This window comes from Cervus elaphus, chromosome 25, assembly GCF_910594005.1.
Source record: "Cervus elaphus chromosome 25, mCerEla1.1, whole genome shotgun sequence".
In the NCBI taxonomy this organism is placed as follows: domain Eukaryota; kingdom Metazoa; phylum Chordata; class Mammalia; order Artiodactyla; family Cervidae; genus Cervus; species Cervus elaphus.
Window position 1 is genome coordinate 25735179 of NC_057839.1, and position 288358 is coordinate 26023536.

The window sequence follows — 288358 nt, forward strand, 5'->3', positions numbered from 1 at the left end:
TCTAGAGATAACTGTAATCCACAGGGGGGATAAAAATGAATGAATCATGAATGAATTTCTGAAATACATGGGCCCCAGGGTAAAAATCAGTCCAGACTAACCCACTGCTAAAATTCATATGTTGAAGCTCTAACCCCCAATGTGATTGTAGTTGGAGGCTGGGCTTTTAGGAGGTGATTAGGTTAAGTGAGGAGAAGGCAATGGCACCCCACTCCAGTACTCTTGCCTGGAAAATCCCATGGACGGAGGAGCCTGGTAGGTTGCAGTCCATGGGTTCGCGAAGAGTCAGACATGACTGAGCGACTTCACTTTCACTTTTCACTTTTATGCATTAGAGAAGGAAATGGCAACCCACTCCAGTGTTCTTGCCTGGAGAATCCCAGGGATGGGGTCACACAGAGTCAGACATGACTGAAGTGACTTAGCAGCAGCAGCAGGTTAAGTGAGGTCATAATTACAGGGTCCTAATCGAGTATAAGTCTTCCCTGGTGGCTCAGATGGTAAAGCATCTGTCTACAATGCAGGAGACCTGGGTTCGATCCCTGGGTTGGGAAGATTCCCTGGAGAAGGAAATGGCAACCCACTCCAGTACTCTTGCCTAGAAAATCCCATAGACGGAGTAGCCTGCATCAGGCTACTCCGTCCATGGGGTCGCAAAGAGTCGGACACGACTGAGCGACTTCACTTTCACTTCATCGAGTATAAGAGGAGGAAAAGACAGAGAGCTCTCTTTCTCAACTTCACTAGCACCAAGGAAAGGCTGTGTGTGGACTTTATGAGAAGACAGCCATCTGAAAGCTATGAGAAGAGTCCTCACCAGAAACCAGACCCTGTTGGAAACTTGATCTTAGACTTTCCAGCCTTCAGAACTGTGGGAAAGTAAATTTCTGTTGTTACCAGTCTGTGCTATTTTATGGCAGCCAGACAGATTAATACACCAACCAAGATGCTGAATAAGAAAACTCCTGTCAGTATCATCTTCAAGGATAACCCTAAACATCTAATTAGAGGGGTGTGTGTGTGTGTGTGTGTGGAGAGAGAGAGACAGAAGACATTTTGCACTGAAGTATGCTCCTGGATTTGTAAACATGTTTACTGAAAGTAAAGTTTCCATGGTTTCTGCTGCATCTTTATTTTGGTTGATTAGAGAACAGAACTGTATTCTTGAATACAGTTGGAGAATATGTCTTAGCCTAGGATCAAGTGTTGTTCACAACTCTTTTGCAAATAATCGCTATGAAATTTAGATAATTTAGTTTAAAAATAAGAAATACAGGGAACTACTCTTACAAAGGATGCTGATAGTAGGGAAACTCATTCATTTATTTAAAAAAGAAAGATAAAAATTGGAAAATCTTCCATGCCTTTAGTTTAAAAAAGTCAGTGTGTACATTGTTGTACATTTAGTGGAAACTGGTACTTTAAGCTCCTTTACCTTTAGTGAGCCTCACACAACCTGAGGATGAAGCTGTCATATTGCCTCTGCCATGACCTAATCACTTGACCTTGGACAAGTTCCTCAAACTTTCTGTGACTCAGGTTCCACACCTGTAAAATGATGACAATATTAGTAACTATATCTGCAGTTGTTGTGAAGATGACATGAGATAATACATGTAAAGTCTGTAGAAAAATATCTGGTACAGAGTAGAAGCTCAGTCCATAGTAGACATGTTCACGTTATCATTACAATTATTTTTTAGTATAATTGTTATTTTATAGCTCTGACAGTTAAGTCTCAGAGCAATCAAGGATTTTGTCTAATAAGTGCCAGATTCAGAATTCAAATCCAAAACCACCTAATGTCAAAATCCATACTCTTAAATCACCTACCACCTTATCCTTATCCTGTCTGCAGCCATCTAGACTCAAGCAAGAATCCCAAAGCTGAAGAATACTCAGTTGACCATAACTCCTAGCTTATTCAAGGGATGAGTCCTTGCTTATTAGAAAAGAGCTGGACCATCTCCCCTTCCTTTCAAGGGTGAGCAGCTTGGATCACTGCCTCGGAGCAGCAGCGCCAGTCACCTTAATCTTTCTGTCTTACTTACAGTCTCCAGTCTCCTCACCCCACCTCCTAGATGTTGATAAATCAAAGAAATGGCAGCAAAATGAAAAGACTAAATAAACATTTTTGTAAGGATCATATGAAAAGGGATTTTTCTTTTCATTAAATATTTGATAACAATATCTTAGGCTTTTTGATATTACTTTCCTTATTTTGCACTGCATGAAAGTGTATGACTCATAGAAATAACCAAGAGAGGAAAAGAAAATGAGTCACCTTGTCCAGCCCATTTGGGTCTTCCTGCCGCTATGCTCCTGGGCACAGCATCCCTGAGGGCCAGATCAGACAGTCCCGCCTGCTGCAGATGGGGATGCATAGGCGAGGAAGGGGGTTTCTTCTGGAGACATTTGGATTCCCAGAAAAGGAGTTAGTCCAGGAAAGTGGAAATTATCAGGGCCTCAAGGAGTTACCCTGTACGTTTTCCAAAAAGCATTTTCTGCTATCAGTTTACAGGTTTCTTGTCCACATTTCATCACTTTCAACTCCCAGTTATACCCCCACTGCTGGCTAATCACTCCTGGAGTACTCTGCATACTTCAAAGAGTTGCCAGCCATGGAACTCTCCCCCCCATTCAAGTAAGCTGAGGTACTGAGATTTGTGTATCTTTCCAACAGATAAATCTCTGTTCCCTTGATTGTTTTTATTGCTCTATTGGAACCTGTCCAACAAGTATCCTTCTGTTACCAAAGTGCCAGTTAAGCCCATACTTCTGGATTCAGTCTGGGGAGCTGGAGGGAGAATTATTTCATCCGTCAGCACACTTTGCCTCAGGTCTTTTCAAACTTCCTCCTTTGAGTCATCTAGTCAGTGAACCACATTTCAAACTTAAGTGCCGCATCCATTGTCTTTCTACCTGAGTCTCTCTCATTGTGCTACTTCTCTGCATTCACTGCTTGGTCTTCTCCACTCAGACTTTGGTGCCTTGGGGCCTTTAACTTGAATTCTTGCAGCCCTGACCATTTCTCATATGGACTTTGAGCAGGTTGATCAATCTGAGCTTCAGTTTCCTCATCAGGGACAAAGGGACAACAATGCCCATGTCCTTGTACACACTGCTATGTTTAAAATGGATAACCAACAAGGACCTACTGTATAGTAGAGGAGACTCTGCTCAATGTTATCTGTCAGCCTGGATGAGAGGGGAGTTTGGGGTAGAATGGATACATGTGTGTGTGTGACTGAGTCCCTTCATGGTTCATCTGAAACTATCACAACATTGTTAAAAGGCTATATACTCCAATACAAAATAAAATTTATATATATATATAAAAGAAAAAGCAAAAACAACAACAACAAAAAATAATTCCCATGTCCTAATGTTGGGTGAGGATTTAGAGCTTGGTAACTAAGTCAGGGTTATGGAGTTTCTTCAGTCTGACTCTCTCACCTTCATCATCCAAAGGTCTCTTTTTCTCCAGGTATAGCTCCCCCTATCCCACACTACACCCTCTCAAGGTAACTTTTTAAAAATTTTCCACTCATATATTCTCTCACAAGGGCTTATTTTTCTTTGTCTTCACCAAGACTTACAATTCTATCTTTATTACCTGGTACCTAGGGCTGACTCATCTGCAGTATTGCACTAGCAGTTTATTACTCTCAGCCAAATCAATAATAAAAATTAAAAACAAAGTCATTTCTTCCATTGGTCTTTTTTTTTTTTAAATCCACTGAAAACTTCTCTCCATGGAACTTATGTAACCAAATTCATGTGAACTCTAAAAGCATAGAAAGACGGCCATTGTGTGCTTAAGTAATTTTACCAGAAACACTAAAACACCCTCCAGGTGGTTTTTAAAAATAATACTTTAATCTCTGCTCAGTTAAGAAAAAAGCAAACAAGATAACACTCTCCATATAATATTGTACATTCATCCTGTGTTAATTGGACTAAAGTATGTTTATTTTTTTTCCAGCTGTCTAGGGTGTTAAGAGGTATTTTCTCTGCAAACAATTTGTTCAGTTTTACTTTTGATAATCTAGTTCCTTCTTTTTAAAATGGTGTACAAACTTCTAACATTCAACTCTGAGATATTTATAGGCAGAGTTCTCCAAAGAAGCAAAGCAGTTATATCAGTCATTTAAAATTCACCATCACCAAAACCCCTCAATATAACGATTTCCCAAATTTTGATTATGGGACTAGTTCAAGTTCAGCTAAAAGACCACAGGGTAGCCATATTGGAATCTACTTTTTATTTAAGTTTTTTTTTAATAGCTATATCAAATCTATCCCCCCTCACCCCCTCTCCCAAATGGCCAATATTCAACAACCTTGAAGTAGATGATATTCTTGTAAACTGTTCTACTGTCAACCTAAGGACCATTTTGTTGCTTGAGACCTGCTTTTCTGTGGAGGGCTTTTAGTCCATAAAAAGAATCTTAAAATTACAAGCCCCCAAAGCATTAATCCTGGGAAGAAATGAAAACAAAATTTTCACATTCAACAGTGTTTCTGATAGACTACTATTCCTATTCAGAATATGAATTATAACTAAACAAATGACTAGACTAAAAAAATAAATCTCCATTTATTCATAATTGGACACTAGACATTACTTCTGAGGAGAAGGGGAGTTTTAGGTTGAGTTGGTTACTAGCTGTCACCCCCATCTAAAGCATAATTAATAACTACAGGCCCAAATCAATCCACTGCAGTCAATTATTGTTATTAACATATTAATGACAAGATATAAAACATAGAAAAGGTAAAATCATCATGCAGACCAGAGAATTCAAGAATAAGCCTGTTATGGGGCCGGACAGATCAGTGAGTGAAACAGACTGGAAAGTGAACTGGAGAGCTGGCCCCTGGATAAGGGAGAAGCTGCTGCTTTGTTCTGACCATTTAATGTCAAGGAGAAATGCAGGCCAGAAGATCTGTTAGATTTCTGATATTTTTGAGAGAACCCCAAAATAGTAGATTTTTTTTTTAGTGTGAACTCTTTCCATATTCAAAATTTTAAACTAACTTGAACTTTTAAAGGATTTGCTGCAGCCAAAAGGAATTACAATCAGGGGCAACCTTCAGCTTTCCTGCCACGAATATATGTGAACAGACACTGTCTAGATGCTCACCAAACCTGTTTCCTCTTCTTTCTGAGGATGCAGCTAAATTATATTTCCCAGTCTCCCTTGAAGTTAGCCCCAAAGAATGTGGGTGAAGGCAGTGGCCAGCACTGCCAGGCTCGGTCCTCCACTGTCTCCTCTTCTCTGCTAGCCAGATGCAGGGGAGCCAGGAGTACCCCCAGGGTCATGGAAGATGGCAGAACCTCCATGTCAGGAGCCCAAAGGACTACATGGAGGAGGGTCTCCCTCCTCATGCCTTCCCTCAAAGGGACGTGCACTGGACTGTGATGAGAGCAAGAAATAAACCTTTTCACAAGCCCTTTAGGGAATTCCTCAGTGGTCCAGTGGTAAAGAATCCACCTTCTCATGCAGGGAACTTGGGTTCAATCCCTGGTTGGTGAACTAAGATCCCACCTGCTGCAGGTACCTAAGCCTGTTCATGAACCTGCTCCTGGCAGCTAGAGAAGCCTATGTGCCATGATGAAGACCCAGCACAGCCAAAAAAAAAAAGCTCTTGAGATAGTGAGGCTTAGCTGATCTTGATGGTCGATAGAGTTTCTCCTTTTTATGTGTCAATAGTGATAATTGTTAGCCCAATTTGATCTTTAGCAGTGAAACCTCAAAAATAACAAAATTATTTTTCACATCATGCTGAAGTGGTAGAAAAAGAAATAATACTAAGATTTTCATGCCTACTTTGTTTTCTGAGATTGCAAATGGGCATACATTTTGTGTCCAAACTCTTTATTAAAAAACTCTACTGCTAGAGAAAATAAGTCTTTCCTCTACAAAAAGTACTCTAATTGCAAAGATAGGAGGAGTTACAGATGGCTGCATTCCACAATCATAGCCTCAGGCCCTTTCTTCCATCAGGTTATCTGTCATATTTATGGTTGACCTAAAATCCCATCTCTTTTTGAATAGCCAGAATGGCCTTGTGTTGAGTAGAAATTTTAGTGCTTCTTCCCTGTCCTTCCTATATTTTAGTTTTTCTGTCTTCACTTTCTTAACTTTTAGATGATTGAAGCTCCTGTTTTTCACATTCACCCTAGCTAGAAACACTAATGCTTTAGAAAAATTTTAACTATTCCTATTTAAAAATCACTTCCTCTTTTGGAAGCTTGAATAATTTCTAAATCAGCAAGGCATGCATAACAAATAGGGGAAATACTGCAGAATGCAGTTTTATGACCCCTCTGGTTCATTCTCACCATGGAGAATTCCATTCTCAACAGTGGATACGTCCGCTGGAACATAGTAAGATAAAAGAACATAAGAAAGCAGCCTTTGTAATAATGACATAGTTCAAATAACTTAACATACAGGCCATATACATATATGTATCTGAACAAAATACTTGTAGAATTAGAAATAAAGTTTGAAACTCAGTAGTGCTGTATTCGTGTGACTAAATTTGGCACCAGAGGGCCAATTATTAAGAGAGTAGCATAAAGCAGTAATAGTCTACTAATCATAATCACCCTAAGTCGACCCTTGGTATTGATAGAATGTCACATCTAGCTGTGTCCATAGTGCCAAAGAAAATGCAGTACTTGGAAAGAGTTTAGAGGAGAATTACAAATTTGATTGAAGGGAATGATAACAAGACCTACTTGTAGAAAGAAAATCTGTAAAGTAGCTAAACCACAGTTTCCAAGTATCTAAAGATCTTTGCTTCTTTTCTTTGTGGGGGGGCAAGGGGGAAGAACAAAAGATGGATTCAATTTTCACTCTTGAAACTTGAGTTAGACAGTGGGCTAGGAAGTGCTGCGAGGGAGGGTGGGGGGCATCCCTGTAGCATATCTACCCTGTAGTTCTAAAGAGTGTATCTCCAGGAATACTGCCCTTTGCTCATCATGCTACCTACCTCTTAATTCAAATTACTCTCTACTTCTAAGCATAAGCCCCTTCTCCCTAAATAGTTGAGTATTATTAAAAGGGAGTTGCCCCTCCTTGCCTTTTCATTGTTAAGTCAAAGGTGGGCAGAACTGATAACCTAGAGCTAGGAAGAATTAATGATAATCAAAATAGTGGCATGATTCTTGACTAGATTTTGTTTATCATCCCAGTGGGTACTCAGCATGACCTTACAAGGTAGGGCTTCAAGGCAAGCACCATTATTCTCATTTTACTGATGCAGAAACTGAGGCATGAAGAGGTTAAGTAATTTGTTTAAAGTTGTGGAGCTAAGAGCTAAAACCAGGCAGTGTGATTTTAAAATCACTTAATCTTACTACTATACCATATTGGCAATGCTACATAATCTCTGGGAATGGGAAGTGTCAACCAACTCTGCACTTTAGGTCATTTGTGAACTAGGTTTGTCTCTCCAAAGAGACCTTAAATGGGAGACCCTTATAAGATACAGGAGGCTGAATCATGAAAAGGTTTAGTGTTTAAGGCACTGGTCTTGAAAACTGGGCAAAATATCAAGCAATTGTCCAGGAATTTAGATTAGTGGTTAAGTACTGGGAAATTGCCTGGGGATAACATAGATCAGAGACAAAGCATGGATCAAATAAAAACTGTGTGTCTTATAATTTTGTTACCATCAGATCAAAAAGCCACATTTTATAAGTCAGACAATTGTGGGTTTTATATTTCCCTTGATTATTCTGTTTTTTGGCTTTTCATAACTTTTCATAGAGGCCTTTTATCAGTAGACAATAAGAAAGTTCATCAATTAATTGGTTGGTTTTTTTTGTTGTTTTTTTTTTGAGACCAGAGGACCAAACTGAGTAGAGAATCCTGGATGATGTAAGAATAAAAGGAACAAAGCAAAGATGGGGATATTGGTGACAAAACAAAGGAAAAGCAGTTTAGACTTTTAGGGTTGGCCAACTGTGAGAAGGTAAATATATGGGGAAAATAATGGACAATAAGGGCTAGTTTATACGGTTTGTTTGTGTAGACTCGCTGTGCCATCTTCTCTCACAGGATGAAGTTGTTATCAACTTCCTGGTTTGGAAAAGTAGGAGGAACACTTTCACAAGGGGAATTTATGTTCTGCTTTCAGGCAGATCGGGGAGGACAGTGAGCTATTCCTGTATCTGCTTTTTCTTGACTGCCTTCAGCTCAAAATAATCTTACGCCAGAGAGGCAGGTTTTGGGGTGATATACTCTGAACCCCTTGAACCTCTGTTATAGATCTTTTAGAACTGAACAATGTCGAACTTGCCAATCAATAAAAATAGTACACGTCTCCTATTCAATTAGGTCTTCTTTATTTTAACTCAGTGATGTTTTGCTGTTTTCAAAACACAGTATTGTACATTGTTATTAAATATATGCATAATTCAGGGATTTTTCTTTTTTATTGTAAATGGGTTCAAACTGACTTTGACAGGCTTATCTGGTGGCTCAGTGGTAAAGAATCTGCCTGTCAATGCAGGGCGCACAAGTTTGATCCCTGATCCAGGAAGATCCCAGATGCCTTGGAGCAACTAATCCTGTGTACCCCTACTATTGAACCTGTGCTTTAGAGCCTGTGAGTCACAATTTCTGAAGTCCACACTCCCTAGAGCCCATGCTCCTCAGGAAGAGAAGCCACCACAATGAAAAACCCGCACACCCCGACTAGAGAGTAGCCCCGGCTCGCCAGAACTAGAGAAAAATCCACATAGCAGCAAAGACCCAGCATAGCCAAAAGTAAATACATAAAATTATTTTTTTAAAAAAGAAAACAAACTGATTTTGTATTGGTGGAGTCTCTTTCTGTAAAATCTGTTTCAAGGAGTATGGGAATTCATAATTCATTCCTTACTGTCAAGAAGAATATTACTAAAAATTCAGTTACCACATTATATTCAAATATAAAATTAGAATAAAATTAAAAATCAATCTAAGCCAATCTGCCCTTAAAATTACAGAGATTTTCCCCCCTCTTTGATTCTTGCTGCCAAATAAAGACTTTCAAAAAGCAACTGAAGAGAAAATATAGAATTAAAATTATAGAGACTCAGCTCTCCACAAGTCACACTTAGGGAAAGCAAGAACTACTCCATATTTTACTTGAAATGGCTTACTCGGGGTGAGGGGCCAGGGAGCAGATTACCTTCATAATTATATTTCGCTTAGAATGAACTTAAGATGAGTTTGGAGGATATGTTTTCAATATCCTTCTGAGCAGCCATGAACTTAGGTCTGGGATTAAGAAATTGCCACAAAAAGTTCCCCCAAATTAAAAGCCACAAACAGTGAAGAGTATTTTGTGCTGTGTCCATACATGTGATACAGTGGTAAAGAACATGAATTTGGAGTCAGAGAGCAGTATTATTACCTTCTCCATAAAGTTCTGGTGAGTGTTAAATGAGAAAATGTGTGAAAAAGTCTTCAGACAAGGCTAGGAACATACTAAATGACTAGTAAGAGATTGAGACTATGATAATGTTCTCATTTATGAAGATAATGAATTTTGTGATGATGATTGTAATCAGTTCAGTTGCTCACTCATGTCCGACTCTTTGTGACCCTATGGACTGCAGCAAGCCAGGCTTCCCTGTCTATCACCAATTCCCAGAGCTTACTCAAACTCATGTCCATTGAGTCAGTGATGCCATCCAACGATCTCATCGTCTGTAGTCCCCTTCTCCTCCTGCCTTCAATCTTTCCCAGCATCAGGGTCTTTTCCAGCGAGAAACTTCTTCGCTTTAGGTGGCCCAAGTATTGGAGTTTCAGCTTCAGCATCAGTCTCTCCAGTGAATATTCAGGACTGATTTCCTTTAGGATGGAATAGTTGGATCTCCTTGCAGTCCAAGGGACTCTCAAGGGTCTTCTCCAACACCACAGTTCAAAAGCATCAATTCTTCAGCACTTGGCTTTCTTTATACTCCAACTCTTACATCCATACATGACTACTGGAAAAACCATAGCTTTGACTAGACGGACCTTTGTCAGCAATGTCTCTGCTTTTCAATTTGCTGTCTAGGTTGGTCATAACTGTTCTTCCAAGGGGCAAGTGTATTTTAATTGCATGGCAGCAGTCACCATCAGCAGTGATTTTGGAGCCCAAGAAAATAAAGTCTCTCACTGTTTCCATTGTTTCCCCATCTATTTGCACCATGAAATAATGGGACCAGATGCCATGATCTTAATTTTCTGAATGTTGAGCTTGAAGCCAACTTTTTCACTCTCCTCTCTCACTTTCATCAAGAGGCTCTTTAGTTCTACTTCGTTTTCTGCCATAAGGGTGGTGTCATCTGTATATCTGGGATTATTGATATTTCTCCTGGCAATCTTGATTCCAGCTTGTGCTTCATCCAGCCTGGCATTTCACATGATATATATAAATATAAATAAGCAGGGTGACAATATACAGCCTTGTCTTAACTCCTTTCCCAATTTTGAACAAGTCTGTTGTTCCATGTCCAGTTCTAACTGTTGCTTCTTGACCTGCATACAGATTTCTTTGGAGGCAGGTCAGATGGTCTGGTATTCCCATCTCTTTAAAAATTTTCCACAGTTTGTTGTGATCCACACAGTCAAAGGCTTTGGTGTAGCTAATAAAGCAGAAATAGATGTTATTTTTGGAACTCTCTTGGTTTTTCGATGATCCAACGGATGTTGGCAATTTTTCTCTGGTTCCTCTCCCTTTTCTAAATCCAGCTTGACATCTGGAAGTTCATGGTTCACGTGCTGTTGAAGCCTGGCTTGGAGAATTTTGAGCATTACTTTGCTAGGGTGTGAGATGAGTGCAATTGTGTGGTAGTTTGAGCATTCTTTGGCATTGCCTTTCTTTGGGATTGGAATGAAAACAGACTTTTTCCAGTCCTGTGGCCACTGCTGAGTTTTCCAAATTTGCTGGCATATTGAGTGCAGCACTTTCACAGCATCATCTTTTAGGATTTGAATTAGCTCAACTGGAATTCCATCACCTCCACTAGCTTTGTTCATAGTGATGCTTCCTAAGGCCCACTTGACTTTGCATTCTAGGATGTCTGGCTCTAGGTGAGTGATCACACCATTGTTTTTATCTGGGTCGTGAAGATCTTTTTTGTACAGTTCTTCTGTGTATTCTTGCTACCTCTTCTTAATATCTTCTGCTTCTGTTAGGTCCATACCATTTCTTTCCTTTGTTGTGCCCATCTTTGCATGAAATGTTCCCTTGGTATCTCTAATTTTCTTGAAGAGATCTCTAGTCTTCCCCATTCTATTGTTTCCTCTATTTCTTTGCATTGATCACTGAGGAAGGCTTTCTTATCTCTCCTTGCTATTCTTTGGAACTCTGCATTCTAATGGGAATATCTTTCCTTTTCTCCTTTGCCTTTCTCTTCTCTTCTTTTCTCAGCTATTTGAAGGCCTCGTCAGACAACCATTTTGCCTTTTTGCATTTCTTTTTCTTGGGGATGGTCTTGGTCATGGCCTCTTGTACAATGTCACAAACCTCCATCCACAGTTCTTCAGGCACTCTGTCTATTAGATCTAATCCCTTGAATCTATTTGTCACTTCCACTATATGATGGTAAGGGATTTGTTTTAAGTCATACCTGAATGGTCTAGTGTTTTTCACTGCTTTCTTCAATTTAAGTCTGAATTTGTCAATAAGGAGTTCATGATCTGAGCCACAGTCAGCTCCCTTTCTTGTTTTTGCTGACTGTATAGAGCTGCTCCATACATGTATAGGGCAAGTCTGTTCTGATTTCTCCCACCAAAGACCTTAATTGAGGCAAGAAAAATAACCCACAAACACCTTTAGATTTCAGTAGTCAGCTGGAGAGGGATGGGGTGTAGAGAGATGGGAGAGATTGATGATGTGGAAGCAAACAAACAATAATTCTTCCTCCTTGGACTACAACTTGAGAAAGAAAAGCCCAGAAAAGAGCAAATAAAGGCCAGAACTGAGACTCTTTCTAATCCATAACAATAGTAAGAAGCAGAATCTTTCTTAAGAGTCTTCATTTCTGGTGTGTTGGATCTCTAAGTCACTAGCCTGCTTCATGTAAACACCCAAAATGAAGACTAAGAGTTTTTCTTAAAAATATAGCTCATCAGGCTTCCCAGGAATTAGGAATCCCCCAGGAGAAATGGTTCACCTTCACTTAAGGCTAACAATAAGCCAGTTGTTTATATCCAGTGTCCAACATACAAAGACTAGAGGATGAATCGAAAGAGTTTAGGGAATGCAATGCATTTGCAGTAGTCTTTACAGGAAAAGCAGTGAACAAGATCATGTTTTATGTAGGCAAATTTAGCCCCTTTTAGTATGAAAAATGGTCTGCCATGCAACATAAACAATCTTCCATACAGCTACTTTAAAAAATACCTTCATTTATCTTTCATCATATTTTATTACTGCTGCATTTTGTTATAAACATTATGAGCAAAATCATTTACAAGGAAGAGAATAAGGAAAATAGCACTCACTCATGAGAGGCAATGATGAAATGCTGATACAAACTTTGTGTGTGAGTGCAAATATTCACATCTTTCATTATCTGTCTTTGCATGTTCTAGGTTAATGAATTTCCTTGTGTAGACATTCTATCAGAGATGCTTGTCACTTCTTTACAATTCTCAGAGTTCTTTCCTGAGTCAAGCAGTGTGCCAAGTACAGGTCCTGACACATCCTACTGTTTTATTTGAATTTTCTTTCATTTAATTACACTGACTTGAGCATCTCTTTGGAACCTAAGGAAGACATGCTTTTGGCATCTAAACCATTTCTTATCACACACACTTAGGTTCAAGTCAATAAAAATCTTAACAACGACTATAAAATGCTAGCCTTTCCCATACAGTTCAGTCAGTTCAGTCGCTCAGTAGTGTATGACTCTTTGCGACCCCATAAATCACAGCACACCAGGCCACGCTGTCCATCACCAACTCCCGGACTCACCCAAACTCATGTCCATCGAGTCGGTGATGCCATCCAGCCATCTCATCCTCTGTCGTCCCCTTCTCCTCCTGCCCCCAATCCCTCCCAGCATCAGGGTCTTTTCCAATGAGTCAACTCTTCACATCAGGTGGCCAAAGTATTGGAGTTTCAGCCTCAGCATCAGTCCTTCCAATGAACACCCAGGACTGGTCTCCTTTAGGATGGACTGGTTGGATCTCCTTGCAGTCCAAGGGACTCTCAAGAGTCTTCTCCAACACCACAGTTCAAAAGCATCAATTCTTCTCTGCTCAGCTTTCTTCACAATCCAACTCTGACATCCATACATGACCACTGGAAAAACCATAGCCTTGACTAGATGGACATTTGTGGGCAAAATAATATCTCTGCTTTTTAATATGCTATCTAGGTTGGTCATAACTTTCCTTCCAAGGAGTAAGCATCTTTTAATTTCATGGCTGCAGTCACCATCTGCAGTGATTTTGGAGCCCCCCAAAATAAAGTCTGACACTGGTTCCACTGTTTCCCCATCTATTTGCCATGAAGTGATGGGACCAGATGCCATGATCTTAGTTTTTTGAATGTTGAGCTTTAAGCCAACTTTTTCACACTCCTCTTTCACTTTCTTTTTTTTTTTCCTCTTTCACTTTCATCAAGAGGCTTTTTAGTTCCTCTTCACTTTCTGCCATAAGGGTGGTGTCATCTGCATATCTGAGGTTATTGATATTTCTCCCGGCAATCTTGATTCCAGCTTGTGCTTCTTCCAGCCCAGCGTTTCTCATGATGTACTCTGCATGTAAGTTAAATAAGCAGGGTGACAATATACAGCCTTGATGTACTGCTTTTCCTATTTGGAACCAATCTGTTGTTCCGTGTCCAGTTCTAACTGTTGCTGCCTGACCTGCATATAGGTTTCCTCAAGAGGCAGGTCAGGTGGTCTGGTATTCCCATCTCTTTCAGAATTTTCCACAGTTTATTGTGATCCACACAGTCAAAGGCTTTGGCATAGTCAATAAAGCAGAAATAAATGTTTTTCTGGAACTCTCTTGCTTTTTCGATGATCCAGCAGATGTTGGCAATTTGATTTCTGATTCCTCTGCCTTTTCTAAAACCAGCTTGAACATCTGGAAGTTCACGGTTCACGTATTGCTGAAGCCTGGCTTGGAGAATTTTGAGCATTACTTTGCTAGGGTGTGAGATGAGTGCAATTGTGTGGTAGTTTGAGCATTCTTTGGCATTGCCTTTCTTTGGGATTGGAATGAAAACAGACTTTTTCCAGTCCTGTGGCCACTGCTGAGTTTTCCAAATTTGCTGGCTTATTGAGTGCAGCACTTTCACAGCATCATCTTTTAGGATTTGAAATAGCTCAACTGGAATTCCATCACATCCACTAGCTTTGTTCATAGTGATGCTTCCTAAGGCCCACTTGACTTTGCATTCTAGGATGTCTGGCTCTAGGTGAGTGATCATACCGTTGTGATTATCTGGGTCATGAAGATCTTTTTTGTACAGTTCTTCTGTGTATTCTTGCCACCTCTTCTTAATATCTTCTGCTTCTGTTAGGTCCATACCATCTGTCCTTTATTGAGCCCATCTTTGCATGAAATGTTCCCTTGGTATCTCTAATTTTCTTGAAGAGATCTCTAGTCTTTCCCATTCTGTTGTTTTCCTCTATTTCTTTGCATCGATTGCTGAGGAAGGCTTTCTTATCTCTCCTTGGCTATTCTTTGGAACTCTGCATTCTAATGGGAATATCTTTCCTTTTCTCCTTTGCTTTTCGCTTCTCTTCTTTTCACAGCTATTTGTAAGTCCTCCTCAGACAGCCATTTTGCTTTTTTGCATTTTTTTCCATGGGGATGGTCTTGATCTCTGTCTCCTGTACAGTGTCACAGACCTCCATCCATAGTTCATCAGGCTCTCTGTCTATCAGATCTAGTCCCTTAAATCTATTTCTCCTTCTACTGTTTAATCATAAGGCATTTGATTTAGGTTATACCTGAATGGTCTAGTGGTTTTCCCTACTTTCTTCAATTTAAGTCTGAATTTGGCAATAAGGAGTTCACAATCTGGGCCACAGTCAGCTCCTGGTCTTCTTTTTGCTGACTGTATAGAGCTCCATCTTTGGCTATAAAGAATATGATCAATCTGATTTTGGTGTTGACCATCTGGTGATATCCATGTGTAGAGTGTTCTCTTGTGTTGTTGGAAGAGGGTGTTTGCTATGACCAGTGCGTTCTCTTGGCAAAACTCTGTTAGCCTTTGCCCTGCTTCATTCCATACTCCAAGGCCAAATTTGCCTGTTATTCCAGGTGTTTCTTGACTTTCTACTTTTGCATTCTAACACCCTGACCTAAATTTTCAGAAAACCTAGGGGGAAAAAAAAACAAAACTGAGTGTAGTCTCTGAGCCCATCATAGCAGAAAAATCCTTCAGGATTGAAAACTCGCACTTCTGAGCATGTCATGCCCATGTGGTCTGGGAGTAGCTCCACCTCCCATGTTCTCTGCTACCTAGCGCTATTTCTCCTGACTCATGACCACTCTAACCTTGCAGAGGTCTTATACTCCCCTCCAGAAACCTGGGGCTTTCCCAGAAGAATCCTGCAAATTGACTCCAAATTTATTTTCATAGCCATCACCCAGCATAGTCAGCTATTTACTGAATGCCTACTATGTTGGAGGCATTATGCTAAGTACCAAGGATACAGTAAGACATAGTCACAGGTGGGAGAGACACAAATGACACCAGAATTATAATAATGTGATGAAGTTTCTTATGTAGGTGTGTGTGTGCGCTCAGTTACTCGATTGTGTCTGACTCTTTGACACCCATGGACTATGGCCCTCCAGGTTCTTTTGTCCATGGAATTTTCCAGGCAAGAATGTTGGAGTGGGTTGCCATTTCCTACTTTCATAGACTAGGAGGTCAGCATGTGCTGGAGGTGTCAGCCAGTGGTGCTGGTTTGACAAACTATAAGTGACTGTATGATTGAATGAAGAGAGATTTAAGAGTGGAGGCAGATGAGATAGGGTAACAGGTAATTGGTATGGGGACTACATAAGTTACGGGAGGTGATCAGATGTAACTTTGTTTTTCCTACCAATGACCCTTTAAAATCTATTTAGTGGAAATAGCATAAATGCCCCACTCATAAGATAATGAGTAAAGTGTGATTTGCTCATATGATATAATACAGCAATATAGAGTCAATTTCATCTTTGTATCTATCAAAATGCATAAATCTTAAACATGTGCAACAAAGAAAGTTTCAGGTACCACTTTATTTAACTTTTAACACAGGATTACATATTTTAATAAAAGCATAAAAACATGACCTAAATAAGTACATACCTATATATCGGATCAATGACAGTGTTATAAACTGTGAAACATCGATAGGGTAGATGGAATAAAAAACAAAGATGATGTCATTTTAAGTTTTCTTTTTAAAAAATATGCCAAATAGAAATTCCAAAATGTGAACAGTTCTTAATTCTGGGTTATAGACACATGAAGTGAAGTGAAGTGAAGTGAAGTCACTCAGTTGTGTCCGATTCTTTGCAACCCCTTGGACTGTAGCCCACCAGGCTCCTCCATCCATGGGATTCTCCAGGCAAGAATACTGGAGTGGGTTGCCATTTCCTTCTCCAATAGAAAGGTATTTATAATTATATGTATAGTTCTTTATTTTGAATAATTTTAAAATGTTTTATATTGGGGGAGTTTAATGTTTAAAAAACAAAAAATACTTAATAGTTACTCTGACAACAGTACAGAGGATAAATTAGAACAGGTAGAAAATATAGATAAGGAGATTGATTGGAGGCTACTCAAGATAATGTATGATGTTTGAAGCTCTGACCTGAGGGTGACTATGATAATAGAGAGAAAAAGATGATTGTGAACAGTACTAAAAAGGTAGAGTCTGGGGACTTCCCCGGCAATCCAGTGCTTAAGACTTTGCCTTCCAGTGCAGGGGTGCGCGTTCCATCTCTCATTGGAGAGCTAAGATCCCACATGCCTCCCAGCCAAAAACCCTAACCATAAAACAGAACAATATTGTAGCAAGTTCAATAAAGACTTAGAAAAATGGTCCCCATCAGAAAAGTTATTAAAATTATTAATAAAAGTTTTATTATTTATTAACTTTTATTATTATAAAAGTTATTAAAATTAAAAAGGTAGATTCTAGTGGGCCTGCCAACTGAGTCATGGGACAGGGAGTGGGAGGGAGACACAGGGTTCAAGAGGGGAGCCAAGTTTTCTACTCCAGGAGCCTACTGAATAATGGCTGTATAGTCACAGGCAACTACTGAGCTCTTTTGTCACTACAGGTCAGTTTCTATTTTCTAGAACCGTTTATAAATGGCATGCAGTGTGTACTCTTTTCGTCTAGCTGCTTCTTCTCAACATAATTATTTTGATATCTATCCCTGTTATACAAAATCACTGTTTAAACATGAAAGTGTTAGTCACTCAGTCACGTCTGACTCTTTGCAACCCCATGGACTGTAGCCTCTGTTCATGGGATTTCCCAGGCAAGAATACTGGAGTGAGCAGCCATTCTCTTCTCCAGGGGATCTCCCCAACCCAGGGATCGAACCCAGGTCTTCTGCATTATAGGTGGATTCTTTACCATCTGAGCCATCAGATAAGTCTATATAAATAGTTCATTCTTTTTTATGGCTTTGTAGAATGTTAGATTTTATTGATTGCTAGTCTCCCTAGACTCTTCCTTCCATGCCGAGCTTTCTCACTGGCGTATCAAACAAGGTGTGTTCCCCCTCACCTGCCCACTGCCCTCCCACATCAAAATCTGCAGCTGCTTTCCTTCCCCATGTCCTCTTCTCACTAACTGATGGGCAATGATAAGATTAGAGGAATTTCCTGGTGGATTGTACAATGCTACATAAACAAAATATTAAATGCACTCTACTCTCAAGGGGCTTGGATGAGCTAATCTTCAAAGCCCCATCCTCAAAAATTCTCTGATTTTCTGCATTTCTGTTGAGTTCACAGTTTCACAAATGAACTGTCTCATCTAATATGGATTTGCTAAAGAAACAAAGATCACCAGAACAAGTGAGGTAAGACTAACTAAATGAACACCCCAGTTACCATGCTGGAGTTGCCTCCAAGTTCATCTTTCAGTTGGCCTGTGCAGATAATAAACAAACAAATCAATATCGATGGCCTACGTTCTACATAATTGGCATCTTGCCATTCCTAGAGCTACCATATGGATCAAATTCAGCTGGTAGCCCGAGGACTCCAGGGCTGCCTTAGAAAAATAACTAGTCTGGCATACCAACATCTGGGAAGTCTGCAGAAGCCAGATTCCAGGAAATAGGCACTGTGACAGGGTTACAGCATGGATGCCCAAGGGACTGAGAAGCCCTGAGAGAGCTGTTTTAAGTAGCTGCTTAATGATTGAGTACCATGAATGCTTTCACTTGGCAGGGAGAAATTACACGACCTAAAGATGTCTGGGTGGCATTCAGAGTTGATAGACAGTAATGAGGGCTGGTTAAAAAAAAGTATTTTAGTGTGCTCACAACTGCTAGACTTCCTGAGAGACATCTCCTTTCTGTGTTTATAAGTTTAACACCTGTATTAAGAAAAGAAAAAGAAGAGGGATGGGATGGAGAGGGAGGCGGGAGGGGGGATCGGGATGGGGAACACATGTAAATCCATGGCTAATTCATGTCAATGTATGGAAAAAACCACTACAATACTGTAAAGTAATTAGCCTCCAACTAATAAAAATAAATGGAAAAGAAAGGAAAAAGAGAACAAAGCAAAGAGGGAGGGAGGGTGGGAGGAAGAGAGAGTTTCTACCTTGGTTGCCTGTTCCCAAAGATTTCCGTATCATTCAAAAACTAACAGTAGCTGATCTTCTACTACATACACACCAGGCTTTTTGTCATGGGCTTTATAAATATGAGCTCATTTAAGCTTCACAACAACTACCTGAGGTAGATAGTATTTCCTCAACTCTTAACATGCTAAAACCAGGGAAGTTCCAAGTAAACAGGTACAAGTTAGTTCTCCTAACAAAAAAACAAAAATTGAAAGAAACCTTTCTCTATGTGGGCTTCCCTGGTGGCTCAGATGATAAAGAATCTGCTTGCAATTCAGGAGACCTGGGTTCAGTCCCTGGATTGGGAGGATCTCCTGGGGAAGGGAGTTGCTACCCACTCAAGTATTCTTCCCTAGAGAATCCCATTAACAGAGGAGCCTGGTAGGCTACAGCCTATGGGGTCACAAAGAGCTGGACATGACTGAGTGACTAAGCACAAACGTTTTCTCTATGCTCTTAGAAAGCTTCTCCATGTCAGGTGAAAGGACATCATAGTATGCAGAGACCAGGCTCTGAAAAAACTGTGTCCCTGTTTATACCACTAATAGCAGCTAGAAGACTTTGAGCAAGTCATATGACCTCTCTGGGCCTCATTTGTTTCTTCCTGAAATGATGACTGTAGATTGAATAAACAGTCCTCTACCCTCACTGCACACTCGAATCACCCAAGAAACTATGAAAAAATATTGATGTCCAAACCCCACCCCTGACCAATGGAGTCTCAGAATATATAGGGTTGGGATAAACTATCTGGCTTGACTGCAGGGAATAAGGTATATATGTCCCTACATCCTAGAGCTAACAATTTAGTGGGAGAAACAAAAGGCAAAGAAATATATACAGCAGGATGGTAAGTGTTAAGTAAGGGAAAGAACAGCATTATAATAAAGAATATTAAGGAAAACATGACTTTAAATGGGCAGAGGGGATCTGACACGACCATTCCACATGTTGGAAGAATAAAAATGGGAGGTGGCCAGGCAAAGTGCAGAGAAAAGAGCTTTCTAGTCACAGGGGACATATCTTACTTGATTAGATATATATCAAACTTGGTCATTTCCATATATGTCAGTATACATGTTTATATTTATATATATGAATATTTTGTTTCAAGATCCAGATCCAGACCACAGAGGTGCAAAGGAGAGTACAGAGTGATGGGAGAGAGGCACTGGGTTGGCCCAGTGGGGGCTCCAGAGCCAGGACATGTTGAGTCTATTAGATGTTTACCTTCAGTCCAACAGCAATAGCAAACCAGGGATTGGTTTAGACAGGGGAGTGACACATTCATATTTGTCTTTTAAAGATCATTTGTGTTTACATGTAGAAAAAGGCTTGGTTGGGGCTAAAGGAAAAAGAAGAAAACAGTTAACATGTTTTTATAATAAGTGAGTGAAGCTTTTGTTCTTCGATGATGCCAAGTTTTAGCAGAATTCTGGGTACCTGTGGAGATTAAATAAAGAACAGAAGAACAGGAGACAAGAAATTTGACAGAATGCAAGTGACAGAACTCATTAAAAATCAGGAAATTAATTTATACTGAATTAAGATGAGTGCCTTTGGCTGAATCTACGCTATTCTCTTCTAACTGGATTTATTTTGCCCCACAAAAGCACACTGAAGTGCCCTGCCCCCATTCCTAATCTCTCTTCCATTGTGTCTCTTTTTCCTTGTCATTGTTTATGTCTCTATGCCAAGGCTTAGGGTGGCATTCAACCTTGGAGTTCCCATTTTCATCCTTGCACAGGTTCCCATTGTGCACCAGAGCATGGTTGGAGGAAAACTCTAATTGTGTAGAGCTTGGCCAGGCACTGATTTTTTAGCTTTCTGTCCCCGCCTTGAGTGGCTGGTCCATTGGCTTCAGCCCATTCCCTAATGGAGAGGTGTCAGCTTCACAAAGGCATCACCTCAATTGGCACTAATTACTACCTTTCAGAGCCATCATCACTCAAAGACTCAAGACAGAAAGGTCAGAAGGAAAATGAACTTCCACTCACACCTTCTGGGGTGGTCTCTGGCTTCTGACCATGCAGAGAACAAGGGCTAATGGGGAACAGACCTTTCCGCCTTTCTGCTCTTAGGCTCCATGTTTCTTGAGAAATCTACCTTTGGTTCCCCAGTCCCCAGCTCATGAGATGACTGAACTCGCGGCAGAGCTCAGTCTTGTCAGGATTCCGTCCCTGTCCCAGTTTCCCAGTGATCCCTGGTCTCTCCACCCCAACCTTCACTGCCAACCTCCAGAGGCTTCTAACTGCATATGGTCCTGGGGAAGGAGGTGACGGTGGGACTTCCCTGATGGTCCAGTGGCCCAGACTCCATGCTCCCAGTGAAGGAGGGCCCAGGTTCCATCCCTAGTGGGGGAACTAGATCCCACATACCACAACTAAAAGCCCCCACATGCCACAATGAAGATCAAAGATCTCATGTGCCTCAACAAAGACCTGGTGCAACCAAATAAGGATAAATATTTTTTTAAAGAAAGGAGGTGTCAAGGCCCCTCCTGGTGTGCAGCGACAGCAGCAGTCTCAGCCAGAGGCACAATGACAGAAGAGAAGTAAGTGGTGATGATTTTGCTCCTGAAATTAAGTTCATTAAGACAGGCATTTGGCAATGTTCATTAGTGTATCAAATAAAATAATGGAAAAACATCAGAACTGTTATCAAAATATTAATAAATGTTTACAGAGAACAGACAAGCTGGAAAGTACCTTAGGTATCAATTTATGTAATTCCTGAAACTTTCTTTTTTTTTTACAAGTTTTATACAGTAAAAGTAAAATAGATCCATCAAATATTTGGGAAATGATGGAAAAGTGCTCCCAAAACTAAATTAAATGATTTATATAATAGTAGTCTTACTATTCAGAGATAACTACTCTTAACATTTTATTTTCTTCTAATAATAAATGCAGTTTTCTTTCTATGACTGGATTCATGACTCTGAAATTAGAAATGCCTCCTCTCTCTACAAAAAGAGTACTTTTTTTTATAATGACCAGATGATGACTTTTATTATAAAATACTGAGATGAATCCAAAGGGTCTCCCTTTCCTTTGAGTCCTATCTCATTGCAATGCTAAGCTATTGCAATAACCCAGCTATTATTCACACCAATTCCTTCCTCTGCCCAAAGATGGGCCTATTCAACTGCCCCCCCCACCTCCGCCAACATCTGTGGATGACACATGGGTCCTTCTACTGGCAGCTGAGCAAAAATACTAGAAAGCAGCCGTGCTCCGAGGCATGTGGGATCCTCTTGAATCAGGACTGGGACTGGTGACTTCTGCATTGCTAGGTGGACTCTCCAGTACAGAGCCACCAGAGAAGGCCATGTAGTCTATGCCTATAACCATCACAGAAGAACTGCTATATGATGACACAGAAGAACTCCTATATGCTCACAGCATCATGGTGATACCGAAGCTGCAGAACATTCTAGCATTATAGACAAAGAGGAGGAAGTTCCAAATCAAAAACTGTGAATGACTTAGAAATTCAGGTTTTACTCACCTGTGAGATTAAAAACCGTACTTAGAAAAAATGAGTGAGATAATTACTTCAAGTCATGCTTAATTCCATTTTAAAATTAGTATCATCCATTGCAATGGCAAATTATAATGTTATATAATACTTAGGCATATCTTTTTTCATGTTTTTTGACTGAAAAAAGAATCAATTGATTAGAAAAGCATGCTGCGTTTGTCTGGGCTAATTCCCCAAGGGAAGGCCATAACCCAGGCCTCAGACCACAATATTAGAGTCACACGACTGAAGCGACTCAGCAGCAGCAGCAGAGGAAACACCATGGACTTGGGATTTGAAGTCCTGCTCCAACATTTGCTAGGTGAGTTATTTACTAGGTGAAACTTGTTCATCTTGAATTCTTTACATAGGGAAATGGAATAAAATCTCCTTTGCAGAGTTTTCCTGAGGATTAAAAAAGACAGTGTTGGTAAAGTGCCTGGCAACAGAAGTTGGTTAAGAATTGGTAACTTTTATTGTCTGTTCCTCTTCATGACAGTTTCTTGAGTTTGAAACATAGTACCCAAAGGGGAAAGAGCATCCTCACAGCTTATAGCCTGGCAGTGCAAACCCTGTCATGGTGGGTATGGTAAGAGGAGGATGACTACAAAGGGTAGCAAGAAGTAGTTCATCTCTCCCTCAATACAACAGCCCTACCCGCCCAGGCAGGGAGCAGCAGCTCAGCCAGCAGGCTGGGAGCTGGCTGGCCTTCTCAGGCCAATTGGGATCAGATAAAAGCAGAGCAAAGAAGGGAAGAGAATCTCTCCCAAATACTATGCTAATCAGCTTCTTTTAAAATCTCTGAATCTTCCCAGGCTCACCCTGAGTCTCCAGTCTACCCCCCGGTGTCCTGTGGGGATGCAGATGAAGATAGATAATTGGAAATATGATTCAGCTACGTTATAATATTACAGATTAGAGGTTTGATACAGAAAGGCTGCAGGGTGGTTGAGAATAAAATAATTACAGCCCCCCAGGATCCTGCCTCTGACATCTCCCCTTTGAAGAGCCCAAACAGCCTTGCCAATATTAATGGGCTGCTCATCCTTGATCCTAACATTGCTAAGAAATGGGAAAGGGACAAAAGGAACAGAGAGGCTCTTCCAGGGCCCTAGTTGGTGAACACCAGTTATTGGGCTCCGAGGAGCACTAACAGCCATGGAAAGGCTCACAAAGTTCATACCTCCAAATTTCTTGTGGAGACAAAATTCATCTAAGAGCTAAATGGCAGACGCCAAGTTATCGAGAAGTAGTTAGGCTTCTCCTGAGAGTTGAATTATGATTGTAGCAGAGTGAGTGCAGCTTGATTTTTTTCTTTTTGTGAGACTATTAAGAAGTGCTGCTTGAACTTTTCTGAGAGGCGAGGGCGCAAACTTGCCTGAGAAACCCAGGGACCTGTGAAGGAAGGCACTAAAGCTCCAATACCTCCTCTCTGAAATTCAAAGTTATTGAAATCTGAGGTGAACTAAGGGTCAGTGGGTGACCACGGCTGCGATCCGGGGACAAGGAAGCCTCTGAAACAGAACTAATACTTTGAGAGAAAAATGAGAAAGAGAGAGCCGCCTGACCCCAACTCCACCCTCCCTTCCCCCCCCCACTCCACCCTCCCTCCCCCCCCACTCCACCCTCCCTCCCCCCCCACTCCACCCTCCCTTCCCCCCCACAACCTCCACCCTCCCTCCCCCCCCCACTCCACCCTCCCTTCCCCCCCCCACTCCACCCTCCCTCCCCCCCCCCCACTCCACCCTCCCTTCCCCCCCACAACCTCCACCCTCCCTCCCCCCCCCACTCCACCCTCCCTTCCCCCCCCACTCCACCCTCCCTTCCCCCCCACAACCTCGACCCTCCCTTCCCCCCCACAACCTCCACCCTCCCTCCCCCCCCACAACCTCCACCCTCCGTTCCCCCCCCAAACTCCACCCTCCCTTCCCCCCCTACTCCACCCTCCCTTCCCCCCCACAACCTCGACCCTCCCTTCCCCCCCACAACCTCCACCCTCCGTTCCCCCCCCCAAACTCCACCCTCCCTTCCCCCCCACAACCTCGACCCTCCCTTCCCCCCCACAACCTCCACCCTCCGTTCCCCCCCCAAACTCCACCCTCCCTTCCCCCGAAGCGGCACGGCCCCTCCCACTCCACCACCCTTCCGGCTCTTGCTTCCTGAGCCAACTGGTTGAAGGAAGTAAAGAGAATCTTGCCTACTCTAGGGGGCAGTCTGGAGCCTTTGGCTGCGGCTGCGAGGGCGTCTAAAATGGTGCCGCTGCGAATTAGCCCCAGGTTGGTGTGTTACCCTCCGGACTCAGAGTAGCACCAAAGGGTGAGAAGTGAGTGATCTTCCTTTTTGCCTCCTCAAGAACTGCCACAACCTGAGGGATCTTCATTGAATCTTGGTGGATAGGAAGCAGAGCCCAGCCACACCACCTTGCAGGACGTGAGGCTGACGGGTCTGCAGACCCTGTTGGATGAAGCTGCGTTCAGTTTGCGTAGAAGCTTAATAGCTGAGGGAGTGTTCGTCTCTGCCTGGATCTGTTAAGAAAGATTGGTTTTCCTGTAGAGATTGGAAGAGCAATGGGCTTGAGAGTTGTATTTTCTGAGGCCAGCTGGGGAGCGGGCATTTCTATTCCCAAACTGCAAATAGTTTAAACGTTAAACTCAATACACATTAAACCACTTCAACAAAGGAGGAGACGATGAGCGTTCGTGTGGTTCAGAGCTTCGGCTCTGTGGTTAGACACACCTGATTTGGAAGTCTGTTTCCATCACTGAGTAATAGCTCTGTCCTTGACCAAAGGCTCAGACTCTCTCAGCTTTTTTTCCCCATCTGTTATTATCCTCAAATGGGGACAGTAATGATACCTATCTCATAGAGTTGTTATGAGAATGAAATAAGGTAAGTCATGCAAGGTGTGTGGCACTTAGTAAGCCTCAGTAAGTGTTAGATTTAACAAACCCATCTAGGCACCAAGGTCATTCCATGGGAAGAAAACTGAATTTGAAAAGTCCCTCCAGTGGACCCAGCAATTTGTGTCTGAGTAATAGTAAGTATACTTCACCAACACTGAGAGAATCATGCTGAGAAATAATGAGCAGTTTGGTGAGAAAAAAAGCAAGTGAGTTTGGGACAGGCCCAGAACATTCTGAAGGACTTGGATGGTGAGTGGATTTAGACAGAACTCAAGGCGTCCTGTTTCCAAAACAGGACTGTGCCATTTGGGGAATAATTTTTGACTCTCCCTAAAGATTTTCAGTTTTGTTCAAGGACATTCTCTGTTTCAGTTTTTCCTCCATTTGTTTCTCCCTTCCCCCCAAACTCCCCAGTGGATTGCTCCGTCACATCTTTCCATTTAAATCCTCATTTGAAAATAACAATGTGTGCGACTGTTCACTTGGTGTTTTGGTCCAATATGCTCCACTTCAGGCATGGGAATGCCTTCCTGTGAAACGTGTTACAGGAGGACAGGCAACGCCTCTCAGGATGGTGGTGGAAGAGATAAAACTTCCTACATTAGGAATCTTCTTGACAGGCCTTACTAGGCCTGAGTCCAAGATGAAGCTGAGAAAAAATGAAAAGGGATTTGGCTGACAAAGCAGATGACAGGCAGGGAGAGCCAGTGAAAGGGAATTGGCCAATGGCAAAAGGGGAATTGGCAGGGCTTTGTGAACCCCTTGCTGAAAAACCATAAACCTCAGATTGTCCGTCTGGCGCATCGGTCCTCCGAGCCACATCGTTGTTGCCTGTGGAAGGTGCCTGCCAGGAAGCTGCACCTCAGGGGGCGCCTTTGGAAGAGTGGGTCGGGTCTGGATTGGTGCCCAACACCAAGTGGACGGGGATGAGAAGAAACCGCTTACAATGAGATCTCCGAGGGGCCGGGAGATGGGGAGCCACTCCTGTGGCTGACACTTGTGAGTCAGAGTGATGGGAAAAGAAGTTGAGAAACAGAGGAAGAGGACGGGATGCTGAGGAGGGAGGAGGTGGGACGTGGCACTGTTTATTCAGTCAGAGGCTGTCAGGGCCTGCCTCCTTCTGTGACGGGTCCCCCACTTGCAGTTACTCATCGGCTCTTTCGAAACTCAAGTCCACCCTCTTCCAGGTGAATAATCCACTCCTCTGGGTGTCTCAAATGAGCACTTACCCTCAGGAGTAAACTCCCTCCAGAGGAAAGTCTGTGTTTGCATGTGGGATCGCCATGGGCTAAGCCGATGCCTGAGAGCAGGACTGATCCTCCTGTGGTGGGAGAGCTGGACCTTCTCTTAGAGCCCTTCAGGGCTTTCTGAGTTGCCTTTTCCTCTTGTCTTAGCGTCGTACCTTTTGGTGCCAGGCATCCAGAACTCCACTTCCAGCCTTCTCGTGTGGCCTCTCACTCAATCATTTCTTTCCTGAGAGCTTCCTGGCTTATGACCCATATATCCAGCTTCTCCCCTACCCAGATTTGCTTGACGGATGTTTCCTTTCCATGGAGACTTGGCAGGGAAAAGTGCGTGCTAAGGTGTTAACAACCAGCAATAATTTGGTGGGATAAACTCAGTCAGAACATAATGCCCTAACCTAGTGCTCCCTAACATTTTCTCATGTCTGGCACACAACAGAAAATGATAATAACATTCCTATTGTTATTGTTTAGTACCTCAGTTGTGTCCAACTCTTTGGCCAGGCTCCTCTCTCCATGGGATTTCCCAGGCAAGAATACTGGACTGGGTTGCCACTTCCTTCTCCAGTGGAACTTCATGACCCAAGGACTGAACCCACGATTGGCAGGGGGTTTCTTTATCACTGAGCCGCCAGTGAAGCCCATCACTGAGGTAAATAAAAGTGAGAGACAATGGGTCACAGAGGGCTTGGCCACAGTTCCACCCACACCTCCCCATCAGCCCCACCTATGAGGACTGAAGGACTTGGTATCTCCCAACTTGTGTAATCCTTTTGTGTATACCAATTGGGAAGCTCTGGTTTAACCCGGTGGTTTTTCAGTGTCCTTCAGTGAGCCTTAACAGTTTGCGGATGTGTCTCAGAGGGAGTAAGGGGCTGCCCAGATGGGTCATCTACTTCAGTTACAGCATCTCGGCTTTTATCTGCGTTATTAGGCCTCTGAATAAAATTTGCTAAAGATTTTTTCTTTTTTAACTTTTCATTTATTTTTTTTTATATTTGGCTGCATTCAGTCTTCATGGCTGTGTGTGGGCTTTCTTATGCTGTTTGGGCTTCTCATTGCAGTGGCTTCTCTTGTTGAGGAGCACAGCCTCTAGGCACCCAGGTTTCAGTAGTTGCACATCACAGGCTCTAGAGCACTGCCTCAACAGTTGTAGCACATGGGCTTGGTTGCCCCACAGCATGTGAGATCTTCCCGGACCAGGGATGGAAACTGTGTCCCCTGTATTGGCAGGCATACTCTTAACCACTAGACCACTAGGGAAGCCCCTAAATTTTTATTAAATGGGGGAATGTTGGCAGCTTAAAGGAGTTAGAAAATCACAGTCTTAAAACCAACAAATAAAGTCTTTAGCGGTTGAAGCTTGGGCAACCATGCCAGAGTAGTGAGGGACGTAGTCTGAGGACAGAGAGATTTTCTGGGGCCCTTCCTCCATATCATTCAGGCAATATAGTTTATTCCATACTCACCACCACACAAGTCTGCATATCTGTGCAGATCTTGCCCTCTGGCTTTAGGGGGTTTGTCTCTTTCAAAAAGCCTGATGCTTGAAAAAAAAATCATCCTAACACCAACTTGATGAATGCCAGAGACTGCCAATGTCTCAGCTTGGTGAAACCAAAGGTACATTTACTGTTCTTGCCTTTGCTACCTTTTTCACTGCACTTTGATTTATTTCTGCCATTTTTTCAGAAGCCATGCAACATCTAGGAGATCAAAGCTGCTGAAAGAAAGCCTAGCAAAATGAAATGCATGTTGGTCTGCTGAGCTACTTCATAAGATTTAGGCATTGGTTCATTTACTATTTTATTGTATTATTTTGTTGTTATTACTTTACATATTTCCACACCTGCCTTATTCCAAAAAAGACTCAAAATGGGAAAGATTCTTTGAATTGTGTTCTACGGAGGAAATTTAATCTCAAAGTTTAGGTTACTTGGTGTTTGATGAATGACAATTTCAAAACTACCAAGGTTTATGGTGAAATTATTTTAAGATTTCAGTTGCCTGATTTTAATTTCAAACCTTGTGTTAAAGTATCAATGAGAGTTACAGTTGTGTGTGTGTGCATGCATGCACCTGCGTGTGTGTTTGGGTTTTTTTTTTGTATTCCATATTGTTCTTGAAAGGGCTTGACATACTTTACAAAGAATTTGAGTCAACAAAAACAATAGTTTTACACTTTAGGGAGAATGTCTTTTAAAAACAAATAGACTTTTACCTTTCAGCCAGGATTCACCAGTAACATTTTTTCTGTTAATCAGTGGAATTTTGATAACACACTTGAAATTTATGCTTCTTCACTTTTATATGCTTCTCTACTAGAGTTTTTCAGCAGCAGCAGAGGAAAGTGGAGGAGGAGAACTGAATCAAAGAACAGACTCATTTCTGTGACGCTTGACTCAAATATTCTTTCTAAGGTTCTAAAATCTCTAAGTACAGGTGTACTATTTATTCTAGATACTTCTGGGTCAGTGGAATTCTAATCCTCCAAATGAAAAGTTTTAGAAACAGCCCAATCAAAATTTATTTCTTGTAAAACAAGTCAGTCTCCAGCAAAGAGAGCCTGTCCTTCCATGGGACTCAGCACCTACTGAGGTAGGATTCACAAAGCAGAAAGTCAGCCTTTTTCTCTTGCTTCCAACTCTGTCTATACCTCAGTATAAGCGTTGTGATATAGTTGTATACACAAGTTACTCTATCGTCTAACAGCAGTTAGCTAGCATTTATGTATTTATTTTAATTGGAGGCTAATTACTTTACAATATTGTAGTGATTTTGCCATACATTGACATGACTCAGCCATGTGTGTACATGTGTTCCCCATCCTGAACCCCCCTCCCATCTCCCTCCCCATCCCATCCCTCAGGGTCATCCTAGTGCACCAGCCCTGAGCACCCTGTCTCATGCATTGAACCTGGACTGGCGATCTATTTCACATATGATAATATACCTATCAATACCATGTTTCGGAGATCTACCCTCCAAAGGTGGTTAACCAATGGATGAAGAACCCTTGCCAGAATCAAGATCTTTAAGATGGTAACTTATTTATTTCATCGAAGTATAATTAATTTACAATATTGTGTTGATTTCTGCTGTCCAGCAAAGTGATTCACTTATACATAAATACATATTCTCTTTTTATATTCTTTTCCATTATGGTTTATCACAAGATATTGAATATAATTCCCTACACTATACCATAGGACCTTGATGTTTATGCATTCTGTATATACTAGTTTGCATCTGCTAACCCCAAACTCCCAATCTATCCCTCCCTCATGTCCCACCTCTTGGCAATCACAAGTCTGTTCTCTCTGTCTTTGAGTCTATTTCTGCTTTGTAAATAAGTCATTTGTGTCATATTTTAGATTCCACATGTAAGTAATTTCATATGGCATCTTTCTTCTCTTTCTGACTTACTTCACTTAGTATGATAATCTCTGGGTCCATTCATATTGCTGAAAATGGCATTATTCCATTCCTTTTTATGGCTAAATAATATTCCATTGTGTGTATATATATAGATATATAGATAGATATCTCATATATATCTACATATATATCTATATCTATATTTATATAATCATATCTTCTTTATCCATTCATCTGTCAGTGAACATTTAGGTTGTTTCTATGCCTTGGCAATTGTGAATAGTGCTATTGTGAACGTAGGGGTGCAAATATCTTTCTGAATTAGAGTTTTGTCTGGATATATATGCCCAGGATTGGGATTGCTGGATCATACAGCAATGTTATTTTTAGTTTTTGAGGAATTTCCACACTGTTTTCCACAGTGGCTGCACCAATTTACATTCCCATCAATGGTGTAGGAGGATTCCCTTCTCACCACACCCTCTATAGCATTATTTGTAAACATTTCAGTGATGGCCATTCTGACTGGTGTGAGGTGGTACATTATTGAGTTTTAATTTGCATTTCTCTAATAATTGGAGATGCTGATCATCTTTCATATGTCTTTGGACATCTGTATGTCTTCTTTGGAGAAATGTCTATTTAGATCTTCTGCTTGTTTTTTGAATGGTTTGTTTGTTCTTCTGTTGTTGAGTTTTTGTGGTATTTGTATGTTTTGAATGTTAATCCCTTGGTGGTCACATCATTTGCAGATATTTTCTTCCATTCCATAGGTTGTGTTTTGTTTATGGTTTCCTTTGCTAGGTCACTTAGTATCATAAATAAAATTAACTATATGTACACCAGGAGGCCAATTGATTAGCATAGGAAATGCTTGAAATAGTTTTTAATTAGTGAAATTAGTAGTGTTCAAAAATGTGGCTGGTTAGTAGTTTCATGCAAGAATGACGGCCATGTCCTGAATGAAGTATTAACACCTGGCAAGTTGACAAATGTCTGTATAGCCAAAGCTATGGTTTTTCCAGTAGTTATGTATGGATGTAAGAGTTGGACCATAAAGTGGCTGAGTGCCAAAGAACTCATGCTTTTGAGTTGTGTTGGAGAAAACTCTTGAGAGTCCTTTGAACAGCAAGATCAAATCAGTCAATCCTAGAGGAAATCAACCCTGAATATTCATTGGAATGACTGATACTGAAGCTGAAACTCCAATACTCTGGCCACTTGATGCAAAGACCAGATTCATTGGAAAGACCCTGATGCTGGGAAAGCTTGAGGGCAGGAGGAGAAGGGGGCGATAGAGGATGAGATGATTGGATGCCATCATCTACTCAATGGACATGAATTTGAGCAAACTCTGGGAGGTAGTGAAGGACAGGGAAGCCTGGCGTGCTGCAATCCACGGGGTCACAAAGATTCAGACACGACTAAGAGACTGAACAACAACAAATTGGCTTGGATGGATTCCCATTCCATGCAAATTTCAAATTCATGCTTCAAAGTAAAGGACTCGATTGCAAACATACAGAGTTTATTTAGATAAAGATGGTAAGCTTATGGTTGTATTTTTCTTCCCTTAAAATTAAGGGTCTCTGACTGCCTTACTTGTCCCTGAAGACCCTGCTACTGTGGTTTCTAGGATATTTTCTAAATCCTTATATATAAATTCTGGGACCCTGAGAGTTGCCTGCTTGAGCAGTAGCTGTGCTCCTTTTCTGTGCCATTTCCTTATAAAACATTGGGTTCTAAACAGGCGGCAGTAGAAATCTAGAGCCACTGAGGAAAGAGTGGAAACTGTGTAGAATGTTCCTCCACTATGCTGGCTGTGATGGGAAGCACTGCCCAAGTTTTGAGGAGAGGTCCACTGCAGGATTTCTTTTGAGATATCAGGCCTATCAAGTTTATTTTCAAAGAACACAATGCCATTCTGATTTTTATTAGTATTTAAATGAGGGTCAACCACTGATAATTGTGTCGGGGACAGGTCAGGCCTGAGCCTGGCTTGGGCAAGAGGTTAGAAAGATGACTAGAACAATGAGGGGGAATTGAAAGGCCTGTTGAGAAGCATCAGCATAGAAACATCAGCATTACAAACCATTACAACAGTAATGGTTTTTCTTTTATTCTCCTCTCTGAACTATGCGGAGAACTGAGGACCTTGAACAGGAAGGTTGGCCTAGAGTGGGTGAGCATCCTCCCCAGGGCTGCAGGGCACTGCATCAGAGAACCCCTAGGGGGCAGCACTCAGATTCAGATCTCAGACTCAGCTGCAGGGTCGTGCAGGCATCCAGGGACACCATCTCCTGCTTCTGACGTAAAGATTAGTGCACATGCAAAGGTAAGGAACATTTCTCACGCAGTAATAAGGTCTTGAATATAAAAAAGCAGCAAACCAGAACATTCCAACAAGAAAACAAGAACAGACTAGTGTGTCCAAAAGAATACAAGTCAGGTTTCACCAAGTTTTTATTGAGAACAAACTGGATGATTTTATGAGAATCCTAATGTATAATAATCATAATTGGATTATAATTATATTTAACATTTGGTCTGTTTCATATGTGATTCAGTCATTCTCTGTCATTTTGTCATTTTTATGAGATCTGGTCATGAAAGTTACATAAGCATCCTGGGTTTACTTACAGAGAATGACCTGGAATGGTTGTCTCTTCCCTGCTTATGGAAGTGAACATTCTGGGGACACTAGCTGAAGAGACCTCAGGGCATTTATTTCTGGATCTTCATCACATCTCACATTCACCAATTTTAACTCTATTCAGAGAATTCCTCTTGTGGTCCTGAACAGTCTGAAAAGTAAATGACCAGTCATTTCAAGTAGTGTGTGAATTTTATGAAAAGAGGAGATGAATCTTTAGATTGCCTTTGGGAAAGTTTCAAGCTGGGTGATTTCTGACACAGGTTGGTTCTCCTCCCTGTAACACCTGAAAGTATCCGATAGCCCAGCAATGTTGGAGCCTCACATTAATTGCCGATGATTCAGATGTGAACTGGTGCACCCAGTCTGAGACATCTGGGTGAATTCACACATCTGTGAAAACCCCAGGCCTTGTCTGATTTCTGCTGATTCTCAGAGTGACTGACACCCTCCTGGTTCCTCCTCCTGCCTCTGGCTTCTGGGTCCACTTGTGCTGTCTCTGCATCAGCCTCTCCCGACACAGCAGTAACTCTCAGCCCTTTGCCATTTTATCCCAAAAACTCACTCTAAGCATTTCATGAGTAATACATTGTACTGAAGGTTTGAGACTCGTGGGTGAAGAGGGCATGGGTAGGTCATGTTGCATTATTCAAGGTGTGACTAGGTCCCAGTGTTTTCTTTCCTATTCCCCTCCCCACCCCATTGTCCCTGGAAGCTCCATGATCTGCTCCCTCCATTAGCCAAACTAACCCAGGTCCTCTTAGTTCATAGCTCTACCCTGCCACCAAGGACCCGCAGAACAAAGTGTCATCTGTGTAAAAAGACCCGGGCTCCTTAGAAGATAGCTAGAAATATAATAACAGCAACAATTCATTTGCATGTATTTACTAATGGATTGAGATCCGGTCTGAGTCTCTGCCTGCATTGAAAGGCAGCACAATATTTTAGGAAAGGAGCTGAATTTAGAGTCAGTTTCTTGGGGTTAGAGCCAGCAGCACCCCTCAGTAGCCATGTGGAAAAGTCAGCAATCCATTTCAAAACTCAGTTCATCATCTAAAGAGTGAAGATGTTACTAATATCTTGAATTGTTATGCTGATCTGAGGAAATAGTTTATGCAGTGTACTCTGAAACACAAGAGCAGCAGTGCCCATGACATTCAGCTTTTCAAGACTGAGGAGGCTGCTGGCATTTTTGGGTACTGCATGTCCTACATTGTGCAGAGATTCTAGGTAACACAGAATGACTTCATTACGTTCTAAATAACATGCCTGTGGAGAAACACTGTCTGAGTACAATGTGAGGATAAAATATGTGACCTCTGACCTTTCACCTTTCACACAAAATGGAGGTGGGTTAATATATAGTGCAGATGATTCTTCTAAAAGAGTTTCCTCATTCTGGGTTATTTTAGCCTAATCTTTGTTCGAAGGTGATAGTTTCTGTGGCATCCAATGCCATCATCAAAATTTTAATTACAATCTTGAGCTTTCTTCTATAAGGAGTGCTTCCACTTAAGATGTTTTTGTTTAATCTTTCAGTTGAAACTATATTATACCCTCCAGAAGACAGAAAGAAGGAGAAAAGTTATGGAATAGGGGCCACAGGAATTTTCCACATGGTGAAGATACAAGGAAGCAGGTGATTTGTGCATTGATCAGCTATTGATGTCAAGTATTAATAGTTGCCTTTTTTTAAAAATCCATGTTATTTTAATAGCTACTTCAGGATAGTCCATGATATTACACAAAAAGGAAGATTTGAACATTAAAGCTGATGGCAGAATTGTATGCATGATGTCCACAAAACAAAAAGCAATTTAAGTCATCTATTCTCAATGATTGCTGATTATGCTACAGAGAAAATTACAATATTAAAATATGTCATAATCAATGAATTAAGCTTCCTTAGAAAATCTGATTATTACAGGTAAAATATAGCATTTAGAACTTTCATTTTAAATACAAATTTTATTTTAAAATTTTAGAATTTTTTCAATGATAATTACAAAGGTCAATGATAAACAAAATTTTACATTCAGGTAATATGTCTTAAAACATTATGAAAAATAGTTTTTATTTTGAAAATGATGTCAGAAAGAGTAGCTGAATTCCCATAAAACTACAAGTTCTAGTTATGCAGTTATCATTTTGGTAGCATTAATAAGCAAACACATTTACAGTTTAACACTGCAGCTATCTGTCAAGTAATTAGGAAGAATAAATGTTGCATGTGCATTAGGTTGAACATTAACTTACATATACTTTTAAATATGGAGTTCTTTCACTTAATCTTTTGATAATTTGGACTACACACTTAAGTCTTATTGTAATACTTTAAAACCATTTGGAAACATTTTCCTTAACATCTAGTCTTGAAAACCCATTCTACTGCCTTTATCAATAGTCACTGTAACCAAATGAAATTGGTATTTTTTTACCTTAATGTGAAGTTTAAAACTTCACATATTCAAAGCTGTGATGAAGTGACTTCATGTTTCCATTTGTTTATATGGTCTGAAATCACAGTTCTGTACAGTGATCATGCTTTTTCTCTCCACAAAATATATGTTGACAGATGAGAAGAACTGGCTTTTGAAATTCATCTTGACATATTGAACAAATATCATCTGCATCTGAACACTGTCTCTTGCTGGCAGCCACTCCATAACTTGGTCATGTAAAAAATATTGGCAAAACCTGTCTGAAAATTCTTAATGTCAAAAAAAGTCCAAAAGGTTTAGTATGAGGTAGAATAAAACCAGCAATATTCCAAGAATCTATCTAATTATGTTACTAAACTCCGCATAGCTTATAACGTAATGAAACCAAACTAGTATGGGAACAAAAGTTTGCTAATACTGACAAAATTCTTCTAAAAGCATATACCAGTAATTCTAGGATTTAAAAGGCATGATGAAAGAAAGCATTTTAAGTAAATAGGCATTTTAAGCCCATGAAGAGGAATGTCAGAATGAAGCCTGTAATTCCAACGAACCAAAGTCCTTCCCAGAAACTCTAATGGACTACGGTAGGAATCTTTAAAATTAAGCTGTAAGGAAGTGACTGAGAGTAAAACGTGTAATATGAAAGAATGGAAAATCCTGCTAAGACTACCAGTAACCAAACGCACTGAATCTCTGAGCACCCTTCTCTTAGAAAAACCTGGTTTACAATGCTTTCATTTGCATATATTAAAGTTGTGAGCAGTCCAATTCCAAGAGCAATTCTTGTTACATGCTTCATGACAAGTTTTACACCCAGAATCAAAATATATGAAAGACTTTTTTGCAATCCCTTGAAGAGGTATTTGAATTCTGAGAAGGAGCTACGATGATCTCCAGGCTCTATGTTGGTTACGTCAGGCTGCCTTGCTTCATTGTGGGAGTGACTCCATAACTGGCTATGTACACATCCGTGGGAACAGCTATGGACTCCCGACCTTATAGTAATGTCTCTGGAGCTTAGATTTTCAGCACACTCTTTAGGTATGGAGTTTATCTGGATATGAACATCTCCAGAATAAAAACAGGAAGCTTCTCCTGTCAATCTTGTTTGGACACATTGAGAGGCTAAGGCAGCCTCACTGACTGCAGTTCCAGAATGGCTGAGCAATTAGCTAAAGTTGGCTTGCATGAGTCTTGAGATCCAGATTTCTTTATTTCTGGCTTCTGCCTCCCCTTGTGACATTGAGTGGACTGAGGCCTGGGCATCGACAGCAGGAAAAGTGGGAGACACCCTGAGGCCTTCAGACAGGGCCATCACCATCAAACCCCATCACCAGCATCTCAGCCCTGCTTGGCAGCCCAAGTAGCTATCTTTCCAATGCCAGTAATACCCAGTTTGGGCTTCCCATGTGGCGCTAGTGCTAAAGAGCCTGCCTGCCAATGCAGGAGGTGTAAAAGATGCAAGTTCGATCCCTGAGTCAGGAAGATCCCCTGCAGGAGGGCATGGCAACCCACTCTCTCCTGGAGAATCCCTTGGAGAGAGCAGCCTGGGCAGGCTACAGTCCATAGGGTCGCAGAGAGTCGGACACGGCTGAAGGGACTTAGCATGCACATACACATGTTACCCAGTATAAATAACTGTTGAGCTAAAGGAAGTACAAATTTCACTACCTTTCCCATCCTTCTCCCTCAGTTCTTGATAAGCCAGGTAGACATAAATAGGGCCCAGATCCTCAGCCCCCAGACCTCCAGGAGCAACACAGTTGTGATCCTCTAGCTCTTCATCTGCCCATCATGTTGTGGAGAGGCCTACCATCTGTAGACCCAACTCCTGGTTTACTGTTACTGGTTTACTGTTGGTCGCCCACCTCCACTCTGCCTTTATTCTCAGGCATAGACTCGTGGCTACTCTTCCTACCATGGAGGCAGTCCAGGTGAGTTAGGGCCGGAGACTGGGTACATATTGCCCTTGGGCCAGAAACTAGATGAAAATGTGCATTCCTCCCACTGACTGCATTCCGGGGACTTAATGAGCTGTTTTGAAAGATGCTTGATGAAGTGATATTTTCTCACAGATATTTCATGATTTATATAAGGAGGAAAAAAGCTGGCCTCTGTGGACTTCCAGAGGAACCTACTTCAGATGAGGGTGGGGGCACTGTGCTGACAGAAAGATACGAGATTTGTAAGCCAGTGTGATTCTGTCTCCAGTCAACAGGGCAAACCCTAAGTTTTGTTCTTAGATCACTTTTCTGATGACTTTGACAATATCACTTCTCCCTCTGAAATCTTCAGTAACCCTGTGTGCTGATAGAAATATTCCGATTTCCTTTCCCTTTAGTCCAATTTTTCCATAATTTGAGTCCAACCTGCTTCTTTGGTCTTCTCTCTTATAACTCACTTCATAAATCTTACACCTCAGGTCCTTTCAAAAACAAAAAATAAGCAAACGAAAGAACTTGTCCTTCCCTGAAAACAGGTTCTCCAGCTAGTTCAGCTGCTAATTAATGAGCAATGGGACCCTGGTTAATCATTAACATCCTCAAGTCCCAGCAGCATAGCTTGTAAGACCCAAGGGCAAGGCTTGGGCTAGTGAATGTGTCACATGTTGCCTGGGTGGATCTAACACACATCAAAGTTTGTGAATCTCTGGACCAAAAGCCTCCTCCAACTCTGATTTTCCCACACCTTACCCATGCACTGCAATTCTCTGCCTACATGTGTTTGTTTAATAAAGTACCTTCTCCTGGAATGTTTTGCTTTCCCTCTGATTAACCCCAGTGCATTTGTGTGTACATGTGCATGCATGCACACACACACACACACACACACACACACACACACACACAATCAGTGTCCCTTAAGATGAACTTCAATGCCACCTCCTCTGGAAAGTCTTGCCTGAGGGCTGAGCTTGCCTTCTTCAGCTCTTTGCTCAACACCTCGACCACCATCAGTCCTAGTTCTTAAGTGAGTTTTGTTTATGGTATTATTGGTAGATTATAAACTTTCTGAGCATAAATGTCCCTTCCTGTTCATCCTTCATTTTCCACCTTATTCATGGGAGTAGCTCTTGAGAGTAGGTTGAATAGAGTTAAAGTGTCCTAGAGGGACTTCTTAGCGAAGGTGACTTGTTGGAGGGCCTTGGGAAGATTGCTGATGAAGGTGAAGGTCATGTGTCTCTCTATCACATGACCTGACCAGTCACATTCTCTGCCTCTCCTTGCATGTGATGGTGGGCTCAAGAGAATACGAAAAGCTGCAGCTGGTTTTTGTCAAAATCAGATGATTTTTATATCTGTAATCTTGCAACCAGAGCAGTTGAGCTGATATACTTAATGACTCACTCTATACAGACGAAAGTTTGTCCTTGAGAAATGAAGAGGGGGGACCATTAATCTTTTATAAAATAAACAGAGTGGTAATTACCCTTGAATCTGAAGAGTAGAGATCCTGAGCTGGAACGCGGCATATAGGGACCCGCCAAATTCCATGACCAGTGAGGAGCACCCGGATGATAATTGATTGTGGGATCCTTTTCCCTGTGGTCTCTGAGGGACTGTCAGAGTATCACCAGTTTTGAGAGGGGCCTTATCAAAGGAGCTGCTTCAGCTTCGTGAGAAAGAAAAGCTTGTCATCATCTAAGGCCTTTGGGGAACTTGCTTTTCTAAGCTTGCTTTGAAGCTGTGGGGTGCCCACTGGGTCAGCATTTTGCTTTGGGTTGCCTACCCCTGTGTCACATCCATGCCTTTCCCACCCGCCCACCCCCATCCACAAGTTCCTGCTTCTCCCCGAGGCGTGAGGGAGAGAGGCTCTGTCCTTGGCTTTTCCAGTACTCACTTATTCCCTAATCCCTGAAGATTGGCCAACATACCCCTCAAGGTCATGAAACATCGGCTTTCTTTGCTGCCGACCAGGCTCAGCAGTCTCTCCGACATCCTGCTTGACTTCTCAAGGGAGTTGGACTCCCTTTGTTGCCTTGGCTTCCAACCCAATTCACTTCTGCTTCTCTCCTCTAAATTCCTCTGATGCCTCTTCCTTGCCGGTCACTTAAATACTAGCATCTCCACACTTCTTTCTTAGGTCAGCCTCCTTTCTCCCACCACGTTCTCTTTTTTAAAAATTGAAGTATAATTGATTTACAATATTGTGTTAGTTTCACATCTATAGCATAGTTAGTCATTATTTTTGCAGATTGTATTCCATTACGATTATTACAAGACAGTGCATGCATGCTCAATCACGTCCAACTCTTTGCGACCCCTTGAACTGTAGCCCACCAGGCTCCCCTGTCCATGGAATTTTCCAGGCAAGAATACTGGAGTGGATTGCCATTTCCTCCTCCAGGGGATCTTCCCGACCCAGGGATTGAACCCAAGTCTCCTGTGTCTCCTGCATTGGCAGGCAGATTCTTTAACACAGGGCTAATAGAAGATAATGAGTATAATTCCCTGTGCTTATCTACTCCTTGTTGCTTATCTATTTGATATATAGTAGTTTGTTTCTTTTAATCCCACACCCCTGATTTGTCCCTCCACACTTCTATCTTCCCTGTGGTAACCACAAGTTTGTTTTATCTGTGAGTCTGTTTCTATTTTATATATACATTGATTTGTATTATTTTTTAGGTTCCACATATAAGTAATATATACAGTATTTCTATTCACATTGCTGCAAATGACAGTATTTCATTCTCTTTTATGGCTAACTAATAGTCCATTGTGTGTGTGTGTGTGTGTGTGTGTGTGTGTGCATGCATGCGTGTGGATCACATATTCTTTTTTTTCAAACTTTATAATTTTTTTAATTGAAAAATAATTGCTTTACAGAATTTTGTTGTTTTCTGTCAAACCTCAACATAGGTATACATATATCCCCCCCTTTTGAACCTCCCTCCCATATTCCTCCCCATCCCACCCCTCTAGGTTGATACAGAGCCCCTGTTTGAGTTTCCTGAGACATACAGCAAATTCCCATTGGCTATCTATTTTACATATGGTAATGTAAGTTTCCGTGTTACTCTTTCCATACATCTCACCCTCTCCTCCCCTCTCCCCATGTCCATAAGTCTATTCTTTATGTCTGTTTCTCCATTGCTGCCCTATAAGTAAATGGTTCAGCATCATTTTTTCAGATTCCATATATTTGCGTTAGAATATGGTATTTATCTTTCTCTTTCTGACTTTACTTTGTGTAATAATTTCTAGGTTCATCTAACTCATTAGAACTGACTCAAAGGTGTTCCTTTTTATGGCTGAGTAATATTCAATTGTGTATTTGTACCACAACTTCTTTACCCATTCATTCATCTGTCGATGGACTTCTAGGTTGCTTACACATTCTAGCTACTGTAAATAGTGCTGCAATGAACAATGAGATATATGTGTCTTTTTCAATTTTGGTTTCCTCAGGGTATATGCCTAGGAGTGGGATTGCTGGGTCATATGGTGGTTTTATTCCTAGTTTTTAAAGGAATCTCCATAGTGGCTGTATCAGTTTACATTCCCAACAACAGTGCGAGAGCATTCCCTTTTCTCCATACCCTCTCCAGCATTTATTGTTTGTAGACTTTTTGATGATAGCCATTCTGACTGGTGTGAGGTGGTATCTCATTGTGGTTTTAATTTGCATTTCTCTAATAATGAGCAATATTGAGCATCTTTTCATGTGTTTGTTAGCCATCTGTATGTCTTCTTTGGAGAAATGTCTGTTTAGGTCTTTTCCCCACTTTTTGATTGGGTTGTTTGTTTTTCTGGTATTAAGTTATATGAGCTGCTTGTATATTTTGGAAATTAATCCTTTGTCAGTTGTTTCATTTGGTATTATTTGCTCCCATTCTAAAGGTTTTCTTTTCACCTTGATTATAGTTTCCTTTGCTGTGCAAAAGCTTTTAAGTTTAATCAGGTCCCGCTTGTTTACTTTTGTTTTTATTTCCATTACTCTAGGAGGTGGGTCATAGAGGATCTTGCTTTGATTTATGTCATGAGTGTTCTGCCTATGTTTTCCTCTAAGATTTTGATAGTTTCTGGTCTTATATTTAGGTCTTTAATCCATTTTGAGTTTATCTTTGTTTATGGTGTTAGGAAGTGGTCAATTTCATTCTTTTACATGTAGCTGTCCAGTTTTACCAGCACCATTTATTGAAGATGCTGTCTTTGCCCCCATTGTATATTCTTGCCTCCTTTGTCAAAAATAAAGTACCCATCAGGATGGGGAACACATGTAAATCCATGGCTGATTCATGTCACTGTATGGCAAAAACCACTACAATATTGTAAAGTAATTAGCCTCCAACTAATAAAAATAAATGGGAAAATTAAATAAATAAATAAAGTACCCATAAGTGCATGGGTTTATTTCTGGGCTTTCTATCTTGTTCCATTGGCCTACATTTCTGTTTTTGTGCCAGTATCATACTGTCTTGATGACTGTAGCTTTGTAGTGTAATCTGAAGTCAGGAAGGTTAATTCCTCCAGCTCCATTCTTCTTTCTCAAGACTCCTTTGGTTATTCAGGGTCTTTTGTGTTTCCATACAAATTGTGAAATTTTTTGTTCTAGTTCTGTGAAAAATGCCATTGGTAATTTGATAGGGATCACATTGAATCTGTAGATTGCATTTGGTAATATAATCATTTTCACAATATTGATTCTTCCCGCCCAGGAACATGTAATATCTCTCCATCTGTTTATGTCATCTTTGATTTCTTTCATTAACATCTTATAATTTTCTGTGTACAGTTCTTTTGACTCCTTAGGTAAGTTTATTCCTAGATATTTAATTCTTTTTGTTGCAATGGTGAATGGGATTGCTTCCTTAATTTCTCTTTCTGATTTTTCATTGCTAGTATATAGAAATGCAAGTGATTTCTGTCCATTGATTTTGTATCCTGCAACTTTGCTAAATTCACTGATTAGCTCTAGTAATTTTTTGATACCAACTGTAGGGTTTTCTATAAACAGTATCATGTCATCTGCAAACAGTGAGAGCTTTACTTCTTTTCCAATCTGGACTCCTTTTATTTCTTTTTCTTCTCTGCTTTAGCTAGGACTTCAGAACTATTTTGAATAATAGTGGTGAAAGTGGACACCCTTGTCTTTTTCCTGATCTTAGGGGGAATGCTTTCAGGTTTTTACCACTGAGAATAATGTTTGCTGTAGACTTATCATATATGGCCTTTACTATGTTGAGGTAGGTTCCTTCTATGCCCATTTTTTGAAGAGTTTTCATCATAAATGGGTGCTGAATTTTGTCAAAGGTTTTTTCTGCATCTATTGAGATTATCATATGATTTTTATCTTTTAATTTGTTAATATGGTGTTATCACATTGATTGATTTGTGTATACTGAAGAATTCTTACATCCCTGGAATAAGCCCAACTTGATTATGGTGCATGATCTTTTTGATGTGTTGCTGAATTCTGTTTGCTAAAATTTTGTTGAGGATTTTTGCATCTATGTTCATCAGTGATATTGGCCTGTAGTTTTCTTTTTTTATGTGTTGCCTTTGTCTGGTTTTGGTATCAGGGTGATGGTGGCCTCATAGAATGAGTTTGGAAGTGTTCCTTCCTCTTCAGTTTTTTTAAAGAGTTTTAGAAAGATAGGCATTAGCTCTTCTCTAAATGTTTGATAGAATTCTCCTGTGAAGCCATCTGGTCCTGGGCTTTCGTTTTATGGGAGATTTTTAATCATAGCTTCAATTTCAGTGCTTGTAATTGGGTTGTTCGTAATTTCTATTTCTTCCTGGTTCAGTCTTGGAAGATTGAACTTTTCTAAGGATCTGTCCATTTCTTCAAGGTTATCCATTTCATTGCTATATAGTTGTTCATAATACTCTGTTATAATCCTTTGTATTTCTGCATTATCTGTTGTAACCTCTCCTTTTTCATTTCTAATTCTGTTGATATGATTCTTCTCTCTTTTTTTCTTGATGAGTTTGGCTAAAGGTTTGTCAATTTTGTTTATCTTTTCAAAGAACCAGCTTTTAATTTTATTAATCTTTACTATTGTTTCTTTCATTTATTTTTCATTTATTTCTGCTTGGATCTTTATGATTTCTTTCCTTCTACTAATTTTGGGGCTTTTTGTTCTTCTTTTTCCAGTTGTTTTAGGTGTAAAGTTAGGTTGTCTATTCAATGTTTTTCTTGTTTCTTGAGGTAAGATTGTATTGCTATAAACGTCCCTCTTAGAACTGCTTTTGCTGCATCCCATAGGTTTTGAGTTGTTGTGTTTTCATTGTCATTTGTTTCTAGAAGTTTTTTTATTTCCTTTTGATTTCTTCAGTAACCTATTGGTTATTTAGAAATGTATTGTTTAATCTCTGTGTGTTTGTTTTTCTTACAGTTTTTTTTCTTGTAATTGATATCTAGTCTTAAAGTATTGTGGTCAGAGAAGATGCTTGATATGATTTCAATTTTCTTAAATATACTGAGGTTTGATTTGTGACCCAAGATGTGGTCTATCCTGGAGAATGTTTCATGTGCACTTGACAAGGTGTATTCTGCATTTGGATAGAATGTTCTGAGGATATAAATGAGATCCATCTCATCTAATATATCATTTAAGACTTGTGTTTCCTTAATTTTCTGTTTTGATGATCTGTCCAATGGTGTGAGTGAGGTGTTAAAGTCTCCTACTATTATTGTGTTACTGTCTTTAAATTAAAGACTTTTTAAAATATCTTTAAAGTAAAGACAATTTCACTGTCATAAAAATTTCTCCTTTTTTGTCTGTTACTGTTTGTCTTATGTACTGAGGTGCTCCAGGTTGGATGAATAGATATTTACAATTGTTATGTCTTCCTCTTGTATTGATCCCTTGATCATTGTGTAGTGTCCTTCCCTATCTCTTGTAATATTCCTTATTTTAAGGTCTATTTTGTCTGATATTGGGATTGCTACTCCAGCTTTCGTTTGCTTACCATTTGCATGGAATATATTTTTCCATCCTCTTACTTTCAGTCTATATGTGTCTTTAGGTCTGAAGTGTGTTTCTTATAGACAGCATATATATGGGTCTTGTTTTTGTATCCATTCATCCAGGCTGTGTCTTTTGGTTGGAGCATTTAATCCATTTACATTTAAAGTAATTAATGATATATATGTTCCTAGTGCCATTTTTTTTTTTTTATTGTTTTGGGTTGATTTTGTAGATCTTTTTTCTTGTCTTGTATTTCTTGACTGCATAAGTCCCTTTAACATTTGTTGTAAAGCTGGTTTGCTGGTACTGCATTCTCTTAACTTTTGCTTCTATGAAAAGCTTTTTATTTGTCCATCAATTTTGAATGAGATCCTTGCCAGCTACAGTAATCTTGGTCATAGATTTTTCCATTTCAGTACTTTAAATATATCTTGCCATTCCCTTCTGGTCTGCAGAGTTTCTGCTGAAAGATCAGCTGTTAAACATATGGGGTTTCCCTTCTATATTACTTGTTGCTTCTCCCTTGCTGCTTTTAATATTCTTTCTTTGTGTTAAATCTTTGTTAGTTTGATTAGTATGTGTCTTGATGTGTTTCTCCTTGGGTTTATCGTGTATGGGACTCTGTGTCTCTTGGACTTGATTGACTATTTCCTTTTCCATGTTGGGGAAATTTTCAACTATAATCTCTTCAAAAATTTTCTCGTACCCTTTCTTTTTCTCTTCTTTTTCTGGGACCCCTATTGTTCAAATGTTGGTGCATTTGATATTGTCCCAGAGGTATCTGAAACTGTCCTCAGTTCTTTTCATTCTTTTTACTTCATTCTGCTCTTCAGAAGTCATTTCCACCATTTTATCTTCCAGCTCACTGATCCATTCTTCTGCTTCAGATATTTTGCTATTGATTCCTTCCAGAGTATTTTTAATTTCAGTAATTGTGTTGTTTGTTTCTGTATGTTTATTCTTTAATTCTTCTAGATTCTTGCATTTTCTCCATTTTGTTTTCAAGGTTTTTTATCATCTTTACTACCATTATTCTGAATTCTTTTTCAGGTAGTTTGCCTGTTTCTTCTTCATTTATTTGGACTTCTGTGTTTCTAATTTGTTCCTTCATTTGTGTAGTATTTCTCTGCCTTTTCATTATTTCTTTTAACTTATTTTGTTTGAGGTCTCCCGTTCCCTTTCAGTGTTGAATTCTTTCTTCCATTTGATTTCTGTTCTCCTAAGGTTGGTGCAGTGGTTTTTGTAAGCTTTGTATAGGGTGAGATTTGTGCTGAGTTTTTTGTTTGTTTTTTTGTTTGTTTTCCTCTGATGGGCAAGGCTGAGTAATCCTGTCTGCTGATGATTGGGTTTGTATTTTTGTTTTGTTTGTTGTTTAGATGAGGCTTCCTGCACAGGGTGCTACTGGTGGTTGGGTGATGCTGGGTCTTGTATTCAAGTGGTTTTCTTTGTGTGAATTCTCACTATTTGATACTCCCTAGGGTTAGTTCTCTGGTAGTCTAGGGCCTTGGAGTCAGTGCTCCCACTTCAAAGGCTCAGGGCTTGATCTCTCCCTAGGATGCCCTCCAACACTGTGCTGATCTCTGGACCTGCTGTGGGGCCAGCTCAGATTCTAATCTGGTCCTACTCCTGTGTGTTCTTGCCTCCAATGCCCACAGCTATCAGAACTAGTGCATTTTCTTTTGTGGGAGCTCTCAGTGTCGTTTTATGTCTTCCATAGACATAGAGTCTGCCCAGTTGATCGTGTGGATTGATTGATCTGCAGCTTGTACAGCTGGTGGGAAGGTTTTGGTCTTCTTCCTTAGCCACACTGCCCCGGGGTTTCATTATGCTTTTATTTTCACCTTTGCATATGGGTCATCCACTGGGGTTTGCTCCTGAGGCTGCCCTGGAGGACTTGGGTTTGCCCCTGTGAGGGCCAGATGTGGAGGTTATGCAGCTGCTTGGGTTGCAGGGGTTCTGGCAGCACCAGGTACTCAGGGGAGTTGGCAGCTAGGGCAGCAGGAAATATAGTGCTCTGGAAGGGTATGGCAACCAGTATTGGCCAATACGCTCCAGTGTTCTTGCTTGGAGAACCCCCCTGACAGAGAAGCCTGGCAGACCACAGTCTACCGGGTTGCAAAGAGTTGGACATGACCGAAGTGGCCCTGTGTGCATAGATGCAAGACTTTTTTTTGCCTGTGGCAGCTCTGCCCCAGTGAGAGTTGAGCATGAAGGTGGCGCAGCTGCTTGGCTTGCGGGAACCCTGGTGGTGCCAAGTGTGCAGGGACAGGGACTGCCTCCCCCACAGGAGTTATGGCCCTATCAGAGTCTTTTTTCTGGCCTCTTGTAGCTATCGATCAGAAGGCCTCTTTGGCCAGTCTTTCTTTGTAGCTCTGCCCATTCAGGCACTTAGAGGGCTCCCCTGCCTGGGGTCCTTCTCTGTTGTTCCGTGCGTCAGGCACACAGAAGGGTCCTTCTGGCTGGGATCCTACTCTGTAGATCGGCGTGTCAGGCACTTAAAGGGGCACCCTGGGTGGGGTCCTACTCTGTAGTTCCAGACATTGGCCGTTGATGGGCCAGCCTCTCTATTGTTCAGCAGCCAATGCTGGTGTGTGGGGTGAGAGAGGCTATAGTGATGGCGCCAGCCCCTTCGCATAACTCAGCAGTATCTCCTTGCTTCCATGGCTGCCCAACTTTCCTCCACAGGCATTTCCCACCACAATCTCCTCTCTCACATCCCCATGATCAGTCTCTCCACAGTCAACAGTAGCCCTCACCCTGGGATTGCTCCACAACCCCTAAACTCCAGCTGCCAGTGCCTTCCAGGGGACCTGCATCCCTGTCTGGGGTATGTACGACCGTGGCAAGGACTATCTGATTCTCTTTCCATTTAGGCTGCCACAGATCAGCTGTTTCACTCTCACCTTAAATGTTCCTCCTCTGACTAAGACAGTTGCCCCGATGTGGGGATCGACCCCTGCTTCAGTTCCCCCACCCGCAGAGGGCCGGTCTAGTCCTGCTAACACTCCTGTTTTTCCCCCTAGTTCCTTCATCCTACCAAGTTTTGCGTGGTTCTATATATTCTATTCTGCTGGTCAGTTGCTCCTCTCTCAGCTGGTGTTCTGCATGCACTTCTGTGTCTGAAGGTGTATTCCTGATGTATCTGTGGAGAGAGATGTACTCCACATCCACCTACTCCTCCACCATCTTGCTCTCCCTAAACTTTTTATTTTGTATTGGGGTATATGCGATTAACAATGTTGTGATAGTTCCAGGTGAACAGCAAAGGAACACAGCCAGATACATATACAGATATCCTTTCTCCCCCAACCTCGCCCACCCACTCCCAATCCAGCCTGGCACACGACGTTGAGCAGAGTTCCATATGCTACACCATAGGTCCTTGTTGGTTATCCATTTTGAATATAGCAGTGTGTACATGACCTTTCCAAACTCCCTAACTATCCCTTCCCCCAGCAACTATAAGTTCGTTTTCTAAGTCTGCAAATCTCTTTCTGTTTTATAAGTAAGTTCATTTGTATCATTTCTTTTTAGATTCCACATATAAGGGATGTTGTACAATATTTCTCCTTCTCTGACTTACTTCACTCAGTATGACACTCTCTAGGTCCATCCATGTTGCTGCAAATGACATTTTTCATTATTTTTAATAGCTAAGTAATATTCTATTGTATATATGTAGCATATCTTCTTTATCCATTCCTCTGTCAGTGGACGTTTAGGTTGCTTCTATGTCTTGCTATTGTAAACAGTGCTGCTATGAAAATTTGGGTGCATGTGTCTTTTCGAATTAGTGTTTTCATTTTTTCTAAATATCTACTCAGAAGAGGAATTGCTGGGTCATATGGTAGTTTTATTTTTCACTTTTTAAGGAGTCTGCTTACTGTTTTCCATGGTGGCTGCACCAATTTGCATTCCCACCAGCAGTGTAGGAGGATTCCATTTTTTCCACATCTTCTCCATCATTTCTTCCCTGGTAGCTCAGACAATAAAAAATCTGCCTGCAATGCAGGAAACCCAGGTTCGATCCCTGGGTTGGGAAGATCCCCTGAAAAAGGAAATGGCTATCCACTCTAGTATTCTTGCCTGGAGAATTCCATGGACAGGGGAGTCTGGTGAACTACAGTCCACAGGGTCACTTAAGAGTCAGACATGACTGAGGGACTAACACTTTCTCCAACATTTATCTGTAAACTTTTTGATAATGGCCATTCTAACAGGTGTAAAGTGATATCTTGTTGTGGTTTGATTTGCATTTCTCTAATAATTAGCGATGTTGAGCACCTTTTCATGTGCTTATTAGCTATTTGTAAGTCTTTAGATAAAATACCTATTCAAGATAATGTTATTTATTTCCACATGACCTTAATGCTGAAGTTTCTCAAACCTCAACCCTCTCATGACTACAGGATCATTTTTTAAATGCCGTGATGGACATCATTTAGACATTCTATTTCACAGTCAGCGTTTCCAAATCTAATGGATTATCTCTGACCCACCCCACCCACCCATGCCTCTTCCTATTGTCTCCAGTGCCCATCTTCCATTTTCCCTGTTTCTTATAGTAGCACACAGTCATCCCAGTCACCTTGTACTCTCAACTCTGAAACATGTGTGACTCTCGACTTCTTTTCCATTCCTTTCTCTGACATGTCACTATTTACCTAATTCTTAAACTTTAATCCCATAGATTCTGTATCTGAATTGTCTCTAGTAAGACTCTTCTTTCCATATCCACAACTATAGCTCAGCCTCTCATTATTTTTGCCTCACAATAGCCCATGACTGATAATCCTCCTTCAAATGCTGTTAAGTTAAAATACCCTTGACACCAAGACTCAGGGGAGCTTCCCTGTTTGGCAACCCTTCACATGTGTTGTCACACATAATTGCTAGCAAGTAAAGTGTATCCCCCTGCAACTCCACTTGGAGGGGAGATCTGGCAGCTGGTACCTGGTTTTTCCTGGATTTCTTTCCATGCACTTTTCTCTATGGATTTTAATCTGGATCCTTTCACTTTAGTAAACCACAACTGTCAGCATCACAGTTTCTGAGTCTTGTGAATGCTAACAAATCATTGAGCCTGAGGGTAGTCATGAGGCTTTCCAAAGCATCATATTGCGCACAGACTTCAGAACTTTAACTTATAAATTGCTGGTGACTACTTCACAACTGGTTACAGCCCACCAGCAAACCTAACATGTGGGTTGTACTTTGTGAGGGGAGGGAATATGCCTTTCTTTTTATTCCCTGACGAGTCCATGCACACAAAGCATTCTTCTCATTTTGATTTTGCCTCCCAGTTAAGTCTGTCATTTAAAAAATGAACTGATTTTAGGAACTTTCAAGAAGTCTGGCCCCAGATTTATGGATATCTCCTGATAAAACAGTAAGATGACTTCTGATTATGACTTGGGTTACCATGAAGATTAACACATAGAGAAAATTCCCTGAAACAGGCCAAAGAAAGCTTTTCTGCCAGTGGATGGTTGTATATTTTATTTAATTAATTTTGTTTACATCCTTGATGTAAACATCCTCATGCAAACTAAGGTTTGTTTCTATTGATATGGATAATTCTTATCATGTGATCACCAGGCACTGCCAATAACGAGATTCTGAGCTTTTGAGGGAGGGGTGGATGCTCACATGAAGCTACCTAATTGAGGGCCTGTAAGGTGAGGGCATGTTGGACCCCAGTGGTCCTTCCTTAGACCACAGCATCACTATTTCCATCTCTGTTATGTCTCTCAATTTCTACATAACTAATGTCTCTTTCAAAAAATAAGATGTAATCTTGAAACAAGTGAGTTTTGCTAGATGGTTCTTGTCTCCATGTTCAGATGACTCTGAGAGAATCGGACTTATTCAACAAATGTGATTTACCCCAGACCCCTATAGCTGGACAAAAGGACAATCTGAGAGTTTTTCCTTGTATCATTGTGCCTTGCCAACTATTCTCCTGGTACTAGGAAATTGATCTCTTTCTAACTCTAGCAATTCTGTCTTCTGGGGTACACTTCTCAAACTTTAATGTGCCTACGCGTCACTTGGAGGTTTCTGTTAAAATTCAGGCTCCAGTTCCACAGGTTTGGGCTGGGGCATGACATGTTAGATTTTTAAAAGCCCTCAAGTGATACTAGTACTGCTGGTGAGCCACACTTTGAGTGCATGGTGTAGAGCAAGTCTCTGGGGAACAGACATAGGTAGACCAGGTGGTCACTTATACCACTGGGATTGAAGGGACAGAAATTAAGACTTCATCCACTGCAAAGTATCCATCCCACAACCTATCATTCTACCATGATGGTTTTATGCCTTTGTCTGATGAAATTTTCCCAGTCCCAGGAATCCTATGTTAAAATGTAAATACTCTTTGATAAAAACATACATTATGTCCAGCTATTACCTTAGCAGGGATCCCTTGAAGCCAGTTGGAAACAAAGATGGCAGTTGGGCTATGAGAGAGGTTGCTGACTTTTCAGCATTTCAGAAAGAGATGCTGTTCAAAAGGAAGGAATATCAGATAGGAATGCTTTTAGTTGCAAGTGACAGAAAACCCAATTAAGGGTGATTCAAGCAATATAGACATTCATTCATCTCAGCAAATAAGAAGTTCAGCAGTTAAGGGCGCAATCATATCATCAAGAATTCAGGTTCTTTCTGTCTTCTAACAACCAGTTTCTTTTTTTTTTTTTAATGTGTTTATTTATTTTAATTGGAGGATAATTACTTTGCCATATTGTGATGGTTTTGCCATATATCAATATGAATTGGCATAGGTATACATGCATCCCCCCATCCTGAACCCATCTCCCACCTCCCTGCCCACCTCATCCCTCCAGGTTGTCCCAGAGCACCGGCTTTGGGTGCCCTGCTTCATGCATCGAACTCGCACTGGTTATCTATTTTATATTTCAATGCTATTCTCTCAAATCATCCCACCCTCTCCTTCTCCCACTGAATCCAAAAGTCTGTTCTTTACATCTGTAACAACCAGTTTCTTCATCTTTGGTTATTCACTTTTTATCCTTGTGTGTATTGCATCGTGACCCCAAAATGGTGGCTGCAGTTTCAGACATCACTTGCACTTTGAAAATGGAAGGAAAGGAGAACAGCTTTGCAAGCAACATCTGTGCCTTTTACTAGGATAGCAAAATTCTTAGCAAAAGCTTCAAGCCTTCCTTTATACTGGAAAGGGGAATGGGGTTACCCTGGGCTTAGAGTAACCATGACCCACTCTCCTGAGGTTAGGAGGGGGGCCTGCCCTTCCCGATAACTAAGCAAACCCACCTAATATATGATCGGGGAGTGCAATGTGGGGCAGACAGCATTGAGCAGATATGAGCAGCGCCTGCCCAGGGAAGAAACCAGTTCATACTTGTGAGGAAGGCAGCAGAACACCAACACTCAGCGTCATCTGTGCCTCAGTGCAAGCCGGGTCCCGCCTTCCCACACTTATCCTGTATCTCCCCATGACTTCTTCATTTTAAAGATTAGAACTCAGAAAAGAATCTTGCCCAAAGCCATGTAGTTTGTAACTGGAGGATTTGGGGTTTGGGTGGGCTCTCTGATTCCAAAGCTCTGCACCTTCACACTAATTCTTCTTCATTCAGGTAAGGGTCTTGTGCAGAGTGGTCACCTTTTGAGTTTTAAAAACTTGTTCAAGAGCTCTGTTTTGCTGAAAAAGTCTCTACACCCCCTCCTTTGGAATTGCCTTTGAACCCAGTTACTGGTCACATACACATATACACACACGCATGCACGCACGCGCGCGCACACACACACACACGCACACACACACACGCACGCACACACACAGTGAGAGAGAAAAGGCTGTATTACTTTAAGGCAGTTACATCTCAGAGCCACAAAGTTCCAGATCTGCATTATCAAACATACAGCTCTAACTTGGAACACATATTACTTTTGCCGTTTACTTCTGCCTGTGTTCCACTAGTCATTGTTATCATCTGTCTCTTTCACAATTATTACAGGCTTATTGAGAAAGCTTTAGAACAGAAACAGAAATTCACTCTAGGGCTACAGTCAAGTGTTCAGCATTGTATTTGCCTTCTTCAATTTTCTAGTAATTTTCCTACCCTAGATCTCTATTCACTCCAGATACAAAAAGCTTTCCACTATCTCACTGGGTATCTTGTCTGATGGGAATCCAACTCAGGCAATTATAGGATTCTAGTGGAGGGCACCTCATTTGGGCTAGCTTGCCAACTGATTTGTTTCTGCCTCCATTGATTAAATTTCTTTTGAGATGCCTCCAGCAATTAGGCATTCAGACCCTCGAGCAAGGATCAGTGCTAGGACCCCCAACAGAAACAGATGTCTGGAAACATATCCTATTCTTTTAATTTCAGGCCCCTCAGTTCTGCCTGGTGGGGAAATTACTTGGCTTCTGTTAGTGTTGTTGGTCTTCCTTGGCCTGTGTACACCTGGGCTGGGCTGTCTGTCCCCTTTTCTGAGCTGCAGTCAAGTGTTTGGATAGAAGAGGATGTCCCATCCCTTGGTGCAGTTCTCATAAACACTCATCTCATACACCTCATCCAATCCATGTGCTAGATTTGCTCAGCCTTTCAGGAGAAATTAAAAATACATATAATGCCTTTTCTAAAGTGCTGACTTAGGGTAAAAGGAAAAGGGGAAAGATGAGGATCGGAGGTAGAGAGAGGAAGGAAGCTAGTTCTCACTTTGTACTGGAAACAGGCCTAGCCATTTTGGCATACATTATATCTTTCCACCCCCATAAGCCATTTTAAGGTATTATTCTTTATATTTTGCAGATGGGTATATTGAGGTTCAGAGAGGCTGAGAAAATTAGCAAGGTCACACAGCTTATAAATGGTAATTCTGGGGTTGAATAGTCTCTCTGTGGCCAGAGCCTCTTTCCATAACCTCTTGATGTTTTGGATGCCTAGGACACTATTTTGGAAAAGGAATGGAAAATAAACTCCATCCTTTTCCTTCTCCTAGAGATTTCAAATTGTCTCAGTGTCTCCCACAATAATATATAGATGATGATCACTGGGGTAAAACCATTGCTGCAGCATGCTGTGGAAAACCAAGACATGACATTTTTAATCCTTTAGCTGCAAAGATTGGAGCATAGGAATATAGTCCATGAAGACATAGGCCTAAGATGAATGAAGATAGCCCTAGCTATTCTTTTCCGATATTTCCTCTCCTATGTCCTTCTAAACAAACTTCCCAGGCTCTAAACTCAAAGAATTCTATTCCCTTAGCAGTTCAGGGGTTCAGCCTCTGATCTGGCCAGACCTCTGGCCCAGCTTCAAGCTCCCTCCTCCCATACACAGGCAAAGAGCCAGAGCTCTGCTGGTCTGGAAGTCCCAAAGCCAGGCACAGAGACAGCCTGGATTTTTGTGGCTTCCTCTCACACTAAGGAGCATCCTTCTCTCTTCTACCCTTACCTCCCTTTCGATTACATTTTCTGACATATCCTTCAAGTCAGCAGCAGCTACAGCTGTTCAGCAGACCTGACTCTAGAAATGAGTTGTTTGGGAAAAACACTGATGCCAAAAACAATTACTGTTGTGTTTCATCCTTCTATACCTCCATCCTATCATCTAGGCTCATTAGCACAAGATATGTACCTATACTACGCACACACACAAACACACATACATAATTCAGCTTCATATGAATTATTTTTATGAATTGAGTTTTATCTGACTCTTTTATATGAAGATACACAATTCTTTGTATTGATATCTATATCAACAATCCTAGGCCAGGCAAGTCTTCTGTCCTCTGAAGAAGCCCTTTGGCTCTTAAGTCTAATTTGATATGATGAGATTGGAGGTCGTGGAGAGAACTTATAGAAAACTCCTTGTGACACTTATCAAAAAACTGGGTCAAGTCCTAGCCCTCCACTGATCATCTAAATGGCTGCAAATCTCACTGAGCTTTAGCATCTTCCCCTTTTCTGTGGAAACTGCAATCTCTCCTTAACACTGTGTGGGAGAATTAAATAGAATAACTATTGTATGGGCTTCCCTGGTAGCTCAGCTGGTAAAGAATCCACCTGCAATGCAGGAGACCCTGGTTTGATTCCCTGCAGAAGGGATAGGCTTCCCACTCTAGTATTCGTGGGCTTCCCTGGTTGTTTAGATGGTAAAGAATCTGCCTGCAATGTGGGAGACCTGGGCTCAATTCCTGGGTCGGGAAGATCCCCTGGAGAAGGGCATGGCAACCCACTCTAGTATTCTTTCCTGGAGAATCCCCATGGACAGAGGAGCCTGGCGGGCTACAGTCCATGGGGTTGCAAAGAGCTGGACATGACTGAGTGACTAAGCACAGCACAGCACATTGTATGGCAACTGTGATCATCATTATAATGATGAATATTTCATGCCTGGTCACTAGAGGTAGTAGGTCGCTACTGTCCTTCACCCTTTTGTTCTTTTCCATTTCCCCTATACAACTCTGAAAAGCATGAACAGTACAGATTTGCTCCTAGTTCCCATGGCAAGTACCCAATTTTCCTTTGGAGGGGCATAGTTGTCGGTCAGAATCTGGCACTGGATGATACCTGAGGTAGAGTGGATGGGGAGGTAGGATTTCCTAGTGATTTAAAATCATTCACTGTTTGTGCTGCTGATGCTGCTGCTGCTAAGTCACATCAGTCGTGTCCAACTCCGTGTGACCCCATAGACAGCAGCCCAACAGGCTCCTCTGTCCCTGGGATTCTCCAGGCAAGAATACTGGAGTGGGTTGCCATTTCCTTCTCCAGTGACTGTGCTACCAGAGAGCATTTTCCCTATCCCATCCTTCTTCCCAGATCTTCCACTACGTGGCCTGCTAGGTAAAGTACAGCTATGTGGGCAAGAAACAAGCAGACCTATAGCAGGGACTAAACTTGAGGCACCATCTGCATACCCTCTGCCCAGCCCCAACAGTCTTCTTGGTGATAGGAGAGAGGGCCCCACAGAATACACATCCCTGCAAAGGAAGGAAAGGAGCTGCTGGCATGGACACAAAGACCCTCATGGAGATGGCAGACCTTACCAGAGTGTGCCCTCCTGCCAACCTCCAACATTATTTTAGGGGATCCTAATTCGATATCTGCTAAGCAGCCCCAGGACGTCTGGCCAGAAAATAAACAATAAGCTATTCTGTGGTTCATCCACACCAGCCATACATAGCTACCAAGGACCAATGCAAGCCAGTCCTCTTGGCTACAGCAGGGTTCACCGTGCGGACCAAAGGACAAGAGTGGACACAGACAACGCTGTTGACTGGAGATCCACACAGGATCAATGTGCCTTCTGTTCTCACTGTGAGAGATGGAGGGGAAACTCCACACTTCTAAGTGGAAGAGGCTAGACTGAGTTTCAGGGGGATATTGGAGTGGGTTGCCATGTCCTCCTCCAGAGGATCTTCCCAACCCAGGGATCGAACCCAGGTCTCCTGTACTGCAGGCAGATGCTTTACCGTCTGAGCCACTAGGGAGAGCATATGTAGTGGCTTTGTTATAAGTTAGCTCAAAGTTTCCACACATTGAGGCTGTCCCTTCCACACTGCTGTTCTTTGAATTGAAACAAGGAAGAATCTCAAGAGCAAGACCAAGAATAAGTGCTCCAGATGCATCCTTAAGACCCTGCAAAATCCCATGAAAATAAACTCTTATTCCACATAGGACATAAAAAATACAAGACATAAGTGCTACTCTCAGGGCAAACATCCCTGAAGTCAGGGAATTCTTCAGGGAATGCACACCAGTAAAAGGAGGAGCAAAACAGCCTCAACATGTGGAAACCTTGAGCTAAATTGTTTCATTCGTTCTCCTAAGAACTGAAAACAATCAGACAAAATCCCATGAAAATAAACTCTTATTCCACATAGGACATAAAAAATACAAGACATAAGTGCTACTCTCAGGGCAAACATCCCTGAAGTCAGGGAATTCTTCAGGGAATGCACACCAGTAAAAGAAGGAGCAAAACAGCCTCAACATGTGGAAACCTTGAGCTAAATTGTTTCATTCGTTCTCCTAAGAACTGAAAACAATCAGGCAAATCAAACTGAGGTTTCATTCTGCCCAATAATTGGCCAAGACACTTATAATTTTCAACATTAAAGACAAAAACACCTGGGGAATGAATGTTCTAGATTGAAGGATATCTAAGAGACATGAAGAAAAAATACAAGATTTGATTCTGTATTCACTCCTAGATTTTTGAAAAGAAAGCTACAAAAGGCATTATGAGAACAAGTGAAGAAATATGAAGACAGAATGAATAATAGATAATAGTATTGTATTGGTGTTAAATTTCCTAATGTGATATTTTAATGGGACTTTGCAGGAGAATGCCCTTGTTCTTAGTGGGAATAGGTTGAAATATTTAAGGATCATTGTTGTTGTTTAGTCAGTAAGTCATGTCCGACTCTGCGACCGCATGGACTGTAGCCTGACATGCTGCTCTGTCCATGGAATTTTCCAGGAAAGAATACTGGAGGGGTAGCCATCCCAGGGATCAAACTTGAGTCTCCTGCTTGGCAGGAGGATTCTTTACCACTGAGCCACCTGGGGAACCCATATTTAAGAATAAAATGTCACTAACTTACAAATTGTTCAGCAAACTACCAATGGTGATAACAATGTTAACTCCCAACCCTGCCCAACACACATACACACACATGCATGCTCTTGAACATGTAACAGAGAGAGAAAGGAATTCAAGATTAAAAGATGCTCAAGAGACATAAACACAATGCCTGGACCATGCATGAATTCTAAATGCAACAAACTGACTACCAAAGGGTACTTTTGAGATTACCTGGGATTGAACATGAATTAAATACTAGAAAATATTAAGGCATTCATTGTCAATTATTCTGGGTGTGAAAATAGCACATTGCTGTTATGTAAAGAAAGCCTTTATCTGTTAAAGAAAATAAAAAGCTATCACATTTTACAAGCCAAATGATTCATTGTCTGGGATTTGCTCTAATATAGTGTAGAAAAGAAAACATAAAGATAAGTGAGATGAAATAGAATATGAGATAATTGTTTAAGCTGGGTAATGGATACATGGAAGTTCTTTACACTATTTGCCTCTCAGCTTTATGTCCAAAAATCTTAATCATAAAAAGTTGTTTGAAAAATCAAAATACGTGCAGTGGGGTGCTAGAGAAATAATCATTCCTTTCAAAAGATAGGTAAATAATTTACAAAGAGTTGTAAATTTATAAATTTACAAATTATGTTTAGGAATTTGAGGTTGGGTGTATATGGTGCACACACACACTTTTTTAAAAATGCCCCAAGCCACACCCCACATCCCAACCCCAGAGGTGACATGTGATAAGCAGTCCTTTCCCATTTTGATAGTTGATTACCTAGTAGATCAACAGCAGCCTTCCAAGTGCAATATTTTCTTAAATTTATGTTAGAATCTTTCTCCCTTGTTCCAAATCCGTCCATCTTACCCACTCCCTAAGACAAAGTATATGAATATTACTCTCCAAAGGGGTCCAGCTCAGATATTTTTCACTCCTGTTTGATTAAGGCAGGATGGCAGCAATTGGGTAAGTATGGACAATCTCACAGTAAGTCTGTGGTTGGGCTAAGACTTGGACCTTGGACCCTAGGCCTCTGCTCTACCCATGTCCTTTCTTGACCATCCGTAATGAAGGCGGCTCTAGTCTCTATAGTAACCAATCTGCCTAAAATAGGAATTATGTGGGGAACAAAACATTTAAAGCCAATGGGATCCATTCATACCCAAACAATGTCCATTTAAGGGTTGTTACTCAAATTGGCGTTTTGAATGGTCTCCCATCATGGGTTCAGGGAAAGGCAATGTGTGTGTGTGTGGGGGGAGGTGCTGTATGGTCCATTCTATACAGGATCTTGCATGCTATTATCCCCTCCCCTGTCCTTGAAACATTTCTTTATGTTCTAGAGTCATAAGCCATTAAAGCAGACTTTTGTCAATGCAGTCATATGGCCACAAGAGTGAGACAAAAGTGAAGTCTGAAAATCTCTTACTGGCAGAGGAAGCTTCCCAAAAGAGAAATGGGAGTGAGTGCAAATCCTTCAGAGGAACCTGGCAACCTCATGCATTACCTTCCATTTACAAGGTGGGGCTTTGAACAGTTCTCCTCCCAAGTTAGCTTCTCTGGGTGGAGTTGAGGGGGAGGTGGTCTTTGGGAAGGACGTGGAGCCAGAGCTGACATGGTACAAAAATGGGGGAGGAGAAGAGTCCAGCACCTTACAATGAGCGCTTGCTCAGAGGGTTTGTGAGGATTCAACAGGGATGCCCTAAAAGTGTGTTGATGTGGATTCCACATAATTAACATTATTTCACTGTCATTATTTTTACTGCTTCCATATGCCAGCCATAACTTTTGGCTTCCACACTAGAAAATACCCATCTACTCTGCCCCCATTTTGCCATCCCTCATTCTGGAACAGTTTTTGATTCTAAAATACTGCATAGTATGGGGATTGTTCTCACCTATCCCTATAGAGGAACCCAGCATTTTTATTTTTAATCTTCCCAAATGGAAAAAGACAAGCAGTGGCATTCATTTCTCTTTTGATCTTTTTTCTTTCTTCTATTCAAGGAACATGTACTGGCTAGAAGCCTGGTGCCAGGCCTGGAGTCTAGTTGCTCTCTAGAATAAAGTGCCTCAAAGTGACAGACAAGTAAACAGTTGAATTACAGTGCAGCTAAGCTTACCAGACTCAGCAAATAAAAATGGATGTTCAGTTACATTTTAAATTAAGGTACATAACCAATAATGTTTAGTATAAATGTGTTCCCAGTTTCCGTAGTGTAGTGGTTATCTCGTTTGCCTAACATTCAAAAGGTCCCTGGTTCAAAATCACATGTGCAGTCTCTTCTTGGGCTTCCCCAGTGGCTCAATGGTAAAGAATCTGCCTACAAATGCAGGAGACACAGGTTCAATCCATGGGTTGGGAAGATCTCCTGGAGAAGAAAATGGCAACTTGCTCCATTAGTGTTCCGGGAAATTCCCACGACAGAGGAGCCTGGTGGGCTACAGTCCATGGGATCACAAAGTGTCAGACATGACTGAGCGACTAATATTACATAGGACTGACAAATAACTCAAATAATTCATTATTTATATGAAGTTCAAAAATGACTAGGCATTCTGTGTTATACACATCAGAATAGCTGCTACTGATGAATATAAACAGAAAGGACTGTGAGAGCAAAAAGGCCTGAACAGTTCCTGTGCCCTTCACAGAGGAGGCAACATAAATGAGGCCTTAACATAAGAAATGATGTTTTCCAGGGATTAAGAGGAGGAAGGACCTGCACCTACCAGGGGCCTGAAGGATAAACAGGTCACAATGTTTGTGACAAGTGTAGGATAGCAAGAGCATAGATGTTCTTAGGGAGAAGTGGCTTGAGGTCAGCTAAGGAGACTGGATATACACAAAACGCCATAGGGGTTCTCCAAAGATTTTATGCTCACAAGTGGCAGGGTCTGACTTTTTTAGGATGAAAGAGAATGAACCATAGGAAGAGAGGGGTAAAAGGAGCAGTGAGCAGGCTGTAACAGTCTATCAAGGAAATTTCCTGAGGACTGAAACTAGGTCAGTGACTCTGGAGACGAGAAAAGATGGTAGATTGGAGAGATGATTACTCGTTAGACGTGTGAGAGTCTGTTGATGGATAAGGCGGTTGGCCATGATAAGTGTCCCTCTGCAGTGTGTAGCCTGGGACTCTGCGAGAATAATGATGCTGTAAGTAGCTCCCAACAGGATAATGTATTGATACACACTGACTCCAGCTAGCAATTTAACAGCAGTTAGTTAACATTAGGAATCTACCCTCCAGGGGTAGTTAATTAGCAATTGAGAATTCCAGTCAGGAATCAATACTTTTCAGAAGTGGTTACTTAGCACTTTGGTGTGTCTAAATCCACCCCTGTGACTTAGCATAAGGGATAGGTGATAAGTTAGGAGGAAGAATCTGGCAAGCCTAGCTTCAGCTTCAGATCTCTGTCCTGCCTCTTTAAAAAAAAAAAAAATTATTTATTTGGCTGTGCCAGGTCTTAGTTGCAGCACATGGGATCTTCTATCTTGGCTGTGGCATGTGGGATCTTTCAGTTTTGACATACCAACTCTTAGTTGCAACTTGTGGGATCTAGTTCCCTGATCAGGGATCAAATGTGGGTCCCCTGCGTATTGGAAGCACCTAGTCTTAGTCACTGGACCACCAGGGAAGTCCCCTGCATCTATAACTTCATAAAGAATCTGACCTTCTAAGACTGGCCCATTCTGCCTTTTAAATATCTTTGCATTTGTTTCCCATGCTTATGAATAAATATTAACATAGCCACCAAAACTTGATCCACAACTCACTTTCATATAATGTACTCCCATTTTACTATGCCATTTGTTTTAACAATCTCACTGGTAGTGAGGGTGTGAATAAGTGTCTTGCAGCATTTCCACATCTACCATCCAAAGCCGAAAGAACTTTAGATATTTGCTAGATGACCAAATTGGCTTTAAGTTATTCAAAATACATGCTACTAGAAACTGACTCTGGGCAGAAGCAAGGAGTTTCCTTTAAAGATCATGGAACTCCCTGCCCTGCGGGTTGTAGACTCATTCAGAGCAGACCTCAGGCCACACCTCCAGTGGGGATGCCCCTTACTCAACCCTCAGAGAGTCAGATTTAACCGATGAAGTTCAGCCATAGGAACATGATAACACATGACAATTTTCTCAAAAGACTTAAAAAATGAAATCTATCCAAGCATTCCATCACAAACGTGGGCTCCAAATAGAAGATTTTACTGTAAACCTTCCAGACGTTCAGACTCCACTGTTGTTTTTGAAAAGGCATTCCAATAACAGATGCCCCTTCAGTTGGGGCATGGTTTGATAGAAAGCAGCAGGCACCATTTAAAAGGAAAAAATAGCTCTCTTGAGGCACGTCAAAACAAATTAGCAGTGATGCCGAAATTATTTCCTGTTGGATTTAATAAAGTTAACAAGATAAGTAAATATGAAAAACAGTGGTAGGAAGCAGGGAATAATTTCCTCCCTAACACGGAGCTCTTTCAGACATTGATAACAATAGTTCTGGACTTCCGTTTCTCTATTTTTATTTACCACAATATCCTCGTTCCATTTCTATTTTTCAAAATGTCCTTCAAGATTTTTTTTTTTTTGAGATAAAGTTATTTATGATATTATGACTATTTTGAAACCTATGATTCAAGTATTTTTGCTGCTTCTCATGTTCTATTTCCACATTAAATGTTGTTGTTTAGTCATTAAGTTATGTGGACTCTAGCCTGCCAGACTCCTCTGTCCATGGGGTTTCCCAGGCAAGGATTCTGGAGTGGGTAGCCATTTCCTTCTCAACAGGATCTTCCTGACCCACGGATCAAACCTGTGTCTCCTACATTGACAGGCAGATTCTTTACTTCTCTGCCACCTGGGAAGCCCTACATTAAATATAGAACCGCCAAATAAACTGTTCAAACAGTCACTGGGGAGAAGACTGACACTATTATTTAAACAGCATTTACAGACTATATCTTTCACTTAAGTAAGTTTACTTGGTCCCAATTAGCATAAATAATCAAGACAGCAGAAAGTGAAAGAGATACAGGCCCTCCCCCTAGTCACTTCCAATCTGAAAGCAAGCTTCCTCAAAGACAGTTTTATTATTGCTTACAGTCATGACTCCCTCAGCTTATGCACAAAGGGCCGTAGAGATTTAGGGAGGCACAAGGTCTTCAGATCATCAGACTTGTTTCTAGTCCCAATTCTTTCACTATTATTTAATCACTTTATCTCCTTAGTCCTAGTTTTACCATCTGAAAAATCAAAAGGTGGAATCCTTGGGACTTCCCTGGTGGTCCAGTGGCTAAGACTCCAAAATCCCATTGTAAGGGGCCTAGGTTCAATCCCTTGTCAGGAAACTAGATCCTACATGCAGCAACTAAGATGTGGTGCCCTTCTTTGGGACTGGAATGAAAACTGACTTTTTCCAGTCCTGTGGCCACTGCTGAGTTTTCCAAATTTGCTGGCATATTGAGTGCAGCACTTTAACAGCATCATCTTTTAGGATTTGAAATAGCTCCACTGGAATTCCATCACCTCCACTAGCTTTTTTTGTAGTGATTCTTCCTAAGGCCCACTTGACTTTGCATTCCAGCATGCCTGGCTCTAGGTGAGTGATCACACCATTGTGGTTATCTGGGTCATGAAGATTTCTTTTGTACAGTTCTTCTGTGTATTCTTGCCACCTCTTCTTAATACGAGGCCCATACCATTTCTTTCCTTTGTTGTGCCCATCTTTGCATGAAATGTTCCCTTGGTATCTCTAATTTTCTTGAATAGATATCTACTCTTTCCCATTCTATTGTTTTCCTCTATTTGCACTGATTACTGAGGAAGGCTTTCTTATCTCTCCTTGCTATTCTTTGGAACTATGCATTCAAATGAGTGTATCTTTCCTTTTCTCCTTTGCCTTTCTCTTCTCTTCTTTCCTCAGCTATTTGTAAGGCTTCTTCAGACAACCATTTTGCCTTTTTGCATTTCTTTTTCTTGGGGATGGTCTTTATCACTGCCTCCTGTACAATGTCATGAACCTCTGTCCATAGTTCTTCAGGTACTCTGTCTATCAGATCTAATCCCTTGAATCTATTTGTCACTTCCACTGTATAATGGTAACGGATTTGATTTAGGTCATACCTGAATGGTCTAGTGGTTTTCCCTACTTTCTTCAATTTAAGTCTGAATTTGTCAATAAGGAATTCATGATCTGAGCCACAGTCAGATCTGGGTCTTGTTTTTGCTGACTGTATAGAGTTCCTCAGCTTCTCCATCTTTGACTGCAAAGAATATAATCAATCTGATTTCAGTATTGACCATCTGGTGATGTCCATGTGTAGAGTCTTCTCTTGTGTTGTTGAAAGAGGGTGTTTGCTATAACCAGTGCATTCTTTTGGCAAAACTGTTAGCCTTTGACCTGTCTTGTTTTGTACTCCAAGGCCAAATTTGCCTGTCACTCCAGAGTATCTCTTGACTTCCTACTTTTACATTCCAGTCCCCTATAATGAAAATGACATCTTTTTTGGGTGTTAGTTCTAGAAGGTCTTGTAGGTCTTCATAGAACCATTCAACTTCAGCTTCTTAAGCATTACTGGTTGGGGCATAGACTTGAATCACTGTGATATTGAATGGTTTGCCTTGGAAATGAACAGAGATCATTCTGTCATTTTTGAGATTGCATCCAAATACTGCATTTCAGTTTCTTTTGTTGACCATGATGGCTACTCCATTTCTTCTAAGGGATTCTTGCCCACAGTAGTATATATAATGGTCATCTGAATTAAATTCACCCATTCCAGTCCATTTTAGTTCACTGATTCCTAAAATGTCAATGTTCACTCTTGCCATCTCCTGTTTAATCACTTCTAATTTACCTTGATTTATGGACCTAACATTCCAGGTTTCTATGCAATATTGCTCTTACAGCATTGCACTTTACTTCCATCACCAGTCACATTCACAACTGGGCATTGTTTTTGCTTTGGCTCCATCCCTTCATTCTTTCTGGAGTTATTTCTCCACTGATCCCCAGTAGCATGTTGGGCACTTACCGACCTGGGGAGTTCATTTTTCAGTGTCCTAACTTTTTTCCTTTCGTACTGTTCATGGGGTTCTCAAGGCAAGAATCCTGAAGTGGTTTGCCATTCCCTTCTCCAGTGGGCCACGTTTTGTCAGACCTCTCAACCATGACCCGACCATCTTGGGTGGCCCCCACACAGCATGGTTCATAGTTTCATTGAGTTAGACAAGGCTTCCCTCATAGCTCAGTTGGTAAAACTAAAACAACAAACAATAAAACTACTACTACTTTTTAGAGAACTGTAAAATGCTATGAATTTTAGAATGAGAAATAACTTTAGATATCAACACCCACCCAATTTTACAGTTAAGAGAACAAGGGCCCAGAGTGGTAAACCTGCCCAGCATCATAAGACTAGTTAGGGACAGAGTTAGAATAACACTTAGATACATTAACCCTGAGTCTAGACTTTTTTCTTTCATACCTCAGTACTTCCAAGTATATACAACTTTATCTCAAGTTGCTTTCAAAAAATTAATCCATCATGCTTTGTGATATGTATGGAGGAAGGGATGACTATCTTCTACTTGTCTGACTTGTGAGAATAGTATTTCCATTTTCCTCATATACATGATGCTGAGCAAACCTCACTGTATTTTGCATCACTGTCATCTCCTTAAGGCCTTAAGCCACAGGTAAGAAGTTTATTCAATAAATCACTAACTAAATTAAGACAAGGCTAGCTGGATCATTGGTTTTGCAACCCTGGATCTTCTTATGTCCGGGAACTCAGTAACCTTCAACCACTCACCCACATGGCAACACTCTGGGCTCAGTCACCACCCAGAGCTCCTCAGGAACCTCTGACCCTCCCCTATCACATCCTTATCCTGCCCTCCCTGCTCTTCCAGCTCATGGGTACCACAAGTCCCTTGTTCTCTGTCTTTTCCTACCCATCAGGCTGCTCCAGTCTGAACTTTTCTCATCTCTCGTAGATGCCAGCCCCCTTGTGCTGCAGTTCTTCCACTGCACTTGTCCCACAAAGCCCCAGAGCAGACCAGCAGCACTGCACCCTGCCTGGGCTGCTCTTGGTACCCTGGCTGCTGAGGCCACTGCAGCACCATGGCCTTCAGCATCACTCTGCCCGTCAGGTCTTCGATTTTTCCACCATGAGCCCCGTCACTGCCTCCAAGCCTGAGGCTCAGCCTTCAGGAGCCTTTCATCTCCTTCTCTAACACTGCACCTGGGCCCCTGCTCTACCAAGGAAAAACGAGGCAGTCAGGAAGGATCCCCTGCTGCTTCCCGCCTCCTTCACCCTAAACATGCTCAAATCCACACGCATCCTTTTGCCCTGTTCCCTGGTTTGTACAACTGAGGGCTCCCTCCTTCTTGTTCAGAGCCCAGTCTCTCTCCTGAACCACATTCTGTTTTCCTACCTCTCTCTGTGACTTCCCCCATCCTGTTCCTCTCTCAGGGCTACTTCCGTATTCTTCCAGGAGAGTTTCTCCAGTCCTGAGAGACCCAACTCTCAGCCAGATGCTCCTCTAGCTTCTGTCGAATCTCTTTCCCCGACTTCTCACCCAAACGTCTCAAAAATGTGGCCTACAGTTATTTTTCCTTCTTCCTCATTGCTTATTCCTCAGACCACAGCAATCTGGCTTCTGCCTCCTCCCTCAGCTGAAAGGAATGTCCCAAGGCCATGAATGACTTCCATCTGCCAACTGGATACTTGCCCCTCCTTACTCCAACAAACCCTCTGCTTGGGTTGCATTGATTACTCACTTCTCAAAGCTCCCTCAACTTCTGTGACTATACACTATCATGATTCTCTTCCTGACTTCCATTCATTCTTTCAGAAAAGGATTTATTTGATTCCTGTTATGTGCCAGGGTACTGCAGGGATCTAGATGTTAGGAAAACAGACACAACCTCTGTCCTCATGGAGTGTACTATCTAGTGGGAGAGACAATGTAACAAGCAAACAAACACAGGTATAGTCGATTCTCATGATTTACAATCATTATGTTCTATAAAGCCTCTGCAAAAACTGAATGAGCAAATATTATTAGTCATCGTTCTTAGGGGAAATTCAGGGTCAGGTTCCTGCAAGCAAGCCTCATAACATTTTCACTAACTGATCAACACAGAGTCTTGGTCTCTGTGTGTTTCTCCTTAAAAACCTTACTCAATATATATCTTACAAATAATAAACTATATGCAGTATTTCTTTAGAATAAAATACTAGCTGAGAGAAATTTAAGATTTTCCTCTTCTTGGATCATATATACCTCCCGAGTCAGGGTCTCTGTTCATTAAAAGCATTTCCTGAGCTGCTGTCTCATTTTGCTCCAGCATTCAGGACTAATGGCCCAATACTGATGCTTTTATTAATTTCCTAGATATGTTTTTTCTTTCTTTCTCTCTCCCTCTGACACACACACACACACACACACACACACACACACTTAGCATCTTTCAACTCAGGTCAAATTATCAGAGCTTGTGTCTCATTCTCATCCTATAAATCATCTTGACATATTTATTTCTGCTTCTCCAACTATAATTTATAGGGTACTCTGATTAAATTTGAACCTGACATATCAGATTTTTCTGAGAGCCAAGATGAAATCGCATCAGCCAGAGGTAGTGATGAAGATTACTGTGGAGTCAGTGAGAAGTTGAAGTGTAGAAACAAGGGTGAGCTCCAGACTCAGACAGACCTGGGATAAGGATTTTTTTTTTTTTGGCAGACCAGGGTTTGAACCTGGGCCCTGGCAGTGAAAGCGTGAAGTCCTGACCACTCTACTGCCAGAGAATTCCCAGACCTGGGATAAGTTATGACTCTCATTTGCTCATTGAGACCCCAGCTCTGGTACTCAACTTCTCTGAGCCTTAATTTGCTCTCCCATAAGATGGGAGTAAAAGTACCTCTGAAGGATGCTGTGAGGACTAAGTGTATGTTCTGTGTAAATTGCCTGGCACATCATTAAGGCCCAACTGATGCCTTTCTCCCGCTTTAAACCTGTTCAGTTTTCAACACCATCTTGGTATCCACTAGACCTGTAGTGATGTTCTGGGCCCACTGGAGTATGAGCTGGTGTTAAGAGCATCTGACAGTGCTGCAGAGGAGGAATCTTCATGGCTTAAACACAGAGTGAAAGACTTAGAAGAGCAGGCAAGATCTTGGAAAAGCAAGGAGAAGTGTGACAAGACCATTTTTAGCAACTTAGAAAGGGGAAGAGGGGTGATGATAAAACAGTGATGGAGAAAAAAGGGGCTGGGAGGAAAAACAGGAGTAGGCCTAGTGAGGCCATCAACTGAAGTGGAGAAAGAAAATGGACTGTCACCACCTGAGCCACCATCCCTCTGCACCCAGGAGGAGCCAAGTGCCCCTCCTACCCCCAGATTCAGCTCATAAGGAGGTTGATACTACAGGCAGAGACTCAGACAGTCATGGGTCCCTGGGCCCTAAGTGGAGAGGAAAGCCTGCTATGAGGTGTATAACCGTGGCTGGACCGTTGAACCTGAGGATGCTGAGAAAGATGGGGCAGAAGAGAGCATCTGGGGCAGCGGAGACACCACCTTTCAAGGCTCGCTGGACTGAAAGTCCACATTCCAACTGATCTGAATGTAAGGACCCAGATTTACGTCAGAATGACGTGCCTCCTCCACGGGAGCACTTGTACTTATCCTTGCACGGCACACAAATACTGCTTAGTGCATACATAAACCCTGAGGGCCCCTTGCAGAGAGGTCTGCACCCTGCAGGGATCCCAGCCCAGGGATTTAGAAACCCTGGTTCAGCATAAGGTGCCACTCCAAGAGAGAGAGGGGCAACCCCACACACCTATCATAGCCCTCTCTTCTTCAGTTTTAGAAGAGGGAGAGTTGGGGTCCGCATGTCAACTTTTCTAAGGGAAAAACCATCACCTCTGTCTTCCTCTGTGTCCACAATGGCAGAACCTGACCCACATAATTACATTCTTGCCTCACTTGGTTTCATCTCATTCATCCCCCTCCCCATTTCCCCTGGTGCCAAATTCCTCTTCCTGATGACTCAGGGATTAAAAATGCTTGGCATCCTTGCTGAGTAAATAGGAATTGCCCACAGTGATACTGGTCAGTGACAAACTGCCTTTGCTCTGTGATAAGGAAGCATGAGCACGAACATTGACTGTTGAGGACCGACGTGACCAGGACAAGGAGCAGGATTCTGGTCCCGTGTGGACGTTGAACTCACGTCCTTGGCCTTGCTTATATTCTGTCTGACTAGCTGGGCTGCCTGCACAAAAGGAAAGGTGAAAACACAGAAGGCAGGAAGAGAGAGAGGCAGAGAGGGGAAGCGGCCATGCTGAGTTCATGACTTCTACCACTAGATCACACCTGTGCTGTTGGATGATAGCCGCATTAGGGCTTCCCAGGTGGCACTAGTGGTAAAGAATCCGCCTGCCAATGCAGGAGACGGCCAGTGCAAGAGATGTGGTTCAATCCCCGGGTCAGGAAGATCCCCTGGAGGAGGACATGGTAACCCACTCCAGTATTCTTGCCTGGAGAATCTCATGGACAGAGGAGCCTGGCGGGCGACAGTCCACAGGGTCTCAAAGAGTCAGACACCAAGAAGTATATATACACACAGAGAAATCAGGTCACTTGCTAGGTTTGCAAGCAGCAGAAAAGCTAGAGTTTGAACTCTCATTTTCTTGGTGAAAGCCTATCATCACTGGGGCCTCTGAGAGACCTGCCCCAGATATAATGCAGTTGCAATGGGCATCAGAGAGAAGTGGCCTCTTCTGCCTCAACTTGGCATCAGGCTTCCCCAGAGATGGGGTCTGTAGTGTTTCAGGGGAATCATTGTGCCTTAGGCAGCAGGAGAAGAGGCGTTTCCCCTGGAGACATGGACACGACAGTCTCCTACTAACCTTGTGAATCTCCCTGGGGTGGGGGCAGGGGTGGGAGGGCAGATATGGCAGGTTCTGCCATCCCTGGTTCCTGTCTTAGCTCAGAAGACTGCAGGCTCTTCTCTGCCATGCAGGCTTTGTTCTCTCCTCTCCACAGCTTCAGAAACTTCTTTGAATATTTTTTGAGACTCAGAAACTCTCATGGGTCAGTCACTCCCAAAGATTCCATTCATGTTTGAGCCCAACATTTTGCACACAGGGTGACCAAGGTTCAGAGAAGTCAAAGGACTTCCTCAAGGTCACACAGCCCATGAGTGACAGAACCAGGGCCACAACCAATGCTCCTGACTATCGTGTAGTCACCCAACAACTACTCTTTGAGTGCTGAGTATCCCTAGGCAGCACTCTGGGCCCAGGTGCTGGATGTTATATTAGAAACAGACCATGCTGCTCTCGCTGGGGCTCCCTTGCTCCCCTGTTCTGGGTGTTTTCTATTCCCAGCCCCAGCGTCTAACCCCACGACCACCAGGACCACTCACCGTGGCATTCCTGGAGTCTTAGCCACGGTGCCTTTGTGTGCTGCCTGGAATGCACGTTACGGGACTTGCTGATTTATAGCCTCGTTGCCTTTCAAAGAATTCCCTGGCCTGCGCTAAGTCAACAGATATGAGAAAAGGCTTGTTAAAATTCTGTCACGGGAGCCAGTTGTTCCTTGTGTTAGCAGGATGCTTTCTTTAACCCCAGCCCCTCGGGCCTGTAACAGCACACCCTGGTTTTACAATGAACTGCTCAGGATCCGCGTGTCAACATGGAAACTCCCTGCAGTATAAATTTATTGGATGCCTACCCAGACTTGCCACTCCTTCCAACAGCCTTGTGTCTTTCTTCTCCCATTTGCTACTTTTTTTTTTCTTTTTATGATGCTGTACTGTCTTAAAGGTTTCCATGATTGTGTTGGCTTGTTTTCTATTTTTACACTCTAGTCATTCTGCTTGCCCACTGAGAAGGGTGGCCACGTCTTATCTGTGCATGTGAGCTTTCTGGAAAGGAACTCTTCATTCATTCCTTCATTCATCCACCTGTCCAGTCAATAACTCTGGCCCATTCTGGAAGCTGAGGATACAGCCATAGACAAAGATCCTATTCTTGTGGCTGTTGCCAAGATGCACTGCCCAGATCCCCCGTCAGGAGCACACTGCTCATTCCCCAGCTGCCTGGAGTGCTGCAGGAAGGTGACCCACAGCTGAGGCCTCCTGGGACTTGCCCTCTGCCTAAGGGGGTTGTGTCACCCACCATCATGCCCCTCCCGGGGGCAGCCTGCACTCCATGACTGGTCACCATGTGGGTTCAAAGGCCCAGCCCCTTTTGTCTCTGTTTGGGACACCACTGAAGCACTGCCCTAGCTTCGGGGCTCCCCCCCCAGCCCCTGGCGTTAGCTGAGACCTAGGTTACAAATGCAGCTCTCCTCTCCTCCCATTCCTGTGTCCTCAGTCCTCACCGGTCCCTGTTACTGAGAGCAATGGCCCTGCACACAATCTCATCTCAGAGCTTTCTCCTAGGAAATTCATCCTACAACACCTGCCATTATAATGTTTATATGATGGAGGATGGAGACAGCAAATAAACACAGTTAATAGTAACACAGTATGTGAAAAGTGACATTGCTATGGGGAAAAAATGGAGTAGGGTCAGGGGATCAGGGATACGGAATGGAGAGATCATTAATTTTCATTTTTGGTAGAGTGATCAGAGTAGCCTTTCTGAGAATGTGATGTTTGAACAAAGACTTAAAAGTAGCAAGCTACATGATCAAAAGCTTCTGAATCCAAAAGAACAACAGAACCAACAGAATATGTGTCTGTATACCTATACATATGGATGTGTGTATACACACACACACACACAAAGAGATTTGTTTCAAAGACATGGCTCACTTTGGATTTGTTTGCTGCTTACTCTTGATTAGATTCAGGTGTGATTATCCAGTTTCAGCAGGGTGATCACAGATGTGATGCTGGATTTTCTCACTGCATCCCATAATATGACACATGCTGTTGGTCTATTCTGTCACCAGTTGATGTCAACTTAGATCTTTGAGTAGTATGGTTCTACCAGGGCTCTCTACTCTAGAGTTACACTTTTTCCCTCTGCAGTTAATCAGTGTTTTGTGGAAAGTTATTTTGAGACCATGTAAATATGCCATGCTTCATTTGACTTTCACCCACTACTTTTAGCATCTATTCATACTTTTTGCCTAAAATAATTTCACTATTGGTCTCAAATTATGCTTTTCTAATTCCATTAATTCCTTCCACATTTGTTAGCTGGAATTACTATGCTATAGAGAGAAATAGTCTCTTCCCATTGTGTGTTCACTTACTTATTTACATTAGGATAAATTAATGGATGTCTATTGTAGTCAATGGGCTATAATTTGAGATTATGATTTCTTTGACACTCAACTCATCCAGTCTGGACCAGATGCATCCTTCTGAGCTATCTTCTTTGTCCTTTGGACATGTATCCATCACTCTTTGATTACTTGCTTATCATCTAGAATAATGAGATATACTACTACTGCTGCTAAGTCACGTCAGTCGTGTCCGACTCTGTGCGACCCCATAGACAGCAGCCCACCAGGCTCCTGTCCCTGGGATTCTTCAGGCAAGAACACTGGAGTGGGTTGACATTTTCTTCTCCAATGCATGAGAGTGAAAAAGTGAAAGTGAAGTCACTCTGTCGTGTCTGACTCTTCACGACCCCATAGACTGTAGCCTACCAGGCTCCTCCATCCATGGGATTTCCAAGGCAAGAGTACTGGAGTGGGTTGCCATTGCCTTCTCCATGAGAGATACTAAACTTGCCTTATATTTTTCGTCCTTGGAATTAACCATTTCTCCAGAGAACGCTGTGTCCTTTTATTGGAGAATGGTGTCTAGAAACCAAGATCTGGACTCTAGGCAGGCGTATTATTACTGGGATTTTAGTATTTCCAAGCTCAGTCTGGGACAGAGCTAGGAACTATGTGGGCTTCCCTGTGGCTCAGCTGGTAAAGAATTTGCCTGCAATGTGGGAAACTTGGGTTCAACCCCTGGGTTGGGAAGATCTGCTAGAGAAAGAAAAGATTGCCCACTCCAGTATTCTGGCCTGGAGAATTCCATGGTACAGTCCATGGGTCACAAAGAGTCGGACACGACTGAGCTGCTTTCACTTTCACTAGGAAATATTTATATTTATGTATATGCATACTTGTTAAGATATAGATGTGCATACATACACAGAAATGTACATCAATATTTATTTTTGCATCTGACCCCCCATACTGAGAACTCTAAAGTAAAGTGTTAGTCACTCAGTCGTGTCCAACTCTTTTTGATCCCATGGACTGTAGCCCGTCAGGCTCCTCTGTCCATGGAATTCTCCAGGCAAGAATACTGGAGTAGGTAGCCATTTCCTTCTCCAGGGGATCTTCCCAACCCAGGGATTGAACCCGGGTCTCCCGCATTGCAGGTGGACTCTTTGAGCCACCAGGGAAACTTCCAGTCCTAATCCTACACCACATGGCTTTTTCCAGCTTTCTCTCTATATTCATATTCCTTTCTGTTAGTGAGAAACCTGGCTACCTAACTCTTGTTACCCCATTATATTGACTTGTTTCTTCAATCCTCCTTGTTCCCTGATTTTTTTTTTTCTTTATGGACATATAGTTGATTTAAAATGTTAGTTTCTGGTGTAAAGCAAAGTGATTCAGACATACATACATTGGGATCCTAAGTGGCACTGGTATTAAAGAACTTGCCTGTCAAAGCAGGAGACATAAGAGACACAGGTTAGATCCCTGGGTCAGGAAGAGCCCCTGGAGGAGGGCATGGCAACCCACTCCAGTATTCTTGCCTAGAGAATCCTGAGGACAGAAACACCTGGCAGGCTACAGCCTACAGGGTAACAAAAGTCACACATGACTAAGCAACTTGGCGTGCAAGCACACACACACATATGTTTGTATGTGTGTGTATGTATATGTATACATGCCCTACCCTGGTTCAAACAGTAAAGAATCCTCCTACAGTGTGGGAAACCTGGGTTCCATCCCTGGGTTGGGAAGATCCCCTGGAGAAGGGAATGGCTACCCACTCCAGTATTCTTGCCTGGAGAATTCCATGGACAGAGGAGCCTGGAGGGCTATGGTCTATGGGAACACAAAGACTCGGACATGACTGCGGACTTTCACTTTCATATATATGTATATATGTACTATATGATATCTAAAAATATATATGTGAAATCTCAAAAATAATACAAATAAGCAGGAATAGACTCACAGACATAGAAAATAAACATGGTTACCAAAAGGGAGAGGGAGGAGCAAGAGGGACAAATTAGGGGACAAACTAGACTAGAGTCCATGCATCCATAGGCTTCACTTTGAAAGAGCTGACTGCCCTTTATCCCAAACCAACAGAGAGGTTCTTGTTGGAAGCAAGTGGGATGGGAAGAGAGCAAATGCAAGAAGATATAAAATCAGCAAATTTCTTGAAGTCAAAGCCAACCTTTACGGTAAAGCGCCTGAGATCAGCCGCCTCCTGTTTTCATGGTGCTGCTCTTCCTGGAGAGAAGTTTGAACTCCAGGGGAGTTTCAGCAGGATTTGTAGGTCTTGGGGTTAAATGTGCCCAACCGTAGACCCAGCCTGAGCTCTAAGACATAGAGCACCTCTGCCCCCTGCTGGCTGCTAGGTGTGTTGCATCTCTGGGCTGGTTAAGGCCTTTAGAGCACTGCCCCTTTCCTATCTGCAAAGGAGTCCTTCTTGTGATTGCCTTGCTAATTCTATTGTTGTTCTATGGTCAGCATTTCCTACCTGGCTCCATCTGTTTCTCAATGGCGTTCCCTACATTTTTCAACCTCTTCATCTCCATCTACTCTGGCATGATAGGTATTTCTACTGACTTCATATTGTGTATGGATTTCATTTTACTTGATCAGAAAATGAACCAAGAGAAGATTTGAGGTTACCTGTGTGATTGGTTTTGATTTCTCTCCTTCTGGTCCTTTGGGTGACAGACACCAGGCCTTGCTCCTTTGTTTATAAGAAGCCTTTCAGCTACCTATTCTGGGTACACACCTGAGCCCATGCTTTCTTGTGGTCCCTCTGACAGAGCAAAAGAACCAGCCATAGCAACAAAGCAGCAGAGGCCGAGCCCTAACTCTCTGTAAGAAAGTCAGGGCAGTCAACAATATCCCAGGACAGCGGGCCACAAAGCCCAGTCCATAATCAGGATGTTCCATCTACTGAGCACGCTCAAGTGTCTGATCCCATCCCTTCACTTTGGTATTTCTATGGTACCTCTCACCCTGGTGCCTTGGTAATTGGACTCGGGGATTAGACTACACTGAGCAAGCTGGGGGAAGGGCAAAGTGCTTATAGGTGAGGAGCAGGCCTTCCAGTGGCTTTACCTGCACAGACGGAGCAATCTCCACTGATTTCTAATCTTGCCACGCGCTGAAAACAAACTACAGTTGTCCCCCACAGGTATTCTTCAAAGGAGATATTTTTCAGTGCTCTGTAGTAAATTAATTTTTGTTTTTGGATTGAGACCTGAATCTAATCGTTAATCCTCTGTGGAGGGAACCTTGTGTTACTATTGCTAGCTTAGTTTTCTCTCCTCATTTTATATCGTAACTCAAGGACAATTGCCCCCACCAAACAGGAACACTCTTGTCTACGCATTACATTCAAAGACAACATCCAGGGTTTCTTAGTTCAAAAACTGCTTTCTGCTCTTGTTCCTCACAGCCAGCAGAGGGACCCCAGGGTAAGGTTCAGATCCAGTGTGAGATCAGGCTACTTGGTTGTGGGGGAAGATTCCTAACTCTCTAGAGAAGTGACATTTCACCCTAGGGTTTCCCAGCACAGATACAACAGGCTTGAGAAATAGAGCTGAGTCTCCTGGGACCCCAGGTACAATCACCTCTATTTGGGACTGAGAAGAGCTCTGCAACCACATCCACTCTGGGCAGGGAAAGAGAAAGCAGTTTAGTGCTGCTTTGGAAAATCATGAAAACTAGAGGAGAAAAGCAGCCATATCCTGGACCTAGGCCATATTCATCACTCATGTCACAACACCCCCGAGCTGGTGTGAGGAAAGAAGACATTCAACTCAATCTCATGATGCTCTCTTAGTAAACTGTGCAAATATCCGATTCTTCGTCAGTATCATTTTGTTGTGTGCTTAGTTGTGTCTGACTCTTTTCAGCCCCATGGACTGTAGTCTACCAGACTCTTCTGTCCATGGGGATTCTCCAGGCAAGAATACTGGAGTGGGTTGCCATGCCCTCCTCCAGGGGATCTTCCTGACCCAGGGATCAAAGCCAGGTCTCCCCTGCAGCCACCAGGGAAGCCCAAGAATACTGGAGTGGGTAGCCTATCCCTTCTTCAGGGGATCTTCCCAACCCAGGATTCGAACTGGGGTCTCCTGCATTGCAGCCAAATTCTTTACCAGCTGAACTACCACGGAAACCCAATACTGGAGTGGGTTGCCACACCCTCCACCTCTATCCCAACCCAGGGATGGAACTCAGGTCTCCCGCATTGTAGATGGATTCTTTACCAGCTGAACTTCCACTTGTCACATTTTTCTCCTTTTTTTCGCTTCTTCCCTATCCTACAGGTAATGTGAAATTGTGTAGAAAATAATCTTTTGACTCTAATAAAATATATACTTCAGTCATACAGACTTCTCTGTGTGAATTTTGAATGGCCAGTGTCTAGTCAGAAATAATAATAGGATTATAATTTTTACATTATTAACATAAATGTATATTATAATTTATTCTATTATTATTATAATGTGAAAACTCTGTAGAGATTTTTGGCATGCAGCAACGGCATCTTCAACCAGTCTCCATGTGGCTTTGCTAAAAGTTAACTTGAGGATCACTTTTACTTCTTAATATGAAGTAAGACTGATTGAGTGATAAAAGTTGTGGCACACTTCTCTTGTTCAGAAAAAGCACAAGGCAGTGCCAGGGCCACAGAGAAACATAAAATATGGTCCCTAAAGACAAGAAGCTGACTGTATTCCTAGGTGGAGGAGGAGACATAATCCAAAACAAGCAGTAAAGAAATATCAGGTAAACTAGTGATAATAATGACAGTCATAATAACCACTGTGTATGGAGTGCTTACTCTGCTCCAGGTATTGTGCTGAACCCTTTATATACATTATCTCATTAAATCTTCAAAACAGCTTTATAGACTATTACTATTCTCATTTTAAGAATAAGGAAACTGAGGCATACAAAGTTTAAATAACTTGTCAGGATATGATTCCAGAATGAATACATCCGAAGACCATGTCTTTACTTATTCGGTGATCTGTACTGCCTCATAAGAGCAGTGGGAGTTCTAAGGGGGGAGATCAATGTGGCTAGAGAAAGCCTTCTTGGAAGAGAGATTCGTGGAGAGTGAGTGTGGTTGGAGGAGGATGGGGAGAGAAGAAGGAACGGGAGTGAGGGCACACACAGGCAGAGAAGTGAACGGGGACACGGCATGTGGGGATTCCCAGACTCAGCCTGCTGCAGAAGCTGTGTGTGTGGACATGAGTGGGTGGTCACAGGAGACAGCAGACTGAAGCTAGGTTACAGGAGGACCTCCTTGAATAATAACTTTAGAGATCTGGGTGGAAGAAGGTAGAGTTGGAGCCAGGACAGACAATAAGTAGATCACTTCAGTGAGTCTCCATGTTAGTTGATGAAGATGAGTACTTGAGCTGCTGGTGGGAAATGACAACCAGAGGTGAAATGCTCCCAGTGACATCTGCCTAAATTCCAGCTCCAAGCACTTTATATTCTAATCCCTATGAGAAAGTATCAACCACTCATATATTTTGCAACTTTGGTCTGGTCACCTAAAAATAATAACTGTCTCTGACAGACACTTAAGAAGTCTTTTTCATATACTTTTAATTCTCACAACAAAACCTTATGAATTATCATCATCACCATCATCATTATCATCAGTGTGTTACCAAAGAGGAAATTGAAACTCAGAAAGCAAGGATTTACTAAGAGCCTCTCAGGAAATGACCAAGTCAAAGCTCAAACCCAGATCATCTTCCTCCAAGTCATTCACTGATGTACTCTACAAACACCCAGTATTCTGCCTGATGTTTATTCCCAAAGATAAGTAACTCATACCCTCTGCTTTAGGAAGCTCATGGCAAGTAAGCAAATAAAACCCTATAGCTGACAATTATTGATCCTTACAATCTTAACATTTGTAATTGGGATGAACGTGTGTAAAATACACGAGAGCGCCTTTCAAAAGTAAAAAGGTTAATTCAAATGCAGTTTACGTCATCCCTCACTTCATGCATGAGAGCCGATGAGAAGTGTCAGCTGCTCTTTCTACAGACTGGGACTAAAAGGTAATGAGTCTGATTTCTATAGTTTTCCAAGAAAATTTTTCTCACCACTTGAGTTGCTTCCTCACAAGTGAAGAGGGGAAGCACTGAATGGTACCAGCCTGCCACCTGCTGGAGCAGAGGAGAACTAACCCAGCGCCCCGGGGAAGGCCGGTGACCCGTGTGGACCAGCTCTCCTGCAAATCTTAGAGATGGGCCAACACGCTGCAACAGCTGCAGACACCCCTCTTCTCAATAGATTAAACTTGGTGAAACAGAACACCAGGAAGGTTTCAGGAAAGGAAGTTATAAGGGATTTGCAAAGACTGGAGTCAGACAAATCTAATCTGACCGCTTATTAATTGTGTCACTTTGAACATTATTCAGCCTCTCTAAACCTCATTTGCACTGTCTGTAAATGAGATTGTGTGTGTGTGTGTTGTGTATTCAGTCATGCCTGACTCCACAACCCCATGGAATGTAGCCTTCCAGGCTCCTCTGTCCATGGGATTTCCCAGGCAAGAATACTGGAGTGGGCTGCCATTTCCTTCTCTAGGGGATCTTCCTGACCCAGGGATCAAACCTGTGTCTCCTACATTGGCAGGCAGATTCTTTACCACTGTGCTACCTGGAAAGAAACTAAATGAGATTACTGGCAATCAAATACAAGTTGACTGAGCAAATGAATCAAGAACATGCATGACTATATTTTTGTTGTTAAGATTAGAAAAAAATATATGTACAGTACCTATTGTATAATATGGCACCAAGTCAATAAAATGATAGCCATAAGATATTAACAATACTGTAGAAATTACATCAAGGAAGAGAGAAACTGTTTTACCCAGTTGACTTTGTACACTTTTGATAGGACTTGCCATCCATTAGTATGTGCCTGTGAGATAGAGACTTTTAAAAGGGCCTTGGGGGAATTTTTGGAGAAATAATCCATGGATTATTGCATTTATTCCTTATAACAACCTATAACTGAGATACCATTATCCCCCCACATTGCAGATAAAGAAAATGAGGTTCAGCAAAATTAAGTGTAGCAGACATCAGTGGTTAATTACCCAGTAACCTCTTTTCTTGTCGGCAGCGTTTAAATTTAGTTCAGTTGTGCATCTCTTCTGAGGTATCTGTGGCTTGTACGCAGAGTTGGGAGGAATCCCATTCTCCATGCTGGGAACAGAAACAAGGGATCTAGTGATGTTCAATAATTCATGAGATAAGGTCTGCCAGGGGGGCTTCTGGGCAAAGATTACTAGCTAATAAAAAGAGATACCTAAGAGGAAAGTTTTCTTTTCTTCCATTGGATGTTGTGTCTGAATGTGACACAGGGAACCAAGAGAAGTAGCTTAAGACAATACTGATACATGAAGATGGCAGAGTAGAAAGATAGAAAGCATCTATCTGAGTTCTTCATGATGTCATCAAGACATTGTATTAACCAACTCTCTGGCTTAGTGATAAAGAATATGCCTGCCAATAAAGGAGACACAGGTTCGGTTCCTGGGTCAGGAAGATCCCCTGAAGAAGGGAATGACAACCCACTCCAGTATTCTTGCCTGGAGAATTCCATGGACAGAGGAGCCTTGTGGGCTGCAGTTTATGGAGTCAAAAAGAATTAGATGTGACTGAGTGACAGCATTCACCCTAACCTCAGATCTTGGATGAGTTTATGAAAAATGGATTTGAGGCAATTTTTGTTTAATTTTCTCACAGAAAAAAATAGTTCTGTATTACATGGCCATAGCAGAATAGCTGGCATCATACTAACCCTGACTTCAAAAGCACCTTTAAATGTGAGACAAAGTACATAAAGCAGGCGACAATAAACAAACAGACAAGACTTGAAGGAAAGTCCATGTTTATCTGACCTATTTTCCTCATTTTATCTGAACTATTTTCCTGAAGACATTTACAAATTTAAAAATGGGGATATAGAAAACAGACTGGGCTGAAAAGGCAGAAGTCAGAGTTTGGAGTAGTTTAAAGTTTGCTACTGGAGAGTGAAGTGCTAGGAAAAAAAAAAAAAAGAGAGAGGGAACCTAATATTGTGCATACATATTTCCCTAAAGTTATGGATTCCTAAGCTGAGCTTTCACAAAGCTGATCAGAGACTTCTACCAGGGAGGCAAAGGCCATAATTACAGCCTTGCTAAAGGGGAAGTGTCTTGGTAAATATCCCAGGCTTTAAACTGAAACCTCGGAAGGGTCATTCCCTAAGAGTAAGAACCATGCCCTAAGAATAAAAAGTGGACTTCACTGGAGGTCCAGTGGTTGAGAATCTGCCTGCCAATGCAGGGGACATGGGTTGGATCCCTGGTCTGGGAAGAGTCCACATGTCATGGGGCAACATGGGCCCACGTGTCACAAGTACTGAGCCTGCGCTCGACGGCTACAGAAGCCGGCAGGTCACAGGGCCCGCGTTCTGTGACAAGGAGAGGCCTCCGCAGTGAGAAGCCCATGCACTGCGACTAGAGAGTAGCTGCTATTCGCCACATCTAGAGGTGGCCCGAGCACAGCTGTGACGACCCAGTGCAGCCAAACAAAAAGCATTAAATAATTTTTTTTAAAAAAGAGTAAAAACCCATCCATAAAAAGCAACATAAAAAGTTGAAATAAGTCCAAGAAGCATTCAGTTCAGTTCAAAAAGCATAAAACTAAATTTTTACAAGACTTGACTATTTGCCTGCAAGACTAAAACAACCTTGGAAGAAGATATCATCCAAAGCCCCTGTAATTTTTCATTTGGGACATCTGGCATTTAACCAAAAATTACAATGCCTACGAAAATATAATAAAAAATTTAAAAGGTTGAATTACTGAAATCCAAATGAAAAATATATTTAATGGAAAAAGACTTATAGGCAAGTTAGGTATTAACATTAACTGACAGGGAGTTTTTAAATAACCATGATTAATATGTTCAAGAAGATGTAGGAAATGGTAGTCAAAATAGAAGAAAAGTTGAAGAATTTCAACAGAGAAATAACTCTATTCGAAAAAGAAGCAACTAGATAGTAAAATTTTGAAAGTGCCAAAAGCATCAATTATGTAGAATAAATCAAATGAAAAATGACCAGGAGCTCACACTGAAAACTACAGAAAGTTGCCGAGGAAAATAAAAGAAGACTGAAATAAATGAAAGAATATATCATGAACATGGAATTCAAAGATGTAAGATTGTTGTTATCAGCACTCTTCAAATTCATCTATAAATTCAACGCACTCCTAATAAAAAGCTCAACAGCTTTGTTTAATTGGTGGAAATTTGAAAGCTATTTGTAAAACTTTGATGGAAATACAAAGGACTTATTATAACTAAGGCAATCTTGAAGAGGAAAAACAAACCAAGTATCAAAGCTAGACTAATTTTAAAAGTGTGGTCTTGGTAAAGAATAAACAATAGACCATGGGATAGAATAGAGTTTAAAAAGAGGTCCACATATATATGACTAATCGCTTGATTTACGATAAAGGCATTACAGAAATTCAGTGGAAGAAGGATGGTCTTTTCAATAAATGGTACTGGCTCATATGGATATCCATATGGGAAAAAGGCAACTTGACCCTTTCTCACACCATACATAAAAATTAACTCAAAATGGATCATATACTTAAAGGTCCCTGGTGGCTCGGCAGTAAAGAATCTGCCTGCATTGCAGGTGCTCAGTCCTGTCTGACTCTTAGAGACCCCATGGACTGCAGCATGCCAGGCTTCCCTGCTCCTCACAATCTTCTGGAGTTTGCTCAAGTTCATGTCCATTGCATCGGTGATGCCATCCAACCATCCCATCCTCTGTCACCCTTTTCTCCTGCCTTCATTCTTTCTCAGGATCAGGGTCTTTTCTAAAGAGTCAGCTCTTCGCATCAGGTGGCCAAAGTATTGGCACTTCAGCATCAGCATCAGTCCTTCGAATGCATCGCAGGACACACAGGTTCAATCCCTGGGTCGGGAAGGTTCCCTGGAGAAGAAAATGGCAACCCACTACAATATTCTTGCCTGGAAAATCCCATGAAGAGAGGAGCCTGGTGAACTGGAGTCCATGGGGTGGCAAGGGCCGGACATAACTTAGGGACTAAACCACCACCACCACTGAAAAGTATAAGCTAAAACAATAAAGCTTCTAGAAGAAAATACAGGAAATACCTTCAGGACCTTCGGGGTAGGCCACAGTTTCTTAAACAAGGCACAAGAAAATATTGATAAATTGGGTTTAATTAAATTAAGATATTCCATTCAATGAACGACACTATTAAGAAGATGAAAAAAGAAAATTTGAGGCTGACACGTGTGCATGCACACACACAAGCGCACGCATGCACACGCCGCGCACACACACACACACACACACACACACACATGCCTGGTAAAGCATTTGTATCTAGAAAATATTCTTCTCCAAAAATTCTACAAATGAATAAGGAAAAGACAGACAACACCATCTTTAAATTGGGCAAGAATCCTGAGCAGGTACTTCACGAAAGAGAACCTCAAAACAGCCAACATACAACTGAGAAGATTTTCGGCATCATTACTCATGAGGGAAATGCAAATTAAACCACATCTTGATACCATATGTTGCTTGTAGTCCCAAAATATCAATGTTTCTCCTTGAAAAAGCAATTGCAAAACCACAACTCTGAACACAGAAAGTGAATTAGAGTATGTGTCAGTAATTATAAACAGCCTAGTTTAACTTGAAGAGTGAGGTTTCTGTTAAGAGTACAGTGAAATGAATTTTAATTCCCCATTATAGTCATATCGGTTACCCTTGCCAGCCTAGTACAAAATGTAAAAAGCTATAACAGAAACCTCACTCTTGTTTTTAAACATTACTATACACAGCTAATGAAATATGTTCAAATTCACTTTATGATATTCAAAGCTGTGGTTTTATCATTGCTTTCTCATGAAGGACCTTGAGAGAAACAAGGCTGCACAATCTTTCAAAATAACGTCCCCAAGATGTGGGTCTTTAGTCCCATTAGATGTGATAACATTTCAAGGATATGTCTATGTAGTGAGCAGTGAGAAAGTCTTTTTATTACAGAGCAGAAAGAAGTACTAGCATGTGGAAATACACAACATTTACGCTGTCTGGGACTGAGACATTGAATTGGGTAAGCTGTGGAAATGAGAAGCTGTTTGCACATATGTCCATTGTAACTCTGGCCCCTCGATACCCACTGCACTTCTCCTCCATCGTCACTGGTTCTCAAAGTGGTGATCTTTATGATGTCTTATGTCCTATTTCAAAAACAGACTTTTTCCATTACTCTATGGTTGGAGACTACTTTCTAAGTTCTTTAGTATTGTGTAAGGGAACATGCATGGAACTGAGAAACTAAAGAGCCAGTGGAAGTATGGATTAATTCATTGTGCATCACTTAGCAAACCAGTACTCTCTGAAAACTGCAAAATGTCTTAACAATATCTGCTCCATCCTGTCACATGCTGCAACATGGTGAACTTTGAGGAAATTATACTACATGAAATAAGGCAAATATCCCAAGTACTTAAAGCAGTTAAGTTCATAGAAAAAGAAAGCAGAATGGTGGTTTCCAAGGACTGAGAGGCAGGGGAAGTGGGGATTAATGTTTAATGGATATAGAGTTTAAGTTCTGCAAGATGAAAAAGTCCTGGAGATTTGTTACATAGCAATATGAGTATGCTTAACACTACTGAACTCTACACATAAAAATGGTTAAGATAGTAAGCTTTATATGTTTTTACAATTAAAAATAAAAGAAAATCTTATAAAAATGGAATATCTGCTCCCTGGGGTCTCCAAACCACAAGTGATTGTTCTTTCCTTTAAACCGCTTGAGTTCTCAAGTTAGGGTTCAAGATTCCCTGAGGTGTTTACAGATAGAATTAAGGAGTTGCTTAAAACCTGAATAGAAAACTATTTTCACTAACCTCTAATTGAAGGCAGCATTTACTTGTCACAAATCACAATGGCAATGGATGCAATGTGACTGTAACCAACAGAAATCACAAATATTTTCATGTCATATATATCCTGTAGATATCTCATAATATTGTTTATGTTCACTCCTACTTCAAAATTACTACAGTTATCAAAGCTACTACTAAATCGTGCTATGTAATGTGTTAAAGCAGATGCTTATATAAACGTTTTAAAACTTTTTTCACTATATAGCTAGGTAATTGGTTTCCTTTGCAATTCTATACTTGTTATCGTCATCATTTATCCTAATAGATTCTATAAATATAAATAAATTCTAATAAAGTCCATAGTTGAAGAAGTGAATAAAAATGAAAATAGGACATCAGAAGATGAAAGATGGGCAGGGACCACCAGAGACAAAATGTAGACTTAATTTATATCTACCCATGCATAGAAAATTGGACTTTTAAGAAGAGAATATATTTCTCATTTCTGATGACTGAGGGGCTAAGGGCGCAGTTGGTCATAGAATACAGCTAATTTACAAATCACATTGGGATAGTGAGTCAGCCCAAGCACTCAACCAGTGCCCCATACTCACTTATTGATTAGGATTCAATGAATGATCTCCACCAACTCAACTATTTGGTTTTTCACCAAATAAAAGAACTTAAGAATTTTGATTTGGGTCTCTACTTGTCCATGGCAAGCGTAGAATTTTTATACACAGGAGTGTGTCTCAGTGTGCAAACAGAATTATGTAAGCAGAACTTAAAGAAGCTGATTACCTCTTATGGAGCCTACCCCTGCCAGAAGGGGATTCAGAGATCACCAAAATCACCTCTTGTTTCCATCAAATATTTTTAGTAGGCTAATAATGAAAATCACTTCTCTCATAGCTCAGTCTACCAAGCAAATAGCTAAAACCTCTCCCACTGTGCTTTTTGTGTCTTGAATTATAACAAAGAAAACATGACAATAAAATAACAATGCTATTCCTAACCCATAGAATTTCTGTTTGTTTATTTAACTGGGTGAAGGAAAGCTTTGGCTTGTTGTCTGGAGAGTCAGAGATTCATTCAGATTTCAGCCCTTGAAAATTACTGTTTTGTTTCCCTAAACCTAGCCCTGCCAAAAATTTCATTGTGCAAATTGAGTTCTCTTTTTTCTCCTCATTTCTCAGTTTGAGTTTCAATAGAATTTCTTTCCCTGAGGGAAAGAGAGGGAAGTGTCAGAATATAAGCTCTGGAAGCTTAAATCCTGACGATAGGTGAAATATTCCATCAAGCTAAATTTGCCTAAAGGCTGATCTGTTGCTGCATGTATAACTCCTTTAGCAAATCTCTCACAGACAAATAGGACAAATTAGGCCAAGGAAGGATTCAGGCATTATTTCACTCAGAACCATATAAGTTGGGTCTACATGGTACCAAAAAGATGGTCATATTAGGGACCCAAAGTCTACCATCAAACTAGCTGTTTAACATAATGTAAGCCAAATAAAATACACAATGACTGACTAAATATTTAATTTTCTGCTCTGTAATCTTAATATAAATCTGTTCACCCTAATATCATTTTCAGGAGGAAGCAATACATTTTTTAAAAATTGTGTCCTAAAAATATTGTGAAACCAAAAAAGGGATTACTGATAACACACCGCCTTTGAAAACTTATCTGGGACAACTTCACATGAAAACATCCTTTTTGACAGGATGAAAAGGAAACTCCCAAACTCTTGATGTCATCAGATTGTTGATACTGTGTTCATGTACCACAGTGTCGCCTCAACCAGCCAGGCAGTAATCCAAACTTCCTTATTTTTCTTCCTACAAATAAAAGAAAAATGTTTTCTCTGATGATTATTGGTTTAGTTATCAGCTCTCTGGTTCTGTTTGTAAAAAGACTATGGTTAAGATAGCTTTTTGTTCCAATCTGATTTATGCTTCATGACAGGAAGAATTCAAGGGTTAAAGTTCTCCTAAGGGGAAAAGAGATCAGAGGCAGTCAGAGAAAGAGAAGATATATAGATCATGCCTGAGAAATGCCAGACCATCTTCAAGCAGGAGAGGATTCTATCTGAGCCCCATCTCTCTACTCAAGGGTTGGATCTGAGTCCTATGGCCAACTTTATCACTTCATCCCCCTGCCTTAATCTCCTTCAGAGATAGTGTCCTTCCAAAGCCCTCGGGTATATTCATTCCAGCACGTAGAAGCCTGAGTTACAGGCCCAGACACCAATCTCAGTTCAGGCTGAGTCAGAGTCAGACCCAACTTAGACAGCTGGTGTATTAGCTTAAAACTAAGAAGGCAAGAGTCCTGAGTACCTTGCTGAGCAAGTAATTCATTTCAGTTAGATAAGTATTGATAGAGCATCTGCCACCTGTAGAGCAGGAGAACTTGAGCCCACATCCTGTGATTCCAAAGTTCACCATTATTTCTTCTATACCACACAGCCGAGGCTAAACTGCTAAGGCCCCACCTCTACCCCTAAAGTAACGCTGGATGCTCAAGTAGTAATATCCCTGAGATTTGAGTAAAATATTATTTGAGCCTGTATGTTTTTCATAGCAAGTGTTCCCAATCAACTCCCTCAGTCATTGGAAACCTGAATGTGGTCACTGGTGAAGTAGGTCCTAACAGGTCTGTAAGAACAGCTGTTAGCAGAGTGTCTGCACAGTAGTGCCTGCCCTCAGCAGCTGCAGAGCCGAAATTGCAAAGAAACAAGGAGATCTTGGGTACTCAGGAAGGAAAGAGCAACTTTAGACTTTCTTCCTCCAAAAGAACATCAGGAAAGGAAGAATAGACCTGTTTGAAGAAATGTCACAGTTGGGACTTCCCTGGTGGCCTAGTGGTTAAGAATCTGCCTGCCAACCCAGGGGACATGGGTTCAGTCCCTGGCCTAGGAAGATTTCACATGCTACAGGACAACTAAGCCTGTGTACCACACAGCTGCTGAGCCTGCGCTGGAGAGCCCACGAGCCACAGCTACGGAAACCCACGTGCCCTAGAGCCCGTGTTCTGCAACAAGAGAAGTCACTGCAATGAGAAACCCGCACACTGCAACTAGAGAATAGGCCCTGCTTACTGCAACTAGAGAAAGCCCACACACAGCATCAAAGACCCAGCACTGCCAAAAAATATATATATATATATAAAAGAAACACCATAGTTTTGCTTTCTATTGTGTTAGTTGGATTTTAAGAACTGAAAGATGTGAGCATACATATAGGCTAAGAAAAAGAATTTTGAGGAGAGGAAAGGATAAAGTTGCAAAAGAGTTGGAATGATTGATGGAGATAATAATAGTAAATGTACTGTAATAAGAGAATTACTACGAAAAGCGTTGCTCTCAGAGCTTGACATATTTAAGTGAACTTAATTCATTCCAAAACTTTATGAGAAACTTGCTGGTATTATTCTGATTTCACAGATTAGAAAATAAGACCTAGCTTAAACAGTGTCAAGTTGTAAGACTTGGGTTTGAACCTAACCAGTCAGGCTCCAGAGTCCACACTTTTAATGGCTGTGCAAATCTGCTTCTCTAGAGAAAGTTTTTACGTAGGACCAGGTGAACTAATGATAGCCTAGCAGAAGGAAATAAGGAGAGGCTAGGGAAAGAGCTAGACATTTAGAGGCATAGGAGAGAAAAGTTGAGGTCATTAACATTGAATGGCTAGGCTAATTCTTAAGGTCCCTTTTACTCAAAATCATGCTGTCAGCACAAACACATCAAAGGAAATTACCTGCTCACTTACTATGACAGAGTAATTCATTTTCCAATTAATCTACCAGCTACAATTATTTAAACAAATGTGTGAAAACCTGTGACAGGGCCACAAATCTATAGAACTTATATGTATTCTGTTCCTACCTGTTCTGATTCACACATACTTATCACTGGATATCCTAGGGAGGGACATTCATGTCCTGGGATCTCCCTTGAGTTTGTTCAATTTGGACTCTGATGTTTCCTGTAGAGAGGATCAAAGCTGTTGGCCCAATGGACTCCAAAAATTCTGAAAGTATGCTCAATGTTTTTGTTGGAGAGGTGAAATAGAAGGCATTGATTCATCATGGAATGTGGCAGAATATGGTCACACCTTTGAGAGACTCTAAATCTTGAAAATTCAATTCCAGAATACTTTAAGAAGGAAGCTGGCGTGGAATATCCAGCGCTAAATGATGTGTTTCAAACAAGTGCTAGAGGAATTCAGAAAAGATAGCTAAGGTAGTAGTAATTAACATTTATTGAGCTCTTTTAGGTCCTTTAGGTATGATGGTAAATCAGTGCAAAAAAAAAAAAAAAGCCCCCAACTTGTAACATTTGCCAGTTTCCTTGGTGTAAATGCTCCCATCACAGCCAATTTCAAGCTACCAAATGCCTCACAGAATTCCTGAACATCTTGCAGTCAGCTCTAGAGGGCCAGGAGAAGCTGGCTCAAGCACAGCCTGGTTATGTTATCCCATCTCATCCTTACAACAAACTGTTAAGGAGTGTACCATTATTAGCTCCAGTGTACGTATTAGGAAAAATAATCAGAGGCTTAATAATTTGCATAGGTGCACAGAGCCAGAGCAAAGCAGAACTCTGAGGGAAGCTCAGACTGTATGGCTCTAAGAACGTCTAGCCGTAGGCCCACTCTTTCTTTACCGAAAAACAGCAATGGAGATTCAATCTGGTAATTATTGCCAGTCATTAACCAATTTCCACCTTGGTTCACTTCTATTACAGATAGATTTTCTGAGACCCCTTGGGGACTTACTTTAGATTTCTAGGTTTTTACTCTTCAGTAGAGAATCTCTGTACAAAAGCCCATAGGTGTATATTTTACTTAGTATTTGAAAAGTATTCTAGCCCTATGCTACCAAAGGATGGCCCAACTACCAGCATCATCTGGGTACTTGCTAGAAATACAGAATTTCTGGCTCCTATCCAGATCTACTCAATTAGGATCTATATCTTAGGACAACCCCCAAGTGATATGTATGCCTGCTAAAATTCAAGCTTTACCTACAGGATCATACCGAGGCTCTCATCTACCAAGAGGGTCTCATCTTGTATAATGTTCTTCTTGCAGTTGGCGGGGACTGGCACAGTTACAGCAATGCACTTGATCTTGTCCTGTCCCCTTGTGGCCACAGTCTATGGTCACAAAACGGAGAGACTCCACAGAGTAAGACTTTGGCCTCATTAGCAACATTTCTAAGCAAACAGCTACATGTTTCTCTTCCATTAACCTGCTCAGTAACCTCAAATTTTGTTTTTCTAACTCTACAAGAAACTTTGGAGAGCCAAGTTCAACTAGATGTCTCACAAGGATTTCCTCTCAGAAAAATTAATGCAAAGAAAAATATCTTCTAAACACTCCATAGTCTGCCAGGAAGGGGAGGGAGGGGAGCAGTTAAGATTGCTGAAGCCAGGCTGCCTGTGACTTGCCAATTTAATTCAAACCACAGGGCTTCATTTGAACTTGGCCAATAATTCATGAGTTGAAAATAGAAGGAAAGAATATGTGGCCAAAGTTAGAACTTTTTAAAAATACTCTTGAGACGTTCAGCAAGTTCACATCCACAGATATTTAAAGGCAAAGCGAGTTGGGTTTGTATTAGATTTTATTTTCTGTATTTTCCCAAATCCATTGCATTACTGGGGGAATAGCCACAATCCAGATGCAATTGAATGTAAATCCTCAATCTTTCCAGTTGAGATGGAATCTAAAATTGAAGTAAATGCAATTCAGAGAAAGAAGCATTTCAAAAATATGCATTCTAGATTTCAAAAGACCAAAATTATTCTAATGTGTGAACACCTATGGTAATAATAGCAATGCCTACCAGCCAGTGCTAGCTTAAATACATCCAACTGGTATAACAAGGTGAGCAACTCCTTTACATTTTTCATCTGGGCAAGGTAAGCTAGCAAACCTGTCTCTTAAAGAGGAAAGGAGCAGCATTAGTCAATAGAAAAGAGGGATGAAAGGAAGAACATTCTTTCTGCCCAGTTATGGGGAGGGTCAATCATTCAGAGATACTTCCCCAGCCTTCTGGTGACCAAGAAAAGCACCCATGCCCTCTGAAATGCCAGGAAGCCACAGAAGAGCCCTCCTAAATCATCCCTGAACTAAAAGTTTCTTATAAATGGGGATCTCATCTCTATTTTGGTCACCACTGTGTCCCTAGCATCAAGATCATTGTCTGATACACAGTTAGTGTTCACTAAATATTTATCATATAATTGATTAATAAATAAAGTCATTGCTACAGATTAACTTGAGCATGCTAGAAATGCCCAGTACTCACCAAATTCCCATCATGATGTGCATGAGAAAGAAAAGGTTATGGTAGTTTGAAAACTAAAAATAAAAGGAAAACATTGGACAAAGCCAGAGATGGGGTGTCTGCACTACCCAGGAATGGGACTGTGCTGACTGGATAGGGGAGAGAGAGAAAATACTGACTCTGGAGACAGAGGCTTCCATCACCTACTTCACCATTTTGCCAAAAGTTGGGTTTGTCCGTTTGGGCACTTAACATTTAGTGTTTAGCAAAGCAGTATCTGGTACTGGCTACTGACTGTGTGCATAGCATTGTTTTGGCGCTGTGAGAGAAGATCTGTCTTTCAATTGCCTTCTGGGAATGTAGGACTTGGTTGAGAGTGTAAAACTAACCTGAGTATATCACAAATAAATATCAGTCAGAGAGGTGTCCATATGTAATTTATGACTGAGTGCTAAATGGGGTAAGGTTGAAATTTTCCAAGTCTTTTTCTCGGACAATTTCAACCGTAGCCTATTTGTAATTAGAGAATATTCTCTCTTTGTAATTAGAGAACATTTTGAGTTCTTGATATGATGAGTCCCTGACACATAGTAAGTGTTAAATGTTTGTTTGGAGTAGTAAGACCAAAGCGATATGAGAATTGTCCTAAGGATAACACCCTCATATTTTATATGTAGTATATTTTATAGGGAGAGAGTTCATACTATTGTTTCATTATATGAGAACTGGGTATAGTTGGAAATCTAAAGTGATAGGATCCTCAATTTTCAAATGTTCTTCCAGGATTTTAGAAAAAATAGAGTTCAGAGTAAAACAGTGGAATTCTTAAGTATATGGGCTTTCTTGTTGTTGTTTAGTCCGACTCTTTTACAACCCTATGGGCTGTAGCCCACCAGGCTCCTTCTGTCTGTGGGATTTCCCAGGCAAGAATACTGGATTGGGTTGCCATTTCTTTCTCCAGGAGATCTTCCTGACCCAGGGGTCGAACCTGCATCTCCTGCGTTTTCAGGTGGGTTCTTTACCACTGTGCCACCAGGGAAACCCATATGGACTTGCTTATTAATAGAATAGGCCTTAATTAGCTTATGAACAGTATCCACTGATTTTAAAGGAACAGATTTAAAAGTGCTTTATAAAGTCCTTGGCTCCAAGGATAACATCAAGGACTCCTTATCATGTGGTCCACTGTTCTTCTCCACAGTTTAGAATATTCTTGAGCAGTCACTGCTTCTTCATCCCCAACTGTGTTGCTGTTGTAGAAGCATTCAATCAAGGATCAGGTCGGGAAGCTTCAAGGTGAGAAGGAGATGAGGGGCTAGAAGTGGCAAGAAGAAATATATCACCAAGAAAAAACTCTGGTTCCACAGAGACCCTAAGCTAAGGCAGCCTGTGCGTGCATGCGTGCGTGCTGGGTCACTTCAGTTGTTTCTGACTCTTTACAACCCCATGGACTGCAGCCCGCCAGGCTCCTCTGTCCATGGGATTCTCCAGGCAAGAGTACTTGAGTGGGTTGCTGTGCCCTCCTGCAGGGGGTCTTCCGAACCCAGGTTCTTTACCACTGAGCCACCAGAGAAGCCCAAGACAACCTATAGATTGATAAAAAAGAAAGGTGATGCTTGAAGTGTGGGTGATTGACTCCTGGGTTACATAATAGTGATGGTAACAATGAAAATGATGATACTGGCTTCTCTGGGCTCTTCAGTCTTCCACAATCTTCAGTATGGCCATGCTTCCTTTCCTCCTTCTCTACCCTCATTCAGATTGTGGCCCATCAGTCCTGCTGACAATAAGAAATATGGCTGAGCCAGTCAGCTAACCAGACTTTCCTAAAGATTCTTCCAAGATCCTGTAGAATAGCACAGGCCAATAGAAATAAAGTGCAGGCCATATGTGTAATATTAGTTTTCCTAGTAAACATATTCAAAACTAAGTAAAAAGAAGCAGGTAAAATTAATTTTAGTGATTTATTGTATTTAACCCAATATGTCTAAAATATTATTGTCATAGTATGTAATTAATCACCGACTCAATGGACATGAATTTGAGCAAGTTCTGGGAGATAGGAGGACAGAGGAGCCTGGGGTGCTGCAGTCCATGGGGTTGCAATGAATCAGACAAGACTTAGAAACTGAACAACAACAACATGTAACTAATATTAAATTTATTAAGGGGACATTTTGTGTTATTTTTTTCATACTAAGTCTTCAAAATCCAGTATGCATTTCATACTTAAAGCATATCTCAATTTGGACTAGCCACATTTTAAATGTTCAATAGCCATATATATTAGCTTGTAGCTACCTTATTGAACAGTACAGCTCAAGAAGCTCTGAAATGATCACTTATAAGAATTAATTGGGGGCATAGGCTTGGATTACTGTGATATTGAATGGTTTGCCTTGGAAACGAACAGAGATCATTCTGTCATTTTTGACATTGCATCCAAGTACTGCATTTCGGACTCTTTTGTTGACTGTGATGGCTACTCCATTTCTTCTAAGGGATTCCTGCCCACAGTAGTAGATATAATGGTCATCTGAGTTAAATTCACCCATTCCAGTCCATTTTAGTTCGCTGATTCCTAGAATGTCAACATTCACTCTTGCCATCTCCTGTTTGACCACTTCCAATTTGCCTTGATTCACAGACCTAACATTCCAGGTTCCTATGCAATATTGCTCTTTACAGCATCGGACCTTGCTTCTATCACCAGTCACATCCACAACTGGGTATTGTTTTTGCTTTGGCTCTCCCTTCATTCTTCCTGGAGTTATTTCTCCACTGATCTCCAGTAGCATATTTGGCACCTACCGACCTGGGGAGTTCCTCTTTCAGTGTCCTATCCTTTTGCCTTTTCATGCTGTTCATGGGGTTCTCAAGGCAAGAATCCTGAAGTGGTTTGCCATTCCCTTCTCCAGTGGACCACATTCTGTCAGACCTCTCCACCGTGACCCGACCGTCTTGGGTGGCCCCACACGGCATGGCTTAGTTCCATTGAGTTAGACAAGGCTGTGGTCCGGTGATCAGATTGGCTAGTTTTCTGTGATTATGGTTTCAGTGTGTCTGCCCTCTGATGCCCTCTCGCAACACCTACCGTCTTACTTGGGTTTCTCTTACCTTGGACGTGGGGTATCTCTTTACGGCTGCTCCAGCAAAGTGCAGCCGCTGCTCCTTACCTTGGACGAGGGGTATCTCCTCACGGCCGCCCCTCCTGACCTTGAACGTGGAGTAGCTCCTCTCGGCCCTCCTGTGCCCGCGCAGCCGCCTCTCCTTGGAGGTGGGGTAGCTCCTCTCCGGCGGGGCCCCTGACCTCCGGGGTGGGGTAGTTCCTCTCTGCCGCTGCCCCTGACCTCGGGCGTTGGGAAGCTCCTCTTGGCCACGGCTCCTGCGCTATTGCAGCCTGGCACTCATTCAATATCACCGTAATCCAAGCCTATGCCCCAACCAGTAACGCTGAAGAAGCTGAAGTTGAACAGTTCTATGAAGACCTACAAGACCTTTTAGAACTAACACCCAAAAAAGATGTTCTTTTCATTATAGGGGACTGGAATGCAAAAGTAGGAAGTCAAGAAACACCTGGAGTGACAGGCAAATTTGGCCTTGGAGTACAAAATGAAGCAGGGCAAAGGCTAATAGAATTTTGCCAAGAGAACACACAGGTCATAGCAAACACCCTCTTCCAACAACAGAAGAGAAGACTCTACACATGGACATCACCAGATGGTCAACACCAAAATCATATTGATTATATTCTTTGCAGCCAAAGATGGAGAAGCTCTATACAGTCAACAAAAACAAGACTAGGAGCTAACTGTGGCTCAGATCATGAACTCTTTATTGCCAAATTCAGAGTTAAACTGAAAAAAGTAGGGATAACCACTAGACCATTCAGGTATGACCTAAATCAAAGCCCTTATGACTATACAGTGGAAGTGAGAAATAGATTTAAGGGACTAGATCTGATAGACAGAGAGCCTGATGAACTATGGACGGAGGTTCGTGGCATTGTACAGGAGACAGGGATCAAGACCATCCCCATGGAAAAGAAATGCCAAAAGGCAAAATGGTTGCCGGAGGAGGCCTTACAATTAGCTGTGAAATGAAGAGAAGCGAAAAGCAAAGGAGAAAAGGAAAGATATTCCCATTTGAATGCAGAGTTCCAAAGGATAGCCAGGAGAGATAAGAAAGCCTTCCTCAGCAATCGATGCAAAGAAATAGAGGAAAACAACAGAATGGGAAAGACTAGAGATCTGTTCAAGAAAATTAGAGATACCAAGGGAACATTTCACGCAAAGATGGGCTCAATAAAGGACAGATGGTATGGACCTAACAGAAGCAGAAGATACTAAGAAGAGGTAGCAAGAATACACAGAAGAACTGTACAAAAAGATCTTCATGACCCAGATAATCACAATGGTGTGATCACTCACCTAGAGCCAGACATCCTGGAATGTGAAGTCAAGTGGGCCTTAGAAAGCATCACTACAAACAAAGCTAGTGGATGTGATGGAATTCCAGTTGAGCTATTTCAAATCCTGAAAGAAGATGCTGTGAAAGTGCTGAACTCAATATGCCAGCAAATTTGGAAAACTCAGCAGTGGCCACAGGACTGGAAAAGGTCAGTTTTCATTCCAATCCCTAAGAAAGGCAATCCCAAAGAATGTTCAAACTACCGCACAATTGCAATCATCTCACACGCTAGTAAAGTAATGCTCAAAATTCTCCAAGCCAGGCTTCAGTAATACGTGAACCGAGAACTTCCGGATGTTCAAGCTGGTTTTTAGAAAAGGCAGAGGAACCAGAGAACAAATTGACAACATCTGCTGGATCATCGAAAAAGCAAGAGAGTTCCAGAAAAACATCTATTTCTGCTTTATTGACTATGCCAAAGCCTTCGACTGTGTGGATCACAATAAACTGTGGAAAATTCTGAAAGAGATGGGAATACCAGACCACCTGACCTGCCTCTTGAGAAACCTGTATGCAGGTCAGGAAGCAACAGTTAGAACTGGACATGGAACAACAGACTGGTTCCAAATAGGAAAAGGAGTACGTCAAGGCTGTATATTTACGTATATGCATAATATGTATACACGTTACCTGCTTATTTAACTTATATGCAGAGTACATCATGAGAAATGCTGGGCTGGAAGAAGCACAGGCTGGAATCAAGATTGCCGGGAGAAATATCAATAACCTCAGATATGCGATGACACCACCCTTATGGCAGAGAGTGAAGAGGAACTAAAAAGCCTCTTGATGAAAGTGAAAGAGGAGAGTGAAAAAGTTGGCTTAAAGCTTAACATTCAAAAAACTAAGATCATGGCATCTGGTCCCATCACCTCATGGGAAATAGATGGGGAGACAGTGGAAACAGTGTCAGACTTTTATTTTTGGGGCTCCAAAATCACTGCAGATGGTGACTGCAGCCATGAAATTAAAAGATGCTTACTCCTTGGAAGGATAGTTATGACCAACCTAGACGGCATATTAAAAAGCAAAGACATTACTTTGCCAACAAAGGTCCATCTGGTCAAGGCTATGGTTTTTCCAGTGGTCATGTATGGATGTCAGAGTTGGACTGTGAAGAAAGCTGAGTGCCGAAAAATTGATGCTTTTGAACTGTGGTGTTGGAGAAGACTCTTGAGAGTCCCTTGGACTGCAAGGAGATCCAACCAGTCCATCCTAAAGGAGATCAGTCCTGGGTGTTCATTGGAAGGTCTGATGCTGAAGCTGAAACTCCAATACTTTGGCCACCTGATGTGAAGAGTTGACTCATTGGAAAAGACCCTGATGCTGGGAGGGATTGGGGACAGGAGGAGAAGGGGACGACAGAGGATGAGATGGCTGGATGGCATCACCGACTCGATGGGCATGAGTTTGAGTAAACTCCGGGAGTTTGTGTTGGACAGGGAGGCCTGGCATGCTGCGATTCATGGGGTCACAAAGAGTCAGACACGACTGAGCGACTGAACTGAACTGAAGAATTAATTGAAATTAAAAAAAAAAAAACAGTCTTTGTAAGAGCACTAATCCTATTTATGCAGGCTCCACCCTCATAATCTAATTACCATCCAAAGACCCTTCCTTCTAATAGCACCATACTGGGGACTGGGTTTCAACATACAAAATTTGGGGGACCATAAGTATTCAGTTGATAGCAAGTACTGTAGAAACATGAAAAAATCTGAATTATTTCAGTCAGTATTGATTAAAATTTTAATTAAAATTATATATCATGAATCTTAATGATAAGTTTTAAATAAAGAAGATATTGACTGAACTTCTTTGAGAATGTTAAGTACTGGTTAGTTATTGGCCTTTAAGTCAATTTCAAAACAAAGAGTTTCAAAAAAATTACATGCCAGTTATCAAAAAATATTTAAGTTTAAGCTACACTTACCTGTCACCTTGGCATTATAGAGTCTGTTCAGTACAGGAAAACATGATAAAATATTGAAAGTTCATATTGATAGATCCAAGGACTTCTGACTTTACAACCTTTTATTTGTTACAAGAATTTATAAATTTTAGAAAGTTTGTGGTAGAGAACTACATTTGGTCCCTTACGGTTGTAACAATGTTTGTTTTAAGAGATTGACTTTGTTAGTCTTATGAATAATTAACCTACTGATTTTCCTTGGTCTGCTTTTACTTAACCAGAAAAAAAGGCTATGCATATCTTTCTAAAATCAGAAATAAACCTAAGGGCATTTTTCAGTAAAATAGGTAAGTGACTTCAACAAATTTCTTTAAAACAAATGCATAATCCCAATTTCTCACAATTGCACTTTGCATACTTTATTGGGTTTTAATTCTTACAACAATCCTATGAGATAAATATTTTTTGTCCTCATTCATAACTGTGGTTAAGTAATTTGCTCGATATCACAAAGCTAGAAATGTGCTGAGCTGGAACTTAAACTCAGGGCTGTCTGATGCCCAGGCCCGTCACTGCCTGCATGCTGCCATTGTAGCTCCCACTTCCTTAACTTGAGCTTATCCCAGTGAAGGCTCTGGTTTCACCTGAATAAAATGTAGGAATACCTGAAACCTCTCTGGAAGTTCACCCTCAGTTTACAACACTATCAGAATATTATTGAAATATGGCAGCACATCTGAAATTCACAAATACATGGTTTTTTGTTTACACAGGAAACTGTCAAGGATATCAGAAGAACTCACCAGAAAGTTCTTAGTAAGAAAGTATTCCAATATGCAATGGTTAATTGAATTCTAATGCAACATTGTCAATGAACAAGTCATCGACTTTGGCAAGGGAAGTCCACTAATAAAGTCCTTCATTCACTAAATATTTTTTAGCACTGCCTTTGTGCCTCACTCAGCTGGACTGGGTCACACGTGGACAAAGTAGACGAGGGTCTTTATGAAGTTCATCCTCTACTGGAGAAATGTCTTTAATATGAGTTTTCCCAAAAGAAGATCCTGGGACAGTTATTCCAATGCAAGTGACTTACTGAGAAATAAGAAGGAAATGAGAAGGAAAGGTGGATGGGTGGATGTCATACAGGAGGGGAATGGCAGCCCATAAAAAGAATGTTATTAAATCAGTTATTGCAGGTGGCAGCAGAGCTTAATCTGTAAAGGGAAATGTTGGGAAATGGTGTGAAACAGCACATGTCAGAATCATTACATCTAAAAGCAAAGCAGCTAGAGCTTATAGACCAGCTCCCAAGAGTCACTGGTTGAGGGCCACTGTGGGTTGGGGGAGGGAATGAATAGCTCCCTGGTATTTCTGGCCTAACCCCCAGAGCTGGCAAAGTGGCCTTCAGCATTCTGGAAAAATGCCCTCAGGCCAGGATGTAGACTCAGGCATTTGAAAGTCCATTGAAGCATGCTGAGAAGTCTGGGAAATGACAGCTCAGGGATATGGATAATGAAGACATAATGAAATGCACAGTAATTACTGATAGTGGCAGTCACAGAAGGGAAAATGAAGACATTTTATTAACTGCTATTGGAGCTGGGCAAGGAGTCAGCTTACATAGAATTTAGAGTTTGGGTAAGGCCTCTCTGAGCTGAGACCTGGATGGTAGGAAGAAGCCATCGTGGTAAGAGTCAAAGGAAGAGAAATTTAAACCAAACTTATGCAAAGTCTGAGCCCCCACTGGTGCTAGCCTGGCTTGTCACCAGTTCAATACAAGATACGCTAAAAAATTGAGAGTACTTATAAACATAACCATTTAGAAATGGCTGTAGCAATTAAACATTGCCACATCTCCAAGCCTGTGGTAAGGGGCTTCTCTCCATGATCATGGTGTAGACCGTTTTGGGTGCTCTCTCACACTGGTATGGAAAGTCACACACAGTAGGATAGTGGTAAATACATGATATTTTAAGGTTAGTTTGTTAACTACAATCTAAATGTGTATATAAATCTAAGAAAAATAAGCACTTATTTATTTTTCTTTCTTCTCTGGCAACCATCTGTTTGTTTTCTGTATCTATGAGTCTCTGTTTTATTATGTTTGTTCATTTGTTTTGTTTTTTAGATCCCATGTATAAGTGAAATCAATATATTATTTATACTTCTGTATGACTTATTTAACTTAGCACAGTACCCTCCCAGTCCATCATGCTGTCTCAAATGACAAGAGTTCGGTTTTCATGGCTAAGTAATATCTCATTCTGCATCTATATCTTCTTTACCCATCCACCTATTGATGGACACTTGAAAAGTGAAAGTGAAAGTGAAGTCACTCAGTCATGTCTGACTCTTTGTAACCCCGTGAACTGTAGCCTACCAGGCTCCTCCATTCATGGGATTTTCCAGGCAAGAATACTGGAGTGGGTTGCCATTTAGTTCCATATCTTGGCTATGCAATGAACACAGGGGTGCATGTATCTTTTCAAATTAGTGAGGTTCTTTCCTTCAGATAAATACTCAAGAGTGAAATTGCTAGATTATATGGCAGTCCATGGGCGAGTAAAGAGTCAGACACGACTGAGTGACTGAACTGAACTGAAGGTAGCTCTATTTTTAATTTTCAAGGAATCTCCATACTGTTTTCCACAGTGGCTATATCAATTAACCTTCCCACCAATAGTGCACAAGAGTTTCCTTTCTTACATATACTCACCAACATTTGTTACTTACTGCCGTTTGGGTAATAGTCATTCTGACAGATGTGAGGTGTTATCTCATTGTGGTTTTCATTTGCATTTCTCTGATGATTAGTTATATTAAACACCTTCATGTGACAGTTGGTTATCTGTATATCTTCTTTGGAAAAATGTCTGTTTAGATCCTCTGCCATTTTTAAGTCAAGTTATTTGATTTTTTTTTTTATGTTGAGTTGTATGAGTTCTTTGAATATTTTGGAAATTAATCACTTAGATATATTTTTTGCAAGTATCTTCTCCCATACAGTGAGATAACCTTTTCCTTTTTTGATAGTTTCCTTCACTGTGCAAAAGATTTTTAGTTTGGATATTCCCATTTGTTTGATTTTGCTTTGGTTTCCTTTGCCTGAAGAGAGAAAGCTAAAACAGTATTACTATGACCTTTATCAAAGAGAGTACTACCTATGTTTTCTTCACACTTATTTATTTTTAAAACTTGCTATTTTCATTCGTTTGAATTTTACAAGTGTGTTTTAAAACATTTTAGGATAACATTATTATTTAAATTACAGAAATGTATTTTATATTGTTTATTCTTTGAGGTTTGTTGAGATATGATTTAGCAATATTCACCCTATTGAAATGTTTATTTCTCTGAGTTTGTCAAGTGAATAGAGAGTGTATAACTATCACCATAATTAAGATAGAGAGTATTTCTATCACTGCAAAAGTCCTTTCTGGTCCCTTTGAACCTTTTGTCCCTTTCCCTCCCATATGGAAAGCACCCCTCTGATTTCTATTGTCTCTGTATCTTTTACAAGGATTCCTTACAAGTGGAAATATGCAGAATGTAGTGTTTTGAATCAGGCTTTTTTCACTCAGTCAAGTGCATTTAAGATTCACTCATTCTTTGCATGTATAAGGACTTAATTCGTTTTCATTGCTGAGTAGTATTCCAGGATATGGGTGTACCATAGCTTGTTCATTCATTTACTGGTTGTTGAATGTTTGAGCTGTTTCCAGTTTGAGGTGAAAATAAAGTGCTATAAACACTCACATATAGGTATTTGTGAAAACATATGTTTTTGTTTTTCTTAAGTAAATGCCAGGGACTTGAATATCTGGGCCATATTTATGTTTACTTTTTAAGAAATAGTCAAACTGTTTTCTAAAATGGCTGGGTTATTTTGCATTCCCTTCAGCAATGTGTCACAGTTCTAGCATCCTCACCAGCAAACAGTATATTTTTAGCTTTTCAAAGACATTCCAGTAAGTGTGTAGTAGTATTTCATTGTGGCTTTGATTTAGCCTTTCCTAATGAGCAATAAGGCTGAGCATGTTTTCATATACTTACTTGCCATTTATATATTTTCTTTGGTGACATCTTTGTTCAAATCATTGTTCTTTTTTAAATTAGGGTTTTTTATTACTAAGTTTTGAGAATTCTTTGTGTATTCTGGATGAAGTGAAGTGAAGTGTTAGTCGTTCAATCTTGTCTGACTCTTTGCAACCGCATGGAGTATAGCCTGCCAGATTCCTCCTTCCATGGGATTCTCCAGGCAAGAATACTAGAGTGGGTTGCCATTCCATTCTCCAGGGTATCTTCCTGACCCAGGGATTGAACTCAAGTCTCCTGCATTGCAGGCAGACTCTTTACCCACTGAGACACTAGGGAAGCCCATATTCTGGACACAAATCTTTTATTAGATATGTTTTATAAATATTTTCTTCCTGTGTTTTTTCTTTTCATTTTCTCACCTGCATCTCTTAAAGAACAAAAGTTTTTAATTATGACAAAATTGAATCACAGTGGCTGCTGTGATTGAAGGAATGATTTTTTTAATTTCTTTTAATTTTAATTAAACTTAAAAAGTCATATGTAGCTAGTGACTACCATACTGGATGGCACAGCATATTAATGACTAAATGTACTCTCAGTGAACAATGTGTACTTTTAAAAAATTCTTTTATTATTCCTTGTTTGGATTACATTTATTGATATAACGTTATGCCTATTGAATCTAATAATAAAGATTGGGGCTTGCCTTCTATAAATCATTTTTTATTTTTAAATTATTTTTTATCATATTTTATTAATGCATCAGTTTCATGATGCTTTGAAGATTTAAAAACCTGGTTCTTTACCACACCCCTTCATAGGTCACAGCCTTATTGTGGTGAAGGGGCTTGAGTAACTCAATGAAGTTATAAACCATGCTGTGCAGGGCCACCCAAGACAGACGGATCATAGTGAACAGTTCTGACCCAAAAAAGTCCCTTGGACTGCAAGGAGATCAAATAGTCCATCCTAAAGGAAATTAACCCTGAATATTCATTGGAAGGACTGATGCTCAAATTGAAGCCCCAATACTTTGGCCACCTAGTGTGAAGAGCCGATTCATTTGAAAAGACCCTGATGCTGGGAAAGATTGAAGGCAAAAGGAGAAGGGGACAACAGAGGATATGATGGTTAGATAGCATCTCTGACTCACTGGGCATGAGTTTGAGCAAACTCTGGAAGATAGTGAAGGGAGCCTGGCGTGCTGCTGTCCATGGGATCGCAGAGTTGGACATGACTTGGCTACTGAACAATAGCAACCTTTACCATAGGTAGTCAGAGAAGCACTGAACTAGAGAGATGTTGTACATGGGCAAAGCCCTGTCTTCCTGGTGAGGGTATTCCTCAGTGTTAATCCACCAAGTGGCATGCTGAAGAAGGAAGTGACAAATGGGGTGAAGGAATGAAAGACTATTTTAGAAAATGTGGTCAGAGAAAGCCTTGATGTAACAGTGACATTTGAACTGGGGAAAAAGCATTCCAAGTGAAGGGAAAAAATAGCAAAGTTTTGGGAGTTTGGGAAAGGGCATGGCATGACCCAGGAACGGAAAGGAGACCAGTGTGGCCGGATATGAGAACAGGGAGAGTGGTGAGAGATAATCTGGAGAGGGAGCACACAGCCAGATTTTGCACAGTCACCCAGACCTCCTTTCTTTCCTCCTACGTTACAGATAAGAGTTACTGAATCACAGGCACCCGATATCTGTGAAAAGTGTGTGAATATGTCTGAATAATGGCCTTATTCAAAACACACTTGAAAAAAACAAGCAAATGTTATCTTACACTTGGCTCTGGTTGTACAGAAAAAATTCTCTCTATGTTTGCAGCCTGAGAAGTGGACTGAGCAATAAGAACTCTCACAGGAAGTTAGGGGGTGGGGTACCCACACCACAGATAAGACAGGCTCAAAGAGTCATATAATTTGCCCAAATCACACAGCTAACAAAAAACAAACTCGTGTCCTTTCTACTCTGACACTTTTCTTCAAAATGAGCCCCTAACAGCCCTTTTACAAACATGGAATTGTCTGTATTTTCATTTGGTTTTGGTAATGATATAAATGGGCACAGAAATATCACATTACAGAGACTTGCACCCATTTTGGGAAGCCCTCTTCTGTGTTAGTTTCTTGAAGCTGCTGTAACAAATTGGCACAAACTTGGTGGCTGAGAATATAGAAATTTATTTTCTCACAGGTCTAGAGACCAGAAGTTCAAAATCAAGGTGTCAACAGCACCATACTATCTCTGAAGTCTCTAGGAGGCAATCTGTTCCTGCCTCTTTCAGCTTCTAGTGGCTTCAACTGTACCTTCTTGGCTTGTGGCTGCATCATTGTAACCGCTGGTCACATGACTTCACTATGTTTGTCTCTTCTAAGGACAACTGTTGTTGAATTTAGGGCCCAATCAGATAATCTAGGAGTTCCCAGGTGGTGCTAGTGGTAAAGAACCCACCTGCCAATGCAGGAGATATAAGAGACAAGGGTTCAATCCCAGGGTCAGGAAGATTCCCTGGAGGAAGGCTCAGTAACCCACTCCAGTATTCTTGCCTAAACAATCTCATGGACAGAGGAGCCTGGCAGGCTACAGTCCACAGGGTCACAAAGAGTTGGACACAACTGAAGTGACTTAGCACACACAGATAATCTTAAGATGCGTTCACCTTGAGCTCCTTAACTTGATTACATAGGCAAAGACCCCTTTCTCAAATAAGGTCACACTCACAGGTTCTGAAAATTAAGAAGCAGATGCATCTTTGTGGTGGGGGCACCGTTGAATCCACCGCACCCTCCCTGTGCCTCAGCCTGAAAATTCTCCCCAAGCAGCCAGCGAGACTCATCAGACTCAGTTCACGTCTCTTCTCCCAGGGATATCTGGTCTACATTGCCTGCTGTCTGAAAAATATCATTTCAAATATTTTGCTTAGTTTTCTAGTTCTTTGAACTGGAGGGTAAATCCAGTCCCTATTCCTGCAGTGTAGCCAGAAGCAGAAGCTACACCCAAAGTGAAGTTCATCGAGCCTGGAGAACTTTCTTATCTTGCTTCCAGCTGCATCATCAGTGCCTGTCAAAATACCTGGAGTGTAGTAGTCTTTCCATCGCCATTGATGAGTTAATGAACAAATGAATTAAAAAGAAGTTATTCTAAGTCCTTAGTATTTCTAGTGTTTGGGACCAAGTAACCACAACTCCTTTTACCTCAGTCAGTTGGGTGAGTTTAGGCCATCTCTCCTTAGCAGAATATCCGCTAGCTTAAGCCAAAACGCCTTCACCAATTCACTCTTCAGTCCCAAAAGTCTGATTTTCACATTTAATGCAAAAAAAAAAAAGACACACAGCACTGGAAAATTTAAGAAATGCATCTATGGAGCACATTTTGGGTAATGATTTATAAGAAGTAGGTTTTGCCTGCTTTTAAAGTAAAATGAACACAGGGCATTTGTAGGGGGAAGGCTGATATGAGGAAAGTGAGTTAGTCATAGTATTGTCACAGGGAACTGAGGCCAGACAGTGTGTTGATGGGGAAAATGTGAGAGGCAAGAGATAAGAAAGAAGCTTGTATATTGAAAAAGGCTGTTGGTTTCTGCTTTTATTTTTATAGTCGCACACTAATTAAAAATTTTAAATTATCATTATCAACAGCATGTATGAGAGCATCTTCTACGTGACTGTTGGACTTCTCCAAATATCTGATTGTCTTGAATGTAGAGCTTTGTTTGTTTTGAATTTATTATATCAGGGTTTTAATAACAAATATAAAACAATAGGCTTATTATGATAAGCCTAAAAATACAGAGGTAGAAAAAGAACAAGTTAGAAATCTCCTACTGTAATCGCAATCCCCTGAAGGTGAAATTCACTCAGTCGTGACTGACTCTTTGTGACCCTATGGACTATATAATCCATGGAATTCTCCAGGCCAGAATACTGGAGTGAATAGCCGTTGCCTTCTCCAGGAGATCTTCCCAACCCAGGGATCAAACCCAAGTCTCCCACATTGCAGGCAGATTCTTTACCAGCTGAGCCACCAGGGAAGCCCAAGAATACTGCAGTGGGTAGCCTATCCCTTCTCCAGGGGATCTTCCTGACCCAGGAATCGAACCAGGGTCTCCTATATTGCAGGTGGATTCTTTGCCAGCTGAGCTACCAGGGAAAAGCCCCTGAGGGAACCAGTATTAACGGTATATCTTCATACACCTTCTTCTGCTCCTATGAACATATATAAACATATTTATATACAGACAATAGGAGGTTGGTGGTTTAATAAAAATGTAAACAAATGAAATATATAACTTTTTCCATTTGTTAATAGAATCATCCTACCAAATAAATTCATATAGATTTACTTCAGAGTTTTAAATCTAGAGTATGAATTTGCTACCATTTATTCAAGCTGCTTCTCAAATGATACACATTCAGGTGATTTTGAGGCTTTTTTCCCCACCACGTATAATACTAAACACCCTTGCGATTGCACACTGCTTTAATTTTATCGTTATGGATATCTGAGCCCTGAAATGCAACCTTTCAAACGCCACTTGCTTCCCCCATCCTCCCTGTCATTTGGAGAACAGAGTTGAAGGGAGACTAGAGATGAGTGGGGAAAGCCTGTAACGACTCCATACAGCACATGGGCAGCAGCCTCCTGCTACAATATTTACGTGCTATTCCATTGAGATGGCACTCTGCTCACATGACCCAAATGCAGTTCTCACTCCCCCAGGAACACAGCCGAATCCAGACTGCATTGGCAGCTCTGCACATGCTCTGTTTGGCCCTGTGAATCCTCACTCACCCATTGAGATTTCTTTTGGTTTAAAGCAGCACACCAGCTGCTGAATCTCCGTGACCTCCAGTATTTTCCTGGCCCAGATCCAAGGCAGGTGGCCCTCCATGAACACCATTTTTCAGGGTTTGAGCTTTTTTTCTCTCTCTCTTTGTTGGGGGCTGGAGAGTGTATAATAACTTACACGCGGGGATAGCTGATGAGTGAGACCATAAGAAGTAAGTCTTTTTCCTGTCAGGTATTAGAGGAATAACATTTACCTATTTTCATTATTTGCCTTGACAACGACCTGCAGCTCTAATGCACACTGAATTCTCAAACAGAGGGCCTGGCAGGGGCTGCTGTATCTGACTGTTGTGTTGACTGTAACGTGTGAGACGGTGTTTTCTCCTCTCTAGAGACCTGGATCCTTTTTGCCATTCTGATGGTAGATGATGAGACAGGCAACCATGGATTTCAGCACTCCATCTGTATTTGATCAACAAAAAGGTAAAAACGCTGCTTTAACTCATTCTTTGGTTCTTTGCATCTTTAGTTCAATGTAGGGATTTGCAGTTTACAGGGAGAGTGTGTGTGTGTGTGTGATGTAGAAAGAGGATTTCACATAGGAAACAAACCTGTTCTAAATGTTCACTTCTCATTTGACAAGCATTTGCAAGGGAAAAACAAGCTTATGGTCTGTTAGTCTTGTTATAGTGCTCCTACATACAAATTTTAAAAATTGGGTTTCAAGCGCAAAGCAGTTATTTCAGATAGTACCATCTTTATTCTCATTAGCTTTTTGTTCAGATCTTTAAAAATACATACATTATAGTAAGTAACATAAAAAGAAAAAATCATATATATATTTCAGTCTACTAACCCAGTATCGCATTGCTATAGTTTTGTAAATATCTCTTGATTCCCTCCAGGAATAGATGTTGCCCAAATTTATCTTGCTGTTGATGCATTATCTCCTCTGAGGTTGTGTAATGACTTATGTTATTATTTGCAGTGAAAGGATATATCTTTCTCATTTCCAATTTCCAACGTGGAGGTAATTTTCAACATGAAAAAAATTACTGTGAAATTGACCTATTCTTATTAAAAAAAACATGTATTCAGCCATACAGCCTATGTGTAATCATGCACCTTCTCTTTATAAGTACAGGAAATTTCCATTCTTTAAGTGTAATAAATATTTTTAGAAGATTTTTTAAAAATATCTGATACCTAAACCACTTTCAATAACATCTGAGTATTCCTCAGAATGCTAAGATCCTTTGGTTATTTAATTGTTTTGGCTATACCATGAAAATGGTGGTCCATGAAAGACTCATTAAGAAAATTCCTTTTCCCCCCTTTTCCTGCTCTAGGCCATAGTGTGTTTATTCTTCAAGCTACATCTGGTTTCACAGGTGAATTATTTTAGTTAGTTCGGTGCTTTGTGAAGTTACAGATTTACATTTAGATTTCTGAGCAATTACCTTCTGCATATGTTGTGTGTATCTTCCGAATGTGCCGATTCACACAGTATTTGGATATGAACACTGTAGACAAAGTGATTGTTACAGCTGTGCCCACTTCATCCTTTCTCTTTTTTGTACTACTGATGGTCATCAGCAAGAGTGAAAATACGCTGAAACCCAAAGACCTCAAACTGGCTAAAAAATGACATTATTGAGTTAAGTAATCCAAACAGGAACACAATAGGTTTATTTTTATTAAGCTAATTTGAGGGAGCTAGAACTGAGTATGAAGAACTAGCCCTTCATAATGAATTCATCTATTCCAGTGTTGTGGCTCCTAACAAGACTGAGCCCAAAAGACAGTTAAAATATTAATTTATAATATTTATTTTCTTACAGCACCTTTCATGTGAGCAACTCACAACTATTTCTCCACTGTAGGCCTGATTCCCCACCTTTGTAAGTTAACTCTTTCCCTGTGACTTCCATCTTTATTTCTCAATCATTTCTCTCCAGAGGTGTTGTGGTACGGTGGAAATAGCACAGGCAGAATAGGTTGGAATTGTAGAACAACTACTTCTTACTGTGTGACCTTAGCAAGTTACCTGACCTCTCTGGGCCTTAATTGCCTCAACAGTAAAATTGAAGAAATGATGCTTACCTAGCAAGGTTGTTGTGATAATCTAAAATAATGTATGAAAAGCATCTGTCACTTTGCCTGATGTGCATTAGGAAAAAATGGAAGTCACTCATTCATGTCTGACTCTTTGAAACCCCCCCCAAAAAAAAGAAAAGAAAAAAGAAAAGAAACCCCATGGACTGTAGCCCGCCAGGCTCCTCCATCCATGGGATTTTCCAGGCAAGAGTACTGGAGTGGGTTGCCATTCCCTTCTCCAGGTGATATGCATTAAGTACTTTCAAATTGTGGCTGTTTTTTTATTATTATTAATATTATAATTAATATTTATAATTATTAAACCCTGAACTGTGAGTTCCCCAGATATGAAAGAGTATTCTCTTCTCTATCTCTGGCTCAAATTTAGCAGTCTTCAGGACAAATGAGGATTTAGTTAAGACCAGTTGACTAGATTACATTAATTTTTTTTTTTTTTTTAGAACTCCAGGGTATCATTTAGAGCAACCCACAGAATAACAGTTAACTGAATGATAGCTGAATAATTCTGTTATCATGTTAATCCTTCCACCTTCTTAAAAACATGAAAGGTCATAACAAATTTAGACCATTGCATAGATTCTAAATATTATATTGTAGGGCAAAACCATGGTGAAATGACTTTCTCTTGAAAAGTTGAGTGTGGTTGGTGCTTTAGTAGAGGATTTTCCTGGAATTCCTGATATCTGGGGAATCAAAACCCTAGTGGTCACTGGCTTTACATGCAGATGTGGACAAAAGACATTACATCTGGAAAGATCTTAGAAGTCATGTAAGACTGCTGCAACGACAGTGCCTTTATGGAATTGGCATTTATGTATAACTTTGTGTCCTATTTTATTTTACCTTCAAAAGAAAAACATATCAAAAACCAAGGAAATCCATGGTTTTTCCACAAGTGATTGACATTTCACTGCTTGTTTGAATTACATATGGAAACTCATTGACAGTGTGGGTTGTTCCTGGGGTTGGCTTGCTTTTTTATTTTGTTTTTATTTTTGATTTTGAGTCATTGCATCTTCTACCAGCTGTTAACCATCAATGGGGCAAGGAGCTGGGGAGGAAATATTGCATTGTTGTTTGTAAGCTTTTTTATTATTTTTTACTATGATTATTAAAGACCTGACTTTCTTTTCTCATCACTACAAAATTACAGATCTATCTAAATGAAATGTAACATTGAAAAAAAACACAACTTGGTCACATATAAAAATCACCTAGCAAGTTTTTGAAAATGCTTATGCCTGGATCCTATCACTGGATATTCCAATTTAACTGGTGAGGGACATGGCCTGACAAAGCTTCCCAGGAAATTCTAATGTACAACAAATATGGAGAAGCCCTTTTTCCATCTATCCTCCTAACTTCTCAGATGGGAAGGTGAAGCACAGAGAGATTAAAATCAAGGCCCGCTTGTGAGAATATCACACAGCTAATTAGTAAGAGGGGACTTCCCTGGTGGCTCAGTGGTAAAGATTCCACCCACAGTGTTGGAGATGCAGGAGACATGGGTTCAATTCCTGGGTCAGGAAGATCCCCCGGAGGAGGAAATGGCAACCCACTCCAGTATTCTTGCCTGGAGAGTCCCATGGACAGAGGAGCCTTGCAGGTGACAGTCTATGGGGTTGCAAAGAGTTGTCTAAGTGAGTGAGTGAGTGATAGTTGATCAGTCATGTCCAACTCTTTGCGACCCCATGGACTGTCGCCCTCCAGGCTCCCTTGTCCATGGAATTCTCCAGGCAAGGATACAGGAGTGGGTTTCCATTTGCTTCTCCAGGACGTGACTGAGCACCTGAACAGTTAGTAACAGAGGGGACTGAGACCCAGCTGCTTGCTATCCAGACAACAGACTAAGGAATTTCTTTTCCTGGGCAATCTCTGGTCTTAATAGCTACTTTGAGGTGGGGGTTGGGCCCAGGTAGCTTTGGCCTATGGTTGCCCAGAGAATGGTCAGCGATGAGCACTTGGAAAATACTAATGCATAATGATCTTTGGGCTTTCCAGTTGGCTCTCGTGGTAAGCACCTGACCACCAATGCAGGGGATTTAAGAGACCCAGGTTTGATCCCTGACGGGGGAAGATCCCCTGGAGAAGGAAATGGCAACCTACTTCAGTATTCCTGCCTGGAGAATCCCATGGACAAAGGAGCCTGGCAGGTTAAAGTCCACAGGGTCACAGAGAGTTGGACATGACTGGAGCGACTTAGCATGCACACATGCACAATGACCTTCAGAGCTCAGATCAAAATCAGGTAGATTTGGAGTCCTTCCAACTGCATTTTTCTATTTTTCTCATTAGTAGAGGGAAATAAGACAATGCTATGCCAGGGTCTTGGGGACAGATGGACATTTGCTCTAGTCCAGTCTTAATCCTCATCCCAGCTGCGTGAACTGGGACATACTGATGAATTTCTGGTCAGTAAAATGTGGGTAGTGTTCTACCTTCACAGGGTGGCTGGGAGGCTCAAAGATTGTGTTATCTGACCAGGGGAATTCAGGCCACATCTCTGGCTTTCTCTATGAAGCTGTGAGGAGGAAGCCTGGGTCTTCACAGCTCTCCACTCTGGCTTTGTGCTTCTTGCTCTCACCATGGCAACATCTCTCTGGTCCCACGTGCTCCTGGCTGTCTTCCCTCTCAGAGCCCACACACAGGGAAGGACCTGTAGTAAAATCATTTACTACAGAACACAGAGGCTCCTACTAAAGCTGAGACTTTAGTTATATAACCGAAGACGTTTGCATGAGGAGGAACCCAGGGCTCCGAGAGAAAATAGAACTGAGAAGGGTGCTCCCAAGGGCCTTACCCAGCCCAGCCCAGCCCTTCCTGGCTCTATGAGAAATGTCTGAGCACTGTGTTCACAGGGATCTGTCAGGGCAGTGGCCCACCCTCACAGGTTTCTCTCTGGTAGGGTTGCTGAGAGAATGTGAGGAGGCGCTCAGCCCTCCAGCCCAGATTAGTGCAGAGCGTCCATGTTCTAGGGCTAATTTGGTAACAAATTACCACAAACCGGGTGGCTCCACACAACTGACATGTGATCTCTCCCAGTCCTGGAGGCCAGAAGTATGAAATCAAGATGTCAGCAGGCGGTGTGCTCCTTCTGGAGGCTCCAGGGAAGAATCCTTCCCTGCCCCTTCCAGCTTCTAACCATTTGTGGCTTCATCACTGCAGTCAGCCTCTGGTCTTCACGTGGCCTTTTCCTCTGTGTGTGCGTCTCAGAGCTCTCTCTGCCTGGCTCTTATAACAACACTTGTGATTGCACTTAGGGCCTACCCAGATATCCCAGGATAAACATCTACTCTCAAGATCCTGAACTCTGGCTTTCAACATGTGAGGTCATATCCCCTCTTTTGCCTTCTAAGGTATTATTCACAGGTCCCAGGGACTGAGACATGGAGATCCCTTTAGGGCCACCAACTAGCCTGCTTTATGGCATGAAAAGAGGTCAGATTTCAAGTTCCTTCTCAGATGTATGCAGCCTCCTTGCTGGGTTGTTGGTAAAATCCATTCCTATTTAAGCTAGAAGGAAGTTTGGCATTTGGGAGATGGGGTGGAAAGAGTATGCAATAAAATGGCAAAATTGAGATCCAAACCTAAACCTGCATGACTTCAAAACCCATCTTCTTTCTACTGCAGTACTCTTCCTTGGTCAACCATGTATTTTAATGAAGAAATAAGACATTAACAAAAATTAAAATTAGTGAAGCCTATGTTTTTAGAATCAAGCTATTATCCCATTGTTTTATGGAATTTGATGCCCCCATGTACAGATGTCTGCTTTTAATTTCCAACTTTTCATCCAAAATGGGAACTCTAAACAAAATGAACTTAGAGTGTCCAGATAACGCAATTTGCTGGAAGAACAAAGGTTAAAATTCTGCTGTGACAATCAGATTCCTCCAAAGGAAGAATAAGCAGATTTTCCCAGGGACTTGGGGAAGGAGTAGAGAAAAGGCAGTCAGAGGAGATTGGAGAGAGGGGACAAGTCGGGCTTAGCACAGACCTTGAAGGAGATGAAACCGGGAACACAGAGGTAAATTTTGTGATTAGACTTTCAGATTGATGATCCAGACAAAGGAAGATTTGATGGCAAATGACCATTCCAGAGTTTTAAAAGGAGATTATCTGTCACCTTTGAAAAAATACTTAACCTTCTCCCTCTTTTGGTCAAGAAAGAGGAGCCTAGGGAAGAAGAGATGGAAGAAGAATCCTTTTTCCAATCTTCTTGCCCATTCAAGACCTGACCCAGGCAAACACATTGACAGGAGGCCTGCCCCCCTCGCTCCTCTGCCTCCTTTGTGAGTCTCTCTGCAGCACACAGGAACTTCTTTTCCACCCACCAACTCCTGGCAACTGATGTGACACACCAGTCCACTCCTGGCTCCTCTGCTGGACCTAGCTAGAGGGAAAGTGAAAGTCGCTCAGTTGTGTCTGACTGTTTGCGACCCCGTGGACTATACAGTCCATGGAATTCTCCAGGCCAGAATACTGGAGTGGGTAGCTGTTCCCTTCTCCAGAGGATCTTCCCAACCCAGGGATAAAAACCAAGTCTCCCACGTTGCAGGCAGATTCTTTACCAGCTGAGCCACCAAGGAAGCCCGGCTAGAGGGAAGCCCCTGACTGATCTTATGCAAACAATTACTATTCACAGCCTTGGAGAGCCAGGAAACCGAAAGTGACTCAGTGGTGAGGGCAGTGGTGTCACTGTCAGCATATTCTCTGCCACAGCCGCAGTGTCCTCCAGATTAGGGCCTCTGGCCTGAGAATGCATCGCAAGAAGGAGAATCTGGGACTGGTATGCAGAGGGAATGGAGGCCCACCTGGTGAGCCAGATCTCCTGAATCAACCCTGATATTGTGTCCCACAGCTTGGCTAGATCAGCTTCAGAAGGCAAACCCTCAATTTAGCCCCTTGTCTGGAAGTCAGCTGGGTCAACACACCGAGCTTTTCCTACTGTTCATTAACATTCATTATGTTATTCATAATGTTCATTCATCTCTGTTCATTAACCTCACATTTCCTTAGTTACAGCTGTGTTGAGCAACTGATATCCGTGGATTTTCCCATTGAGGTAACCATTTGGATGCAAGGATATTTTAAAGGAGAATGAAGGAAAAACCACCAAAGTTGTAACTAGTTTTATTACAAAACTAGTAGAATAATGAAAATCTCACTCATCCCCAAATATGGGATAAGGTGAGAAGGTACTAGATACACCGAGGGTCTAGATACACCGAGACCCAAGGTTGGTATAAAAAATGGGTGTGGGCTCGATACTGTCTTGCACAAAGACCACATCCAACCATACTTATCAGCCTAATATAGAGGGCATGGCAACCCACTCTAGCATCCTTGCCTGGGGAATCTCCATGGACAGAGGAGCCTGGCGGGCTACAGCCCTTGCGGTCTCAAAGTGTCGGACACAACTGAACGACTAAGCAAACACAAGCCTAATACATAGGTTCGTGTGCTTAGTAACGGCCCTCAAGTTTGTTCTCTATGTGAAAACTTTAAATATCAGTTGCTTGTTGATGAGGCCACTTTTATTTTGTTGGGTTCATTGGGGGAGGAAATGAAGAGACAATGTTCCAGTCTACATGGAAAATATTTCCATTTCTAAAAATAGCCTCAGAATTTTAAAATATACACATGCAATATTTAATAACATTCTGATGCTTTTCTAACCTTTCATTTGAAAACAATTTTAAACTCAAACACTGTAAGAATAGTATAAAGAAAACTGTTTATCTTTTAACCAGATTCACCTAATATTAACATTTTACCCCATTTACTTTATTGTTAGCTCTTTCTCTGTCTCTACATCTCTCAGTCTTGGTGTCTCTCTCTCTCTGCCTCTTTCTCTATGTGTATGTATGTATATGAGAATTTGTGTGTATACATGAGTGTATGCTCTTTTGTCTCATCTGCCTGCATTCCAATTTTGTCTATTGATCCAATTAATGTCTTTTACAGCATGCCCCCCTCCCAGCCCCAACCCAGTGCCAGATTCAGTCTAGAATACTGCTATAGACTTTGTCTCTTATGACATTGACATTTTTGACTTACAGTCTCTCTCTCTTTTTTAATACCAAGTTCCTTCTTGTGGGTTTGTCAACACTTCCTCACAACTAGATTAGATTATGCATCTGCAGACAGAACACCATATGGGTGATGTAGTCATCTCAGGTTATCACAATATTATTTAAATTCTTTTAGAAGGTAAGTTGAGGTTACCGGTGTTGCACTATTAGATATCAGCTGGTTCTTACGGAGTTCTTTAAATACTCAGGTTTCTTTCTATATGTAAAGCTAGTGTCACCTTCTTCAAAATATTCCAGCAATACAAAAAAGAATTCAGTATACAAAGTGTTGTATTCTCTTAACTAGCACAGGGCTCTGTTCTTCAGAGGTTCTCTTGGCCCCGGCCTGTTCCCAACTTCTCAGCTGCCAGTATGGACCCTAGCAATTCATCTTCCATGTGGGGATGGAGAATAGCTTCTATAGGGAAACAGAAATCAGGACAAGAATATTAACCAGTAGCAATAATCAGAAGGAGAACAATAACTCTGGCTTATTAAGCAGCTCCCATTTATTCATCCACTATGTGAAACTTTCATGCCTATCATCTTGCTTGATCCTCAACACAGCCCTTGAGAGAGATTCAATTTCTAGTCCACCTGAGATTACATGATTTATCCAAGGCCACACAGGACAAAGACAAAGCTGCAATTTTAAATCTGGTTTCCGACCCTCAAGCCCTCTTCACACTCCTATTCACCATGAAGTTATACTCTCTGCATTCTTATAACACACCCCGTCAACCCCTTCATGACTCTTAGTACAAAGGAAAATAAAGGTGATGGTGGCTAAATTTGCTCAAGTTTCGCCAGGGCTGGGCTTTCATTTGAAATGAGCTCTGCACAGTGGGTTCAGTTTAGGGACAGGTTGACCTCCTCCATGGTAAGAGTGGATCCATGGCAATCTGCCCTTAGAGCAAAGAAAGACATCAGCCTCCTAGGAGGAGGAGGAGGCTTACAGGGGAGGATTACCCTGGAATATGAGCTGTGGAACTGATGTGATAAGAATTGGGAATTTGCAAGGTCAGGGCTTGGCTTGCACCACAGAAACGTTTGAAGTCAGGTTCTTTATCATTTTCCTACTCAACATGTTTATTCTGTGCAAAAACAGGTTAACATTTCTCCAAGACATAGCTCAGTAAACCCTGATCCTATAATCAAGGTCACAGACAGCAGTTGATAAAGAGGAAAAATAATTATTTTAACCTTGACATCTTAAGCTTTGATCCTGGGTGACCCTGAGATCGTTTCTCTGTTCTCTAATTCACAACAGTAAATCAGAACACAATCTGGTGTTTGTTTTTAAAAAACAACTCCCCAGACAACTTTGGGGAACAAAGAGCCTTATTTTTTAAGAACCGTGAGATGTATATCTGAAATTCATCTGAATTGATATATTTATCCTTCTTACTTAGTGCTATTCAAAAAAGATGTCCTGGAGTTTCGGCAGCAAGTCAGCTGACTCAGCATGACCACTATCGAGAGGCCTAGAGGTGGGCTTAGAGGTGTCCACTTTCAGGTGGTCACCGCCAAAACCAGTTGAAGAATGGATCCTGGAAGTGTTTTGTCTTAGAATAGTGGTCACTTGTAGAACTGAAGGAATCCCAGTGAATGTATAATTCTGTGTGAAAACATAAACCGAGGGGTTAGCTATGGAGCAGTATAGTGAACTGTAATGGCCACTGGGGTCAAACCAAAGAGTTCAAACCCCAGTGCTGCCACTCTTGTTACCGACCCTTTCCTGTCAGGCTCCAGCAAGGGTCAGCAAGGGTCCTTCTGACCAATGCCATTGGAGCCAACAGAACGAGGCTAACTTCAGTTCAGAAGTAAAGGAGAATTTTATTCTTTGATCAAAGAATGGAGGGGTGCAAGCTCAGGCTCTAGAGCAACAGTCCCAACATTTTTGGCACCAGGGACCCATGTCACAGAAGACAGTTTTTCCACCCATGGGAGACAGGGCACAGTTTGGGGATGATTCAAGGGCATTACGTTTATTGTGCACTTTATTTCTGTTATCATTAATCAGCTCCACCTCAGATCATCAGGCATTAGATTCCAGAGGTTGGGGACCCCTGCTCTGGAGGACACGGTCTCCCCACAGGCCATGGGCAGGGCTGCTTTATAGGGATCTCAGCAGCGGGGAGGGACGGAGCTCTCAGAGGGGAGCCAGACAGGTGCATGGCTCAGCTCCAGATCACAGTGCCGGGAGCAGTGTCTCGGCACAGGGCCCACTGCTGCCTCCTCAAGGACAGGAGGAGGAACTCTGGTCTGAGGTGCCAAGTACCAGTGTGAAGCCTCTGTGCGAGGCCCACTGTAATCAAGTGAAAACAGACCAAGCACAAAGGAAAAATAAAAACAGTTAGACTTTATCACCCAAACTCTATTTCCTGTGAACTGGTAACGGGCGTGACTGCTGCTGATGCTTACTGCATGATCTAGGACTTAGCATCTCTATACCTCACTTTGCTACTTGTAGATTAAGATAGTGCTACCACAAAGGACTGCTTATAGAGCCTGAATTAATGAGTATCTGCAATGCTTCTGCAACCACTGCAGCCCATAGTAATCACTCAGCAACTGCTAGAAGTGGTTATAGGGTTGTTATAAAGATGGCTATAACAATCTTCAGAGCATGGTTATAAAGATTTAATGGTATAGTACATACAAAGTACTTGGAACCATGCCTGGTTCAGAGTAATCACTTAGCAAACACTAGTGATTATTATAAATGATCTACCTAAGGTCACATGGACAACCGGTCTTCCCTGGTCAAGAGAACATCCATCTGTCAAGTAATCTTCCCCTCTATAATGAATTCATAGCATAGCACTCATTTTTAAAAATTATTTTTTAATTTTTATACAATTTTAAAGGTTAATTTCCATGGTGGCTCAGACAGTAAAGAATCTGCCTGCAATGTAGGAGACCTGTGTTCAAACCCTGAGTCAAGAAGATCCGCTGGAGAAGGGAATGGCTACCCACTCCAATCTTCTTGCCTGGAGAATTCCATGAACAGAGGAGCCTGGCTACAGTCCAGGGGGTCACAAAGAGTCGGACGTGACTGAGCAACTAACACACAATTATTGCAAAATACTGGCAATATTCTCCATATTATATAATACATCCTTGAGCCTATCATATATATAATAGCTTGTACCTCCTACTCCCCTATCTCTCCTCCCTCACACTGGTAACCACGAGTTTGCTCTCTGTATCTATAAGTCTGCTTCTTTTTCACTATATTCACTAGTTTGTTGTGTCTTTTAAATTCCACATATAAATGATATCATACAGTATTCGTCTTTCTCTGTCTGACTTATTTCATTTAGCCTAATGCCCTCCAAGTCCATCCATGTTGCTACAAATGGCAAAATTTCATTCCTTTTTGTGGCTGAGTAGTATTCCATTGAATATATACACCACATCTTTTTATTCATTCATCTGTTGATGGACACTTAGGTTGCTTTCAGGTCTTCGCAATTGTAAATAATGCTGCTATGAATATTTCAGTACATGTATCTTTTTGAATTAGTGTTTTTGTTATATGTTAATATAAACTCAGGAGTGGGATTCCTGGATCATATGGCTCTGTTTTTAGTTTTTTGAGAAATCTCTGTATTGTTTTCCACAGTGGCTGCACCAATTTACATTCCCTCAAATAGTGTAGGAGGGTTCCCTTTTCTCTACATCCTTGACAACATTTGTTACTTGTGTGTTTTTTGATGATAGCCATTCTGATGAGTGTGAGGTGATACCTCATTGTGGTTTTGGTTTGGATTTCTCTGATGATTAATGATACTGAGTATCTTTTCTTTCATGAGTGTATACGTGCAATTGCTTTTATAAACAAATTTTAGTCTGGAATAAGGAGCACCTAGTTCATTATGTTGGAGATTGTCCTCACTGTGATAGGCTATTGAAGTGTGCCTTCCTTAAGATCTGGTTGATGTGGGAGTAATGACCTTGGCATAATGCATACATCTCATATAAGGACTGAGGGGTACTCATGTTGGGTTCAACAATGATCTGGTTTAAGCTGTTTTCTGGACCAATTATTCTGTCTGGGAAATTAACACTGCTGCTCCTATTATTGTCACTGCTTGAAGATGCACACACTTTGCTTCCTCTTAGTTGGCCTTCCTTTTGTTTTTCATTGCATCCTGAGACTCCTGGAAGATAGAGTTTCTCTTACTCCTTTTGGACGGGAGAGAATGGTGATTATCATTTTTATTATCATTCCTTCTTCTTTTCTGCTTATTGTCCAATGACTATGTTCCTAATTCCAATAGCATGTTGGTAATTGGGCCCCTATGTTCATATTTAGGATCAGAGAATGCATTAGTACTAACTGAAGTGGCCTTGGCAACATTGGTCAAAGAAGCAAAGTGGGATGATGGTGAGGACCAGAGATGGACCAGAACAAGCCAAAGTGGCTCTGAAAAATCATCCTGGCATGGCTGATGGCTTACTTTAATCCTGGCCCAGAATTATAGAAACCTTCAGCATCTTTTCATGTACATGTTGGCCATCTGCATTTCTTCTTTGGAAAAATGTCTATTCAGTTCTTCAGCCCATTTTTTTAAACCAGTTTTTTTTAATGTTGAATTGTATGAACTGTTGTACATGTTTATATATGCTGGGTACTAATCCCTCATCAGTCACGTCATTTTCAAATATTTTCTCCCATTCAGCAGTCTTCACTTTGTTGATGGTTTCCTTTGCTGTGCAGAAGCTTTTAAGCTTAATTAGGTCCCATTTGTTTAATTTTTGCTCTTATTTCCTTTACTTTATGAGACAGACCCAAAAAATTATTACTATGATTTATGCAAAGAGTGTTCTGCCTATATTTTCTGCTAGAAACTTCATAGTATCCTGTCTTACATTTAGATCTTTAATTCACTTTGAAGGTTTTTTTATTTGTTTGGTTTTTGTATATGGTATTAGAGAAAGCTCCAATTTTATTATTTTACATGTATCTGTCCAGTTTTCCCAGCACCACTTATTGAAAAGACTGTCTTTTCTCCAATGTATATTCTTTCCTCCTTTGTCATGGATTAACTGACTGAAAGTGTGTGGGTTTATTTCTGGGCTTTGTATTCTATTCCGTTGGTCTAAGAGTCTATTTTTGATAGCACCCCTTTTTACTTGGAAATTGGAAAAGGCAGAATTTGCCTAGCAGGAAAACCACATCAAAAGGAAAATAATTCACCAGGAAAGCTCACAGGTCTTGGAGTACTTCTACTTTCCCTTTCCTCTTTTTCTGGGTTTCTATCTTCTCAGTCTAAGACTTGCCTTTTAGACATAACTCATTCCATTGCTTACAAGCCAGTCTATGTGTGAGCTTCTACTTTCCATGCTGGTGACAGGCAGGTTTCTAGACTTTCTATGTTGTTCTAAGGACTGATCTAGTCTTAAAGCATAATCTTATTTTTTAAACTATTACAGTTTCATAACATTTTATTATTTGATAGAGGAATCCTCCCTCAATACTTTTTTCCAAAAATTTTTGTTTTGTTTTGTTTTTTACAATTTGGTCAGGGGTGGGGGTTCCTCTTTTTGCTTGTTTCTTCTTTTGGTATAATAATACATTCACATAATTTCAAGGTATAAAACAATATATGAAAAATCTCCCCTCACACCAACCCCTCCAGCCATCCAGATGCCCTACTGGAAGCAAAACATTGTAAGCAGTTCCTTATGCATTCTGACAGAGAGATTCTGTGCATAGGTAAGCAAATACTTAAGTATATTCTTTTTTCCCTTCTTTAAAACACAACATTATCCATTTGTTTTCACAAATGAAAGTTAATATCATTTTTCTGCACCTGCCCCCTGCAAAGAACTGTTGGAACTTTTATTGAAATGACATCAAACTTAAAAATGAATCTGTGTAAAAATTAAAATTGGTTATGCTATTTAGATCTCCTGTCTGGAAACATGGCATGTATCTTCATGAATCCAACTCTTTTCTTAGTTCTGTAGTTTTCCTTATTTAGATTCTGAATATTTATTAATGGGCATTTTATATTTTCATTTTAATGAGTTATTTTCAATGAAAGGAGTTAGTTTCCTCATATTTAATATAGAAGACCTATTTAGTTTCTTATTTATTTTTAAATCTAGCTAACATTAATTCTAAACATGATGAAACCAGATTAACTGGTTTCAAATCCTGCTCTGACATTTAGTAGTGGTACAACTTTGGGGAAATTATTAAATTTCTCTCTGCTTCAGTTCTCTCATCTGTTAACAGGGGTAAAGATACTACCTACATCATAAAATTGTTGAAACAAATAATAACTTAATTCAAAGGAAGCTGTTAGGACAGTGCACGGAACATGAGTCATCTTTAAAAGTTAGCCTTGATTAAATTCTGATAATTTTGTTCTTTCATTATGACTGTCATCCCATTTCTTTTTGTTTCATATATTACTGAGTTTTCCAGGTGGCTCAGTGGTAAAGAATCCACCTGCCAATGCAAGAGATGTGAGTTTGATCCCTGGAGAAGGAAATGGCAACCACTCCAGTATTTTTGCCTGGGAAATCTCATGGACAGGGGAGCTTGGCAACCTATTGTCCATGGGGTCACAAAGGAATCAGACACAACTGAGAAACTAAACAACAACATTACTGCATTAGATAAAGCTTGTCTTCTTTCTTTCTCTATTGTTTCCCCATTAGGTGTGATGTTTGTAATTGGTTAGAAATAGATGTAGTTAATTATATTGAGAATGAAATCTTTTATTCCTAGTTGTTTAGCAGTTTTAAAAAAGAGATTAAATTTTATTAAATGCAAAAAAAAATTTTTATTAAATGCCTTTCTATTCTTTATTTATGTAATCCTATATTTCCCCTTTGTTCTACTGATGTGATATATCTTATTAATAGGCACTGGAAAAATGAAAACATCTATATTCTAGAATAAACTCTGTCCAGTCATGGTGTATTATTCTTTCAACATCCAACTGAATCTAATCTGACAGAATTTAATTTAAACCCTAGAATTCAGAGTTTACAAATTGGGTCCACATAGGAACCTGTATGCATGTGTCTTGAGCAGTGTATGTTAGCCTTAGAAAATAAATTAGAAAAATTTCACTCTCTTTCTGAGCTTCAGTATGAAAGTTATTTGTTCCTTGGTCACTTGACATTTATCTTAATGTTTTAAAATAATTCACTAATCCTCATTTTAGAGTCTTTATGCTATTATCACTAATGTTAATTCTCTCTCTCGAGTGTAGAAGCAGCTCTTTGTAGATGCATTACCAATTTTCAATTAACATGTAAAATTTAATTTTTGCTACAAATAAGTATAAACTCCAGCACAACAATGCCTGTCGAGGAGATTGCTGAGCTACACAGCTTGTGAACAGTTTGATATAGGCTGCTGTGAGTAAGAGAGAATGACATGTGGAATATTGTCCAGCAGCAAGAAAGGTCATGAGTTCACTGAAACACATGAAGGCTTTGCCTCCTGAGTCAACAGGCAGTGACAGACAATAGTGCACATTGGTCAGAGGATCCAGTCTAAGGCCTGACAGTCTGCAGGCTTATCTGAGCTTCACTACTCACTACTACCTGTGTGACTTTGGGCAAGTTACTTTCCTGCTTGATGCCTCAGTTTCCTCATCCATAAAATGGGAATCATTCTCATAAGTGAAAGTGAAAATCTCTCAGTTGTGTCTGACTCTTTTCTACCCCCACGGACTATGCAGTCCATGGAATTCTTTAGGTCAGAATACTGGAGTGGGTAGCCTTTCCCTTCTTCAGGGGATCTTCCCAACCCAGGGATCAAACCCAGGTCTCTCGCATTGCAGGTGACCCATGCAGCTGGGCCACAAAGCATTAAATGAGTCGATTTCTACAAAAGGCTTAGCACAGTGCCTGGTAATAATAAGCATGGTGTAATCATTGACCATCATTATGATTGCTATTCAGATAGTAACAGAGACCCCCTGGGGACAGGAGCATAACAGTGGATGCTTTCATAGTTGCTGGGGGACGTTGTTGTGCCATGAAAGTGATTGTATCGATGTTTTTGCTAACTTTAAGATTGTTCTGAGTTTAATTCCTTCAAATAGGCTAGCAAAAATTCTAGAACTCAAAACCATACAGGAAACACAAAACCAGCTAAGAACCTTGACTGTAGGCAGACGACAAGACTCTGTGGAGTGTGAGTGAGTGCACTTTGGCCACTTTTCCACATTCATGCATGTACCACTGCAAATGGTTCTTGGGTCCCTGCCTTCCAGGCTTCAGTTCCAATGAGTGGGCTGTAGGAGGCGCCTCCTCCAAGGTGTTAACTATGTGTTAACTATATGTAAGGTTGCCCTTACAAACAAGTGAGGAAGGAGAATTATCTGATGTTGGGGAAAAAGGGTAATTATGGCACACAAAAATAAAGTTTAAAAGTTACATATGTAAAAATAAATAAATTTTTTAAAACTTAAAAAAAAAAACTTGAGGATTAAAAAAAAGATTTCATATGAATCATAGTTAAATGTTAACAGAAGGCATCCCTAATAGTTCAGTTGGTATAGAATCCACCTGCAATGCAGGAGACCCCAGGTCCATTCCTGGGTCAGGAAGATCCAGTGAATAAGGGATATGTTACCCACTCCAGTTTTCTTGGGCTTCCCTTGTGGCTCAGCTGGTAAAGAATCCACCTGCAATGTGGGATACCTGGGCTCGATCCCTGGGTTGGGGAGATCCCCTGGAGAAGGGAAAGGCTACCCACTCCAGTATTCTGGCCTAGAGAATTCCATGGACTGTATCGTCCATGGGGTCGCAAAGAGTCGGACACAACTGAATGTTAACACTTAAGTATGAGGTTCCGTGGGTTATGACCTTTCTAATCATAAAAACAATGAACCATAAATGCAATATCCATAGGTTTTGAAAATGTAGTTTTCAAAACCCAACAAAACAAACTGAGGGCTTAAGTGGCAAACAGAGAAAAGTAACTGCAGCCTAGATAACAGATGAAGAGTTAATGTCCTGACTGTAAACAGAGCTTTTTCAAATCAATCAGATAAAGACAAATGCCTTAAAATAATATATAAAGGACACCTATGACTAATTCATGAAATAGCCATAAATATATGAAAAACTTCTCTCTCAGGAACAATAAAAGAAATGACCTTTGGAAATGATATACTCATTTCCTTCTTTCACACCAGCATTGAAAAAAAGACAAAAAACAGTAATGCAGTGTCATTAAGAATGAGGTGAGGGCTTCCCTGGTGGTCCAGAGGTTAAGAATCTTGCAATGCAGAGGACACTGTTTCAATCCCTGGTCCAGAAAGATCCCACATATTGCTGGGCCACTAAGCACGAGTGCTGAAACTACTGAGCCCACGGGCAGCAACCACTGAAGCCCAGGCCCTAGAGCCTGTGCTCTGCAAAAGAGAAGCCACAGTAATGAAAAGCCCGCACACTGCAACTAGAGAGTAGCCCATGTTCTCCACAACTAGATAAAGCACATGAACAGAAATGAAGACCCGGTGCCGTTAAATAAATAAATAGTAAAAAAGAATGAAGTGAAATGTTTGCTGTCAGGTCTGGCTTGGGGAGGGTGGGTCAACCTTTCAGGAGGGCAATTTGACAAAGAGTCAAAAATTCATTGCTTCATAAGTTCATGTCTAGGAATGTGTCCAAAGCAAATAATCAAAGATTCACAGAAAGACGTATGTGCAAGAATGTTATAGTATTATTTGGAATAGCCACAGAATTAATAATTCCGTCCAAAAGTGAAAGAATTTAAATATTCAACATTGAGAGAATGATTAAATCAATAGTGTTAAGTCCAATCAATGGAATTTTATGCCACATTTTATAAATAACATTTTCAAATCTTACCTTATGGCATGGGAAAATATTTATGATCCAGTAATTAAATGTTTGGGCTTCCTAGGTAGCCCTAGTGGTAAAAAACAAAAACAAAAACAAAAAAACTCTGCCAGCCAATGCAGTTAACACCAGAGACACAGATTCAATTCCTAGGTCAGGACAATCCCCTAAAATGGGAAATGGCACCCCACTCCAGCATTCTTGCCTGGAAAATTCCATGAGCAGAGAAGTCTGGTGGGCTACAATCCATGGGGCCGCAAACAGTCAGACACGTCTGAGCGAGCAACTGAGCACACATTAAATGTTTAAAAAAGAGAAAACATCAAATAAAAAATCAGGATGATCTCTTTTTTTTTGTAAAATGTAACCCTGGCACTATGCTATTAGTCACTGAGTGTTACAACATTAATGTATCTCTATATCCTCAGATCAATAGAGATTATATTAACCATTCCCTAGAAATACACACAAGCCACCATACAGCAGCTTAAAAAGTTATCAACCCTTTTTCAGCTGTTAGGCCTGCCTCCAGTCTGATATGGGACCTGACAAGACAGTCACTAGATGCTTTTAATATTACTCTTGATCTGGTCTCTTTTTTATTGTTTTGTTGTTGTTGAGTTGTGTGAACTGTTGTATATTTTGGAAATTAAACTCTTGCCAGTTGCATCATTTGCAAATATTTTCTCCCATTCAATAGGTTGTGTTTTTGTTTTGTTTATGATTTCCTTTGCTGTGTTGTCAGTTTTTTTAGACTTCACAACGTTACATACTCACAGCTAGATGATACAGTTTGAATCAGCCTTAGGTAACCATATACCTGTAATATATGAGAGCTGAAGAAAGCTATTTACTTCAACTCTACTTGAAATATTAGTGATATGCTTTATACAATTATTTAAAAGAGCAGAAGACTCCTTTTCCTAATTCTATTTCCAAGGATTGGGAAGGATGAGACTTCATTCCCTATATCTACTTCTCTTCAATTTGTCAATTGGAAAAGAATATGCTAATTAAATCAATTTATCAATATATACAATATTGGAGAAGGGCATGGCAACCCACTTCAGTATTCTTGCCTGGAGAATTCCATGGACAGAGGAGCCTGGCAGGCTAGAATTCATGGGGTCACAAAGAGTCAGACACAACTGAGTGACTAACCCACAAACACAGACTCAATGTATCCAACACTCTCTATCTACTTCTAATATCTAATGTTCAAGATAATTTTTTCTGCAATAATAGGAAAGCCATACTGACAATATTCTAGTGAGGTCACATGTAGGGTGATTATTCACCAGTTTGGGTTTTATTCTGTACTTTTTATAAAGCGACAAGCCCAATATAGTAAGAAGTGATTCCTGATTCCATTTCAACTACATTCAGGAATCCATGAGATTATCATGAAGAGGGAGAAAACAGAGTCAAGACAATGAAGATGGCCACAGAAGCCCAGATGACAGAAGGGAACTGTACCAGGGCTTCAGGAGCCATGGAATCTCAAGGACTACAGAAAGAGATTGATTCAATCTCTAACACTTGGACCAACCACCCAAACTGCATTTGTTTTCTTAAAATATTTTCAGGCTATCAAGGCTCTTGGGGCAATTTTACAAGTGACCACAGTGGAGGGCCACTAGGAGGATGCCTTTAAAGGACCCAAGGAAGACCCACTTCTCCAAACCCTTTTCAGCCCAATTGTCATTGTCCATCAAGAGTAAGTGATTCATTATTTGGTTCTACACTGATGTGAGAAAGACACATAGAATCTCAATCACAGAGGGAACCTTAGAGGTCAACCTTCTAGTCATACAGACATCTCCTCAAGAGCATCCCAAGATATGCTTGATAAGAACCTCCTTAGACATGGGTAGTGAGAAGGAACACATGGAGCACAAGATAATCCTTTCCAATTATGGACAGCTCTAGTCATTCAAAGTCTTAATTTTGCTCATTTCTATCCACCATAACTAGCTCTGCTCTCTGAGCTTCCATGGTGGCTCAATTGTTAAAGAATCCACCTGCAATGCCAGAGACCCAGATTCGATCCCTGGATCAAGAAGATCCCCTGGAGAAGGGAATGGCTATCCACCAGTATTCTTGCCTGGAGAAGTTCATGGACAGAGGAACCTGGTGGGCTACAGTCCATGGGGTCACAAAGAGTCAGACACAACTCAGTGAGTGGATCAACTTTCACTGGATCTGCAGAAAACAAATCTAAACTCTCCTCTAGCTTTTCCGATGTTTGAAAACAGCTGTCTTGTCCAACTGAGTCTTCTCTTCCCCAAACTGAACAAACTCTGCTCCTTCACCTATTCCTCACCTTTCAAAGTCCCAGGTTAAAATGGCAAGTTCCTGACATGAACATCTCCCATTTCTGGAAAGTAAGAGAGGTGAGTGGTGTCATACATTCGATCCAGATGAAAGTGAGGAAGACTGAAGGAACAGTGGTCAAAGTAACATGTGGATTACTCTTCAGTTTCCAAAAACCAGCTAGGCTAACACAATCCTTCATAAAAGTCATTTAAGAGTTATACTTGCCTACTTACCAAAGAACTTCTTGACATAACATTGTTGACATCAGTGAGATTTCCACAAGGCTCCAATGGGTGAGAAAGACCACTGAACATGAAAACTATACCAATCAATCAATTCATTCATTGCACATATACTAAAGGTCCTATGTATTAAAAATTGAGATCTTTTTAAGAACTAGTATTATTAAAATGGGGTCTTCCCAGGTGGTGCTAGTGGTAAAGATCTTGCCTGCCAAAGCAAGAGACATAAGAGACCCAGGTTCAACCCTTGAGTTGGGAAGATTCCCCTGGAGAAGGAAATGGCAACCCACTCCATAGTTTTGCCTGGAGAACCCCATGGGCAGAGCGGCTTGGCAGGCTACATTCCACGGGGTTGCAAAGAGTCGGACACGATTGGAGCAATTAAGCACATTATTAAAATGAAAGTTCCCTCTATGAAAATGCTTTCTAGATATTCATCATTACTGAAGTTCACACAAACATGCTTCTTAAAACAGCAAATTCCATTTCCCAGCACTACCCCCTACCCCATGTCCAGTAGAGATGCTAACTGTGGAATGGAATTCACAGGTCAGAGGAATCACCCAGAGAAATACAGTGATTTTGAGATTTACAACATGTGTTGCATCACGAGTTTGGTTATGAAGAAAGGTCTGATTGTGGCCAGATATTTACCCTTGAGATAATATTGTTGCAAGACTTCCTTCCCACAGAATGAAATCCCTTCTTTTCCACTCCCACGGCAAGAAGGTTGCTTTGAATATCTTTTCTCAGCTGGTACATGCAGAAAGCTTGGAGCTATTTTTCTCTTTAAAATGTTAGAAAGAAACTCTTTTTTTGTACTCCCATATGACTGGCACTTTATAAAACACTCTTAAAACCTCAGCCAATACACCCTGAGGGACTAAAGGAGAAAACAGGCAAAACAGCAAAATGTTTCAGCTCACAAAATTCTCTACAGTCTGCTGAGCAAGACTGAGGGTCTCATTATGGGGAAAGAAGACAGAGGTTCCCATCCCTATCAAAGTAGCAATAGTGAGTGCTTCCTTGGTGGCTCAGTGATGAAGAATTCGCTTGCTAATTTGGGAGACATGAGTTCGATCCCTGGTCTGGGAGGATCCCATGTGCTGTAGGGCAACTAAGCCTATGCATCACAACTACTGAGCCCACACACCCTAGAGCCCGTGCTTGGCAACAAGAGAAGCCACAGCAATGAGAAACACGTGTACCACAACTAGAGAAAGCCCCTGCTCCCTGCAGCCAGAGAAAGCCTGCACAGCAACAAAGACCCACCACCGTCAAATAAGTAAATACATATTTTTTAAAGTAATAATAGTGATAGCATATGATCACTGACATACTTTGAATACTTTGTGCCAGGTATTGTTCTTTATCTGGATGAACCCATTTAGCTCCCAAAACAGCCCTGTGAAGTAAATACTGCTCTTACCCATTTGACAAGTGAAAAATGGGAATAAAGAAGTTAAGTAACTCGCCCAAGATCATACAGCTAGCAGGAAACCGGCAGTGCTAGGATTCAAAATCTGGAGGCTGGGCTCTTACTATTTTTCTATATCGCTTCCATATATGTCTGCTGTGTATCACATGATGTATAAGATGAGTCACATGAAACTCATTTGATTTCAATGCCAGCAACAGTATCAGTGACCTTAAACTTGTTCCTGCATGGCCAGAGTATTCCCAACTGGCACCATCCTGGCTCAGAGCCCAGGTCAAGGCCCAGAGAGACTCTTATCACCAGTGGGTGGCAATATTGTTACATGGAGCCACTGGGGCGCAGTGAAGGCCTGACGCCGTCCCTAAAAGTGGAAAGGCCTCACCACTTTATGGACAGATCATTCCAGGCAGCCCCCCAAAAAGCAATTTCTCTACTGTCCCCAAAGCACCTAGGATAATCCTCCAGGAGGATAGATCGGTCTGGACTAGGAGAAGGCCCAGGAAACCATTCGTTCAAATCCTTTCTCCTCGGTCCTGCCATAATATCCCTGGTGTTTCTCAGTCATAAACGACACACTCCTTTTCGCATTGGAGCTTGTCTTCCTCCTACTTCCTTAGGAGCAGAGACTCTACAGCCTGTGTATCTGCAATTTCGCTAACCTAGGGTAGATGTTAAGTAAATGGATGAATAAATAACTCTCAGTTCTTCAGGTGCAATCAATTCCACTCTAAAAAACAATCTAAGAAATAACTGTGGAATCCTCTATAGTTGCCTAAAATGAAGCCTGACTTCACTGGTGACTCTAGGCTGGGTTTAGCCATCCAAGGATCCTCAGAATAGAATGAACCCAAGAAATCCTCCCAGCGCCCTCTGGTCTGGACGCTTGAAACTGAAGTACCTGACCTGTCTTTACATTGACCTTGTTGTTCCATAAAATGGTCTCAGTTTAAGAACAAATGCCAAGCTGACCTCAGGATAATTCCAACAAAGTAGGTTCAGTAGCTGATGCCATCAAGGACTTTTCCAAGGAAGTCCACAAGAATCCAGGGACAGAGTCTTTATGTGGAGGAACCCACATTTGTGTAAAATCTGAGAAGCTTTGATTTTTTGTTTTTTCCCTCTAATCCAAAACATTTCTAGCAGACTGTCATATGTCTACAATCCTACTATGACAAAGCTGGGCCCTTGAAATTAGGTAGATAATTTATGACACATGCAAAAAACTGTTAAAAGGTTTTTAACCATGAAAATTGAGGGAAATGGATGATTTTTAAAAAATCTACCCTTTTAATTTTTAAGTAAAAATTAATAAAATTTAAAATATGTTCCTGTTTTTTAAAAAATTTACTAGGGTATTTATAAAGGTTGGAATTTTTAAAATACATGTATGTCTTTCCTTTCTCAGCACTTTGTCAAATATCAAGGATTTGTTTTCTCACTCAGGCAGTCACTCAAGCTGTGTCTACCTTTCTAGTAGTAACGCATTAATGTAAAGCTAGTAAGACTCTCCTTTCTCATCATTTAAAATTTGGTTTATTTTGATGATTATTAAAAATATCTAAGGGCTTCCCAGGTGTCTTGGGGGTAAAGAGTCAACCTGCCAATGCCTGCCAATTCAAGAGATGTGGGTTCGATCCCCGGCTCAGGAAGATCCACTGGAGAAGGAAATGGCAACCCAATCCCGTATTCTTGCCTGAAAAATCCCACAGACAGGGGAGACTGGAGGGCTACAGTCCATGGGGATCTCAAAAGAGCTAGACACGACTTAGCAACTAAACAACAACAACAACATATCTAAATTCATTGTGGAGAATTGGTAAAATGTAGAAAGTACTGAATAATATGTAAGAAATTATCTCTATTGATGTTTTGATGCATATCCTTCTTGTCTTATATTTTTTCATTTATATACATATATACAGATTATTTTTTGTAAAAAAACAATCTACATCTGCTCATGGTAGCTCAGTTGGTAAAGAATCTGCCTGCAGCACAGGAGACCCGGGTTTAATCCCTAGGTCAGGAAGAACCCCTGGGGAAGGAAATGGCAGCTACTCCAGTATTCCTGCCTGGAAAATCCTATGGACAGAGGAACTTATTGGGCTACAGTCCACGGGGTCACAAGAGTCAGACACAACTTAGCGACTAAACCACATCTGTTCACATACTTTTTTCTTTCTATTCTTTAATGTCTATTTTCCATTTTCTCTATTTCAGTCTCTTTCCCTCTGTGAATTATAGAATTTTTCTTTATGCAGCCATATGTAAGTCTATCTGTTTAACTCTCAGACAGTTGGAGAGACAAAAAGCCATTCAAACCATGCTCCTCCTCTAAAATTAAATGGAAAGAAAGATAAATAGATGATAAATAGCTGACTGATAGATAAACAGACAAAAAAATAGATAGTAGATAACAAGAGGATAAAGAAAGAAGGAAGGAGAGAAGGAAGAATTTATGTATTGTTTGTTTATGTAGATCTTCTGCATATCTTAAATGGCTTTGTGACTTCTGATAGAAAAGAATTTTTCTTGCTTCTATTTTAGATTCCATCGGGACCATCAGTTGTTCTTCTCATACTTGCTATTTCTATATCACCCTTCCTCATTTCTACTGAAATTCTTTGTACTATTTCAGGTTTAGGCATAATTATTTGCATTGACTGCAATTTAAATTGACTGTTTCTACACAAGTTCCATGGAAGTTCGTTCCTTTCCTATTTCCTAATCATTTTGTAATTTAGTATAGTATCTTATGACCCAGTGGTAAAGAATCCACCTGCCAAGCAGGAGATTCAGGAGGCACAGTTTCAATCCCTGGGTTGGGAAGATCCCTTGGAAGAGGAAATGGCAACCTACTCCAGTATTCTTGCCTAAAATATCTCATGGACAGAGAAGCCTGGTGGACTATAGTACGTGAGGTCATAAGAGTTGGACATGACTAAGCACACATACATAGTATCTCAGGGCTAGAAGAAACTCTGAAATACATTCTGTTTTGCTGCACACGTCTTTCCTTCCCCATACCTTGTGCTTCTCTCTGTGTCTGAATTCCTTCTGAAACACACCCCCTTGGTGACCACCTAGCCAAGACAGACATCTTTAACAACAGAAGTTCATACTACCTCTTGAGGTATTTTTATAGTGCTCTGACAATTAAAATACCCTTCTGTCATTTTCACCATTGCTATATCTAACTGCTGGAATTTCACAGGAAAGTTTAATCATAAACTTCTCTGCCTAAAAGCTCTTTGAAAAATAATTCTGTTTATAGTAGCATCAAGAAGAATAAAACACTTAGGAATAAAATCAAGAAGGCAAAAGACTTACACATTGAAAAGTATAAAACACTGTTGAAAGAAAGTAGACACCAATAAATGGAAACATGTCTTGTGTTTCATGAATTAAAAGACAATGTTGTTAAGATGTCAATACTACCCAGGTATTTACAGATTTGATGCAGTCCCTAACCAAATCCAAATGTTTTTGTAGAAATGTTTTGTAACCAAATCCAAATACAAATGTTTTTGTAGAAATATAAATATCCATCCTAAAATTCATGTGGAATTTGAAAGGACCCCAAATGACCAAAACGAAAAAAAAAAAAAAAAAAAAACCTTACAAAAGAAGAGCAAAGTTGGAGGTCTCACACCTCCTGATTTCAAACCATACTGTAAAGCTGCAGCAATCAAAACAGTATAGTACTCGCATGGAGACAGACAGACAGATCTGTCTAGAACTTATTTCTAGAACTGAGTCTAGAAATAATCTCATACATCTATGATCAACTTAGGAGTCACCAAGGGTGCCAAGACCATTCAATGGAGGGAAGAATTGCCTTTTCAACAAATAATTCAGGAACAACTGGACAGACAAGCGCAAAATGATAAAGTCAGACCCTTACCTTAACACCATCTACACTAAATAACTTGAAATGGATAAAAGACCTAAACATGAGACCTAAAACTATAAAACTCTTAGAAGAGAATGTAGAAGGAAAATGATATTGAATTTGAAATGAATGAAAATGAATTGAATTTCTCAGATATAATAACAAAAGCATAGACAATGAAAGACAGACAATTTGAACTAATCAAAGTTAAATGCTTTTGTATATCAAGACACTATCAACAGAGTGGTAAGGCAACCCACACAATAGGAAAAAATGTATACAAATTATATATCTGATAAAGAGTTAATATCAAGAATATAAAAAAGAATTTCTACAACTGAATAGAAAAAAAGAAAAAACAATTAAAAATGGACAAAGGACTTAGATATTACTCCAGAGAAGATATACAAACACCAAAAAACCGGAAAAAAAAGAAAAGATGTTCAGCATCACTAATCATAAGGAAATGCAAATCAAAACCACAAGACATTACTTCACACCCATCAGGCTAGCTATTATTAAAACAAACACAAGAAGCGAAAAAACAGGAAATAACAAGTGTTGGTAAGGACATGGGAAATTAGAACCTTTGAGCACTGTTGGTAAGAATATAAACTGTTGGAGCCACATTGGAAAACAGTATGGTGTGTCCTTTAAAAAAATTGAAAATAGAATTATCATGTAATCCTGAAATTTCACCTCTAAGTATATACTTGAAAGAATTGAAAGCAGAATCTGAAAAAATTACTTGTATACCAATGTTTGCAGCAGCATTATTCACAATAGCCAAAAGGTGGAAACAACTCAAGTGCCCGCCAATAGATGAATGAATAAACAAAACGTGTTACATACACACAACAGATTCTTCAGCCTTTATTTTATTTTATTTTATTTTTTCTTCAGCCTTTAAAAAGAAGGAAATTCTGAGACAGGCTACAATGTGAGTGAATCTCCAGGACATTCTGTGAAGTGAAATAATCCAGTAACAAAAGGACAGATAATGTTGATTCCACTTAAATGAGATATCTAGAGTGGTTAAGTTCATAGAGACAGAAAGTGGAATGGTTTCCAGGAGACGAAGGGGAGGGAGGAGCAGAGGGAGGAGTGGGGAGTTTTTGTCTAATGGATACGGAATTTGAGTTTTGAAAGATGAAAAGAACTGTGGAGATGGATACTGGTGATACACATCATGCTGCTGAACTCTATACTTAAAAATGGTTAAAATGCGAACTTTATGTTATAAATATTTACCACAATTTTTTTTACTTGAAAAAACTCTTCAAATAAATGAAGGCAACCAATATGGCCTCACAGAAGAATCTCACAGCCATCTCCTTCCACTGTTCACCCTATTACATAAAGTCCAGTCATCCTCAGGTCACTTTCCTCTGAATATCCTTCAGCTACCTACCTATAACCCATTTAGTCCATGGGCCATAAACCTTGGCATGAAAATGACCAATTAGTTAAGAGAGAAAAGCCAAGACTTCCCTGGTGGTCCAGTGGTTAAGACTCTGCGCTCCCAAAGCAGGGGGCCCGGGTTTGATCCCTAGTCCAAGAACTGGGTCTCACATGCCACAGAAAAGGTCTTGCATGCAGCAACAAAGATTACGAGTGCTACAAGTAAGACTCAGCACAATGAAAAAAAGGAAAAAACCTATTATCACCTAAACTTTTGTTACTAGACTATTATTACTACAGCCAGAGACCTACTAGTTGTTAATTCCCATGGCGTTAACTGCCCAAATAAAGTCTATGTGCTTTTCTAATGTATCACCACTAAAAACCTTTTGTCAGTTAAAACTCTTTCAGTGATTAAGAAGAAAAACAAATACATGAAATCTGTGCAAAAAGCTTAAGCAAAAACAAGAAATGTATTGGTTCATGTAAATGTTCCCAAAATGGTGCTGGCTTAAGATATGGCTTGATTCGGGGATTTAAACAACGTCACCAGGTCTCAATTATTTTCTTCTCTTAGCCCAGCTCTGCTCTTCTTCTCTTGTCTTCATTCTTAGGCCCTCCGCCTATGAGATGTCCCCCATAACTCGTGGCTTCAGGGGTGGTAAAACAAAACTTGCTCCCAGCAATCCCAAAATATCCAAACTGTCACGGGCTTTCATGGGCTCTGACTGGGGCACATCCTTGAACCAATCTCTGTAGCCAGGATAGTGCTGGTGTTGATTGGCTTAGTTCTAGTCACATGTGCCAGCCCTGAGCAGGAACTAGTCATCTCCGTGGGCTGAAAGAGGAGAGGAGATAGTCGATAGAGAATAACAAATTTGAGATCACCAGCAGGGTAAGGGGATGTTGAGGAACAAAAACTAGAAGTTCGGGCTTCCCTTGCAGTCCGCTGGTTAAGAATCCCCCTTGGAATACAGGAAACACGGATTTGTTCCCTTGTCTGGGAAGATACCACATGCTTTGGGACAACTGGGCCCATGTGCCACAACTACCGAACCTGCACTCTAGAACCCACAAGCTGCAAATGCTGAGCCCCCATGCAGCAACTAACTGAAACCTGCATGACTAGAGCCCGTGCTCTACAACAAGAGCACCCACCGCAATGAGAAGCCCACACACCGCGACTAGAGAATAGCCCCTGCTCTCTGCAACCAGAGAAAGCCCTCGCACAGCAGTGAAGACCCAGAGCAGCCAAAAATAAACAAATAAATAAATAGTTTTAAAAGAAAACAAAACTACAGGCTCAAAATGAAAGTGAAAGTATTAGTCACTCAGTAGTGTCAGACTCTTTGCAGCCCCATGGACTGTAGCCTACCAGGCTCCTCCGTCCTTGGGATTTTCCAGGCAAGAGTACTGAAGCGGGTTGCCATTTCCTCCTCCAGGGGATCTTCCTGACCCAGGGATCAAACCTGGGTCTCCCAAATTGCAGGCAGATTCTTTACCATCTGAACCACCAAACAGGTTCAACCACCATTCAGTTAGTTTAACCGAATATTTTATGAACTGAAAGATATTACCTTTAGCTTATCTCTATTAAATACAATGTTGGTACAATCCTTCTGGTAAATTATTTGGAATTCTATCAGGCAATGCATTCCTTATTTCTCTCAGCTGTGTGTTACATAACAGTGTGATGAATGTGCCTTACAGATTTTATTGCACTCAGTGATGAGTACACATTTATGTATCACATTTATACATGTGATATAAACCGGTTATGAACACCATGTACCTCAGCCCACCACCATGACCTTCCTTTTGAAGTGACATCTCCAGCATCTTCAGTATCAAGTCATACAACCTGACACCAGGCCCATCTTTATGCTTAAGTCTTGGCCCTGTTTCTTGTGTCCAGAGATATAATGAACGATCCTCACACGATGTCTGTGCTCCTGGGAGGGCTTCTAGTAGAGAGTGAATGTTGTATGCAATCTATGCATCCTTCATCTAGTCATCATCAGAAAGACCTTTTTCTTTACATCCCCCAGATTCCAAATATTCTTGAAACATGCACACTCTCAAGAAAAAGTGGTAACAGTAGTAGTAGCCGAGTATATACAGCATTTACAACACACTATGCCCTGTTCTAAGAGCATATAGGGTTAAATATTAACTCATTTATTCCTCACAGCAACCTTATGAGGTACATGGTTATTATCATCATCATCTCCATCTTGAAGACAAGGAAACTAAGACCCAGAGAGTGTAACTGGCCCAAATTTGCACAGCTAGTTAGTACCAACCAGGAATTGAACCCCACTATTGCAGCTCTGGAGTCCTTACACTTACACAGAAGAGGCACTTGCCTTTCACATCTGTCACCACTCACTCCCAGGCTTCAGTCAAATGCACATGTGAGTTGGCTTTGAAAGCAGCTCCTGCAGTAACAAACCTACCATGGTTAGATTAGGGAACAGCTACTCACTCGCAAGGCAGTTTGTTGTCGCAAGTGAATCATTTTCAGTGACAAGCTTCTCCTGGAACAGGTCAGCTGATTATAAAATCATTAGTGACTTCCCAGAACTAATGGGACAAGGAAACCGAGCCAAAGGGTTAGGACCACTGCCAACTAAAGATCCATTAGAACTGTAAAGTGTCTCTAGCATAACGTCCACATTAGTAGAAAAACACAACTTTTCTTATACACGTATATTTTCCTTGAACCATGGCCACATGTGGGAGATATTAAGTAGGGGCCCTCGGCACAGCACTTCACAAGAGGTGTCCTCATAAACAAAATTTCTCTCCCAGCCCTTCCACTGCTCCCCTGGGGTCCCTTGACCCACAGTTCTCTTGTCACTTTTGGCGATACTATTAGTTGGTTCAAACATGCAAAAAGGTATAATCCAAGTGGCTAAGAAGCTTCCCAGGTGGCACCAGTGGTAAAGAACCTGCCTGCTAGCTCAGGGGATGCAAGAGATGAGGTTCAGTCCCTGAATCAGGAAGATCCTTTGGAGGATGAAGTGACAACCTACTCCAGTATTCTTGCCTGGAAAATTCCCTGGACAGAAGAGCCTGACGGGCTACAGTCCATGGGACCACAAAGAATGGGACACAACTGACCAACTGAGCACACATCAGTTTCAAAGGAGTTGCATATAGCTCTGTTTCTGTTAATTAAAAATTTTTTATTGGAATACAGTTGCTTTACAATGTTGTGTAAGTTTCACAGCAGAGTAAATCAGCTACATGTATACATATATCCCCTCTTTTTTGGATTCCCTTCCCGTTTAGGTCACCACAGAGCACTGAGTACAGTTCCCTGTGCTATACCGTCAGTTCTCATGAGTTATCCATTTTATACATAGCATCAATAGTGTATATATGTGAATCTCAATCTCCCCATTCATCCTCCACCCCCTTTCCCCACTGGTGTCTGTACATTTGTTCCCTATGTTTGTGTCATATAGCTCTGTTTCTTTTGGATTCACCGTGTCATGAAACCCCAGATGGTTCAAATGAAGGGCTTTTGTGAAGGGACTGCATGCAGAGATGAGGCAGGATTGAAAGGACAATGTTTGTTACCACAGGGAGCCCAGTGGTGTCTGGTTCTGGGAAAAGGACCCTCCTGCTGAAAGAGAAGCAGCTGCTGCTAGACTCTGTACTAGAGGAAGGAAGGAAATGCCCCATCTTTCTCCTCTTCTCCTCACCACTCTTTTGCCATTGCCTCCCATGGACACTGAGGGCCAAGAGGCCTGGGTGATGTGCTCAGTAATGTTAGCCCTCAGGATTCAGAGCAAGAGGAAAGGGTAGAGAGCCCATCTAAAGGGCAGAGAATAAGGAGCACATTATCTGCTTCAAAGGTGGGTAAACTGAGTCACTGAAAGGGAAAGTAACATATTTTGATCAAAAAGGGAGACCCAGAACCAAGATAAAGGCTGCACTTTCCAATCTGTTCTCACTGGTTTCAAGTAGCCTGAATGCTTGGAGAGAATCGTTAAATCTCAGAGGACATCTACTCCCTCAAGCTCCTTCCCAATATATGATGACGTTACAAGGCAGCCCACCGGGGCCCACCTTTCTTCAGAAGTAGTGAAGTTGTGTGTGATCAGTATGACTCAGCCTTCTGTCTAGATTCACCAGAGAGATTTTCATGAATCACTTGTGTGGGTGACCCTCCGGGTGTTGTTACTCTTTCAGTGAATTCTCTCCACACACTAAGTTTGTCTCTGTTTGATTCATGAAGGTGATTCATCTGAAGAAGTTGACCTGACCATGGTTTATCAGGCAGCATCTAACGGAGATGTCGGTGCTCTGACTGCTGTGATTCGGGAAGACCCTTCCATCCTAGAATGCTGTGACAGTGAAGGTGAGCTATTTATGCATTTTGGATCCTGCAGAATGTCCTGATCTGTCCTTTCAGAAATGGCCTCCAGAGGTGAGCAATGTTAAATGATATTTGAAAGGCTACTTTGATACTGAAAGGTCAAGGAATACCATTTAATGAGAGTCATGGACACAAATCTTCAAACTCTTTTCTATCACCTCTTCTCATAAAGCTGTTCAGTTTGGGTTTGTTTTCAACTTCTTTGTATGAGTGACAAAAGTAGATAGGCAAAGTAGATGACCTTAGAAGAAGTGTATGAAAAGAAGAGGCTATTTTTGGCAGCAGTGGATGTTAGGGAAAGTGTGATTATTAAAGCCAGAGAGCAAGGACTTCTGCTTCTGGGAAGATGGGGCAGAAGTAGGACCTTTTTTTTAAATTCCTTCTGCTAAATACAACCAAAAATCCTGATTATTGTATATAGCATAAACATAAGAACACTCTGGAGGGTAGAGAGAAAATGACAGACTAGCTAGGACCTTGAGATCCAAGGAATGACATAGTGGTGAGTTTCCTGGGCTTCCTTTTTGCCCCAAATTTCCCAGACTTAGAACTGAAGAAGCTGACAATGTAGAAATGTCAACAGACAGAGAGCAAAAAAGCCCCCAACAAAAGCCTGATCTCTAGTCAAAGAACCAAGAAAGGGGTCACATAGCAAGACAGAAAACTTTTAGACAATATTAAGTCTACTCCACCAAACAATCCCACCAAAACAACAACAACAACAACAAACCACAACCTCAACCCCATTCATTCTAGCAAAGACCAAGTGGGGAGCCTGCACCTCCACCTTCACCTGGTAACGAAGTCCCCGCATTGCCACCACTGAGGTAGTGTCAGGGGATTCCTTCTTCAGAATTAGGACTCTCACCACCACCCAGTAATGAAGAGTCTTCTCCCTTAAATGTCAGTGAAGGCTAAGTAAGGGACCTAGACTTCTAATCTTACCTGGCAGTACTGAGGTGGTGTCTCCCCTTCATTTCCCCTTTGGAGCAGTATCAGGAAAAAAAAAAACAGCTAAAATAGAGAATTTAAGCAAGACTTAGGCAACTCATAATGCAATACTCCAAATGTCCAAGTTTCAAAGAAAATTACTTGACATACCAAGTATCAATAAGACCTCAAACTGAATAAAAAAAACAATCAATAGATGCCAACAGTGAGATGACAGATGTTAGAATTATCTAGCAAAGATTTTCAAGTAACCATGGAAAAACGCTTCAGTGAGCAATTACTAGTATGCTTCAAACAAACAAAAAATAGAAAGGCTCAGCAAAGAAATAACAGATATACAGAAGAATCAAATGGAAAATTTTAAAACTGAAAAATACAATAATTTCAATTAAAAACTCAATGACTAAGCTCAGCAGCAGAATGAGGAAGCAGAGTAAAGGATCAATGAAATTGAAAAGAGAACAATAGCAATGAGACAATCTGAACAACTGAAAGAAAAAAAGGGTTAAAAAATGAAGAGGAAGACTAAGAAAAAGAAGGAAGAGGAAGAGAAGAAAAACAAAAAGGAGGAGGAGGAGGAGAGGAGGAGGTGGCAGCCTCAAGGACTTATGGAACTATAACAAAGAATTTATCATTGGTTTCTCTATCCTAGTATTTCTGGGAAGTAATTAATCATTTTTAACCAGTTGACTTGTCGTAAGAGGAGCTTGGAATTCCCTTGTCATGACAATAAAATGTTTTGTAAAGTGTGTGGTTGCTCCCTAATTTATCCATGGTAGTTTTTTCATTCGTTTGTTTTTTAAAGAAGAATTACTTGTACATCTGCTTTGGGGTTAGAAGTTTAAAATGAGAGAAAATAGAGAAAATCAATGAACCAAGAAACTAATTCTTTGAAAAGGTCAATAAAGCTTATAAACCTCTACCAATAAGGACAAAAAAGAAAATGAAAGAGATCCAAGTTATCACTATCAGCAATAACCCTGCAGACATTTAAAGGATAATAGAAAATATAGCAAACATCTCTACACACATAATTTGACTAGATGAAATGGAGCAATTCCTCAAAAAAGATAAATGACCACAGTTTACCCAGTAGGACATTATTTGAATAGTTCTATAACTATAAAGGAACCCAAATTGTTAATTTTAAAATTCCCATAAAAAGACATCATCAGGCCTAGATGATTTGACTGGGGACTTCGAGAAACTTTTAAATAAATTAATACTAACTGTACATAATCTCTTCCAGAAGAGGAGGAAACTTTTCTGAGTTATGATTATGAAACTAATATTACCCTGATATCAACATATGACAAAGATGATATAAAAAATAAACCTATAGACCAATACTCCACATGAATACAGATATAGACGGATATCCTTAGCAAAATATCAGCAAATAGGGACTTCTCTGATGGTCTAGTAGTTAAGACTCAACACTTCCAATGCAGGGGGCACAAGTTCAATCTCTGAGTGGGAAACTAAGATTCTACATGCCATGAGGTGCAGCCAAAAAATAAAAAGTAAATAAAAAATTTTAAATACCAGCAAACAGAATTCAGTAATATATAAAAAAGAATTATATATCCTGACCAAATGTGGCTTGTTCTAGGAATGGAAGTCCATTTCAACACTTGAAAATCGAGGCTTTCCTGGTGGCTCAGTAGTAAAGAATCTGCCTGACAGTGCAGGAGACATGGGTTCGATCCCTGGTCCAAGAAGATCCCACATGCTGTGGAACAACTAAACCCATGCACCACAACTATTGACTTTGTGCTCTAGAGCAGCAACAAGAGAAGCCACTGCAATGAAAAGCCAGTGCACGCCACCTAGAGAAGAGCCACCTCTTGCCACAACCGGAGAAAAGCCCACACAGCAATGAAGACCCAGCACAGTCAAAAATAAATAAACCTTTAAAAAAAAAAACTTGAAAAATTAAGCAATGTATCATTTTAACCAGCTAAGAAGAAAACCCACATGATCATATCAGTTGATGTAGAAAAAGCATTTGACAAAATTTAGCACACACTTATTATTAAAAACTCTCAGGAAGATAGGAGTGGAGGGGATCTTCCTCAATTTGATAGATAATATCTACAAAAAACCCTAGCACTAACATTTTACTTACTGGTGAAAGACTGAATGCTTTGCCCCTGAGATGGGCAACAAAGCAAAAAAGTTCATTCTTTCTCATATTTAACATAGTCCTGGGAGTTCTAGCCAGTGCAAAAAAGCAAGAAAAGAAATAAAAAGCATACATATTGAAAAAGAAAACTGTTCCTTTTTTTGCACAACTTGATTGTCTACATAGAAAAATCCTAAAAAAAAAAACCTATCAAAAACTCTAACTAATGAGTTGAGCAAGGTCCCAGGATACAAGATCAATATACTAAGCCAAATTTATTTCTATTGATATATACTAGAAATGAACACATGGACATCAACATTAAAACCACAATACCAAGTAAAATCACTCGATAAAAACTATTTAGGTGTGAATAAAACAAAATACATTCAAGACTTACATACTCTAAACTATAAAATGCTGATGAAAGAAATCAAAGATCTAAAATAAATGGAGAGATCATGTACACGGATTAGAAGATTCAATATAGTAAACATGAAATGCTCCCCAAATTCATATACAAGTTTAATGCAATTTCTATCAAACTCAAGTAAGATATATTTTGTGGATATAGACAAGATTATCTAAAATTTATATAGAAAGCAAATAAACTAGGAGAGTTAAAACAATTTTGAAAAAGAAGAATGAAGTAGGGGAGAATTCAGTTCAGTTGCTCAGTTGTGTCCCCATGGACTGCAGCACGCCAGGCTTCCCTGTCCATCACCAACTCCTGGAGCTTACTCAGATTCATGTCCGTTGAGTCAATGATGCCATCCAACCATCTCATCTTCTGTCATCCCCTTCTCCTCCTGCCCTCAACCCAGCATCAGAGTCTTCTCAAATGAGTCAGTTCTTCCCATCAGTGGCCAAAGTACTGGAGTTTTAGCTTCAACATTAGTCCTTCCAATGAACACCCAGGACTGATCTCCTTGAGGATAGACTGGTTGGATCTCCTTGCAGTCCAAGGGACTCTCAAGAGTCTTCTCCAACACCACAGTTCAAAGGCATCAATTCTTCAGTGCTCAGCTTTCTTTATAGTCCAGCTCTCACATCCGTACATGACTAATGGAAAAACCATGTCTTTGACTAGATGGAACTTTGTTGGGGAAGTAATGTCTCTGCTTTTCAATATGCTGTCCAGGTTGGTCATAACTTTTCTTCCAAGGAGCAAGCATCTTTTAATTTCATGGCTGCAGTGATTTTGTATCACTCAGTTCAGTTCAGTTCAGTCACTCAGTCATGTATGACTCTTTGCAACCCCATAAATCGCAGCACGCCAGGCCTCCCTGTCCATCACCAACTCCTGGAGTTTACTCAAACTCATGTCCATTGAGTCGGTGATGCCATCCGGCCATCTCATCCTCTGTCGTCCCCTTCTCCTCCTACCCCCAATCCCTCCCAGCTTCAGGGTCTTTTCCAATGAGTCAACTCTTCACATCAGGTGGCCAAAGTATTGGAGTTTCAGCGTCAGCATCAGTCCTTCCAATGAACACCCAGGACTGATCTCCTTGAGGATGGACTGGTTGGATGGCTTTGCAGTCCAAGGGACTCTCAGGAGTCTTCGCCAACACCACAGTTCAAAAGCATCAATTTTTCGGCACTCAGCTTTCTTCACAGTCCAACTCTCACATCCATACATGACCACTGGAAAAACCATAGCCTTGACCAGACAGACCTTTGTTGGCAAAGTAATGCCTCTGCTTTTTAATATGCTCTCTAGATTGGTCATAGCTTTCCTTCCAAGGAGTAAGTGTCTTTTAGTTTCATGGCTGCAATCACCATCTGCAGTGATTTTAGAGCCCCCAAAAATAAAGTCTGACACTGTTGCCACTGTTTCCACATCTATTTCCCAACTAATAACCTCCAATAAGTGTGTGCTGTACCTGTCTGCCTAGTCAGCATTGCTTTCTAAAGATACTTCCAGATTCTGCATTGTTCAAACCAACTCGGGCTTAACCCTGCCTGTTATGTCCCAAATTATACTGATTCCCAAGGCGGTAATAAACAAACTTTATCATCTGCACAAAATGTTTTAATCAAGCAATTACAGCAAGATTACAAAAGATTTAATAGGGTCTAAAAATGGATAATTTATATTGGGCTGGCTAAAAAGTTCCTTCAGTTTTTAAGTAAAAACTCTTATGTATTTTCTGCTGACTAATTCCAGACACTTTTCATCTAGTGCTGTTTTCAGTCAGTCTATTTGAGAGCAATAGAAAGTGAAGGTGAAGTCACTCAGTCGTGTCCAACTCTTTGCAACCCCGTGGACTGTAGCCTATCAGGCTCCTCAGTTTATGGAATTTTCCAGGCAAGAGTACTGGAGTGGATTGCCATTTCCTTCTCCAGGGGATCTTCCCGACCCAGGGACCAAACCCAGATCTCCTGCATTGCAGGCAGACGCTTTACCATCTGAGCCACCAGGGAAGCCCTGGGAGCAATTGTTGGAATTAATTGTTTGGTTTTCCAGGAGCTCATTAATAGAGGACGTCCTTCCTATCCCACCATATACATGTCACCTTCTTTGGATGAAGACTGGCCTGTGGTGTGGTTGGTGGTAGTTAATTTCACTTGCCCCACAATCTTTTATGTTCCCACATTATTGTACAGAATCCACTTGTCTTTACCCATCACAATTTGTTTCAAAAACAAAATGTTTTAGTTACATTTAAGTAGAGAATCACATGCAGAAATATGGTCAAAGTGTTTTTTTGCTTAACTTATGTGGAATCCAAACATCAAGGTGATTAACATAACCAAGCAGGTACAAATGGTCTTCCATACTTGATTTGGATATTTTGATATATCAGCTACCTTCTGTGTGGTATAATGTTGATCATTCTCGGTTAATGTCTTGATTTGATCATTATCAGCTTCAACTGGTCTACCCAATTGTGGAACATTGTCCAGCAAGAAATCTCCAGCATGAAACTTCACGAAACACTTTTGACATGTTTAATCAGTCACAGCACCTTTCCCATACACTGCACAAATCTTTTTTTGAGTTTCAGTTGTGCTTTTATCTTTCTTGAAATAATAAAGCATAATATGCCAAAAATGTTGCTTTTTCCTTTCATTCAATATTAAAATAGCTACAAAAATTCACCAATTAAAAAAAAAAAATTCACCAATTTTGATAATTTTTTTAAATGCATGCTGATGTGACAGCTATCACAGTACAACCAAACAAAATTGTTTAGAATGAAGTTAGAGACAAGTAAGCACTACGAGAGACAGCTTATGAAAAATAAACAAAAAAACTTTTGGCCAACCTAATATAAATGCAGCAACAACCATCATCTCTCTTCAGCTCAACAGCTGAATTTGTGTTGAGGGTAGTTCATCTGCAAAGAGTACAATAAATGAACAGGCAAATAAAGTTGACTCATAAATTTCACAAGTCAAACATTTGTAAAAGCTGTTGAAATGTCTCATTCCAGGATGTACACCCTTAATGCATGCGGTTTCTGGACGTCAAGTGGACACAGTGAAGCTGCTGTTGAAGATGGGAGCCAATATTAACACGCAGGACGCTTATGGCCGCACGAGTCTCTGTCTGGCAACCTATCTGGTACCAACTGTATCTGTGGCGAGTGTGAAGGAGTGGAGTGGACTAGATGTGTTGTTATGGGGCCCCCACTTGCAGAAGAGTGATCTTCGATTTGTGCAGCTGGTCGATAGAAATAGAAGTTCAGAAATTTTGCCTTAATCATCTCCAACATTTATATAATCACTTAGAATTGGTAGCATGGATTTAAGTCATTTTGAATCTTCCAAATAAGCCTCTAGGAGCTTCCCTGGTGGCTCAGTGGTAAAAAAAAAAAAATCCGCCTGCCAATGCAGGAGATGCAGGTTCGATCCATGGGTAGGGAAGATCCCCTGGAGAAGCAAATGGCAACCCACTCCAGTATTCTTGCCTAAAGAATCCCATGGACAGAGGATCCTGACAGGTTATAGTCCATGGGGTTGCAAAAGAGTCAGGCGTGACTAAGCAACTAAACAACAACAAACAACAAGCAAACAGAAATCACTGAAATCAAGCTACACTTCTTCTAAAATTCAAAATTTCACATTTCTTGGGCTAGATAGCCATTTAAGGGGCAGGCAGGAAGTTCTCTAGATCACAGTGAGCAGTGAGCTTAGCGAGTTGCCACCGTTGCATACAACTCTTTCTGGGAACGCCTTCTAAGGGGTTGCATAGGAAAGTATGCCTGAATGACAGCAAAGCATTACCCTCTACTGTTGACACCACCTCTGTTTGGAAGCCCAAGGTAGGGCGCCTCACTGGCTCTTCTGAGGTTCCCTGGGGGGTGAGAATAGATAGTGTCTTAGCGATTACACTGTGAAGCCCACCACTCTCTCTGGCAATGTCTGAATTAAAGTATTAAAGAGAAACTTGACAAAGAGAACATTCAGAAATTTTCTCAGTCACTGATTCAAACTCAGTATACGGATAAACTTACCATAGAGGTGTAGTCCTAGGCAAATTTCTTCACCTCTTTATGCCTGCTTCCTCATTTGTAAAATGTAGTAAAAATAATACCCTAAGTTGAGCACAACTGAAAGAGAACCACATGCAGTCACCCAGCACATAGTAGTACAAAACATAGTTTTTTGGTTCTAAATAATGACTGTGAGATTCAGATGTAGTCAATAGTTTTCTGATTTCTTTTCTGAGGAAGAAAAAAAGAAAACCACATACATAGTTCCATGAAATGTTGCAAAATGATAAAAATGTTTCAAACCCTCTTCCATCAGAAGATTTGTTTTTCAAGAGCTATAAAACTTTGGCAACTCTAAAATTTGGCAACTCTGAAATTTGTCCAGTATGCTTTTCTTTTGGTCTCCTGCTCATATTTTTCCTTTTAATCAGAGAACTTGATGATTTAAGCATCAGGAATTAAAACCAGATTTAATACCTTAGTAAACTATGACTCAAGACTGAAAACTGTTTGCTTCTACTTAACACTCAGATATTATTGGTCAGCTCTACAAAGTCATACTTAATCTTAGAACCTATGAATTTTACTGTGCTTTTGTTGAAAGTTTTTTCCTAGACTTTTCAGAACTGAAAGTTCTTATCATTATCTTTCTTTCTCTTCCACACATTTAAGTAACATTTTTATAACTACCAGTACTGCAAGGGAAAATATTCAGTAATCTTTCTCTTGTTACTGGGTAATCTTGACGCTTAACTATACAGGATAGAATAAAGCAGAGGAAAAAATAGAGTTTTATTATATTATTATTCATAATCATAACTGCATTTACTTATAAGTTTATTTATAATTAGGTGGGAAACCCAAGTGATTCTGGATGAACGTTGGAGGTATTCTCCTTGGCATGTGAGCCAAGCTCAGTTTTCAGCAGGGTTGGGTCAGTTACTTAAAGTATTAATGAACAGAAAGGAAGGACTAGCCTGCAATTATATTTTCAGAATATATATTTTCAGAAATCAGAATGACAGTGGAGAAATGACCCAATTTTAAGTGCTAACCAAGGAGGAGTCAAGCTTCAGACATGGCAATATCAGGTCTCAATCTGGTGAATTTGTAGGCAACAGAGAGTTCACAGAAGGGTCTTGGGGAATTCAGAGGTGGATAAAACAACAATTAGGAACACATAAGAGGGTGCTGGTAATAGATCCATATTCAGCAGCAGAAAGGGCAGTCAGTGGCTGGCAGGGTCCCAGCCATTGCAGTAGAGCTCAGTTTAGAATTCTAGGGATCAGAAAAAAAGACTGATTAGAGTAACGAAGATATTATCTTTGGGGTTGCTAGAAAGAGAACTTGGAAAAGGGGATGAAGGGCCATATTTCAGATATAGGTGAACTGAGGCATACAGTGGAGTTTGGGACATAAGGACTTAGGGACTTCTGTGGTGGTTAAGAATCCTCCTGCCAAATCAGGGGACACAGATTCAATCCCTGGTGTGGGAAGATTCCACTTGCTGACAGGCAACTAAGCCCATGTTGAGTCCAAGCCCACTGCTGAGTCCAAGCTCCACAACTGAAGCCCTCCAGCTCTGAACCCCATGCTCCACAGCAAGGGAAGCCACCTCATTGAGAAGCCTGCACACTGTAACTAGAGAGTAGCCCCCACTTGCTGCACCTAGAGGAGCCCTTGTGCAGCAACAGAGACCCAGTGAAGCCACAAATAAATAAATTAAATAAAATGATGACATAGGAGCCCAGTTTTGAAATTGGGCCATGGCATCCAGTTTTGGAATTAGCATGATTTGGAGTTAAGCCCATAAGGGTCTAGAGTTGACTAATCATCCTCATCACTTGCCACCTTTGGCTCTGGAAACTGAGTATAAAAGGGGAATGAATCTCAATGAGTGGCCCTAGAATTGGGGAGACAGAGGCAGAAGACTCTAGGATCTGTCTGCCTCTGACAGGAAAAGGTCCTCCAGAAAACTCAAGAATCCACACCTCAAGACCTTCAGCCCTCTGCTGTCTGAATGGGAGGTATGGGCCTTAACCAACCACTTCAGGTCAAGTAGAATATGTTTTCAGCCAAACCAAAAGAAGAGAGGGAAAGAAAACTGGAGAAAGTTTGTTGGACTCTGTTACTATGTCATGCGGGATTGTGTTATATAACATTGCTTTTGCTCTTCCAGGGATGGCTGGAAGGCTGTGTGAGTCTACTCAGAAATGGTGCCAAGCACAATATCCCAGATAAAAATGGCCGTCTGCCACTGCACGCTGCCACCGCTGAGCCCGATGTGAGGTACGTCTGTAGCCAGGTTCACACGACACTCAAATTGGGATGCACCCAAGTTGGATTAGAAGCTCACCTAATCCAACCCTTGTAGCAAATAAAAACAAATTTTATCCATTTCTTTGGTATTCACAGCACGCAGGACCACATCTCAGTGAATCAAAATACCCTGGAATAATCTCAACTCTAATATCACTCTCAATTTGACTTCGATAAAATCCTTTTCTCCTAGCCTCTGATTTAATAAGAAATGCTATGTATCACCATCTGAATTTGTATATTCTTTCACTCAGTCAGTCAATGATTAATTCCATAACTATTTATTGCATGCTTAGAATGCTTATTATGGACCAAGCATTGCTCTAGGCCCTAGATTTCCACATGAGCAAGACAGTGGCTCTGACTTCACAGATCTTACTTTCTAGTGAAGGAGTTAAGTGGCACACTAGCAAACAAATAAATAGTATAATTTCAAGTAGTGATGAGGCTATGACAGAAACCAAACAAGGTAAGAGAGCATTACTGTCTGAACTCAGAGTCATGCCAACATTTAAGGGCGGTGTCAGCTACAAATTGGAACTTGTCACTGGCACTTGCCATCTATCTCTGGGTATTTCCCAACTGGCACTAGTGATAAAGAATCCACCTGCCAATGTAGGAGATGCAAAAGATGAGGGTTTGATCCCTCGGTCAGGAAGATCCCCCAGAGTAGGAAATGGCACCTCGCTTCAGTATTCTTGCCTGGAAAATTCCATGGACAGAAGAGCCTGGTGGGCTACAGTCCATGGGGTCACAAAGAGTTGGACATGACTGAGCAACTCAGCACACATCTAGCTCTATAAAGGTTAAATCATGTGCTGCTACAGCTGCTGATTTTCAAACCCCACCCCTATCCCTCTCGCACCCACCCCTCACCTCCCCACAACCAGGAAAGGAGTTCAGGAGTTCAGAGCAGAAATGAGACATGTTGTGCTCAGGGGAAAACTGGCAGAACAGGTCTTCAGATGGTTAGATATTTTCAGGAGCCAATGTTATGAGCCCAGTTCTTGTATCTCCTCATATCTAGAAAAGCACTAAAATCCTCCATGGTGATGACTGCTCCTTGTGACTAGCAAAAGCTTCATGAGACTGGAAGAAACCTGGAAAAATGAGCGCTTGATTGCATATATTCCCCCTTCCCCAAAATCTCATATATATTCTGACCTTCCCCCCTTCTTTTTTGGAGGAGTTTCTCAGAGCTGCCTGAGTTCTCCCCAGCTGCAGTCCTCATTTTGCTCCCAAATAAAACTTAATTCACAACTCCCATATTGTGCTTTTTTTTTTTAAGTCAATAGCTGGAAGAAGGCAAAGACCCAGCAAAGGAGACTGAAAGGGCATGGGGTAACCAGTGGGTTAGCAGGAAAAGCAGGAGTGTGTGATGCTGGAGGCCATGCAAAGGAAAGTCCTCAAATAGTTGGATGATTGAGGAGGTCACTTTCTTGTAAGACGATTGTGCAACAAAGGAAAAAGTTTTGCCCAGACAGTCCTCTGTACTAAGTGGCCTGGATCCCCAATCTTTCAAAAGCCCCTCCTAGCAGCTTGATAACAAAGTTTCCCAGTATGGAATCAGCAACACTCCAGGCACTTCCTGACCCTTTGCTGACAGAGCAGACCTCTGACAGGAATTTCACATCCCAGAGCTAGGCAGCAGGCCAGCTCCTCAGGGGCTGCCTTCTGCTGCCTCCTCCTCCACACCTTGTGTCCAGAAGTAAACTGAAGCCTGTGGGGGTTGAGGAGACCAAGGCCCCTTCCAGGCTGAGAGGTGATAGGGTTTCTTCATTTCAGTCTGGTTTACACTAAAGTAAGAGGACTTGGGAAATTCCAGGACTATTCCCAACCAAGTCTTGTCTCTTATTATCATTGGATCATATCCAGCAATAATAGAAAACTTAGATTTACTCAAAGCCCAACAAAACAAGGAAGTTTAGAGAAGAAACAGCAAGCCCAGAGCTAACAATCTGTGGACATCATAAAAAGATGACTACCTTTTGATGAAAAAAGAATGACTTTTCTAGACAACCCGCAAAAATATTTAGTCACAAAATCATACTGTTTTCCCAAGAGTGTGTGTGTTAACTGTGTCTGACTCTTTGCGACCCCACCGACTGTAGCCCGCCAGGCTCCTCTGTCAGTGGGATTTTTCAGGCAAGAATACTGGATTGTGTAGTCATTCCCTTCTCCAGGGGATCTTTTCCAACCAGGGATCGAACCCCGGGTCTTCTGCATTGCAAGCAGATTCTTTACCATCTGAGCCATCATTTTAAAGACTATTCTGCATCAATTTACTCCACTTAGGTGCTTTTTACCTACCTCACTCAGAGCAGTCATTTCAAAATCTATATAACTAATTCTGGAAAATGAACACCTGCTTTAGTTATGGTAATCATAGCTGTTGTAAAAAATAGAACCCAAGTCTTCAGTATTTTTTTTAATGTTTGGCGGTGCTGGGCCTCCATTGTTGCACATGAACTTTCTCTAGTTGAGGCGAGCAGGGACTACACTCTAGTTGCAGTTCAGAGCTGGTTGTCATAGTGGCTTCTCTTGTTTCAGAGGATAGGCTCTAGGGCACAGGCTCAGTAGTTGTGGCTCATGGGCTTAGTTGCTCTGCGGTATGTGGAATGTTCCTGGACCAGAGATCGAACCCATGTCCCCTGCATTGGCAGGTGGATTCTTAACCGCTAGACCACCAGGGAAAGTGAAAGTCAAAGTGTTGCTGGCTCACTTGTGTCCAGTTATTTGCGACTCCATGGACTCTAGCCCACCAGGTTCCTCTGTTCCTGGAATTCTCCAGGCAAGCATATTGGAGTGGGTTGCCATTTCCTACTCCAGGGGATCTTCCTGACCCAGGGATTGAACCTGGGTCTCCTACATCACAGGCAGATTCTTTCCCATCTGAGCCACCATAGAAGCCTTACCCAGCATTTTAACATAATATAAGTTTAGTAGGTTTCCTGGACTGGGAGCAGGGGAGGTGGCTCCCCTCCACAGATGATTCAGAGATGCCAGCTTGTGGCTTCATTCTCTCCTAGGATCACAGAATGTTTTTTGTTCAGCCCACAGATAGGGTAAGAGGAGAGTAGACAAGCCTCACTTATTTCTTTAAAATCTCAGCCTGTAAATGACACAGTTCACTTCCGCTCACATTCCATTAATAAGGATGAGTCGTTTGGCCATAAGGAGCGCTAGGGAACATAGTCCCTGACCAAGAAAGAATCCACATCCTGGCCATGACTCCAATCCAAGAAAGGGGGACACAAATTTTGGTGAGAAGCTGGCTCTGCCATTAAACTATTGCACCTGATGGGTGAACCAAGCCTTTGCATCAAAATCCTCAATTTGGTCAATAGAGTAAGCTTATCATCTGAAATCACTGCAATAATATATTCAAAAACAATCTGAGCATACTTCCTCTTTTGTGGATTTATTAGGCCAGTTCTTATTATGCCTCTAGACTCTCTAGGACTTACATTACATCACTGTAACTGAGAGAACCCAGAGCTGTGGTTTCCCCTTCTCATGAAACTGTCCCAAATGACCCAGTCACCACCTTTGGAAGAGCTGAAGCCAGAAAAATAAAATTCTCTTTGTACTAATGATATCATTTTATTGTCCTAGATGGACAGTTTGCTGATTCTGGAAGATAAAATCTGCTTTAATTATGGTAGTGCTAGCTGCTGTAACTAGTAAAACCCAAAGGGTAAGATTAAATGTTCCAAAACCCAAATTAGCATTTCTGATAAATGTTATCCAAAAATTAATTGGGTTAAACCTTAACAACTGTTGAGAGAAAAAAATTATACACTGTAAGAGTTGTGAATTTTTTATTTGGGGAAAAATGAGGACTATAGCCCAGGAGACAGCATTTCAGATAGCTCTGAGAAACTACTGCAAAGAGGTTAGGGGAAGGTCAGTGTCTGTGTGATTTTGGTGAAGGGGGAGTACCTACATTAACTATGTATTTTTGTAGAAGCTTACTGCGAGTCACAAGAAGCAGTTGTCACCATGAAAGATTTTAGTGCTTTTCTAGATATGAAGAGATGTAAGAATTGGGCTCATAAAGCCTTCTTCTGAAAATATCTAAATCCTTGAAGGCCTGTTCTGCCAGTTTTTTTCCCAGAGCACGGGGTGTCTCATTCCTGATCTCTACCCTGAACTCCTTTCAGGGGGTTAAGTCAGCAATCTCAGCAGTTTGGACTGAATCTTTGTAGAGATAGATGACAAGGGCCAACCTATAGTTTTGTACAACCCATATAGCAAATCAGCTGACTTTGTTACCTAGAGAAGATTTCAAAACTAGCTTGACTGAAAGGATTTCTTATGGAATTACTTTGCTTAAAACTAGATACTTTATCATTGTTTTATTGAGAAATCTTATGGCTGTGGCAGAGTTTGATAACATCTGCATTAAATGTTTCAAGGCCAAACTAACCGAGCCAAAGAACTTGGGCTTCAATTGCCCATTTATGTGTCTGCTTGAACTCAGAATCACTTTCTAAGAAAAAAATCTTAGTCTGCCTTACAGGCATCTTCTAATCCTAAAATCATAATGCAGAAGAGAGTGACCTTCCATTAAGTCATCTAAATCTGTTCAACTATTTAATTTTCCTAAATGGACACAACTTTAGGCCAGCTTGTCTGACCATTAAAGCATAGCAGTCTATGGTTATAACAAGCATGATGATGACAAGCAGCATTGATTATTTATCATGTTCTGAGCAAAATTCTGAGCACTTTCTATGTACTACCTCATCTAACTTTACCACACCTCTATGTGATAGGTAATATTTCTATCCCCATTTTACAGAGAAAACTAAGGCATCAAGAAGATAACTAATTGCCTAGTGCATGTGTGAAGATAAGTAACCTGCCCAGGGGGTGTGCCATGCTCCTGGAGTCCACTGCTGTGGACCCTACTGAATTCATTTTAGTGGCCACATTTTGTCCTTAAGCCCTCAGTCTACCCCAAGAGGACTTATGCGAAACAGTCTTACGGGACTTCCCTGGTAGTCCAGTAAATAAGACTCCACTCTTCCAGGGCAGGAGACACAGGTTCAATCCTCGGTCCAAGAAGTTCTGCACACCATGTAGTCAAAACAAAAAAAGAAACAGCCTTACAGAACTCCTTATTGTCTGATTGTCAGGAAATATTTTGTTCATTACAGTGTCCAAAAACAATCTTTTCTGAAAAACCACACGAGAAAAATTTCTACTAAAGGAGGAATTCCTGTGCTTCTTCTGATGAATTATTTTTACTGTGTGGACACTGTGACTTATGATCAGGTTTCTCTCTTTATATATTTAGAAAACTCAAAACCCAATTTGTGTCTCACCTCTGGCATGCACATAGGACCATAATTATGTGTTCTTTATCCTGCCCTCATTTTCTCTCTGCCTAGTTTCTTCTTGTGATCTTGCCTTACTATATGTATCTGAAAACCACCTAAAATCCTTTTTTTGGATGGAGGTAAAGGGTGGGCAGGAGTGCCAGCCCAGGCGTCAGACTGGCTGAGGATGAATCTGGCTCCATCTCTTACAGACACTATTATCTTGGGCAAGTTAACATATTAAGGTCCAGCTTTCTTTTTTAGAAAGTAGGAGTAATACAGTACTTACCTCCTAGGTAAGTAGGCAGAAGTAAATGAGAAAATATGTGAGCACCATCAACTGTCAGTGTTCCCTGAGTGTTAGTGATGACGATGAGGGTGAGGATGTTAATGATGATGATGGTGGAAGATAGAAATAAAAAGGTATAATTGATCAGCACTAAAGAATGAAACCCCGATACCACCACTTACCAGACTTCACCCTGGCCTTTCCACCTTAGCACACACAGGTCCACAAGAAATACAACCACACAGGTACATGTACACACAGTCCTGTACTCACTGACATGAGCACACATTTCCTGTGAAGCTCATCAGGGTATGATCAACACTCCTATTTGTTTTAACCTTGGGACACAGAGCATTGCAAGATTTTAGAACCCAGTGAACATCAAACTCAACCATTAGCTCCTCTGAAACTCCCTTCTCTACCTTTGTCAGTGTACATACATGTATATTTTTCCTCTAATCATAAGTATATGTGCTGGCCACATTGTGGACTTGTACTCAGGTACTCAGACTCCTTTTAAAATCTACTCACCCCTAGATTTCCGAACAGTACAGACTCCTTCCACTAGGTGCTTGCGGGAGACTATTTAGAGTGAAGTCTCAAACTGAAGCAGCTTGTAAACAAGCCAAGGGGACACTTCACTTAGCCCTTTGCCTCCAGAGAGGTTTTGGTTCTCTGATGGAAACAACTCGCAAGCAAACCAACCAGTCGATGTGCAGCCTTAGCTAAGCGATAGCTCAGTGGGGAATCGAAGCTCCTGCAGGGAGGAAGGACCTAAAATTAAGAACACGAGGGCAAGTTGGATGGACAAAAGCAAAGGAGCACAAGTTTCATCTCGTGAGTCCCCTTCCTGCTTTGAATACTCCACTTCTCAGCAGGTCTGAATTTTCTCCCTTTCAGCTCCCCACGGCTCTTCTTGCTTCCTTGGCTAGGACATTCAGAGGGCGCCGATGTGAAAGAGGGGGCATGATCATTAACAAAGCTGCAAAGAGCCTGCAGTTGTGTTTGTACAACGCTGTGCATGCTAGAGTTGGAAGGCAAGCAGCGATTTCCTCTGAAAGCAGTCACAGGGCTCTCTGAAAGTCATTTTCATCGTCTCCATGGTTACCAGCAGATTTTTTTTTTTCTTTTTTTTTTTTTTTGCCTGCCAAGTGCCGGCAGCTCTGCCTCTTTTTATTCTCTTGATTGCAGCTAGAGGGAGGAAGGAAATCATTTCTTTGATCCCACTCTCTAGTTTCAAGATGATGCATCCTAATCTGCAGTGGATGTTTCATGGCAGCTTACTTCTACCACTGGGCAGATTCAGGGACAGGAGAGCAGATGGCAGCCTTGGGGACCCTTTTCCCCAGTCATCCTCAGGCTGAGCTAGCTTCAGGACTGTGAGCCTAAGGGGCCAGCAAAACAGAGAAGCTCCAGGAGACAAACCTCCCTTCTTTCCAGGATACTTCTAGCTGAGCTCTCCCTGGCCAACCAATCAGCTCATGGCAATCAGGGGACCCCAAGATATAAGGGTAGGACCTTTTTGTAGTAAGAAATCAATCATTATATAGAATTTATTATAGTATATAAAGTCCATTCTAAAAGCCTTATGGGCATTGACTCATTTACAGTCACAACAGATCTTTAGAAAAGAGGTGTTACATTTATTTTACAGGTAGGAAAATGTACGCACTAAGAGTTTCCTAACGAGTCCAAGGTTTGGCTGATTGGTGAGGGGGCAGGGGTTCTCATAGAGGCAGTCTGGCCCCAGCCTCTGTGCTCTCATCACCCCGACTCTGCCTGTCTGCTGGGACCTGGACCTGCTGTCCTGACAGCTGGGAGGGGGTGGACCTGATGCTGTGGCTGGAGATCTGAGAGATGGACAGAGTTTTAGCTAATAATAATAGATGGGCTTGAGGGTTATGGGATAAATACACCTGGGTCAGCTTAGCACATAACAGGAGCGCTAAGAAAACAAAACGAAGAGGTCTGCAAGTCCACTGGTCATTAAGACAGATGTGGGACAAGTTTCTTGCAGACTGCCTCTGAAGCACAGAACAATATAGAAGCACCAGGCTGAAACCAGCCATCTGGGTTCTAGTCCAAGCTGGATAACCAAGGCAACGTGTGCTGGCCTTAGCAAGCAATATAGTGCATCGCGTCATTTGTTCTCATAAAATGGGAGAGAGAAAGAGAATACTCATCTGTAAATTTGTACCAGCTTTAAGATTGATGAGTTTTAGTGACTTAGGAATCAAATGGAGGCAAGCAGAATAGATTTGCATATATCACTCAGAGTCATGAAAGGGAAAACATGAAATAGGGATGACTAAGAAAGTTTAATGAAAGGCTATTTGAAATTAGAGCTTCCTTAGTGACTCAGATGATAAAGAATCTGCCTGCAATGCAGGAAACCCGAGTTCGATACTTGGGTTGGGAAGATCCCTGGGGGAAGGGAATGGCTACCCACTCCAATATTCTTGCCTGGAGAATTGCGTGAACAGAGGAGCCTGGCGGGCTACAGTCCATGGGGTCACAAAGAGTTGGACACAACTGAGTGAGTAACACATCCGAAATCAACCAACAAGAGCCGGTGACAATCTCCACCCCCACTCTCCTCCTAACGCAGGAAAATGTTTGACCCGGAGCTCACAAGAGGTGAGGAAGGAAGCTCTTATTGGAAACTGTGTTGTAGTTGCAATTGGAGTGCAGGAGAGGGGCCACCTGGCAGGACCCCAGGCCTTTAGTAGAGGAAAAAGTCATTGTCAGAAAGGGAAGTGGCTCCTCTCCTTCCTCTTGCAGGTTCTCCCACTGACCAAACCGAATGGAAGCCAGAGGGCAGGGGACCTGGATGATGACATTGTTGGAGGTCAGCCTTCAAAGCAGGAACCTGCAGGGCAGAGGCTGGATCTGAGAGGCAAACAGAAATATCTAGCATAGGGTTCACCCCGTGATCTTCAGAGGCTCACCCAGGATGTGAGAAGAGGTCTTGATCTCCCCACCTCCATTCCCATCTGGGTAGAGTTTGCTTTCCCCCCAGTGTGATCACACTGCTCTGGAGCAGCCCCAGAAAAGCCTGTCTGACTGCAGATGATCTCAGTCTGCTCAGGGTCAGCCAAGGATAACCAGACTGGACACCACTGACCCCCTGCTCCCTCCCACTCTCCTTCACTCAGCACTTACACCAGATGTGCCCTAGACATCAGACCATGGCCATCAATGAAACACAGAGAGAGAGAGAGAGGAAGGGAAGAGAAGAGAGAGCAGGGGAGGGGAGAAGAAAGGAAGAGAGAGAAAAAGAAAAAGAAAGAGAGAAAGAAGAAAGATAGACACCAGTTACCCTCCCCTCATAAAGAAGCTGTAAAGGAAAACATAAAAAACAGTGTTTAACCATAATGCAATTATTTTTGTAGCATCTTCCCACCTGATGGAAGAATTCTAGAATTCAGAAAGGATAAAATAAATGTGCCATTTTCGGTCATAGCCACTGTTCCTTTAAAATCTGTATACTAGGGGCTTTACACCTGTTACACTAGTTAACTCTCACCACCACCACCACTGTTATCATCCTTTTTACGAAGTGAGAACTAGAAGCTCAGAAAGGTCATACAGTGGTAAAGACAGATTTAAATCACAGCATTGCCCTGGCTCCCCCAAAACAGTGATAAGACCAGATTTAATACAAGGAGCCCAGTCCATTGCTCTGTGATGACCTAGGGGGATGGATGGGGGGAGGGAAGGAGACTCAAAAGGGAGGGAATATATGTATAATTATGGCTGATTTACATTGTTTTAGAGCAGAAACCAACACAACATTGTAAAAATTAAAGAAAAAAACAAAAACAACCACCACTTAAGCTTCCTGTTTATATCACCCTCACTGAAGAAGTCTATCCCCATATAAGTACTCTTTGTAATGCAGCATGATCAATCCCTCTGATCAGTATTAAGCAATTTAATACATAGGAACTTAGGTGTAACCTAAGCTGAGCAACAGTGAAAATCTGATTCAGCAGAACGACAAGCCATTATATTTTTCAAATAATTCTTCCAAAATAACTTCTGAATTTTTTAAATTGTTTCCACATAGACAACTGTTTATCTTCTTGGTGAGTTTAGTTTGCTATTGGGGTGACCGTAACAAAGTACCACAGGCGGGGTGGCTTAAACAACAGAAATTTATTTTTTCACAGCTCTGAAGACTGGAAGGCCAACATCAGAGTGCCAATAGGCCGGGTTTCCTCTGAGACTCTCTCCTTGGCTTTCAATTACCATCCTCTTGCTGCCTCTCTTCACTTTCCACTGCGAAAGTGAAGTGAAAGGGTTAGTCACTCAGTCATGTCCAATTCTTTGGGACCCTATGGACTGGAGCCTGCCAGGCTGCTCTGTCCATAGGATTCTCCAGGCAAAAATACTGGAGTGGGTGGCCATTCCCTTCTCCAGGGGATCTTCCCAACCCAGGGATCAAACCTGGGTCTCTTGCGTTGCATGCAGGTTCTTTACCATCTGAGCCACCAGGGAAGCCCACCATGAGCGTGTGTCTTTGTGTCAGTCTGTGTGTCCTAACCTCTTTTACGAAACACTAATCAAACAGGATTCGAGCCCACTGTAATCACCCTTCATTTTACCTTGTATGTGTGTGGTGTGTATGTGTGTGTGTTAGTTGCTCAGTTGTGTCTGACTCTTTTGAACCCATGGACTGTATGGAATTCACCAGGCAAGAATACTGGAGTGGGTTCCCATTTTCTCCTGCAGAGGATCTTCCTGACACAAGGATTGAACCCAGGTCTCCTGCATTGCAGGTGGCTTCTTTACCATCTGAGCCACTGGGGAAGCCCCCATTTTAACTACCTCTTTAAAGGCTCTATCTCCAAATACAGTCACAATTCTAGGGCACTGGGGGCCTTAGAGGGGCTTCCCAAGTAGCGCTAGTGGTAAAGAACCTGCCTGCCTATGCAAGAGACACAAGAGACTCAGGTTCCATCCCTGGGTCAGGAAGATACCCTGGAGGAGGGCATGGCAACCCACTCCAGTGTTCTTGCCTGGAGACTTCCATGGACTGGGAAGCCTGGTGAGCTATAGTCCATAGGGTTGCAAAAGGCAGTTGAGCATGCACACACACTAGGTTAGAGCTTTAACATATAAATTGGGGGTCGGGGGACACAATTCTATGACAATGAATATCCATTGATTAATTCATTCAGCATCTTCCTCAGTAGTTTCCAAATTTGATTGTTTACAAGAATTTCCTGAATAGTTTATTTAAAGAGTAGAAGCTAGGCTTCTCTCCAGACCTACTGAGTCAGAAACCTTGAATATACAACCCAGGTATTTGTGGTTTTAAAAAATCTCCCCAGGGAATTCTGAGATGGAGCCTGGGTTAAAATTTCCAGGGTTAAGTATTCTAGAAATAACACTGTGCTCCAGGCATGCCTTAAATGCTGTCTGCATATTAACTCATTTAATCCTCACCCTGAGCTATAAAGTAAGCACTTTCATTCCCCCCATTTTACAGATGAGGATGCACAAGCACAGAGAAGTTAAGTTACTTGCCTGTGGTCACAGAATTGGTCAGTGTCAGAACTGGAATGTGAACCCAGGCAGTCTGGCTCCCGAGTATGGGCTCCTAAACTCAATTGCATCTCTTCCACAGATGGAGTGTTGACCTCAGTCAACCAAGTATGTGGCCCAAGTGGGATAAGAACTTGAACTTGGGAATCATCAGCTGTTGTTTCACACTGATAACTGCGACTGCATGCTCAGATATTTTGTACTTTAGAAAGAATAAGCAAAACTGTATAACCTGTGCATTTAGAAGGTATGACACATGTTCCAAGTGGTGAAGCAATTTGAAAGCACTCGAAGTTTATGCAAAATGAATAAAGAATAAGCACTAGAGAACTTTGCTTCTTAGAGTGAACACAAAGGGATACAGGTCTGGTGAATAAAATAAGCCTGAGGTTTTGCTTTCTGCATTCCCTTTCACCCTTCAGAAGCACTAAGATAGGGAGGAGGGAGAGAAGAGACAGAGGTCTTCCTCCTACCTGCCTTCCTGGGCCTTCTTACCTATCATCCTGGCTTCTTTCCCATAGATCTCTCCCCTAGGAAATGCAAAGGGCATCTGGTCATTTGAAGGCCTTCAGCAGACTGTATTTCTAATGTCATGTTCTCATACAGGTTCTGTTCTTTAAAGCTACTTCTCCTGTTTTTCTTTACAGGCTCCTAACAGTCCTGGTGCAACAGTCAAACCTCAACGAGATTAATCACCAGGACAATGAGGTGAGCCTGCCCTCACAAGGAATAGCTGGACATTGTGCAGGTTAGAGTAGGAAAAAGGGTTTTCTGAACCACAGAGCTCCCGCTCTTAAAGAGGCAAGGAAGGGATGGAGCAGTTTTGTGTTCCTACCCTGAGAGGGAAGCCCGTGTCTCTATTATTAATTCTCAGGCAAAAATTTATCCCACTGTGGCTGCGGATAGCTTTTAATCGGGTAGGATTTATTGCATTAAGTATTTAAGCATTTATCTACCACTGAGATTTTGTAATTTCCCTTTGGACATTGAGAAATAAATATTGCTCTTTCCTGTCTTCTCGAGAACCAAAAATTTCGATGGCTGCTGATGCTCTTTCTTTGAGTGGAAGACGACAGATAGATAGTAATTCTAGGCTCCCTGCTCCAGAGGCCACACTATTAATGCCAGTGATCACAACTGCTGTTGCCTTTACCTTGCAAGGCAAGCCTCTGCCAGGTGTCCAAAAAGACAGAGCAACACTCAACAAAGTTCCTGAGGGAGGGTGGATCAGACCAGGCAGAGCTGCCCCAGAGCCATTGAGGGGCTTGTATCTATTTAACTCTTTTTAAAAAACCAAGTCTGGTTTTTATTAGCCAGGTTAATTTCTTCAACCAGCTTCTTAAAATGGATTTAAATACCTGATCTTTAATGGAATTTTTTAAATGTAAACTTAATTTGACTTCACTAAGAGTGTCAGATAATTTTAAGAAGGCCCGATAGTATTGAAAATGTATATGCCTCAAGATGTAAAATAACTCTGATTTCAAGGAGGCCGACTGGCCATAGACAGAGTGGGAGGAAGCCCCTAACAGGGGCTGGGCCCCTACTCCATATTTCTCTCGGGCTCACCTCTCGTCTTCCTTGAGCCTTTGGATCAAAGGCCTCCTTCCAACTGGCTTGGCATTAATGACCACATCAAAAAGTCCCTACTTCACAGTCTGGCTCTGAGGTCAGACACCTCTCTGACTCGGTGGTCAAATGCTGCTTTCACCTACCCCTCATTTTGTTTAAAGCAAAACCCCATGTAAGAGAATATTGCACTGTTTTAAACTTCTGCTTTAAAAACGAGAACCAGAGATGAGAAAGTGCCCTTCGTGTGAAAGCAGGGAGCCTGGGGGCTTGCAGTCCGTGTCAGCTGATTAAGAACTTCTAGACTTTGGGCAACTTGCCAACCACTTCTTACACCTTCAGCTTTTTCCTTCACCCCCACCCCACACTGGGACTTATTAAATAAAAGGGGGCAAATTCAGTCATTTACACCCTAAAGTTAAATTTCTCTTACAGACATCCAACTCTGCCCCCAACTCAGTGGAGCCAAACATCCCCTAGCAAAGTGACAGTTTCCTATTTTTCCCCACCCTGGGAGGCCCCTGGCTGGTAGTGAGAATGAAAGTAGTCAGAGATCTTTCTAACAGTGGTAGTTTTAACACTTTTCAGGCAATATGTGGTTAATATTAGAAAAGTCTGTAGTTCCTTTTTGTGCAAAGCAACCTCTCAGACAAGACTCCTCTTGGTCTTATACCAGCATTGGACCTATTGACTTTTTTGAGCAGGTGCCTCAACAAGGACACTTGCCTTCAGCGTCATAGCTTCCTCTTCACACCATATCACAGCATGTCTGAAATCCATCTGAATCCAACTACTAATGCTTGCCTGTGTTTTTCTTTCATATATGTTGTGTGTGCATGTTAGTCACTCAGTCATGTCTGACTGTTTATGGCCCCATGGACTGTAGCCCTCCAGGCTCTGCTGTCTATGGAATTCTCCAGGCAAGAATACTGGAGTGGGTTGCCACTCCCTTCTCTAGGGGATCTTCCCAACCCAGGGATCAAACGTGGGTCTCCAGCATTGCAGGAAGATTGTTTATTATCTGAGCCACCAGGGAAGCCCATATATATTGCTGGTGTGAGCCAATCCATATAAATTTGCAAGGGCTAATTTGTTCTTTGCCGTTGGGAAATAAGGATAGCTCTGAAATGGAAAGAACACAGCCCAGGCTTTCCTTTCCATTTATTACCTTGGTAGAGTTCCTGGATTTGGCTTCTCAGTGTTCTGAATAAGCAATCACCTTTGGCCCCACCCCCACCCCAACCCCATAATCACTTTTCCAGTGAGTTCCAAGTACAGTCTCCATTATATATGAAGGAGTAACAGTTAAAACACACACACCCTACATCTGTTAAATAACAGGAAGCAAAACAGCAAAGGCAAAAGAAATCAGGGAAAAGGTAAGCTAGTGCTGGCGAAGCATTATGGCTTCCTGATGACAAGAGGGAAGAGCAAGACATATCCCGTATGGAGTTGGAATAAAATTATTTTCCAAGAATAACTAAAGGATTCCCAAGCTTGTCACAATAATGCTTAAAGATTAAATGATCAATTAACAGAAATCTAACTTAATTGAGACAGGTTGTTAACTGAAACTAAAGAATAGAGAGAGGGAGAGAAGAAGAAAAAAAAATGTTTTCTGCAGCCATCCTCTAACTGCTCATGTAAAACAAAACATAATATGTACCACTTTATATCAGAGATGACTATCACTCTAGAGGCTATCCTGTTCTGAGCTCAGTAACTTGAAATATTTTTTGTACTACTAGTTTTTACTTGAATAAGTAATACATGAACACATTTGCTTCTTAAAAAGTTAAATATTACAAGTAATACTAGAAGTCCTTGATTACTTCTACCCTACCACCTTAGCCCGCAGGTAATTGTTCTTTTGTGTATATATAGTATGTATATATATACTTTCTCAATCTTTTGTATGTATTACCACATCTTCTTAATCCAGTCATCTATTGATGGGAACTCAGTTGCTTCTGTGTCTTGACTATTGTAAAAAAATGCTGCTATGAACATTGGGGTGCATGTGTCATTTCAAATAAGTGTTTTCATTTTTTCTGGATATATATACCCAGGAATGGAACTACTGGATCATATGGTAGTTCTATTATTAGTTTTTTAAAGACCCTCCATACTGTTTTCTGTAGTAGCTGCACCAATTTACATTCCCACCAACAGTGTATGAGGGTTCCCTATTTTAATTTTTAGTATGCATGCGTGGTTGTTCTTCAGAACAACTGCATCAATTTATAGCTCCACTCATAGTGTAAAACGTGCTTATCACTGTTTTCCTGTTGTTGGATTTTCTTATTATTGTTTTAATTTGCATTTCCCTAATAGCCAGTGAAAATGAGCATAACTTCATAGGTAGAGTGCTCATTTTTAGATCTTCTGTGAATTGCCTATTTATTTAGATCCTTTGTCCATTCACCTTTTCTTACATATTCATAGGAGGTTTTTCTTTTTTTGACCACAAGACATGGTTTTCAGGATCTTAGTTTCCCGACTAGGGATCAAACCTGTATCCTCTGCAGTGGAAGCACAGAGTCTTAACCTTTGGACTGCCAAGGAAGTTCCCATAGGAACTCCCATAGGTTTATTTTATATTCTGACCAATCCTTTGTCTGCTATTGAATTGCAAATGTTTTTTCAAAGTCTGTTCTTTATTTTAGAACTGTTTGTGATGTCTTTTCCTCTACAGAAATTTTAAAATATGATATAATCAAGATGATCATTCTTGTCCATTATTGTTTTGTTTTTGGTATCCTTTTTAAAGGCCTTTCCTACCCCTAGGGACATTAACTACATCGTGCTAAATTTTCTTTTAGTTTGTTACAAGATTTTTTTTTTTAATATGTGGTTTCATTTATGAGTTCTCATTCCAATGATCTATTTGTTTTTCTTGTTTCATTAACCACACTGCTTAATTATAAAGTGACTTGTTTGGAAGCTATCCACACTGCAGGATTTAACACTGTGGGAAAGTCACCATGGGTCAGATGGTCAGATTGTCCTTTGTGTCTTTGTTCTTTGGGACCTCAGGGGAATCTCTGACAAAGAGAGGGGCTTGTCTATTGCAGCCACAGAGAATTAAGTTGCTAAATTCCTGGAATCTAACTCTCCTGCTTTCGTTTTAGCTCTGACAGGAAGAGCACCCCATGAAGAGGGACTATAAAATATTGGCATCTGCATTAGAATTTTGAGTGCATTTATCCAGAAAACCACTGTTATGCATGGTATTTAAAATAGATAGTTGGTCCTACATTAATGTACATTCTGATATAAGTAGATTTTTGTGAGTGGCCTGACAATTCAAACTTCCATTACAACAAGCACTCGCAGAAAATAAATCCAAGTTGCAAAAATAGACGTGAATCTTTGGATATAATTCTTAGCAGTAAAATCTACTTACAACATTCCCAGGATACAAGCACAAGCAGGGACTGTGCATTAAAAAAGGCAAAATCAATAGAAACAGTCCCTGATTTTAGAAATCTTTGTCTCTACAGCTGGCAGGAGGTAAAATAATAAAGTCAAAAAAATTTAATGCACCAGAATTTGTATTCTAAAAATGAACACCTTAACAAATAGAGTCAGTGCTACTCAGGAGCTCTCACTTCCGTCTCTCCTCAGATCCTCCTTTGCCGTTAGGTCCTAGAGGCAGACCATGTATTTTTTATCGTTATATCCCTAGAATCTAGTTCAGTAACTTACACATAGTAGAGCCTCCCTAAAATATATATTTAGATAAAGAATTAACTTATTAAATTTAAGAAAAAGGCATATGATTTTATTTTATTGTCCTTCCCCTCTTTATTGTCCTTCCCCTCTTTGTTGTGTTGACCCAACCCATGAGTGACTCATTTTATTTACCAGATTTTACTCCCTGTGACTTTTAATTATTTCCAAATATACTCTCAAAAAAATAAGATTTTATATCGTTTGAGAGCTTCAAATATGTATTGTAGCTTTTAGGGCAGGAGTCCTTGTCCATTTTCATGACATGGACACATCTGGTATACTGGAGAAGGCTGTGGATCCCTTCTTGGAAAAATGTTTGAAGTTACATAATATAAAATACATAGCATTACAAAAAATTGTATTGAAAAACAGATACCAAAATATTTTAAAGAACAAATTTGCAATATTTACATGCAAGCTCTTTTTGCTAATGCCTTACTATCCTTTGTGATCTATAATTGTAAGTTTTTACCCACATAAATTTGAAGAAAATGGCTTTCATTACTGAATTTCTTATCTTGTTTTAGAAGTTCTTTTAGACTTTTAAATTATATCCTTTATTCTAGTTTTTTCTACACAGAAGTCCCTCTGTGACATTTGTGAGCGGTAGTCACAAAATTAATAATATGTGAATATAAAAATGTCAAAGAGAGCCAAACTGGACTTCTGTGAACTTCTAGATCCTTCAGATGACCTAGAATTGTTTTGCTGATCTCGCAAACACCTGCTAGAATTCTATCCCCCGGTGCACCAAGATGCGGGATGAACCAAAGCACCCAGCCACATCACACGTTTCTCTCTATGCCTTTCAGCATCTGCAAGAGCTGGTCTAAAAGTGCAGTTCTGAAACAGAAAACAACTAAACACTGAATCAGATTTCTGCTTCATAAAGCACAAAAGTTACAGTGGTTTTGGAAAAAAAGAAAAAAGTTCTGAGAAGACGATAGGACTTGAAAGCCCTTAACTGAAATGTTGGTGGCACAGGCCCAAGGCACAGAATTACTCATGTGCACCAGAGTGTGTTCCAAAGCCAGCTTGCCATGCACACAACAGCTATCACACACAGCTGTTTCTATCAACAATCTCGAAATGGCTCCTAAGTCAACCAAAACTTAACCTCTCCCTCCAAAACTTAACCTCTCCCTCCAAAACTTTCTAGAGAGCTATGTTCTTAAATGAGTGTGAGTTACTCTTCACTCAAAGCCAACATAGCCTCTTTTTCAAAGGAGTAGAATCCTACTGTCACCAGGACCATCTGGGTGTGTGTTGCAACATATCTTCCAGAGACTCCTAGATTTTTAGCTCTCAGATTCTTTGAAGGCCCAGTTGGGTCCTCAATGAGGGGCATCACAGTTTAGACACAGGTGGCTGGCTTTCATTCAACAGACTCTGGTGTTTTATACTCCCTGTGAATCCAAGGGAACCTGGATAGCCTGCGATTCACTGATTAACTCTTCCTGCGAACATTTCTCAAATACATACCATGTGCTTGGGCATATCATAGTGAATAAGCCACAGCCTCTGCCATTAAAGTGCATCACAGCTTAATCTTAATTCTTATCACAGCTCAGGACAGACGCCAATTGCCAAATTGGAAGTCTGCCCCTTAAATGGCCACCAGTCTTAACACAACTACAATGTGCTAGCAGTGTTAAAAAAGCTGAAAGAAGGAGGATGCAGTTGTAGGAAACAGTTCCTGAACAAAGTGTGTTGTGCAATACAAAGAGTTGCATTTGAGCTGATTTTGAAAGTTTTGGTTTTCATATTACTAACTCTAAGAGGGTGTATTTTTATTTCCCATTAGCCCAACTGAAAAAAATAGCAACAGGAAATTTCTCTTGACTTGACTGAATGTTTGAAGCCTGTTTGTATTGTAATATAAAAATACAACATATTTATATTATATATTATAATGTATTATTATTTAGAGACTAATTGAGTAATTCAAGTCTTGATTTGGGGCCACTCAGAGGATCAACAGTGATTTATAACACTGATCCCAAATTCCAAGGTAGAGGATGGGTGGGAGGGATTATATATATATTTCAATAGCTTACTAAACTAAATATTTGCCAGCTGCACTTTCAGAAGAAAACTAGAAGTGATGCCAAATGAAACAAATAATAATACAGAGTGGCAACCCTTATGCTTGAGAATCACCATTCTAGAAAGTGAGAAGATCCCAAATCCAGCTAAAATCACAAAGAAAAAAATTTTCCAGTATCTGAACTCATTTCCAAAATGAAATCTTGTAGCTTGATGTGTGGAACAAACAATTTCCTCCAGAGTGGAAGGGACCCCAATTTGAATCCCAACTTGTCTTATACCCAGTCAGTGACCTTAGGGAAATCATTTAACTTGTGTTTCAGTTTCCTCACCTGTAAAATGAGTCTAAAAATACCTATCTCTCAGGATTGTTGTAAAGATTCAAGGAAGTGAATGAAGTTCTTGGCACCAAGTAGGTATATGAAAAATAGTAGTGGCCCTTCGCACTGTTTATCAAAACATGCATGAGCTGAGTTTTTTTTTTGTTTTCATTTTTGTTGTTGTTGTTTGGTTTTTCAACAGGGAGTTAAGGAGGAGTGGTGGTTGCTTTAAGAGAAAAACACCTAAAGTCTAGAAACTATTTAGGAGACAAGGATTAACAGTGTCCTAACAAGAATTAAATTAATTCACAATTTCATGCTGAAGTCTCACCTGGCTAAATCAATCTCTCTGCATATAGTGATTGCCATCTACCTCATTTGGAGGACTCATCAAGAATTCTAACCGGTTTCAACAGGTTTCAACTGAACAGTTGATAACAATGATCATAGCAGACAAGTTCATTTTCTGTAAAGAAGTCATGTTCTGTCTTTCTTGTGTGAATGATTTTAGAAAGCAAAGCCAAATTTTACAAAAGCAAAAAATTCCATCCAGAAGCATAAAAAGTCACTCATCCATTTAACAAGCTTTTGCTTAGCATTCACAATGTGCCTGGCACCGTTCTAGGTTCCAGGGACTCGGGCGGAAAAAGGCCCTGCCTTCATGAGCTTATACTCCAGTAACTCAGAATTGTCTCTGATGTCTGTAGTCCTGGGGCTGGTGGCACTTCATAATGAAGCCAATGATTCTAAAGCAAATGGTACTCAGCTCTGGGAAAGGGGTAATCACTGCACAATAAAAAGAATCTGATTCCCTGGAGTCCAGATTTCTAATTCCAGTGGGCCAAATTAAAAATAAAGAGGACCCACTGAAATGCTTTGAGCTATTCTGAACCTCAAGTAAATATTCAGCTGCAGGAATAAGAACAAGAAGTTCCACTGTTGTTAGATGGTCATTATTTTCCATATGGAACCAATTTCTTGAAATATCTTTAAGAGTATCTGGAGACTCAGTGTTTTATGACACTTGAAACTTGAAAGCAGACCATAGTTTAATGATGTAGAATGTGGAACTGGTCAAGGGGACTTACATTCTAATCCCACTGCGCCGCAAACCTCAAACCCTACATTCAGTTTTGTGCTCAGTCACAGGCTTGAGAACTTCCTTAGAACTCAACTTCCTCCATAAAATGGGAAGGACAGTGACACCTTTCAGAGCTGACCAACTGCTATAGCAAAAACTCAAAACCTCAGTGCCTGACATAATAAAAGCTTTTTCCTGCTTGCTTCATTGTTCATTGCTGGTTGATGAGCTGACCCTGTCCTGTCTCATCAACCAGGGTCCTGGACTTTTTAATCACACGATTCCAACATCTTCTTGAGACTTATCCTCCCCTCTATTCAGTTGTCAGGTGAGGAAAGAGAAAATATATAAAAGACTACACACTTTTTATTTTCTAGGCAGGCCTTGGAGGAGTGGGGGCTTCCATTCTTCCGTTCTTTCTATTCACACGGCAATGGTCAGGACTCAATCTCATGGCCACACCTATCTGCCGGGAAATTGGGGAATGTAGACTCAGTATGTGCCCTGGAGGAAGAGGAAATAGAATTTGGTGAGCACCACAGACTTCACCACAATATTTAATCCAAAAGGTTATTTGGAGGATTGAGATAATATACAGAAGAACTCATAAAGCTCTCTAGATCAATACATATCCATGTATTATCTGTGTGTCTGTCAGTCGCTCAGTCATGTCCGACTCTTTGTGATCCCAGGGACCTGCCAGGCTCCTCTGTCCATGGGATTCTCCAGGCAAGAATACTGGAGTGGGTTGCCATTCAATTCGCCAGGGAATGTATTATCTGGAATATGATTAATGTATTATCTGGAATAATAATAGCTCTGCCCTCCCAGCTAGGCTGTAGCCCATCTCCTGCATTCAGCTCATCTTGGATGAGCAGAGAAGGCCAAGGTGGTAACACTGTGTTATATGCAGAGACAACTGCAAAAAAGAGAAAGCTGTCCACTTCCTTCACTCCCTTTACCAGGCATCTTAATCTAGAATCATTTTAGACATATTTCATGTAATTGTGAGATATATGCAAAGAGAAGAGGCCATCTTTTCATAGTCCACTCTCAAATACTACTGGTTCTTTTTGGCAAATGTTTCCCAGCAGAAGTTCATTTTATTATGAAACCGTACCTAACATGTGACCTTAAGCTAGGAGAGAAGGTGGAATTCACCAGATTGGCTCATCCGGATCTGATTTCCAGGCTGCCACCAAGTGATTTCTTCTAAACAGTGTAAATCAGGTCATGTCAACACCTGCTTAAAATCCTTCACTGTCTTTCTACTGACTTCAGAATAAAATCCAAATGCCTTATACAGGGTATTCCCCATCCCACACTCCAAGGATCAGCCCTGCCTCTTTCTCCAACTGCATCTTGCATGGCTCTCCTCCTCTCCCTCTTCATTCATTCATTCAACTGCTTTTCATCTAGCCTGGGTCAGTCTCTGGGGATACTTTAGTAAACAGACAGTGCTCTGGTCTGGTGGTGGGAGATGGCATCCCAGCATACTCTGATCACAAGTGTCTGCCTCTGTGACTTGTTGCTCGCTGGTCTCTACCTTCAGGTTACCTCGGCTCCCAGAGGCCCATGTAGAACAGTCCCTACCTCCCGGGTGGTTATGCTGTCATGGCACCCCAGGTGCATTATTTTTTGCATTCAACAGTCCTGAAAATCCTTTGGCTTGCTTGTGTGCATTTATTATCTTCCTCTACCACAGTGGAGTTCCCACGAGGACATGGATCTCATTGATCTTATTCCCTATCATATCCTTGACATCTGTTTGCCTGGCATCAGGTAGGAAGCCAAGGAGTAACCATTGAATGAATGATTCAAGGAACAAGTGAACTGACAGTCAGCAACCAATGCATCTGGTGATGCCTTCGGGCATGGGGAGAAAGTGTGTTCTCCGCTCTCCTTCCCAATAGCCTGTGCTCATCTCGGTCCCTCTGACTGTGGTTTTGCAGGGGATGACAGCACTCCACTGGGCAGCTTTCCACAACCGGCCTCAACACACCCAAATGCTGCTGAAGAAGGGGGCAGACCCCACCCTTGTGGACAAAGACTTCAAAACAGCTCTCCACTGGGCAGTCCAGGTGAGAAATTAGCCAGTGGGCTTGTCTCAAGTGTAAATGGTGTAAAGCAATGTTAACAGTTCTGAGTAAGTCAGACCTGTAAGGCACAGTCCCAGCATCAATGTGGGCTTTATATATGTGATGGACTTCCCTTGCGGCTCAGCTGATAAAGGATCTGCCTGCAATGCAGGGTCTGGGTTCGATCCCTGGGTTGGGAAGATCCCCTGGAGAAGGGAAAGGCTACCCACTCCAGTATTCTGGCCTGGAGAATTCCATGAACTATATAGTCCATGGGGTTGCAATGAGTTGGACACGACTGAGTGACTTTCACTTCACTTATATGTATGACAGAGCAAGCAAGATATATGCATGCTGCCATCCTCCCTCCATCCATACCCAGAGGGGCAACAGCAGACGGCACTTTGGAGTATTTGGGTACATTAGTTGCTGAGAAGAAATCCTGCCAAGGTAAAGAGGGTGAGGAGTTACAGAATATCAGGCAGTGCCCACCTTAGCTGTTACACACACACATACACATATATACATACCTCACTCTCTCCAGCAGTGCTTGCTGAGGGCTCACTGTGTTCCATGATAATTCTTCAAAGAACTACTAGGAAGTCCCTTCAGAGTCTTTTGGACCATGAGTCTCTTCTTCCTTCCAAATCCTCTGAAGCAGAGTAATTCCAGGCGACCCTGAGTTCTACTCTGAACCCTGAAAACAGCGGCTCATGACACCCTACCTCGCTATCCCGAAAGGGAGTCTGTATCGGTACACATGACCGGAGAAATCAGAAATCTACAGCCCAAAGAGAGGAGAACTGAGACTAAGGTGAAAGAATGACCATTGGTAACATTTGTTGAGGTGTTGTCTAGGGAAATCATTCAAAGGGATTGATTAACTAAGAGTTATCTGTTCTGTCCTTGAGAGCAGTACTGTGCATCCTTTGAACAAACCTCCCAGCCCGTTCTGTCTTTTGATGCCTGATGTTGACGTCCCCACTGTTTACTTCCATCAGCCCTGTAAAGGGACCCTTGCTGAACTGCGGTCAGCATCCCCCTGATTCTGTGCGCTCCGACAGTGGTTTCACTTGGGTGTTTTCACGTGCCACACATGGCAGAGAAGGGCACCTGGCACTTTCAGGGTTGACATGTGTGCCTGAGATCAAGGGGAAATAGAAGTGATTTGGAAACTACTCTGTTTTTGTTCTTGCAAGCTTGCCTTCAGTTACTCTGCAGCAGGGCCAGCCCTGACAAAACTCTGAAATGAACAAAGCTTGTTTTTGTCATCCCCACCTGCCCTTAGCACCCTCCTACATACTTTCAGTATTTAATCAGCTGCCTTGCCCCACCATGCCAGTTCCTGCCCAGCACCCAGTCCTCTGGTCAGGGGTCACCATTGCAGCAGTAGCCTCAGGGCAATATGGCTGGGCAACCAAGAAACATCCCATGTGTGTTGGTTCTCAGCTGGGGTGACAGTGGTATCAGAATCAAGCATTTTCTGTATCTTCACTCTCATCATCGCTCTTCTCTGAATCCATAGATCTAGGATGGGGCTCCTGTACGTGCATTTGAAAAAATCTCCCCAAGTAATTCTTACCTGTATGCCTCCTCTGCTCCACCTTCTTCCATTGCACCCACAGTTTAGAGCTACTGCTTGGGACGCAGGCTTGCAATTGAATCAGCAGTGCTTGTAAAATGACAAATTCCCAGACCCCACTCCAGATCTAATGAGTTGTGCTCTTTGTGGGTGGGAACCCCTGTTTTTATCCTCCAAGAGGCAATTTTGCAAAATCAAAAGAAAACTGTGCTCAGCTCAGAGGATCTGAGTTTGCATTAACAGAACAGGATTTGTTCTGAGAAAAGTCACTGATGCCTGCTTGGCTTAACTATTGATGTATCTTTGGGGTATGAATGAGATTGTGTGCATGACAGTGATATATAATATTCTATGTAATTGGAAGAGATTATAGTTTTTATTATGGTCCCAAATTTCCTCTATGAAAGCTTAGTTAACATACTATCTACATAATCTTTCTGTCTACTAAATGACGTGGCTTTTAACCTGCTACATTGATTTTAATCCTGTCTGCACATTAAAATCAACTGAAGAGCTTTTAAGCAATACTGATTCTCAAACCCCACAGCTATTTTCAGTCAATTATTCCAGGGTGCAACCCAGGTGTTAGTATTTTTGTAACATTTTCCCTTCCTCTAGGAGATTGTAATGCCCAGCTAGAGTTGAAAACCGCTATGATAAATGAATTCATATGAACAGGTGCTAAAACCTTAGCTACTCCTACCTAAGATATTTCATTCTGACCTGTGATTTTGTAAACTAAGTATAATGCCTTACACATTTATATACTCAATAGCTTAATAAATGCTTAGTGAGCACCTACTTTGTATGTGGCATGGGAAGGGGGAGAGATTAACACGACAGGTCCCTTCTAGGACCCCTACAATCACATGTGATATTGCATGGGTGGGTGTGTGAGGATGTTAGCATACGTTTTTCTGAGGAAGGTGTCTACTATTTCTTCAACTCTTCAATGAGGATCTGTAACCAGACTTCAAAGGTTAAGAATCTTACTCTGGAGGAACTGTGCACCCTCTCCCTCCTTGTGGCTAGCACTAAAATTCAGAAGTGATGTGCTTTGCCCTTTACTCTACAGAGAAGACCAAGGGTAATTCCAAATGTCAGCCAAAACCAGGATTACACTTGCCTCCTTTAGCTATCTTCTTCATTTATAACATGGGGCCAGCACTCTGCGCCTCTTGAAGTTTTTCCATATAAATAGGCCTATTTCCTCTTGTCATTTATTCCTTTCACTGAACTTAGGGCTTTTCTCTGGGACTATATGAGACCATATTTAAAGTGACAGGACTTCAAGTTAATAAAACCTCTGTATTTGACCCAGATAATCAAAGCAGTAAAGATTTGAAACACTGGGCCCAGAAAGTAAGGCCTTCCCAGGTGGTGCTAATGGTAAAGAACCCACCTGCCAATGCAGGAGACATAAGAGGTATGGGTTCGATCCCTGGCTCGGGAAGATCCCCTGGAGAAGGAAATAGCAATCCGCTCCAATATACTTGCCTGGAGAATCCCCATGGACAGAGGAGCCTGGTGGGCTACAGTCCATGGGATCGCAAAGAGTCGGACACAACAGAACAACTAACACTTTCTTGCAAGCACGCACTCCCAGAAAGTAAACTATGTTTGACTTCTGCCCCCATTTCTCAGATCCCTTGGTAGCTGGTGGGGCCCTCCTGTGGGCCTATCGCCCTCATTCACCTCCCCCATCTGCCCAGGAAACTCCACTGTTTGGCTGTCTCTGGGCTAACGCTGAGCAGAACCCTGTCCCTATCGGCATCCAGTCTCCCCTAATGAAATCTCAGTCGCTTCGGGACATGTTCCCGCCTATTTGTGATGGCACTCACTTATCAGGAGTCTGCACAGGTCTCTCTCAGCTTCATCTCCCTCTCACTCCTCAACACTGCAGAAATTTAGTCATAAATCTTTTTTTCATTCTCTTCTCAGAAAGCCCACCAGTTCCAATGACTTCAGCTACCAATCTACTCAGAATTTTCTCAGGTCAAAATCCAGCAACTGACCTCTCTCTTGACACTAGGCTCACATTTCCAGCTCTACCAGGCATCTTCCCATCATCTCCCATGGATGTGTCAAAGTCAACGCATTCAAACTGAATCCACAGTCTCTCCTTCCCATGACATTTCCATCCTCCCTGTAGTCCAAGACAAAGGCCTCCAGTGGTCCCTGAACACTCCTTCCTTATCATCATTCACGTCCAGTTGGTTGTCAAGACCTCTTCCTTCCACCTCCTCAGGTCTCACAGTTGCCTCTTTTCTATCTCCACCGTATAGATCAGGGTCCTAGCACGAAGCAGCCCACTCAAATGGGATTAATTGAGCATAGATTCATAAAAAGGCTATTTACACCCAACCACAGGTTGCCATTAGGGAATCGGGGCCTAAAAGAGCCCGGGAGGGAGAGGTTACTAAGACACAGCCAAAGTTGTAGCTGCAGGAGAGGGCCCAGGACAGAAACTGTAGCCCTGCATGGAATAATCAACCTGTTATCTAACAGGGAGAGAACTGAAAGATAAATGCCCCAGTCACTATTTCCTCCTTATGTCCATCTCCTGCCAGTGCCACTCACTGGCCAATCCTATCTAGCAGCCACAGGGCAAAGACCCATTTAATGCAACTCACACCTGCCAGAGCAGGTTGAAACAAGGGAGTTAACCAGAAAGAATAAATGGAGATGATTAAGTACACCCACCATCACTGCCTTAGGTCAAGCTTCCCCTATTTCTCACAGGAAGTTTCAGTATCTGTATTTCTACTTCAGCCCTTTCTTCCTCTACTGTATTCTCACATTGCTGCCAGGTGCTCTTTCTACAAATTACAAAGGAATGTACTCACATAACCGTTACTACACCAAAACAATTATGGTCACCCTTGGTTCTTAGCTCAAAAACCTTCAGCAAGTGCTGTTTTTGGTAAAGAGCAAACTCTTTGATTTGCACTGACTGCCGTGAACAGCCACTCCCCACCCCACCCTCCTCCCTGCCTTTCCTCTTCAATCTGTATAGACATTAATCCAATCATACTAGAATATTAATAATCCCCTCAATACATGATAAACATTCATCCAGTCTTCCCCTTGGTCATCCTGTTCCCTTTTGGTGAAACATTTCTTTCTATTTGTTTTTCTTTAAGTGGTTATATACTTAACAGTAATCTTATTGATTTATTTGACTGCATCAGGTCTTAGTTGTGGTATGCAGAATCTTTCCTTATGGCACTCTGGCTCAGCAGTTCAGGCTCAAAGGTTAATTTGCCCCGCCATATGTGGGATCTTCGTTCCTCAGTCAGGGATTAAACCCAACTCCCCTGCGTTAGAAGGCAGATTCTTAACCAATGGAACATCAAGGGAGTCCCAATACTTTTTTCTTCTTACTTTCCCTGCATCATCCCTTCTAACTGCAGAATTTATACTTGTTCCTCCTTATTTCTCAAGGCTCAACTAAGTTTACCCTCTTTGCTGAACTCCCTTTTAGAATTTTCCCCTCTGTCTAGCACTTCCTTCCTTCTATTGCTGGTGTTACTATCAGTAGAGGGCCTGCATCTCCTCTCCTAGACCATATGCTTAAGGGCAACATGCCTTACTCATCTAGATGTCTCTCAAGACCCAAAACAGACCTTTGTGAATCTTTGTGAACACCAAAAAAGTTTTCGCTGAATTCAGTTCAATAAGCTTATCCATTGCAAGCCACTGGAATTGAAATTAGTGCTTTATTGGGTTCTTTCTGTGACATACCATTTTCAGCTTAACTGAGACCTCTAGGAATGCATCGCCTTGGTATCAAGGAGTTTTCTCAAATGATATGTAATCTAGGATAGCTATGATGACAGGTCAGCAAGACGGCCAAGTATCTACCACCCCTCAAATCTCGCCTCTAGCTCCTTCCTCCTAATCCTAGAAAATGTGTTTATTTAGAAGCTTCCTCAGTAGTACTCTTCTGGCAGTGCATTTTTCAAGGGTGGGTAGAAAGAAAAGAACTGCCCTAATATAAAGCAACTATTTCATGTTTGTTCATTCAGTATGTGATTAAGGAAATTATACACACACCCTTGGAGCTCTTGAATATAACCATGAAGCCACCAGTGTCTGAGACTGATTTGGTCTAGCATGAAATTCTCCTCCTTCCTGTGGTGGCCAAGATATGTGATCAACTGTTTGAATTGTGTCAAAATTCTATAAATATACTTTAAATATATTCAGAATGACAAAGGATAATTATAAATGTCATAGGCCAGTGGATCCAGACCATAGATGAAAGAACCTTAGAGCTGGGAGGGACCACACAAAGTCATTTAATCCAACCCCTCTGTTCACAGGTGGAAAACTAGTTCACAGGGAGGTTACCATTGTCCAAGCTCACCCTACACCCACGGGTGCCCAGACCACACAACTCCCAGTGCTTGATTAAAGGAAAACTACAAAACCACATAAGCCCAGAATAATCAAAGAGAAAGTCAAATTTACTAAATCAACTCCCATTACCATGGAAGCAAAGATGAAGTTATCTTAAAGGATAGGCTAAATGAAAGTGGCCTGCATGTGTCAGCTCCCCAGGGCTTGGCTGCAGAGAGGGAAGGAGATGGGTAGATGGCCAAAAAAGAAGAACTCACCTAGGAGTAAACACAAGTAAAGAAAGAAGTGAAAAGATAGTGAAAGGTGGGAGACAATAAGAAAAAGAGAGGAAAGCTAAGAAAAGAACGGGTAAAATTCTAGTTTGGCTTTGCCCATAGTTTGTGAGGCTTGTTTTATTTATCTATTTATGCTCTGTTCAGCCAATATTTATTACAAGTTACTCTTTATTAGGCTCCATTTCAGCAGAAAGACAGTGTTTCTACACATGACCACAGCAAGGAAGGAGGTTTCGTGGGGGTGTTTTCCATATTAATCATTAGAACACCTGTGAAATGATGTAGTTCAGCAGCTGAGGGTCACAGTGCCTCACTGCCTCTCCCCCGCCATTTCTATCTTACAGTAGCCCTCCAGGGGGGTCAGCCCCAAGTTTTGGGATACAGCAGACTCTGGTATCAGGCCAAGCAGAAAGCCTGGATCTAAATGGGCTAACTATGAAGAGAGTCCTGACTCCAAGCTAGGATATTGGGCACCTTTCTCTTCTAGTCAGGCTTCCCTGATAGCTCAGTTGGTAAAGAATCCACCTGCAATGCAGGATACCCCGGTTCAATTCCTGGATAGGGAAGATCTGCTGGAGAAGGGATAGGCTACCCACTCCAGTATTCTTGGGCTTCTCTTGTGGCGCAGCTGGTAAAGAATCCGCCTGCAATGTGGTAGACCTGGGTTTGAACCCTTGGTTGGGAAGATCCCCTGGAGAAGGGAAAGTCTACCCACTTCAGTATTCTGACCTGGAGAGTTCCATGGACTGTATAGTCTGTGGGATCACAAAGAGCTGGACACGACTAAGCAACTTTCACTTCACTTCTCTTCTGCTGCTGCTGCTGCTAAGTCACTTCAGTCGTGTCCGACTCTGTGTGACCCCACAGACAGCAGCCCACCAGGCTCCCCCGTCCCTCAGATTCTCCAGGCAAGAACATTGCCATTTCCTTCCCCAATGCATGAAAGTGAAAAGTGAAAGTGAAGTTACTCAGTCGTGTCCGACTCTTGACAACCCCATGGAGCGCAGCCCACCAGGCTCCTCCGCCCATGGGATTTTCCAGGCAGGAGTACTGGAGTGGGTGCCCCTGCCTTCTCCGTCACTTCTCTCCTAGTCAACCACAAACCCTCAGCTCTCATGCGTTCACAGTCTACTGGTTCACAAGCTAGTAGGTCTCCCCCTCCAACTCCATTCCAGTCTAACACATCTGGCTCCAGCGGAACTTAAGGGCCACTGTTCTTCTCACAGCACAGAACCACCTAGACCTTTAAAAGGGTCACGTGACCTAAAACCCTTTCATCTCCTTTGTGCAGTCACTGTCATGTGACAAACAGACCCCCTACTTCCAAGAGAAGGGCAGAGATTGGATTTCCCTCCCTGAAGAACCCACCATAGAAATAATTTCCCCAACACGTTAACAAATAAACAATTAATCCTAAATCTTGCACTAAGATTTCTCGGGAAGTCACCTAGAATAAAAAGGGTCTACAATCAGGATATTGAAATCTTGTTTTTTTATCAGTCTCTAATAACAAAATTACTGTATCTTAACCTAACTTTCTTAGCAAGGCTTTTATGAATTTTTCTCCTTCATGAGGTGTAAAGATTAAATGACTAGGACTCAGTGGTTCCCAGCTGTGTTTAAGTTACATGAAGGCAATTTCATGGATTACCCACAGACAAAAACAATACAATAAAAGAAAACTAAATAAACCCACACTCTCATTTGGCCACCCAATGCAGAATTCTAGAGCTGCATAATAAGATCTATACAATATTCTTCCCCTGTTGAACGATACTCCCACCAAATGGAAATTCACTCTCCAATCTTCCTAGGGGCCCTTGGGCAACACCCATGTCTTCTCTCCTGGTGCTTCCTGGTGTCTGTGACAGAGGCTTCCCAGGCCTGGAGACTCCATCTGATGGATGTTCAGAAGAGAATGTTGTTACCAGGAGACCACTGAGCCAGGGCCTCTGTTCACAAACTAGGGACCTCTCTTTCTTGTTGTTTAGTCGTTCAGTCATGTCCAACTCTTTTGCAGCCCCACGGACTATAACCTTCCAGGCTCCTCTGTTCATGAGATTTCCCAGGCAAGAATACTGGAGTGGGTTGCCATGCCCTTCTCCAGGGGATCTTCTCAACCCAGTGATCAAACTCGTGTCTCCTGCATCTCCTGTATTGCAGGCAGATTCTTTACCACTGAGCCACCAGGGAAGCCCTAGGAACCCCTCTAGGGCTCTCTCAAATTCTTGTGAGGGTGCACCGTGGCAACCTTCCTAGGAGAGGCTTTTAAAGCACCAAATGTGGAAAGAAGGTCTCAGTTGTAAGACACACTTCACTGCTACTGATGTTGCTGATACCAACAGCAGTTTTTACTTGAATTCCTCCCATGTGAACATGCAGGATCAAATAAATAAACCATTCCTTTAACTGAAGACAAAATAGTATAACAGCAAAGTACCAGGGCTCTGCAGTCAGTCCCAGCCTTGCCACCTCATGGCTGTGACACTGGACAATGAATCTGCCTGTGATGCAGAAGACCTGGGTTCGATCCCTGGGTTGGGAAGATGCCCTGGAGAAGGAAACAGCAACCCATTCCAGTACCCTAGCCTGGGAAATCCCAAGGAGCCTGGCAGGCTACAGTCCATGGGGTCGCAGAGTCAGACCCGACCGAACGACTCACAGACGGACAGAATCCCTCTGTGCCTCCAGTTTCTCCTCTACAATATGAGGATGATAAGAGTACCTACCTTACGGTCCTCACTTGTTTAGTCCTGAAAACCATGGAGGTGTTGTCAGGATTAAACAAGTGAGAACATGCCCTGCTGGGCACAGAACATTCACTCGGTAAACATCACTATCACCATTACTCCTGGGAGGACATTATTATAAAAACAATGGTGATGTAAATGAGGGTTAGATTTGGAGACAAAGGAATGGTCTGAAAGATTCAGGGCAAAGGCATTTTGGAGGAAAGGGGTAAGCCGGTGAAATCTTTCTTATCCAGAAAAGCCTTGTAAGAGTCCAGCTCACAAGGGAATTGCTGATTAGGACTGTCTGCTCAGGAACTCAGCCGGGGCCCACTCAGATGTGCCGGACTGCAGCCCACCCCCACCCCGCATCTAAGCTTGCGGCTTCCAAAATGGTTCCTCCATGGGTCAGGCAAGGAGGGAGGAAGACAGTGTGTAAGACGAGTGTGTTTTTTCCGTCTGTGCTTGACACTCCATCCCACACAGAAGGAGAACCCGTGACAGGCTGTTTTGCTCTTTAAAACACTTTGGCAAGCTGAATTCCCTTGCTCTTCCAGGAAACTGTAAACAAAATCAATTCATTGAATGGACACTCTTTTTTACTTCTATTTTACTTCTCCAGTGGCTAGTGCTTCTTAAAAGGGGAGAGGGGCTTCTCGATTGTCTTAAATACACATATGTCAGACCCCCCAAAATATGTTTATTTGGATCAATGAACTCATTGATCCAAATTATTTAAAAGTCATTGTGAGACAAAGGAAGGGTGTAGGGAGAAGAGGATGTAAGGGGGAAGGTGAGACGGAGGGAAGGCTAAAGGTAGCAGGCAGGGACTACTTTATGGATGTGTTCTCAGTCCCCTGGCGGGGCTCTGGGGATCAACTCAGGAAGGATCCAAATGGCAAACCAGAGCCCTAGGCACCTGGGAGGGCTTGCACTCACAGTGAGAATGCCCAGCCCAAGGGAGTGTGACGTGTGAGCCTGCTCAGTCACTTCAGTAATGTTCCACTCTGCAACCCTAAGGACTGTAGCCCACCAGGCTCTTCTGCCCATGGGATTCTCCAGGCAACCCAGGAGTGAGCTGCCATGCCCTCCTCCAGGGACCGAGTGTGACACTAAATATAGCAAATAAAACTCGCCATGACAGGTCAAAGGAGATACCACGGAAGAAAGGAACACATTATTCCTCTGGCATGTGAGCAGGGGGCTTCACATTTTTCCTGGGCCCCACAGATTATGTAGCTGGCCATGGTTATAGCATTTAAAACACACTCAGCACTCTTCCTGGGGCTCAAAGTTGAGAGCTTTGCTGCCCTCAGCCTTTGGGCCTGCAAGAGCTTTCAGAACTGGTGTCAGCCACTGTCCCCAATACAGGGGGCGCACACTGCAGGGTTCTCTGTGTAGTGGTTCTCTGAGAAGCCATGCTGAGTCACAGGATATCCGGAGAGTTCTTGGAGCAAACAGGCACAGGGGAGGGAAAGGAAGAGGAAAAGCCAAAATGAATGGGTTCTGTTCCACGGAATTGTGCAAACTGACTCAGAGGTTCTAAAACACAACCCTGGGGTCAAATAATCAAGTGGGAAGAATGCCAAAAGAAATGTTACATACTTGGGAAATTTATTATGAGATGGCTGTTGAACAGCATTTGGAGTGTATTAGAATTGCAGCTTTTAAAAAGTTCAGTACTCCCTTTCAGCCCAGGGACCCTGAGTCTGGCATGTGACCTGGCTCCTGGCCCCCAGAACTACAGCCTATCTCTCCCATTTCTTAAACCTGCTCCTCATGCCTCCAAGGGACCTCCATTCTACCCATAGGTCCTGCTGCCTAGAGATACAGGGTCTCTGTGGATTCATTGAGAAAATGCAGGTGAATTATTCGGACTGTTTTATAATCTTTACCCAGATATCAGTAGAAAACTGGAAGATAAGACTTTCCACAGGGTGAGATAGAATGAATTTATTTTATTGGCATTTGAGGATTTATTGTTATCTTAAATTGCAAATGCTTATGTAGTGCAGGCATGCTAAGCTGCTTCAGTCATGTCCAGCTCTTTGCGATCCCATGAACTGTGTGGCCTGCCAGGCTCCTTTGTCTGTAGGATTCTCCCGGCAAGAATACTGGAGTGGGTTGCCATGCCCAGGATCTTCCCGACCCAGGGATTGAATCTCAAGGAAAAGCTGGTGACTTTTAAGGCTGGGACAGGTTGCTAAAAAGACTGTAGAGAAATCTCATTCCAAAGATAAGATAAAAACTTATAGATCTACACAGAAAGAGGGATCCAATTTAAATGATTTCCTGAAGCTCTTTCCTTTTCATACTTGGTTTGTTTCTTTATTAATTAGCTACTAAATTATGACCCACTTCTGTTCAAAAAGGATTTCTGACAATTAAATTACATGCAACTTATAGCAATTTGACTATTACCAGATCATTTTGGTCATCATTATGCCACTAGTCAGTATTCATCATTGTCATTTTATTAATATTAAAATTAACTCTGCCAGCTTCTCAGGGGTCAACCTCTACAGCAAGTGGGAAATAAGATGCATATATTTAATGGGGAAGTTATCTAGATGGCCCACCCATCATGCTAGCTCTGATGTCAGTCAATTACACCCGTATTTAAGTCCTCCTTGAACTTCCCAGGTGATCAATGGTAAAGAATCTGCCTGCCAGTGCAGGAGATATAAGAGACACTGGTTCGATCCCTGGGTGGGGAAGACCCCTGGAGGAGGAAATGGCAACCCACTCCAGTATTCTTGCCTGGAGAATCCCATGGACAGAGGAGCCTGGTGGGTTGCAGTCCATAGGATCACAAAGAGTCAGACCTGACTAAGTACCCACATACCTTAAGTCCTCCTTAGTTCACTAACTATGGAAGACAATTTAGCTCTTACAGGAGACAAAAATCCCTGTCAGGACTTGAGACAAGTGGAAATCTGTTGGTGGGTTTGATAAAATGCATTTTATTTTTGTGTGTGTTTGTTTTGAATTTTTTTTTTTTTTTTTTTTTTTTGCTTTGAATTTTTATCTTAATCTGCACGGACAGGGAAGAGCACTGGATTATACATAATGAGCTTTCTTTGACTGTTTTCCAGAGTGGAAATAGAATTCTGTGTTCCATCATTCTGAGCCATCACCAGGGTCCATCCATAATCAACTACGACGATGAGAGTGGCAAGACATGCGTGCACATTGCCGCAGCAGCAGGTTTCTGCGACATCATCAACGAGCTGGCAAGGGTCCCTGAGTGCAACCTGCAGGCTCTGGATGTGGACGACAGGTATACGTGGCCACTCTGTCACCTTTTCCAAATTTTAATCTCAAAACAAAGAAGATGTTTAAGGAGTTATCTTATATGACTATATCCTTACTGCCAGTAATGTTAATATTTATACCTGGGCTTGTGACAATAAAAACTGCCCTATATTAGTCAGGACAGGAAAAACCATTGTTATGAAGAGAAACGCTGTGACAGTATTGTCAGACTTTCCACTTTTTGCTAACTGTTCTCAGAAGGCTTTCTGTATATCAGCTTCCTGCTATATACACTTTTTGTTCTTAACAGTAAGTCTTATTTTTTTCCTTCATTCCTGGATTATGTCATAAAATCAACAAGCTCTTGTTATCCAGCGAAGAGCACAATAGAGGCTTTGTGTTCAGAACTAGACGTGACCTTATCAGTGTTCTGTTTTGGTTTTCTTCAGTCATTAAAGATGTATTTACATAGGAAAGGAAGCTGAGTCCAGAAAGGTGAAGAGACTTGCCTAAGAGGTAATTAGCAACTAAGTGAAAACTTGTTGTTCAATCTGAGTCCCACTGTTTGCAACCCCATGGACTTCAGCATGCCAGGCTTCTCTGTCCTTCACTATCTCCCAGAGTTTTCTCAAATTCATGTCCATTGCATTGGTGATGCCATTCAGCCATCTCATCCTCTGTTGTCCCCTTCTCCTCCTGCTCTCAATTTTTCCCAGCATCATGGTCTTTTCCATTGAGTTGGCTCTTCACATCTGGTGGCCAAAATGTTGGAGCTTCAGCCTCAGCATCAGTCCTTCCAATGAGTATTCAGGGTTAATTTCCTTTAGGATTGTCTGGTTTGATCTCCTTTCTGTCCAAGGGACTCTCAAGAGTTTTCTCCAGCACCACAGTTGGAAAGCATCAATTCTTTGGCGCTCAGACTTCTTGATGGTCCAACTCTCACATCCATACATGACTACGGGAAAAACCATAGCTTTGACTAGGCAGACCTTTGTCGGCAAAGTGATGTCTTTGCTTTCTAATATGCTGACAGAAGAAGTAAGAACTAAAATCCCATGGCCTCCAAAATGAAAACCCAATCACAGAAAACTAACCAAAATGATCACATGGATCACAGCCTTGTGTAACTCAAAGAAAACTTGTACCCTTGTCTTTTAAATGTACAGCTTTTCACCTACTGACCCTTCATCCATAATCAACTATTAGAATTTTTCAATTACAATGCTTATCTAACCTTTGCTTCAGTTAGGCATAGACTCAAGGAAAATATGAGAATAATATAAGAACAAATAAAACTGTTGAAAACAAGTATAAGGCTTGTACATTATGCATAGTTTTTTTTAAGCTTTTTCTATTGAAGTGCAAATTTAGCCATCTACTTCCATGATTTTAGATTCCCCAAGAAGCACTTCCTACTACTTCCTGTTACCTGAAACCCTTATAACACAGGAGAAAGAAATCTTGGGTTCCATGTAAGTCTCAGAAGCTGGAGACTGTTAACAGGATGACTTTAGTTAAAATTAATTTATAAATAATTGAAAGTAGACCTTTTCTGAAGAGTAGATATTGAACTTGAGCAGGTGAAAAAGTGGAAGGATTTTGTTACATGAAGAGAAAAGGTGAATGATCCAAAAAGCGAAGAAAAGAACACATGCAGAGGGACTTCCCTGCTGGTCCAGTGGTTAGGATGCCTTGCTTCCAATGCAGGGGGTGGAGGTTTGAACTTTGGTCAAGGAATACATGCCATGTGGCCAAATAAATAAAAATAGGAAAAAAAAATATTTTTAAGGAACACATTTAGGAAAATAGGGTTAGAAAAAAGTTTGCCTACTTCAAAATACTTCTAGAAGCAGCTCTATTACAGTATTTCCCACTTGAATTATCACATGCTTCAGTTCAGTTCAGTTTAGTCACTCAGTCGTGTCCGACTTTGTGACCCCATGGACCACAGCATGCCAAGCCTCCCTGTCCATCACCAACTCCCAGAGTTTACTCAGACTCATGTCCATTGAGTTGGTGATGCCATCCAACCATCTCATCCTCTGCTGTCCCCTTCTCCACCTGCCCTCAATCTTTCCCAGCATCAGGGTCTTTTCAAATGAGTCAGCTCTTTGCGTCAGGTGGCCAAAGTATTGGAGTTTCAGCTTCAACATCAGACCTTCCAATGAACACCCAGGACCGATCTCCTTTAGGATGGACTTGTTGGATTTCCTTGCAGTCCAAGGGACTTTCAAGAGTCTTCTCCAACACCACAGTTCAAAAGCATCCATTCTTCGGCACTCAGCTTTCTTTACAGTCCAACTTTCACATCCATACCTGACTACTGGAAAAACCATAGCCTTGACTAGATGGACCTTTGTTGGCAAAGTAACGTCTCTACTTTTTAATATGCTGTCTAGGTTGGTCATAACTTTCCTTCCAAGGAATAAGTGTCTTTTAATTTCATGGCTGCAGTCACCATCTGCAGTGATTTTGGAGCCCCAAAACATAAACTCAGCCACTGTTTTCACTGTTTTCCCTATCTACTTGCCCTGAAGTGATGGGACCGGATGCCATGATCTTAGTTTTCTGAATGTTGAGCTTTAAGCCAACTTTTTCACTCTCCTCTTTCACTTTCATCAAGAGGCTCTTTAGTTCTTCTTCACTTTCTGCCATAAGGATGGTATCATCTGCTTATCTGAGGTTATTGATATTTCTCCCATGCTTAGGAGAGAAAATTTAGTTCCCCCAGTCTCAGGGAAGAAAGTATATCCAAAGGGAGTAAGAAAGTGCGAAAGATTGGGCCCTACGAAGGTTCAAAGTGAGGTAAAATCCCAAGAAGGGTCTAGTTTCTGCTCCAGAGCTCAGCTCATCCTGCTCTTCATTTTGTTTCAGTTTCTGCATCCTACATTGTATAGCTCTACCTTCACACTGACACTGTAAGCTTGTGTTAGTAGAGAATTTTTCAAAATTTTCATAGGTTTAAGTATTGAAGCATTGGCAACAATTGTGGCTTCGCTTCCCTTCTTTTTTTTTTTCCAGATAGAAAGTTTTTGAGAAAAGGGAAGAAAAATAAGGCAATGATTTTAAAAAATAAAAAAAGAGGATGAGGGAAAATATGAGGGAACTAGTCCTCCTAGATTATTAAAACACATCATAAATCTATGACATTTTAAAACATGTTGGTGCTAGCCTAAGATTGATGGTACAGAACACATAACTCATAAATAGCTTGTATAGCTTAAAGGTCCCAAATTTCATCAGTCTATGAAGTCACGCTTTCCTTTAGTACTCAAGTCATTTATCTTCAGGAAAGAGAGTCTTTAATCAAACTCTCCTCCCTACATACTTCTGGGAATTATATAGGGAATGTTTGCATGTTCCATAAATGGTTCCTTGGCTTCTGACACCTTACCAACATTGCATTCTTGTACCTATCATCTCCTGTCATTCAGAGACCACCTCATCAGCCCACTGCTTGCCTCTGATGTATTTCTTCTGATCATGGGCCCTGGTTCTCCAGCCCCTCACTGTGATAACTGAGTCCAATCTGCTATGTTTGAAGACTATCCTGAAGCTTAGAGATAAGAAAGGGACTGCAACTTACATAACTTGAAATTGGATACTACATATTACCTGCAAAGGCTTTATGTGTATTAGTTAGAAGTTATCTATGCTTCTCTTGTTTCTGCAAAATAATTTTGCCCTGTGTCCTTCTGGACCTCTTCTTCCATGCTGATGTTCAGAATGATCTCAGGTTGCCTCAGCCTGCCTCATTTGAAGCAGGGCTTCAGTTCCTGGCTAGAGGTTGAGGTCGGGTCGCAACAGTGAGAGAGCTGAATCCCAGCCACTAGACCAAAGATCAGGAACAAGGCCTTGGCCCTTCAGCATGCAGAAAAATAATTCCCACAAAGATTGAAAGTAGTGAAATAGGTAAAGTATTTATTAGGAGGAAAAAGAGTACAGTATATGTGAACAGACACACAGGCGGACTCAGAGGAAGAATTGCACCCTCATGGCAGTTTAAGTTACTTATATGGGGCATTTCCTCCAGGTTTCCTTGGCCAATCATTTTAATTTGCCTGGTTCAGAGTTCATATCTGTTATATCTCAGGAACCTCCCATGTGCACACACACATCTCTTAGCCAAGATGAAAGAGGCTTATGGTTGGGTGGCATCAGCATCACTCCCATTTTGACCTCCAGGAAGCCTTTCTATGCATGTGCAGTTGGGAGGCCTCCTGACTTCAAAAAATGAGAAATATGTGGGCTCTTATCTTCTGTTTGGGCAGGGCCCAGCCTCCTCTCTCAGTTGTCCTGCTATTGATAGTTTGTAGTTTCTGTCCACAAAGAATGAATCTCTAAATTTTACCCTGGGGGCCATCTACCTCCTGCCTCAAGAGAAATTAATACAGTCACTCTTCAGTTCAGTCACTCAGTCGTGTCCAACTCTTTGCAACCCCATGGACTGCAGCACGCCAGGCCTCCCTGTCCATCACAAACTCCCGGAGCTTGCTCTAACTCATGTCCATAGACTCAGTGATGCCATCCAACCATCTCATCCTCTGTCATCCCCTTCTCCTCCTGCCTTCAATCTTTCCCAGCAACAGGATCTTTTCCAGTGAATCAGTTCTTCATATCAAGTAGCCTAAGTATTGGAGTTTCAACTTCAGCATCAGTCCTTCCAATGAATATCCAGGGTTGATTTCCTTTAGGATGGACTGGTTGGATCTCCTTGCAGTCCAAGGGACTCTCAAGAGTCTTCTCCAACACCACAGTTCAAAAGCATCAATTCTTCTGTGCTCAGCTTTCTTCATAGTCCAGCTCTCACATCCATACATGACTACTGGAAAAACCATAACTTTGACTAGACGGACCTTTGTTAGCAAAGTAATGTCTCTGCTTTTTAATATGCTATCGAGGTTGGTCATAACTTTCCTTCCAAGGAGCAAGCATCTTTTAATTTCATGGCTGCAGTCACCATCTGCAGTGATTTTGGAGCCCCTCAAAATAAAGTCTTTCACTGTTTATATTGTTTCCCCATCTATTTGCCATGAAGTGATGGGACCATTAGTACAGTCACTCAGCAATTGTCATAAAGGAGTATTTCACAATATGCCAAAGAGAATTGTCATGTGTTGATAAACCTGACTGTTGATAAACCTGACGTGTTGCCCAAGCCTCCATCTACTGAATTTATTGGCAATATATTCTGTAATCAGGAGGGTATAATATGGCTGGTGCTTCATCTTGTTTCATAAGAAATATTGTCTGGAGACCTCTCAAATAGAATGGAATGAATCAAATTCCATTAAGTGTCCTCAAAGTGCTGTCTGTATCATAACATGAGTAGGATGCTTGATTGACACAGGACGCAGTCTACCCATTCTAGTCATACTGTGGACATGGCTACTCTCCCAATACTAAGTCCTGAGCCCCTTCACAGATAGACCCAACTGAGTCCTTCTCTGTCCAGCCCCCAGACTGCCTCCATGTCTGAGAGACCTCTTGGCTCTCCAGGGGTGGTCATCTGCCAGGTTTCAAGCCCCAGAATGAAGCCAAGGAGAGGCCTTCCATGCCTTCTTTTCCTGCCCCAGGATTGATCCTCTCCCAGAGGGACTGACAGGAAGAATAGCCCTTGTCTTCATGGGAAACCCCATTCACAGGAATATCATCTATCACCATGCCCCTCTTCAGCCCCCCAGAGTCCCACTGTCCAGACACACCACACAGACATCCCCAACCACCTACTTCCCAGCATCTCTGCCATAGAAGCAAGGTTCAGGTCCCCTTTCTTCTTGAGTCCAGTGGTCCTTTATGCTCTTATCACCTTCTTGTCCCATTTGCCTTAATAGTTCTTTCTACAGCTGGGGAACTGTTTTGCTCCACATCTGCTCTCAGTTCTGGGCTTGGTTTTTGGAAACAGGAAGACACTGACTATTTCTCTTATCTACCCCGCTATATCCCTCCCTTGAAGTTGAGCATAAAGTCAACCATATCCTTATATGGAGGAAAGGGGATGGGCAGAGAAGTGTGTACACAGTTCAGGATCTTAAAATTTGATCCCACTGCATTAATAAATGGTGTTGAGAAAAGCTGGCTATGTAAATGGAAAAATAGTCAGATTGGCTCCACACCTCACCACATATATCAGATACACGTGCAGTTTTGTTTAAATCCAAAGAAATCTAGAATAAAATATTGGTTTCCAATTTATTTACATTCAGTAAACTTTACTTTTTTTGGATGTATAGTTCTATGAATTGTAACACATACATAGATTCATGCAATCACCACAAGGCAGATCCAAAACAATGCCATCAATTCCAACACCAACTCAGGTTGTCCTTTTATAGTCAAGGCTTCCCCCATCTCCAAGCTCTGGCAGTCATGGATTAGTTCTCTCTCTTGGGTTTTGCCTTTTCCAGAATGTCATGTAAATGGAAATATACAATATGTAATCTTTTGAGATTGCTTTATTTCACCTGGTAGAATGCATTTGAGATTCATCTATGTTCCATATACCAGTAGGCTGTTCTTTTTACTGCTGAGTAGTATTCCATTTTGTGGATAAATTATAGTTTGTCCATTCACCCGTTGAAGCACATTGGGTTGTTTATACTTTTGGATGATTACAAACAGTGCAGCTATAAACATTTGTGTACAAGTTTTTGTGTAAACATAAGTTTGCATTTCTCTAGCTATAGGTGACAGACATGAGATTGCTTGGCCACATGGTAAGTATGCTTAACTTTAGAAGGAACTGACAGACTATTTTCTGGTGTGACGACTTCCATTTTGCATTCTCACTAAAAATATATATAAAAGTTCAAGTTGCCCTGAATCTTCATCCGTACATGTATTGCCAGGCTTGTTTGTGTTTTTTTTAGTTTTTTTTTTTTCATTGAAGTATAGTTGATTTACAATGTTGTGTCAACCTCTGCTATACTGCAAAGTGACTCAGTTATACACATATATAAGTCCTTTTTAAAAAAATTTTAGCCATTTAAATAAGCATGTAGTGGTATCCCATGTAGTTTTTTTTTTCCCATGTAGTTTTAATTTTCATTTCTCTGAATGAAAAATGTTACTGAGCATCTTTTCATGTGCTTGTTAACCAATTATACACTTTCTTTGATAAAGTATTCAATCTTTTGCTAGTTTTTTAAATCGATTTGTATATATATTTTTTATTGTTCAGTTTTGAAATGTTTTACATACTATCTTTGTTGGATGTGTAACTTGCAAATATTTTCTCCCAGTCTCTGGGTTTTTTTTAAGAAAATGATGGTTTTGCCATTTATCAAAGGTTTAAACACTGGTGAGTATGTATCTACCTTCTGGCTAATGAAGGACTTTCTAAAATGTAAAATCATGAAACAAATCAAAAATGAAAAGGTAAATAAATGTGGTTGTTTCTTAAAATGTTTATGGAAAACCACTAAAAGAATTAAAAGCTAAGTAACAAATTAGAGGAAATGTTTTCATAAACCTAGAAAAAACCCAATACCTTAAATATTTTAAAAGCTTATATGAATTAGTAAGAAAAGCTAACAACCTAATAGAAAAATGGACATTGCCCTAAATAGAAAATGGGCATTACGGGTCATTTCAATGAAGAAACTAAAATGTCAGATAAACATGTATTTCAAAGGTTCTTCCTCATGTTATTTAAAGAAATGCAAATTAAAGCAACACTGAAGTACTAATTTTGCCTACCAAGTTGGCACAGATCTTTGAAAGATGTTGATAACACTTCATATTAGGAAGGAGTAGGGACACAGCTGGTAGGAGGAAAAATTGAGTCAGTTTTCTTGGAAGGCAATCTGGCACTAAGTATAAAGAGCCTTCAAATTGTTCCTCCCCTTTGACCCACTACTTCCTTTTTGAGGAAATTCACAGAAAGACCAAAGAAGGGGAAAGGCCACAGAGTATCGGAATTAGAGGAGAGGCCTCCATACACATACACCATCACCCTGAAGCCCCATTTAGTGCATCCCATTTCCACACTGTTAAGTAGCAACAAGTCTGTCCTGCCAGGACCCAACTGTGAGCAGGAGCTGTTGTCAGCTAGGTAACCTGTATCATTCATGTACTCAGACATTGTGCTGTCCCCCCGTGGCCCCCAGGACACCTCTGCACTGGGCTGCAGCTGCAGGGAAAGCAGACTGTGTGCAGTCACTGCTGGAGCTGGGCATGGACGGCAACCTGCGAGACATCAATGAGAGCACGCCCCTGGCCTACGCCCTGTACTGCGGCCACGCGGACTGTGTCAAGCTCCTCTCCCAAGAGGGCAGGTGAGCACGCCGAGAGGCACTCATTTTTTATTTCGTCTCAAAGATTTATAAAATTGGATGCAATTGTCTAAACTGCCAAGACCAGCACAAAACGATCTATAACTTAATAATTGTGTTTGCCACTGCCAACTACAAATTGGCACTTGCCATCTACCTCGACAAGGATTAAACCGTGTGCTTCTGCGGCTGCAGACTTTCAACAGCCCCACCACGGAAAGGAGCTCAAGGTGGAGAGCAGAAATGAAGCTCTCTGTGCCCTGGAATTACTGACAGAACAGGTCTCTAGATAGTTAGATGTTTTCAGGAACCAATTTAATGAGCCCCGTTCTTGCATCTCCTCATATCGAGAAAGGCACAAAAATCTTTCACGGTGACAACTGTTCCTTAGACTAGCAGCAGGCTCCTGCAAAAAGTATGTGCTTGATTGCATGTACTTCCCCTTCACCAAAACCTTCCCAGCCACCTCTGCTCACCACTCTGAGCAGTTTCTCAGAGTGATCAGAAATGCTGTCTCTTGGGCTATAGTCCTCATTTTCCCCCAAATAAATAGTGACTCACAGCTCTCATGTTGTGCATTTTTTTTTGATTCACAACAATATCTAACAATGATATGTCCTTGAATCTGTGAAGCGAAATGGTAGTAGTAAGCCTGAATGTATCAGCCTAACGTTTACTGAACTCTAATCTCTTCTTTCCTTTTTCTCCCTTTCCACATCCGTTTAGGCAATACACTAATTGCTCTTTTGCCTATATCAGCATTTCTCCAACTCTTTGTTCTCAGGATCCTTTTATACTCAAAAATTATGGAGGACCCAAAAGAGCTTTTGTTTACGTGAGTTACACCTATCGATATTTATGGCATGAAAAGTGTCTAAAACTGAGACACTTTTGATAAAACATTTAGTTAGTAACTTAAAGTGATAATAACCCATTACAAGTTAAGATTAATACCATATTTTTAGTTAAAAATATTCTTCAAAACCATCCAGAATAAGTGTAATGAAAAGAGCAGCTTTATTCTACTTTGCTCTTCAATTCTCCTTGATAGCTTTATAAAAGCTTAATAGAATACAGCAGGATTCCCACATCTGCTTTTGCATTCAACCCATTGCAATGTGACTGTTTTGATTGAAGTGTATGAAAATAATCTGGCCTCACATAGACACATAGGTAAAAAAGGGAGGAGTATTTCAATAGACTTTTGAGATAACTATGGATACTTTTCCTCTGATACTACACCAAAACTTAACAAGTAGTATTAGGTTGGTACAAAAGTAATTGCAGTTTTACACTGTTGAACTTTGCATTTGATATTGGGGTACATTCTTATAAATGTGGTTATGTTATACAACATTCTAATGTGCATTTCTCACTTTATGTCTTTTTTCTAATGACTTATTACTTGCTGTTTCTTTTATATTTATTTTGACTATAGAAATGTTGTTAGACAAAAAGCAAATTTGAATGATTTTTTTATTTGAGTTAAAAATGGGTTGCAAAGAAGCAGAAACAACTTGCAACATCAACAACACATTTGGGCCAGGAACAGCTAACGAACGTACAGTGCAGTGGTGGTTCAAGAAGTTTTGCAAAGGACGTGAGAGCCATGAAGATAAGGAACACAGTGGCTGACCATCAGAAGTTGACAATGAACAACGGAGAGCCATCATCAAAACTGATCCTCTTACAACTACACGAGAAGTTTCCAAAGAATTCAGTATCCACCATTCTATGGCTATTTGGCATTTGAAGCAAATTGGAAAGGTGAAAAAGCTCAATAAGTGGATGCCTCATGAGCTGACCGGAAATTAAAAAAAAAAAAAAATTGTCGTCTTGAAGTGTCATCTTTTCTTATTCTATGCAACAACAAGAAACCATTTCTTGATCAGATTATGACATGCAAGAAATAGTGAAATTTAGACAACAACCAGTGATGACCAGTTCAGTGGTTGGACCAAGAAGCTCCAAAGCACTTCCCAAAGCCAAACATGCACTAAAAAAAGGTCGTGGTCACTGTTTGGTGGTCTGCTGCTCGAGTGATCCACAGCAGCTTTCTGAATCCCAATGAACCCATTACATCTGAGAAATACGCTCAGAAAATCAATGAGATTCACTGAAAACTGCAATGCCTGCAGCCAACACTGATCAACAGAAAGAGCCCAATTTTTCTCTATGACAATGCCCGACAACATGTCACACAACCACCACTTCAAAAGTTGAACGAATTGGGCTACAAAGTTTAGCCTCATCTGCCGTATTCACCTGACCTCTTGCCAACCGACTATCACTTCAAGCATCTTGACAACTTTTTATAGCGGAAATGCTTTCACAGTCAGCAGGAGGCAGAAGATGCTTTCCAACGGTTCATCGAATCCTGAAGCATGGATTTTTACGCTACAGGAATAAACAAACTTATTTCTCGTTGGCAAAAACCTGTTGATTGTAATAGTTCTTATTTTGATTAATAAAGATCGGTTTGGGCCTAGTTATAATGACTTAAAATTTATGGTCTGAAACCGCAATTATTTTTGTACCAATCTAATAGTTTCCCAAAGATTAGTTGCAGTGTGGACTTTGTCACCTTATCAGTGAACTTTTTGAATTCTGTTACATTAAAATCCATTCATCTCTCTAGCACCTTAAATGTGTCTTATACCTATGCATGATTTTATATCTTGCATTGGTCATTTGAAAAACATTGGTTTGCTTAGTTATGAACATCTTCCATTAAATAATACATTTCATTTTACAACATTAGAAAAAAAATCACATTTATTAATGTCACCACTGATCTCATCAGAAAAGGTTTTATGTGTCAGGAAGCTATCAAGCTCAAAGTATGCACACTAGTTTTCCAAAATTTCTAATTTTTTGCATGAAAGTTAGATTTTTGTCACTGGCAACAGTTACTGTCAATTGTTTACCTTGAAATGACAGACTCACTCTGTTCATTTCTGAAAAATTAAATGCCCAACTCCAAATAACCATAGCTTGCCTAGAAGCCATTGAAATGATGTTTCATGGGGGAAAAAAGTATCTAGTTCCACTCAAACAATTCCACAAATGTTTTACCTTAAAACATCCATCATGTATTGGTATAGGGTTGTTGTTGTTTAGTCGCTCGGTCATGTCCAACTCTTTGTGAACCCATGGACTGCAGCACTCCAGGCTCCCCTGTAGTCCACCACCTCCCAGAGTTTGCTCAGACTTATGTCCATTGAGTTGGTGATGCCAGCATATAACAGAATTGCTTATGAGTACTTTCTATTTTGTCCAAAAAAAAAAAAAAAAAATGCATCTCAAAGATCAATATTTAGTAAAATGAATAACTTTTACTGGGCATTATTAAATTAAATGGCAATTTTGTTTTAATGAAAGTCTATTGTTACTACTACCTTGATTTGTGCCAAAGAGCCCACTGTTTTACCCATTTGCTCTCTTGCATGCTTGGTGTAAAAAGCAGTCCAGTGAAAAAGACAACATCTTGATATTATTATGAATGTAGTTTTAACATCATGAAGCCTGTCAGAGACCTCACCTCCAGGGTTCAATGAACCACACTTTGAGACCCACTGGCCAAAATCACAACCTTAATAGGAAGAGGAGGTTGATCGTAGAAGATGCTAAAGTAGCATTAGCATTTAGTTAATTTAGTTAGCACAGGGGCATAATTCTATATGGGAAAACTTGCAGGAATGCTAGAGATCTCCTGGGGTTCTCTCTCTGGTACTGTCAGGAGGGCAGAATCTGTGTTTCATATTTCACAAAGCCTTTTGGAAGGTGAAAGGAGGAAGATAAAAATTTGTCACAGGAATAAAGATTCAATTATACACTGTGTGACCTACAGGAAAAAGAAAAAATTTCATTAGATGTGGCCAAAATGAGGAGTGATACTTTTCAAACCACAGGTTACAATATCTCACTGCAAAGAGTAATGTTGCAATATTGCTTTTAGGGCATGCACACAGGTCCGGTTTCATCATTAACCCATACCGCAGAAAGCACTAAATCAATTGTGGCCTCAAAAGAGAATAACACAGAAATTTCCAAGCAACAAAAACAGCATAGTGCCTCAGGGAAACTCCACACAAGAAGAGCCAGCCGGCCAACTGCAGATCTTTTTCCCTGCAGAATTTGCCTGCCCATTGGACACTGCTTACTTTTCTTCTGCTGCCACGCCCAAATTCTGGCATACACACTTCCTGTTCCGCAGCCCAAGCCCAGACAAAAGCTTCTCTCCTTGGCTTTCTTTAGTATGTTTTATTTTAAGTGTTTTTCAATAGGAAATTTAGTAAAAACTCAACAGGAAACAAATAACACACAAACTGCGTAAAATGGGCAGGCTTCCTGAGGTGGATAATGTCAGAGCTCTGCCCTTATCTCCGAGGAGCCTTTTCAGAGAACGCCTGAAAAAAATCAGACTCCCCTCCCCCAGCTCTGCAGCCTCCACCCAGCTGCTAGCTAAAGCCTGAACACAACATTTGGCCTTTATTTCTTTGACTTAAAGCTGGCACTCCTACTGACTGGCCTTAAGAAGTAAGAACAGTAACCCCTGAAGGTATTTGGTATTTTCTGCTTACTTGATTCCCTGGCAAAAACAAATTTTGAAAGGATAGTTCCTGAGGGAACAAGCAAAATCTAACTAAGAAATATTCTAATTATGGACAGTGGACTGACCATGGCAAGGAAGGGGGTGGCAAAGGGTGCTGTGAGTAGCTTTCGCACATCGCCTTTAACTTGAGAGGGCGCTGAATGACTTTGAATGATCTCCTTCCTGGAGATGGAATAGAGGGAGGTATTTTGTTTGATGACTGCTGTTGCGCCACTTCCTGTTCTCACAGAGCATCCTTGTTTTATATTCCTGTAGAACAGAGCCTCCTAGACCCCTTCCTGCCCAGAACAGTAGACCCCAGAAGAAGGAGGGACGGTTCAGCATGCTCAATCAAATCTTCTGCAAGAACAAAAAGGAAGAGCAGAGGGCCTATCAGAAGGACCCCAGCAGGGACTGGCACAGAGGGGAACACACCTCGGAAGTCGATGACATCATCACCACCTTTGACAGCAACGTGGATACCAACTGCCAAGAGCAGCCTGGTGAGCAGGTGGCTATGGTTGACTTTAAGAAGAGGACCTCAGAAAACTCAAAATATCACTTGCCAGAAAAGAAGCCTCTGGCCCGTAAAGGGCTTCCACCAATCAGAACACAGAGCCTCCCACCCATCACCCTGGGCCATAACTTCCTGACAGCCTCCCAGGGGGCCACTTCCCATGCTGGCCTGAGCTCTGGTACTCATCATGCGGCCCAGCGATCTCAGAAAAGCCGAAGTGAGCAAGATTTGTTGAATAACAGAACTGGCTGCCAGGCATTGCTAGATAACCCTTGGAAAGGTGATTCTCACCCGGTGTTCTATAAAGCCTGGATTAGGTCTTCATCTGACAAGCTGCTAGACAGGTTGCTCACCAGCAGATCTGGCCACCAGGAAGTATCAGGGCCCCCACATCTTCCTCATCTACATAATCCTTCATCAGGTAATGTCCTTCCTCATTCCTGACAGATTCTGTACAAGAAACATGTCATACCATCCTGAGTGAGGAGGGAGAGTAGGTAGCCTGAAGGACTTCCCTTTAGTCCACTGGATTCAGGATGTCAGGCTAGGCAAACAGTCTGCTTTTCCAACCTGAGGACAACCATCAGGTAGAAGCATGTGCCTTCTCATCTTATCCCATCCCACCAAATATGTGTGGTGACTGGCAGATTGGAGCAGGAATATTATTATTTCCACCAGCAAGGATTCTTAAGCAGGGATACTTGCCAATATCACCTACAAGGGGTTGATTTGTTTGTGTGACTGTTTGCTTTTAAATCAGGTGTTCAATGCCCACTCTGGGCCCACTGAACCAAAATTTTGGTGAGGCAGAAGGGAAAAGAGTAATGCCTTCCACGTGTATGTGTAGAAAGGGAACACATCACACACTTATGGTTCAAAACTCCAAACACGTCAAAGGACTACCTGGCAGTTCTCCCTCCTGTGTCTGCCTGCAGCTATGCAGTGCCCCTCATCCGAAGCAAACTATGTTATTAATTTTTTGCTTATCCTTCCAGAAGTATTTTATATGTATTTAAGTATTTGTATATATACATATATATACATTTTAAATAAATAAGCACATCACACTAAAGAATCTATATTTTTTACACATACAAGCAATATATATGTGTCTACTTTTCACCCATTTCTAAACAAACATATCACACTAAAACTTTTATTTATATTTTTTTAAATCGCCCACAGGTGATTCTAAGGTACAGTGGAGACTAAGATCTATTATTCTAAAGCACAAACTTCAGGACAGCTTCCAAAATCAGGTCATTACTATAATATCTTATTTTGTCATCAAGTGAATTAATTACTAACATTTAAAAATCATGAAGTTTTCACATAAAAATTTAAATTTTTAGCTTCTCCAGAGAAATTGAAAAATCTAGCAACACTAAACACAAGTTCCATTTGGCAATAATTGGCTAGATCTGAGTACCCAGTATCCCTATGGACACCACTTGGACATCACTGTCCCCAGTTCAGCCCAGTCCACACCAGTCTCTAGTCTCTTTCCATGGAGTGTCTGTTGTTCTTTATCAATAAGTTTCTGTTGTTTTTCTTATAGTGGGGTTAAGAGGGAAAATGATATGTTTCTTGAATCCATGCTTCTTTCAAAAGTAGAAAAGTGAAAGACCAAGAGGGTTTATATGTACTTTAAGAAGTAGAGGAGGTCCATATATCTTTGGAGGTAAGAACTATTCCTTCCCATTTAATATGCAGCATGAGTCTGGCTCTCCTCACTCATTTACACGTGCCTGGTGTCTGAAACCTGTGAGGCAGCATACGACTTCTCTCATATTAATTTGTATTTAAACATATTTATTTGAATAAATACATGACGGCTATTTCCTAAGAAGAACTTCCCTCAAGGTCTTCCTCCTCAGAGCACTGGAGTGTGGGTAGTATTCCTTGTGTTCTGTGGAGGGGTAAGGAAGCAAAGATATTGGTTTCCTGTCTTTTAACACTTTGATGGCCTCCAGGGCCTTGGCTCAGCCTGCTTTCTGGAGTTAGTCCTGTCCTGGCTAATATCTTCTTTTTAGAAAAAAAAAAAAATTTTTTTTTTTTTTTTTTTTAGATTTTTGAAAGTCTTGTTCTTTTTCTGTTCCCAGGACAGCCTGGGGCTGTTTTTTCTTTATCAGTTAGAATTGGTTCATCTGTTGTAACAGAAACCCAAAGTAACAGTGGTTTAAGCAACATAGAAGTTTATCCCTCTCATATGAAAGAAGTTGAACGTTATGGTTCCCAGTGCTTGGTGAACCATGATCACCAGAGACCCATGCTCCTTCCATCTGTATTCTCTACAACTTAACCTATGGTCTTCATCCTTTGGAGAAAGAGCAGGAGAAAGGAGAGAGGCAGGGAGAAAGGAAGAGAGGGAGGGAAAAATGGACGTCCCCAATCTGAATTATCTCCCATTAATAAGTTATCTCCTATCACTTCTCAGCCTTTTGGCTAAGAGCAAGTGTAATGAGTTATTGCCCATAAGTCCTAGAGTCTACTTCCATCTCATTGACCAGAACTTTAGTCACATGACTGCCTATCTGCAAGGGAGACTGGGAATTGTTGTCTTTTAGCTGATCATATGACTGTACCTCTAAAACTGGATTTTCATTTCTAAGAGAAAAAAGGGAGTAGATATTGAATAGAGAATTCATAGATTCTGTCACATGTGCCATCTAAAACTTTCCATGTTACTTAAAAGAAAATTCAATAAAGTTGATTTGAGGATTGATTTCACTTTTCCAATGAAGTAACTTGAAAAGTCCCTAGGGGCAGGAAAGCAGAAAAGGGCTAGCAGAATTCTCCAAGGGAATGTTAAATGATTAGCTGTGCCTGGATCAAAGCTTTTATTTTTTTCAACCAATGTTTTTGAGTGCTGATAATAACTAGGAGCCATTCTAGGTAACTGAGTCATGACAAGATAAATATCCCAAGAATCTTCAGTCTATAAATGAACTTTCAGGAACATGGATTTTCTAAGTTGATTATACAACTCACTTTAAATTGATTTTCTTCTCATGTTTACATATGAAAATCATAAGGGTTTTAAATGGAAAGGACCCTAGTCTTCACTCATTCTTTAAATGATTATTGAGTGTCTATTATTATAATTTGTCAAGAGGCAGCATATCCAGTGGTTAAGAGAAAAATTCTTTTTTTTTTCTTTTTTTTGGCTACCACATGGCTTATAGGATCTTAGTTCCCCAGATAAGAACTGAACCTGGGTCCACAGCAATCAAAGACTTGAGTCCTAACCACTGGACCTCCAGGGAATTCCCCAAAAGAGGTCTTTTAAAGTCACACTTTTGTTGTTTTGTCCATAAGTCCTGGCTCTCTTTTACTTGCTGTTAATGAATCTCTCTGAACCTTTGTTTCCCCATGTCAAAAATGGGAAGAAATACCCAACTTTTAGGGTTGTGAATTGCTATTAAGGTTAAACAAATTGATACATTTATAATACTTAAAATAGTGACTTGAACATAGTACTATATAAATACACACAAATTTGTGGATTTTTTTTTTTAAACTATGTGCCAGGCCCTACACTAAGCCCAGTGCCTTAGACACAAGCTATAGATGATGGCATTTAAGCAAATATACTATTCAACTGCCTTTTTGCTCTCAGATCTAGTCTCTTACTTTCAGCTCTAGTCTGTATCTCAGGAAACTATACCTCCCAGGCTCCCTGGAAGCTGCCTCCAGGTACTTTTGGGGAAGTGCCAGGAGGCATTGGCAAGAGTAAGAGCAGGAGAACGAGGAAAACCCGTGTAGTTCTCCTCAATGTCCCTCTGCTTCCTCTGGAATCCCCAGCAGGGGTTCTACTCCTCCTGCTTCCTCCACACAGCCCCTCACTTGTGGTTCTGGCTCCCACTAGCTTCTGGGCCTTGGTAATACCAGCTCTTTCTCTTATACTCCAGACTAGAAGTGGTTGCATCCTCCTTCTGTGGTTAATTTCTGGATGTCCTTTAACCTTGTCATCTGGCTTCTCAGCGTTTCCACCACCAGCATAACGAAATTTCTATATGAAATTGCCTCTCTTTCAGAGGCCTAAAGAAGTCTCCATTTTCCTGAATGAGCCCTGACTGATAAGGCAAGACATGTCATCTCTCTCAGCTACAGTTTTCCTACTCTCTGGATACACAGTCTGGGGCCATTTTGTTTGATAAAGGACTTTCCAGTTATAATGTACATAGCCTAGAAAAGTTAAAACAACTTGTTCAGTCTTACAACTAATTAGTGACATATTCAGAACTTTAACCCAGATCTCCTAAGAAGTTACCACACAGCCTCCTGGTGGCTCAGAGGAAAAGAGTCCACCTGCAATGCAAGTAGATGAGGGTTCAGTCCCTGGGTTGGGAAGATCCCCTGGAGGAGGAAATGGCCATCCACTTCAGTATCCTTGCCAGGGACAATACCATGGACAGGGGAGCCTGGTAGGTTACAGTCCATTGGGTCACAAAGAGTCGGGCTGAGCACATACACAATAGTGGTGGAAGTGGTTCAGTTGCTAAGTCATGTCTGACTCTGCAACCCCATGGGCTGTAGCCTGCCAGGCTCCTCTGTCCATGGGATTTTCCAAGCAAGAACACTGGAGTGGGTTGCTATTTCCTCGTCCAGGGGATCTTCCCTACCCAGGGATCAAACCCACAAAATAAGGGCTTCCCTTATTTCTGTCTTTAAATCTCAAAATCCAGTTGATAGCATGCTTACCAAATTATTTATGATGTGATTTTCTTAGAAACTACACCATCCTCCCCCAAAGAAAAATATTTCTGCCTTATGGATTTTATTTTTGCAAATATTTTTAACCCAATTTGAGATTTTTTTTTTTTTTTTTTACAACTACTGAAACTTCCAGACGACAGTTGGGAGAGTTCACTTAAGTGGTTTAAATTGTTAGTTTAGGCGGGTTGAAACTCAGCAAATTTCTGCACTGAGCTCCCATACTTGATGTGAAAACCTAATGTGGTAAAGCAATTGGGTACTATAAATCATACCACTGCACCACTGGCTTGAACTTGGATCGTCTCTCTCCCCTGGATTTTTTCTTTTCCTGCCCTGGGTTTAGTAGAAATAATATGGGCTAGCAGTGATTACTACCGTTTGAATTCCTGGCAGCTAATATCCTGTGCTGACATCAGCAACCCTGAACATTTAGCTGTAATGATTATTGCTTAACATTTATTGAGACCTGTCAGTGGGCTAGATGGAGAGGATGGGGGATAAGGCACTTCACCTAAATGAGGGAATTTGGAGCACATCAGCTTAATTCATTGCAAGCAGCTTTCAGAGAAAATGGAACAGAGAGTTCTGTGGTGTTTGCTACCAGCCTGGTTATTTACAAGTCATCACAAGGAACCTAAGAAAGTGCTTGCTTCCTTTCTCCCTCAAGAGAGAACTTTCTTCTCCAGAATTTTCTAGACTATCCCAGCAACAACTTCCTCTCCTCCCTCAATAGGTCTGAAGTCGTGACCACCTCTGTTTAAACCCATCAGCAGCTTTGCATCTTTCTAGGACAAAGGCCAGATTCTTTAGCTGGCAAAGTCCTCCAGTGTAGCCTGGCCTCACTTGCCTTTCTCAACTTCTGCACCTCCCATTTCAATCCTTCCCCCTGCCCCCATCCCCTTGAACAGTCCCTTGAATATTTCTCAGTTCTTGAGGACCCCATACCTTTTACTCTACGACGTCTTTGTCCGTGTTTTGTTTTCTTTTGTTTTTCTTTTAACCTTCCATCCACTGAGTGCTTGATAGAGTCCTACACTCTTTTAAGAACCAGCCCAAACTTGCCTCCTATGTAGAAGGCTCCTGACTGCTGTGGGAAGTGTGGCCCGTTTTTACTATCCATCATGAAAGAATCCCTCCTCCCCCTTGTTAAGCCTCCTCGGAGGCAGTGAACCACAGACTTCCCCTTCAACAGCACTGCAGGAGAGGAGCTTTTAATCCTCATTTTAGAGATGAAGAAATTGGAGGATTAGAGTGGTTACCCCACCTGCCTAAGGTCATAAGGTAGCTAGGAAGTGGCAGAGCAGATGTTTAAGCAAAGTCTATGGGATTCAAGACACATTGATCTCTCTAGACCCTTCTTTCCTCTGTGATATCTTCACAGCACTACTCATGGCCTTCAAAAGTACTTTATCTGTTTCTATTCCCATCAGCCACTTTGAACACCTTGCTTTCTCTTTGTACTCTAGGCTCTGGAATGCAAAGAGTTTGCAATAGATGAGTGCTGTGTGTATTTGTTATTATTATTAATCTTCATTCTCTTCTATTTCCTCATTTAACTATGAGAAAATTTTCTGCCTTTTTATTCTAAGACAGTGGTCATCCTCCATAGGCTGGACACTCCCTGAAAGCGCCTGCAGCACAGATAAGAGATCTTTGAACTATGCACATTCTACCTTGTTCTTCAAAACTGAGCAAAATGTCAGGGTGGCAAAAAGTTTAACTCTCCTCCCACCTCCTCCCAAATCACTGCTGAAGTCCCTCTCTGCCACTTCTCCCATCCTGTCTATACCATTTTGGCCCCTAAGGAGGCAGCATGGTGTGAATTTTAGGTCCAGACAGACCTGGGTTGGGTCCAGATTCTGTCACTTCCTGTCATATGACCTTGAGCTCCATTCAGAACTCCTCCAAATCACAGTGTCCTTATTTGGAAACTGGGGATGATAGTACCTCTCTCACAAGGGAAAGTGACTGTTAGGATTAAATGAGATTACATATATAGCAATTAGTTCAGTGTTTGACCATAGTAAGTGCTCTATAGCGTTACCCGTAATTATCATCTCATTTTTGGTTTTGCAAATTTCTGCTCCAGTGTTCATGGATAAATAGTCAGATATGAGTTGATACAGGTTTTACTGTAATTCTACTCAGGAATTTTTTTTTTTTTTAAAACAATGGCTTATGAGCTTCCCTCATGGCTCAGATGGTAAAAGCATCTGCTTGCAATGCAGAAGACCCAGGCTTGATCCCTGGGTAGGGAAGATCCTCTGGAGAAGGAAATGGCAACCCACTCCAGTACTCTTGCCTGGAAAATTCCATGGATGGAGGAGCCTCGTAGGCTACAGTTCATGGGGTCAGACAGGACTGAGTGATTTCACTTTCACTTATGAGGTCATTTAACCTTCAAAGTTCAAAGGAATAAAAACATAAGGCAAAATGTACACCCAGGAGACTGGAAATTGTGCTTAATATTGCTCAAATGACACTGCTCAGATGACCACCCCTAAAAATCTACCACTGGACTCACTGAAGCAGATAGGGGGTGGATCTTTTCCCCCTGTTGTAAGGACTGCTTTAACCAAACAGAAGACTTAAACCCTATGGGCCTTACTGTAGTGACTCTGGTTCCTTCCTACTAGACTGCTAAGTAAAAGATCAAATGAATACATGCCCCACTCTCTAGGAGATCATATTTTAAAATGCCACAGAATAACACTGTAATAATTGCTAATGTTTATTGTTTACTTTATAAACTAAATGCTTTACCTTTGTTCTCCTAGTTAATCTTTATAACAACTGGAAAAGACAGAGAAAGCTATTATCCACTTTTTACATATGAGGAAGTTGAGACTGAGAGAAAGAACATCACTTGCTCAAGTTGGGAATTAAGCCTAATCCTATCTGATCCTGTGGTCCTTGTTGTTTATTCACTCAGTTGTGTCCAACTTTTTGGGACCCCACAGACTGCAGCATGCCAGGCTTCCCTGTCCTTTACCATCTCTCAGACCTTGCTCAAACTCATGTCTATTGAGTCAATGATGCTGTGCAACCATCTCATCTGTCATCCCCTTCTCCTGCCTTCAACCTTACCCAGCATCAGGGTCTTTTCCAATGAGTAGGCTCTTTTCATCAGGTGGTCAAAGTGTTGGAGCTTCAGCTTCAGCCTCAGACCTTTCAAAGAATATTTAGGACTGATTTCCTTTAGTATTGACTGGTTTGATATCCTTGTAGCCCAAGGGGCTCTCAAGAGTCTTCTCCAACACCACAGTTCGAAAGCATCAATTCTTTGGTGCTCAGCCTGCTTTATGGTCCAACTCTCATATCCATACATGTCTACTGGAAAAACCATAGCTTTGACTAGACAGACCTTTGTTGGCAAAGTAATGTTTCTGCTTTTTAATATGCTGTCTAGGTTGGTCATAGCTTTTCTTCCAAGGAGCAAGCGTCTTTTAATTTCATGGCTGCAGTCACCATCTGCAGTGATTTTGGAGCCTAGAAAAACAAAGTCTGTCACTGTTTCCATTGTTTCCCCATCTATTTGCATGGAGTGATAGGACCAGATGCAATGATCTTAGTTTCCTGAATGTTGAGTTTTAAGCCACGTTTTTCATTCTCCCCTTTCACTTTTATCAAGAGGCTCTTTAGTTTTTCTTCACTTTCTGCCATGAGGGTGGTGTCATCTGCATATCTGAAGTTATTGATATTTCTCCCAGCAATCTTGATTCCAGCTTGTGCTTCATACAGCCCAGCGTTTCTCATGATGTACTCTGCATACAAGTTAAATAAGCAGGGTGACAGTATACAGCCCTGACTTACTCCTTTCCCAATTTGGAACCAGTCTGTTCTCCCGTGTCCAGTTATAACTGTTACTATTTGACTTGCATACAGATTTCTCAAGAGGCAGGTCAGGTGGTCTGGTATTTCCATCTCTTGAAGAAATTTCCAATTTGTTGTGATCCACAGAGTCAAAGGCTTTGGCGTAGTCAATGAAGCAGAAGTAGATGTTTTTCTGGAACTCGTTTGCTTTTTCTATGATCCAATAGATGTTGGCAATTTGACCTCTGGTTCCTCGGTCTTTTCTAAATCCACCATGAACATCTGAAAGTTCACGGTTCACATACTACTAAAGCCTGGCTTGGAGAATTTTGAGCATTACTTTGCTAGCGTGTGTGATGAGTGCAATTGTGTGGTAGTTCGAGCATTCTTTGGCTTTGCCTTTCTTTGGGATTGGAATGAAAACTGTGACCTTTTACAGTCCTGTGGCCACTGCTGAGTTTTCCAAATTTGTTGGCATGTTGAGTGCAGCCCTTTCACAGCATCATCTTTTAGGATTTGAAATAGCTCAACTGGAATTCCATCACCTCCACTAACTTTGTTTGTAGTAATGCTTCCTAGGCCCACTTGACTTCACATTCCAGGATGTCTGGCTCTAGGTGAGTGATCACAGGATCATGGTTATCTGGGTCATGGAGATCTTTTTTGCATAGTTCTTCTGTGTATTCTTGCCACCTCTTCTTAATATCCTCTGCTTCTGTTAGGTCCATACCATTTCTGTCCTTTATTGAGCCCATCTTTGCATGAAATGATCCCTTGGTATCTCTAATTTTCTTGAAGAGATCTCTAGTCTTTCCCACTCCATTGTTTTCCTCTATTTCTTTGCATTGATCACTGAGGAAGGCTTTCTTTTCTCTCCTTGCTATTCTTTGGAACTCTGCATTCAAATGAGTATATCTTTCCTTTTCTCCTTTGCCTTTTGCATCTTTTCTTTTCTCAGCTATTTGTAAGACCGCCTCAGGCAACCATTTTGCCTTCTTGCATTTCTTTTTCTTGAGGATGGTCTTGATCACTGCCTTCTGTACAATGTCATGAACCTCTGTCCATAGTTCTTCAGGCACTCTGTCTATCAGGTCTAATCCCTTGAATCTATTTGTCACTTCCACTGTATAATTGTAAGGTAGTTGATTTAGGTCATACCTGAATGGTCTAGTGGTTTTTCCCTACTTTCTCAATTTAAGTCTGAATTTGGCAATAAGGAGTTCATGGTCTGAGTCACAGTCAGCTCCTGGTCTTGTTTTTGCTGACCATATAGAGCTTCTCCATCTTTGGCTGCAAAGAATATAATCAATCTGATTTTGATATTGACCATCTGGTGATGTCCATGTGTAGAGTCTTCTCTTCTGTTGTTGGAAGAGGCTGTTTGCTATGACCAGTGCGTTCTTTTGACAAATCTCTATTAGCCTTTGCCCTGCTTCATTTTGTACTTCAAGGCTGAATTTGCCTGTTACTCCAGTTATCTCTTGGCTTCCTACTTTTGCATCCCAGTCCCCATGTGCTAATAAATGTTTAATAGGTGGCTGTTCAGAGAAAAATCAGTGCTTGTTGATTTCCCTGATGTAAGTACTCCCACCATGGCTGATGTCAGTCAAGCCACTAAGTGTGATGTCAACCATCTCACAAAATTCCTGAAAATGGGTATGCACAGCTCCAGCATAGCACTACTGGTCATTTAAATGATATATTCCAGGTCTCCAAAATGCTTTCATTCACTTCTCATCTTCCATCTCATGATTCGCAATCCTAGATTCATATTAGAATCACCTGGGAGCTGAAACAAATCTGGCATCCTATCTAGCCCCTGAGATACTCATTTGATTGGTGTGGTTGGTGTTTAGTCAGAGTAGCATCTTCTTTTTTTTTTAAACTCCTCAGATAACTTCTCAGTGAAGCCAGGATTAAGAAACACTGATCTTGAAGAATATATCCGACTCATCACCCACTCTTCAACACAGATTCACAAATACATGATACATTAATACACTATTTTATTTTTCAAACTTTTGAGTTTTGTGCAGTATATGACCAACTGTGCTTGGTTTTTTTTTTTTTCTTTTTTTGGCTGCATTGGGTCTTTGTTGCTTTGTTTGAGTTTTCTCTAGTTGCCATGAGCAGGGCCTAGTCTTCATTGCAGTGTTCATGCTTCTTTTTGCAGTGGCTTCTCTTGTTGCAGAGCACAGGCTCTAAGTGTGTGGGTTTCAGTAGCTGCAGCACACAGGCTCAGTAGTTGTGATTCCCAGGCCATAGAGTGTGTGGGCCTCAGTTTGCTCTAGAATTCAGGCTCAGTGGTTGTGGCGCCCAGCCTTGGTTGCTGCAGAGCATGTGGAATCTTCCTGATCCAGGCTTCAAACCCATGTCCCCTGCATTAGCAGGTGGATTCTTATCCACTGTGCCACTGGGGAAGTCCCTAATTGTGCTTGTTTATAATTTTTTTAAAGCTAGTTTACTCAAGAAATGATTTTGGATGCATTTTTCCTTTCACTTAAATGGTGACTGGCATGTTATAGAAACTGAATATGGTGTAGTTATTTTGTTGTTAACATCATAAATTTCATGATCTATAACACCTTGTATGATTCTCTAATCCACTGGATTTTATTATTTGCACTTGGTTGAGTCTCAAATGATTGACACAAATTATGTTTGTCCCCAGGACAAAATTTTCAGCATCTCTCCCCAAACAGACCCAAAATCAGGGATCTTCCTTTCACTCGGAACAACCTAGCTCCCCTACCAGACCAAAAATGTAAGTATTTTCAATCTTCCTCAGCTTCCTTTGCAAATAGTAGTGCTGTTATTAGGACTAAATGTTATTTTGGTTTACTTTCATTTTTCCAAGAGAACATCAAGTACCAAAACTTGAAAATTATAGGAAAATAGACTAGAGACAGTGTTTAAAGCTCCATCCAACATGGTAATGCTTGTTTAAAAGAAATACTCACTTCCTTGAGGAATTTTTATGTTTGGACTATAAAAACAATAACAGAAGTTTATTTTGCTATGTACTATTTAATGTCTTTAATGCTTTAAAAATTATTCTAAGACTGGCTTCCTGACATTGTTTTCCTTACTATGTTGGACAGAAAGAAATATGTGTTACCTCTGTACTCACAAGCTCTGCAATCCTTAGCAGAAAGGAATAATCAAGTATGATGTTCATCAGGTTTACTTTTGGCATTATTTTATACAAAACTTCTCCCAATATAAACTGTTACTATATTCTATTCACCAAGTGATCAAGTTTGCCTGTGCCTAAGTATTATCTGGGGTGCTTGTTATAAAATGGATTCCAGGGCCCCACACTCAGAAATTCTGAGTTTGTATATGCTTATATCTGTACTCTGAGACAGTGTAGATTAGAAAGCTGATTCAGAGAGGTCACATGACTCACCCATTATTATTTAGGCAGTAAGTTGCAGAGCTACAGGATACTGAGTCAGCTGCTTCAAGAAACAAATAATACTCACTGGATTCTAATTTCCTTTCTTCCTGTTCTTCCTATCCCAACGCACTGGTTTACAACATGTGTGCAAGCGCTCGCATGCACATGTACACACACACACTCTACATCCTCTTAATTGCAGAGATTAGATGACTTAGAAGCTGCTCTATTTAAGACAAGTCCCTTACCCTTTCTTTCCTTCAATTTCTTCCTGTAGCCTGTAAGAGTAGTGCAACCTGATAAGATTGTTGAGAGGATTAAATGAGATGACATGTGCAAAATCCTTGGCAACCATTTGCACAGAGTAAATAAGCAATATATCTTTTCTTCCCCAGACTGCAGTTCAGATGGTACAAGTCAAGAGTTTAGTTTAGTTAAAAACCAAGAACCATGGAGTCTTAGGACAACTCTGTCTTTTTTTTTCAGATAAGGAAAGGGAGAAGTGAAGATTTGTCCAAAGTCACACACATACTTAGTAGCAGAAACCAAGACCTCTTCCTTGACAGATTATTTTCCTTGCCCTTACTAATTTGTTAAAGAGAGAGTTTTGGATGGTGTGAATTCAATCACTGAATGAAACTCAAGTCTGACCTTGTCTTTAAGCAGAAATGTAGTCACAAAGACATTTAAGGAAAGAGTCACTTAGCCTTAAATCCAGTATGGCCTAGAGAAGCCAAAGAGAGGGGATTTTCTTTGGCAAAGCCCAGCAGCTTTGCTTTTCATGATTAAATTTAAGGAGACAGGGACAGATATAGATCTTTGGTCAACTATAGCTCTATGAAAAAGAAATGGAAAGGTACAGTGCCTTTCCTGAAAGAAACCTGAGAACCTTTTGAGGTTTGCATAAAAGCATAGTACAAACGTCTTGGGGCTTATTTAGGGCCTTGTGCTGACTTGGCTTTCAAGGGCTGCTCCACCCAAGGAAAAGAGAACTTTGCCAGGCACACACAGCCTGATCATGTTTTCACCAAACTCAGCCCTGCCTCGTATTGTGCATATTTGACTTCCCTGACTGGAGCTTCCTAGGTTGCACCATTGGTAAAGAACCTGCCTGCCGATACAGGAGACATAAGAGACGCGGATTCAATCCCTGGGTCAGAAAGATCCCCTGGAGATGGGCATGGCAACCCACTCCAGTATTCTTGCCTGGAGAATCCCATGGACAGAGGAAGCTGACAAAGAGTCAGACATGACAGAAGCAACTTAGCACGCACACACAACATCCCTGACTATGTATAAGCTTGATATGTAGATACACATGACTTTCTCCTGAAGTTTAGCTCTCTGCAAGAAAAACTTCTTAGAAGCACCTCTATTCCTTCAGATATAACACAGTTCTTCTACCACCATTCCATTCCTAAGAGAAGAAAACCTTGAAAATCTTTCCTTCTATTCTTTCCTCCCAGTTCTGTCTGGAGAACCTCTACGGACCAACCGAGTGCTTCCTGCTATTCCAAGCCAGCGGGGACACAGTCCACCAGCTGAAGAGAGTGAAAACTCTGCCAGTTCCACCAATGATGAAAAATAGCTGTGGGTCACTGATTGTGAAAATATAGACATGATCTATTTTCAACTGTCAAAGAACAAGATTACTCTAGTTCCTAAGAACGAAGACTGATCTAGTAAATTGCTTCTATAAGCCATTCATGGTTTTATAACTCAAAGTTCTTTGTTCCACATAAGCACTTAGAATCTTTAATTGTGTATATATAGTAAGTCTGTGAGTTTCTGTGACCTCTACAAACCAAATAAAAAGTCACAGTATGTTATCAGCAGGGAACCTTAGTTATGTTTGGTTTGTTTTGTGGCATGTTTGCTGATTTTTTTTTAATGATTTTCTGTTTTTAAAAATGTATGCTTTGCTGAATAAAAAAGAGAGCACATTCTATATGTGTTATTTACATTTATTGCAATTCCACTTTGGGTTCAGTTCAGTTCAGTCACTCAGTCGTGTCCGACTCTTTGCGACCCCATGAACTGCAGCATGCCAGGCATCCCTATCCATCAGCAGCTCCTGGAGTTCACCCAAACCCATGTCCATCAAGTTGGTGATGCCATCCAATCATCTCATCCTCTGTCGTCCCCTTCTCCTCCTGCCCCCAATCCCTCCCAGCATCAGGGTCTTCTCAAATGAGTCAGCTCTTCACATCAGGTGGCCAAAGTATTGGGGTTTCAACTTCAACATCAGTCCTTCCAATGAACACCCAGGACTGATCTCCTTTAGGATGGACTGGTTGGATCTCCTTGCAGTCCAAGGGACTCTCAAGAGTCTTCTCCAACACCACAGTTCAAAAGCATCAATTCTTCGGTGCTCAACTTTCTTTATAGTCCAACTCTCACATCCATACATGACCACTGGAAAAACCATAGCCTTGACTAGACAGACCTTTGTTGACAAAGTAATGTCTCTGCTTTTTAATATGTTGTCTAGGTTGGTTATAACTTTCCTTCCAAGGAGTAAGCATCTTTTAATTTCATGGCTGTAGTCACCATCTGCAGTGATTTTGGAGCCCAGAAAAATAAAGTCAGCCACTTTGGGTTAACAAAACTTAATTAAAATTAAAACAGTAAATTTCTTTCATCAGTCAGTGTTTATGGCTTTTAAGTGTATAATCATCTACAAAATATTTTCCAACACTGTCAGTTCCTGGCTAGAGATCAAATCATCTAACAATGTTTATATATCTTCTTTGTTATAAGATTATTTCCACCTATTGTCATTTTCAGATATGATTGTTTGTTCTAATAGAGAAAATCATGTGAGTTGGAAAGGTCTACATCTTGACCTAATGGAATGAAATAGACATTTCTCATGCATTCCTCAAACACTCTACATATTTAATCATTTTTTTTTCTGTTTCAAAATAATGGTCTCTGTCTACTCAAGATATTCCCACACTTATGATGTAGCAAATTTCAAAAAGACTATTATTCACTACAGATCTCCTTACTAAACAGTTTGTGTATTGTTTGGAGTAATTGAAATTTCAAGATTTAGCCATATAAGATCATACTCACTCCATGTTATTACCAAGCCTGCTGTTATTCAGGCTGAATAACAGCAGGCTTGGTAATGGTACATTTACCATTCTATGTTAGTATTATTAATATTTATTTAGGGAGGTCAGACTGTGCCATTAACTAGATAGAAGCTCCTTTGAGACCAAATAATAGTAACTTGGCTTTACACATCTAGAAATGTGTACAGTACCTGGAACATACTTACGCGCTCAATCATCTATTCTTTTTTTCTTTAGGAAAGAAGGAAGGGAAGAAAATAGGGAGATAGAGAGGTAGTTGGCAAGGTAGAGAGATGTAAGAAGTGATCAGGAAAGAAGCTACTAGTCCACAGTCTCATTTTGCTAATAATAGTTATCTATATTGGGGATTATAAAGAATAAACCTATCAACCTCCCAAGCTAGACAGTAGCTAGAGGGAGAGCAGTTTCTGGTGCAAATGGAAGAGCTCCCAGGACATAGATTCTGAAGGGTTTTCTTTTTGTGTATGTGGGGGCTATTTTTGTCTTTGAATAATCATTCTTTGTAAACATCAGGCTGTTCAGTTGTGTCACTTAGCTACTTCTGAATCCATGAGTAGATACCTGGCCCTACACTGCCTCAACTAGCCAGGACAGTCTAGCCTCTGCTTCAGTAATAAGCACCTCCAGAATCTCATTGGGTAACACAATATTTTTTTTTTCTCATTCACAATGCATGTCTCATTTCTAGCTGGCAGAGTTGGCTGATGTAGATTCCCCTTCAACTTGCACTTCCTTAGTCATCAAAATGGAGAAAATCAGAGGTGAGTCTCAGCACTTCCTCCCACATTTTATTTGCTAAACTAAGTCATATGGACATGCCTAACTTCAAAGCAGATACAGAAATGCAATCCTTCTGTTTGCGTCAGGAAGGGAGAAATTCAACTCTTTATGAATTGTCCAAAAGATTACCACACTAACCAAAACTCGGGCCCTAAGAGATCACCAAGTGGAGAGTTAAGAGGTCAAAACAATAAAAGAAAACAAAACACCCTTTATAAAACCCACCATCCCCCAACACTTGCACTTATATGTATGCACATGGAATCTTCTAATGTTGGGCCTTTCCATCCAAGTTGATTTAAGAATCTCTGCTTAGCTAAAAAGAAGTAACATGCTGCCCATTACCACCTCTTTAAATAGAGCAACTACACTTTTGCCTCTAGATAGATAAATTTGCTTGCTTGGTGTAGGATATTCCTCAGCCAATATTTTACTGACCATATCAGATAGAGATATTCACCAATTTGTGCCCAATTTTTTTTCAAACAACTTTTTCTTCTAAAATGATTTTTTGTTCTTCTACCACTTATATTCCCCTTTATTACAAAGCACATAACAATAGTAACTTTGCATACATTATTTCATTTGGATCCTTACAACAACCTGTATTTCCCAAGTACCGACAAGGTACCAGCACGGAGAAGTTAAATAATTTGCTCAAAGTCACAGAGCTAATACAAGCATATCTTGGCAACATTGCAGATCCAGCTCTGCAATAAAGTAAATACTGCTCTCATTTTTCCTAGTCTGTGGACCACCAGCAATTGCAAGATGATTTACCATTCACCAGAGATTTAATAATTAACAAGTTATTTCCTGTTTTTTACATATTAATGTTAGAGCTACCTTTGTCCTTCTGGTGACAACTATGCCAGAATAACATGGCTGACAGGAAACTCTTCAGCTTTTTATTCAATTTATTCACTGACCTCCTAGATTTGACCTCTGGAAATATCCTGGAACTCATTCAGCTGCCCAAAAGACCAAGGTTGGACTAAAATGGAGGTCAGAATGGGAATGTGTTTGCTCTGAAGAACAAGTTTTGATAGAGACCTACAGTTTGTTGACAGTATTCATCTACCAGTATTAATATTTTTATCTCAATGTCTAGGAAATATGTGATTCTGATAGAATTTTCTGATTCTAAAATAAAATTTGCCCTGAAAGCAATGAGTCTAGCTACTGCGTGTGAGAGCTGCTATCATGTTCCTTTAATTTAGTGCTTGGCTCGAGTGTCATATTTCATGCTGATGGGCTTCCCAGTTGGCTCAGCGGTAAAGAATCCGCCTGCCAAATCATCAGCCAAAAGAGACAAAGGTTTGATCCCTGCCTGGTCCAGCAAGATCCCCTGGAGGAGGAAATGGCAACCCACTCCAGTATTCTTGCTTGGGAAATCCCATGGACACAGAAGCCTGGCAGGCAATGGTTCATGAGGTCACAAAGAGTTGGACACGACTAAACAACTGAACACACACAAGGTCAAATATGTTCCTTCTTAATTACCTCATTTAAGCCTATGGTGGGGGACTTCCCCGGTGGTTCAGTGGCTAGGACTCTGTGCTTCCAATGCAGGGGGCCCGGGTTCAAACCCTGGTCAGGGAACAAGATCCCATGTGCTGTAACTAAGACCTCATGAAGTCAAATAAATAAATAAAATATATATTAAAAAAAAAAAAAAGCCTATGGTGGATTCCGAAGGGTTATTTTCAAAAGACCATCTTTAAGACACAAGGATACACTTGCTAGAAGACATGCATCAGTACAGTTTAAAGAGTACAGTACAGTTTGAAGAGGGGCAGTTTAAACAGTACAGTTTTAAGAGGGGCAAAATCAAAATCAATGGTTATGTTTGTTTTGGGGGGAAGTGCTATATTTCTAATCAGTCATTTAGTGGGATTTTCTAAAATCATATTATGTGTCAAGCTGTGACCTAATAGACTTGGAAGGGATAATAAGCTGGAGTAACAGAAATCTATTTATATTGGCTTAATTCTAGGGAGATGAGAGCCTTGGAATTAAGTGTTTACTGGAAAAAATTACATCTGTGTTAAACCAGGTAATTACTGAAGGAAACTAAGGAAAATGAGGGGGGGAACTATAACTTCCAAAAACTAATTTGGCGAAAATTACTGGGTTGGTGGGCTTTTTGTACAAGTGTTAACTGTAGCTCCACTTGGCTTGGATGACAGATAGGCTGAATAAATAAATTCAGAAAGAAGGCTATGCCAAAGGTATGCCACACTTATGAAGTTTCTGAAACAGGAATACACTGTTGGGGAATTACGTATGTGGACTATGGGACTAGAGACACTTCACTGCTAAGCCCTGCTCTGCCATTTGTATTGTATTGAGCCAAACATAAACTGCAATTGAAAGCATAACTTAAACTGCTGAGCTAGATGACAAAAGCAGGGTTTCTGAAAGTATGTAAGAAAGCAAAAAACAGAAGGTGAAGCCAATCAGCATTATAGTTTACAGCTAGAAGGAGCCTATTAGAGGAGTTTTGTCAGATCTATATGAAAAAGCCAAGCAAACCTTTGAATTCAAGAAAAGCTGAAAATCAAGGCACTGTTCTCATGTGTCTAAATAGTTCACTCAGTGAAATCAATCCCAGTGTTCTCTGAACAAGTGACTTGGGGCAAGCGGGGAGAGGAGAGGGGGGTGTAATACAAAGAAAAAACTGAATTGAAGAGATTTAAGATACCTTCCCTCAAACTCTGAGAGCTAGACCATTAAATCTCCATCTTAGGAAGCTTAGTAAGCATGACCTTCCCTTTGCCACATCCTGTCTTCATCTATGGATAAAGATCAAGCTTCCATAAAGCCCTTTGTATGAGTCTAATAAAGGCTTACAAAGTGAGTAGGATTTTGCTTCAGTGAATGTGCTAGAGTTAGCTCTTACCACCTTGCAAGATTTGATTGTTGAATCTAATGTTCAGGAATTTGGTGAACTGGTTTTTCAATCATTGGTGGCTTGAAATTGGCCATGGTGGGAACATTTACACCATGAAAATTGGCAAACACTACAAATCAGGGCATACTTTTTTTTTTTAATCTGGCTTACCAATACACCACTGGATATAACATCTGGGGGAAGGGGGGAAATCTTTCAGAATTAAGAACACATAAGGAAATTTTTCTTCTGCAAAGTTCTTCATTGTTTCTATTTGGTCCACAACTTGAGAGAAAGCTTCAGGTGGTTTAAAAGGTGCCTACTGACTGAGCATGTGTGCTCACTGTGTGCATGTATGCTCAGTTGCTTAATCATGTCTGACTCCTTGCAACCCCATGGACAGTAGTCTGCCAGGCTCTATGCACATGTGTGTGCAGTGTGTATGTGTGCTCAGGGTGTGAATGTATTCTCAGTCTCTCAATTGTGTCTGACTCTTTGTGACCCCATGAGCTGTAGCCCACCAGGCACCTCTGTCCATGGAATTTCCCAAGCAAGAATATTGGAGTGGGTTGCCATTTCCTACTCCAGAGTATCTTCCCCACCCAGGGGTCCAACCCAAGTCTCCTATGTCTACTCCATTGGCAGGAGGATTCTTTAACACTGTGCCACCTGGGAAGATCCCGGGCATGCAGATCCAAAAGGGCTTGGTTTGGGTTCTTCTCCAGGATCATGGCAGCTACCACAGCATTCAGGGTTTTACCCACTCATCTTGGGACCTCCTGGAAGAGGGCACAACTATGGCATTGGTTTTGCATCTGTAAGAGACTCGTGGAGCCCTCAGCTTCTCCTAAACCAATGTATGGAAGAAGTGATTCTAGAGCCATGTCATCAAGGTCAAAAATAGATGCCTAGAGAGAGGTAAATGTAGGAGACCTGCAGATGCAGGTTGACCAGGGCATTGGTGTGGCCTCCACCTCGGGGGAATAATTCTGACACATCTAGTTGCTCATGGTTGATCTGCAATAAGGAACTAAGCTCAAAACCAGTGTTAGTTGATCATGGAGGCAGACAATGGACGAGAAGATGGTTCCAAAGGTCGTGCCTAGAAAAGAGGTTGGAGGATGGTCAGAGGCTAGGAGAAGACACATCCCTGGTCTGTTCTGTCCAAACACTGAAGTGTTTGAAGTCCAAAGGACTCTCAAGAGTCTTCTCCAACGCCACAGTTCAAAAGCATCAATTCCTTGGTGCTCAGCTTTCTTTATAGTCCAAGTTTCACATCCGTACATGACTACTGGAAAAACCATAGCTTTGATTAGAAAGACCTTTGTCGGCAAAGGAATGTCTCTGCTTTTTAATAGGCTGTCTAGGTTGGTCATAGCTTTTCTTCCAAGGAGCAAGCGTCTTTTAATTTCATGGCTGCAGTCACCATCTGCAGTGATTTTGGAGCCCAAGAAAATAAAGTCTGTCACTGTTTCCATTGTCTCCCCATCTTTGCCTTAGCTTGCTGTGTACAGCAGCCATTCATTCTTTCAACAAACATTCATTAATGCTTGCACTGGGGTAGATGCTGCAGGGGAAAAAAACATGTAAAGTATAAAAGATATAACAAGTTCATATGAGGTTAAATGATAAGGATTTTCCTATATTTCTTAGAGAAAAAAACGGTTATTATTTGAGCTATATACTCTCTGTTTTGATTCTTTATATTTTTGTGATTTGAAGCCAGTAAATTATCTTCTAATAAAACCAAGTATTGTCTCAACATTATTTCACTATTTTTGTTCCTCCCAGAGTCACACTCTCAGAGCCTAAAACCAAAAAAATAAAAAGGCTCTAGACATGAATAAATTAATTTGAAGAAAAAACTGAAATGATAACTCATAGTATCAACATTGTACCTCTTTAAGATCCTGACACTAAAAACCAGAATCTTTTGTGTGTGTGTGTGAGTAAAAACTAGAGTCTTTCTGTAGGTGGTACAAGTGGTCAGAGTATAAAGAAATCTGGACTGGTTCTTATAAAGTGGTAACCTTACTGGTTAGGCAAAAAAGAAAACGTATTTGACAAAAACCAGCCCCAATATCAAAAGTGTTAGCATTGCTAACTTTTTCTTCCTCAAACTGATACTTCATGCTAATTTAACCTCATTTCTTCATCAGTAGACCTATTCAGGAAGAGAGAGTCAACTTCGGAAACTCTGTGGGACGTGAAGAATAGGACTGGGGTAAGAGGTGATGAAGCTGATCCTTTTGCCAGCCAGTCCTGAACCCAGTCAGGAGTGGAGATTAGAGTTTCTCGGGTGGAGGGGCAGGAAGAACATGATCCAACAATTTTCCTTTACAAGAATTACACTAGTAGAAAGTGAGAGGTGTTGGTGGTACTCCATCAACAGGCAGTGTTTTAATGAGTTATCCATTACTTTCTCTCTCTTCTCTCAAACCTCTTAACACCCACAGCTCACAAGAAGCAAAACAAACTGATTTCTGTGTTCTCATTTCTCTTAACCATTTACCCATCCTGTGTCTGGGCTCTTGGACTCTGGAAGGGGGAGAAGGAAAGAAAGAGGTGAGACCTAGACCCATCAACTTTCAATTTCTGATGATAGAGAACTGGCTGTGTGTAGCTCAGATCAATGTATGTGCACGCACAGACATGGAGCACTTGATAAAAACAATCCACCTCTTGACAGGTTCTCAGTTAAATGCTGGTTCTTACAAGAAATGAAACTTAAAACATAAAGAAGCTTCTTGTGTGTTTTATCTTCAACATTTGAAAGTTAATTTTACAAATCATAATAATAGAATTTAATGCTTTGCTCTGATTTTTGCTACTTTAAAATGTCACCAACATGAACATAAAGCTCCAATACTTTGGCCAACTGATGTGAAGAGCCAACTCATTGGGAAAGACCCTGATGCTGGGAAAGATTGAGGGTAAAAGGAGAAGCGGGTAGCAGAGGATGAGGTGATTAGATAACATTACTGACTCAGCGGACATGAATTTGAGCAAACTTCAGGAGATAGTGAAGGACAAGGGAGCCTGGTGTGCTGCAGTCCATGAGATATCAAAGAATCAGACATGACTTAGCAGCTGAACAACAAACAACAATGTGAACATATGAGTAATTGCCTTTTTTTGATTAAACTGTATCTGAAGAATATGTCTTCCTGACAATTTTTAAAAGAAAATGAATAATATGATGAAGAAGAATGGCCATTCTTCTTCCAAGATCCAAAACACATGCTTTTATAAAATATGCTAGTCCTTCCAATTTTGCTAGTGTCTTTTTGATGCAAAGAAAAAAACTTGTTAAAATAACTTTACTCTTAATTAAAAATTCATAAAAAGCGGTGATAGAGAATAATGTTTAATAAATGCTCTCTTGTTTTCATTTACCATTTACCAATTCCCTTTTGCTGCTAACAGTCAAGAGAAAAAAAAGTTGTGAACACCCATTAGGTGCACTGCTCCAGTGAGGGAACTACAGCTATGAAAAAAACAAAATGCCTACTCTCATTGTCTGTGAGGATGCCAACCCAAATTCTCCAGATTGCATTTATACAGGTAAAGAAATTATGAAAACTGTTCATTATCTTCGGTTCTGTTCTCTGACTTTATCCCTTCAATATCCCAGAAACTCCATAAAATCTGATTCCCAATTACTGGCACTGCTGCTGCTAATAGTCCAGATTCTGCTGGTTTCATTTCCTCTGAGAATTTATACAATAAAGGAGGGGGAAAGAGAAAAGCAGAGGGCACCACTCCACTTAATTTAGAGCGATTTTTTAAGTGGGCAATAAAGACAAGGTTTCATTAGAAGGAACTTCTCAGGAGGTATTTGATGGTGGGCAGGGGACTGGAGGCCAGAGTCAGGCATAAATAAAGGAGACTTTTACAGCTGGAGGGTACATGATGGAGGAGAAAGGAATAAAAATCAGGGACAGAAACAGCCATCCAAACTTTCAGCAAAGAAGAGAAGGAAGAAAAGGACAAGCAGATGGAGGTCAGTGGAGGACACTGAACATGTTAGAAAATTACATTTGGAAAAAAAAAAAAAGAAAGAAAATTACATTTGGGAACTTCCTTGGTGGTCCAGGGGTTAAGACTCTGTGCTTCCACTGCAAGAGGCATGGGTTCCAGTCCTGGTTGGGGAACTAAGATCTTGCATGCTGCATGGAGCAGCCAAAAAAAAAAAAAAAGACATTTGTAGTTGAAGTCACAATAAAAGAAAGGAGAACTGATACAGCTACTGCTTTCTGGCATCCTCTTATCAGATCTGGTCTAAGTGCTCCCATTCATGATCAATGTTGAACATTCCTCAGGCATTTACCATGTACCACCATTGTTCTGAGTTTAGTACATACTTACGGGAGTCATCTTGTTTAACCCTCACAACAGCCTGAAAAGGTAAGTACCATTATTATGGCTGTTTCACAAAGAAGGCGACACAGCTGCAAGTGGCAGGGTTGGGATTCCGGTGCAGACAGCCTGGATCTAGAACTGTGCTCCCTGCATTTGGGCTCAGATCACATCCAGCAAGCGGCTCCAAGAGAGAATAAACTGATGGGTAGCCATTCAATCAATTCAGTCCATTTATTGTATTATGTTCGAAGGGCAGGAAGGTTTTCGGTGTTAATATCCCCCTTTTCTGGAAAATTTCCTGTAACTATAAAGGAAAATATCAGCAAAACAACAGAGTGGTTATTGGCTTTGCTTTACAGCTAATGTTTCATCAGAATTCTTGATAACCAGCAACCCAGGCAATAGGAAACCTGCATGCTCTTACAGGCCAGGGAGGCTTATTAGCCCAGAGCTGGTATAAGCTGAGTCTCCCTAGTACAGTCAACCTGAAACTGCGCTGGGGAATCCCCAAGGCTGAAACAGAGCTCTTTTGTTCAAACCTTCTTCTCCTTCAATCCCCAGGCCATTGAGATGCTGGACTCCTGGGTTCTATCAATTCCTATCGCCCAAGGGATTTCTCCAGGGAAGTTCCACACGCACTTGTCACTGTTCTCCGTGTTTGTCTGAATATATAAGACCCTGACACACAACCCACCTCCAGACCATGACCTCTCTGCTCTGAGACTTTAACCACTCAGTCACTGCTGCTACTTCAAAACCACTGAAGGCCTAAGAAGAGAAAGCGAGAGCTATTAGCATCCTTAGGGCTCTATCAACCATGGGATGCTCACCAAACTGCAATAGAAGATGCCTTCTCTTCCCACCTCCTTCCAGTCATATTCTACACATGGTAAGTGATTCCTGAGGAGGAAGGGAGAGGCAATTTGGTGATGTTAAATGGAGAACTCAGAAGGAAATGTGACTAATGGAGTGTGGCCATAGCCTACTCCTCTCTTTTCCTACCTAAAAGTCCTTGAAAGATCCCCCTGGATTTGCCTCTGCTGCTAGAGTGGAGAGAAAAATCCAAGGATGCAGAACCAACACTCTATGGAAAGGCTGACATCTTGGAAGCCTAAACCTCTGGACCAAATATTCTCTGAAGGTAAATAGGAATGATCTTGTCTAAAACAAGGGCAATCTTTGGACTCTCTGTCTTTAGCCTCCCAGGCTGGGCTCTTGGTCAAGCACTGCAGTTATTTAAGCTGGCAGATCCCCAGTCAACATTTAAAAAAAAGAAAAAACAAAGCAATCAGTCTTATGTTCTTTTCAGAAACAGTGAACCAACTGGTATCCTGAGTGCCTCCCCAACACCAGAGGCTACTTCATTCTGCTTTACAATAGTCTAATGCATGTCCTTAAGAGAGCGGTGTTGTTTTAAAATCTTCTATGAGTGATTATCAATACCATAAAATCTTAGAGAACTTTGGAACTGAAAGAGATCCTAATGAAACAATTTTCCTATGTACAGAGTGCTTTGGACTAGAACATGTCTAAACATCCTTTCAACCGTACAAGTCTATGATTACATATGTGTGATATGTCCATACACATGAAAAGAGGCCATAGAGTATTGAGCTGAATTTTTTTGGGGCAAACATTCTAAATGTGTGTGTAACCCATTTTTCTAAGGAGTCATCATAAGAGAGTGTGAACATGAAAGCACTTTTAATCTTGTCCATCACTCCATAGTAAACATGGACCATTGTTTCAGGGCTTTGATTAAAACTCAATCAAGTCCCGTAGGTGTTCCAGGCTCAAGAACAGCCTGTTATTTTAAAAGTTCAGAACAGTTTAACATTGAAACTCCAACCTAATTCTTATCTAAATTTCTAGATCAAGTCGTCTTCAGGTTTGTGAGCCTGCAACCGAAAACTAGGTGTTATTGGCTTCTTCTCTCCCCCTTTATCTACCTTTTCTCCAACTCCCTAGCAAAGTTTTAGACCCCTCGGGGTCAGAGGCAGGAACAAAGAAACAGTCTAGCAAGACTGACAGAGTTGCGCTCCGGCCTCTGCCCTCTGGGTGCAGCTGTGGTACGGCTGCCTCTTCCCCAGTGGGACTTCTAAAAGCTTATCTCACTCTGTCTCCATTGCTGTATTTCCCTACCTGCCCCAAGATTCTGATCACCTGCCTTTCTCTTAAGGTCCTTTCTCTACCCTTGGAAGCTCTCTTGGACAGGATCCATTTACCTTGTTCCATTCAGGCTGCTAGAGCAAAATATCACAGGCTAGATGGCTTATAAACAACAAAAATATATCTCTCACAATTCTGGGGGCTGGAAATCTGAGATCAGGGTGCCAGCATGGTTGCGCGAAGGCCCTCTTCCAGGTTGCAGACTAGTGACTTCCCACTGGTCCTTACATGGTGGAAGGGGCCAGGGAGCTCTGTGGGGTTTCTTTTACAAGAGCACTAATTCCAGGCATGAAGGTTTCAGTCTCCTAACCTAATCGCTAATTACCTCCAAAAGGCCCCACTTACTAATATCATCACCCCTGACTAGGTCATGGGTGTAGAGCCCTCATGAATGGGATTAGCGCCCTTAAAAGGATCCCAGAGAGCTCCTTTGCACCATCCACTGTGTGAGAACACGGGGAGAAGACAGCCATCTCTGATCCAGGAAGCTGGCACTCATCAGACACCACAACTGTTGGCACCTTGATCTTGAACTTCCCAGCCTCAGACCCGTGAGAAAATTTCTATTGTTATAAGCCACCCTGCCTCTGGTACTTTTTTATAGCAGCCCAAGTGAACTAAGATACCTTTTCTCCCCAGGCTGAATGGTGGTTTAAGGAAGCATTAAATAATGAAATTTCTTCTCTATGAAGAAGAAATGGAATAACTTAATCCAGGAATGCCTGGCTCTTCCTATGAGGTCTTTGCAAAATGTTCTATGACAAATGTGGGTAAAGACTCATGGGATGGCAACTGCAAGTTAAGAAATGCAAGATACATTTTTTTTTTTTCAGCCTCTGCCAGATATGCTCAAAAGCTCAGGCATGTAAACATCTGTTTGCTCTAGTAAACCAACAAAAATTCCACTCACTCATAAGTAATGATATCATCAGTCCCCACAATGACCTCCTTTTCCCCAGTACATATTAGCAATTGCATGCCTACAAACAAACCAAAAGATAGATTATTAGCTCGCTATTCATTTAATTACTAGAGATGGGAAACACGTGGTCCAACTCAACAAGTTAAAAGACAGTCCCTAAATGTTTTTAAGACAGCACATTTTTAAGCGGTGATGATTTGGCATTAACATTCCCAGGGATCTAATGAATGGCTATATGCATGCGGTCAAAATATATCATGGATAATCCATCACCCTGAGGTCTGCGTTGCTTCAAGCCAGTGATTAGCCCTTGGGGTTTTTATGCACCAATCTCTACAAGAATGATCTCAGTTTTAATCACCACTGGAAAAAAAGAAAAGAAAAATGAAAGTGAGTTTATTTAAATGTCATTTCAATGGAAGAACAAGGAAGTGGTTTGGCTTCTTTCCTTACCCCTGGAAAATTGCATGACACACAGTAAGTGCTCAGTGAATGTTACTCCTGATGATGAAGGAAGCGTGAGGACAATCATTTTAGTGTTCTCAGGACAGACAGCGTCACCGAAGCACTCTTGTCCACAAGCACTGGTTGGAATCACAGTCATTTATTCAACAACTATTTGTGCCAGCACTGGGCAAGGTGTTGGAAATGGTCCAGTTAAGGAGAGATGGGGCTGCCCTCAAGGTGCTTGGAACAATTAGGGAAACAAGCAAGGAGACAGGCACTGACAACAGAGCGCGGTGAGATTTTTGGTGGAGGGATTCTATTGCCTCCGGGAGCACCTGAAAATTAGAAAAGGCTTTAATTAGGGACTTATATCTCTAACCTGGGATCTAATAAGTAAGCTTGAGTTAGCCAGGAAGAGGAGAAGGAAAGGGAGTTCCAGGAACTGCACAAAGGCTGGGAGTGGAGAAAGGGCATCCAAGATACTGGAAACAGTTCAGTATGATGGGGTGGGGGTAGGGATGATGAGGCAAGAGACCAGGGAGGCTCACAAAGAACAGAAGATGAAGGTCCTTGAAGAGTATGCGGGAGAAATCTGGACTTTGTCCTAACATCGGCAGGATAATAAGGCATCATCAAAATGGTGTAACGTAGGGAGAGCAGGTTGCTTATGCCCTGATGTGAATGCACAGAAAGATCTCCAGCTGCAATATGAAGAACGGAAGGAAGAGGACAAAAATGGAGTCAGGGAGACTAGTCAGGAGTTTGCTGCATTAACCAGGTGAGAGATACAGTAACTCAAATGAACACAGAGGCACTGGGGATAGAAATAAAGGGATTGTAAATATTCAAGATGTAAAATGAATGGGTCTTGATGATTGACTGGATGCGGGGTACGTGGAGGGAGGAGCTGAGGGTGACATCAGGATTCTGACTAGGACAACTCAAAGATGATGTCACTATTTACTAAGAAAGGGAGCACAGGGCAGGGTGAGGAGGGGTGGGGCACTGGGGACAGGCTCAAGGGTGGAGATAATGAGCTCAGTTTAGGAAGTTCCTAATCTAAAATGCCAGTAGGATATCCATGTGGAGAGGACAGCACACTACTGAATTTTCTGTGGCTTCTATGATGAACAGATAAACAGAAATGGAACCCACAAAGGATTCTAAGAAATTATAGTGGAAAATATGAATATCACTAAACCAAGGGAAGACAGTTTCAAGGAGATAGTAGTCACTAGTATCAGATGATGCTTAAAGCTCAAATCAGATAATGTCAGGGAAAAAAACCTTAAAATTTAGCAACAGTGTTATTAGTGATCTTGGTAGGAGAGGTAGCAGAGGAATGTTTGAACAGAGGCCAGATTTCAAGAATTTCAGAGTGGAGAATAAGGAAGTAGTGATGGTGAGTACAGACATCTGTTTCAATACACTTGACTGAAGCCAGAGAGAACCAGATAAGGAAGTAAACTTCCCCAGTGGTAAAGAACCCGCCTGCCAGTGTAGGAGATGCAGGCTTGATCCCTGGGTCAGGAAGATCCCCAAAGAAGGAAATGTCAACCCACTCCAATATCCTTGCCTGCGAAACCCCATGGACAAAGGAGCCTGGCAGGCTATAGTTCATGGGGTTTCAAAAGAGTTGGATACAACTTAGGGACTAAACGACAAGGAGGTAGGTGAATGTTTTAAAATATAGGTTTCATTATTATTCCAGTAATGTGAGACCAACAGATCAGGAGATGACTGCCATCAAAAAGACAGTTTGTTATTCATTGTTTTCAAGAGGTTGGGGCGCCAGGCCTCACAGGGTCTTACAGGGAAGCCCCAGGAGGAAGAAAGAGAGGGAAAACATAGACAGGAGATTTGATTATGGTTTTTACAGGAAAGAAAAGCAACACAGGGTAAGAAGGTTTAGGATTGGTTAGTTGAAAAAATTTTAGTAGGCTCTCATAGAGGCTGTTTCCAGTCCTCTGGTATCTGTCCCTGGGGTGATTAGGGCAGGAGGATAGTGGGCCAAGTATAAGGACCCTGTGAAAACCAGTAAAGGAGGTGGTTGGGGTATTGGCTCTGGAACTGGTTCCTTCGCATAGAAAAAGTACACTCTCAAGTGAGTAGTGTCATATCTCTAGGAATTAGTTATCCCTGTGGGGGTGGGGGAGGGGCAGGGAAAGCCTTCCCTGGTCAGCAAGGCTTCAAATGCCAGAGGATCAAAAATATAGAAGTATGTGGCATGATGTAACATACCACTGAATGACCTCTCCGCTAACACCCTTTATGTTTCAATAAATTTGTCTATATCTCAAAAAAAAAAAAATAGAATTATGAAAATATTAATACATTGGAAAGGAATGTAGAAGCTGCGGAAGATATTATTTTTAGGCTAGGAGAAATAACTTTAAACAACTTGGGCTTGCTTAAAAACTAATGAAAGGAATCGGTAGCAAGTGAGGCAGCAGGAGAGAGGAGGGATCTGCAGTGGAGCAGTCTATCAGATTGCAAGAGAAATATAGAGCCTTACAACGACCTTGGCAATGAGCAATCACTTCAACTATGACGGAAGGAAAGGAGGAAGATAAGCATCCTTGCAGATGTGTGGCAAGATTTTGAGGGAGTTTCTCTCTAGTGGCTTTTATTTTCTCTTACAATGTAGAAGAGAAGAAAAATTCCCCAACAGATTATACATAGGGCTTCCCTGGTGGCTCAGTGGTAAGGAATCTGTCTGCCAATGCAGGAAAGCTGGATTTGATCCCTGGGTCTAGAAGGTCCCCTGGAAACGGAAGCAGCAACCCACTCCAGTATTCTTGCCTGGGAAATCCCATGGACAGAGGAGCCTGGCGGGCTACCCGCTAGGCTCCTGTGTCCATGGGGTTGAAAAAGAGTTGGACACGACTTAGCGACTTAGGGCTTCCCTTGTGGTTCAGCTGGTAAAGAGTCTGCCTGCAATGCGGGAGACCTGGGTTCTACCCCTGGATTGGGAAGATTCCCTGGAGAAGGGAAAGGCTACCCACTCCAGTACTCTGGCTTGGATAATTCCATGGATCTGTGCAGTCCATGGGGTCACATAGAGTTGGACACGACTGAGAAACTTTCACTTAGTGACTGAACAACAACTTTGTGTGTGTATGTGTGTGTATTGGGAGAGAAAGAGATGCCAACTTTACAGTCAAAATTTTTCTCTGATAGTGATTTCGCTTATAACTAGAAAACAAGACAAAACAAAACTTGTCATTAAGTGCTTCTCTTTCCTTCCTTTAACAGGTAGGTCTTATGTCCTAGCCACAGCTGTAGGCCCAGGAGATGCCTTCCAAGCTCCAGGGAGCAGCGTGGGGACCAGCACAGCTATTCTCCTGGGCGCCAGCTCAGATCATAGGAATGATTGCTGTGTGCCCAGTGAGCCTTCAGTCACAAGAACATTGGGGAAGGACAGAGAAGGGAGGGTTTTCTAAAGCCCAAGAAGCTCTGGTGGCCCAGGAAAGAATTATTGAAGAAGTGGAGGGCTGACCTCAGAGAAGCAGAGGCTAAAGAACAGGAAGAAAGAACCTAAAGATAGAAGTCCAGAAAGGGCAAGTGCAATTCACGTAGACAACCAAGTCAACTTCCTGAAACTCACACTGCGGATTATCCAGAACTTGAAGACACTAACTCCAACCACTCTCTCCCTCCCTCTCCCACCAACACCCTTTTTGTTTTTGTTTGTTTCACAAAACCTTTAGACTATTTTCTGTATTCATTGCCTTCAAATAAAGTATTAATCTGCTTTAAAGCTCAAGTGATGATTTCCAGGTACTTAGTCAGCTTCCTAATGTACTTCCAGAAAGCCAAAGCTGTTTGAAACTCCGAGGCCCCACTTCCCACCGTGGCTTCATACAGGAGAGGGAACTCCCACCCCAAGTGGCTGACACCAGAAAGCGGTAGGGCCCTCTGCATGCCCAGGGGATCCAGATCCATCCCTGATTGTGCATCAGGAAGGCCCTCACATAAAAGCGATTTTCAACGTTCCAGCTTGCCTTGCTGTTCTCAGCAATCTGCTTTCCAAATCAACCATGTAGCAAAGTGGAGGCCAAGTGACCGGCCAAAAAGCCCAGGCCTCCCACTGGATCTTGAGGAGGGAACACAGAAGTTTCTACCACTCCTGCCCTTTCTCCCCACTCTGGGGATCAAGTTGCTATTGTACCACAAAGAGGGGAGTCCTTGAGGGGTCACCTGATCTCTCACCAGCACCCTCCCCACCCCCTCCCTAAGCTGTTGCAAAAGAGACAGGCTCAGATCCGCCTTAATGAAACCTCTAGAGAAAAAGATTTCATAAACTTCCGCAGTGACTATTTCAAAACCAAATAATGTTCTGATTTTGCCAGAGAATGGAATGTGTCTGTGTGTTGGGGGGCAGGGAAGGGAACACCACAGTGAAAAGGGAAAACAGGAAACAGAGTTAGGAAAAGGAAAAGCCAGGAAATGAAAAGGTTTAACTATAATCTCCCAGTTGAGAATTTTGTGTAAAATTATAGCTCTTTGCAACCCCATGGACTGTAGCCCACCAGGCTCCTCTGTCAATGGAATTTTCCAGGCAAGAATACTGGAGTGGGTTGCTATTTCCCTCTCCAGGGGATCTTCCTGACTCAGGGGTCGAACTCAGATCTCTTGCATCTCCTGCATTGGCAGGTGGGTTCTTTACCAGCTGAGCCCCCAGGGAAGCCTGTGAAATTATAAAGTCCTCTTGTTTCTCCCCTTCAGTATTAGGCATTTTACCACATTCAGGAAGAATAAAACAGGGCCTACTCCACCACTAGACATGAGTTGTTGGAGAGTTTTTTCCTTGTTAAAAAAATAAACAACTAGAAATTCCATGGAGCCAAAGTAAACAGATATTCATATCAGGCTGGCTGGAACTGTCCCTCCAGGGTTTCCAACCCACATCTTCTGCTGCCATGACTGTCCTCCTCCACTTCTCTCTTCCCCTAAAGCAGGATGAACACTTTCAGGAATCCTCTGTTTGCCTGAATTTTCATGTTCTCTGACTGCCTGTGGCCTAGAACTTCCAATTTAAACCCACAGCTGTTCCCAGCCTCCCCACCAACTTCCTTCTTTCTCCTCACTCCAAGCTGCCCACCACCTCCCACCTCCACCCATCCCTCTGAAAGGGAAAGTAGATCCTGCTCTTCCTGGGTGATTTGCTGGAGCGTCTCAGCCAAGACAATTGTTTATTGACTTTACAGCAGAGACTAAATCCCGTCACGTTTCTCCATCAAATCAGTGGAAATCTCTTTGTTGCCTGCAGGAGTCAGTGGGAATGATTTTCCGCCTGGAGACAGACTCTCTGGGGCAAGAGAGTGGTGGTGACACTAGTGGACCTGACATCACATAGAAAACAGGCTCTTTTCCTGGGATGAACGTAAGAGGTTTATTGACTTCATGGAGAAGGAAATGGCAACCCATTCCAGTTTTCTTGCCTGGGAAACCCCATGGATAGAGAAGCCTGGAGGGCTACAGTTCATGGGGTCATAAGAGTTGAACATGACTTTGCGACTAAACAGCATTGACTTCATGGAAACTGAAGGAGAGCTTGTTGTTGTTTAGTTGCTAAGTTATGTCTGACTCTTTGCGACCCCATAAACTGCAGCACGCCAGGCTTCCCTGTCCTTCACTATATCCTGGAGTTTGCTCCAATTCATGTTCATTGAGACAGTCATGCTATCTAACCATCTCATCCTCTGCTGCCTTCTTCTCCTTTTGCCTTAAATCTTTCCCAGCATCAGGGTTTTTTCCAATGATTTGGCTCTTCCCATCAGATGGACAAAGTATTGGAGCTTCAGCATCAGTCCTTCCAATGAATATTCAGGGTTGATTTCCTTTAGGATTGACTGGTTTGATCTCCTTGCAGTCCAAGGGACTCTCGAGAGTCTTCTCCAGCACCACAATTTGAAAGCATCGGTTCTTCAATGTTCATCTTTCTTTATAATCCAACTCTCACATCTGTACATGACTACTGGAAAAATCATAGCTTTGACTATATGGATCTTTGTTGGCAATGTCATCTCTCTGCTTGTTAATATGCTGTCAAGGTTTGTCATAATTTTTCTTCCAATGAGCAAGTGACTTTTAATTTCATGGCTGCAGTCACCACCTGCAGTGATTTTGGAGCCAAAGAAAATAATATCTTTCACTCCTTCCACTATTTCTCCATTTGCCATAAAGTGATGGGATCAGATGCCATGATCATAGTTTTTTGACTGTTGAGTTTTAAGCCAGATTTTTCACTCTCCTTTTTCAAGCTCATCAAGAGACTCTTTAGTTCCTCTTCATTTTCTGCCATTAGAGTGTTATCATCTGCATATCTTAGGTTATTGATATTTCTCCTTGCAATCTTGATTCCAGCTTGTGATTCATTCAGCCTGGCATTTTACATGATGTACTCTGTATAAAAGTTAAATAAATAGGATGACAATATACATCCTTGTCGTACCCTCTTCCCAATTTTGAACCAGTCAGTTGAAGCCCCTTCATGGATCATAGCCTTGTCATGGTGGAAGAGCTTGAGTAACTCAATAAAGCTATGAGCCATGCCACTCAGGGCAACCCAAGATGGATGGGTCATAGTGGTGAGTTCTGACAGAATGTGGTCCACTGGAGGACAGAATGACAAACCACTCCAGTATTCTTGTCTGGAGAACCCCATGAACGGCATAAAAAGGAGAGAGTTTAACTTCATTCAAAATGGTGGCTGCTGGTTGCTGCTACTGATGATGAAAAGATTCATTCATGGGGACTCGAGAGTCCTAAGTTCAAAGACTTTCTCCACAGCATGTTTTACGGGTGCCAGGGTCTCGTGTGGTTGTTGCTGGCAGTGATGGGAGAGCTATGCAGGCCCCTGCTTTGTTGGAAGGCTCTCACTAGCTGACGGCAAGGACAGGAAAGGGACATCCAAGCAGAAGGTGTGAGAGCACAGGGTAAGTCTTCGGTCTTGAAGCCTCAAGGATTTGTGCCAAGATGATGAGAACAAAGAAGAGGATAGAGGGGGAGGTCCCTGCCATGGAGGAGACTCCTGCAGCGGTGTCTGTGGTTCTTCCTTAGGTCAGCTCACCTCAGAAGTCTGGCAAAGTTAAACAACAACAAGAAAGTGGGACTTTTGATAGAATTGGCTGGTTCTTCAACAAGTCAATAAACATGGGAAAGAGGGGAAGGGAGTGCTGAAAAAGAGACTTAGGAACATAATAGCTGAATGTCTCCAATTGGTTGGTCAAGGACCTACCAACGCACACCCGGAGTGGATTCTAGTTTAAATAAACCAGTCATAAGAAATCTTCTGGGGACAATGGTGACATTTGGGAACTATTTATTAGGTATGATAATATGAATATGTGTGAAAATGGTATTATGGTTCTGTCAGAAAATGTCATTATTTTCAGAGATGTATGAGTATTTAGGGGTAAAATGTTATTAAATCTGAAATTCACTTTGAAATAGTTGAGCAAAGAAGAGCAGGTGAAATAAATATGGCAAGATGTAAGCAATTAGTAAAACAGTAAATCTAGATAAATGAGTACTCACTGTGTACTGTTCTATTTTATTTTTCTGTTTATATGAAAATGTATGAAAGTGTAAAAATGTGAGAGCTGAGGAAAATAAGAGAAAAACTCCCCAGGCAGGTCGATTATCCCCCAAAACACTACTTGCAGGAACTGTGGGTAAGGATGAATAAAAACCCAGTTGTTGAGGTAACAGCTCAGGGTGTAAGGCAGATAAGTAGACAGACCAGGGCCCACACAGACCAATGTATCAGGCAGGTGCCGTGTGAGCGAGAGAGGAGTATGGTCTCAGGTGGGTGGGAATTGGGAACTGGTGTGTGAGGGGGTGGTGGCCTCATAAAGAAAACTACACTTGGGCTGAGGCTTCATAAATGGAAGGCTTACTGGGCAGTCCTATAACTGGCCCACCTCGCTTATCGAGAAAGTACACTCAGATTTGGGGGACAAGAGTTGTGAGACTGGGCGGAAAGTGAGGTATGGGGAAGGAAATTGTCAGAGGATATGGCTTTTTAAGCCCGTTCATGGCAATATGCCCCGGAGAAGGAGAATGAAAGTTTAACTGAGGGTCTCTGGGTAGTGCCTCAAGAAAACCATTTCTCAACAAAGTCAGAAATGGGTCACAACAAGGCAAGACAGCTTTAAGGAGACACGGAGACTATCAGGCAGCCCCAAACATCGAGGCAAGGGCTGGTCTCCTTCCCCTGCAAGTTTTCCTCACCCAGGCTGGTGTCCTGCTTTTCTGACTAGAGGCCCTGTGCTCAAAGTCTAGAAGTCTGTTCTGCTTTCAGAGGGCTCCAAAGTAGACCTCCACCCCTGCCTGGGGTTCCAGGATACAAATATTTTCAAATAACACTTAATCTTCCTTAAATTTAACTATCCACTTGTGGTTACACTGACCTAACAAAAGGCAGACAAGAGCAGTAAGTAACTGGGGCCACCCCAAAATCAGCAGGTTAAATATGTCCCTGCAGGTCTGAGCAGTAGTCCCCACAGCCCTGCAAAGAGGCCCAAAGTGCAGCTGATGACCCAGCTACCAAAGGACCTGAAGGGTCTGGAGAGCAGCTAATGTGCTTGGTTAAAGGAAAGAGACCATCAATTACTCAGAAAACTTTGTTCCAGTAAATTTAGGGCTGCTGGAATATCATTACAGAGTGGGAGGTTTGGGAGGAAATTTGGAGAACCTCTAACCCAATATTCCACCCAGCAGGGGTTCCCTTTACTTGGAAGTTTATGCTAAGTTGACTTATCAGAGTGTGTTGTTGTCAGTTTCTTAAGCAAAGGCCTCACCCATGATGAGGGTTAATTAGCAAGTTGAGACAACGTCACTGGAAAGAGAAAGGCAAACTAATACAAAACAAAAACAACCTCATTTCACACAGAGATCTTTTTTCACTGTGGAAAGTAGTTTTCAAATTTATTTGCCCAATATTGGAGCAAGTAAACTAAAAGGATCTGAAGTTTTCCTGTCTAGGGACCATCTTTGTTCTTAGACACAAAGTACAGTGTTGTAGCATCTTAAACTGCAGTTGGGTTCCAAAAGTAGAAACTCTTTAATTTTCCTAAAAGAAGGATATATAGTTGGATTATCTTCTAGCATTTGAAGCCAGTTCAGTGTCCTCAGTTAAACACCAGATAAAATAGTCAACTTGTATTTAAAGGCTGTGTTGTATAAATATTTAAAAACACAAAAAAATAAACAAACCCCAGCACAGCACAGTAGAAGCAATAGAACCACATTCAGAGGGAAGGTACCATTGCACCACATTCTGAGAAGCCCCTGGAATGGAGACCCATCCAGCAGAGCCTGGCTGCAGGGTTCTGGTGCTCGCCCACAGATAGAATCACTGCACTCTCTAAACTGACTTTTTTCATCTCACTTTCTCTAGTGCTCATTGATTTGATTTTTCAAAAGTTAAATATGCTGATGACATCATTCCAGACAGAAGTTTAAAGAGCTCATTTTCATGAGTCCATTTTCTATTTTGTAAGATCTCATTAGGATTTCTACAACTACTCACATGGAGCTAAGATATTTTTTAATAATAAAACACCCCAATTGAGTGTTGTGCGCTTACCGTTCACCAGGCACCTGCTAAGCATAATTGACTGAGCATTAAAAATAGAGCCTTCGCTCTCCAGGGGTGGACAGCAAAGTTGAAAGAGAAGACTCTAGAATGCTGAATTGCAGAGAATAATACTGGATGATTTGCTAGCTGATACCATGTTGGTTTGTGAGGAGAAGTGTTGAGGCTTTCTGAGAGGAGTGAAACACAGCAGCTCAGGGAGAGCTTTGTGAGGGTGGGTGGGTCTGAGCCGGGAGGCAAGGGCCTCAACCAGACCGTCCTGCCTGACTCTGGCCTCTGCCGCTTATGAGCTGTGTGACTTTCTAAGTCTCAGTTTCACTTCTGTTAAATGAGGATAATAATAACACATGCCCCATAGGGCTCAGTGAGGATTAAATAAGATTGTGTGTGTTTGTGTAAGGGCCTGGTATACAGATAGCACTCAGTAAATGTCAGTAGTAGTAGTACTATGACCGGGGTCCTGAAGGATTGGTAGGAGTTAGACAAGAGAGAGACAGTAGAGACCAGGCTTGGAGGCCATCTGGAGTGAAGATAGCAGGAAGGAAGTACTGTAGTGATGACACTGCTGTGAATTCTGATCCTGGTTCTCCTACTTTTCTTGTGATGTGGGGCAAGTTCACTCTGTGCTTCAGTTTCCTCATCTATTAATAAACATGATAATAATAGTTGCCACATAGGGTTGTGGTGAGGATAAAATGAAATCACTTATTTTAAATGCTCAGCACAAAACTTGGAAGGCAAACAGAAGAGACTGGTGAAACTGCTGGATTCTGGGGGAAAGATTAGGGAACAAGAAAGGAAAGAAGAATTACTTTTGGTATTTCTCACTCTATGTTCTTCAGTTTCTTATACATTTTTTGCTGGGTGGAGATGACCAACTTTAAAAAAAATGTAATCTCAAAAAGCATATACAGGGATTCCCCTGGCAGTCCAGTGGTTAAGATTCTCTGCATCCATTGTAGGGGGTACAAATTCCATCCCTGGTCAGGGAAGTAGGATCTCACATGATGTGATAAAAACAAAAAACCTGATTTAAAAAAAAAAAAAAAGCACATGCAAAAATAAATCAGTACAGAGGCTGGTACATAGTAAATACAAAAATAGGGAACCAATGTTATTATTGCTATAATAATTGTTATTATTGCTACATGTATTCCACATGGAATAAGACCATGTTCTTGCTCATCCTGATAAAAAGAGAGCAGAATAATTTCAAGATATATTCTAAATCTACAGTATTTTGAAAATTAAGATTTACAGAACAAATGCCAAAATCATGTTTAGACTTCTGAAGGAAACCAACTGTTTTCAAGTACTTAAAGTATTTTGGCAGCATACATTTAGATAAGACAACTTTGTGATTGCCAGGAGAAATATCAATAACCTCAGATAGGTAGATGACACCACCCTTATGGCAGAAAGCAACGAAGAACTAAAGAGCCTCTTGATTAAAGTGAAAGAGGAGAGTGAAAAGGTTTGGCTTAAAACTCAACATTCAGAAAATTAAGATCAGGGCATCTGGTCCCATCATTTCATGGCAAATAGATGGGGAAACAAAGGAAACAGTGAGAGACTTTATTTTGGGGGGCTTCAAAATCACTGCAAATGATGACTGTAGCCATGAAATTAAAAGATGCTTGCTCCTTGGAAGAAAAGCTATGACCAACCTAGACAGCCTATTAAAAAGCAGAGACATTACTTTGCCAAAAAAGGGCTGTCTAGTCAAAGCTATGGTTTTTCCAGTAGTCATATATGGATTTGAGAGCTGGACTATAGAGAAAGCTGAGCACAGAAGAATGATGCTTTGGAACTGTGTTGTTGGAGAAGACTCTTGAGAGTTCCTTGGACTGCAAGGAGATCCAACCAGTCCATCCTAAAGGAAATCAACCCTGCATATTCATTGGAAGGACTGATGCTGAGGCTGAAACTCCAATACTTTGGCCACCTGATGCGAAGAGTTGACTCACTGGAAAAGACCCTGATGCTGGGAAAGATTGAAGGCGAGAGGAGAAGGGGACAGTAGAGGATGAGATGGTTGAATGGCATCACCGACATGATGGACATAAGTTTGAGTAGGCTCTGGGAGTTGGTGATGGACAGGGAAGCCTGGCATGCTGCAGTCCATGGGGTCGCAAAGAGTTGGACACGACTGAGTGACTGAACTGAACTGATCACAATTTTTTTTTCCTTTAGGCATTTAAGCCATCCCAGGAGGATTTCTAGTTGTTTTCTCAGTTATTTAATGGCTAAGGAACAGGTCTTAAAATAGTAAATTTATGTTAACTCTAAAAATGAATGTATTTTTGAGTTTTTATCCAGGTCAGACCTCTTCGACACTAGTCTGTGTATACTGAGAATTCATGTGGTTGTATACTTCAGAACAGTCTGTGTCTCTTCTCCAGACTTTGAGCTTGAATTTCTTTCTGCTTTCTTTCTTTTCTTTTTTTCCTCCATGTACATTGGTTTCCATTTCATTCCTTTTCAGAGTCTCCTATAAAACTCATTGGTCAATCAGTTTGATACATTCCAGTTGGCAGCCCTGTGGCTGCCTAATCAAAGTTGTCAGTTCTACAAGTGTTCCTCAATTTCTGCAGAGACCCATGGACCAGAAGATTAACTCTCAGCCCTGAGAACCTCAGGCTTTGCTTTCCAGCCCCGGCTCAGAGCCCTACCTCCCCTGAGTACTCACAATCACCGAGGAGTTGCTTATCATACACCACCTCCCAGGGACCTGAACTGGATCACTTCCATGAAGCAGCTGCCAGGGGCTCAGTTACCGCAAGGATCCACAGCCATGTAGGAGGGATCTTCCTGTGTTAAACTGACTGCTGACTTCTAAAAAAAATCTGACCACATTTCATTTTTGTGTTAATCATCAGAGGACCTTGCCTTCCTTCAGATAAACTCAACCTATGACTTTTTCCTCTTACTACAGGAAATCTATTGTGTGGCAAATATGCTAACACTGCTTAAATCCCAGAGTAAAATTACAAGAAGTGAGAGGAAACTCAACAAAACTGGCATCATTTTTAAAATAATTCTAGTTTTTCTCCAAGTCATAGGCAATAGTTTTCTAGAAGTAGATTTTACTTTTCACTTTTCAGATTGGAGACTGTTTTTCCATCTGGCTTTTCCACGTTCAAATTCATTTGTTACAAAACTGAAGTCAACATTCTCACAGCTCCTCAGTGGCAACTTACAGCTTTTCACCCAAGAAACAAAAGTAAAATTGATTTGAAGACAGGACAAGATGTACACAAGACACATTCAGAGATACCAGACTTTCCCAGCTTCCCGCTGTTTGCCTCACAGAGCAGAGCCAATCTCACATTCCTCCTCTTTGGCCCCAAAAAACTTCTCTGGAAATTCTCTCACATGACAGCCAAAGAGCTGTATTTAGAGCTATGAGTGAGGGCAAAGGATCACTTTAAAAAGAATGAGTCTGGGAGCTATTATTTTTTCCAGATGGATATGAAGTCATTTTCAAGAAAATAAAGGCATTGATTTCTTTGGGGGACTTGTCAATAACAGTTCAAAGTTTGCATTAACAGAGGAAGGAAGAAGCTTCATCTTCTAGGAAAAGATGATGGACTTAGTGATGGGAACCAAGGACAGGATTTTCTCTTAAGCCATAAATTTTTGTCGGTTAAGCTGCAGGGTCCCTTGCTTGCAGAGGCCCCCTGTGATTGCTGGGGGTTACTTGATGGTGGAAAAGGGAGGAAACATTTCTATGTAAGCGTTTCTGGTAAACTGCCTAATTTCAGAAAGAACGAACTGAAATCTCCACAGCTCTAGTCATTTGTTGTGATTTATTTTCTCTTTATCTATTTTCATGGCCACGTTTTTCATAATTTTATGTTACCTTAACAGGAGTGCCCAAAGCTGTATAAACTTCAGCATCCACAGAATCTGACTCCACTGTTGCAAAAGAATAGGTAATATTTAATTATAATTTATTGCCTAGAGTCAGTTTACAGTCATTTTAATTAGTGGCTCCTTTTTAATTTTAAAAACAATTACAGTATACCCTTTCCCTCATTCATCCAAGACACAGAATGTGAATTTGAGAAAAGTGTGTGTCTGTGTGTAAGTGTGTGTGTGTGTGCATGCACACGTTGCATACCATAGATTGGAGAAAGAACAATGATAGGGCTCTGAAAGCAGGCCTTTCTCCTTCTTCTAGAAAAATGGACTATTAATGTTTTTTCCTCACTGAGACATTGAAATTTCCTATATTGGCAATATTTGGTGGCTTTTCACAGTTGTGAACATGTACTGTTATTTCAAAGAACCCACCACTACCACCACCCACCTTTCCCCTGAGTACAACTTGCTGGACTAAAAGATTCTATCATTGTATCTCCTAAAAAATATGGGGTTCCCAAATGGCACTGGTTGTAAAGAACCCGCCTGCCCATGCAGGAGATATAAGAGACATGGGTTTGATCCTGGGTCCAGAAGATCTCCTGGAGTAGGAAACAGCAATCCAGTCCAGTATTTTTCCCTGGAGAACCCATGTCAGCGTTTCACACTGTCCTATCCAGGAGACTCTCCAAAGAATTTGTCTGGTCTTAGTACAAAGAATGGTTTACTTATTTTGGGCCACTGGCTTTTTTTTTTTTTATCTTATCAACTGTGTAAACTGTATAACCAGTCACACCTCCCACTTTGAGTTGATTGCTGGTCAGCCTGAAGTTAAATCTGCACCCAGGTCATGACTAATAATTATGGTGTGCATTTTTAGTTACATTCCTGGCTCTGTTTTGCATTGTCCTTATTCTTTTATTTCTAATTATTATTCATGCTGTACCGTTCAGTTTCTATATCCTTTCTCAAAAGAGTAGCAATATGAATTAATAAAACATTATTTCCAAAATATTCTGTTAATAGTTTTATCATAGCCATAAGGATTTGTAGCAAAAATTCTCTACTTATCGCATCAAAAGCTAAAAGGATTTTGAAGGAGGAATATTTAGCTGTGAAGCAGCCTTCTTGATGCTTCCCACTTACTCTCTCCACACTCACACTTCTGCTTACTTACCGAGGACGTCAGGTGTGCCTCTTCCACTATCCCAGCCGTCTGTCACTTAATCTCAGGGAACACTAATGGTGATACCTGTTTCTATCCCATCTGTGCCTCTTAGAATTTATCCCACCCTCAATCCCTCCCCACTCCAATTCCTGATACAGAATGCTCTGAGAACGCTTACCAAGATTCAGATTGTGCTCAGGGTGTCAACAAAATGCACTCAGGGCAGATGGATACAAACAAAATTTTAGGGAAGATTCTTAAGAGTCTGAACAAGAGTGTGAAAGGTGCTCTGACCCTAGGGATGGCATTACATATAATTCAGACAGGAAAGAAGAAATCTGATTGGGGGAGGAGGAGGCCCAATCCACTGGACCCTCCTCAAGACTTGAGTTATCTTTGTGGAGACACTAGACCTGCTGGAAGCGGCAGGCAAGGATTGCTGTGCCGAGAGACCTGAAAGTGGGAAAAGCTGCTGATTAGCAGAGACAGGGCTTTAACCCTTGTCAGGACAGTCTTCCTCTGGACTAATCTGAATTTAATAGCCCCCATTCAAACTTCTAATCATTCAAAATGTCAGACTCAGGTCGGGGTGAGAACAGAGTCTAACAGCCAGGCACTGACCATTACTGCAAAATGTTAGTTCTCATGTCCTTTTGCCCCCATGCTGCTGCTGCTGCTGCTAAGTCACTTCAGTCGTGTCCGACTCTGTGTGACCCCATAGACAGCAGCCCACCAGGCTCCTCTGTCCACAGGATTCTCCAGGAAAGAATACTGGGGTGGGTTGCCATTGCCTTCTCCTTTTTGCCCCATATGCCCCTCTTATGGAAGTATTTAGTCCCAAGAGTGTAGCATCATCCACCTGTCTGACTTCACTCTCCTAGAAGCTCCCTCACTGACATCATCGCTCTCTTTTCTCTATTTCAGTCAGGGGTACATTTCTCAGACTTTTTCCCCTATTCCTAAAAAGAGGGGGTAGGTTAGCACTGGGTAAATCTGAGACTCTGCATGAACATTTTATTTCTACCCACAAATTGAGCGATGACTACTACGGAGTTATGTCACCTAGGAAAGGAAAGTCAACCTTCAAAAACACTTCAAGACCAGATGGAAGGAGGCATTGAATGGTGTCTCAGTCAGCGTGGGCTGCTATAGCAAAGTATCATAAACCGGGTGACTTATAAACAATGTAACTTTGTTTCTCACAGTTCTTGAGGCTGGGAAGTCCAAGATCAAGGCGCCTGCAGATCTGGTGTCTGGTGAAAGCCCACATCCTGGCTTGCAGACTCCACAACTGAGGTTGCAGACATCCAAATGGTGAGAATGGCAGACACTCTTCATTGCTTCCCAACATTCATTCCCCCACATTTTTCTTTGCTAACAAAATTCTAGTTTTGCTCAAGTATTAGGTGACCATGTGTCTCAAACACTGGGTTCTTACCCCTTCCAGGGGTGAATCCTGATTCATCTAGGCTGGTCATGGTATTCTGTTTAGGATTATAAAGCAATTGAATATTGACATTGAGCATATTTTTAAGTGCTTATTGGTCATTTTTTATCTTCTCTGGAGAAAGGTCTAAGTCTTCTCCCCATCTTTTGATAGGTTGTTTGGTTTTTTGTTTTCACATTGTAAGAATTCTTTATATCTCCTACATATTAATCACTTATCAGACATGTGATTTGCAATTATTTTTACCAGTTCTGTGGGTTGCCTTTTCACTGACACACACAAGTTTTAATTTTGATGAATCCAGTATATCTAATTTTTTCTGTGTAATAATAGATGCACATACTATAATTGCATGTAAATCTGCAATTATCTTAAATTTAAAAGTTCAATCAATCAGATAACATGTAAAAACCCTTCCTAGCTTGTGAGCCATACAAAAACAAACATCATTTGGACGCAAAGCCATGGTCTGCCACCTCCTGCTACAGATAGAAAATAGAGCTGCAACTCTTTCCCTGTATTCAAAAACTCTGTCCTTTCCTCATCTTGCTCCTAACCCACTGTTTCTGGGCTCAAGAACTTAAAATATTACAGCCACATATATTTCTGTGTATAGGACTATGTGTATAAACCTGGTTCTATCTTATATATTCCAAAAATCAAAGGACTTCAAAAAATAGCTACAATTCCACATTTAAGTTTAAGAAGCCAATACTTCAGGGTTTTAAATGCCCCTGTAAAGCTCTGCTCTTCCCATTTATTTCTTCTCTTTGCAGCATCATGGCAGAGGGTTTTAGGAAGAGCACGTTTGCACCCATCCACTCGATCTCCCTCCGCTCCTGGGAACCCTTCCTCTGCATTCTCACACAGACTGCTCTTGACCTCCCACGGCTCCTGAGGCAGCTTCTTCTATTGCCTAAAAGCTCTAATTGTTAGAAAGTCCTGATATCACCACATTCCAAGGAGAGTTTTCAATCCCTTTTTAAAATTAAGCACAGAGTCTGGTTTAAAGAAGATTTTCATAACAATAATGTTCTGGTTCTCAAACAGGGAGATGGCTTTGCACAGTTTTCATTATGTTCTCTATGTTTACCTTAATGTTTTACACAAATTCTTTTTTATATGTTGAATATTTTATAATAAACACATTTTTTTCATTTATTTTTATTAGTTGGAGGCTAATTACTTTATAATATTGTAGTGGTTTTTGCCATACATTGACATGAATCAGCCATGGATTTACATGTGTTCCCCATCCTGAACCCCCCTCCCACCTCCCTCCCCATCCCATCCCTCTGGGTCATCCCAGTGCACCAGCCCCGAGCACTTGTCTCACACATCCAACCTGGGCTGGCGATCTGTTTCACACTTGATAATATACATGTTTCGATGCTGTTCTCTCAGATCATCCCACCCTCGCTTTCTCCCATGGAGTCCAAAAGTCTGTTCTATACACCTGTGTCTCTTTCTGTCTTGCATATAGGGTTATCATTACCATCTTTCTAAATTCCATATATATGTGTTAGTATACTGTATTGGTGTTTATCTTTCTGGCTTACTTCACTCTGTATAATGGGCTCCAGTTTCATTCATCTCATTAGAACTGATTCAAATGAATTCTTTTTAATGGCTGAGTAATATTCCATTGTGTATATGTACCACAGCTCTCTTATCCATTCGTCTGCTGATGGGCATCTAGGTTGCTTCCATGTCCTGGCTATCATAAACAGTGCTGCAATGAACACTGGGGTGCACGTGTCTCTTTCAGATCTGGTTTCCTCAGTGTGTATGCCCAGGAGTGGGATTGCTGGGTCGTATGGCAGTTCTATTTCCAGTTTTCTAAGGAATCTCCACACTGTTCTCCATAGTGGCTGTACTAGTTTGCATTCCCACCAACAGTGTAAGAGGGTTCCCTTTTCTCCACACCCTCTCCAGCATTTATTGCTTGTAGACTTTTGGATAGCAGCCATCCTGACTGGCATGTAATGGTACCTCATTGTGGTTTTGATTTGCATTTCTCTGATAATGAGTGATGTTGAGCATCTTTTCATGTGTTTGTTAGCCATCTGTATGTCTTCTTTGGAGAAATGTCTGTTTAGTTCTTTGGCCCATTTTTTGATTGGGTCATTTATTTTTCTGGAATTGAGCTGCAGGAGTTGCTTGTATATTTTTGAGATTAATCCTTTGTCTGTTTCTTCGTTTGCTATTATTTTCTCCCACTCTGAAGGCTGTCTTTTTACCTTTCTTATAGTTTCCTTTGTTGTGCAAAAGCTTTTAAGTTTCATTAGGTCCCATTTGTTTAGTTTTGCTTTTATTTCCAATATTCTGGGAGGTGGGTCATAGGGGATCCTGCTGTGATTTATGTCGGAGGGTGTTTTGCCTATGTTCTCCTCTAGGAGTTTTATAGTTTCTGGTCTTCCATTTAGATCTTTAATCCATTTTGAGTTTATTCTTGTGTATGGTGTTAGAAAGTGTTCTAGTTTCATTCTTTTACAAGTGGTTGACCAGTTTTCCCAGCACCACTTGTTAAAGAGGTTGTCTTTTTTCCATTGTATATCCTTGCCTCCTTTGTCAAAGATAAGGTGTCCATAGGTACGTGGATTTATCTCTGGGCTTTCTAATAAACAAATTTTTTAAGCAAGCAATTCATCATTCTTTCTATTAAAAATATTGCTATTTCTAAACAGAAGTATTTCTATTGTTACAGAAAAGACATCAATGCAAACTATCTCAGGGGTTTGGAGGGTTAAAGAGAAGATCCCCAATGCCACAGCCCCAACCCACTGTGAAGTATCCCAGACAAGGCAACTGCCTCCCCACAGTCCTCCGCACCTCCCTCTAGTCTGTTCTCTGCACTGCAGCTGGACTGATCTTTTCAAAAGGCATGTCTGATTCATGCTTCACACATTTTAATAGTCTCTCATCAATCTCAGGATAAAGACCAAAGACCCACCAAGCTCAACACTGGCAGTCTCCAGCCTCATCTTCTTTCCTTTCCCTCCCTCCATGCTCCATATTCTCCATTCTTATACTTTGTCCCGCTCTTGGAGAAGCTACTTGTTCAGTCTGAATACTCTCTTCCTCCCACATGCACCACTACCTGCCAGGGACATAGGTTTTCATTTTTTTTCAGTAGATACCTAGGAGTTTGAGACCATTGTATGGGCTAAGTGTGTGTTTCACTTTATGAGAAACTGCCAAATTGTTTTCCGAAGTGGTTGCACCATTTGTATTTCCATGAGCAATGTATGAAATTTCCAGTTGCTTTCATCTTTGCTAGCACTTGGCTTTGGTAGTCTTTGGTATAGGCTGTATTTTTAAGAAAGTGTAGAATAATATCTGATTATGAGATTTTGCCAAAATGCATAGAAGATGAGTAACTTCTTTGAACTCATTTTGGTGACAGTGCTCTGGTCTAAGCTATCTCCCACTCATCCTCCAGTGTTCATGGTAATAACCTTTAGCCAAGTTGCTATGAAAGCACAGGGGGATTTAACATGCTTAACCACAGAGGTTGTTTTTCAGACTGAATTGATAAATGCACTGCAGCTTCAAAGTTTTACCCTAACATCTCAACAAAGCTTAGAGTCACCCTCGACCACGACTTCTCTGCTGGAGTCAAAGTGATGAGTGTGAAGGTCACGTGTGTGGAAATGTCACAAAGGGCCTAGTCACAGAGGGTGCAAAGACTTCCGGGAACGGAAATACTTTTGAAGGTTGGTTAACATATTTTCCAGATCAACTGCTGGTTAAACTCTTTAGAAAACTACTCGTGAATTTTTTTTTTTCCTTCACACAAAATCTACCTGTTGGTAAGCACCAGGAGATGCCAGTACTTTTGACAAATGTAGTTTGCAATACTAAATATAAGTGTGGCTAATATTACACCAATTAAAAGGCTGATGTGCAAATTGCTAGGAGTATTTTACAGATAATTTGCTTTTTATTTCATCAGAATATTCCAGTGAGAATGTTTGTGACTGAAAGGTAATAGGCGGCCAGCTCTGGAACTAGCCTTTGCTAAGGTAACATATTAATGAGTCATCAGAGGCTATAAATAGAACCCAGCATGAACTTCTGTCCACAATTACACCACTATTCCCACAAAGGGAGCTGTTACTAATGACAGAACACAGCCTGCTAGCCACTATTATAACCGAGGAGGGGTGCAGACCAGGCAACCACAGCCCTCTGGGAAATGTGCCTGGAGGTACATTTTGCCAAGATGTCATTATGTGCTTTTTTGGTCTCCTTTACAGCCTGTGAAGCAGCTGTGCTGTTTTCCTTAGGGATCATCACTGTGTGTACCAGCCAAGATTTTCCAATTCTCTCAGATGATAAATCCCTGACAGTCACTGCCTTAAGGCATCTATTTATCTTATCTTTGTCTCTTCCCTATTCCTTCCCAACATATATTATAATGTATCATATAGCACAGTAGCATGTACATAAAGTGAAAGTGAAAGTGAAGTCGCTCAGTCGTGTCCAACTCTTTGCAACACCGTGGACTACAGCCCACCAGACTCCTCTGTCCATGGGATTCTCCAGGCGAGTATACTGGAATGGGTTGCCATTTCCTTCTTCAGGGGACCTTCCCGACCCAGGGATCGAACCCAGGTCTCCTGCATTGCAGGCAGACGCTTTAACCTCTGAGCTACCAGGGAAGCCCAGCATGTACATAGGAGGGGTCCATAATTGATGGATGGATGAATGGATAGATGAAGGGATGGGTGGATAAGAAAGTTAACTATGCTTCCACAGAATACTCTGGAATTTTGACCTTTTATATAAACAGAGGAATACATTCAAGTCAATTTCCTATGTAACATGCATCTAAATGTTTCCCTGACCTAAAAAAAAAAAAAAATTTCTTCACCAACAGTCCTACTGTGTGTCCTCACTTCTGCCCTGCTCATTTCTTCAGATGATAATGAGGAGAGAATAACATATCACCTAGAAGCAGAGAGAGAGCAAATATGTTCAGAAACTATCACTCTCCACACCTTAATTCCAATTTCACACTAGCCTTGAAGGGAGGACAGAATACAGGAAAAATAAGGGTGAGGAGATAGAAGTAGTCAGAAAATGGTCTAGTACACAAAGACCGCTGGGGTAGATGGCCACAGAGCTCTCCACCGTGGGAGCCTGTCTGTAAAGGCACCAAGTTGTGGGGAAGAAGTCCAGAAAAGGGAGATAAAGAAGCAGCCAATCCAAACAGATTTTCTTCACTGATGGTTTTTTGCCTGATTGTTCCTCACCTCTATGACCAAGTCTGCAGTGAATGCGTCCAGCCCTGAGTCAGCCTGAGGAAGCAGGGGAAGGCGGGGAAGGCAAGGTGTATGTGGTAGTACAGCAATTTCCTGTTTTTGCTCATGGTCAGATGCAATCTGAACACTAGGGAGTTCAATCACTGAATCTTCTTCACCGGTTCAAGTCCAAACTGTAACATCATTGTGATCTAACCCCTTGGGAATTCTCTGGTGAGAAGGATCTCAGCTACACTGCTCCACTTCAGTACAGGCTAGACCCAGTCAGTCTAGTCACTCAGTCATGTCCGACTCTCTTTGACCCCATGGACTGCAGCATGCCAGGCTTCCCTGTCCATCACCAACTCCCAGAGCTTGCTCAATCTCATGTCCATTGAGTTGGTGATGCCATCCAACCATCTCATCCTCTGTCATCCCCTTTTCCTCCTGCCTTCTTTCTTTCCCAGCATCAGGGTCTTTTCCAATAAATCAGTTCTTTGCTTAAGTATTGGAGCTTCAGCTTCAGAATCAGTCCTTCCAATGAATATTCAGGACTGATATCCTTTAGGGTTGACTGGCTGGGTCTCCTTGCAGTCTAAGGGACTCTCAAGAGTCTTCTCCAACACCACAGTTCAAAAGCATCAATTCTTCGGTGCTCAGCTTTCTTTTGGTCCAGCTCTCACATCCATACATGACTACTGGAAAAACCATAGCTTTGACCTGACAGACCGTTGTCAGCAAAGTAATGTCCCTGTTTTTTAAGGTGATGTCTAGGTTGATCATAGCTTTTCTTCCAAGGAGCAAGCGTCTTTTAATTTCATGGCTGCAGTCACCATCTGCAGTGATTTTGGATCCCCCCAAAATAAAGTCTGTCACTGTTTCCACTGTTTCCCCATCTATTTGCCATGAAGTGATGGGACTGGATGCTATGATCTAGTTTTTTGAATGTTGAGGCCATACTAATTCCTAGGAGCTATAATTAGATGGGAGCAGAAATCTGATGATCTCAAAATTCTGCATCCAACCAAACTTGGCACAAACTCCAAGAGGGCACATAAGCTACAGTCTACCTTCTAACCACCAGAAGTTGTTAAGACTCCTTGAACTTTCTAAAGAAGATTCAGTTTGTTACAGATTCACACATTGAAGCCTGGACCCAAGATCCTGTTACATTCTCCTGAGACCAGTCTCTAACAAGTACAAACATCTTAAAAATGAAAGATATCTACATACAGCCTCCCAAGATCAAAACATTCAAAAATTAGAATCACTTGGGGAACTTTTTTTTTTAGTTTCTTTTAAATTAAAGCAAAAGTCATATAATGTAAAATTAACCATTTTAAGTATACAATTCAATGGTATTTAGTACATGCACTGTGTACAAAAAGCATCTATATTTCTTTTAAGACATTTCCTCACCCTAAATGAACATTCATACCCATTAAGAAGTCACACCTGCTGAGCATTTTAGAAATACATATTCCATGGCCCCAAACCCAAGGGATTGAAATTCAGTGAACATAGGAATATTTTTCAAAACTTTTCAGGGATCTCACTTCTATATATTTACCCAAGAGAAATAAAAATGTACGTCCACACAAAGAACTATGTATGAATGGTTATAGCAGCTTTATTCATAATCATCCAAATTTCGGAATAACCTAAATGTCTCTGAGCTGAGGGTATATAAACAAACTGTGGTACATCTGTATAATAGAATAGTACTCAGCAATTAAGAGGAACAAAGTTCTGATAAAAGCAACAACAAGGATGAATCTCCAGTATATTGTACAAAGTAAAGGAATTCCCTTTCTATACTATAATTCCACTTATATGACTTTCTGGAAAATGTGAAACCTTAGTGATGGAGGACAGATGAGTGTTTTCCCGAGTTTAAGGATGGGGATGGGTTTTGAGTACAAAAAGATAACACGAGGGAATTTTGGGAGGAGTGGTGAAATGGTTCTACTTCTTGATTATGATGGTGGTAACAAGCATTTGTCAAAACTCGTAGAACTTAACACCAAAAAGTGAATTTTACTCTTTAAATTTTAAAATAAATTGGAAAACATTTTAAAGTTTTCTGGATGTGTATGGGGTGCAGCCTGTTTGGGGAACAAGTGCATAATAATACTGGACAACCTGGTTATTCTATAACCCAGTCAAGTTATACTTTGGACACCTGGGGCCTGCCAACTTACCTTTACTATCTCTCTATTTGTCATCATGGCATCTGGACATTTTCCACAGACAAGTATAAAAGTAAGCTGTCAGGTGAAGCAGATCACAGACATGGACTATGCAATTGTTCTATTCTGGCGTTTGTCAAACTGAAATCATCACACCAAATGCAGTGACTTTAGAACCTTTCTTAAAAATAGGAGTTAGTAGTTTGAGATGGGCATGTACACACTGCTGTATTTAAAATGGATAACCACAACATGTTTCCAAGGGCTGTGGCCTGTTGTGGCCATGGAATCTCCAACTGCATGCGAGAGCAACGTGGAGAGACTTTGACAGCACAGGTCAGCATAATACCTGCAGCTGCCACTCGCCTTTCCTATAATCTCTCAGGATTTGGGCTGGAAGTCTTCCACTTGAATCCATGTTTCCATCAAAATCACATTCTGTGTAGATTAGGTTTTTTGTTAGCGCTTAAAAAATAAATAAATTAAATAAAATGGATAACCAACAAGGACCTACTGCACATGGAACTCTGCTCAATGTTATTTGTCAGCCTAGATGGGAGGGGAGTTTGAGGGAGAATGAATACAAGAATGTGTATGGCTGAATCCCTCCCTATTCACCTGAAACTATCACAACATTGTCGATCAGCTGTACACTAACACAAAATAGAAAGTTCAAAAAAAAGAAAAAAGCCATATTCTGCTGTAGTTAACCATCTACTTAAAATGGATAAGATTCAAGTAGAAGCTCCCAGATGAGAGAAGAGAAATGAGAAGTAGTCAATGCTTAGATTGGAAGATAATGCTCATTTCAAAGGAAAGAAAACAATGACAAACCCCTCCCTGTGTAGTTAGGTAGATTTATCTACTGTTTCCATCCACTAATGTACGTTTCCAAATCTGCAATTCTTTTTTGCTTGTGCTAGCCTCAAACCTTTTCTGTTACCACTATTGCTCTGCTTCCTCATCACTTTGCAAACTAAGCATTCTGTTCGCCTAGCTTCTTTTTTTAGACCTGCTTGTGCCTGGGAGGAAATGGAGCTACGAGTGTTTTCTTTCCATTCAAAACTGGAACTTTTTTGTACTGGGGGAGGAAGCTGAGGACTTGAAACTTACTCCCAGCAGTTTGAGACAGTACTGTTGTTTATTGTTTAGTTGCTAAAGTCATGTCCAATTCTTTGCAACCTTATGGACTGCAGCATGCCAGCCTCCTCTGTCATTCACTGTCTCCCTGGGTTTGCTCAAATTCATGTCCATTAGTTTGGATGGTTGGATGGTTCAAACTTGTACCACCCAACCATCTCATCTTCTGTCGTCCCCTTCTCTTCCAGCCTTCAATCTTTCCCAGCATCAGGGTCTTTTCTAACAAGTAAGCTCTTTGCATCAATGGCCAAAGTATTGGAGCTTCAGCTTTAGCATCAGTCCTTCCAATGAATATTCAGGGTTGATTTCCTTTAGGGTTGACAAATTAGAACTTCTTGCAATCCAAGGGACTCTCAAGAGTCTTTTCCAGCACCACAATATGAAGGCCTCAATTCTTTGGCACTCAGCCTTCTTTATGGTCCAACTCTCACATCCACACATGACTGCTAGAAAAACTATAGCTTTGACTATTTAGACCTTGGTCAGCAAAGTGATGTCTCTGCTTTTTAATACTCTTTCTAGATTTGTCACAGCTTTCCTTCCAAGTAGCATGGATTTTTTAAATTTCATGTTTGCAGTCATCATCCACAGTGATTTTGGAACCCAAGAAAATAAAATCTGTCACTGTTTCCACCTTTTCCCTTTTTATTTATCATGAAATGATGGAACTGGATGCCATGATCTTAGTTTTTTTTAATGTTGTTTTAAGCCAGCTTTTTCACTTTCCTCTTTCACCCTCCTCAAGAGTCTCTTTAGTTCCTTTTCGCTTTCTGCCATGAGAGTGCGATCATCTGCATATCTGAGGCTGTTGATATTTCTCCGAACAATCTTGATTCTAGCTTGTAATTCATCCAGCCTGGCATTTCACATGATGTACTCTGCACAGAAAGTCAAATAATCAGGTTGACAATATACAGTCTTGTCGTACTCCTTTCCCAATTTGGAACTAGTCCATTGTTCCATGTCCAGTTCTAACTGTTGCTTCTTGACCTACATACAGGTTTCTCAGGAGACAGGTAAGGTTGTCAGCTGTTCCTGTCGCTTTGAGAATTCTCCAGTTTGTTGTGATCCACACAGTCAAAGGCTTGAGCATAGTCAATGAAGCAGAAATAGATGTTTTTCTGGAATTCCCTTACTTTCTCTATGATCCAAGGGATGTTGGTGATTTGATCTCTGGTTCCTCTGCCTTTTGAGACAGCCCTGAGTTTTCCCGTAAGCCTCTCTAGAAGCCCTTGTGTTATAAATTATATATAAATTTTTCACACCCTCCAGAAAGCAAGTTGGGCAAATTCTCCTGATGCCAGATGGCTCGGCAGACTTTTCTGATGTTACTACTCTATTGCACATCTCTCCCTCTATTACCCCATGTCCCAAGTACATTCAACTAGAAAGTGCATAAAAAACTCATTATTTCACAGGTCCTCAGGCAAAAGTTCCTTCTCTTTGAAGGATTGATTTTATCCCTCCCCAAACTGTGAGTAGTGAGTCTTCCTCCACAGTTCCAATCTGAGCACCTAAGTGTGCTGTCCTGGGAACCTAGGATATAGCCAGGCATTCTATTCAGTAATATGGTTTTTACTGAATGATTTGACTTAAAATAAAAACAATATTGGGACTTGCACAAATTTGATAGTAAAAATGACTTTTTAGGAAAATTGCCACATTTATTATATCAATCAGAATTGTTTGGTTGTAAGTGGCAGACCATATTTGAACTAGCTTGGTGAGGGAAGGTCATCTAGTGCTCATATAATCAGATTACGACTTCCCTGTAGCTCAGTTGATAAAGAATCTGCCTGCAATGCTGGAGGCCCAGGTTCGATCCCTGGGACGGAAAAATACCCTGGAGAAGGGAGTGGCAACCCACTCCAGTATTCTTGCCTGGAAAATCCCATGGACAGAGGAGACTGGTGGGCTATAGTCCATGGGTTTGCAAAGAGTCAGACACCACTGAGCGACTAACACTTTCAGTTTCAGAGGGAGAAGGTCATCTAGTACTCATGTAATCAGAAAAGATAAGGGAAAGCATAATCCAAGGGCTGGAGACCATTAATACAGTTTTCCTTTCTGCCTCTTGCTTCTGCTTTTCTCTGCAGGAGAAAAACAGAGGGAACAAAAGATGCAAATCACATTTGTGTACATTAGGATGGACACACACACACACACTCCAGTCACATTTAAAAGATTCAGTCTATATATTAGAGCAATGAGATGCAAGGGAACAATGTCCAAAAGGAAGAGGACAGCACAAATGTGGCCCCTGGGAGAACTGTTCTGAGCCAAGAAGAGATTCTTTTTATCTTAAGACATCATATATTTCCAGGCACAAAGCCTCATATCCCCAAGAATTCATTGACATCATTATGAGAAGCACAGACATGTCATACAGTACTTTGCTGCTGCTGCTAACTCACGTCAGTCGTGTCCAACTCTGTGCGACCCCATAGACGGCAGCCCACCAGGCTCCCGTCCCTGGGATTCTCCAGGCAAGAACACTGGAGTGGGTAATACAGTACCTTAGAAGGCCTCAAATCCATGTCCTGTGAAGACTTCTCTAGTGAAGCATTGTCTGTTCTTTGATAAGATATTTAGATGGACCCTGAGAGCCTCAGGAACTTTGGGGGATAAGACAATGACAGAGAGTTAAAAATCCTTTTCAGGAAAAAAAAAAAAAAGAGCAGGAATGTTGGGTAATTAAAAGAAAGAAATGGATGAAAGGAATAAAGTGAGAGAACAAGTCGGCATGAGCCTGAGCACTGCATTGAAAGTCCCTAGTAGTTAGAAGGCCAAGGACTCTCTAAAAATTAGGACTATAACATTAAATGTGAAAAGTTTGTATCTCTGTGGTGTAAATCCTCTGACCAAGATAGATTTGGTGTTATACAAAGCCATTTTCTTTTCTTCCTTAGTTCAAAACTAGACTATATTTCCCAGCCATCCTGGAGGTTCTAGTCAATGGAATGTGGGCGGGAGGGATGTGGGCCACCTCCAGGCCTGGCTACTATAATTCCCACCTTATTCTCCACACCTTGCCCTCAGCTGCAGAGGATCAGGTGGAGGAAGCAAGGGCCCCGGAAGATGCTGGAGCCACCAGAAGAAGGACTGGGCAGATCAGGCCCCTTCCCATAACCACTGAACTATGACTTAAGTAAGGGATCATCCTTTTCCTCTTCTGCTCTTGTTGTTAACTTCTTGCAATTGGGACTGGTTTGCTATAGTGGTTAAGCAGACTCACCCTGACTAAAACTTCTTCATCTCATACCCTTTCAAAACTTTTTAAAAAGTCTGCTATACATACAAATATGGTGGCTCTGTGGTGATCATCAAGGAGGCTGAATTTCACATCTGATTTAACATGGCAGGGAATAGAAATTGCATTTATAGGAAAGCAATATGTTCCATGATCTAAACCCATCTACAAAAGCAGGGCTGATACAGAATGAGATAGTTGGATAGCATCACCCACTCAGTGGACATGAGTTTGAACAAACTCCAGGAGATAGTGAAGGACAGGGAAGCCTGGTGTGCTGCCATCCATACGGCTGCAAAGAGTCAGACACGACTTAGCAATTGAACAACAACAAAAGCAGGAGTTCAGGGCCAGCCATGACCATGAGATCATAAACTCTTTCAATACTTTACAGAAGTATTGAAATGGGCTTCGACTTCTACCGAGCAAGGAATGAAGGAGGTTTTATGAAACTTTACCTAGATCTGAAGGGAATAGCACGGATTATGTTGCTATTTTTGTTGCGGGTCAGGATGCAATGAGTGAAAACAGTTTTTGACTAACGTGACAAGGGTGAAGATTTTAAAACTTTTATGACCACAAAATCCTGAATTAATAATTAAATCACTTGGATGCTTACAGAAGTATTTTGCTCTGAAAAATCCCTGATAGCTGAATGGAGTCTGTTCTTACAGGCAAGGAAAAGAGCAGCCAGCATCTACTTCCCTGGCTCCTCAACATAAGTTACATTCTCCTCATTTTTTTCTCTTGTAACACGCTGTTGTTTTCCTTTAGGCATTAGTGAGGTATTTTTTATTGCATTTGTTTTTACTGTGTTTCCTCCATTAGACTCTAAGCTCTAGGAGGACCAGTCTGTGTTCGTTTCATCATTCAATGTATACATACCATCTAGCACGGCACCTGGCACACACGTCATGAATATTTGTTGGGATGAAATGAAATCTGTAGGTGTGGGAACTTCAGATAGTCCCTGGCTGTTCTTAGAGAATTCACCTCCTAATTTAGGTTTAACAAATCAAATATTTTTTTGAACTATCTGGTTATTTGCAAATGCATTGTTACCTTTACTTAAAGAACAAATGACATCTATCACACATGAATGTGATATGGGTATGGGTTCTCATATATGAATCTTACAATAACACAGCTATATAGAGTATTATTATTTTTATTATTATTGATAACATCTGCTTCTTCCTAGAAAACACATGAATCCTTTTTCCATGTTTTATAGCCTAGGCTGAGTTTGAAGCTAAGAGTGTCTCTATCTCTTCAATCCAGGCAGCAACAATATTAAGTAAATAGCCTTCCTGGCTGAACCTCAGCTGACCTGACTACTGGAACCTTTCTTATCAGAGTTCCAGGAATAATCTCTTTTGTTTTTTAAGAACGTGATATTGATAGAGCATAGCAGCATCCTTTTTTTCTGATTGCTTTGTACATGTCTGGCAAATCTTCCTCAAACAGGACAACTTAGACTCACAATTATGTTCTTCCTCACCATATTTTACCCCTCCCCCAGCCATTGGCATCCACTAGTCCAAACTTCCACCTTAACACTGTCTTAGCAGATTTTAATCATTTTGTGCAAATTTATACTGAAGACATACTTATCTCTTTTCCTTTGGTTGCTTATAAGATTAAGGAGACAGATTGAATAAATACCTATTGATCTTCTTTTTTCCTTCATTCTGAGAATGAGTCCTTAGGATAATTACTGTTTCTTAGAATAGTAGAAAAACAATTAAGTCTAAATTCTATATCAATCTCTCCATTTTATAGATGAAGCAACTAAAACCTAAAGTAACCAAGCTGACTTGCTTGACATCAGATAGCTAATTAGCAGCATGTCATTTTCCCTCTGACTTTACTGAAATATTATAATACACTGATACTTCACATGACAACATCTTCACAAACACAACAGCCTCACTTACATACCAAATGATTACTTTGAGTTCATCATGAAATTGCAAAGTAATTTACAACACACCATTGTAAGTGACTACACATCACTTCCAGAGCAGAACTTTTAGTAATGGTAAATCACTCACAATTTCTCAAATATATCACATGATCTTGTTAAACCTCCATGCTATTATAAATGATTTTACCCCAGTCTAGATTCTCTAGCTTCCCTGGTGGCTCAGATGGTAAAGAATCCACCTGCAATGTGGGAGACCTGAGTGCGATCCCTGAATTGGGAAGATCTCCTGGAGGCGGGAATGGCAACCCACTCCAGTATTCTTGCCTAAAGAATCCCCAAGGGCAGAGGAGCCTGGAAGGCTACAGTCCATGCGGTCACAAAGAGTCAGACACGATTGAGCGACTGAGCACACAGACTCTCCTTTGCTGCCTGATGAGTCCTCTTCATCCATCAACACCCAGTAAAAGGGTCACCTTCTCTTTGCAGCCTTTCTTGCCTCCTCACACACTCTCCTCTGTATTGCGTGGCTCTACGTTCTTAGTTTGTACTCCAAGAAGCTGGACATTTCAAAGCCAGGACCTTGTCTGTATGCTGCACCCAAGCACTGGCTTTTACACTTAATAGATACTTAAATAATATCACTGAAAGAATAAGTGAATGAATTACTAAGTAAATTGAATTAAATATTCTCTGCCAAAAATTATTCACTTCTTGGGAGGTACAGCAGAAAAGGAAAATTAAAGATGCTTCTTATACTCTGTCAGTGTGGTTCTTCTAGCTGCTAATTGACATCAAATATCTGTAGCAACTTGCAATGTGCTGACACAGACACTTAGGAAATGTTCTTTTGTTTTTCTTCTCCTATGTCCAGCCTCCATTATGTATATGTGATAAACAAAATGAAATGAAAATCAGAAGATCAATATTTAAAGTTTTGTCAAATATTGTGAGAGACTTCCCTGATAACTCAGTGGTAAAGAATCTGCCTGCCAATGCAAGAGACGCAGGAGACACAGGTTTAATCCCTGAGTCAGGAAGATCCCCTGAAGGAGAAAATGGCAACCCAGTTTTGTATTCTTGCCTGGAGAATCCCATGGACAGAGGATCCTGGTGAGCTACAGTCCATGAGGTCACAAAACGACCAGACACAATTGAGGGACTGAGCTTACAAATGCTGTGAGGAGGGAAAGGAGTGCCTTTGTCCTTTAAATGACTGGACTGTCTCAGAGTAGGCTGATGTCCAATCACATTTGAAATAATATCTTGGTTTCTAACACAAAGAAGAAGATGCAGACCTGCATGGCTGAAATGACTAGGATTTAATTCTGAGGTGACGCCTTATAAAACGCTCAACACATTGTTAGCCCTTCCTCTCAATGAGCAGTGGCTTTACAGAGTCTAACTGTAGGGAAAGATTTTCTGCTCAGAAGGGGAAATGATCAATTAGTTGTGTCACCTTGGGTACAAGATGGGGAAATGGAACTTCTTTTCCTGGATCTAGAATCTATTGCCTTAAACTTAAGCAAATTTGGATTAACTTTCTAAATTCATGGGGCTCACAGAGAGACAAAACAGAAGTGAACTTTTGATGTATTGTGTTAATGTTAGTGGAGTGACCAAATATCATTGACTGTAGATAGCTGCATGGCACAATACAGGAGCCCCTAGCCACATGTGGCAATTTAAATGTAGATGCCAATTAATTAAAATGAAAAGAAATTTAAAGAACAGTTCCTCACTTTTCCAGCGCTCAATAGCCACATGTGCCTATTGGCTACCATACCGGACAGCACAGACCTAAAATATTCTCATCATCTTAGAAAGTTCTATTGGACAGAGCTGGCCTCTAGGATACCTTAGAAAATTGTGTTAATGCTTAAAGCACATTTTAAGAGCTTCAGAGCCTGGGCCTTGTACTGCATATTATCTTTCCTATACTTTATAGACAATTTGCAGAACCTAGGTCGAAGAACAGTTAAGCTTCCAGCTAATTTTTACTTTATCAGAAAAGTAAACCAGCTTTTCCTGGCATGTGGTTTGCTCCTTGGGCCTTGCTGTATGTTACAGATGTACTCTTTGATTTTCAGCTCATCTCCCTCGGCTATTCTGAGGGCACACTGGCATATCTACTGCGTACTTTAGTACATATGCTGTTTGTGCATGCGTGCTAAGTTGCTTCACTCGTGTTCAACTCTTTGCGGCCCCATGGACTGTACCCTGCCATGCTCCTCTGTCCATGGGATTCTCCAGGCAAGAATACTGGAGTGGGTTGCCATGCCCTTCTCCAGGGGATCTTCCTGACTCAGGGATCGAACCCATGTCTCTTGTGTCTCCTGCATTGGCAGGCAGGTTCTTTACACTGGCACAACTTGGGAAGCCCCTCATATGCAGTTTACTTAGAAGTAATGAAGATACACTTGTCAGATTTAGGAGGAAAAAAGGATCCCTAGATAAACAACAAATAAATTTTAGTATAAATATGTCTCGTGCAATATTTGTGTTTTATCTGGTAACCCTAATTGAAGATACCACTGGTTCCATACCAAAGGGATCAATTGTCCTACCATGTGATATATAGGAGAGTTTAGAAGAGACATGGTAAATTAAAGATGGTCACGAGTTCTTTGCCTCTTTTCCAATTGAGATCAGTTTATTCCCCTCCTTTTGAATCCTGGCTAGCCTTAGAGATGTTCTTAACAAATATTAATATAATGTGGCAAAAGTGACATTCCGTGATTTCTGAGGCTAAGGCACAAAAATCCTTGCAGCTGTCAGCTGGGTCGTTCAAACCCTCAAGAAGCCCTGAGAAGGGTAGTAAGAAATCTGAGCATCCTGAGATCACCATGCTGGAGAGGACACATGGAGGTGCCCTGGTTGACCATCCCTGCTGAGCCCAGACTTCTAGCCAACCCTGCTGAGCCATCAGACGTAAGCAAAGCCATCCTGGGCCCTCCAGGCCAGCTTACCCCACAGTTGAATACCGAGTGACTAAGTTGACACCTTACCCTGCCCAAATTTCTGACACACAATTGTAAACTATTAAAAGAAAGAAAGAAAAAAAAAGCTGTTTTCAGGCACTAAATTTTGGGGTTCTTTGTGACACAGCAGTAAATAATCAGAACAAAAGAAAACAAAACTATTTTATTACTTAATATTTTAATAATCAGTGCACAGAATACCAGGAATAGGGTGTTTGCTCGCATAATAATCTCATTTCCCAAACTAATACCAAGATCATACATAAGGGTGAAGCAAAAGGAATGTATTCATCAACATCAAAAATACAAGAATGATTACTCTCAAAATTATCATTTAGGTTTTCTGGAATTTTAGGTGCATTTCAATGAGCAATAGTAACACAAAACTCATTTATTTTTTTTGGTATCTGATACCTCTAGTGGCCAGTCCTGACATCCTCTCAGCCCACACTTTCCTCCAGTCACTGCTGGGAAATCTGCTTTTTGCAGGTGTAACCTGGAAGCACCTTCCTTCAGCTTCCCCTCGTTTCTCTAACTGTTCTGCCCCCAGGGTTTCTCTGACATCCAGAAAGATGCCTGCCAGAACCTGCTTAGCACCCAGGTAGACACCTAGGGCCTGAGAGCTTGATCATGAGACTTGTGCAATGTCGCGGGCTCTGTGCTCAGAAGGGTCCCAGGCTTGATTTAAGACTCTTCTATCATTCATTGTCTTGAATTTCTTACTACCTTTTGAACAAGGATCTATAAATTCATTTTGCACTAGACCTCATGAATTTTATACCTGTTCCCACATGCACCCATTGAAATAACAGCCCTTGACCAGAGTCGCAACAGAATCTAGTAGGTAGATACCCACTTCCTCTGTCCCTTGAATGGACAGTTCTGAGACACATTCTACGTGGCTGCACAGCAAAAGTCAGTCTCCACGATTCCCTGTCTTTGAGTAGCCACGTGAGGACAAACATTTGTATTGGCTCTCCTGCTTCACTGTTTTTCTTCCCCAACCCCCAGGCTTACGTGAAATCACTTCCCCCAAATGCACGCAAGTCCTGCTAGCAGACATCATTTTCTAGGAATAATACAGGCTAAAGTATTGTTTTTCAAGTGCTTTCCATGCCATGGTTCTGGATACCAGGGATTCAGACGTAATCAGATGTAATCAGAACAAACCAAATCCAGGTGGCAAACACATGGTTAATTAGTGAACAAATAAACAAGATCATTATAGATTGTGATAAGTGCCTTGAAGAACACAAACAAGGTGCTCTAAGAGTGGGAAGTGTGGGGACATGGGTATTGAACTTGATCCCTGAGGGGCTTCTTTGGTGATTCAGATGGTAAAGAATCTGCCTGCAATGAAGGAAACCTGGGTTAGATCCCTGGGTTGGGAAGATCCTCTGGAGAAGGGAATGGCAACCTACTCCAGTATTCTTGCCTGGAGAATTTCATGGACAGAGGAGACTGGCGGGCTACAGTCCATGGGGTCACAAAAAGTTGGACACGACTGGGTGACTAACAAACACACATGAGGCCTGAATCATAAGAAGGTGAACATATGCCAAGGGCTAGAGTGAAAAACACGTTCCAGGCAGAAGGAGTAGCAAGTCCAAAGGAACTGAGGTGACAGTGCCCTTTGTGTGTTCTAGAGAAAGAAAGAAGGCAGAGTGGTAGGAGCCCAGAGAACAAGGACAAGAGAATATTAGATGCTATTAGAGATAGAAAGGGCTTCCCTTGTGGCTCAGCTGGTAAAGAATCCACCTCCAATGCGGGAGACCTGGGTTGGATCCTTGGGTTGGGAAGACCCCCTGGAGAAGAAAAGGCTACCCACTCCAGTATTCTGGCCTAGAGAAATCCATGGACTGTATAGTCCAAATCACATGGCACCATGTTAAGGAGTTTGCGTTTCATTCTAAGCCCTATTGTTAGTGAGAGAGTATGTGCATGGGATCCAGCTACTCACTGCTCAAAAGCCAATAAACAGGCCAGGCTGGTGGAAAGAAAAGTTTGCTTTATTTCAGATGCTGGAAACTGTGGGGTGGAAGGGTGGCAAGCTGTCCAAAGGCCAGCTCCCCCAACTGACAAGCATGGGGTGAGGCCTTGTTGCGGGGCGGGGGGGGGTTGCTACATATAGAAACAGCACAGTCATCTCTAAGTCATCTTCAAATTGGTCATCAGCAGTCTGCCCAGCATTATCTTGATTGTTTTAGGTACAGTTAATCTTCAGTTCCAGGGTCCATTCATTCCCATTTCTTTGCTGTCAATTCTCAGACTTGTGGCAGCTCATGTCCTAGGAATAGTCTGGTCATCATATAGTTAACTTTTCCACCTGGGGTTTTGGTATCCACAAGACAGCTCATAGGAATATTATCTGTAACCCTTGAGAGAGAACTAACGGTCCTTGACTACGCTTAATGACATTATTATTATTATTTCATCTCCTTTGACTGTTTTCCTTTGTTTCAGCATTTCTCACTTCTCTGATTAAACTTATTCTTTGACTAAAATTTTCCACAGACAAAAAGCAGGCAGAGTACATGGGGACATGATGGCGGGTTGGGGGTGGCAAAGACCGTAGTGTCCTGTTTCATTTCACAATGGGGACTGAAAAGTTTTTAACAAGGGAGTGTATTTCTGATTTTGACTTTTAAAATATGTCCCTGAAAAAAAAAAAATAAAAAAAATAAAATATGTCCCTGAGAGGAGAATGGATTGGAGAGGAACTAATGCAAGTGTCAATGTGAGTGCTCTTGGTGGCTTATAGGAAGCTGGGGTCAGGGAAGATGGAGAGAAGGGAGGAATTGCATCAGAACAGGAGCTTCCCAGGTGGTGAGGTGGTTAAGAATCTGCCTGCCAATGCAGGAGATGCAAGAGACACAGGCTTGATCCATGTGTAAGGAAGGTCCCCTGGAGAAGGGAATGGCTATCCACTCCAGTATTCTTGCCTGGAGAATTCCATAGACAGAGGAGCCTGGTGGGCTACAGTCCATGGGGTCACAATGAGTCGGACATGACTGAGTGACTAACACTTTCACTTTCAGGAGCACTAAGGACTCTTAGAGCTGATCCAGGGTCCTATCCCTGGCCAAAGATGAACAGGCTCCTAGTAGAACTAGAAGCATGTCAGCAACTTCTTTCCTGGATGCAGAGGCTACAGCCCCTGCCATATCCTCCCTCATAGAAGGAGGAGAGGGAAAAGCAAGGCTCCCGGCAGAGAAATGGGAAACAAAGGATCGCTGACAAGAGTAGGTCAAGAGCCAGCCCTCAGGTTGCAGCAATTGTGCTGTGCAGGCTTCTCTGCCTCTTCCCAGATAAGCAGATAAGCACCACCCTTGCTCCTCTCCCCACCCTCAACTCATCCTCTGCAAATTTGTCAAAGAAGTGGAGAGCACAGGGAAGAAAAGATTGCTTTAGACATAGCATTTTCCACACATTTTTGATAATTAACAATATCCATGAAACAAAAAAGATACAATTATTTGAAAAACATTAATGTTATGCCAGATGATCTGATTATGAACTAAGAAAATCCGATTGACTCAACCATTGTAGTTTAGTCACTATATCATGTCTGACTTCTTCCAACCCCGTGGAATTGCAGCCTGCCAGGCTTCCTGTCCTCCACTATCTCCCGGAGTTTGCTCACATCATGTCCATTGAATCAATGGTGCTATCTAACCATCTCATCCTCTGCCTCCGTGTTCTCCTTTTGCCTTCAACCATAAGTCTTTGAAATTCCTAAGAAAGTTCCTCAGAGCAGTCAAATGCAAAACAGCCAGAAATCTGTAGATGCCCCATATGTCCACAATAAGTTCAGTAATATAGTGGGAGAAACAAGCCAATTTATAATTTAAAAATATTTTTTAAACTGTAGAAATAATCCTAGTAAGAAACATATAGGGCTATATGAAAACAACCACAAAAACAGTAAATCTGTGTAACTTTAAAACTAAAATTGTAATAAATCAAAAAACAGTTCACCTTCCTAAAGCAGATTTAATTTATGAGTTAAATCATAGTGTAATTAAAAAGATTTTCCGTGTATGGGAACTTTACAACACGATATGAAAACAACTGCGAAACAAATACTTCCTGCCAAATCAGTAAATGAAGATTTCACAATCCTCAGTAATTGCAGCTCTCCAATGTGAGTGGGTGAACCCTAAAGGAACCCAGGAAGGAGAATACCTGCTATCTAGCAGCCATCAGGCTACAGTTCAATTCAGTCACTCAGTCGTGTCCGACTCTTTGCAACCCTATGACTTGCAGCACACCAGGCCTCCCTGTCCATCACCAACTCCCAGAGTTTACTCAAACTTATGCCCATCGAGTCGGTGATGCCATCCAGCCATCTCATCCTCTGTCGTTCCCTTCTCCTCCTGCCCTCAAGCCCTCCCAGCATCAGGGTCTTTTCCAATAAGTCAACTCTTCGCATGAGGTGGCCAAAGTATTGGAGTTTCAGCTTCAGCATCAGTCCTTCCAATGAACACCCAGGACTGATCTCCTTCAGGATGGACTGGTTGGATCTCCTTGCAGTCCAAGGGACTCTCAAGAGTCTTCTCCAACACCACAGTTCAAAAGCATCAATTTTTTGGTGCTCAGCTTTCTTCACGGTCCAACTCTCACAGCCAAATATGACCACTGGAAAAACCATAGCCTTGACCAGATGGACCTTTGTTGGCAAAGCAATGTCTCTGCTTTTTAATATGCCATCTAGGTTGGTCATAACTTTCCTTCCAAGGAGTAAGCTTCTTTTAATTTCATGGCTGCAGTCACCATCTGCAGTGATTTTGGAGCCCAAAAAAATAAAGTCTGACACTGTTTCCACTGTCTCCCCATCTATTTCCCATGGGGTGATGGGACCAGATGCCATGATCTTAGTTTTCTGAATATTAAGCTTTAAGCCAACTTTTTCACTCTCCTCTTTCACTTTCACCAAGAGGCTCTTTAGTTCCTCTTCACTTTCTGCCATAAGGGTGGTGTCATCTGCATATCTGAGGTTATTGATATTTCTCCCGGCAATCTTGATTCCAGCTTGTGCTTCATCCAGCCCAGCGTTTCTCATGATGTCCTCTGCATATAAGTTAAATAAGCAGGGTGACAATATACAGCCTTGACGTACTCCTTTTCCTATTTTTAACCAGTCTGTTGTTCCATGTTCAGTTCTAACTGTTGTTTCCTGACCTGCATACAGGTTTCTCAAGAGGAAGGTTTCTCATCAGGCTATACCCACTCCCTAGTGGAACTCAGGATGTGAAAACAGGATACTAGCCCCAGATAGCTGAGTGAGTGAAAAGTGAAGTCGCTCAGTGGTGTCCAACTCTTTGCGACCCCATGAACTGTAGCCTACCAAGTTGCTCTGTCCATGGGATTTTCCAGGCAAGAATACTGGAGTGGGTTGCCATTTCCTTCTCCAGTTGACCTTCCCGACCCAGGGATTGAACTCAGGTCTTCCGCATTGTAGGCAGATGCTTTATCGTCTGAGCCACCAGGGAAGTGGGTCATGTCAAAGGAATGATTTCACTGAGGCCAGACTCTTGCATCTTCCCATACGTAGAAAAGTTCCTAAATTCTTTAACTTGAAATATCTGGTTTTCTTTAATTTACAAAATCTTTTGAAATTCAAGCCACCTGCCCTTTGCTGCAAAACTTCTATATAAAGTACAACTACCCCTCACCTCCTCAGAACAGTACTCTCAGGCCACTTGAAATGCTATCTCTCAGTCTTGGAGTCCTAAAAATTTCCACCAAATAAAACATAACTCTCCACTTGTAGGTTGCATGTATTTTTTCAGTCGACATAATTATAAACTGAAAGAAAAAGAATTAAAGAATATCTAAGAAATTTTTGAAAGAAAAAAGCTATCAGGTATTATAACATAAAGCTAGAATAATTAAAACACGGTATTACTGATGCAAAAATGGTATCTTTTAGTGAATCTCAAAACAGACTTAGTAATATAAAAAATCCAATTTATTAATGAATGAATGATAAAGAATGTATTATAAACTAACGTGGGCAAAGGGCTGGATTTCTAAGTATAAAAGCAATAGAAAAATATGTCAAAGATGACATTATATTTGACCACACAGAAATTTAAACTTTTATATAACAAAAAAATTTATAAAGATTAAAAGCAAATCACAAACTGGGAAAAAATATTGGCAGTATAAGGGACATGCATGAAGTAACTCTCCTTACTATGGATAAGTCCCAAAAAAATCTGTAACAAGAAAACTGCAATCCCAGTTGAGAGTAGTCAATGGACAGGAATAGTAATTCACAGACATACATATTGGCCAAGAAGCATGAAAAATATTTATCATCACTAATAATCAAAGAATGCAATTTAATGTAACAATGAGATAGTTTTCATATATCAGATTGGAAGGGAATTTTACTGATGATCACAGACCAGCATTTATTGGGTATTTACTATGTACTAGGTACTCTTCTGAGTGTTTATGTATAATATGTCATTTAAATGTCATAACAACTCTACAAAGTAAGCAATATTGCTTAGCCCACTTAATAGAAGAGAAACTAAGACACAGAAGAGCTAAGCAACTCCTCCCAGCCAAGCAACTCTTCCTAGTCCACATAGCTAGGATGCGGTCAAGATTCAGTTTTAGACGGTTTGATTCAGGAGCCTGATCCCAGTGCTAACCTATGAGGCAAGAGTTAGTGTTGGGAGGAAATCATGAAACAAACACTCTTCTGAGCTCCTGGTGGTGGAATAAGTTGGTAATGTCTCTTTGAAAAGCAGTTTGACTCTAAGTATCAAGGCTCTCAAAAGGGTCTTTGGTTCTTGGTTCCAATAATTTCATTTCCAAGATTCAAATTCTAAGGATGTTAGAAATAGAGAATTACATGAAGAATATTTATTATAGAATTATGTATAAGACTGAAAAATTTAGACACAAGCCAAAGTGTTCAACAATAGGAAAGCATCTACTAAAATAAATATGCATTTTAAAATACATTTAATGACATGAGGAAATGCAATAATATAAAATACTAAATTTAAAAAAGCAAGATATAATATGTATAGTATGGTCCAGGTATTTTAATACAGGACAGAAAGACTTGAGTAAACACATCAAGGTGTTCACAGTGTTTATCTCGAAGAGGTAGAATTACAGGTGAACTTGATTTCCTCTTAATACTCTTCTCTGACTTGCAAACTTTCTATAAAGAAATCTATGAGATTTTTTTTTTCTGTAATCAGTAAAAAGCCAATGAACATTAGGTTATGCTTTAACAGAATTATTTGGAACATTATGAATGACTTTTACTTCTTTCAGGAGATAAACTGCATACCAGTTTGAGGTATCTCCCAATCTTATCCACCCAAAACTAAAAACAGCAGCAGTGTGATTATTTCTGTCAAAAGCAGAGCTGCAGAGAGAAGGCCACAACTCTTTCCTCCTGGAGTCAGGAGAGGAACCACCTGAACTGCCCAAGATGTGAGCAAAGGATGCTGACAAACTTACAGCCCCAGTTTTTGTTGGTGTGCTTGCGCTCAGTCACGTCTGTCTCTTTGTGACCCCATGGACTGTAGCCCACCAGGCTCCTATGTCCATGAGATATTCTCAGCAAGAATACTGGAGCGAGTTGCCATTTCCTTCTCTAGGGGATCTTCCCGACCCAGGGATCGAAACTGCATCTCTTGCATCTCCTGTATCTCTTGCATTGGCAGGTGGATTCTTTACCACTGTGCCACCTGGGAAGCCCTTAGTGGGAGGAAACAAAATACATTAGCATACCTTCTTAAAACAATTTCCTTTGATAAGCACAGCTAAGGTCTGAAGAAAAAATGTCCATACTCTCTTGCTGTTGTATTTTTATAGCACCCTATAGAAGAGTTGATGCCAGAAGACATGAACTCAGCTCTAAATTTCTCAGCTGCATGACTGTGAGCCAATCATTTTATTAGTCTCTCTGAATTTTAATAATGTCATTTCCCAACTAGGAATGCTAAAAGTGCAGGGCCAATCAGCTTAAATGCCTTTAAATGTGTAGGAGTCATTTGGATATAAAAAATTCCTTAGGTAAATGAAAATTATTATTATAATTAAACCTTTCTCCATACCCAAAAAGACTGATTATCATCAATGGAACAGGTTCAGTTCAGTTCAGTTCAGTCGCTCAATCATGTCCGACTCTTTGTGACCCCATGAATCGCAGCACGCCAGGCCTCCCTGTCCATCACCAACTCCCAGAGTTTACTCAAACTTATGCCCATCGAGTCGGTGATGCCACCCAGCCATCTCATCCTCTGTCGTCCCCTTCTCCTCCTGCCCTCAAGCCCTCCCAGCATCAGGGTCTTTTCCAATAAGTCAACTCTTCGCATGAGGTGGCCAAAGTATTGGAGTTTCAGCTTCAGCATCAGTCCTTCCAATGAACACCCAGGACTGATCTCCTTCAGGATGGACTGGTTGGATCTCCTTGCAGTCCAAGGGACTCTCAAGAGTCTTCTCCAACACCACAGTTCAAAAGCATCAATTTTTTGGTGCTCAGCTTTCTTCACGGTCCAACTCTCACAGCCAAACATGACCACTGGAAAAACCATAGCCTTGACCAGATGGACCTTTGTTGGCAAAGTAATGTCTCTGCTTTTTAATATGTCATCTAGGTTGGTCATAACTTTCCTTCCAAGGAGTAAGCTTCTTTTAATTTCATGGCTGCAGTCACCATCTGCAGTGATTTTGGAGCCCAAAAAAATAAAGTCTGACACTATTTTCACTGTCTCCCCATCTATTTCCCATGAGGTGATGGGACCAGATGCCATGATCTTAGTTTTCTGAATATTAAGCTTTAAGCCAACTTTTTCACTCTCCTCTTTCACTTTCATCAAGAGGCTTTTTAGTTCCTCTTCACTTTCTGCCATAAGGGTGGTGTCATCTGCATATCTGAGGTTATTGATATTTCTCCCAACAATCTTGATTCCAGCTTGTGCTTCTTCCAGCCCAGCATTTCTCATGATGTACTCTGCATATAAGTTAAATAAGCAGGGTGACAATATACACAGCCTTGATATACTCCTTTTCCTATTTGGAACCAGTCAAAAGCCTGTTGTTCCATGTTCAGTTCTAACTGTTGCTTCCTGACCTGCAAACAGGTCTGGAACAGGTTACCTATCATCAAAAAAAGGACAGAAGCTGCATAGAACTCCAGATGTGCTGGACCACGTTTCTCTAAACCTTGATCTTCTGAGGTCCTACCTGCTCCCCTCTCAATGCCCCCAGGCCTTCAGGAATGAGAGAGAACATGAGCTCCTTTACTGAACTAACATCTTGGCCTCCTCTGCTGCTGCTGCTAAGTCACTTCAGTCGTGTCAGACTCTGTGCAACCCCATAGATGGCAGCCCACCAGGCTCCCCCGTCCCTGGGATTCTCCGGGCAAGAACAAAGGAGTGGGTTGCCATTTCCTTCTCCAATGCATGAAAGTGAAAATTGAAAGGGAAGTCGCTCAGTCGTGTCTGACTCTTAGCGACCCCATGGACTGCAGCCTACCATGGCCTCCTCTACCCAGCTTCAAAAGTGCTTCCTTCTAGTGACCTCAATAGACTTTTAATGTAAACAAACATTTCCTTTGAATCTCAAAGGGCCGTATTTGCTATAGTCATATGTTTGTCTTAATGGGGTGAATAACAGTGTGTAAATATTCAAAGACTTGCCCTAAAAACTTATTAAGCACTTGTTCCTAAGTTAATAAGTATAAAGAAAATGCGAATAATTACATGGCAGCTATATATGATTTTTAACCAAATGCTTTTGTCTCATCAACCCTGGGTCAAGCAGACATGAGTAGCTCTGGCCCACAATGAGGCAAGAATTCTCTCTCTTTTTTTTTTTTTGATAATTTTATTTATTTATTTTTGGCTGTGCTGAGTCTTTGTTGCTGTAAGGGCTTTTCTCTGGCTGCAGCGAGCCGGGGCTACTCTCTAGTGTACTCTTTGCGGTAGCTTCTTTTGTTGCACGACAGAAGCTCTAGGGCAAGCAAGCTTCGGTAGTTGTGATACGTGGGCTCAGTGGTTGTGGCTCCCAGGTTCTAGCAGGCAGGCTCAATAGTTGTGGTATACGGGCTCAGTTGCTCTGCAGCATGTGGGATCCTTCCGGATCAGGGATTGAACCCGTGTCTCCTACATTGACAAGCAGATTCTTTACCACTGAGCCACCAGGGAAGCCCAAGAGCTCTTAAAGCATTCTCCAAAGTTCTTCTCCTAGCAAATTGAGTAGGCCTCTGGAAGTTAATCCCAAAATTGGGAAACTTGAGCTAATAATTAAAAAGAGTATCTGCCCAAGATTTTAGAGATCCAAAGTCTCAGCAAGGTTCTCTGCAAACTCTGGAAAGTCTGTAGACCTCAGTTTCTCCAATTGTAAAACCAAGGCCAAATGACCCCTAAGGTAATTTCTAGCTGAAAAGTCCATGACCATAATTGCCAAGATCCATTTAGTTCTTGGGTTTCCTCAATGACTCCAGCAGTAAAGAATCTGCATGCAATGCAGGAGACATGAGTTCGATCCCTGAATCAGGAAGATCCCCTGGAGGAGGAAATGGCAACTCATTCCAGTATTCTTGCCTGAAAAGTCCCCTGGACTGGGGAGCCTCCGGGCTACAGTATAAAGGATGGAAAAGAGTTGGATCTTGGCCTAAACTCCCAGGCTCAGTCTCTCTCCCTAGACCAAGTATAAATGAAATTCATAGATTCTCCACTTCCTGAGAAAGACCCTGAGAAGGACCATGTTTAGGGCTCAAAAGGATTCCTGCCCTGAGGCCCTCTCTTTAGAGGAACTCTTTTGAAGAGCTCTCCTCTGGTTGCTTTTCCTCCACACAGATCAAAGACTCTGCAGGGCCAAGGGATGGGCCCAACAGGAGCCTTCCCCACACTCCCTGTATTAGTCAACTCCAGCTGTCATAAGAAAATACTACAGACTGGAGGCTTAAATACTAGACATGTATTTTCTCACAGTGTAGGGGTTACAGGTTTCCCAGGTGGCTCAGTGGTAAAGAATCTGCCTGCCAATTCAATAGACACAGGAAACATGGGTTTGATCCCTGGGTTGGGAAGATCCTCTGGAGGAGGAAATGGCAACCCACTCCGTATTCTTGCCAGGAAAGTCCCATAAACAGGGGAGTCTGGCAGGCTACAGTCCATGGGGTCACAAAGAATCAGATACGACCAGGCAACTGAGCACTCATACACACTTCCTTAGAGGCCCTATCTCCAAATATAGCCATACTGGAAGTCAGGACTTCAAAATATAAATTCAGGGGTTGGGGCGGGGGCCACAACATTTAGTGTATAACATTCCCCTTAGAAGGAGTTCCTAGTATCCAGGACTCCACCTGGAACTTCCCTCGAGAATGCTAGGTAGCACACTTTCAACCCTGAGTTGTGTATGGTAGTGGGGATGAGGAGGGTACACCTTCAACGCTGAGACGGAGCACAGGAAGAAGCTGGCAATGGAAGAGGCTTGGGGCCAGGGGCTGGCCTCTGGCTCCATTTCTACCTCCAAATTCTGGCATGGAACTCTGAGGAGTGGTTGTAAAGAAATATTTCTCAAGATAGGAGAATTTTGCTAATGTCTTACTTAACAGCTTTCTAGCTTGATCTATAACATTTTCCCATTTTTATTGAGATATAATTGACACATGACATTGTATAAGTTTAAGGTCTACCACTTAACGATGTATGTATATACTGTGAAATGATTAATGCAATAAGCTTAGTTAACATCCATCACCTCCTATACGTACAGCGTTTTTCTTGTGATAAGAACATTACTATTGACTCTCTTAGCTTCCAAATGTGTAATACAGTATTGCTAACAATAGTCACCGTGCTATACCTTACATCCCTAGAACAAATTTATTTATTTATGAGGTATAGTTTACTTGATCTATGACATTTAAGCAGTTAAAATATGGTAAGTGGGGCTGGTTAACACTCTGTCTGGTTCCCTACAGACGTGAGGGGCAAACCTGGTGGGAGTGCTGTCCAAGTTCCCTCTGGACTCCCTTTTCACTTCTCTCTCTGATGAATTAGCCAGCCTCCATCAGGTAAGGATGTTAAGGAGAAAAATACTAGTTTGATTCTACCTGAGAGCAGGTTCTTGACTCATCCCTACTATATCCTGAGAAGAATTCCATGTCATGATTCCTATATCACAGGACTAATACTTAATTCAGATTTATGCCAATACTTCATTCAGCTATATGCCAATTGATGTCATAAGCCCTTTACATGCAATGATTCATTTGATCCTCCAGCAACCTGTGAAATAACATTATTACTATTCCTATTTTATAAATAAGGAAATAGAAACACAAAGAAGTTAGGAAACATATCCAAGATCATCCAGCTAGTAAGTGGCAAAGCTCAGATTTGAACTAAACAGTTTGGCCTCAAGATCCTGTTCTTAACCATTTTGCTGTAAACCACTCAAATAAGAGGTAATATTTATTGAGCTCTCCCTGTGTAACAGACCCTGTGCTATTGCTAATACTATGAGGTTGGTACTATTATTTCCTCATTTTATAGATGGGGAAACTGTACTTTAAAAAGACTAAGAAACCACCCAGAGGTATGCCCCTTTCAAGCCACGCTGGTAGATTTGAACATGGGTAATCTGATCCAAGCACGTGCCCTTGATTAGACCATTTCTGTTTGTTCAATGTCTTTCCTTGAAGGAGAAGACACAAATGGCCAGGGGAGCCTGATATAACATTGGGTCAGATTGTGACAGTTACCACAGAGGAAATTCATCTATGCTCAATGAAGAAATAGGCTGTTTTGAGTAATATGGCCATTTGAGGAAGTTAAATGGATTAAGATTACAGGTTGTGTTTCGCATTAGGAAATATAGTTGCATTTTTAGTTCCTGTGGCTTGATATGAAATCTCAGAGTGAATCATTAGATTCTGACTTTAAACATGTCTTCAGTCCCCGTAAGAGTGATCTATTCCTCGAGAATTCATGAGCCATATATGAAGCAGGTGAGATCTTAAAGCAGCCTATCCCTCAGACCTGTTTCAGTCTATAATAAATTCCTCCACAACAAAGAAATATGAAAGTTTGTCAGCAGGGAGGCTTTTCCAATGATATCACAGTTTTCCTGCTTAGGGCATTGCTGAAGTCCTCACTGATGTGATCAAAAGCTGGAAACATAACATGAGGCATGTGTGAAAACACACAGCTGTCCACCTCCGAAGTTTCATATCTAAAGGTTCCCTCAGAGCCAACAGGATCACTGAGGGACAAAATGGATCAGGAAATATCATTTTTCAGTTCCAACTATGATGACACAGCTCTCTGGCGTGACCAAATCATGTTATGGCTGTAGTCAAGGACCCAGTGGATTCCCAGGGACACATCTTGGCTCAGGGTGACTTCAAGTGTTTTCAGTCCTTCTGTCTAGTGCAAGGTTTTGTTTGCTGATCTTCATTGTCTTTGAAAATATTGTTTGATTATAGGGAAGGGCCTACGTTGAGTAGGTTAAAATTTAAGCTCACAATCAACACAAAAAGAGCTTAGCTCAGGGGAGAAGATGTCTGCCTATGCAGTGTGATTTCTCGGGAAAGAACCTATACCTCAAAGCTGAGTCCTCTTCAGTTACTGTCTTAGATTTCTATAGACACTCTTTATTTAGCCAAGCAAAGCCTTATCTATATTCATGTTTATAACTAAAATGTTCTCTCTGTCAGAAAAAAATAGGTATCTAACCCAATTACGGTCTTCACCAGTGGCTCAGCAGTAAAGACTGCCTGCAATGCAGGAGCTGCAGGAGACAGGGGTTCAATCCCTGGGTCGGGAAGATTTCCTGGAGGAGGGTATGGCAACCCATTCCAGTATTCTTGCCAGGAGAATCCCATAGGCAGAAGAGCCTGGAGGACTACAGTTCATGGGGTTGCAAAAAGTCTGACAAGACTGAAGCAACTTAGCATGCATGCAGGCAACCCAATTATATTCAAATTACAAGTTCAGAATACTATAGGTTAAGTTAGGACAGTGGATCTCAAATTTTACTATACATTGCAATCATCTGCAGGGTTTTTTAAAACAAAGATTTCTGGACCTCACCCTGAGAGTCTCTAATTTAGTAAGTCTGGAGTTAAGCCTGAGAACATGCATTTTCAAAAAGTTACCAGGTGATCCTGATGCTGCTGGTGTGTGAACTATAGTTTAAGAGTCACTGGGCTGACGGTCCCCAACTTTTTTCTCCACACTCACACACCTGGGCTTAGGACATGGAGGATGGGTTGCTCTCCTGTCAGCCACAGGGGATCACCAGGGCGGTGATCCTGGCTGTGCATTAAAAACACATTAGAGCTTTCAAAAAATGTCATTCAGGATTGTACCTTAGACCAAAGAACTCAGAACACCTGGAGGTGGGCCTCGGAGGTGGGCCTCAGGCCTGGGAATTTCATTTATAATTCCCCAGGTAATTATAAAGTGCGACCAGGGTTGAGAATCTTCACTAGCATGAGATCATCTTTGGAAGGTCTAAGGCAGAGATTCCCAGTTTAACCACTCCATCAGGTATTTTTGGATTTCTCTGGTGGCTCAGATGGTAAAGAATCTGCTTGCAATGCAGAAGACCCGGGTTGGATCCCTGGGTCAGGAAGATCCCCTGGAGAAGGGAATAGCAACCTGCTCCAGTATTTTTACCTAGACAGAGGAGCCTGAATGGTTACAGTCCATGGAGTCTCGAAGAGTCGGACACAATTGAGCAACTAACACTTTCACTTTGTTTTCTTTCTCAGGTATTTTTAATACATCTTCATGGGGTAATATACCTTCTGTTCGTTTTGTAACCAGATTGAAAACCACCAGATAACAGTGTTGAAAAGTTAAGGCGTGAACACATACAGGGTCAAGCCACTCCAGAAGTTCTCTTGCTCTTTGCCCATCCCCTGCTCAGCCAGCCCTGCCTTACCAACGTTGTGCTCATGTGAACAGGCTTGCCCCCTGCCTCAGTGAGTGACCGCTCTAACCCTTAGGCCAGAACGACTCCACCTGCTAATTTACTAAAGGAAAACTTCTGCCCTCGTGATGGTCATTCACCTGAGGGGCTGGGGGGGATGTGGTTCAGCTGCTTGTCTCCTGGGTAGCTGATGAGTCCATCTGAGGTCAATTTCTCCTAGAAATGGTAGCCTCCTCCCTGCCGCCCCCCGCCCCCCACCACACCAAAAGCGATTGCTGCCACATTCTGCCTACTGTCTGCCATACAGTGGCATGTTGCTCTAGCTCCTTTTGCTGCAGACGTGAAAGATCCCCTCCTCAATACATCATCGTGGTCTCTGTCACTGTTTACACGCTCCATTCAGCCGCCAGGCTGGGCAACTACAAGGCTTGCAGGTCTGCGGGTGCAGCCTAACAACATGACATTCCCAAAAGCTAAATGGTCAGTGGCACTTGTCTAGATTCTTTTATGATTGTCATCTTCCTTTTTTGTGGTTGTTGTTCCTATAATTGGTTAGGAGAAGGATAAGTTACAAGCTGGGCTTCCCTGGTGGCTCAGAGGTTAAAGCATCTGCCTGCAATGTGGGAGACCTGGGTTCGATCCCTGGGTTGGGAAGATTCCCTGGAGAAGGAAATGGCAACCCACTCCAGTACTCTTGCCTGGAGAATCCCATGGGCAGAGGAGCCTGGTGGGCTATAGTCCACGGGGTCGCAAAGAGTCGGACACGACTGAGCGACTTAACTTTAAGTTACAAGCAGGGAGTAGCAGTAAAATAAAGGAACTGGAATAAACATGATTGCTTCCTTCTTCTGGCCTTTTCTCCTGCCCCACTTTCACCCCTACACCCTCCTTCTGTATCTGCTGATATCTGGACTAGAGGGAAGGCTGGGCCCCATTGGCTAAGACAGATGACCTGGAGCATCCTGAGAACTGCTGCTACCTGAGGCCTTTTGACACTGAGAATGTGGACCCCAGAAACAGGGGAGATCAGAATGGGTGTTACAGTGAAAGGCCCCTGGCTCCCAGAGATGCTTGGAGTCAAAACTACGTGATCTCTTATACAACTGACTCAAAATCAGATGTTGCTAGACAGTGACCCTGAAATCTACAGTTTCCCACTGCAATACTAACACTGCCTGAATGACTAAGTACAAGATACCTATCTTCCTGGAGTTTCAAGTTTCCCCACATATACAACAAGGAAAGCATGCTAATCTATCTACCAGAGGGGTATTTTAAGACCAACCAACATGTTCTTATACAATGGTAAAAACAAAAAAATCAAAAATACTCATAGCTCAGCTTTATTCTTTGCATTAAAACATACTGCCATTTTTTAACTTCACAATATTTCTAGACACCTAATTCTACCTTTATAAATATCCAAGAATTCTAGAGTTCATAATTCTTTAATTATAACTTTAAAACATGTACATATAATTCAACCTTCTGCATAACAAGCAGTCCATAAATATTTGTTGACTAAATGATGGATGATGGGTCAATTGACTAAATGAAGGCATTTCAAAATCAGATATATCACTAATAAATAAAATCACAGGTTGTTACTCTAAGTGAATAACTCAGTGACTATTTCCTAAGCTGAATTAATTACCAGAGTCTATAACAGCTCTGCATTAGAGATATTAAATATGTGAAATACATAATAAGTTTCCAAAGTGATCAATTTATTCATGGTTGAGTTTGAGGCAACAGAAATGGAAAAAATTAACAACTATGTTAATGAACAGGTGCTTCTTTCTGTGCTCTGACCAGAAGAATGTAATCCCCAGAAATCCTGCTCTGCTTTCCTTTCCCTTGTTTTCCATAGAATTTAGCCCCTTCCAACATACTGTATAATTGACTTACATGTTATGTAAACCAATTGGCTCTTGGGATTCACAGCTATATGGTGAAATCCCATTGACGATTGAAAACTGAGGAAGTTAGGGACACCCATGCACTCAGATATCTGAGTTTAACTTTCTAGTCAGCCTTCCACATCCAACTTTCCACATTCATGATTCAATCAACTGAAGATCATGTAGTACTATTTATTGTGGGTGGGGTAGAAATTTTTAAGTTTAAACCTGTGTGGTCCAAGGGTCAACTGTGTCAGTTTTCTTTAAATTTCTACATTTTTCTTCATATGTTCTCATACTTGGTATGAGCCTATTGGATTACAGGACCCAGAAAGAAACTCACTTTTAAAAATATGCAGATTTTGGGTGGCCATAAATTTAAGTTGTAAATAATGTGTTCCTGAAAACCTAAAACCAACATTTGTATGGCTCCCAGGAACACATGCAATCTAGTGTAAAGGAAATAATGTTTGAATGTATTCTGCACTGGTCAGAATGAATTTAGAATACTCTATGTCCATTTGTAGACAACTTTCTTTCAACGAGACAGACCCAAGCTTCATAGCAATTAGGTAAAATAGAACTCATTGTGAATCTTCATTTTAAAGACTGTGTTAGGATGGGCATGATAGCTGAGACCTCTGATATTGAAAAAGCAGCCTGTACAGCATATCTTCGTCAGCTCAGGTCACTATAACAAAATACTGTAGTGTGTGTGTGCTAAGTCGCTTCAGTCGTGTTTGACTCTTTGTGATCCTATAGACTCTAGCCCAACAGGCGCCTCTGTCCATCAGATTCTCCAAGCAAGATTACTGGAGTGAGTTACCATTTCCTCCTCCAGGGGGATCTTCCTGACCTAGGGATTGAACCTGTGTCTCTTATGTCTCTTTCATTGGTTCTTTACCACTAGCGCTACCTGGGAAGCCCCAAAATACTGTAGACTGAGTGACTTAAATGCAGAAATTTATTTCTCACAGTTCTGGAGGCTAGAAGTTCAAGATCAAAGCGCCAGTCTATTCAGTTTCTGTTGAGAGCTCTCCTTGTGGCTTGCAGGTGGCTGTCTTCTCACTGAGCCCCCACATGGCCTTTTCTCACGCAGTGCATGCAATGGAGAGAAAGAGACCTTTCTTCCTCTCTCCTTTTAAGACCGCTCATCCTATTAGATTAGGATGCCACCCTTATCACCGCATTTGGGGCTTCCCTGGTAGCTCAGCTGGTAAAGAATCCACCTGCAATTCAGGAGACCCCAATTCAATTCTTGGGTTGGGAAGATTCCCTGGAGAAAGGGATAAGATACGCACTCCAGTATTTTTGGGCTTCCCTGGTAGCTCAGGAAGTAAAGAATCCGCCTGTTATGTGGGAGACCTGGGTTGGGAAGATCCCTTGGAGGAGAGCAAACCCACTCTAGTATTCTTGCCTGGAGAATCCCCATGTACAGAGGAGCCTGGTGGGCTGCAGTCCATGGGGTCGCAAAGAGTCAGGCATGACTGAGCGACCAAGCACAGCACAGCACAGTTGTAACTCCCTGTAAGAAAACTTTCTAGCAAAACTTTTCAACAATGAAACCAATCCCCCACCCTTTGAGACTGTGGCCTTCCTATCACTGGAAGCAGTAACTCAGTTTTAAAGAAACTTTTTCCCAGTGATGTTAGAGAGGGGATTCCTAAATGATCAGCAGCTTGGAGAAGAAGACTGCTAGGCTCTCTCCAACTCAAAACTTCTACCTTGTTTAAACTTTTATAATATTGCTATTTTGCTAGTTTCACCCCAAGTTGTCTCCCTCTCAAAGGATTGAAACCATAAGTGGCTACATTGGCATAAGGAGAAAAGTCTATTAAAAGGCTTGGAACAACACAATTCAAACAATTTTGAATTAAGTAAAATTTCACAATTCTTGGTTTTGCAAAGAGGAATGAGATATCTATGATTCTCATCTAGATTTTGCTTGAATTTGTGATTTTGTGTGGGGTTGGGAGGAAGTGGTTTAAGTAAACTCTTAAGCTGCACCCCAAACACTGCTTGCTATCAGTTTCTTAAGAAACTCAAGAGGTTAAATATGATTTTATGAATAAGGTGGGAGCTGTCTGATATGTAAGATCATTTCAAACCTAGTCTTGGTAACCTTTAGGTAGAAGAAACTAAGAAAAGTGTACTAGATTAAGAAAGAAAAACATGAATATTCTTTCACTGCTTTTCTTCCAGAAACTACATGGCCTCCTACTATGACTGCCAGATGTAATAAATTTTCAACAAAAATTTTTAGTTCTGGATGAATCAAAAGTACTTGGCAACTAACACTATTTATTAATTCTGAACTCTGTTTTACTGTGAACTGCCTTATGGTCAAGGATTTTAAAATAGAATATTTTAGATTAATATAAATGTTTCATATTTTCACAAAAATTATAAGTCAATAAACATAAGACATTAAATGAGTTATTTGCAATTGATGCCTTACAGCTTAGTAAAACAGTAAAGTCTGCTACCTGCCACTGCAGCAGACATAAAGAGACTCGGATATGATCCCTGGGTTGGGAAGATACACTGGAGGAGGGCATGGCAACCCACTCCAGTATTCTTGCCTGGAGAATCGCCATGGACAGAGGAGCCTGGTGGGCCTCAGTCCATAGGGCCACAAAGAGTCAGACATAACTGAAGCAATATGTAGCTTAATAAAATGAGTTATACTGTTAAGAACATTAAGCAAAAACGGTATCAAAAGCTATATTTATTTTATGAATAGAGGATAGTTTCCTGATAAATTAAGAACAGTGCTCCTACCACACATCAGTCAGGACCCAACAGTCCTGACTGTTAATGGGTTGATGGTTGATACTGCTGGGTTTTCCCCCTCTTTTACATCCTTGGACACAGGACAAAGAAGAGATTTCCCAGTTGGAATACATACTTTATTGATATATCCTAGCCTGGGCTCACTTGTAGGGAAAGGTCTCTGTCTTCAGATAATGGCTTCATCCAGCAACTAAACAGTGCCAGTCACATATATCTGACTATATCTTATAGATATAGCTGATTATATCTTATAGTCAGATAGTCACGCAATTTATATGTGAAAGTGACACGGGCACTTTTGAGAGTAAAGGAGACATAATCATACTGGCTTAACAGACATAAACAAGAACTGTGTGCCAGATAAACCAGTGCATTTAGTGGCCATATCCATAGGAGACATTGTGATCAAGGCCCCAACCTCCACTTCACCCCCAATATGAATAATCATTCTAAGATAGTGCTCCCCAAAGTGTGGTTCCAGACCAAGTAGTACTAATCATATAGCAACTTGTTAGAAATGTAAATTCCAACCCAAGACCTACTGAGCCAGAAACTCTGAGGTAGAACAAGGTGGCAATATGTGTTTGTATGAGCCCTCCCAGGTGAGTCCAATGTAGACTGAGGTTTGAGATCCACTGATACAAGCCATTCATAATATTCAATTTCCTTCAATGATGGGTTTAGGAACAGGCAGGCCTAAAGCCAGTTTGAGCCAATGAAATACATAGACAGGTTAGTTTGAGATTTTTGGTAAAGATAAATCAATCATTCTTTTGTTGGATATGAACAAGGGAATACACTGCCCGACTGTTAAATGTGACACCAAGAACTGCAGAGCAGAGACATGAAAACCTGGCACTGTTTAGTTGCTGGATGAAACCATCCCGAAGCCCCTCCAACTTCTGGACTGTATTAAAGAATTAATGTGTGGAAGCCATTTCTGGCCCAATGAGCAGAAAGCATCCTTACACACTAGTGCTCATTCCCACTTTTCTTGAACCTACCTTGGCACTAAACCTTCTCCCACAATGCCATCCTTTCTCAAACCTTTCTCCCTTCAATCCCCACCCATTTTCACATAGTCAAATTTCATTCCTCTTTCAAAGTCCAATTCACTCCATCCTTCATAAAGCTCATCCTGACTTCTCCACCCCAAATTGTCTCCTCTTCTTTAGAATTCAGTTACTTTCTGAGCCACCGATTTGTTTTCATCATATACTATCTTCTATGACTTTCTTTTAAGTTTAAGTGCCTTATCATCTGTAAGTCCCTGGCACCTGGCTTTGTGTGTGGTATTCCAGCCATGCTCAGGAAATATTTCCTACAGGTGGTGATTCCATTGGTCCATGGAGGTAAGAGTTGGTGTGCCACCAGTTGCTGTCACTTTTAGCAACTCTTCCCCATCTCCAGGTCACAGACATTCCTTGGTTTATGACCACCACATCAAACCCTGGCTTGTGACTTCCCTAGCGGTCCAATGGTTGAGAATCCACCATCCAGTGCAGGGGTCATGGGTTCGGTCCCTGGTCAGGGAACCAAGATCCTACATGCCATAACTAGGCCCACAAGCCACAACTAGAGAGGCCTGCACACTGCAACGATTCAGCCCTGGCACTCTAGAGCCCATGCTCCGCACCAAGAGAAGCCCGTGTACACCACAAGACCCAGCACAGCCAAAAAAAGAAAAACCCTGACTTAATTACAATGCTAATCCTGTGGTGGCCTAAAATTAAGGTTAGACAACTTTATAACATCTATTAGCCAGAATCTCCAGCAGCAAAAAGACACAGGTAACCAGATAAAAGGTTGGTCACCCTTCCAGGACAGGACTTTACTGCACTGATGCAGCTCTACATGGTGAGTCGGAAATGGAGTTTCTAGATCATCATTAGCACCCAACCCCCTTCTCTGCATTTGCTTTCTTCAGAATCTGGATCCCCGCAGTGGGGTTTTGTTTGGTGGCAGGAAGCTAAGGGTGTGAGAAGGTATGTGAGCCAGAGATTACTCGGGCTTCTAAGAAGACAGTACATCTCAGTGTTTGAGGATGTGGGTTTTAGAGTCAGACTACCTGGATTAGACTCTCACTGAAGACTGCTGTCTACTTAAAATCTTGGGCAAGTCATTGGACTGCTCTGACTCTCGGTTTCCTTGTCTATAAAATGGGATAATGCTCATACCTATCTCATGTTCTGACATGCAAAATAAATAAGATCATGTATGTAAAATCCTTGGCATCACGCCTGACACATAGTAGATAGCAGTTATTGTTAGGAACCCAACCTCTCTGTGGCTCAGTGCTGACTTCCCTGCTCTCTGTGGTTGTGGGATGTGAAGGGCCTAGTTCCTCCCTGTTCACAGACTAGGCAGTGAGTGAACAGTGCAGAGTGGAACTGGAGTCTCACATACAGTAGAGAGAGCAGGCTTGGCCCTGGCTTTCTACCTGCCTGGCAGCTGTGGGTTAACATCTGAAAGTAAACACTACCAATGTCCTCCTTAGCACCACACTTCCACCCGCTCCCCACCTCCCCACCCACTACCCTCTCACAGAAGTCACTCTCAAAGCAAGGAAGTTCTGCGGTTGCTACTAACTCCCTACATCTCCTTAGCTCTTTGCGGTCTTTGTCTCATTTGGCCCTCATACCATCCCTGTGCAGTACCCAGGCGCAGCCTTTGTTAGTCCCATGTTACCCATCAGGAAAGTGAAATTCAGAGAGATTATGTGAATTTCTCTTCCAAAAGCTGAACAGTCAGGAAGTTACAGAACCAGGACTCAAAGATGTTCTGACCCTTGTCATCTGCCCACCCGCTTCACGGCCCATATGCCTGTCACATGGAATGAGGTTTTCCAAAGTAAAGCATATTGTGTATGTTCTACATGTAAGATAATTGAAGTCAGATTGTAGAATAGTAAAAATTTTCTCACCTTCCTCTCCAGGATCTTTTGCTCAGTATTCAAGTATGTGTACTGCTCCCAGGAAACACAGGGTTCAGGTCTGTTCTTCAGTTAGTTATCCAAAAAGTATCTAAGGTCGTGTTTTAGGGCTTCCCTTGTGACTCAGTTGGCAAAGAATTCGCCTGCAATGGGAGAGACCTGGATTCAATCCCTGGGGCTGGGAAAATCCCCTGGAGAAGGGAACAGCTACCCACTCCAGTATTCTGGCCTGAAGAACTCCATGGACTGTATAGTCTGTGTTGCGTTTTAACCCTAAGCTGTAATCAGATCCTATTTAACTTGAGTGTTTGCCCAAGTCTCTACTTCTTGTGTTTATTCAAACCAAAGTTTCCATATGTGACTAGGTATAATGATTCTTTTCCTTCCCTTCAAATTCCAGGCAGGAACGTGAAGTGTTTAGAAAGATTTGGAGAGTTGGGGTCACCGCAGTGTGAATTCACTGTAACAAGGAACATTCCAAGCACTTATTTGAAGTAGAGAATTTTAACAGTGTGAATTACATTAAGCAAGAAACTCCATCTTAGGACAACTAACTTTGGGGGCAGAAGTTTTGTTTTCAAATTAGCTAGGAACTAAAGATATGGCTATCAATGAGACAATCAGTCTTTGTCCCTGAGTTGTCCATATTAACTAAGTGGTAGAAAGAACCTGGGTTTCATTGCCTTATCGACCTGGCTTAGAATCCTGGGTCTGACATTTACTAGGTCTGTCACCTTGAATAAGCTCCCTAGTCTCTCTGAGCTTTGATTTCAGTAAAATGGGAAACTAGTACCAACTTTCCAGATTGGTGGAAAGATAAAGTTACCTTAAGTAGAATACCTTCACATAATACATGGTTAACTCATAATGGTGGGCATAATTTCTTATCCTAAGCAATTAACAAGAATTATACTTTGGCAGTGTTTCCTAAACAATCCTTAAGATGATACAATGTATGATATCAGAACAATCTATCTCTGACTTCTATCAGGCTCAGCCAGTTACTCAAAACCCTCAATTATTTGTAGACAAAAGACTCTGTTATCTCCATGTAATGGAATCACTTGAGGGTTTAACATCAGACCCAGGCTGCTCCACTGGATCCTGTATCTTACCTACCTGGAAAAATGGAAAGAGCCTAGGACTGTGGGTTATCATCCCAATTCTGCCATTAACTATTTATTTGAACCACGGTCTAATTAGAAGCAGAGCAGGTCCCAGTTTTCTCATCTATAAAATACGGTTGGATGTACAGTCAAATTTCTGGAGTATTTACCAATTCTTAAAAGTTAATGATTCTGGAATTTGAAAGAATCCTGTGTTGACTACTTTGCAAATGGGTAGCAAAAACTAGAAACATCAAAAAAAAAAAAAAAAATGACAAAACACCACCACATCATTACCAAGAACACCAAGTAGACAAATTGCTGTGTGTGTGTGTGTGTGTCTGTCTGTGAGTCTACGTGTAGAATCAGGATAGATATTTATGTTTGTTTTTGTAAAATGGGAGACTAGTACCAACATTTACGTTTTTGTTGTTATTTTGAGACCCTAAGCCACAGATCTCTACCAAGCTATCACAGTTTACTAGGCAGTATGCAAGTGTTTGAATGGTTAAACTCAATAATAATTTTAATGACAATAATAACATACCTTAACATTTATATTTTTCCATATAAATCAACTTTACATATACTATCTGATTTAGATTTCATAATAACTTGTCTTTTTATAATTTTTTGGAATATGGCTGATTTATAACGTGTTAGTTTCAGGTATGCAGCAAAGCAAATTATATATATATATGTATATATAATATAGTGAAAATGTTGGTCGCTCAATCATGTCCAGCTCTTTGTGACCCCATAGACTGTAGCCTACCAGGCTCCTCTGTCCATGGAATTCTGCAGGCAAGAATAGTAGAGTGGGTAGCCATGCCCTACTCCAGGGAATCTTCCCAACCCCGGGATTGAACCCATGTCTCCCACATTGCAGGCAGATTGTTTACTGTCTGAGCCCCCAGGGAAACCCCATATATAGGCATACTCATTCTTCTTCAGATTCTTTTCTCATATAAGTTCTTAGAAAATACTGAGTGGCTAGCTCCCTGTGCTATGCAGTAGGTTCTTACCAGTTATCTACTTTATATACAGTAGTGTGTATGTTAATCCCGATCTCCTAATTTATCACTTCTTCCGAAGTTTCCCTTTTGGTAACCATACATTTGATTTGGAGATCTCTGAGTCAGTTTCTGGCTTGTAAATAAGTTCATCTGTATCATTTGTTATTTGATTTCACATATGAAAGTGAAAGTTGCTCAGTTGTGTTCAACTCTTTGTGATCCCAAGGACTATACAGTCCATGGAATTCTCCAGGCCAGAATACTAGAGTGGGTAGCCATTCTCTTCTCCAGAGGATCTTCCCAACCCAGGAATTGAACCCAGGTCTCCTAAAGTGCAGGCTGATTCTTTCCCAGCTGAGCCACCAGGAAGTCCAAGAATACTGGAGTGGGTAGCCTATCCCTTCTCCAGTGGATCTTTCTGACCCAGGAATCAAACCAGGGTCTCCTGCATTGCAGGTGGATTCTTTACCAGCTGAGCTACGAGGGAAGCCCAGATTTCACATATAAGTGATATCAGATGATATTTGTTTTTCTCTGTCTGACATAGTTAGTATGATACTCTCTAAACCCATCCATGGTGCTGCAAATGGCATTATTTCATCCTTTTTTATGGCTGAGTAAAATTCCATTGTACATATATTCCACATCGTCTCGATTCATTCCTCGGTTGATGGACATTTAGGTTGCTTCCATGTCTGGGCTATTGTAAAGAGTGCTGCAATGAATGTTGCACATATCTTTTTGAATTATGGTTTTCTCCAGATATATGCCCAAGAGTGCGATTGCTAGATCACATGGTATTTCTATTTTTAGTTTTTTAAGGAATCTCCATACTGTTCTTTATATGGCCATAATAACTTACGGAAAGAGATTATAATCCCATTTTACAGATGAGGAAATGGAGGTTCAGATGAGACCTTCCTAAAGTTAGTAGTCTGCCTAAAGTTACCAGACCGGAGAAGTGGTAGAGCTGTTTGGTCTTCTGTCTCTTCTCCAGTGACTCTTCTCAGACCCATAATATAAACACCAAATCATAACTAATTGCCCTTCATGTGAAAAGCGTCTGTCTGCCTCTCTTCACCTAACTGGTTGCTTCCATCCAGGCCCAGCAGAACAGAAATCAGCGCCAACAGCTGCCCACCGCTTGGCCAGTGCCTTGCACCATCACGCATAATGTGATCACTATGAACTTTGCTTAGAGACTAACACACAAAGCGTCAAGTCATCTGAGAGCACAAAACACTGATTAATAGTTCTCCATATTTGTATAATTCCCACTCTTCTAGAAAGTTAGCTTTACAAATACGATCATATAACCCCCACCCCACCCCCGCCAAGGCAGTGTTAATGACGTGACCTATTTCCTTATGTGTGAAAGGCCCAAGTAGAATATTGGAACTTGTTACTTGCCTCAAAGAGGAAAATATTTTGTTTGGCACATATTGACTGTTAATCCACAAGTTCAACCTGCCTATTCTACTTAGGAAAACACAAATGAGTATGGACCCACAAATTCAGGATCTAAAATATTCTGTCCAAATCCAAGAGAAATTGGCGCTCTTACAAGTGAAAATCCAACCAAAGTGAAAAACACGTCTCACAGAGACGATACTGTATGTCTTCAGAGACTGATGCCAGGGCCATGCTGGGGGTTTTCAGAGTCATGCAGTGGAAGCTCCTTCCACCCATAACTTGCCATAATCCTAATTAATTTCTCCCCATTGTTTGGTCTTTTTACTCAAGCTATAGAGTTTCTCAGGTCATGAAGGAGTGGATGTTGGTGTCTACAGTTTTTTCTGTTGGGGATAGTGGTGACGAAGCAAAAGAGGCTGAATGCTGCTGGGAAGTTAGAACCTACGTTCTCCTCATCCTCTCCCCTCACAAACCAAACCCCAAAAGCCATGCAAAGAGGGACGTGAAGCTTGGCTGTAGGAGAGGCAAGAGTAGTGGGGAGCAAAAGACATACAGATGGCAGTAGTCACATGAAAAGATGCTTGACATCACTAATTATTGGAGAAATACTAACAAAAACTGCAGTGAGGTACCACCTCACACCAGTCAGAATGGCCATCATTAAAAAGTCTACAAATGCAAATGCTGGAGAAGGTGTGGAGAAAAGGAAACCTTCCTAACCTGTTGGTAGGAATGTAAATTGGTACGGCCACTATGGATAACAGTATGGAGTTGCCTCATAAAACTAAAAATAGAATTACTGTATGATCCAATAATCCCACTCTTGAGCATATACACAGGCAAAACTATAATTAAAAAAAAAAGACATGTGATCGGGTAGAGAGGGAGGTGGGAGGGGGGATCCGGATGGGGAATACATGTAATTCCATGGCTGATTCATGTCAATGTATGACAAAACCCGCTACAATATAAAAAAAAGAAAAAAAAGACATGTACCCTAGTGTGTTCATAGCAGCACTATTCACAATAGCCAACAGAAACAACCTAAATGTCCATTGACAGATGAGTGGATAAAGAAGATGTGGTACATATATACAATGGAATACTACTCAGTCATAAAAAGAAAAAAATAATGACATTTGCAACAACATGGATGCAACTAGAGATTATCATACTAAATGAAGTAAGTCAGAAAGAGAAAAACAAATACCATATGATATCATTCATATGTAGAATCTAAAATATGACACAGATGAACATATCTGTGAAAGAGAAACAGACTCACAGATATAGAAACTTGTGGTTGTCAAGGCAGGGGAGAGGGAGAGAGATGAACTGGGAATTGGAGTTAATAAATGCAAACTATTACATTTAGGAGGTATATCAACAAGGTCCTAATACCACAGGGAACCATATCCAACCTCCTGAGATAAATTATAATTGAAAAGAATAGTTGAAAATATATGTGTGAGTATAAAACTGAGTCACTTTGCTGTGTAACAGAGATTGGAACAACATCGTAAATCAACTGTACTTCAATTAAAAAAAAAAGAGTAGTGGGGAGCAGCCTGGCAGCTGCCTCTTTCCAAGACCACACCCAGGCTAATTTGAAATTGCTATGCCTTCCAGGTGGGCTTCCCAACTGGCGCTAGTGATAAAAAATCCACCTGTAATGCAGGAGATGCAGGAGATTTGAATTTGATCCCTGGGTCAGGAAGATCCCCCCTGGAGGAGGGCATGGCAACCCACTCCAGTATTCTTGTCTGGAGAATCCCATGGACAGAGGAGCCTGGTGGGCTATAGTCCATGAGGTCACAAAAAGTTGGACATGACTGACTGCATACGTATATCCTCCAGCTATGTCTATTCTTAGTATCTATATCAGAGGGATTTATTTGAAGACTTCTTAGAGCTAATAAGCACATGATGAGTGTAGTCAGTAGAATAAGCTTCTAACAACATTGGAAATTGCTTGGGCCATAACGGTAGGATGAAGAAACAAAAAGTGTATGGAATTAAAAAATATTCTTAGAAAATAGGAATAATTCTCAGCCGTAGGAGCATGGGTGTCATTGGCAATTGCCATTTCCTGCCCAGCATATATTCTCCCTCCATGAAATAACCCCCTGTATTTGCTTTGGGGAACCATCCTCTCATTCTTAGACATGTCTCTTGTGTGAAATACATAAGTGGAACCCAGCGAACTGAAGCTAATCAGTTCAGCTCATTCTCTTGGCCATGGTTTATGTGTGGACATGCAACCTAATTAGAGCCAATGAGACATGAGGAGATGTTTGCTAGAGCTTTGGGGAAAGGCAAGCTTTCACTCTTCTCCCATTAAAATGGTGTAGTAATGTTAACTTTCAAACTTTTGCAGGTATTTTGTCACCATAGAATGAAAACATGTAATGACTCAGGTGACCTCTTAGTAGAGCCCAAGGCTCTAACTATACTATGGAAGCAGAGTAGAGAGATAAGAGAAAAGACACATCCGTGGTGCCAACATTTGAGCCATTGGATCAAAGTTTTCCTGGAGCCTCTGGACTTCTCTCAGAAGTAGTACTGGGTTATTCTGTTATTTACAGCATAAGGAGCCCTAGTTGATCTAGACATTGATGGCTGATTACATATTTTAAATTATAAAAATAACTTGATACACTATAATTTATAAATAGCTGTTTCTAGAGTGTTCAACAGCACAGTCTCAGGATTCAAGTCCCAGATTCTCATTTAGCAGCAGTGAGATCTTGGGAAAATTGCTTCACCACTGAGACTCAGTCTTTTTCTTTTTTTATTTATTTAATGGCCACCCCAGGTCTTAGTTGTAGCATGCAAACTCTTAGTTGCGGGATTTGGGATCTAGTTCCCTGGCCAGGGATGGAACCCTGGCCCCCTGCACTGGGAGCGTGGAGTCTTGGTCACCAGACCACCAGGGAAGTCCCTCAGTTTTCCCATTTCTAAAACAGAGATAATAACTATACTGATTTCATAGAATTGTCGTGAGAATTGAAAATTAAGATATAAAGCACTTAGGAAAATGTCTAGCGCATAGTAAGCACTAAATGTTTGTTATTATCACTCTGATTTTCACACATAGTAAACCTTACTCAGAGAAATTAGTGCCATGACATCCCTGAATTAGACGGAACAACATGACAGAACTTTGTGGCTAGAAAAGACTTTTCTCCAAAGTCTCTCTCAATACAATCTGATAAGTTCAAAATGGTATTCCCTGGTGGCTCAGTGGTAAAAATCTGCCTGCAATGCAGGAGATGCAGGCAGGAGATACAGGTTCCATCCCTGAGTCAGGAAGACCCCCTGGAAGAGGAAATGGCAATCCATTCCAGTATTCTTGCCTGGAAAATACCAATCCATGGGGTCGCAAAAGAGTCAGACATGACTGGAAGACTAAATAACAAACAACAACAGCTTTCTTATCACCTCCTACCAGGTAAACACTTCAGAGCTATTGCTCATTCTTTCATTTCTTGTTCTGCCTTCACACACGCAGCCAAAGACAGGATATGGAAAAACATTTGTGATTATGATGTTAAGAGGTAAGAGAGTATAAGAGAAAGGAAAGCATGAAGAAAGCCAAAGGGGGAGAGATGTGTGACAGGAATCCTACCTCCCACAGTTGCACAATGTGCAACTGAGTGAGCCACAAAAGAAGTTTGGTGCCAGGCAGTTTTTCAGTTTCCCCCTTTATTCACCACAAGAGAGAGTGTGACCTACCTTGAAAGTCACTGGCAAATTTTCTACATGACCTCTGAGGCTCAGTCCCAAGTCAATCAACCCCTAGGAAAATATCCCGTTCCAAGCTCTGGCCTAGGTGGTGGTGGTGTTTAGTTGCCAAGTCATATCCAACTCTTTTGTAACTCCATGGACTGTAGACCCTGTGGACTAGAGTGAGTTGCCATTTCCTTCTCCAGGGATCAAACCCACATCTCCCGCATTGACAGGCAGGTTCTTTATCGCTGAGTCACCAGGGAAGCCCCTGGCGCAGGTACTTGAAAGCAATTTTCATCTAGTTGATCTTTCCCCTCTTCTACCCACACAGCAGATATCAGACTAAAGAAGTAGACACTCTTCATTCCAGTGTGAATCCAGTATGACTTCATTCAGGTCAACACCTATGACTGTGTTGGCCAATGTGAGAAGAGGAAGCCTAGATTTGGAAGAGCTAAAAGCTTTATTCTGGTATGTTAAAATATTTTCGTATTCATTCCAAAGTATGCTTTTTCTCTTTGCACCCCCCTTTTACTAAATTTTTCCCATTGCTTTAGAAAAATTAGTTCATCATTAGCAGAGAATCAAGTTGTCAGACTCTTAACATCCAAGTTCAGAAAATTGGATCCAGGTATAAGACAGAGAGACTTGGGAAGAGTGTGTGCTGATCAGGTTTAACTGCCCCTCTACTAACATCAGGCTCCCATCCATCCCCATCTTCAGACAAGATAAAGACTTTCCAAGTTGAGGATCACAGAAGTGGATAAATGAGGGTAGGCAAGAGAATTCAAGGTACTGAAGGTGTAAGAAAGTGTCCTTCTCCATGCCCCTTACCTTGAGGTTGGCTCCAAGGTGGGGAAAGATGATGAAGGCTCATGATGCTGTCAGGAATCTGTTACTGTATGAAATCCTGGGAGGCAAGAGCCTCATAGATGTTTCTTAGTCCACAAGGTTGTGACAGTGGTGAGTTAAAGATGACCACACAGCGTGCCACAGGTAAGGAAAGCCTGAGACAGCCTTTCTAAATCTCTAACAGCCCCAGAGAGGCAGAGGCAAAGAGTTAACTTGCCCCTCTGCCCCCCAAAAGAGCACAGAATTTAGCTGACAAAAGGCCCAAGAGGCTACGTAATTGAGATGAGTCATGAAAGTGGAAAGTGGCATGAAGTGTATATCAAGAGTCCAGCTGGGCCAAAGACATCTCCATAGGCGCCTGATGTGGGGGTGATGACACCTAAGCACAGGGCTATTGCTCATCTCAACAGATGCCAGGGCATGTCAAGACTGAGGACAGAAGCCCTCTCCTACTGACCCAGAACTCAGCTTATTCTGGAAAAAAGGAGATAGTGGATAACGCCTAGAATTATTTGCATTCTTTTTCTGTGAGTTTCTCAGGGCTTAGGGCTGGGAGAAGTCAAAAAAGACTTCTGGAAGGAGGATATAACTCCCAAGATATTGAAGGAAAGTGATCAAGTTAGATAAAGACAATGAGGAAGGCAGGGATAGGCCAAGGGAGCAGCATAAGCTATCTTTGCTTGGCGTGGAAGCAGGAAATTGTATGCTGGAGGCTGGCCCGGGCACCATTAGCAAATTGGTAATGTGATGGCCAAGAGTTAGAAGTTATATTAGAGATAAGGCTAGAGAAGTGAGTAGAGGTCAGGTGAAGGGGGACTCTTACGACTTATAAAAGGGGCTAAGGTAATAGGAAGGCATTGACAGACCCTCAAGGAGTGAGATGGTCAGATTTTCAGCACTGTGCGTTTGGATGTGAGGGTTTCCTCTGGATATTTACTGCTCCCTAACAAAACTTAGTGACTGAAAATAACAAACAGTTTACTATATCTCACAATTTCATGGGTGAGAAATTTCAGCAAGACTCAGCAAGGCAGATTTTCTGCTCTATGTGGCCCTGATTGGCATCACAATAATATTTGCCTTGCAGCTGATACAGTTTGAAGGTTCTAAGGTGGCTTCATTCACATGCCTCGTGCCAGGACATGTGCCTGGTGCCTGGTCTCTCTCCATGTCACTCTCACCATGTGACATATGGTCTCCATATGGTCTAAGAAGGCAGGGGGACTTATAATGACAGCTTAGGATTTCCAGAGACCAAAGTGAAAGCTCCTCTAAAAGGCTAGCCAACTGGCACACTGTCACTTTCTCTGCACTCTATTGAATAATCAGTGCAGTACTCAAGCCTATGTAAGTGAGGGAGGAAGGGAATAGACCTCATCTTCCACAGATGATTATTAAAAAATTTGTGGCCATCTTTAACCCACCACAGTCTGAGGATGTGAGATTGGAGGTAGAGAAGAGTGCAGAGTTCCTATAATCCCCAGTTCCTGAAGTATTTGTGCAGGAATATTCCCAGAATGGCCTTCCCAATCAGTCATAAAGAATCCACCTGCAGTGCAGGAGCCTCAGGAGACAGGGGTTCAATCCCTGGGTTGGAAAGATCCCCTGGAGGAGGGCATGGCAACCCGCTCCAGTATTCTTGCCTAGAGAGTCCCATGGACAGAGGAGTCTGGTGGGCTACAGTCCATGGATTCAGGTCGCAAAGGGTCAGACAAGACTGAAGCAATTTGACATGCATGTATTCCCAGAATGCTCTTACATAGAAAGCTCTCTTACTTTAGTATAATTGATGATTTATTTAATCCCTCTTTCTCTCATTAAATTTTGAGGGAAGAAAAATATGTGTCTTGTATAGATCTCAATCTGAGTGTCTAATACATAGTTGATACTCAATAAACATTTATGGAAAAAATAAACTGAATAAATTGAAATGATTGAGAGCCCCTTAATTTCTGGGTGTTTAGGACACCAGAGCAGCCTCCTGTTTGATATAATTTCTTCACCAGATACAGATCTTCTTATTGACTTAAGGACTGCTTGAACTGAATATATAAAAATAACACTCACTATGAACATTTACATGAAGAACTTTCAGCTTTTGCTGGCTGTATGAGTCTTCTAATGCGGTATCCCACCAGCCTCTAATGGAGGCAGGGCTTTTGTCAGAGGCTCTGGAGGGCAAGGAGGGCGGAAGAGTAGCCTCCTTCACATTTACCTGGGAGTCTCCACATGCCTTCTCTAGGAACCTCGGGAGTACTTGGCACTTAACAGCTCCTCCCCTAAACCTTCAGGCCCCAAGTTGCCCACAGCTGATGCAGCATTGATTGCAGGATACCAGCAGCATTCTTGGAGCATTGCATCCTGATTGCAGGATACCAATCTGAGGATCTCCAAGTAGCTGAGTCATACTGGGTATCATGGCCACCAGGGCAGGTCCCAGGGGACCAGACTGGTAGGTTGCATTGCCCACAGGCAAGGTGTCCACACAGCAGGGTCCTTGTCTCCAAGCCCCAGCAGCAGAAGGTTGAGCAGTCCTTCCTGGCTCAGCAGGGCCCCACATAGGGCCATGCTATGTTGGAGCAAGTGTCCCAAGAGCCCATAAGTACAGGCCCGCACAGAATTCTACTAAAAACTTAGCATCTTCAAACAACATGCATTTATCTCACAGTTTCTGTGGGTCAGGATTCCAAGCACAGCTTGACTGGATTCTCTCCCTTGGGTCTCCAAAGGCCGTGATCAAGTTGTTGGCTGGGGATGCTGTCTCATTTGGGGTTTGACTGGGGCAGGATCTGCTTTTGTTGGCAGAACTCAGTTCCTTGAGGTTGTAAGACTGAAGGCTTCAGTTTTGTACTAACAGTTGGCCAGAAGCCAGCCTCTGTTCCTTGACACACAGATCTCTCTATGTGGTAGCTTGTTCATCAAAGCTGGCAAGGGAGAAAGAAAGAGTCTCCTCACAAGATGAGCACTATAATCTCATGTAATATAGAGGCCATGACATGGAAATTTGATTTTTCAAAGCTACGATGAAGAGACTCTTGTAAGATGGCACTAAAATCTATGCAACATAGTCACACATATCCCTTTACACTCCTGGGAAGAAAATCACATGAAGAGCACTGGAAAGCAACAGGTCAGAGAGTTCACCCCACGAGTCTGCTTACCATGTTGCTTATAGCAACATTATGATTCTCATAAGATGAAATATGAGGTAGATTAGCTTTCTTTCCAGTGTAATTGGACTCTGAAACAGAATTCCACTTGTTATTTGTCAATCATGGAAAATGACCAACCCCTAAAATTCTAAAGAAAAATCAGGACAGACAGTTTTCAGAACATTCCAGTTATCTCAGAAAGTAGTGTTATTTAATTTTTGCCTTTTCATCAGGCACTGCCATCTTCCCTTGGGGAGACAGACGTGCATTTGCCTAAGCCACAATTTAATGCAATTAGTATCGTATCTTTATCCAAATGCTAGCCAAGGGGCTGGGAATTCTTACCCATACAAGCCCACAAAGCACATATTTTTAAACATTCATGTTGGTACTTTCTCACCTATCTAGTTTTAGTATAAGTATCAGACTTGGAGCTAAGGAATGTATTTTGCAACTGAGGAGGATTCCTTCAAACAAGGGCCAACAAAGGAGAGCCCCTTCTTCTGCAGGAGTGGTCAGAGTAAGCAAAAAGAAAATCTGCTCCAACTCCTCAGGATGGTGTTCTGAAAGCAGTCTGGGCCATCCCAAAGCTGTGGTCCCAATACCTGACTTCTTTATCCTATATGCATGTCTAGGAACAGTATGAACCTAACTGCTACTCATTCCTGCATTAGCCTTTCCTTCTCTGGAGCCAAACTCCCTGTGAAAAAGGTAATACAACATTATTGACCAGCACTGGGCCATTTGACAGGGTTTTCCAGAAATCCAGAATTACCAGAAGCTAGACTCCCTCTGCTTCAATTTGTGTTGTGTGACCTTTTGACAGAGTGGTACTTATTTCATTTCAAACTCTCTTGCTTTACTATAGTTATTCATTAAAATGAAATCAAATAAGAAATAACATTAAGATGTTTCTGCTAACATCTCAATTTTAAAATGACAGTCATAAAACTCTGGTATTACAAGTCTAAATATGGTCACCAATAATATAAGTGGCCTTCCAGTAACTAGAAGGGAGGAGGAGGGGCTTTTTGAAGTTCTGGTCATGTTCTGGTTCTTGATCTAGGTGCAAGTTATGTGGCTGTGTTCAGTTTGTGAACATTTTTGAAACTGTACTCTTATAGTATGCTCATTTTTCTGAATATACATTATTCTTAAGTAATATTTTAAGTGTTTAAGCCATTTTGAGTTGATCTTTGTGTATATTGTGAGGATGTGTTCTAACTTCATTGATTTACATGTAGCTGTTCAACTTTACTGTCTGAGCCATTACAGAAGCCCAGACTTTCCCAGCACCACTTGCTGAAGAGACAGTCTCATCTTCATTGTATTAATATATTCTGGCCTCCTTTGCCAAAGATTAATTGACTGTAGGTGTGTGGGTTTATTTCTGGGCTCTCTACTCTGTTCCAACGATCCATATGTCCATTTTTATGCCAATACCATGCTGTTTTCATTACAGTAGCTTTGTATTCAGTAGTATTTTTGAAATGGAGACGTAATGTTGCTAAGTTTTGTTGCCATAAAATGAATTTTTCCTGTTTTCTAGTTTAGAAATTTACTTACAACTTGATTTAGGTTCATATTTCATTACAAACTTCTTTTATTAAGTGGATTACAATGTGCCTTAAAAAGCTTCATTTTGAAACATATATTAATTAATTACTTTTAATTCTTTTCAGTGAATTAGATGCTATTAAGTTCCAAATAGGTTGGGTCATGGTGGAGAGGTCTGACGGAATGTGGTCCACGGGAGAAGGGAATGGCAAACCACTTCAGTAT

General features: G+C 41.4%; 2 protein-coding genes, 2 non-coding genes and 1 pseudogene across 7 annotated transcripts; 3 read left to right on the forward strand and 2 right to left on the reverse strand.

Annotated features, from left to right (window-relative positions):
* Positions 1–17659: 17659 nt before the first annotated feature.
* On the forward strand, positions 17660–207102 carry ANKRD55 (ankyrin repeat domain 55). 4 transcript variants are annotated; one of them, XM_043887843.1, is made up of 13 exons: positions 17660–18056; positions 57831–58008; positions 104604–104694; positions 135782–135904; positions 142436–142566; positions 145617–145726; positions 157567–157627; positions 167623–167751; positions 179792–179976; positions 188060–188227; positions 193095–193756; positions 204539–204631; positions 206734–207102. In XM_043887843.1, exons 3-13 carry the CDS (start codon positions 104637–104639, stop codon positions 206853–206855), a joined length of 1842 nt encoding a protein of 613 aa, XP_043743778.1. In that variant the 5' UTR covers positions 17660–18056; positions 57831–58008; positions 104604–104636; the 3' UTR covers positions 206856–207102. The 4 variants fall into 4 exon arrangements, with proteins under 4 accessions (XP_043743778.1, XP_043743781.1, XP_043743779.1 ...); XM_043887844.1 differs by lacking the exon at positions 17660–18056 and adding an exon at positions 34067–34168; XM_043887846.1 differs by lacking the exon at positions 57831–58008.
* On the reverse strand, positions 35050–36254 carry LOC122683516 (annotated as a pseudogene).
* On the reverse strand, positions 116283–117755 carry FAM104B (family with sequence similarity 104 member B). The gene is given in 3 exon segments (XM_043887121.1): positions 116283–116511; positions 116556–116650; positions 117723–117755. Coding segments are annotated over 3 exon segments (357 nt in total).
* Positions 207103–210677: 3575 nt separating the features above from the next.
* On the forward strand, positions 210678–210750 carry TRNAG-UCC. Its single transcript has one exon. It is a non-coding gene; the product is annotated as a tRNA-Gly (tRNA).
* Positions 210751–243707: 32957 nt separating this feature from the next.
* On the forward strand, positions 243708–243838 carry LOC122683988. The gene has a single exon (XR_006337895.1). It is a non-coding gene; the product is annotated as a small nucleolar RNA SNORA44 (small nucleolar RNA).
* The last annotated feature ends 44520 nt before the right edge of the window (positions 243839–288358 follow it).

What these genes read in the sequence shown, in the direction of transcription:
- ANKRD55 (XM_043887843.1), top strand. Translation starts at nt 104,637, where the DNA reads ATGATGAGACAGGCAACCATGGATTTCAGCACTCCATCTGTATTTGAT. An exon ending in TGTATTTGATCAACAAAAAG is followed by an intron (nt 104,695 to 135,781) that starts GTAAAAACGCTG and finishes TGATTCATGAAG; the next exon opens with GTGATTCATCTGAAGAAGTT. An exon ending in CTCCTCTCCCAAGAGGGCAG is followed by an intron (nt 188,228 to 193,094) that starts GTGAGCACGCCG and finishes ATATTCCTGTAG; the next exon opens with AACAGAGCCTCCTAGACCCC.